General features: G+C 43.6%; 3 protein-coding genes and 1 pseudogene across 15 annotated transcripts; 3 read left to right on the top strand and 1 right to left on the bottom strand.

Moving 5' to 3' along the window:
* Positions 1–1,370: 1,370 nt before the first annotated feature.
* On the top strand, positions 1,371–2,388 carry LOC113938182 (annotated as a pseudogene).
* A 27,112-nt stretch (positions 2,389–29,500) lies between these two features.
* Positions 29,501–41,063, bottom strand: PFDN4 (prefoldin subunit 4). Of its 2 annotated transcripts, none has more exons than XM_027620564.1 (4): positions 40,911–41,063; positions 34,814–34,921; positions 33,476–33,616; positions 29,501–29,894 (listed from the first exon to the last, which is right to left on the bottom strand). In XM_027620564.1, exons 1-4 carry the CDS (start codon positions 40,932–40,934, stop codon positions 29,763–29,765), a joined length of 405 nt encoding a protein of 134 aa, XP_027476365.1. In that variant the 5' UTR covers positions 40,935–41,063; the 3' UTR covers positions 29,501–29,762. The 2 variants fall into 2 exon arrangements, with proteins under 2 accessions (XP_027476365.1, XP_027476364.1); XM_027620563.1 differs by lacking the exon at positions 40,911–41,063 and adding an exon at positions 35,999–36,049.
* A 22,760-nt stretch (positions 41,064–63,823) lies between these two features.
* Positions 63,824–79,885, top strand: LOC113938600 (1,25-dihydroxyvitamin D(3) 24-hydroxylase, mitochondrial). Of its 4 annotated transcripts, none has more exons than XM_027624067.2 (13): positions 63,826–64,044; positions 64,261–64,470; positions 64,672–64,883; positions 66,076–66,169; positions 68,009–68,105; positions 70,309–70,400; positions 71,063–71,174; positions 72,606–72,751; positions 75,802–75,968; positions 76,965–77,043; positions 77,535–77,732; positions 77,830–77,949; positions 78,552–79,885. In XM_027624067.2, the coding sequence occupies exons 2-12, from the start codon at positions 64,351–64,353 to the stop codon at positions 77,938–77,940; spliced, it is 1,428 nt and encodes a 475-aa protein (XP_027479868.1). In that variant the 5' UTR covers positions 63,826–64,044; positions 64,261–64,350; the 3' UTR covers positions 77,941–77,949; positions 78,552–79,885. The 4 variants fall into 4 exon arrangements, with proteins under 4 accessions (XP_027479866.1, XP_027479868.1, XP_027479867.1 ...); XM_027624068.2 differs by having other exon boundaries at positions 63,829–63,882; XM_027624065.2 differs by having other exon boundaries at positions 63,824–64,470.
* Positions 79,886–142,499: 62,614 nt separating this feature from the next.
* On the top strand, positions 142,500–236,968 carry BCAS1 (brain enriched myelin associated protein 1). 9 transcript variants are annotated; one of them, XM_027621401.2, is made up of 13 exons: positions 142,500–142,579; positions 153,843–153,919; positions 156,687–156,765; positions 177,044–177,615; positions 196,898–197,056; positions 198,045–198,089; positions 200,416–200,550; positions 204,650–204,826; positions 210,824–210,859; positions 218,949–219,122; positions 226,815–226,880; positions 232,012–232,275; positions 236,226–236,968. In XM_027621401.2, the coding sequence occupies exons 2-13, from the start codon at positions 153,848–153,850 to the stop codon at positions 236,298–236,300; spliced, it is 1,854 nt and encodes a 617-aa protein (XP_027477202.1). In that variant the 5' UTR covers positions 142,500–142,579; positions 153,843–153,847; the 3' UTR covers positions 236,301–236,968. The 9 variants fall into 9 exon arrangements, with proteins under 9 accessions (XP_027477202.1, XP_027477203.1, XP_027477204.1 ...); XM_027621402.2 differs by lacking the exons at positions 142,500–142,579; positions 200,416–200,550; XM_027621403.2 differs by lacking the exons at positions 142,500–142,579; positions 218,949–219,122.
* Positions 236,969–288,358: the final 51,390 nt, after the last annotated feature.

Raw genomic sequence — 288,358 nt, 5'->3', positions numbered from 1 at the left:
ATGTTGCCATACCACCACACACCTATTAAAGTGGCTTTAAAAAAAGCACTGACAATTACGCGTCAAGGAGGTGAAGCAGGTGTGATGATTCTGCATTGCTAGTGGGAAGGCAAAACAGCACAAGCACTTTGGAGAATAGTCTGGAAGTGTCTTATAAACACGCTCTTACCATAGGACCCAGCAATCCCACTTCTAGTATTTACTCAGGAAAAATGAAAGTTTAGGTCCGCATAACCCTATATGCAAATGTTTATAGCAACTTTCCTCATAATTTCCAAAAACTTCAGGTAACTCAAATATCCATCCATTCAAATATCCATCAACTGGGAAATGGATAAAGAAGCTATGGGCCTGCCACAGGAGTAAATGAAAAGCAATAAAATCAACACACTGCTGATACATTCCTGGATAGATGCATTTCAAAAGCATTATGTTAAATGAAAGAAGCCAGATACAAGATACCACAGACTACTCTATGATTCCATTAGTCTGATATTCTGGAAACAGCAGAAGTACAGGGACAGAAATCACATCAGGAGCTTCTAGAGGTGTGGGGAGGATGGAGGGCTGCCTGAACTGCAAAGGGCTTTGGTGGATTGTCAGAGATGACAGAATGTTCTTCATCATGATTGCACAGTGGTGATTACATGACTGCATACATTTGTAGAAACTCTGAGAACAGCAAAGGGTACATTTGCCTGTCTGTAAATTATACCTCAACAGATCAGACAGAAAATGCTGATAAGAGTAATATGTGCTTCTGGTAAAAATAAAATACAGAGTAAAAAGTAAAAGGTTCACTGTTAACAGATTGTGTGTATGGTTTTGCTCTGGTTACACCACTGTATGTATTTGTTGAAATAAATAGAACCATGGCCTTTAAAAAGGTGAATTTTGCTGTAGGTGAGTAAACTGGACTTTGAAAATTATAAGAATGCCCTACTGAGAAGTAAAGAAAACAGAACCCCCCCCCCCCGAGAGATTCAGCGGCTGGACAGAAGGTTTGCATTTTATTAAAAGACAGATAACTCTTTATGGTTGGAAATTTACCATTTAAATCCTATCCTACCACCTACAGAGCCATGGAAAAATCCATAGGCTTTTTTTCTTTTTTTACTTTGAAATATATCCTAGAGCTTTTTAAAAAAACATATTTTGGCCTAATTATGTCATCCTTAAGCTACCATCAGCATTCCTGATCGGGGCTGAAGAGCCAAGTGGAGAAAGAAAAAGTTACTAAAATAAGCCAATATTGACTAGGATAAAAAACTAAAACCAGGTCAGACCAGTGGTTGCGGCAGTGGGGTTGTATGCGCAGCCTCTAGCTCTTCCCTGGGTTTGTACCCGACCTTTAACGGTGGGGAAAGAAAATGGCCTTGCTGTGCTACAACCGGGGCTGCGGGCAGCGCTTCGATCCCGAGACCAGCTCCAACGATGCTTGCACATATCACCCAGGTGTTCCAGTCTTTCATGATGCCTTAAAGGGTTGGTCTTGCTGTAAGAGAACAACCGATTTTTCTGATTTTTTAAGCATTGCAGGCTGTACAAAAGGCAGGCATAATAGTGAGAAGCCACCTGAGCCAGTCAAACCTGAAGTCAAGACTACTGAGAAGAAAGAACTTTCTGAACTGAAACCCAAGTTTCAGGAGCACATCATTCAAGCCCCTAAACCAGTAGAAGCAATAAAAAGGCCAAGCCCAGATGAACCAATGACAAAATTGGAATTAAAAATATCTGCTTCCCTAAAACAAGCACTTGATAAACTTAAACTATCGTCGGGAAATGAGAAAATAAGAAAGAAGAGAACAGTGATGAAATTAAGATTGGGACCTCATGTAAAAATTGAGGGTGTTCAAAGACACATCAGCGTCCACGGAGTCTAGAAGAAGTCTATGTATATCATTCTGGAGTACCTATTTTTCATGAAGGGATGAAATACTGGAGCTGTTGTAGGAAAAAAAACTTCTGATTTCAATACATTCTTAGCCCAAGAGGGCTGTACAACAGGGAAACACATGTGGACTAAAAAGGATGCTGGGAAAAAAGTCGTTCCATGTAGACATGACTGGCATCAGACTGCGGGTGAGGTCACCATTTCAGTATATGCCAAAAATTCACTTCCAGAACTTAGCCAAGTAGAAGCAAATAGTACATTGTTAAATGTGCACATTGTATTTGAAGGAGAGAAGGAATTTCATCAAAATGTGAAATTATGGGGTGTGATTGATGTAACAAGAAGTTATGTAACTATGACTGCAACAAAGATTGAGATCAACATGAGAAAAGCTGAAGCTATGCAATGGGCAAGCCTTGAACTGCCTGCTACCAGAAAGCAGGAAAAACAAAAAGAAGAAACAACAGAATGAGATGACAGGGAAAGAAAGTTATTGCCTACTTCAGGATTCTTACTATGTGGTAAAATGGTGGCTTGCTCCTGTCCTCTTTTGTTGTCGTTGCTGTATTTGCTGTTCTTGAATCTGGCAGTTCAGGGTCAACAGTAGGTTCTTAAAAGCCAAAGTCAGTTTATCTTTTCTTGCCTCCCATCTTCTTTTTGAGTTACCTAAGTTTGATTATTCATTTCTCCTCACTTGGCAGAACTGCAGTTGTGTCCTATACTTGAAAAGCTAGAAAGTAGCTCATAAACAGTTACCGTATTTCTTGGTATAGTGTGTTTAGCAGAAAAGGGTAAAAAAACATTTGTTCGCATCTCTTTTCTATTATCCCATAATTAGTAAAACAAGATGGAATGTCAGAAAAAAAAAAAAAACTAAAACCAAACAAAACAAAGCTGCCTGAGGATTGTCAGAGGGCCTTCCAGGAAGAGATGATGCTTGAACTGGGTTTTGAACGGTAAGTGGAAAGTTATCTTTGGTGAATTGTTATTTGGTGAAGGTTATTGGTATATGATTTGAAATTCATTCCACGAAATATATTGAGTGCTGTCTCTGTGTTAACCCTTATATTAGGGCAGGGTTCCTCAGCCTCACCACTCCTGACATTTGGTGCCGTAAAACTCTCTGTTGTGAGAGGCTGTCTCGTGCATTAGCAGCATCCCTGACCTCTACCCATTAAATTCCAGCAGCACCCTCCCCTCCAGCTGCGACAACGAAAAATGTCTCCAGACACTGCAAATGTTTTCCGGGGAGCAAAATCAACACCACCACATCCTGAATCACTACATGAGGTCCTGGGGACAAAATGATGAGTGAGACTTCCTCCCTAAAGAAGCTGACCCTCTCATTGCAGGGACTTATTCTGAGCTGGTCCATGTTTACAGATTGTGTGTGTGTGTGTGTGCACACACACACACATTTTAAATACGATAGGTCTGCATGGGATGGTGGTTAGATATGCAGGATCAGGAGCATGGAAGACAGGCCCCCAAGGTCTAAGTTTGAGATCTACCACTTAGAAAATACGTGATCTGGAGGACATTTCACTTAAGCAGTTGTATGCTCCAGCTTCCCTGTTTGCAGATTATGGGGCAGAAACAGAACTGACATCAAAGGATTGGCAAAAGGATTAAATAACTACAAATTGAAAATACAGTGTCCGAGACATGGTAAGGACTTAATAAATGAACTCAATAACTGTTAGTTGTTGTTAATTTCTCCCATTTCAGGCTAAAAGTGTCTTGAAAGGTGGTAACAAGTTGTGCATGATATGCCTTAAGGATAGTAGATCCTCCATAAATATTTGAGGCAAGGGGGAGGGAATACATAAATAAAAATATTAGCTGGTTATAAGTTACTCTCATCTCTAAAACAAGCCTAGGAGTATCTACCTAACAGAGTGGAAGTGAAAACGAAACCTTGGGGGGGCGGAGCAAGATGGCAGAGGAGTAGGAGACCTAGATTTCGTCTGGTCTCAGGAATTCAGCTGAATAGGGATCAAACCATTCTGAACACCTACGAACTCAACAGGAGATCGAAGAGGAGAGTAGCAACAACTCTCTAAACAGAGAAGCGACCACTTACTGGAAGGTAGGACGTGCGGAGAAGTGAATCCGAGGCGATATTCGGGAGGATAGACGGCGGGGGAGGGGGCCTCCGTCGGCCGCTTCTGGCAAGAGCTAGAGCCGCCGAGCACAAAATCGGACCTTTTAGAAGTTGGCTCGGCGGAGGGACGTCGCTGCAGTGGCTAAGCGGGGGGTGGAACCCTCGCGGGACAGTGTGGTCTCAGGACCCTCGGGGTCACAGAAAGACCGGGGGTGCCTGAGTGCGGCAGAGCTCCCAGGGATCGGAGCGGGGAAGCCGGCTGCAGAGACGGAGCCGAGGCGCGGGCTCTCAGCTCGGGGTGGTCATAAACTGTGATCCGCGGCCCAGTCGGGCCACTGCTCCTCCAGCAGGGACGCAACAAGCAGCAGATCCGGGGAGACTCCCCTTCCTTCCCGGGGAGGAGCGGTGCGGGAACGCACTGCAGGGATCTGCTGGGTTTGGAGACTCCGTGCGGGGTCGGGTGCCAGAGATAGCAATGCTCGGTCACAGGCCGGGTGAGCACGGAGTGCGGCCAGAGACCGGGGACACGGGAGTGACTGCTTTTCTCTGGGGGCACACTGAGGAGCGGGGCCCCGAGTTCTCAGCTCCTCTGGGTGGAGATTGGGAGGCCACCATTTTTGCCCTGGTCCTCCAAAGCTGTACCGAGAGCTTGCAGGGAACTAAAGCTCCTGAGAGCAAACTGGAGCAGCTTCCTTAGCCCGGACCGACAAGGGCGGGGCAATTCTACCACCGGCAAAGACATTTGGAAACCACAGCCACAGGCCCCTCCCCCAGAAGATCAGCACAAACAGCCAGCAAGCCAAGACCAACTTGATCGATCAAGGAGAATGGGAGAATTCCAGCGCTAAGGGAATACTGCACATAGATTCATGGCTTTTTTTTTTTACCATGATTCATTAGTTCATCAAAGTTAATTTTTGTTGACTGTTTTTTTTTATTTTTCTTTTTCCCTTTTTCAACCAACATCTCATCAATCCCTTTTTTAAAAAAAGAAACATTTTTTATTTTTCATTTTTAGAGTCATATTTTATCCGTTCATAGTAGTTACCCTTATTTTTGGCATATATATATAAGTTCTCTCTTTAAAATTTTGAGGTACTGTTTCTTCTAACAGATCAAAATATACCCTAAATCACTAGTGTATGGCTTTGTTCTAGTCTCCTGCCTGATCACATTCTCTCCCTTTTTCCTTTTTTTTTTTTCTTAAATCTTCTTTCTTCTTTCAAACAACTTATCTTATCAAGTCCTTTTATAAAATCTTTTATAATTTTCATCTTTAAGGTCATCTTCCATCCCTTCATTGTATCAACCCTTATTTTGTACATATATGTCTTTCTTCTTTAAAATTTTAGGAGGCACTTTTTTCTAACAGACCAAAATACGCCCAAAATCTAGTGTGTGGCACTGATCTATGCACTAGCCTGATCATATTTGATCATATTCTGCTTTTTTTGTATTGTTTTGTTTTTGTTTTTATCTTTTTTTCTTTTTTTCTTCTCTTTCTTTTTTCTTTCTTTCCCTTTCTTTTCCCCTGGTTTCAGGTCTTTTGTGATTTGTATACAGTGTATTTGCTGGGGACGTTGTAAACCTGTTAGCATTTTGTTCTCTCATTCATCTATTCCCCTCTGGACAAAATGACAAGACGAAAAATATCACCTAAGCAAAAAGAACGAGAGGTAGTACCGTCTGCCAGGGACCTACTCAATATGGACATTAGTACGATGTCGGACCTAGAGTTCAGAATCATGACTTTAAAGATACTAGCTGGGCTTGAAAAAAGCGTGGAAGTTATTAGAGAAACCCTTTCTGGAGAAATAAAAGAACTAAAATCTAACCAAATCGAAATCAAAAAGGCTGTTGATGAGGTGCAATCAAAAATGGGGGCACTAAATGCTAGGATAAATGAGGCAGAAGAGAGAATCAGCGATATAGAAGACCAAATGATGGAAAATAAAGAGGCTGAGAAAAAGAGAGAGAAACAACTACAGGATCACGAGGGCAGAATTCGAGAGATAAGTGATACGATAAGATGAAACAACATTAGAATAATTGGGATCCCAGAAGAAGAAGAGAGAGAGAGGGGGGCAGAAGGTATATTGGAGCAAATAATAGCAGAGAACTTCCCTAATGTGAGGAAGGAAACAGGCATCAAAATCCAGGAGGCACAGAGAACCCCTTTCAAAATCAATAATAATAGGTCAACACCCCAACATCTAATCATAAAACTTACGAGTCTCAGAGACAAAGAGAAAATCCCGAAAGCAGCTCGGGAGAAGAGATATGTAACCTACAATGGTAGAAACATTAGATTGGCAACAGACCTATCCACAGAGACCTGGCAGGCAGAAAGGACTGGCAAGATATCTTCAGAGCACTAAATGAGAAAAATATGCAGCCAAGAATATTATATCCCGGTAGGCTGTCATTGAAAATAGAAGGAGAGATAAAAAGCTTCCAGAACAAACAAAAACTAAAGGAATTTGCAAACACGAAACCAGCCCTCCAAGAAATATTGAAAGGGGTCCTCTAAGCAAAGAGAGAACCTAAAAGCAGCAAAGAGCAGAAACGAACACAGACAACAGACAGTTAACAGTCAGCTTACAGGCAATACAATGGCACTAAATTCATACCTTTCAATAGTTACCCTGAATGTAAATGGGCTAAATGCCCCAATTAAAAGACACAGGCTATCAGATTGGATTAAAAAACAAGACCCATCACTATGCTGTCTGCAAGAGACTCATTTTAGACCCAAAGACACCCCCACATTGAAAGTGAGGGGGTGGAAAACCATTTACCATGCTAATGGACACCAAAAGAAAGCTGGGGTGGCAATCCTTATATCAGACAAACTAGATTTTAAAACAAAGACTGTAATAAGAGATGAGGAAGGACACTATATCCTACTTAAAGGGTCTATCCAACAAGAAGATCTAACAATTGTAAATATCTATGCCCCGAACATGGGAGCAGCCAATTATATAAGGCAATTAATAACAAAAGCAAAGAAACACATTGACAACAATACAATAATAGTGGGGGACTTTAACACCCCCCTCACTGAAATGGACAGATCCTCTAAGCAAAAGATCAACAAGGAAATAAAGACTTTAAATGACACACTGGACCAAATGGACTTCACAGACATATTCAGAACATTCCATCCCAAAGCAACGGAATACACATTCTTCTCTAGTGCCCATGGAACATTCTCCAGAATTGATCACATCCTAGGTCACAAATCAGGTCTCAATCGGTACCAAAAGATTGGGATCATTCCCTGCATATTTTCAGACCACAATGCTTTGAAACTAGAACTCAATCACAAGAGGAAAGTCGGAAAGAACTCAAATACATGGAGGCTAAAGAGCATCCTACTAAAGAATGAATGGGTCAACCAAGAAATTAAAGAAGAATTAAAAAAATTCATGGAAACCAATGAAAATGAAAACACAACTGTTGAAAATCTTGGGGATACAGCAAAGGCAGCCCTGAGAGGAAAGTATATAGCAATACAAGCCTTTCTCAAGAAACAAGAAAGGTCTCAAATACACAACCTAACCCTACACCTAAAGGAGCTGGAGAAAGAACAGCAAATAAAGCCTAAGTCCAGCAGGAGAAGAGAAATAATAAAGATCAGAGCAACCAACAACAAGACAGAAGAGAGACAAATCAAGGAGTCGATCCCATTTACAATTGCACCCAAAACCATTAGATACCTAGGAATAAATCTAACCAAAGAGGCAAAGGATCTGTACTCAGAAAACTATAAAATACTCAGGAAAGAAACTGAAGAAGACACAAAGAAATGTAAAAACATTCCATGCTCATGGATTGGGAGAATCAACATTGTGAAGATGTCAATGCTACCTAGAGCAATCTACACATTCAATGCAATCCCCATCAAAATACCATCCACTTTTTTCAAAGAAATGGAACAAATAATCCTAAAATTTGTATGGAACCAGAAGAGACCCAGAATAGCCAGAGGAATACTGAAAAAGAAAAGCAAAGCTGGCGGCATCACAATTCCGGACTACCAGCTCTATTACAAAGCTGTCATCATCAAGACGGTATGGTACTGGCACAAAAACAGACACATAGATCAATGGAACAGAATCGAGAGCCCAGAAATGGACCCTCAACTCTACGGTCAACTTATCTTTGACAAAGCAGGAAAGAATGTCCAATGGAAAAAAGACAGTCTCTTCAACAAATGGTGTTGGGAAAATTGGACAGCCACATGCAGAAGAATGAAACTGGACCATTTCCTTACACCACACACAAAAATAGACTCCAAATGGTTGAAAAACCTAAACGTGAGACAGGAGTCCATCAAAATCCTAAAGGAGAACACAGGTAGCAAACACTTCCACCTCAGCCGCAGCAACTTCTTCCTAGAAACATCGCCAAAGGCACGGAAAGCCAGGGCAAAAATGAACTATTGGGATTGCATCAAGATAAAAAGCTTTTGCACAGCAAAAGAAACAGTCCACAAAACCAAAAGACAACTGACAGAATGGGATAAAATATTTGCAAATGACATATCAGATAAAGGCCTAGTATCCAAAATCTATAAAGAACTTATCAAAGTCAACACCCAAAGAACATATAATCCAATCAAGAAATGGGTAGAAGACATGAACAGACATTTTTCCAAAGAAGACATCCAAATGGCCAACAGGCACATGAAAAAGTGCTCAACATCGCTTGGCATCAGGGAAATCCAAATCAAAACCTCCATGAGATACCACCTCACACCCGTCAGAATGGCTAAAATTAACAAGTCAGGGAACGACAGATGTTGGCGGGGATGTGGAGAAAGAGGAACCCTCCTACACTGTTCGTGGGAATGCAAGCTGGTGCAACCCCTCTGGAAAACAGTATGGAGGTTCCTCAAACAGTTGAAATTAGAGCTACCATTCGATCCAGCAATTGCACTACTGGGTATTTACCCCAAAGATACAAATGTAGGGACCCGAAGGGGTACGTGCACCCCAACGTTTATAGCAGCAATGTCCACAATAGCCAAACTGTGGAAAGAGCCAAGATGTCCATCGACAGATTAATGGATAAAGAAGAACTGGTATATGTACACAATGGAATATTATGCAGCCATCAAAAGGAATGAGATTTGCCATTTGCAACGACGTGGATGGAACTGGAGGGTGTTATGCTGAGTGAAATAAGTCAATCAGAGAAAGACATGTATCATATGACCTCACTGATATGAGGAATTCTTAATCTCAGGAAACATACTGAGTGTGACTGGAGTGGTTGGGGGTGGGAGGGATGGGGTGGCTGGGTGATAGACATTGGGGAGGGTATGTGCTACGGTGAGTGCTGTGAATTGTGGAAGACTGTTGAATCACAGATCTGTACTTCTGAAAGAAATAACACAACATATTTTAAGAAAAAAGAAAAAGAAGAACATAGCAGGAGAGGAAGAATGAAGGGGAGTATGTCAGAGGGGGAGATGAACCATGAGAGATGATGGATTCTGAAAAACAAACTGAGGATTCTAGAGGGGAGGGGGGTAGGGGGCTGGGTTAGCCTGGTGATGGGTATTAAAGAGGGCACATTCTGCACGGAGCACTGGGTGTTATGAACAAACAATGAATCATGGAACACTACATCAAAAACTAATGATGTAATATATGGTGATTAACATAACAATAAAAAAATTTAAAAAAATTTAATGTAAAAAAAAAAGAAAACGAAATCTTTGGAAAGTATTCAGCACAGTGCCTGATACTAATAAGTGTACAATGAATTTTTCAGTCGTGCTTCTTAGTAGCAGTGGTGTTATCTTACAGTGGTTAATCAAGAGATCTTAACTGGGTAAGGTTCTTCCGGAAAAGATTGTTTGACTCTGAACTCCTCTTCATATCCCTTAATCTTTCAAAAAATGTACCAGATTCTATTCCCTTGTGCTTACCAGCCAGGGAGGGAGGTCGCTGTGACATCACTAATTGAAGCTGAGAGGGAGGAGAAGAGTTGGGACCGATGGCAAGTGTTTTGGGATTAAGCTAAAACACTCGCCCACTCAGACCATCTGTCTGCTTATGTTCTGGTTTGCGCTGAACATCATGGAGATGAAGAATCAAGAAGATGTAGAAAATTAAAAACACACGGAACTTCTGACGATGTGGAGAGCTGTCATTCAACTCGGGCATACCCTTGGCAGGTCTGAAGGTCATGCGTTTCCTCGGCTGAGGTCGGGGCTGGAGGCAGGAGCACAGGTGGAAGAAGAAGGTGGAACAGGGAGGGAGGCTGCCATCTTTGCGTGTTGTGGTTGCTGGGTTGTGAGTTGCAGACGTGAAAGTGGCTGGTCCCAGGAACAGTCAGAGAAGGGGGATGAGAAGGAGAAAGCGAAGCACAGAGTTCCTTCCTGGAAAACTGCTCCTTCCATCTTCCACTTCATTTTCATTAACACTTTCCATTGTGGACTGGATGTCTGTGTCTTCCCAAAGTTCATGTGTGGAAGCCCTTGACCTCCAGTGGGATGGTATGAGGAGGTGGGACTTTTGGGGGAGGGGACTGGGATTAGGTGACGTTGTGAGGATGGGGCCCTCGGGATAAGATTAATGTCCTTATCAGAAGAGATGCCAGAGGGCTTGCTTTTTTCCTCTCCCTACCATGTGAAGACACAGCAAGAAGGGGGCCATCCGCAAGCCAGGAAAAGAGCTCTCATCAGAAACCAGCCACGCTGGTACCCTGACCTTGGACTGCCAGCCTCCAGAACTGCCAGGAAATAAATTTCTGTTGTTAGATCACCCAGTCTGGAGTATTTTATTAAGGTAGCTTGAGTTGATGGAGAAAGCTCCTTCCCTAGATCTCAGCTCAAAGAGTTCATTCTTAAGGATTCTTTTTTAACCCAACAGATGAGAGAAGGGCCTTCAGCTATATGCTCTTGTTGAACCGTGGCTTTTTCCAAAGTAGTTCTATATGATGTGTGGGAATGTTCCATGGACATCTATTCCCCCACCCCCACCTCTCCTGACCCAGAATCTCCCTGAGGACAGGACCACATATGTTTGGGATCAACCCTCTATACCTAGTATTAGCATACCAGATCAATATACATTTGCTTGGGGAACTCGAAGAAGCAAAACACTAAGATGTATCACCCCACAAAGATGTCCAGTCTTGCTTACCCTCTCTCAGCTGCTGAATCAGATGCTATTTCCACATTAAACATGGGCATTCTGGGTCCTATTTGCAGTCCTCAGTCTTCTACTGCCCTTGCCTCACCCATTTCACACTGCTTTGTGCTTTCCATGTCACCAATGACATGAGAATTCAAACCCTCATTTCTTTCCTTGTATCACTCTCTATATCTGATTCATGTGATTGTCATCCTGATCACTAGCTGGAATTTGGCTCTGTATGGGGAGCTGTCCTTCAACTAAAGCATTCTAAATGTTTATACTTCTAGCAACAGAGCTTCCAAATACATGCAGCCAAACTGATAGAGCTGACAGGAGAAATAGACAAACCCGTAATTGTAGTCAGAGGTTTCAATATTCCTCTCCCAAAAATTGATAGAATAAGTAGACAGAAGATCAATATGGATATACATGACTTAAGTTAATTATCAACCAACTTGCCCTCATTGACATTACTGACACTCCGCCCAAGACCAGAAGAACACACATCCTGTTCAAGGGCACGTGGAAGTTCTTGAGGAAGTCAAAGGGAAAAGGAAAAACTCAAAAGGTCCAAGCTTGGGCCATTACCTGCATTTGTTTTCACAGTCCATATAAGCTCATTTTGAATCCCGCTATGGTTAATCAAGCAGTGACTAATAAAGCTGTGATCACCTTTAGTAAAATAAATAGCAGATAATGAAGGAGATTTAAAAGGGAGGTAAAGATGAAGACAATGCAGAAGGAAGCCCACAAGCTCATTATCAATTCCAAAGAGACAGAGAAACCTACTCATTATAATTACAAATAACAGTTTTCTCTGAATTAAGGTATTTTTCAAGAAGTCATTGCATTCCTAAATATCCAATTAGACAAGTAATACTCTGAAGCATCTTAAAACCCTTTAAGGTTTTGAGAGCTAAAGAAAACTCCATGTAAACATCCACAAAGAGGATGGTACCTGTGTGCCTATAATTCCTGGCTCGTCTTAGCTATCAGTAACTCCGTGTTACTTGTTTATTTTGCAGGTGGGCTCAGCCAAACAGTGCACATACAGATTCTGTGTGTGTGTGTGTGTGTGTGTGTGTGTGTGTGTGTGTGTGTGTGTGTGTGTGTGTGTGTATCTGAATGTGAATGAATTCTGTTCCTTGAAGAAAACCATTTGGGGAAAACAAAACTTGGAAATAATAAGTATCAGAAATAGATGTTTATGTGTAGATTGTTTTTCATATATTTTTTCCTCTCTCTCTTTTTCAATTTCCTCTCTCATCTGCTCTCCTTTGCCCTCCAAATGTGATCAATTACTGCTTTTTGTCTTAAATCAATATGTCTCACAAAAAAGGAAAATTGGCCTTTCTTATGGGCTGTAAATCAATCACATTATGCTATGTAATACAAGGTATTCGCATTCTGTTTAAATGTGTTGTTTAAAGGATTCTGTTATAGCTAAATCTTGGGTAACTAGAAAATATAATAAAATACGACTGCATTTTGTGAGTTTGAGCCAATGATTTCTTGATGAACAACGAAAAACATTGGATTCGTTCTGCCTCATGATCTTCTCTCCTTCTTAGGGAACATTCTTCCTAATGTCCAAGACATTCTAAAGAAGGCAGGGTTTAAATGCTTTGTAGAAGCAGGACAATCACTGACGCCTTCCTGGTCTTTTCTGTCCATTTCTGGGATTGTTTGTGAATGTACTTTGTGAACACTGATGACATGGAAACCATAAATACTCAAAAAAGCCTTCTCTTCCCCTTCCTTTCTCTACTTCCCTACATGCCTCAGCCTATCTTTTTTTTTTTAATTCACAATGTAACTGGAAATGACTTTTCATCTCTTAAGCCCGTTTTGGCATTTTAAGCTCTGTTAAGGGTTTTCCTTAAACTTCAATACATTTCATTAGAAGGATAAAATAAAGCAATCTTACCATCCTTTGTGAATAATTAGTGACTTAGAAACAAGCCTTGAAGCCAAGGAAAATTTCACTGTAATGTAATGAAATGATAAAAATACACTGAAGCATACACTTTGATGCACTTTAAAGAAATCATCATAGACTAATAATACGGTATCTCAAAGGAACAGATCAGACTGACAGGAAAATTACTTTTCAGGAAACAAAGTAGCTATGACATTTATAGCAACCTTTATAAAGGTATGTAGCATAAGAAAAGGAAGAAATTTAATTCCATTATTTCCATGTGCCTTATAAGTAACCCCAGTAAAAAGGAAAGCTTCCACATGCACGCACGCGTGCGTGCGCACGCGCGCACACACACACACACACACACACACACCCCTTTAGAAAGAACACATTTCCTTTTACTCCTAAGCATAAAGAAGAATGAATAACTTTCTAGCTGCCGTTACTCCTTCCTTTTCTAGAAAAGGCAAACTTCAAATAGAATCAAAACCACGCTAACAAGCCAAAGTGAAAAATGATAGAGTTGCCATGTGCCCACCCATTTATATGGCATTTTTCATCTCTATAACCCCACTTTCTATAAAACTTAACACAACAGTGTTTTCCTATGTCGTACAGCCTTTGTTAATTCATTCAGACATTGCCAAGTTGCTTCCTTTCAATTTTTATTCAAGATGATTTATTTGCACAAAGCCATAAAGTGGATCCTATGAAACTGAAAGTCATTTCTTTAGTAGGTGAATCCACAGTTCTGTGGGGTTTTCTTCTATTTTTCTATTCCCAAAGTATAACCAGAAGTCACCAAATATTAAAGAATCTTTCCAAATGAAATCAATAATTAAGCTAGTATTTTTTTTTTTTACTCAAACTGGGTCAATCTAGTTGGCTAGACAGAAAAAAAAAATGTCAATCAGATTTTGAAAAATAAAGGCCCATATACTCAACACAGAAATTTTGTAGAAACACTTAACCTAACTGGCTAGTGTCTTTGGTTGCCTTAGAGATCAAGTTGCCTATAACACAACCCTCTTAGAGAGGTGAATGGGCAGCATTCATAGAGGGATCCCCAGTGAGCCCGTCTCCTGGTTTTCCAATATTGCTTCCCATGGGTAATCCCCTCTCCTTGAGAACAAACTGGACTTTCTGACCTGCTTCTAACGAAAAGAATATGACAGAAGTGATGGAATACCATTTCTGCGACTAGATTACAAAAAAACCTATGGCTTCTATATCAGAGGCTCTCTCTCCCTGTTTCTTGCTCTGCTTGCTCTGGGGGAAGCCAGGTGCCATGTTGGGAGGCAAACCCATGGAGGGGTCCATGTGAGTAAGCATGGGTGCTTATCTTCTGAGGCCTGACAATGGCCACCCAAGTGAGCTTGGAAGCAGGCCCTCCCCAATCCAGGCCCTGTGATGCCTATATCCCTGGCTGATGATTTCGTTATAGTCTTAGGAGACCCTGACCCAGAGGCATCCCAGCCCAGATTCCTGACTTACAGAAACTGTGAGATAATAAATGTTTGTATTTTCCAGTGGCTAAGTTTTGGGATGATTTGTTACACAGCCATAGATAACAAGTACAAGATATAACTGAATCCCTTATACGATGTCCAAGATATGTCAACCTTATAAAGGATTCAACTATGAATTGTGTTGTGGAAAGCTGCAATGTAATTATTCATTGAATTGGTATCCAAGCTGATGTAATTTTGTTAGATATTCATTTCCTTCTTATGCCAAGAATTCATCTCATTTTTCTCTTGTTTCAAATGATATATAAATATAGGAGGAGAGAGAGCTATAAGACATTTTAAAGGTTAAACAAGAAAACTAAGGGATAATTATAAAGTCTATGTGTCTGCAGTAGACACATTCCCAGAAAAAGTAGTCAATTCTTACCTGGCAGGTATACAAAAAAGGACTTGCTAAAATAACTTATTGTAAAAATACATACATACGTAAAATAACTTATTGTAAATGAAGAGTCATAGAAGAAAGCTGACTGCTAAGAGTAATGATCAAAAGAGAATACACAGAACAAAAGCAAGGATCAAAATGATGCAAGACTCTTATATTCACTCTCTATCTAAAATGCTTTGGCTGTTGGGGAGCTTGGGTGGCTCAGTCGTTAAGCGCCTGCCTTCGGCTCAGGTCATGGTCCCAGGGTCCTGGGATCGAGCCCCGTATGGGGCTCCCTGCTCGGTGGGAGTTTGCTTCTCCCTCTCCCACTCCCCTTGCTTGCGTTCCTGCTCTCACTATCTCTCTCTGTCAAATAAATAAACAAAATCTTTTTTAAAAAGTTAAATAGAAAATAAAATAAAATGCATTGGCTGTCAAATAAGTAGATATTTCGAGGCTTTCTCACTTTCTAGTGAGGATTCACCATTTGCCTCCCTGACACCAATTCCCACTTCTTTGTACCCCGCTCCCTGCTCTCAGATCATGGATCTGGATGTGGCTCCCCTTGCACTTGAGGACCCAGGCCCGCGAAACAAAGCACCATATAGCCCTGCTATTTGGTCAGTGATGAGTATGTGACCTAAGCCAGTCCAGTCAAAAGGAATCTGTTTCCTTTGAGCGCCACCAAAGAGGCTTTCATTGTCACGGGTGGCTTGAACCTAGAGAGAGAGGAAGGTAGAGCCACCAAAGCCATCTGTCTGGGGTGATGTGAGGTGCTGGGTGCTATTGCCTGTATTCCCAGAATAAAGTCAGCACAGAAGATGGCATCAGGAATAAATCCAAATGACACTATGTGAGCCCCGAATCCACCCCACCTGAAGCCAATCCTGCCTCTGAATGTTCAGTTATTATGCACCAATAAATTTCTTTTTTAGCTTAAAATCAGTCAGAGGCAAAAATTTTGGCTGGTTAGTTGTTTGATTTTTTTGTTTTTGTTGTTTTAGGTCACTTGTGACAGAAAGTTTCTTAATACCTCCAGGCCCAGGCATTTTAAAAGTATTAGCCTTTTCCAAGGCTTTCAAGGAGGATGGGTATCCTCAAGGGTTTGAGTTCTTTGGGTCAGCTTTCATCAAAACATCACAGAATCTTTGTTATATAAAGGATCTGCTGCTACCAGCCAATGCCACAATGGTAGTACAAAAGTTATAATAATTTTTACAATAATCATTTTCATAATAGTTACCTTTTATAAAAATCATTACCACCACCACCGTCATCATTATGAAACACATACTGAGCACTTAATTTGCATCAGGTACTATGCTAAGCACCTTACCTATATTATCCCATTATTCATTTTTCTAGAAACAGGAGACTAGTTAAAATACAGACTCTAGAACCCAAACACCCCAGATTTAAATATTTTTTCTGCCAATTTCTACCAGTGTGACCTTGTTTAAAATCTCTGCTTCAGATTCCTTGTCTGCAAAATAGATGTTACTGTTTTCATCATAAAGTTGTGAGGATTAAAGGAATTAATATCTACAAAATGTTTAGCATAGGGCTTGGCATGCACAGAGAACTACTTCTGTTAACTTTTCTTGTCTTTTACAGTAGTCCAATAACGTAAGCATTATTATGTTGTTTTTCACAACAAAGAATTTGGTCTTTATTGGCCTTTACAGAAGTCTTTTTGTATTCTACCCAAGATGGCCACTTAAAAATTCAGTTCCTTTACTGAAGCAAAATTCTATGAGAAGAAGGATTCTGCCACTCTCATCTTTGTATCCTGGACATTACCTAGTACACTATCCTGCGAGTCATTATTAATAGGAGGTGGACAAGGGCACCTGGTTGGTTCAGTCAGTTAAGTGCCTAACTCTGGCTTTTGGCTCAAGTTATGATCCCAGGGTCATGAGATTGAGCCCTGCCTCAGGCCCGCACTCAACAGGGAGTCTGCTTGAGATTCTCTCTCTCCCTCTCCCTCTGTCCCACCCTGCCATGCTGTCTCTCTCAAAATAAATAAATAAATCCTTTTTTAAAAAAGGAGGCAGACAAAGTAATTGAAAAAATATATACAAAGAATATAAAGACAGCCAACTGGACAAAGAACAGTGGCCTAAGAGTCAACAGTCCTAGGACATTATATTAGTTATCTATTGCTGTGTAATAAATTTCCCCCAAAACCTAGCAGCTGGAAATAGCATGCAGAGATCACCTCCAGTTTCTGTGGGTTAGGCATTCATCACTTACTTAGCTGGACATCTCTGGCTCAGGATCTCTCATGAGGCTGCAACCAAGGTGTTGGCTGTTGATGCAACTTCGTCTGAAGGATCCAATTCTAGGTCCCCTCAGGTTAGTTGGATTCAGTCCCTCCAGGGCTATGGGCTGAGGGCCTCAGTTCCAGACTCAGTTCCAGGTTGTTGGCAGGTGTCTCCCCCTCAGTTCTTTGCCACAAGAGCCTCTCCAGCTGGCTTTATCAGGGCAAGCATGTCAGAAGAGCAAAAAAGGAAAAGAGAGAGACAGAGAGAGAAGGGAACAGAGAGTAACCTACACAGAAGTGACATCTCATCCTTTATGTCATATTCTATTCATTAGAAACATGTCACTGGATCCAGCCCATGTTCAAAGGAAGTGGATTACACAAGGGAATGACTACCAGGAGGCAGAGGTCGCTGGCAGTTGATTTAGAAGGCTGCCTACCACAGACATGGAACTGAAGTTGATTTTGTTTTGCTCCTTAACCCTGACCAAGTCAGACATTCCGTGCCTCAACTTTTTATCCGTAAAATTTGTGTTATAATTCCCTAAGACCCATTTCAACGCCAAACTATGATTCTAAGAGGTCCTGAAAAGGATCAAAAGTGCAATTTAAAGTCACATTTGAGGGGCACCTGGGTGGCTCAGTTGGTTAAGCGTCCAACTTGTGATCTCAGCTCAGGTCTTGATCTCAGGGTCATGAGTTCAAGCCTCACGTTGGGTTCCACACTGGGTGTGGGGCCTCTTTAAAAAAAAAAAAGCCACATTTGATTTCCCAATGGCTCCAGAAGCTCCCCTGCAAAAATGAAAAGGACTTTAACTCTCCCCCTTTTGTTAACATCACATCTCGTAAACTTCTGTGTCAAAGACTGTGGTGAATGTCTAGAATGTGCCATTGGCTTGACTTCCCATGCCAAGAGGAGACCCAAGAAAAAAAGGGGCTGTTGCAGTTATATGCCTGTTTGCAGCATTTGAGAAAGAGGGAACATGAGTTTCCAAAATTTAATTGGAGAGTTTTATTAGTTTACCCTGAACTGTCAATAAAAAATGGCACATGGCAGATGGTTTTCCTGTGATCCCAACAGCAAGTCCATCTTGAGGTTAATAACCCTTTTGCTTTATTGACTTATTGGCAAACTCTCTCTGGTGTTTAAGTTTGTTTAGATGTTTTCTTGACCATTATTTAAAAAAAAAAATCTCTGCCCACTACTGGTTTTTTGTGTTTTTTGGGTTGTTTTTGTTTTTGTTTTTGTTTTTGTCTACTGAAGAAAAGTCATACTGCTTTCCTTTTGAGCAATGTTTTGAAATCTCTTTTAACCCATTGCAGCAACTAAGACATAAACCAAAACCACGTTTAAGCCATTTATTGACGTTGTAAGAAATATCCCTGTCGTATATTTATTAACGTTTCCTTTGGGTTGAAGATAGGGAACACATTAGTGAATAGTGTCCTTTGGTTAAAACTCCAAAGGAAAGATGAGATTTCCTTTTTTTTTTTTACTATTAATGAAAAGGCGTTTGTCAGTCTTTACAGGTATCTATGATGTTTACAGTCCTACATGAACTGCCTGTGAACTGGGCTCTGTAGACATCTGTTGTTTGTCCCTTATTGTTCTGTTCTTCTTGGTGTCTTTTAAATCTTTGAATGACTTGACGACATTGAAAAATTGGGAGATTTTACCCCGAAAGAAATTCAGATTTCTGGCTTCCTTTGAACAACCAGAAGATTCAGCAAGTCTTGCCCACGTTCCAACACGACAACAGCTGGGCAAAGCCAAAGGGTCATTTCTTCCTTTGGATGGGGCATGCCCTCGCCTGTCTTTGCCATCTCCCCACTCCCAAGTGTTCTGAAAAACAAAAATACTAGCTTAAAATGAGAGACAATTAGAAATCCCTCTCCCATAAAAGTGATTTTATCACTGAAAAGACAGTGAAGGCAGGTGTAAACTGTGACGAACGAGAGACTTCTGCCACCTCCAAACAGGACAGCCCCGACTTAACCCAGCCTACCTTGTTCACCGATGTGCGCTCCATGGTCACGGGAGGGGGACACCTGGATTAGATCCAGTCATAGCATTTCTGGACTGAACATATCTTTGTTTGGCGTAAGATTATCTCATTCATCATGATGAAGGCCAAAGGCATCAGAAAACTGTTGGGCCTTAACCCATTTTCTTTGCAATGACAATGGCTTTTCCTGTGGGCTCCACATTCATCTGTTCTCACATTACTTGGTCCTTGCAGCAATTACACCCGCCACTCTTGACAGAATGGGAAGGCACGTTATTGTCTTTGTGCTGTCTTGGTTTTGTGTTAATAGCAGCTATAATGCTGAAATTAGCCCATACTTTACACTTACCCATTGTCCTGCATGGCACATAGCCATCGTTAAGCACGCAGAATGAAGATGTGTAAGCATCTGTTGTGTCCTATGTAAAATTTAGAACTTGCTCAGTGCATTATTTCTGTTCCCTCGTTCCCATGTGTTTGTTTGCTTTGAAAGACCTCCATAAAAGGTTACAAACACCAGTTACTAGCTAAAAGCTATTCAAATCCCATGAACAAACACCACCTAAGTTGCTTGAGGGATTTTTTTTTTCTTTCAGTGCTTTGTCAAAGGCCTTCAAGAATGGTGCAGACTCAAGCAAATCGGTAATTTCAAACTTTCAGAGAAACAGGTATTCTATGTGATGCCTGATGCTACCAGTCTCTACATATTTAGATTGGCTCCAGCAGACTCCTATTTAACTTGAGACTAAAATTGTGTATTTTGAAAGCCCAAAAGCATGATTCATTATTTACATCAAGGCCTATTTAAATTCTAACATTTTATAGCATTTCATCAATTCCTTCTTCCCACCCCGTTCCAAATCAGGTAAAATGACACAAAACACCATTTCCATGAATTGCAGTCTCTTTTTCCAGATTGTTTTCTGTTTTTTCATTAAATCAAAAAGGCTTCACAATCATTTGAACTCAAATGTCATTTCATGCTGATGGCTGAATCTTTTATGGTAACTATGGCAATTTTTAAAAGGATATGAGGAAGAGAATCTCTTCCAATCAAAAGAGGATTTTGTCTTCAAAATTCATCAAAGAAGAATTCCATCTTTAGTTGCGTTTTTCAACCACAGGTTCTCCCCAAATTCCCTCAAAGAAATCCACCATCTTCGTCACTGGCCCCTGACAATTGCACCTGCATTCAGCAGAGCCTACTTCTCTATTAGGCCCAGTGTGCATAGCGCCTACAATCCATGGTATCTTCGGAGCCCATGAGAATGTTTTCATTTCTTTTAAAATTTGAAAAAAAAGAATGACTGTAATCTAGCTTAGGTTACATTTGTCTTTATGCCAAGGGAGTCATAAAATATACTTTGTAATATTTGCCTTATGCAGGAAGACTCTCAGGAAGGCAAAAGTGCTCAGAGCCCAGGAAAACCATAACATAGTGCTGCATTCAGGCTAACTATGGAAGTCACTTAGAATCAATCCACACAGTAGAATTCGTGGTCAAACTGCACAAATACGATGCTACTTAGTTATATGGCCTTGAGCAATGTCTTTGAGTCTCCACTTCTCATAGGACTAATCCTCAGAGACAATAATTATCAAGTTCTTACCATGTCCCAGGTCCAGTGGGGAATGCTCTGCGTGGTTTATCTCCTGCAGTCTCTTGGCACGGCAGCCCCAGGCCGCGGTTCTTGTGATCTAGGCAGTGTCATCTACCTGTCTGGACACAATGAGGTCATGAGGAGCAGGAGGGGACCCCGCTCTGCTCTTACCAGCGGTGTGGACTTGAACAAGGAATGTCCCCTCCCAGAGACTGACTTTCCTCATCTGACCCATGGGGATCACAACAGAATCAGGCATCGAGTTTGAGGAGGGTATGTTAGTTAGGGCATGTCAAGCGCTTTCCATAGGGTCCATGCTTGAGTAGATGCTCCATGCGTGGCGGCTATTACTGTCTTTCCCTAGAAAGTGACCTTTCCTTTGACACCCTATTTCTGAACTTCTTATATGTGGAATCATACAGAATATCCCCTTTTGGGTCTGGCCTCTTTCACTTAACATTATGTCTCTGAGATTCATCGTTTTTTTTTTCTTTTGCATGTCATAGTAATTTGTTCTTTTTTACTGTTGTATGCTATTCTATTGCATCTGTTCTCTTGTTGATAGAAACCGGGTTATTTTCAGGTTTTGGCTATTAAGAATGAAGTTACTCTAAGTATTCTTGAATATGACTTTTGATAGACAACGAACTTTATGTCTGTTGGAAACCTACCTAGGAGCGGAGCTGCTGGATCATAAGTACTGAGTACTGTGGTGTGCTGGACGTCATGGTAGGCAGGGGCTGGGAATACGAGAGAAAGCAATACATCCATATGGCCCCTGACTTCAGCCTAATAAGGAAGATATGGCAATAACTGTAAATGGGATATCTGCACACACCACAAAGGACCAGTTGTGAGAGCGCGGGGCCGGTGGCGGGGAGGTGATCTAGGAAGGGCACAGGTCCTACAACCAAAGGGAGCTCGACGAACTTGGGAAACCAAGGCAGTCTCGTTAGTGCAGAAAGGGGAAACGGAGAGGTTGGTAGGGTTCAAACCAACAGGTAATGTGATGGGTTTTCCACTGATCTCACCAAGGGAGGGACATAAATTTTTTGAAGGGGAGGAAGAGTACTGGAGAGAGAGTGAACTAATCAGATTTGTAGTCTGAAAACATTTGTCTGGATTAAAGGAAATGTGTGTAAGCAAGAGAGGAGGCAGGGGGACTCATTAAGAGATATGAGCCCTAGTCCTAATGAGCAATCATGTCGGCCAAGGTTGGGAAAGATGGTGCTGGAGAGATGTGGACCGTGTCAGAGCCATCTTACATACAAGCATCACCATTTTTTGTGCTGGTTTAATTTAATTATGTCCTTCTGCCACCAGCCAGCTCTTGTAGTCCGTACTTCATAAGTTTGAGCTGGATGACTTAAAACAATAATTAGTAGGGGTGCCTGGGTGGCTTAGTCGTTAAGCGTCTGCCTTCGGCTCAGGTCATGATCCCAGGGTCCTGGGATCGAGCCCTGCATCGGGCTCCCTGCTTCGCGGGAAGCCTGCTTCTCCCTCTCCCACTCCCCCTGCTTGTGTTCCCTCTCTCGCTGTGTCTCTGTCAAATAAATAAATAAAATCCTTAAAAAAAACAATAATTAGTAGATTATTAATTAAATCCAAGTCCTCTTCAGGCCGGTTATTTTCCATTGTAACTACATCCAGAGGAGGATTCAGTTCGGTTTCTCGATTCATTTGCTCATCCACTTCCGTGTTATCATGGGGTTTTTTTGACATCTATCAGACAAACTCTAGCAATGATTCCAACGTTACTCCCAATTGCAGTAAAATTATGAATGTCAGAGATATTATTACAAACAAATCAGAGGTTATGACTAGTATTCATTGTCCCTTTCCAACAGAAACGACCCTTCCCCTGTCCCTAATATTATTGTGCACAGCAGTATAGAAAGCCAAATTCAAGATTCCAGATGTACTGTGGGCATAACCAGAGCCTCTCTTCATCTCACAGGATCAAATTGAGATGTATTCCCAGTAGGAGGGGTCCTTTAAGGTGCCTCCTAGGCCAAGGCCATCACTGCTCTGCTCTCTTAACTCCCCTCAGTCTCTAAGGGATTTGAAGTTACTATGGGCTCTCCTTAGATCAAAGGGAATTGCTAGAAGATTCCACACTTGCACATTAGTATTACAGTGGGGTAGCTGGGTGCACAGATGTGAAGCCCCACTGCTTGGATTTGAGTCTTGGCTCCTCTCCTTAAGGACTGTGGAAGCTTGAGCAGGGCCCTTAATTTCTCTGGTCCCCATTTCCTCATCTGTAAAATAGAGATGGTGATAATGCATAGTTCTTTCCAGGGTTATAAAGAGTAGATTAATACATGTAGATACAGTGCTCAGGCCATGCCTGGCTGTACGGATGTTGGCTGGTTATTACTAGCCTCTCGGATTTACTTCCATTGGATGGAGTTAGTTAACTATTGAGATGCTACCCGAACTGGCCATGTGAATTCTGCTCTCACATGTGCTCTATAGCAGGCATTGAAGTTAATATCTACCACATTGCTCAAAGCTAGTGCCCACTGGGGGGAATTTTTTCAGGGTTAATCCTCTGAAAACATTGTTTTTCCTCCTAAGAAACTGGCATATACCACTCATTCTAATGTGGTATTACTCATTTTTTCTGTCTTTGCCTTTGCTACCCAGAAGCTCAGAACATGCTAATGTAACATGTGCCTCTGTGGCCAATTTATTTCCTTTCCCCTTTTTTGATCAACTCCTTTCCATTCTTCGTCTTTTCCTATTCTGTTAATGTCATATTTCTATTTCATCCATATTCACTATACATTTATAGGCATATTTGAGAAACTTTCTGAAATTCTGTTCAGTAACTAAAAAGGCACAAATGAAATCACAAAACAAGGGGCACCTGGGTGGCTCAGTCATTAAGCGTCTGCCTTAGGCTCAGGTCATGATCCCGGGGTCCTGGGATCGAGCCCCACATCAGGCTCCCTGCTCGGCAGGAAGCCTGCTTCTCCCTCTCCCTCTCTCCCTGCTTGTGTTCCTGCTCTCGCTATCTCTCTCTCTCTTTCTGTCAAATAAATAAAATCTTGAAAAAAAAAAGAAGTCACAAAACAAAATACTTCTCAGAAGTACAACATGTGTGTTCATTAACAGCCTGTTTGCAAGGGAAGCTTTGAGGTGAGAGCGAGTTTAATCTCCACATCTGTGCAATGAGGGGTGATGAGAAAACCTACTTTAAGGGGTTATTATAGGACAGGAAAGGATTAATCCATAAAAAGAATTCAGATTCGTGGCAGCATATCGTAAGTACTCGGTGCTGGTCCCTGGTGTCACAGTCAGTGGAATGACCCGTAGACATCACGATGGAGGCTCTCCCAGACGAGTTCCTGGGAAGCACTTAATACAAACAAGCCCTAGACTGTTCTCCAGATTTTTTATACCAAATCTTCCAGCCAGCTTCTAAATTTTGTCCAGTGTGCGTGTACGTGTGTAATCTTTAATAAAGACTCGTGCTTTGGATTGTTGCTGTTTTCCTACCTTCAAAAATGGAGAGTCGCAATGCTCCACTTTATGTCAAATGATACCAAACAATGTTGAAAGCGATGCATTTAAATACTAGCAACAACCTCACAACAGGCACCCTTCTCCAGTTTAGATTTGTGTCGTAACTAACAGGACCTCACAGACATGTGCTGTCGCTGACGGAGCTTGTGTGCGTAGAAGGATCCACACTGAATGTGCCGCCGTGTGCCCACAGACCAGCCTCCTGCCTTTGCCTGCCCAGTCCCATCTTCTTCCCCCTCCACAGTCAGTCACGGTTACAAATCTGCATGTTTTCTATAATTTCTTCCTCAAGGGAGAGTGTTATAAATGGTACATCCTAATGTTGAGTCTTTCCGGTATGCTGCTTGTCAGAGCACGGTGGCATCCCTCCTTCACACCGACCCTTCCCGCGCTGTGCTCCACCATCTCATCTCCTGCCTTTTTCTCATCACCTTCTCTCCCAGATTCCTCCCCATCCACTCCTACGTGCCCTCATACATCCCCTGATCTCAAAAACAAAAATAAACCCCAAAAAGGCCCTTCCATCTACACGGCAATGGCACTAACGGTAGTCTGTCTCCTTCCCTCCACTGTTAACTTTCTTGTAAAAATACTTTTCACTTCTGGGCGCCTGGGTGGCTCAGATGGTTAAGCATCTGCCTTCGGCTCAGGTCATGATCCCAGGGTCCTGGGATCGAGTCCCGCATCGGGCTCCCTGCTCCTTGGGAGCCTGCTTCTCCCTCTGCCTCTCTCTCTCTCTCTCTCTCTCTCTCTCTCTGTCTCTCATGAATAAATAAATAAAAAGTTTTAAAAAAAAATACTTTTCACTTCTGCCTCCAAATCTCTCATCGCCCACCACGTAATCTTTTATAATCTGTTCACCACCAGCAACACGACCCCTGTAGCTACCTTCCACCCCTAAGCTGGATGGGTCAGTCTCCTTGGATGCTTCCATATCTTGTTACTTTTCTCATCATTAGGATTCTGCACCCAAGAATTCTCGGTTGTTGCTCAGTCTCCATCCCCAACCCGCAGACAGACTGAATTATTTGAGCCAGGCTAGGTCTTTAGCTGAGTCAGAATCACCTGGAGGGCTTGTTAAAACACTGAGCTCCACCCCCAGTTTCTATGAAATAGTTGTTAAAGGTAACATCGATTTTATCCCACAGCACCACATCTGATTGGGAAAATCTTTTTTTTTTCAGGGTTGAGTCCTGTGAAAAATGTTGCATCCTAACATTTCCAGGATCCTGCCCTCGCCCGGGGTCTCTCATCACAATTGCAGCCACTGTCCCCTTGGCCAGGCCTTTTCCTCACACCTGTGTTCTTTCCTACGTCCCGTCATGACGGGGCTACCTTAGCCATCCAATGCACAGTCCGTGCAGCAGCAGGACAGCATCATCTGGAAGCCTGTTGAAAATGCAGACTCTCAGGCCCCAACCCCAAACCCACTGGACCAAAACCCGCATCTTAATAAAACCCCCAGGGATGTGTATGTGCCTTAAACGTTAAGCACTTCTCCCTAGGATGAGAATGATCCTAACATATACCCCTCCAGTTGTGCTTGGAGTGGAGACCATCCCAGGCTCACAAGGGAGCTGGGAAGTTGGGACGCCAATGCAGATTCCTGCCCCACAGCCCTGTTCCCTTCTGAGTCCCCACGGGGGCAGAGTGGGCGCTGCGCTCCAGGGGCCTGGCTGCAAGCAACCTCCTGGGGACCCAAGGCGGGTCTCATTGCCTGGCGATTCCAGAGCTCACTCCAGCTCCCTAGGCCTGGACCTCAGCTGATCTGTCTTCTCAGCCTTGATGTTTCGCCACCAAACAGGGGCAGCTCTCCTGGGGGCAACCGCGCCACCGGTTTCCTGCCACTCTTGTCCAGAAAATAGAAGAAAGTTTCCACACACCTTTCCCATAGTCGGCTGCCCATCTCCATGTGGATGTCATCCTAGCAACTGCCAACGTCCGAAGCCAAACTCCCGCTCCTCTCTCATCCCCCCCTTCGCTCCCTGGCCTTCCGCCGGGCCAACCAGACACTTCCAGCGGCGCTGTAATCACAGCAGCAGCTGCCAGGGCTCATGAGGCCGCAGGGGCAGGTGCTGCGCAGGTGGTGTAAATGAGGGGCGTGAGCTCAGGCAGAATCAGAGAGAGCCTGCGTTGTCCGCTGGGGGAGCAGCTGAAGACTGCCCTTTGGAAATGCAGTCATGATGTTGCCAAACTGATTTTTTATGTGAGATCTCCTACTTTGATTGTGGCAAGAAATTTTTAACAACTTTTTTAAACTACGAGAGCCAAAGCAAACCTGTCATCGGCTGTATTTGGCCTGTGCTCAGAACCTAATTCCTTGACTTTGGCCCCCCCCCGCCTCGCTTTCCCTGGTCTCTCCCCATCACTCCCCCTGCTCTCCAGCTTCTGCTTCCTTCTTTCTATTCCTCCGCCCACTGAGTCTGCGCACCCGGGGGAGTGCAGTAGTATCTGGAATCCCTACCTCCCTCTCTTTGTGATGAAACCTGCCTGATAACTGCCAAATTATTCTAAAATACTGCTCTAGTCATGTAGCTCACCTTTCTATTCAAAGCCCTTTAGAGACTCGCCCTGGCCTCCAGCTGTCAAATTATCTCCGGGGCATTCCCTTCCCCTCCTACCCCCAGTTAGCCTGCTGTTGACTAGAGCTCCTAAGATTTGGACAAGGCTGCTGGTGGTTGGGAGATGGGAAGAAATGGACAGGTTCGAGAGGTATTTAAAAATTAAAGTCAGTAGCACCAGCTCTTATGACCCTCCCTACAAATAATCTACTGCCTACTTCCTACCAAAGCCTAGATAAGATGTAGCATATGGCTTGCAAACTGGCTGCCTGATGGTCAAATTTGTTATGCAAGTATCTTCTGTTTAACCTGCGTTGCTTAAAAAAAAAAAAAAAAGCAGTCTAAAATTAGTGATTGATTGTCTATAAAAATCAGGATTCTTGGGGCTCCTGGGTGGCTCAGTCGTTAAGCGTCTGCCTTTGGCTCAGGTCATGATCCCAGGATCCTGGGATCGAGCCCCGCATCGGGCTCCCTGCTCCACAGGAGGCCTGCTTCTCCCTCTCCCGCTCCCCCTGCTTGTGTTCCTAATCTCGCTCGCTGTCAAATAAATAAATAAATAAATCTTTAAAAAAAAAAATCAGGATTCTTGGGGCACCTGGATGGCTCAGTCTGTGAGGCGTCTGACTCTTGATTTTGGCTCAGGTCATGATCTCAGGGTCGTGAGATCGAGTCCCACATCCAGCTCCATGCTCAGCATAGAGAACTGCTAGAGATCTCTCTCTCTCTCTCCCTCTGCCCCCCACTCCCCACTCACGCACTTGCTATCTCTCACTCTAAATAAATAAAATATTAAATAAAAAAAACAGGATTCCTGTCAAAAAGTTAGGGGTGACAAATCCAGACCAAACTTCTATGAGGCAACTACTGGCTAGAGTTGACTGTTAGCTGCCTCTTCAGATGGAGGGCATGCTGTTTACATCTTCATCTAGCCCTACTAACAAAAATAAGGCTTTTGGACACTTTAGAAATGAATTTAAAGTGGGAATCAAATACTCCTGTTGTCCTAGAGCTTCACAGGTAAATAAAGAAAACAAGGTATAAAGTTAGCAACAATAATGATCTCCCCTGCCCCTCACCCACACCACTGGATGTTTTCTTGTATGAGGTTTACTTGCTCATGCACTCACAAAATGTTAAGTCCCGGTCAGTTACATAATTAATTCAGCCTCTGGCACGTAAAGCAGACAAGCCTTCATTGTTAAAATTTCTGAATGACTCAGCTATAGCCACCCTCCTGTGCTGGATCTTCCACTGGCCTTCCGGATGCATCCATCTACCACCCCTCTCCAGCTGAGAGGGACCGACTCCAACAAACTACCTCTGGATTCCAGTTGGGTTTGGCCAATGGCGGGCACCGGCTGGGTTTTGGAGGGAGAATGAGGCTGGCTGTCTAGTCTCCCAGCGCCGTCACTGCAGGGATGTTGCAGGTTAGCTGTGTCCCACTTCAAATGAAAACAGCCTTTCCCTGAGTTCCAGAGTGAAGCAAGTGGCTGCTCCCTCCTCTGGCCTGATGGTACACAGCCCTCCTAGTGGTTACCCACACCTTTGGAATCTTGGCAAAAGTTTTCTCAAACTCCCCTAATTTGAGGGTGCTACCTAGCTCCTGCTACAACCTGATGATATATGCTTCTAATCTCACCCCTCTAACTGAGCACTAACCAAATGCATGCAAGAAAAACTATCCTCGTAAGAATCATTTTCTAGAATCTGGTTATCAATTTTGGGGAACATTTTGCAGCAATTTAAAAGTTTGCTTTTATGTCTTAAAGAATCTTAGATATTTTAAGTCGGAATCGCTTTTAAATATTTAACCAAAACATGACATATGCAATGCTTAGCCTTGAAGGTTAAAAAGTAACTGCCTCTAAAATTATGTATACCTAATCCTAGAAATAGGCCCACTTTTGTATTATGATCCTTCCATTGGTATTTTGGTGTATCAGTGCCATCTGCTGGAAAGTTAAGAAAATTAGGTCTTTCCAAATCCCAAAATGTGTATCTTGGGGGGGGGGGGGGCAGGGCACGGAGAGGGGAGAATAGTAGGGGGGTAAACGTACTATTTAAGAAAAAAGCCTCATCTTTAAGTACATGGCTGCTTAACTTCCACATCGTTATCAGTATAAACCCAAATTAATTACAAAGCTCTACAATTAAAGTTTAAAATGTATAATAAAAAAACACCCTAAATATTTCTTCCTCTTGATACATTTCTTGGTTTCTAAAATATTCTTCTGCCATTCTGCTCTCTGCATGAAACTCAACAGGCCCCAACATGTCTCAGCACGATCTGGTTCTTTTACCAAGATCTAGGACACTGATACAGATGTAAGAGACACACGAAATACATCTAGACAAAACATGCATTATGTATATTTAAATGCAGTGTGTACTTGTTTTTAGCATCTGACAAAGTTTGGTGGCACAGTGAGTAGACTGACACCCAATGGGATCTCTCTAAAGTGCTTTCACCACCTCAAAGAGACGTATATAAACAACATGACCCAACCGTTCAATTTTCTTATAAATAAAAACTGCAACACATATTCTAAATGATAATATAGAAACGTGAAAGGTTGCTTAACCGATTTTAATAACATGACATAAAGCCCCTACACTTGATAGAATCGTTATGCAAAATACATAGATGAATACTGTCTTCTTTTAAAAATATAAAATAAATAAGCAAGACATGTGAAAATAGGCAAGTTTCATTAAATAAATGAAAATTTTAAAAAAAGAAACTTTTGCTTTCCATATCATTTGAAGAAGGGAAATTATCATTTTAAACAATATTCAAGTTTATTAAACAAATTAAAAAAAGTATTATAAAATGTTTAACTGTCATCAGCTTCGAGGTTTATGTTGCTCCCGAATTTTGCATATAACTGAACTTTCAGATCCGCTAACACTCGCTGAATTGATTCCACTCTGGCTTCTAAAGCGTCGATTTCTTCTTGCAAATTTTTCTGGGGGAAAAAAAAAATAATTTAAATTAATTCTATTCAATGGATGGTTTCTGAGCATCTGTGGATGAAATAATATTTGGGAAGAATTTTTAGGTCAAACTTTCTAAACTTGGGACAGGCAGCTAAATAACATGGATAATTAAATCTAAACCAAAAGTCTGAATATGGCCATTTTTAATTCATGATTTATATTTGCTTATTACAGAATAAATCAAGCCTGTCTTCTCGGTTTTTGCTGATTTAAAAAACAAAATGGATAAAAGAAAATTAACTCCTAAATTATCACACCCTAATAAAGAAAGAACTTCTATACAAACACTTCTGGTAAACAGTTTATCACAGGCCTGGCTTCTAACACAGCCTCTTCCAACTTCCCACAAAAATAACTACGAAACTAGAAGAAAGGATAAAAATTCACATGACCACCACTAATTAAGAATAACAACTTAGTCAGAATCTGGGAGAAATTTTCACCAACTGCAAGGCCCCTGGAGGGACTCTTTTGAGAGAACGCTAACGAGGGCCTCGTTTATGGATACAGAGCAGCACTGCCCACGTGAAACGCATGGAATGTCAGAAGTTCCTTCCTGGCCAGGATCAAAGAAAGGATTTCTCAGGGCGCCTGGGTGGCTCAGTTAAGCATCTGCCTTCGGCTCAGGTCATAGTCCCAGGGTCCTGGGATCAAGTCCTGCATTGGGCTCCCTGCTCAATGTGGAGCCTGCTTCTCCCTCTGCCTGCTGCTCTCCCTGTTTGTGCTCTCTCTCTCACAAATAGATAAAGTCTTAAAAAAAAAAAAAAAACAAGAACAAAGGATTTCTCCTAACATGACCAAAAAAATATGAAGTCACACAAATGGCATACCCATTAATATTAGGAAGAAGGGAAGAATGCCTAGTATTGACAATGTTATTCTTTTAGAAATCTGGCTGATGAATCTCCAAGTATGGCCCCCAGATCGCTTGGAAACTCGTTGAAAACACAAATTCTGGGGCTGCGCTCCAGGCCTCTGATTTGGAAATTCTTGGGACGTTTCAGTGATTGGAATTTTCAACAAGTCCTCTGGGGGACTCTGATACATGCTAAACGTTTGAGAACCATGGCTACAAGAAACAGAAATTAGACATACAGCTATTATAGAGGAGATAAAACTTCTCTACCCAGAAAACCTAGTTCATGAGTGAAATTATAACATGCAAGAAAATTATTTTAAAAAGCACAATCCTGGGGCGCCTGGGTGGCTCAGTCGTTAAGCGTCTGCCTTCGGCTCAGGTCATGATCCCAGGGTCCTGGGATCGAGCCCTGCATTGGGCTCCCTGCTCCGCGGGAAGCCTGCTTCTCCCTCTCCCACTCCCCCTGCTTGTGTTCCCTCTCTCGCTGTGTCTCTCTGTCAAATAAATAAATAAAATCTTTTAAAAAATAAATAAATAAATAAATAATAAAAGCACAATCCTATCATGTACCACTCATTTCTTTAAAAGCCCCTGAAAGGCTCCTCTTCGCCTCAGGGCCGGATGAGTGAAGACGGCAGCCCACAGGCCAGACCTCGCCTGATGCTTGTCCATGCAGTTTTCCTGGAATGCGGCCACGGGCATGCATTTACATGACCTGCTTTCATGGCAATTGTGACCTAGCCCGGGTGGCTCACAAAGACTGAGATAACCGCTGTCTGGCCCGGCACAGAACGCTTGCTGACCCCTGCGAAAGTCAAGCCCATTTATCAACTTGATTGACAGAGTTCTTCAAGCTGTGGCCACAATTTCAGATGCTCCCAAATCTCCAGCAAATTAGAACTTCTCTTAGTTGTGTTTTTGTGCCATGATCTTTTTATGACCATTTACACACGACCATCACACATGAGTCTGGAACATCCTGCCCCCCATTCTGGGGAATACCCACTTCCTGCTGAGCCATCTCCTTCCCAGAGAGCCCCTCCTGACCACTTACTAGTTATGCTTGATGAACTTTCTCTTTCCATTTACCCTATCTACTCCCTGCAAGCAGGAACCAGGCATATTTCATTGTCCTCCCTGTGCACTGGTTCATGGCAGACCCTAATACAGAGTAAGCACTCAACAAACATTCCTGGAATAAATGAATACCATAATAAAGGTTCACTAGCTGTAGCGGGGGGGGGGGAACGGGGAGGGTGGCATGTTCCTAGTAGTGACAAAAACCATCAACTATCTTGAAACACTTCCCACAAGATGGTTAGGATGGTTAAAAAAGAACAGAATTAGGGGCGCCTGGGTGGCTCAGTTGGTTAAGCGACTGCCTTCGGCTCAGGTCATGGTCCTGGAGTCCCAGGATCGGGTCCCGCATCGGGCTCCCTGCTCAGCAGGGAGTCTGCTTCTCCCTCTGACCCTCCCCTCTCTCATGCTCTCTCTCTCTCTCATTCTCTCTCTCAAATAAATAAATAAAAAAATCTTAAAAAAAAAAAAAGAACAGAATTGTAAAATTCTACTGTGAAAGAAAAGATTTAAACACAAGCGGAAACACCAATGTTTCTGCATAAAAAGATTCAGGAGTAAAAATGTTAGTTCTTCCCAGGGTTTATTAAATATGGGTTTAATTCGGAGAAATTTTTGCTTTCTACGACATTTAAAGAAGGAAGACTAACATTTTAAGTAATATCCAGATTAATTAAGCAAACTACAAAAGAATTAGAAAATGTCTGATTGCCATCAGCTTCTCATGCACAATGTGACCGCTCCTTTCACAGACAGTTGGAGGGCATGTGAACTGGAAACTATTTTCCATATCATGTCTCAAATGCCTCAAATGTTGCCAATAAATCCATACTCTGATCCAGTAATGACACCTGTCTGGTCATTTCCTTAAAAGAATTTCCTAAATGTGAAAAAAACACTCAGATGTAAGAATGCTCACTGCAACATTACTGTAGGAAAATACTGGAAACAAATTCACGTTAACAAGAGGAGGGCAGTGAACGGAACTGGTGTCCACTAGCATGATGTTTAACAGTCGTCAAAAATGATGTTTTTAAAGCATATGTGCTTGGCCCAGAGCAGGCCCCTGATGAAATCATTTGCTGAGCAAATGAACATTAAATAGAATGAGAAAGTACTTCTGGTGGGAGGTTAACTGACCAAAATGTGAAGCAAACCTACACAGAGAAAAGAGAAGGTAAAAACATAAAACCAATGAGAATGTTCATGATGGACAGTTACCTCTTGGTAGTGGGATTATAGGCAATTTTCCTTTTCTACCTTATAATACTCTATAGTTTGCACACAGTTAGAGCATGGGCTCTGGAGTCAAAAGGCCACTCCCTCTGTGTCACCTTGAGTAAGCCCCACGACCTTTCTCAGCCTCTATCTACCCTTCAATCTCTTCAATTCTAAATTGGGATGAATGGGCCCTATCTCACAGAGCCCTTGTCAGAATTAAATAAGATCATGCCTGCAAGGCTTTCACTGCATGCCTGGGACGTTGTAAAAACCCATGGAGTATTATTACCTAGTACCCGTTATTTCCCTACACCTGGAATTAGCGTGTCCTTTGTAACACACACCCTAAAGGGAGCGTTAGCCTCCCTCCCCCAGGGAAAAACTCCAGCATACCTTTGCTTCTTCTAACATTTCCTGTGTTTCTTCTTGAGAATGGCTAATGAAAACATCACCGATTTGATAAGGTATCATTAAGCAATCATCATCTGCAAGCATGATGTCCTCACAAGCATCTTCTAAATTCTGGAGTTGTTTCTAGAAACACAAAAGCAAACTGCAATGAAAAGCACACTCAAAATTTGCTGATAGGGGTGAGTAGCCAATTTTAATTTGGGGACACCAACTCTGTGAAAGACCCTTTCGCAAAGGTATCATCACACTAACCTAAGACTTCCTTACATTTCTAGATGGCATTTCCTAAGGAAGCCCTCAAGAGCTAACTCATTGTCCTCTAGCTACTTCCAGATTGCTACAAGCGCCTGTGGAGGACAGTGGGCATCTGTGGCCACTCAAAATGTCCTCCTACCCTAACAGGTTCCACTTGGTGAATTCTGTCTTCCTGTGGTACAACAGAAACCGAGCAAACCGCCATTGCTCAGCCTCGCCTGATGAGAGGAGGAAAGGAGCTACAAACTGACATTCCACCAGTCAACTGCGCTGAACTGGACCTCGGCTCAGAAGGTCACACGAGGAAAGGACAGGCACAGGCCTGACGTGCGGGGCGGGCAGGGGCCGGGGTGGACCCAACTGAAGGCGGTGGCGGGCTGTGGGATCACTGCAAATAGCAGCAGTTCCATCACCAGCCACGGTCTCTGAGACGCGGTTCTGCGGCCTGCTCCCAGAGCCCCTGCCCAGGCTCATCCCCTCAACAATCTGTAAGTTCTCACACAGCCCTTCAACAAGGTCTTTTTTCTTAAACTAACTAGAGTGGATTATATCATCTGCAACGAAGAGCCCAGAGAAATAGAATCACTGAATTCAGTTTTAAAAAGCTACAGTACATTGGCGCCTGGGTGGCTCAGTCATTGAGCGTCTGCCTTCGGCTCAGGTCATGATCCCAGGGTCCTGGGATCGAGCCCCACATCGGGCTCCCTGCTCCGCGGGAAGCCTGCTTCTCCCTCTCCCACTCCCCCTGCTTGTGTTCCCGCTCTCGCTGTGTCTCTCTCTGTCAAATAAATAAATAAAATCTTTAAAAAATAAAAAAAAATTTTTTTTAAATAAAAAGCTACAGTATAGGGGTGCCTGGGTGGCTCAGCTGATTGATTGTCTGACTTTTGATTTCAGCTCGGGTCGTGATCTTGGGGTTGTGGGATCGAAACCCACACCAGGCTCTTGGATTCTCTCTCTCCGCGCCCAGTGCCCCGCTTGCGCGCACTCTCTCCCTCTCTCAAAAAAAAAGCTAGAGTATAAAGACCTTTCATTTTTCTTAAATAAGATACATTTCTTTAGTACCTTTTTTACTTCTATTTCCTCCTTCAGCTCTGTGATTCTACTTGTATTCCGTGCAAATTTGTTTATCTTTTGCTGATCTTCAAAAGTAACGTTGACATCTTCTGCAGCCTGAAAAAAACATTTAAAATTTTTTGTAGAATTAATTTTCCTGGAGAAGTTATAGGTTAGCTTTTTATATAACTCTGAAATAATTCAATAAACTATTTGCTCTCATACAGTCAAGAATCCCAAAAGGTACAGAAAATCACAAACACAGGCCTTATAAGTTTTTGCTCCACAACCTCAAGATTTGTTCATACATCTGTCATCTCTTCTGATAGTCTACAGAATAAAGCGCAAGCTACAGAAACATTCCGAATAGAAACAATTAAGAATAAGTCCTGAATCAAGTCAGCCAACTTTGGCCTAGAGCAGAATTTCTCGAGTTAGAACATTCTTTCATCCAAGATAACTCAGGGAGCAAATGATGTGGTAGTGAGTTCTGGTAAATGCTTCATACCAGTTTCTGCTCTCACAGTTAAAACCTGCATAAGCTTACTAAAGCTGTCAGAAATCTGACAGTTTCTAATGTTTAATGCAAATGATATACCGGCTAGAAGGTTACTACATATTTCAGTGGCTATTATTTCACACATGGTAAAAATTATGTTTCTTTTAATGCAGAACCTGTTTACATGTCTTCATTAAGAATAAGGTATAATGTACTATAAAATGACTAAAATCGAATGTTTAAAAATATTTACTGTGATTAAATTTGTAAACAAAATTAGAGTACTCAGATGACATACAGTATCTATAAAATCATAAAATAACATTCACTGAGCTCTTACTATGTATCAAGAACTTTCTACGTGCTTTATCTTCACTGTTAATCCTCTAATAAATCTCAGTAAGTAGGATCATTAGGAAGTAGCACTATTTTACAGATGAAGAAAGTGTGGCACAGAGAGGGTAAGTAATTTCCCCAAAGTCCCACAACCAGTAAGCGGTAGAATTCGATTTCAACCCAGGTAAGCTGACTCAGGAGTCCAGACAGGTCCACTAGCTCTTAGAAACTGAAGGTGAAAATGCATGTGGGCAAGCAATCATGCACATTTGTAAGAGGCAGCAGGAAGTCCTTGGCTTTCATCAGATTCTCAAAGGGGAACCATATATTTAAAAAAAATAATAATAATAATTAAATACCAGATTCTCCTTAGGGATTCCCCTCATTTATAAAATAAGAACAAGAGCACCTGTAAAGGAGGAAAGAGAGAGAGAGAGAGAGCTTCAACAAAGACTATTTTTGCTCTTTTGTAATGAGTCACAACAACCAAGCCTCATCCCTTCGGCCTGGTCTCTCATCACCAGTCACATAGAAGTGTACACTTTTATTTCTCCAGAGGTTGAAAGGCAACCTGTTGTGTCAAGCAAGATTGGAGCTCAGTGGACAGAACACCAAGGCAGACACCTAGAACTCAGCACCACCCCCCCGGGGGGCTCTCAACACACAAGCACTTTGACATGCATCAGGCTCAGCATCAGAGACCCAGAGGATATCCTGAAAAAATCCTTTAGATCATGATATATATAGCTTTGAATGTTCAACCTTGTGCATGATTTCTATGAATGTGGAAGTTGGGAAACACTGAGCTGCACTACAGAAACCAAAGGAAAGTCCATATTCAGATATCTTGGCATTCAAGTGACTTTGCCTACATAAGAACTAGCAATTCCTGAAGCAAACAGGGACCGGAGAATTCTAGAGAGTTCCTGCTTGCCTGCAGAGTTTAAATACTGAGGCCCTGAAAACATACTGAGTATGTATTTATAGACGCATCTGTCATCGTGAGGCTTGAACGGGGTAATTCCCATGAAAGCAACTACCACGGGGCCGGCCTGACACACAACTGAGGCTAATGTATTGTTTCTTAATTTGAATCTAAGTCCCGCTTGATCAGACTCACACAGACACAGTTTCTGAAAAGTTGTGGAGGAATCTGGCCACCTGTTTCTATCTTTCCAAAGCAGGCATTTCCTGTCCTAGCCTCACCGCACAGTGCCCCAGCATGTACTCGGGACCATGTACTCTGTTTCCTTAACTGTGGTTTTCTCACTGGGGTTACGGGCTACAGTCGGCGTGTGAAGTCCGTGGTTAAACTGCACGCCACCCAATGGAGTTCTGTTTACAGCAAAAAGTGAGAAGTCAGCACCTTCCATGACTAATGCCAGTGGCCTGTTTTCACCCCACTGTTCTGGTGGGTGGGTTCTGGAACACTCCTACATTGCGCGAAGCTTCATTTTGGCGGGGAAGGGCTAATTCTTAACTGGGGATCCAGAGACACTAAGAAGTCCCTTTACCCCCTGAAATTGTGTGCAGCATGGCATGTCCTGTATTTGCATTCCTCTGGAAGGGTCTTCACAGTTTTCCTCATATTCTCAAAGGGATCCACACCCCCAAAGGTTAGGGACTCCTGCATTAAGAGAAGCCAAGGCAGTTGTACTCACTGCTGCTCACAAAGTCACGAGAACTCAAGAGAAAGGAGTTCGTTCTTTGAGACAACACAGAGTGGTTGAAATAGTAAATGGATTCAAATCCAAGCAAGCAGGAACCTGGACAAATTATTCAATTTTTTGTAGCCACCTCAGGTTTGTTACCTGTAAAATGGGGACGCTAGTTCCTCCTACCTTGCAGGGGTGATAAAATGAGGACCTGTGGATGGAGTCACCTTTCAATAAATGATAGCTAAGTGCTTTATTTCCTGAACAATGTTTACCAAAAAAATCATTAGAGAGGAAGAACAGCCAAAGCTCTAGAAGAAAATTCTGCTAGGCCGGGGAGAAATATGACTGCTCAAGATTCAAAGTGGAAATTAAAATTCCCTGGACCCTGACTGTACCCTTTTCTTCAAATCAGCATCTTACAGGATTATGAGAGGAAAGTGAACCACACTCAGTCTTGCCCCACTGAGTCTTGGCTATTACCAGCAGAATGTGGACTGACAGCTGAGTCCATCAGTGTTCTAAAAGCCTAGGAGAAGGAAATTCTGGCCAATTTCAGTCTGCCTTTATTTTTGTTTTTTAAAGGTGTCTGCCAAGTCTCCATGATATAAAATTTTGCTTTGTATTTTTACTCACTTTTCACGCCTACAGTACAGTCATTCATTTAACAAGTACTCGGTAAATGTCTCCCACATGCCAGAAAACTGCCATAGTCCAACCACCCTCACGAATACCTGCAAGCTTACATTCTAGAGAAGGAGATGGGCAAAAGACAAGGTGAACAAGATGATGCTAGATGATGATGATACACGTGATGCGGAATGCAAGACAGCGTAGAGGCTGCAAGTGTTAGGAGCTAAGGAGTGAAGGGGGCTTCCTTAGACAGGGAGGTCAAAGATGGCCTCTCTGGGGAGGGGACATTTGTACTGAGGATCAGGGACAGAAATCAAACACAGTCCTCTGATGGGCAAAAACCAGATCTTGGAAAGCAGACCTTTGGAGAGGAGAGGACTAAACCACCTCACCTAAACATCTCACCAGAAAAGCCATGACCCGCTGGGACGTAAATGTGTTACAAATGTAAAGTACTCCAAATTGCAAACAGTTTTTATTAAACTCGAGAGGCTATCCCTATGGTATTTCATGCTCATGGTATTTGAGAGGCTCGAGAGGCTATCCCTATGGTATTTCATGACATACCCGTTTGCTCCCAGGGCGGGCAGAGAGCCAGAATGTATGTACAGTTAACCTATCAGAAATCGTTCACAGCACTGGAAAACACCTGCAGGAGGCTGGTGCATCTATCATGTCAGTCTTACAAGTCAAAGAAGAAAATCCTTCCTGCTCTGGCCACCACCCACCCGTCAACACGTTCATTGGCTATCTTGACTCAACCTCCCCCGATTCTCTGCCATTCTGGCCACCTTTTCTTTAAATGCACCCAGCATCTCTGCGGGTGATACTCCCCCTCTAGAACACCTCATCCCTTTCCAACGTTCTCTTCCCCTCCTTATGTCATCATAGAGATCACACCTTCTCACGAAAGCCTTCTCTGGTCACCAGCAGACCTTATCCCAGCCCTCATGTCGCAAGTCCTTTCTGTCATAGTTCTTAGCAAAGCTGGAAATTCTACAGTTTTCTGTGTGACTACTGAGTAATGCCTGCTCTCCCCCAGAACGAAAGTCCTACAATGCTATGAGGATAAGGGGATATGAGCATTATTATTGCTCATCACTGCTTTTCACCTAAAACTGAAATTGTGCCATATTACATGCTCAAAAAGTTTGCTGAATGAATGAAAATATGTTGGTAATCAAAAGTTTTGCCAAGTCCAAGGTTCAAATAGTTTTCCTACCATTCCCTCGACCTTTACTTCATCTCTCTGCACTTCGGTGTGCACACCTGTCAAACGGGGCAAGGGGAGTTGGGGGGGAGGGATATGCAACTAGTATCATCTAAGGAATTAAACACCATACCTAACAGAGGGCCCAATTTACTTATTTATTTATTTTTAAAGATTTTACTTATTTATTTGACAGAGAGACACACAGAGAGAGAAGGAACACAAGCAGGGGGAGCGGGAGAGGGAGAAGCAGGCTTCCCGCAGAGCAGGGAGCCCCACTTGGGGCTTGATCCCAGGACCCCGGGATCATGACCAGAGCCCAGGGTGGACCCTTAAGGACTGAGCCACCCAGGCGCCCCATCAAAGGGCCCAATTTACATACAAAATAGAGGTGGGGTGAATCTCACCAAGTGTCATACTCATCTGAATCACCCTAACCCTGAACCCTACCCTGGTACTCAGTGAGGGTTTGTGGATGGCAGACCAACAGAGTGAGCAAATCACCCTGGCTTGCCTGGGGCAGTCCTGGTTTTTACACCCTACAATATGCTCAGACTATGCATATTGCTGAGTATGAGAGCCAAGGAATTTGAAGCTGAATGCAAGCAAATCCCTTTAGCCAGGGGACTCTCATCAGACAGGATGGAAGTTAAAAACAAAGGCTCCAGAGTCAGAACTGTGCTCACTTTAATCCTAACTTTGCCTGTGTACTTCAACTGCCTCATCTGTAAAATCAGGATGAAAGCAGGGCCGGGGGTAAGATTGGAATAAGGCACACAACTCGCTTAGACCTAGCACACAATAAAAAGGAAAGCCTCCATAATTACCAGATGTTATTATTTCTTTGCCCCCCTCCCCATTTTCTTCTTCTTCTATCTAGATATTTTTAAGCACCCGTGTAGACTCAGGGACTCATACGCTGTAAGGAGGAGTTCAGCTTGCTAAGTAGAATGAAAGGTGGGCTTTGGGAAAAACAAAATAAAGCCCGAGTTTGAACTCCAGCTCTGCCTCCTGGCTGAGCCATTTTGAGGCCACCAACCATTCCGTTAAGTCTCTCCATCTGTAAAGTGGGAGGAAAACGTGTCTTTGCTAAGTTGCTGGGAGGATCAGAGATAATAAGCAGACGGCTTCTTGGCCCCGGCCCGTCATCCGTCCTCAGTACGGAGAGTTTTGGTCCGGAAGCCCAGGGGCAGCGGGGGTGGGGGCCGGCGGCTCAGGGCTAGACCCAGGGGCTCTGGGGCCAAATAACCCGGGGATGCAGGGTGCTGCTCCGCTCCTCACAGCTGGCTGACCTTGGGCAGGTGACTCCACCTCTCTGGGCCCCTGCTTCCTTATTTGCAAAGGACGGTGCCAGTAGCAGCCGCGCTTCTGGACTTGTGAGGGTTAAACGTGACAACCCCGGGGAGATGCCCAGCGCCATGGCCAACCGCCGCCCGTGGGACCTTCGGCTTCTCACACCGCCAACGACAAGGCCTGGGCCGCGGGTCCTCAGGCTCTCCACGGCCGTCCTCAGCACCGCGAGACGCGACCCAGAGGCCCCCGACGGTCCCGGCCCGGCTGCCCCCGCCTCGGCGGGCCGGGGGCCTAAGAAGACCTCCAGGGAGCCGGGCGCGGGGAGGCCTCGCCGCGGGGCCGCCCTCAGGGCCGGCGGCTTCGGCCCCCGGCCGCACACCGGGCTCCAGGGCCGCGCACCCCAGGCACACCGCGCCCGGCCCCCGGCGGCCGACCCCCGCCCGCTGCCCGAGCATCCCGCACCCGGAGCGCCCCACTCACCGCCTTCTTCATGGTGGCCGCCATCTTGGGACTGGACTAAGGCGCGCGGCGGGGAGGGCCGCAAGGGCGCGCTCCGGCCGCAGGCCGTCTCGCGCTCCCTGTGGGCTCAGACCTCCGCGCAAACACAACACTGTCTCCATATTCCTTCCTCCTGCGTCTTCGACCCGTGATTCCTAACGTGCGGGACTCAAGGAGGAAACACATCCTGGAAGGACTTGGTACGTGCCAATTAAAGGCACAGGCAACGCCCTGTGGGCCGACAGAAAGTGGGGGGTGTGGCGAACCGCCCCCGGGTCCCGCGGCGGGCAGCAGGGGGCGCCCCGCGCAGCGGAGCGGGGCCGGGGGCGGGGCCCCGAGTGGACGGAAGGGAAGGTCTCTTTCATCAATTGCACAAACTGTAAGAAATCGGCATTTTTGTCAAAGAGAGCTAAAAACAAATGACCTTGGCTCTAAGATGTGAGATGTATGTGCCCTGATAATTCGCATGGTATAAAGGAGGAAGTACTATTAATTTATTCAACAATGTTCACGAGTAATTGCCGTATGCCCTGACACTTGTGCCACCCTATTTTTTTCTTTTTCTTTGTGTGTGGGGGGGTTCCTTTACACTCTTAACACTTACTGAACGCCCCAAAGATCTTCTCTTTACATAGGTTATATTCATCGATATTTACCATTTAAGAAATTAAACTGAGAATTTTTTTTAAACATTAATTCATTTAATAAATAAACCCATTCCGTAATAATATAAGTAAGATTTTAAATTATACGAAATCATCGGAAACTGGCATGGGCTTCTGAAAACAAGGAAGAGGAAGAAGCCTGTAAGCACTGTTGGGCCGGCACGCAACAGTGTTTTGTACAAGGGGCTCTGGGTGGTGGGGCTGTTCACCAAGACAGAGTCTCAGGGCCTGGGAGAGTGTTGATTGATCTGGACAGACGGACAGACAGTGGGCTGACTCTTGGCCACCATGCTGCTGGCTCTTCCGACTCTGTATCTCACCATCTCTCTCACCCCCGCCCCAGCCCTGGCATCCTTTGAGCCGATCTCTTCTCCAGCACAGAACCAGTTCTGTAAGTACAAATGCGGCCTTTTGTGTCTTCCATTAAGCATCCTCTCCTTTCCTTAAATTTGAGCATTTCCAACCTCGCTTCTGGTTCTTTCCCTATCTGTCTGGACCAATAAAAGAAAGAAGTCTGTGGTGCCAATGGAAACAACTGGAGACCGCAGGTCAGGAAGGAAAATCGCCAGTCACCACTTGAGAATACCATCCCCACTAAGGGTGACTGAACACATTCCCTTATACCAAGTTGAAAATTGGCCATCCGTTGACTGGATTCATGATATGGTGTTATTAATAGCTATAAGAAAGAACACTGAAAATAATAATAATAAAAGACTGGGTAACCACTAGTATGAAAACTTCATGAGGAAGATACAAGGAAAGAAATGGTAAGTATGTTGACTGGAAAACTGAGGGGGGAAAACCCCGCCTACCCATCTATTTGGATTGACACGTAAGCTTCACAATTGTCCAGACATGTCCTGGTTTAAGATTCTGTCACAAAGCAGTGACGGGATTTCATAGCAGTACGTGCCCGTGTGCCCTCCAAAATCCGCGCCATCTGAGCCAGGCTTCTGGTTCTGAGACTTAGACGGGAAACCTTGATGGAATTACACTTTCACCTTGGCCGTGAGGAGTAAGGGGCAACGGGAAGCCAACCCTATTATCACGTGGTAATTTGTTCCGGGCCTGCAGGGGGCGCCCAAGGATCGTGTTAGCGCAGCCATTCAAGGCAATGCGGATGCTATTTTACCAAAATACATACAGGACTATTATTTTCTTAATTTTTAAAAATATAATCTACTTTTAAAATTTAGAATAAATATATTTTAAAGGGGCATTTAAAAACCTCTGACTTAAAGTGAAAACCAGTCTCACTTGCTGTTGGAGCAGATCTTAAGTAAATTAAATCTCTACTCTGGGATGGCTCTTGAGAAATTGTTTCAGCTGAGATTTGATCCAAAGGGGTAAGGTAACAGACAAAAAGGGAGCAGGACCAGGTCCTGCACCTGAGTGCCTTCCTTACATGTCCACCTCTGGGCACCTCATCTGCTTGACCTCCCTCCCAGTGTGGGAGGGGTGGGAGGGGGGAGTGAAGAGAACTTTCAATATGGAATAAAGGTCGTTAGTCATGATATATTTAAAGAAACAGAAGAAAAGGTTTGGACAGGAAAGAGAAGGAGAAGGGCAAGAGATGAAGCTGGCCATCCAACTGGCCAGCTTACACAGCTCCTCGCCTCCAGCCATCTGTGGCCAGGAGGAAATAGAGACCCAGTCCCTAGTTCCCCTTTTCACAAAAAGCCAGAAATGTGGATTTTTTTAAAAATGTGAAATCTCTTGTTGTCGAAACCTTCCCTCAAAACTTCACGTATGTCAGACAGATGGAAAGCGCAGGCCACCCACTCATTTGTGACCTCCAGTAAACCTCCCCATATGTACATATTATGGAATGTTCTTCCCACCGAATTTTTCTCCTAAATGAAATTAAAAAAAAAAATTCCCTAGGTCTACTGAAGTCAGAAGCTGATAGAAATTAGGAACTCTCTTACTGAAAAATTTCATCCCCAAGCTGCCTGATTACTTTCTCCCCTTGTCACCTCCTTCCCATACTTATGCTATGATCACCAGGATTTCCTCTGTGTCCCTTCATGAATAACTCTTGACCTCCAGTGGAGCCTTTAAATCTAACTCAAGATTTGATCTGTCCTCTAAAGACTTCCTTGGTTCTCATCAACCTGTTCCATCTTTAAATTCTGCACTTGCATCACAATTTGGTACTTTTCTAAGCTACCACTGTATATGACTTAACCTTCTCTCTCGTACTTCTTTTGAATATTCTTACTGAGATGAGTAATGTAAAGTAGTGTGAGAGTTTGTATATGGCTCAACAATTTTGTAAATGGTTTTGTCATGACCCTCTTTGAAATTCTCTGTCTTCCCATTGCACTTAGGGTATAATTTAGATTTCTTACCAAGGCCTTGCCTCCATCTCTGATGTTATTTCATACCATATTTCCCCTCAGTATGCTCCATCTTCTAGGTGTCATTTGTGAATGATACATGCTCCCTTCTGCCTCAGGGCCTTTGCACCTGCTTATCTTGCTATTCAAGATGCCCTTCTCCTGTTTTTCACCTGGTTAAATTCTGTCTATCCTCAACACTCAGCCTCTGTGTCCCTCTATCAAGAAATCTTCCTTGAACGCATCCACCACCCAGAAAGAGCAGCACTCCCCCGCCACCCCGCCCCGCTATAAGCCTCTGTAGCACATTTTTTTTTTAAAATATGCCCCTCCTGTTATACTGGGAGCACCAAGCGGAGCCCACCATGCCTGTTTCTTCATCTCTATAATCACAGTACCAACAGGGAAAGTAAGGGATTGACAGATACCAATGAATAAATAAATGTGTGAATGAATGTGTAATTAAAGATTAATACAGTATTATATAAAACAATATAGCTGTTGATAATTCACTCAGCAACACCGTACAAGAGTCTATAGTGTATTTCCATTCACTTTGTGTGTGTGTGTGTGTGTGTGTGTGTGTGTGTGTGTGTGTGTGTGTTAGATCTGGCTCTAGTGTCTCACACAGTGAGCACGTGGATTCATTGCCTGAGCAAGCCTTCCCTTCTTCACCAGGTGGCCTGTGACTCCAGGATCTGACGTTTTATTTTTCTCTTTGCAACCCCTCAGGAACTGTGCACTCTCTTGTCTACACTCTGCAAAGCAAGATTACACAAAATCAAGGAAACCTCTCTTTGGGACAAAATATAACCATCTCTCACTAGTATGAATTCTTACCTTAAATTTTACCTGGCAAAAAGCAAAGCACTTTCCAGAGCCCTCAAATATATGCATTGGATTTAGGCCTTTTTATAAAACAGACCTTTAACTAGCCTGTTTATTTCAAGGGTACATGCTTATAGCAATTTTGATATTGAGAAACAAGTCAGAACTTGTTATAAGTAACAGTCACAACATAGCCTCAAATTAAAATATAAATTCCCTGGTGTGATTCATTCAACAAGAACCTCATTTACACCTAACATTGAGCCAGGCAGCCTTGTCACATAGATGCTGCTCTTAAAAGGATCTGTTTTGTCGTGGAATGGGCATCTACTATCTTTTGAATACTTTTCTCTATATTTAGGGCCATTTCCAGGTCACGAGTGTCAGCTCTCCATCCTGGAAGTCAGAACTTAATTTCCTAGCATCCTTGAAGCTCCGATGCAGGCCTGTGGATCTGGGTCCGGCCAATCAGATTCCCCAGTGGCGGACTGGCGACCAATGAGGAGAGAACAGTGGAGGGAGGTGCCCGGAACCAGGAGGTGAGAGCAACCTGGCAGAGGAGGCTCGGGTGTCCTGAAGCAGCAGGAAGAGAGCACTTGGCCTCAGTGACTCAGACCCAGAGGTGCTGAGATTGTAGCAGCAAGCAGTCCTACAGGTTCATCTCAATGTCATCCCTAGCTGTTTACCTCCACTGTGGATCCCGGGTACCTCACAAAGGGTCTGTACACATTTCAACTTCCTTTTTCAAATTCTGCTATATCTAGCTACAAAGTCCTGCTCTTCAACACAAAGAACCCCACAGAGTTGTTTCTTCTAAAGGAAAGTTATTCCTCTGTCATTGGAAATTCAGCCGAGATGATCAGGAGATGGAAAGGCAAAATGGCACAGCATCCCTTAGGCTGCTGTGGGGGCGAAAAGCCCCTTGCTACGTTGCCAGCCCACACACCAATGCCAACTATGGCCGCTGAGCTGATTTTCATTGCTTTCTATTTTATAAATCACATACTCAAGTAACCCGTGGGGTGCATTTGTGTCGGATTGACACAGGCCTTCATGAAGAGACGCCAGCTGAAGCCAACACCTCCCCGAACCAGCACAACCCACAGCCAGAATCCTCGTGAGCTGGGAGGACTTCCACATGCAAATGGCAAATGGATCGAGGGAAAGGGAAGGGGTCACTGCCTGATGCTTGGAAAACCTCAAAGGCGTCGGGAGGAGGCTGAACCAACAAACCTGGCTCGATTTTTTAAGACAAACAAAGAACGGGATTGAAGATATCATGGGACTCAGTGTTGTCAATCATTAATGCTTCCGTGGTCTCCGAGCAAAATCCTTGGCAGGTACTGACGCCAAAGAGGGGCAGAAGAAGCAGCCCCTGCCCATGCCCATTCACTGCCACCAGAAGAGAAATGAATGCTAAGAAATGTGTAGAAAGCAGTTAAATAAAACGAATAAACATTTTCATTGTTTAAGAATAATTCTACTTCTGGCCACCGATTCTGAGAAAATAGGTCTAAAAACCATAAACAGACTATTTATACAAGAGTGCTTAGGAAAGCAGTGTTTATAAAAATGAAGCATCTCAACTACTCTTAACGATTTGGCAAAAGAGACAAGTTTAAGTGGCCCATAGGGTCCTTCCCTTCATAAACACTTGTCGCAATGCCCATTCTGAAAAGTAGCAGCAGAGGGAAATGTGGAAAAACAGATCAGATGCAAAATTACAATCCAGTTTTGTTTCTAAAAATTATATGTATATAAATATAGACAGATACACTTAGAAACGTATCAGAATGAAATACATAAAGATGTCAATATATAACCGTGATTTTGTAGATATCAGGAATTGAATGGAACTTTTACTTCCATCTCTATAATTTTCTGTATTTTTAAAAATTTTTTAAATGAATATGGATTAATTTGTATTCAGGAAGAAATTAATATTAAGGTAATTGATATGTAATAATGCAAGATATAATGAAACCTGATGCAAGCTATAAGGTGAGCACATTGTGATTCTAGCTAGAATCTAAAAGTCTGCCCATAGATAGAATATATAGGAGGAAATATACAGAGCTATTCTTAGCAGTTGTCACTGGGTGGTAACATGAAATCTAATTATTTTATCTTATTTGCACTTCCTTAAATTTATTTTAATGATTATATATTACTTTAATAATATTTGGGACACTTCTTTTTCAAGATATGACTATGGTCCTACCCTTCTCAATAAAGAAGGCTAGATAATTTTCACATTCCATCCATCACAGGAGCTCAATCATCAGAAGCAAAGGATTTAAATCTAAATAGGTCCTCCACATTACTGTCCTAAGTTTCTGAGAAGGAACAAGAAGCTCCCTGAGATATTAAATAGTTAACAACAATTTTTTTTAATTTCTAGAAATTTCCATCTTTAATGTAATGAGCACGAATCTTATAAAGCATGTTTGCTGCTAGAAGTAGCGTTCAGGGGCACCTGGGTGGCACAGTCAGTTAAGCGTCTGCCTTCGGTTCAGGTCATGATCCCAGGGTCCTGAGATTGAGTCCCAGTTGGGCTCCTTGCTCAGCAGGGAGCCTGCTTCTCCCTCTGCTTGCCGCTCCCCCTGCTTGTGCTCTCTCTCTCTCTCTGACAAATAAATAAATAAAATCTTTAAAAAAAAAGTAGAATTTATTTATAATCTATAAATGTTTGTTATAAGAAATTATTTTGCTGACTTAAGCTTACCTAAATATACTTTTTTATAACGAACCCAATATTAAATAGATATAAAGATATAGAGAGATCTCGCTCTACCCCCCTCATCCATATGAAGATTACATTTAATTGTCTGCCCAAGAAGAATTACTCCTCCTAAATATGTGGCATTTGTTTCCCCACATCTATCCAGTTCCCCTTCTGGCAACAGCCCTGATTTGAGTTTAGAGAGCTTCTTCTTCCTCCCTCCGGTGGTCAATATTACGTGTCACTTGCACAGACATTTGGCCAAACATTTTGTGTGTTTCTGTGAAAGTGTTTCTGGGTGAGATTACTGTTTCAATCATAGACTGAGTGAAGCCCTTCCTAACGTGGGTGGGCCTCATCCAATCAATTGAAGATCTGAAGAGACGGAACAAAAAAGGAGACAAAGAGCGAACTCTTCCTGCCTGACTGCTGAGCTGAGACACTGGTCCTTTCCCGTTTCCAGACTTGAACTGACACATCAGTTCTGCGTTTCCAGCTTGCCAGCTGTGGATCTTGGGATTTACCTCTGTAATCACGTAAGCCACATTTTTATAATATTGATCTATCCTATCTATCTATCTGATTACCTATTCATCCACATTCTATTGGTTCTGCTTCTCTGGAGAACCCTGACGCACTTAGTCCGTGTAGTCGGGACGGGCTCTGACACTCTCCTAGAAAGGGGAGCACAAAGAACAGGCTTCAGCCAATCAGCAAACGGTGGCCACACGATTGTTCAGGAATCAGCCCATGACCAAACTTAGGCCCATGAGAACCAGGGCTTCTGATTAGCATGGGCACCAGAAGATCTCTCTTCCTGCTAGCTGTGAACCTGTAGGAATGAAGGTTCTGGAACGGGGGCCAGCATCTTGCCATGTAAAAAGTGAGCTAGTTTGAAAATGGAGTCAACCAGAAGTGAAGCTGAAAAGTGGAGAGAGGTGAGAGAGAGGGCCTGAATTTTGAAAGTGTGGCCCTGGACCCACTGAGCTAAGCTAGCTCTTATCCTGAACTTTTTAATGACATGAGTCAATTCTTCATTTGCCAATGGGATTTTGGCTTCATTTCCTGTGACTTATAATCAAAAGAGTGTGAACTGGTATGTTCCAGCCACAGCAATGTCTTGACAGAGCCTGAGACAAAGGCTTACTGCAGGGAGTCAATACTGGGAGGTGACCCTGGGGAACCAGAGCAGGGGGTGTGGGTGGGGGGTGCTGGGAAAAGTGAAAAAGGGGAGGACAGGAAGCTGTTCCCAGGGCCATTTACTGAGCTAGTTACCCTGTGGGCACCTGGACCTACCCTTCCTGGGAACTCTTTGAGATAGTGTGTACCACGTATCACCGACTTGTTCTCACCACAAAGACATCACCTATCCACCCATTCGAGTTTGGTCAAGGGTTCCCCTGGGGTGTTAACGTCTTTGCACTTCCAAGTTAGTTCTTGTACCAGAATGGCCGCAGAAGCTACCTGAGGCCAGCAGCAAATCCCCAGGGGGTGAGGCAGAGCTGAGTAAGGCGCACCTTTGCACAGTTGTTTGTTAGGCCCAATGGCCAGGGTGGAAAGATAGGTCCAGGTTGGGTAGAAGACAAAGCACTAAAGATACCCAACACCGTTAAGTATCAGTTATGAGCGGAACAGGAATGCCTTTCAAGATTGGACTTCACCATTTTTTTATGAACTTGGAAAAAGAGCAGGACTGAATCCTGTGGAGCCCAAGCAGGACTCAAATAGTGACATCTCCTATCACTCTTACTTAAGACTAAATAATCCCCTTTGGGAATTCCCTGATGCAAAAAGTCTTAGGAAATCGTTCTGTTGCAGAAGAGGGTCAGATCAATGGTGCGTAGGTAGGGGAGGGCTTTCCCCTGCAATGAATGAATGGCCCCACTGTTACTCATCACTGGAAGAGATCAGTCTGGACCTGACAGATGAGAACTAGGGAGGTGAACTTTAGATCAGGTGAAGAAAAAAACTTATTTTTTTTTTTCACCTTGATCCAGAATTTAAGGAGGTAAGGGGAGAGGGACCTGCCTTGTTCACTCACGCATACATGCAGCACATTATGTATTGAATGTTTCCAGACCAGCCACGTAATTTTCAGGGCCTAGTGTAAAATGAAAATGGTGGTGGTGTTGGGGCGGGGGGGGGGGGGAGCGGTTGTTCAAACATTATCAACAATTTCAGTGTGGCAACAGCAGAGCATTAAGCCAAGTGTGGGGATCTTCAGAGCAAGGGACCCTAAATGTCATCTGCACATCAGTCATGGCACTAAATTTCAGACATACATCAGCAAACAAGACACATCCAGCATCTGTCCTCATGAAGAGTTTAGGCTGGGATACATGCTGTTCCCTCTGTCGGTCTCCCTTCCCAGGGATCTTTCACAGCCTGAGCACTTGCTAGAGTGAGTTTGATTCTGCATTAAATAATTTTTCAGGCCACTTCCTCCCTAAACCTCTGGAACTTACCTGAAGAATCAGTGATACATTCCAGTGCAGAGTGGGGACGTCTAGCTATGCTGAGGGATGTTAGGTGTGTTTCCAGGAAGCACATTTGTCCCAAGGGGCAGCTTCCTAAGGGATTGTCAAGTATAATTTTAATTATTAGCCACAGTTGGTTTATAATTTGATTTAGACCCTAAATCCCACTTTACCACACAGGGAGTTCCCACACTCCCTATCCTCTTATATCTGACTGCTTGACACAACTTCCCCGTCTGCACAACCTCTGAAGATTTTTGAGTCCAGGACTGCTGAAATCCATGGTATTCACTAGCGAATATTTACAGTATTCCTCACATATATTTTCAGAGAACATCTCTGCAGCCTCCAAAGCTTGCCAAACACCAAGAGCCACATAGGGGAAGAAAGTAGCCAGAACCAGCACCAACCCCCACTAGCTCTGCTACGTTGGGGAATGAGAGCAGGTGCCACCATGAGAAGTGTGAAGGGGGCTCAGGTGCAATCAGGACACACTAAGGTGTTCATGACTCAGGTGTTCCTCACGGGGGACTTCCTGTACTTACCTTGCCGTGGGATAACACTGTTTACCTTACAGGAACGTGTATTTCTTATCACTGGGTTATATGAATTACTCTTATCATATTCTTACCTGTAGGCACTTGCACTTTAGCTTATGCTGGGATGGGTTCTGTGTATTAATGACTAAATTTATAGGAATCCCATGAAGATCTTAATTCTGAAGGAGGCATCCCCATCTGCTGAAAATGCTATGGGGTGGTTTTATTTCAAATATAAGAAAAGAAAAAAAAATTGAATCCTTAGGTACATTTCATTTTAAAAATCTCTAACTCACACTTGAAAGTGTGATGCTTTATGTTCAAGTTTACCATAGTGAAGATAGTCCCCAATTAAGTAATAGATATTTTTTCATTTCAGAAGTGATCCCTTTTTTGCATGTATATTAAACTTCAATAAAAGTTTTCTGTTTAAAACAATTCTATTGTTTTTTTTTCCTGGGTTGTATGATAACAGGTGATGTTTGTTGGCTTATTTTAAATTTTGTTGCATTTCCTAAGGGCCAGGGATGAACTGTTAAAGTCTTAATTCTTTCTCTAAATCCCACTTTTGTTCAAAATTGATCATCTAATGAGCATTTGAGAATTCAAGTGTCTTCCACCTGGTGCCCTAGGCCAACTACTTTTCTGATCAGAAAGGAGATGCGTACCTGGCCCCACACACTGAGATAACATTGTTCTCCGGAGCAAAACAAATCAGTTTTAAACGTTTCCAAGTTACCTAGAACAAAACAAGGAAGTTAGCTAAGATCATTTTAAAGAAAAATGCTTACTCACCATAAACCCACCTCCACTCAATTATTTCCTCTGTCTTGGAAACCTAAGAATTTTGGAGTTTATTCAGAGGAGGTGAAATCAATGGCATCATGGAGACCCATCTGCAGAATGCGTTATTCTGAAGGAGAAGCAGGGTGACTTTTGTCAACAATCTTGGGTCTCAAATTCAGATGCCTGAGAGGGACACCAAAACGTGTGATTCACCCAGCACTTTGTCTTAAGAATTTGAAAGCAGGGGCGCCTGGTGGCACCATTGGTTAACCATCAGACTTTCGGTTTCCGCTCAGATCATGAGATCAGGCTCCCAGCTCAGCCTGGACTCTGCTTAAGACTCTCTCTCTTCCTCTCCCTCTGCCCCTCCCCCACAAAGATAAGTAAATAAATCTTAAAGAAAAAGAAAAGGAATTTGAAAGCAAGAATCCTAATCAGATATTCTGCTGGTATTCAAATGATACCTGTTGCACATCACTCTGGGTCTCGGTGTCCCAAAGCCCTGGTGCTGATAATTCTTTAGTGGTGGGTTTCTATTTTGGGATCCCACACCCTCACCTTGGTCATCCAGCCACACTTTTGCAAGCTTCTATCCTATGCCAGATAAATTCCTTTACTAATTAGGATAGCCTGCACCAGTTTCTGTTGCTTACAACCAAAAGAATCTAGGTTGCTACCAAATCCAGAAGTTCTATCTCCACCAGGCTTCAAGAAAGGCCTGCAAATGGGAGCTGTTAAACCATTAGGACCCTCACTCCACTTCTCTCACCTCAGTTGCTCCGACTTTCTTTATCACTGAGAACTTTCCTTCTGTACTGCTTCAGTTATAGGGGTGTGAGGAGTAAAAGATGGTCTCCCCACAACTCTTGATCAAGAGACCAGTTCACACTAATGAGTGGGCTATTTCCCAAATCCCAAATCCCAAATCCCAAGTCAGTACTTTGTAGTAAGATCCAAGTGGCCCATTTGAATCAATTGTCCACCTGTCTTGGTTAACGTATGGCCAGAATCCATCGTCATGTGCCATCATGGCTGCCAAAGGCCCAGGCCAGTGAGGGAGAGAAGCCATTTCTCACTAACTCACTTTTTTCGTCTTTCACATGGGTGTCCTCGAGTCATGATTCTGGGAAGCTCTGCACTGGGATCTGTGATCACTGCCTGGTACCTAGCATAAACCTCTCTGTGTGTTTTGTGAGATTGTTCATCAGCAGAGACCATGACTTTTTAAGTGTTGTGGAAGATAGTTCCTTGAAAGTTCATTAGTAATAAAATAGTAGGGGATAGTCTCTTTAGAAACTGAGCTTGGTCTTTTGTGCCTTCATTCATTATCCTAATTAAAATATCCTAGTTGATTTTACCTGACCAAGAAAAAAAGAAAGAGAAAGAAAGAAAGAAAGAAAGAAAGAAAGAAAGAAAGAAAGAAAGAAAGAAAGAAAGAAAGAAAGAAAGAAAGAAAGAAAGAAAGAAAGAAAGAAAGAAAAGAAAGAAAGAAAGAAAAGAAAGAAAGAAAGAAAAAGGAAGGAAGGAAGGAAGGAAGGAAGGAAGGAAGGAAGGAAGGAAGAATTGGTCGATTTAAATCTCCCAGGCTGTAGGCATTAAGGTAGCAGAGGGACATAGAACAATACTATACTTGGGGCGCCTGGGTGGCTCATTCGTTAAGCGTCTGCCTTCAGCTCAGGTCATGATCCCAGGGTCCTGGGATCGAGCCCCGCAACAGGTTCCCTGCTCAGCAGAAGCCTGCTTCTCCCTCTCCCACTCCCCCTGCTTGTGTTCTCCCTCTTGCTGTGTCTTTCTCTGTCAAATAAATAAAATCTTAAAAAAAAAAAAAAGAACAATACTATACTTGGGGATAACAAGGAGAATTGCTTGACTGTGATATGAATAGTTCTCAATCTTTTGAATTTCACATCCCAATACATTTTTTAAAAAATATGGACTGTGGAGCAGTATCATCAAAGAGGTGCTGAGTTTTTATTTTGCTAAGGAAGGACATTAAACCAAGAAAGCTTAAATCTAAAACCAACAACATAAAAACAAAGACTTTACCATAAAAAAAAAAGGCTGGAAGAGAATAAAAAACAACTTTCTCTATATAAAGCTGCTCTTCTAAATTGTTCCAACTTTATAAAATAGCCACTGGAGTGGTAGACCACCAAGCAACCCTTTCCAGTGAACTTGAATTTGGAATCCACTCCATGACACAATCTACCTTACCAAAGAGTGAAGTTTAAAATGGGGCCAAAGACAATACCACTTCCATTAGAATTCTTCCCTCCTACAACCAAGGTTTTCAACAGAAGTGAGGGCCATGTTCCCCCATCTGAGTGTGGTGTCCTTCTGGACATGAAGTGCTAGCTGGAAGCAAAACAGAGCCTTATACCACCTGCTGGCGATGTGCCAGGCACTCTGCTAAGCGTATCCATACAACCACGCATGCATTTGGTAATACTCTCTTTTTCACTGATGAAGAAGCTGAGGCTGGGAGAGATGATATCACTTGCCTATAGTCACGTAGGCTGATCAGCTCTGGAGCTCGGATTTGAACCCAACCGCATCTGCTGCCCAAATCCACTTTTGAAACCATGAGTTTTCTCCTTGAAGATTCAAACAAGGATTTTGACGACCAAGAGACACACACATTTTCATTTTAGAGAAAAGGTATTTATGAAATAATTCATTTTATTTCGGACTCCAGACTTGAGACTGCAGAAAATGTTAACAGCTCTGTTGCCTGAGTCGTGGTGGTCATCTTGTGGAATAACAGAATATCTGAGTCACTTAGACTTTAGAAAACACATGAGGAGCTTTAGCTGTGATTGAGTGGTTTTGAAATCAAGTCACAAGCTCAGGCATGAGGATCACATACTTATTTATGTTGGTGAGATAAATTGATTGTATGTGTTATGTAAGTAAAAGTGAATAGGTTGACACCCCTCGGGACATTGTTAATGGTTAAACTCTATGGACTCATTGATCACATGTCTTCAGAACAGGGCAAGGGAGCCTTTTCGTTGCATTCTATCAAACTGTTATTTATCTCAAGGATAAAAAGTAATTTCCCTCCATCCCTCTGTCTTTGGATACATTCAACATCTGGATTTAATTCCCGTACATTCACTTGCAGGCTTGACCTTGTGTAGGTGGAATTGTCATCAAGTTCTGTGAGTGTGGATGCTTCTGTCCCTGAAAATATCCCCTGAACTTCTGCAAATATCTCCAATTCCTGGACCAGGATTTTCATGGTTAGAGAAAGGGCTTCATTTGAGGATATTCCAGTGAGAGAAACAAATTCAGACCGAGATCCTTACACAATATCAGATTCTTTTCTGAAAGCTGGTTTTGATAAAAGAAAGGGTACAAGAGCAAGTGTGCATTACATGTGTTGAAAACACATAAGAGCTAACCTAGCATTTACTACACGTCAGACATTATTCTAAGTGCTTGACCTGAATTGACCCATTTGATCATGTTAATAGCATTAGGAGATAGGTAGTATCATAATCCATATTTTATAGATTAAGAAACCAAGACACAGAGCTGCTGAATGATTTGCCCAAGTTTGTAAAGCCAGGAAGTAGAAGAGCTGGATTTAAACTCCGTTGGTCTGACTTAAATTAGTCCCTTTTAACCACTGCACTAACTAGGCCATTGAGATGGGGTGGGGAGGGGCTGAGTGGCCACATGAGCACCGCAGAGAAAGTGCTAGAGCCCAGGAAGGACTCCAGACTTCCACCCTTACTGAGGACATCCCGCTAGCCCTGTTCATATTTATTAAGATGTGAAAAGAAAATGGACAATTCTCTTATTGATTCAAAAAGAAAAATGTAAACATTCAGAGTCTTCGTGAAAAGTCTGTTTACTGCCCTGGCTTGGTAAGTCCCAGAAATGGGCTGCTCAGGAGCCTTGCAAGGTTGAAGAGGACACCCTGAAACATTTGAAGAGAATACGGCCTCTTTTCTCTATCGTCTGGTCACAGTTGGTCAAATTTCTTGTTTTAGAATCACAGATGCCTACCGTGGTTACCCTAAGCAGAAAAAGAATTTGTTGACAGATATCATGGAGTCCACAGAATTGATAGCAAAGCTAGACAATCTGACGTGAAAAAGTAGGTAGGCCTCAAGGGGGATGAAGCAGCCAAACTGTGGCCAGAATTATACCAAAAGGAGTCTGGTTAGGTTCATAGTCCCCGAGGCTGCCACAAGCACGGGTGGCACAGCACGAGAAGTCCCTCGCTGCCACCACCCACGCAAATCTCAAGTCTGCAGGCTCCTCATGGAAACCCCGAGTGGCAGCATCTGATTGGCTGAGGTTAGTCACATGCTCTCTAGTGGGTCAGCTGGGAGAGGGGCTTTTTTTTTTTTAATTCCAGTATAATTAATGTACAGTGTTATATTAGTTTCAGGTGTATAATACAGTGATTCAATAATTCCATACATTACTCAGTGTTCATCATGGTAAGTATTCTTAATACCCTTAATCTGTTTTCCCCTTCCCACCACCCACCTCGCCTCTGGCAACCATCTGTTTCTTCTCTATAGTTAAGAGTCTGGTTTTTTGTTTGTCTCTTTTTTCCCCTTTGTTTCTTTGTTTTGTTTCTTAAATTCCACATGTGAGTGAAATCATATGGTGTTTGTCTTTCTCTGACTGACTTATTTCGTTAGCATAATACCCTCTAGTTCCATTCATATTGTTGCAAATGGTGAGATTTCATTCCTTTTTATGACTAAATAATATTCCATTGAAAACATATACCAGCTCTTCTTTATCCCTTCATCTATGGTGGACACTTGGGTTGTTTCCATATCTTGGCTATTGTAAATAATGTTTCAATCAACATAGGGGTGCATGTATTTTTTTCATTTTCTTTGGGTAGATACACAGGAGTGGAATTACAGGATCATAGGGTATTTCTATTTTTTATTTTTTGAGGAACCTCCATACTGTTTTCCACAGTGGTTGCACCAGTTTGCATGCAAGGGGGACTTTTCTGAGCCTCTTTGGCTTCTGTAGTGGTGCAGATGTCCCTATTTTAGGGTTCCTTAAAATATTCTAGGTTCAAATGCTGGGCAGAATGGTGTATTTGGCATCCAGATTGAAAGAAAATGCAATAATCATCAAAAGTATGGAAATATACTCAAGATGGAACACAGGAGAGTATGAATGAAGCTGGATGAAGACATGCTTTGATTCTCAGCTCTCCTACTAACTTACTGAGTGACCATGGGAAGGTCACTCACAATTTCTGAGCCTAAATTTCCTTGTTTGTAAAATGACAGTCAACACGGTATTTGCCTTCTGGATTTGTGATTCCCAGAAAGGGTAAGAGCAGGGAAATTCACAACATTTACAAATTACACCTGAACATCTTACATATGAGTGTATATTCATTCTCCACTTCCACTAGAGGCAGAATTAGCAGGAAGAGTGTCCCATAGTAGGAAAGGGGGGTCTTAAGTTGTAAACCATGAGAGATGCAGGGGTGAATGATGAAGGAAACCCCCAAAATTACCTTCCCTGTTAACGTTTAGAGAAAAGTCCATTCACACCTTGTTCTAACATACTTGAGAATGTAACCCCTTAGGTACTTTTTTCCCTACAATTAACTGGATGTCCATGACCACTGCATGTTCCTTCTAGGTGTGTACTTTTCAAGATATCTTGCAAAAGTTTCCCTTTAGGAACCTTCTCTTTGTTGTCACGTGATAGAGGCTTCTGAAGATAAGATTATACATATAAAAAATGCCACCTGGCCCCAAAAATTCCACCACCCAAGACATCCACCAAAAGCACTCCTTATGGAATTAAGACATTCCCCTGTCTTTGCCTTCAGTTAATAGTAATTTATCTAGTATTTACTTGCCAATATTTATTGACTACTTGTTGCATGCCTCATATGCACTGTCTTAGTCCTTGAACCAATTCCATGAACTAAGTACCACCATTTACAGAAGCAGAAGTTGAGTCCCAATGAGAGGATGTCACTTGTTCAAAGTCATGCTTTAAGCCCAGGTTTCTCTTACTCTAATCTTTAACCGCTACCTTATGGACAATGTATTAGACAGGATGAGGGAGCAGCTGGGGTGCATATGCAGGTGTTGTGGGTGCATGTTCATGTGTTGGGAGGTGTGCATGTGAGGAGGATGTGGGGGGTGTGCATGTATGGGAGGGTGTGACTGAAGGGCCACGTATGGCCACACAGCTACAAGTGTGTGGGCAGGTGTACGTGTGTGGCGGGGTGTGGACATGCTCCGTGGTTGAGCCAGATTTCCTGCATACGGAGAACACAATAGGTTCCTAACATCATCGTAGAACTCTGAGATTCTGAGCTTTGAAGTGCAAATTGGAATTTAAACTTGCCATAGGAGACTTTTGGAGGCCCTCCTAATTTTACTCATCCACTGGGAAGACCACTATACGTCCTTTCACCCAATCATCGTGAGATGCTCTTTATTGAAATATCCACTTTATCTTACGTCTCCAGCTAGTAGGGAAGAGCTTTTCGGGTGATAACTTCTTTTCTACTAGGTTATGAAAATCAGAGCTCCAGAGAACTCAGGAGGTTTCCTGAAGTAGCCATCTCGGTAGCCTTAAATGAAGGATGGCGGTCAGACATTTTCACTTTGGATTCCACTTCTGAGGGAACTGCTGACTCGAGCTCCTCGGTGTCGACGCGCCCATCCAGCTTTCCTGCTGGCTGTGCAGAAACGTAATTTCTGGAATAAGAAGTTTGGGCTCTTTGTCTTTTCTCTTAATACCTTAAGGTAAGAAATTGCGACGTATCTACCCCTGACTTTTAAGAGAACATAAGGACTCATTCATTAACAATAACAGAAGAATAGGGGCACCTGGGTGGCTCAGTTGGTTAAGTGTCTGCCTTCAGCTCAGGTCATGGTCCCAGGGTCCTGGGATCAAGCCCCTTGTCGGGCTCCCTGCTCAGTGGGGAGTCTGCTTTGCCCTCTACCCCTCCCCCTTCTCATGCTCTCTCTCTCTCAAATCAATCAATCAATAAAAGCTTAAAAAACAGTAACAGAAGAATAGAAAGAAAGGAGAAGGAGAAAGGAAAAAAAAGTGCCATCATGGGAGCATTTGCACCCATGGGGACACCCTTATTTTTTAGGGACAAGAAACTTCTTTTTGGTCAATAATGCAGAGTAACTTTGGAGTTAGACAGACTTGGGTTTGAATCGGCCACTTTCCAACTTGGACAAAATACTTACCCTGAGTTTCATTTACTTTTCCTATAAAATAGGATAATAATATGCATGCTTCTCAAACATTAATGTGCATATAAATCACCTGAAGGTGTTGGTAGAATACAGATTCTGGGGGGGAATCTGTGAGTATTCATGTAAACACACGAGATCCCAGATTATTCTCTCCAAGTTGCAATAGGATCAGACTCTGATTGGCTTTCTCCTGGTTGCTGTAAACATCGTCATTTGATGTTTTGCAAGAACCAGACTGTGGGAGGTTTGCCTAGCTGTTCTCTAGTGGTGGAAGATCAGGTCACAGGGTTTAGATTGTGAGGCCTATTTGACATTTGCTACTAAACTTTGTTTTTCCTAAGGACAAAAGAACTCTTCGAGTGTTTTCTTATTGCAAAACAGTTCCCTTGGCCCACTTCATGAAACTGGTAACAAGCAGATATCCAGTCCCATCCATCCTGGAGCTGACTGGGACTACACAGGTACTTTCCACGGTTCCCTTGGTGCTTGTCCCCTATGGAAGTATGCACTGGTGCCTCATATTAAAGCTCTGGGAACACACAATCAGAGCGCAAAATGCTTCATGCAAATCAACAGCCATAAGATCTGTCAAGGCAGGCTTTTGACACACAGGAGCGAAGCAAAATGTATTTTGCATCCAAAATAATGAGCAATAATAATTCTATCAGGGAATTTCTCTGATTTTCACCCTGATGGAATTAGCCAAGTTATATCATGCAAGAAAGTGTAGAGTAGGTATGTCTGTGATGATGTAATGATGACATCATTTTAAAAGTCAGCTATGAAACATATATAGTACCAATGGAATTTTTCAAAATCAATGGATTGCTGCATTAGGCAGCTTAACCTGACTCTAGATCCAATAGTTATACCTGTATCTTCCAAAACTATTATTGATAATAATAGCTAATACTGTTTACCATGTAACAAATACTGTTTATAACATTAACTCATTTAACCAATTATTTCCACTTTCATGTGGAGATGTGTTATTAAAGAGTACACGTCTTCTTTGTACAGATTTCTATTTTCTCCAACATTTCAAAAAAAGAGAAAATGAAATAAAATTATTTCCATGTTATAGATGAGGACAAGGTGAACTAAATCGGCCATATGTGGTAGGGTAGATTCAAACTCAGGTTTGGCTTAAATTCTCTAAGAAACACGTTTTTCTCCTATAAAAAGGAAAATAATACTTATTCTACAGTACGACTGTGTAGGAAGAGATAGTAAAATATCTGGCACACACACAGGAGCTCGTCAATAAATTATAATTTGTAGTAAGAGGAAAATGATTCATAAACTTGAGCAGGCACCCTGTGTTTTTCATCTCCTTCAGAATGGAACAGCTCTTTTAATGAGGAAACTTCTCAAAAGTTCTCCCCATGTAACTCTGTTTGGAGGATTTAAGATACATTTTTCTATTATATAACTTTAACTTAACAACAGGACCGAATTCTACTCAGAAATCATTAGCATGTATGGGGCCCGACAATGTTTGTGAAGATAGTGTTTGTGTTCTACCCATTTAAAGCATCCATCTTAGCCTTCCTGAGATATGGGCATAGTAACCCCCAATTTTATGAATGAGGAAACCAGGTTTACAAAGGTTAAATAACCTGCCCTAGGCCACACAGCTTGTGAGTGGTGGATTCCTGGCTTCAACCCAATACGTGGAGACCAAAACTATTATTTATACGGAATCGCTTTCTATGTGACACACAAATAAAGCCTTCCAGGATTTACCAACAACTTCTCCCTCGGAACACAGAGAATGCATTGATACTGATCTTTCTCTTTTCGCTGAAGAATGAGGAAATAATCAATACTCAATGGTCTATTATTTGCTTTTTGGGTGCTGGCCAAGGTAAACACCACTATGTCCTATGCTCCCGGAGAGACAAAACCAAGGAGACAACATCTGTAATTGCAAGGAGGTTTTTGTCTACTTAGGTGGAGAAACATTTGTTTCTGAGACAAATGTAATAGAGATTATGACCTTAATTTTTTGAGAGCCCAATTCCTGTACTTAATAACTTTGATAAACATTTTAGAGCTTTAATATATACCAGGAACTTCCAATACTTTGTCATCCTCAGAAAAACACCACTAGGTGGGTGCTCCCCTCATCACCACTTTGAGCTGAGATACCTGAAGCTTAACGAGATGAGTAAATCACCCCTGCTTTATCTGCCTACTAAGCAGCTGAGCTGGGATTTGAACTCAGCAGCATTTCTTTGCTAGTATGCCTTTGGCTTTAGTCAATTATACAGTTTCCCAAATCAAAATTGCAGTATTAAGGTGAACACAGTATTAAGGTATAATAATTGAGACATTCTAAATTGTCTCTCTTGCATGCAGTTTGCAAAAACCTGTGCTGAGAACTTTATCTGCATTGTTCTTACAGCAAACTCCATGAGGTTGGCTATTATTATTATTATTATTATTATTATTATTATTATTGCTGTTTCCACGAAGCTTAGGCTTTGCTCTGGTTGTGAGGTTAGGGTTCTAACACCATCCATGCTACAGATGTGGAAGGTAAGTCCTCTACAGATCCACAATCAGAAAGCAGCTCTAGGACCTACACCAAATTTAGTCAAAGCTTTGAAGCACAAAACTATATTACCATTTAATATATTTGAAGGAATTTTGTATTTTTCAGTGGTGAAACCAGCTATTGTCCTTCCAAGGACTTTTCTACTATTCCCTCATCACACATGCTCACACGCATGCACACACACGCATGCTCACACGCATGCACACACACGCATGCACACACGCACACATACACACACATAACCACACTTTGTCATCTGCGGTGGCTTGGTGTGAGGGCTGGAGTATAATTATCCAGTCAGGACTTGGTAAGACTTCCCAGAACCAAACAGAGGGCCTGGGCCTGTCTCAGTAATGATGGTGGGCATTTATGAGATGCTTCAACATCTCTCATTAGTAATTCCCAGCAGGAACCCCGGGCAGGATGACTCACAGAGGCTAAGTAATGAGCTAGGGATGAGGCCCAGTTAGGAAGAGTGTTTCTGGGACTGGGCTCAAAGTAGTCACGTTGAATTTAGCTGCACCTTGTCAAGGATGGATAAGTTTCCGAGAACTAATCTTCTTTCCTCTGCAATCCAGTATAAAAATTACTGGGGACTTTCTCCACTGGACATGAGAAACCAATTTCCCTGAAATAAGAATGTTCTTGCCAGCCGTTATGCCACTAACAACCGCCTACACTTCCAAGTGTCTACTTGGAGTTTATAAGGCAACACAATGCTAAACTCATATGAAAATCTAGAAAATATCAAATTATTTCCCTTTCTTTTTGGGTGCACCTGCCGAGAGAGAAAGAAAAGAAAGCACAAGGAAGGGGGATAATTCAATATCTGACTTCACAGAAGAGTTACTTATTGACCATTCACTATGTGCCAAACACCTGCCAGAAGCAAGGTACACAATGGTGGACTAAATGCATCTTGTATTTGGGGCTATTCTTTTTTTAACCACCATTAGCACATAAAGCAACGTTCTTTCACACAGCCCCACACAAACTGATCCCATATCCGCCCCTCTTTGTGATATTTCCACTTAAGGAACATTCCCAATATTCTGAGATGGGCTTGGTTTAACAAAAGGCGATGTAAAATGCATGATGTAGATGGATGTATATAATAACGGCTAGAATCAGAAAAATCTGGGGTTGAATCCCACATGAGCCACATGTGACATTGGGCTTAACACTCTAAGCTTCCATCTTATTGATTCATTTATTTTTGTCATTGGGCTGAACTCAATGGGAAAACTTTTGTGCAATGTCTAGCTTAAGTGCCCTCTCATAAGCTCTAGAAAGCTCTCATTTGTACATTACATAAGATGTATATATTACATATAGTATTTAATCTATAGTATGTGATATATAATATGTACTATATAATGTGTATATATAGAGATATCTATATAAGTAAATATATTGTATTATACCAATTACATTGTAAAAGTAGATATAATAATATAATACATTATATTAATATAGTTATTTTTATTAACATTAGCAATCATTAACATCTCAGGACAAATCTGAAATGACAGAGTTCAAGCTCAAGGTGGACTGCTAAAGGTTCTCAAGAAACAAGCTAGAGGTTTAGAATAAACTCACCAGGGAAGAGTTGCCAAAACTAGGGTCAAAAAAGGCCCGGTCACGTGACTGGGGAGCCGGGAGAGAAAACAACCTGGCTGGTCTTAGGTCCTGTGCCGGGTCAGAATGACAGACCACGAATTACTTTAACACAATCAACAAAAACTTCCAACTTCTCTTCCTGAATTAGTAGAACAAGCTCTACTCTGGCCAGCCCCGATGACTCTAGAAATTGTGTGCGTGCGTGTGTGTGGCCCCGCGCTTGCCTAGGATGGACTTTGAGGGGTGGGTGGGGCTGGTGGGGCCCGGCGGCTGGAAGCTGCATGTGCGCATCTTTGCATAAGGTAGTCGTGCCCAAAAAGAGAGGGGGCCGGTGGGCGTGGGAGAGGTAGCCCAGCCTCCGCCGCAAGCCTCGCTTTCACCGCGTTTCCTAACTACCCAAAGGGATAACAACAACTATATCGAGTGCTGATTACCGACCAGGCTCTGCTGTTGGCGCTTTACCTACTGTAATCCATTAAATCTTCCTAACAACCAAAAAATGGAGCAGCCAGGGAGGAAGCTACAAACCCAACTGGCTCGCCTTGCCCAAGTGAAGACCCGAAGGTGAAATGCCCTCTTTGGAGGCATTTCACTTGTCTCCAACACCCCACCTTGGGAGGCGCAGAAAGCCAACCTTCCTCCAAAAAGATTTCGGTCCAGGCTGGCGAGCACTGGCTCCCGGGAGGCGCGCGGACTCCGGGGCCCCCGGCAGGCGCCGGCAGCCTTCCCAGGGCCGCACTCGGAGACCTCGCCCGCCCGGCTGCGCGATTGTGCAAGCGCGAGGCTGCAGCCGCTGCCGCCACTGCCGGCTCCTGCCCGCCCGGGCAGGGCGGGGAGGCGAGCTGAGCGCACACCCGGTGAACTCCGGGTGGAGTCCGCTGCGCTCCCGCCCGGGGAGCAGCGCACCCGCCACGCGAAGCCCGGGCGCCCTCGCTCACCTCGCTGACTCCAACCTATTTCCACCCCTAGCCCTGCCCCCAACCCCCGCCCCGGGTCCCGCGTCCCTCCGGGCCAGGCCAGCCAAGGCCCACTCCGCCCTACTCAGTATGCTCATTGGCCACCCAGGGTCTGCCCTGTCTCCATAAATACATGGTCCCTGGGCATGGAGAGGGATAGGACGAAACCGCAGCGCCTAGCAGCATCTCTCTACCCTCCTTGACACCTCCACTTCGCGGCTCCAGACCAGAAAGTCAGCCTCGCAGACCCACGGGCGGACCCATATCCCTTCCCTTTCTCTTCCAAGAGACACCCAACCCTCAGAGGCACCCCTCCAGCTCTTGGGGCCAGCGCTTGGCCGGCACCCGCTCCCTGAGGCTGCCGCACGCGGCAGCGCCGAGCATCCTTGCTCCAGGTCTTTTCTTCTCTCTACTCCTCTGCCGCCCCCTCCATCGCACCTGCTGGACCTCTTTGCCCCTCTCTCCCAGAATCGTCAAACCCCCAGATCCCGCCGGCTCCTCTCTAGCAAAGTCGCGTTTCCCGGTCCCCGCGCACTCCCACGAGCCCGGTGTCCCCCGCTGCCATGAGCTCCCCCATCAGCAAGAGCCGCTCCCTTGTCGCCTTCCTCCAGCAGCTGCGCCACCTGGGGCAGCCACCCAGACCGGTGACGTCTGCGGCGTGCGCACCCCCTCGGCCGCGGGATGTGCCCCTCTGCCCGCTGATGGAACCGCGCGAGGCGCAGAACGCGGCCGCCCTGCCGGGCCCCACCAACTGGCCGCTGCTGGGCAGCCTGCTGGAGATTCTCTGGAAAGGGGGCCTCAAGAAACAGCACGACACGCTGGTAAATGCCTCGTCGCGCCCCAATTCCCTTTCCCCTCCCTGCCCTGCGTGCGTTCCAAACCCTGGGCGAGGCGCGCGGCCGGGGTGCACAGGACGCTGGAGTGTGGCGGCAGCTCAGGCCCCGGAGCCGGGAGGCGGGAGGCGGGAGGCGGGAGGCGGGAGGCGGGAGGAGCGCTCCCGGGACTGCGAGGGATGAGCGCAGACTTGGTCCGGCCCGCTGCAGGCGGAGTACCACAGGAAGTATGGCAAGATTTTCCGCATGAAGTTGGGTTCCTTCGACTCGGTGCACCTGGGCTCGCCGTGCCTGCTGGAAGCGCTGTACCGTACGGAGAGCGCGTACCCCCAGCGGCTGGAGATCAAGCCCTGGAAGGCCTATCGCGACTACCGCAAGGAGGGCTACGGGCTGCTGCTCCTGTGAGTCCAGGAGGCAGGATGGGGGCCGGTGTCTGGGATCGATGCGCTTGGAAATTGGGAGAGGGTTTTCAGCGGTGGTACCCTCCCTATGCTGGGGGAACACGAAAGGCTCTACCTGGCGTAGTAGTCTCCATCTCTTGCCTGGATCAGAGTGGGCTGAGAAGAGGTGTGCACCCAACACCTGCCTTCTCTCCGGCAACTGGGCAGGGCGGTGCCTTTTCAAAGAAAGGCCCAAAGCGTTATCCAAATTGTGGTGTTCAGACTCTTGGGTGGGTCGAGGTTCGGAAGTCAGCGTGCCAGGCCAACCTATTATATACAAAATTATCCCTTACGATTGTCTGTAATCCCCTCTTGTGAGCTCAAACGCCAGAAATTAACTTCTTTTGCTTTTGACAGCTACCTTCCTATCTGGAGGGGACCCATTCCCCTCCAGAAAGATCCAAGTCTAGTCGGAAAGGTGGGATGAGGAGGGACATCAAGGTCTCATTCTTTTAGACAGATAAATGCCATTATGTGATGAGATTCCTCTGCTTTTTCATTGTTAGCATTTAACAAGTTAGCACTTTTTTTTACTTCCAAATTGTAACGCCTAATAGTTGCATTTTTCAGGATATAATCCCTGGAATTAAAAGCCATAGTAATGTGTGGTGCATCACAGGCTGTGTGGTGTACTGTGGGGTGAGGGAAGAAGGTGGATGATTAGAACAGGCTTTTACAGCTCCAGTGAACCTCTGTGTATTATTTGGAGGCAATGATAGAATTCTAGGGTTGCGGGGTTTTGTGAATGTGACTTTCAGCCCAAGTCAATGGATTAAGGAGAAGAGAAAATTTTTCTCAAACAGATCTGGGTTGCTGATGAAGGGGATGTTTGGGTGCCCACTCTTACTGCTAAGAATTGAGGCATCTGGCCTCCCAGGTCAGCCCCAGCAAGGGCACCTCAAAAGCCCTGAACCCCAATTACCTGGACTTCACCTTTCTGGCATCATCTCTGGCTGGAAGGAAAGGTGGTTTCATTCTGTTGTCAAACCAGCCCCCAATATTCCAATGCTGACATTCTCTGGGAGGTCGGTGGCATGCTTTTCAGTGTTCATTGGATTCTATAGTTCACACAGTGGCGGAGCCGGGGGGCATCTTTGCTTCTCCCTCCTTTCCCTTTCAGTTTGCTCTAAATACAATTCTGCTTCCCTCCCAGGGAAGGAGAAGACTGGCAGAGGGTCCGGAGTGCTTTTCAGAAAAAACTAATGAAACCAGTAGAAATTATGAAGCTGGACAACAAAATCAACGAGGTTGGCAGGCTGGGAGCCTGGGGAGGGAGAGATGTCTATGGAACTTCAAGTCATAGCTACAAAGTGCAGGCAGTTTGATGGCTCGGGGGTCTTCCTTTTCTCCCCACTCCTCCTCCCCCAAACCCTTACTCCTCCTTCCTTCACTCTCCTGTAAAGTAACATCTCAATAAGGGAGTGATTACAAGCAGAGACTCGGGGATTCCACAGCCTTGGCTTTGAACCTCAGTCCCCCACCCCCAACGTCTGTAACCTGACTCTTCCCTTAACTTCCCTAAGCTTCACTTTCCCAACATATACGCTGGGAAATACATGACAGTTCCCACCCCACAAATTTGCTGGGAGGATTAAATGAGATAATGCTTGTAAAAGTCCTCGGTCATGCCATTTGAGTTGGGTTTTGCCAGATGAATAGGAGTCTTCAAGCCAGAGAAGGTGGAGAAGGACATTCAGGAAGAGGGAACAGCTTGCTGAAAATAGGGAGGCAGGAGATAGCACAGAGCATTCAGAGAATAGTACATTCAGAGCAGCTGAGGCAAGGCTCTCTCTGAAACGATGCTGGACAGAGGGCAGCGCTTAATGTTTTTGGACTATGATAAGGCATTTAGACATTATCCTTTAGTCAACAGAGGGCCAAAGAGGGAGGGATTTAAGCACACCGTGTTCTCTTTACTCCTGATCACTTTGGGTGTTTGTTTTGAACTGAACTTGACCCAGATAGGATCATATAGGTGCAAGATTGCAAACCCAGAAGGTTTCAGGGGCCACGTAATTCATATAAATGTGTAAGGAAGGCCCAGCAGGGATTTTAGCAAACAGAACAGTGCATGCCCTTTCTAGAAGGGACAGCTGCCCTAGCTCCAGCAAACGACTGCCACGTGGGAATGCAGACCCAGTGTCTCCAGATTTTGTCATTATTATTATTATTACTATTACTATTATTATTTGATAGGGAAAATTCCATATGTTTATGTGAAGTTTCTGGAGTTTTTTGATGGTAACAATTTCAAAGTCCTTTTTAATGCACTATGTGGACAAACTCAAAATGCCCATTGGTTACACGGATGGGCTTTGTAGTCATACCTACCTTGTTCCAGGCCCCAGCATGGCCACTTTCCAGCTACGTGTCCAAGGGAGAGCACCCGAGCCTCGCTGGAAGCCCGTCCTCTCCTCTGTTAGGCAGGAAATGGGAATAATGATAGTACTTTCTACCTCACTGCATTGTTGTGAGGATCAGCTAAGAAAACACACTCCATAGTGCTTGATACGACACAAGCCTTGTTAAATGTGAGGCGTTAGTCATCTAAAACCCTGATTTTGGCACTTGGCATCTAGAGACCTTATGTAACTTGTCCCACGTCACAGAGCTATTTAGTGAACGAGCTGTGTCCCAAATTTGCAGGTTTTTCGGCTTCCAAGTTCAACACGCCTAACACAATACCAGCCACTAAGGAGATGTTTGCTGGCCCAGATATGGAAGCGGCAGACCTCATGGTGTTTGACAGGTTGTGCCAACAGACACTGGGCTGATTGTTCCTTCATGGTTTAGTCCGCATTCTGATTAGAAGAAATGTTTTCCTTTTCTTAAATTTAGATCAAAAGCTGAAACCTAAGCTTTAGGGTGGTTTCGGGAAAAGCTGAGAAAATAACCCCTGGACTAAGTTGTTAGGGCAGAAGGTGAGCCCCCAGGGAGAATATATAATTAGTGTTGCTTCAGAATGAATAACATCATGGGCAGTGAATATACAAGGTAGCAAAACCTGAAGTTAGCTTACGGAGCCTTTAAACTTTTGTTTTCCTTCAATGACTGAAATATATCTTCTGTGGTTTCTTTCTTCTAAGGTCTTGGCTGATTTTATGGGTAGAATAGATGAGCTCTGTGACGAGAGGGGCCATATTGAAGACTTATACAGTGAACTGAACAAATGGTCATTTGAAAGTAAGTTGTCTTCACGGTCTTGTTCATTTGATTTCCTAGTGGCTCTGTTAATAACTCTTCTATAATCATATACTGTTGGTGACAACAAAGAGCCATTCGTGCAGTCTTTTCATGCTTTCGGGCACTCAGGATATGCTTTGCACTAGGGGTTGTTTATGTAGTCATTCAACAAACGTTTATTGAACACCTGCTATGTGCCCAGGAGCATGCTTGGTACTAGGGACACAGCAGGGAACAAAACAAGCAATGTCTGCATTCCCATGGAGCTTAGAGTCTAGTAGGGTTGACGATCAACAAGTAAACACACTTTAAAATATATATTTTGACAAGGGGTAAGGGATTCAAGAAAGAACCTAAGCTCCTAGATGAGGCAAGTCTGTTTTGGGAAGGAGACAGTTGAGGTGAGACCTAAAGGAATAAGCCACAGGGCATCTGTGGGGAAGATCGTTCCAGAATGTGGAGACAGGGAAGGCAAATACGCCAAGGTGGAAGTATGAGTGATGTCTCGGATGACAGGGATGGATGATAGGGGAAGGGAAAGAGGGGCTGAGGAAGACCAAGGCAGGGGCTGTAGGTTCTGGCCAGAACTTGAGCTTTTAGTTTGAGTCCGGTGGGGAACCATGGAGGGTTCCAGACAGAAGAGGGAATGATCCCTTTCTTTGAGGAACACTCTAGGAACAAAAAGCAGAGCTCCGCCTGGACCGGAACGCTGCCCAAGTGGGGATGCAGGCAAGGAAGCTGTTTCCATAGAAAGGGTAGGCACCTGACTGAGGAAGTTCCAGGCTGTGGGAGAATTCGAGAGAGCTGCCTCAGCTGAGCTTGGTCAGGGGGTGCTTCACGGTGGTGGGACCATATCAGCTGAGGCCTGTTAGATGAGTAGGAGTTCGCCAGGTGAAGGCCAATGAAGGAGCGGAGAAGATTCTGTTGAAGGAACAGGAAGATGTTCAGAATGACCAGAGCATGGCCAACAGGATGAGGGCAGAGGATGGGAGGAAGGCAGTGGCCAACCCATTTAAACTAGGGATAGGAATTTGGTTTTGAGCTTGGGAGTACCTGGGAGTGACACAGAGTGCTTTTAACTGGAAGGAGGCTTGGACCGATTTGCTGGAAGGACCACTCTGGCTGCTCATGCGAGGGATTGGAGAGGGCACTCCAGGATGGGGGCTTTTGTAGTGACCTCTCTCCCCCAACTGCCGAGCCTCACTTTAAAGATAGAGACCACTTGACGATCTTAGCACATTAGAAAGCTCCATGCAAAGAAGAAACCCACAGAAGGTGTTAAGGGAAAGGGGAGTAGAATAAAGTGAGGGAATGATTACAGAGGAGAAACAAGTGTATGTTTTGGAAACGGTCCACTGGAAATACCCAAATGAAGGAGTACTGAATGCATGTCTTTGCAAGTCAAAGAAGATTGGACTGTGGTGGCTTAAAAATTATTGTCCCAGTGTTATGAGGAGTCTCGAGGAGAGCAGCCGCAGCGAGCACTCAGCGATGTCACTGGGGGCTCTCCATCTTTTTGCTCATCCATCCTGAGCTGGTTGGCTTGTTGCAAAATGGCCGCCGCCCCTGCTGGTCTCACCTCTGCACTCTAGGCAAAAACAAGAAGGAAAGAGGGAGGAGCTAAGGCAACTGTACTTGCCCCTTTTATTAAGAAAGCAAAGGAGTATTTTCCTTAAGCCTCACTGGCCAGACCTGGGCCGTGTGGCTTCTCGGGCTGCTGCAGGAAGCCTGGTGAATCAGGGAACAGGATTGTCACCAGAGTCTTAGATCAATCCAGATTCATTGCCCGAGGACTGATACATTGACACTCTAAATAAAATTGGGGATCTCTTAGGGAAGAAATGGGAGAGAATGAGTATCGGGGTAGGCCATTTACAGTGTCTGTTACACATGGTGTCAATGATAAACTCTGACAAAAGCAAGGCATTGCAGGAGACATTCAATCCTGTATAAAAATGGCTGTATTTTCACCGTGGCATTTCTGACCCGGAGGTTCTGCAGCGGATGGGTCAGTGGATGTGGAGACAATTTCTAGAAAGTGAGAAGAGTGTCATGCCCCTTTCTCTTCAGATTTTTTGCCTTTCCTCTGTTCTTGGAAAAGACCTTGCTCTTACAAAAGATAGAATGAAGCCTTTAATAGCCCGCTACTCCCAGACTACGGTGCCGCCGTGATTGTGTAACTCTTGATTATTTTAAATGACAGGCATCTGCCTTGTGCTCTATGAGAAGAGATTTGGACTCCTTCAGAAGAATGCAGGGGATGAAGCTTTGAATTTCATCATGGCCATCAAAACAGTAAGCATCCCCTTGAAGATAGCAATTTTCCCAATTTACAGAACTTAACAAAGGTACATCCCATTTCCCCAGGAGGGGCACACACACCTATTTTATTACACTAGTTAAGTGTTCATTTCAATGTGTCATGTGTTTTCATGTACGTATGTGCATGTTTGCTCATAAACCAGGAATCACACTACATCATCGTTTAGGCAAGTTTAAATAGGTGTTTCAATTAAAGGTCAGTCGATTAAAATACTATTTGAAAAAGAGTCTGAAAATTTTCCAGTGTAATATTTTTGAATCGTTTCGATCACACATGGATGTGATAGATGCCATGAAACTGGTGTAGAGAATGGCGAACGTTGGGAAATTAATGGAAATGGAAGTCTCTATGAAAGTGATGGTTTTCCTTCTTTCTTCTTCTTTTTAAATATGGAGGTCCTAAGATCACATATTTTATTAAACACATCCGGTGGGAAATCATCCCAAAGATCATTTTCATTGTGCCACCGGGGTGGGGGAGGGCTCTGCGTCCAGCACTGGGGGGAGAGCTCCTGCCTTTGTGGAAGCAGAGGGTGCGGGTCGTGTAGAATGCTCCTCTCCCATGTGAAGGCTCCTCTCCAGTTGTCTTTGAGAGAGGTAGAAACCAGGATGAAAAGGCGTTGTGTTCCTCACAGATGATGAGCACGTTTGGGAGGATGATGGTAACCCCGGTTGAGCTGCACAAGAGCCTCAATACCAAGGTGTGGCAGGCTCACACGTTGGCCTGGGACACCATTTTCAAATCAGGTAATGCAGCCACACACCCCCCCGTAGCCCTTTCTCTGGCGTTGCTCCCAGAAGTCAGGAATGATCTTCTTGACCTGATGACCTTGATCCTTTGATGGAGTTGTGCCTCCTGATTGTTTTGGCTTTGTAAACACGAGTTTAGAATCACCCTGGCATAGGCAAATTCTAAGGAAAAAACAGCTTTGCATAGTCTTTGGGAGCTGGGAGAGGTTAAAAGCAAGAGCTTTGGAGTCAGAGATACCTGGGTTCAAATCCCAGCTCTGTCACTGGTGTAACACGTTGACCAAATGTGCTATAACTCTTTCGTCCTCAGTAGTCTTGTGTCTACAATGGGCTAATAACAATAATAATACTTACCTCGATGCAGCTATTTCTAGGTCTAATATAGATAATGTAAAAACCTGGCTTATCTCAATACCCAGTGGATCAGAGCTATTTCTGCTACATTATCAGGGGAACATTGGTGCTGTGAGTATTGTTCTGTGAGTTACCAGCAGGAACTAGTAGGAGGATCTGTATCATATCATACCATGTCATATCTTTTATACACACACATGAACATGTACTCAGTTAATTCTCACCAAAAACCCTATAAAGTAGGTCCTTCTGTTGGCCCTGAGTGACAGAACTGAGGCACAAAAAAGTAACATTGTCAGGATTACATGCTAGATGACGGCAAAAGCCAGGGTTTGAAGCCAGACAGAAGGACTCCCAGAGCTCTAGCTCTAACTGCTGTACCACTTATGGTCATCATTATTACTGTCAACCTCACTGTTGTTATTATTCTGGTCGTGGCTTGCCCTAGTGCATTGAAATAAGGGGACACATGTCTAGAATGTTCTTTACAAACACCAGAAATTTCTGCTACCTTTGCCAGCATGCACGAAGCACTGCACTTGGGTGTGTGTGTGTGCACGTGTGTTTATGTTTGATAACGTTGGGGGAGGTTCTCTCCTCCCCTACTGCCCAGATCTGGGAGCCAAGTCCCACCCTGCCTGGATTCGTGACCAAACCAGCCAGACACCTGGCTCTGGGTGTGAGTTCTGATTCTGAGAGTGGACCAAAATCCCATCTCTGTCCCGTGATGATCTCTTCCAAACTCTGAGCTCTTACTACTCGAAATGTGACCTGCAGAGCAGAAACAGCGCCTGGGAGCCTGTAAGAAATGCAGATTTCCAGGCCTGCCCCCAGACCCCTGATTCAGAATCCACATTTTAGCAAGATGCCCCGGGGGATTCTTTGGCAAGTTAAAATTTGAGGAGCCCTGCTCCTGTGGGCACCGATCAATCCTTGGTGACTTAACACCAAGGCAACGTTAACTCGAAGAAATGGTCAGTGTCCCCCCAAAAAGGCCCTGAAGATGTCACGGGGAGGATTTTACCTGGGGGTCTCTTGCGTCCTAATTTTCCCCTGACTTCCTTTCTCCAATAGTCAAGTCTTGTATCGACAACCGCTTAGAGAAACATTCTGAGCAGCCCAGCACGGATTTCCTCTGTGATATTTATCACCACCATCAGCTTTCCAAGAAAGAATTGTATGCGGCTGTCACAGAGCTCCAGCTGGCTGCCGTAGAAACGGTAAGGGGCTGGAAAATCTTTTCCATGATGAATTTTAAGTACTCATTCAGCTCACTCATTCCACAAGGATTAACTGAGCACTGGCTTAGCAAAAATGGTAAGTCTCCTACGAGACGCTGCAGGAGACCCGGGACACAGTCTCGGTCTTTAAACAGGTGATAGGAGGTGAATTCATGCGCTCTAGCGGGGGGACAATCAAGTGCCATATTAAAGACACAAGCTGCTATGGGAATTCAGAGGCAGTAAAATGCCACACCGTAGCAAGATTTTTAAAAATTGAATATGTTCTAAAAGGTTGTGCATGTTAACCCCGAAGTGCCTGACTATGGTTGTTACTCTAAAAATATTGGCATGCTCTCTGCCAGTCCAATTATTTTTTTGAGATTAAAAGCATAAACATAATGAGTCCGGAGCAAACTTGATTTCGACTTACATGAAACAACCAATCTGAAATACCAAAATTCTGTCCCCAGTGTGCCTGATACTCCTGGTAGGTACACAATCCAGCCAGACTCCAAACACAAATTCTGACAGGTGTTCAGGTGGGTTTGATCGCCTTCGATCCATTCTTTGCACCATCCCTGGAGGGACGTGTACTAATATTCCTCATGGCCCAAAGGTTCATACACCTGTAATCTCTTAGAAGAATGTGTCCCGGTTCGTTTCTTTCCCATGTTTCCCCTTTCTTTCGTGTTTCTCGTCCAAAGAAAAAGTAGGGTTTTCTACATCAGGGGGAACAGCAAAGTTATCACTTCTCCTCACGCTCCAGAAGGGTGTTAAAAGGAAGAATTCATTTCGCTCACTGTCATACCGAGTCACTTAGCCTAAGAGGCTCCCTAGAGTGATAAAAGTAAAGCTTCACCCATTATCTTTTTTTTTCAGCTGGAATGTGAGTTCGATGAGGGAGATGACTTGGTTTTGTCCGCTGCTGTATTCCTAGGATGTAGAATAGTACTTAGCATAAAGCAGGTGCTCAACGAATACTTGATGAATAAATGAAAGGATTCAGAAACTACTGAGTGCCTACTATGTGCTTGGCACTGTTCTAGGTGCTTGAGCGACCACCATGAACCAGAGACCAAGGTTTTGGCCTTCATGGAACTTAACTGCGGGGAGGGAAGACCAACCAGAAACATGTAGACACACCAACAAATGGGATCTTTGCAATTAGTGGTAGGAGACATGGAGGAAACCATCTGAGTGATGGGTTAGAAGGAGAATGGAGAGGGGGCAGGGTTCCCTCTCTTCCTGGGACTGAAATGATGAGAGAGAGCCAGCCAGGGGAAAGATGTGGTGGAAGAGCTCTCCAGGTGGAGGGAACAGCATGGGCAAGGGCCCTGGAGCAGAAAGAGGGTGGGAGCTGGAGACCTAGCCAATGTGGTCAGGTTGACGTTGGAGAAGTCAAGGGGCCATATTGACCAGAAGCCTTAGTAAGCCATTTGGATTTTATTACATCTGTGATGGAAAGCCCTCGGGGTATTATAAGCAAGGAAGTAGCCTGATCACATTTATGTTTTGAAGGGAGGGCTCTGGCTGGTGGAGTGAAAGAAGGCTCTAGAAGAGGGAAGAGCAGAAGCCGGGAGGCCAGCTGCGAGATGAATCTCCTCCACGGAGGTCAAGCCGGGATAGTTAGTGCCTGTGAGGTTTCCCAGGCCATTTTCAGCCCCTGCAGTTACCCTAAAAGGCCCAGGCTGTCTTACAAGTCCCCGGCGAAAGCTACAGTTATCTGCCTTTTGGAAACTCAATTTGGTACTTGCGGTAAGGGACCCGCTGATATGGTTAAATGTTTCTTTTTTAGTCCTGGCAATTCTGGAAGTCACTTTTGGAAAATCAGAGAAATTTGAAAGTGTATCTAATTTGGTGGCTACACCCTCTTCCTGTTTTGTAAATTGGAATCTTGTAATAATGCCGTCCACAGTTTATTTGCAGCTGAGGCTGCCAGTCCTCTGACATGAAGAAGCCTGCCTTGGAGGCATCTTCTTCCCAAAATAGTAAATAACATGGGCTCCGAATCATCTCGCACTTTGCTCATCTATGTCAGTGGCACGTGACACTTAGCAAAAGCGTCTTCATGTCTGCAATGACCATTTTTACAGGAATATTTGGCTTACATTAACTTAAAAAAAAAAAGCCCTAAAAACTAATACCTATGACTACTAGTGGTGAAAGCTACGCCGCCTGTTCCAGCCAGTTTTTTTCTCTTCTTGCTGCCTTTGGAAAGGAAGTAAAGCATGCCACTAAAAAGACCATGAGCCTTCGTCAGAAACTGTGGCTGGTTCCTTGAAATACTCAACACAATGCTAGAATTTCTTATTTTGGTGTTGGCACCCTCCTGCAAGGGCTCTTTGCATGTGGCTGGAACCCAGGGTTCATAGGTAACTTTTTAGGATGTAGCAAAACAAACAAACAACCCTCTCTTTTAAATTCCAGAAATACAGTTTCTTGTGCATTTGTACTATAAAATTAAAAAGAGAAAACTTATTAGCAGCACTGCCAGGATCTCAATCCCTCTCTCCCCACCCAAGTATTCTATCCATTTCCTATATTAAACAATTTTTGATCAAATGCTTTTTTATTTTGAGATAATTATAGATTCACAGGCAGTTCTAAGGAAAAGTAGAGAGGAGTCGCTTGGATCCTTCCCGCAGCTTCCCCCAATGGGGTAACAACTTGCAACAATAAAACCTTATCATAACCTGGAAATTGACACAGATACAATCCTAACCAGCTTGCTTTCCTTTCATCAGCTCTACATGGTTCCTTTGTGTTCAAACAATTTTTTTATCAAACTGAATTTTAAGTGTCCTAATGCAGCTGATTATTTCAGAGTCTACGTTGATTAAGCTATCTTTAACTGGCATTATTTTCTAAAATAAATCTGACTTTTCATATGCTGTATTTGTGTAACGCACAGCAAATAAGGACACGTGAAAAAGTCTCACTAATACATTTGCAGAGCAAGGTGGTAGGCATCAGTTTTTGTTCAGCTCATGATGGTTTTAAGGCAGTTTATTTGTAGAAACTCAGGTTTATATCCATTTGCCTTTCAGACAGCGAACAGCTTAATGTGGGTTCTCTACAATTTATCCCGTAATCCCCATGTGCAACAAAAGCTTCTTAAGGAAATTCAGAGGGTATTGCCTGAGAATCGGATGCCACGGGCAGAGGATCTGAGGAATATGCCATATTTAAAAGCCTGTCTGAAAGAATCTATGAGGTGAGAACACGTGCCTAAGCCAACATGAATATGCTGGGAAGCCATTCTCTTAAAGACACAATGAGGGGTCTCCACGCCCACAGACAGCACCCACAGTTGACTCAGAAACATTTATCAAACTGCAAAAAAAAAGAGCCTTAGGACCATATTCTTTTATTCATTTCCTAAATCATTTGGGCAAATTCTATTAAATCTCTGGAAAGTCCGTGTCCTCCCTTTCAATCTGTAATAATAACAGTCTAATGAATGCTGGGTAAGCACTAATTAAGATTAGGGGCATAATTGAAGGATATGAGAAGAAGTTCAGCAAGAAAACTATATTATTATTTGATAAGACAAAGAGACATCTTTGTTTTTGAGCCTCTGGTATAAAATGTTCTCTGAAAATTCTTTTTATACACTTTCTGGAAAACAAAACACAACATTCCAGCATTAGGAAAGAAATAGCTTTCACTTCAGGAAGGGCAGATAGGAGAAACCTAGAACAAAAGTCAAACTTAAGCGTGACACAGGAAACATACACATTTGAAGTCCAGAAAGAAACAGGAGAAAACCACTATTAACAGCTACTAAGCAGTTACTGGGAAGTTAACCAACACAATAAGGAAGAAAAACAGGAGATATGAATTTCAGGAAGAGAGAGACAGAACTTGGGACGCCTGGGGAGCTCAGTCGGTTAGGTGTCCTACCCTTGATTTCAGCTCAGGTCATGATCTCCGGGTTGTGAGATCAAGCCCATATCGGGCTCAGCACTGGTTGTGGAGCCTGCTTAAGATTCTTTCTCTGCCCCTTCCCCAATAAATAAATAAATTAAATGAAATTAAACTTTCTTTCAAAAAAAAAGACAACTTCCTTATGAGAGTTGTGATCATGTTCCTTTTTTGAGTATGAACATACGCAGGAATTATTTATTTAACCAGTATCTGTATTCCCATTGATATTTGATCTAGATACTGGTCTGTCCTCACCTTTACATCTTTAATTTTGTTTTTTCAGGCTTACCCCAAGTGTGCCATTTACAACTAGGACTCTTGACAAAGCAACGGTTCTGGGTGAATATGCTTTACCCAAAGGAGTAAGTAGGATTCGTGCAATCTGTACCTTATAGAGCTTTGAAAGATACGCTTTCCAAGTATTCATCAGATCTCCATAAACACTTTCCCTGGGAGAGCATTCATTTTGGAAATATGTATATTTTAGTGTATAGCTAACATGTTGCATCATATGGTGTTAGGATTAATGGTTTGGGGGAAAAGAGACCTAGATTCAAGCATAGCCTTGAGTGAGTTACATAACCTTTGTGAGCCTCAGATTTCTCATCTGCAAAATAGGGATAATAATGGAACCCACCACATAGGGTTGCGTGAGAATGTGATGCTAAATTTTAAACTTCTTTACCTATTTATTACCTGGTATATTTCTAGTACTAAATACATGTTGGCAATCACCATATTATAAACTTGTGGGTTGTTTTTACATTTGTAAGGGGATCCCTTTTGTAAATTTTGCTGTTTAAATGTTTTCTTCTAGTTATTTTACACGTTTTGTGTTTTGGTATGTTTTTAGACAGTGTTGATGTTAAATACCCAGGTGTTGGGATCCAGTGAAGAAAATTTTAAAGATTCAAGCCAGTTTAGGCCCGAACGATGGCTTCAGGAGAAGACAAAGATTAATCCTTTTGCGCATCTTCCATTTGGCATTGGGAAAAGAATGTGCATCGGTCGCCGACTAGCCGAGCTCCAGCTCCATTTGGCTCTTTGCTGGGTAAAACTCTGATTTTTGCAGTTGTGCTCTGTTGTATTCCACAAGGCAGGAAAAGAGGGGGTAATTCTGCCCTTTTTTTGGTGCATGTGTGTTTCAGATCGTCCACAAATATGACATCGTGGCCACGGACAATGAGCCTGTGGAGATGCTGCACCTGGGCATCCTGGTGCCCAGCCGGGTGCCCCCCATCGCTTTCCGACAGCGGTAAGAGCCTCAGGTGAGCATCTGGCGTGCTGTGAATGACCAAAGTGTGAGCTGAGCCTAGAAGCCAGCCAGACTTGGGTTTGAATCCCTGCTCACCACCGAGTGGCTGGGCGACCTTCAGCAATTTCTTAACCTTTCTGCCTCCATATGTTTTTTTCATTTGTAAAATGGGGACCAAAATTATATCTCTCTAGAAAGTTGATATGATACTAAATACTTAGCCTGGATCCTGGCATCCACTAAGTGCTCTAAAGGCAAGATGCCATTATGGGGCGAGAGTTCCTCTCCCGGCTTTGAATCTCTCCTCCTTCTGATGTTCAGGATAATCTTTCCATCTCAAGGTCCGTAAACTTAATCACATCTGCAGAGTTCCTTTTGCCATGCATTCACAGGCTCTGGAGATTAGGGCATAGACATTTTCTCAGGGCCATCCATTATTCTGCCTACCAAGACTGTTCCAATAAAACTGTATTTATAAATACAGGTGGTCGGCCTTATTTGACCACAGGGCTTTGGCTTACTGGCCCCTGGAATGTAAGTGTATATATTTACTAGCCTGTGTTAAATATCATTTACTTACACTTTCTTAATATCTAATTGGAATTTATCTTCCAGAATTTTTTTGACCACAACCAAGAGCAGCCATGTTTACCCTCCTGCAAGAATGGTGCTTATGGCTTCTTCGTTACTGGAAAGCAAACTTCAAACATCAGAGCGTGAAACGGCACATAAAGAACAGTTGGGCCCAAGTGTTTATACTCTTTCTTTGGTACAATTGTTCTAGAAGCTGCACTGTCTATATAGATGACGGTATTTAATAAAAGATTGTATCTGACTCAGGAAAGCAGATTGTTGGGTTACAAGGTGCTTTGCAAGGTATACTGCAGGTTTACTTGAACCAATGTCAGCACCGTCTTGGCTTACACAAAATTACTCATAATACTGTTTTCTCTTGCATCTTCCATGATGTGCCAGGGAGGCCAGGCACTTGTCAGTTAGTCTGGTAAAGTCACTAAATGTTTCTGTTCCTTCCCTACCAAATTCACTGCTTGGTTCTTTACTTCTCAAAAGTGAGTTTACATTTCACAATGGAAGACCTATGGTACGCTAGCTAAATTGTCTGGGGCTTGGGGTAATATTGACAATCCATTCATTGTAACTCTGTTTAATGTAATACTTGGGGAAATACTTGTTTATGACATAAGCAAAGCTAAATGTTAAAGTTATCAGGTTTCCGTGGAACCGTATTTTCCCTGTTTTGAAATTGCAGCATTATTGGGAAATTAGAGAATAAGTCTATTTTAAGTACTTTGATGAAGTCAGAATCTCTTATCTAAGAATGCCTTAATGATTCACTGTGGCATCATTTTGTCAAAGGATTCTGAAATTCTTTATTTAGCTAATGGATTTCCTATCTGGCATTAAGAAGTAGATCAGCAGCTTTGAAATTGTGTATGTACGTGTGTGTGTGTACTGTAATGACAATTTGCTCAAGTCATTTTCAAAATATATATGGTATTTGATTCAGGATCTATGGTTTAGGACAATGTTCTAAAGTCCAGTTACAGTAAAAATATTCAGTGACTTCCCATGCTTTGCTTTCCCCTCTATATAACAGTAGTAAAGTATGCATGCATTACTTAAAACTGTAAAAAAAATGTGTTTATATAGTTTATTTTTACATATGTTTACTACTATTTTTCCTAAAAACATACTTATATTTCTGTATATTTGATAAAGACTTCCCTTTATAGGTTATACTTTTAGAATATTTCAGGAGTATACATTTATATCATTCTATTTGAATGAATATGTACATATCACTAAAATAGGTGCATGCTCTCTCCCTACTGTGAAATTATTTTTAGAATTATAAATCCACGTGTTGTCAGATCTCATTTGTATATCTTAGAATTCTCTGAAAATAAAAGTTTTGAAATATTCAAAAACTGTTTCCTCTTTGTTGCATTTGTTACATCAAAATTTAAAGTTTTAAACTTCATCTTACTAGAAAATCTTTTCAGGTGGCCATTTTAAAAACCCCATATCATGAAATCTACTCTGACTAAAAGCCAGACTTCCCTAACAGTTTTACAGAAAGATGATCCTTTGAGTGGCAAAATAATTTTCCTTTTTTTTGCCGCTTCAATATTTTTTAAGTCCATTTAGTCCTGAAGCACCACCTCCCTCTAGATGAGCGTAGAAACTTCCAGCTGATGATCTCCATCCAGTCTGTTCTTTGTACACTGGCCATTTTGGCCTTCTCAGAACCCAAACCCGACTGTCTCATCCTTGCTTCTGTGGGGTCAGATTGCTTTTATGTAAAGATCCAATTCCTTAAGCCAGACGTCAGTGTCCTGGACAACATGGCCCCCCCGAATCCCAGGCCCCAGCCCACATCACCCACACCCAGATGCCTTCGGACCCCACCACACTGGCTTCTGCCAGGTTCTTTGATTCCTTCCGCACTCTCGGCCCACGAGGTTTGCACCTGCAGTCCTTCCTCCTACAGTCTTCCCTCCTGGCACATTTTCTTTCTTTTTTTATTTTTTTAATTAATTTTTTTTTTTGATGTAGTGTTCCATGATTCACTGTTTGCATATAACACCCGGTGCTCCATTCAATATGTGCCCTCTTTAATACCCATCACCAGGCTGAGGCACATTCTTTCTTTACCTGCTCTTCTCCTACGCACCAGTCAGAGCCCAGCTCCACCTTCCTGGAGGAAGTCTTCCTTGATGACTGAGATGCCCCAGAGGCTGGTCCTGGCATCAGGATTCATTAAGGAAGTGATTCCAGAGGAGACTCTGAGGGACCGAGGGCATCAGGGTAGGGAGAGGAACCAAAGGAGGTGCAATCTGGGGGGCACTCCAGCCTCAGCCTGATCCCCTGGGGAGCTCTGGGCATGTAGCTTACAGCAGAGTTGGTTTGTTCTCCTTGTGACAACCCTCTTCAGGCTGCCCCTTGAGGATGCACACTCTCCCATGTACCTCTAGCTCTTAGTGAGGTCCACACAGAATGGCTTACAGAAGTCCAGATTCATCCTGTTGATAGGACTCCTGGCAAGTCATAAAACCTCTTCTCTGAGGCCTGGTAGATCGGGTGGAGTATGGTGCTTGTCACAGGGTAAAGGTTACTCAGATCTATTATGCTTGTCACCAGTAACACATGCCATTCAGTGCCTGTGGCCTTTGTCATATGTCTTCTCCAGTCCCTGTTCTGTCTCCCTTGAGGCCAACTCAATTCTTCAACTTGAGCAAAAGTCTAATGGCTATTTATAAGAAACCAGTTCATGATGATACATGCAGAAGGCAGTCCCCTCACTTTGTGGTGTCCAGATAATTTTTTGAGAGTGGGAGGGAAGCAAAGACAGAAGGCAAAGGCAGGGAGGAAAGAAGGAGAGCATCAAAAGATCGAGAGACTGCCTCGCCGTTTGTGGCAAACATTCCACACACTGGCACTGCTCCTCAGAAAAGCAGAAAATTATTAATGGAGTAACCCCTTATACGCAGGTGGAGAAGTGGAAACGTGTTCCGGCACTAGAGGGGAGGCTAGCTGTGTAGGTGGGTAAGAGAGGACGCTTGGTCTCTACGATGCAGCTTGCAGATGATTTCAGGGACGTGAAGATAACTCTAGGCAATTTTTGCATTGCTTGCTTGCTCTGAGAACCTAAATCTCCAATGTGCCTCCCCTCTAATGAAACACCTCTGAGTTCCATGTCCTGTAAACTCCATGTTGGTGTAGTAAGAAAAATATGGACTTAAGGTTATTAACCTCACTTGGGTTTCCACCCTAGAGGAGCCATCTCCAAGCTGCATGACTTGGGTCATTTACTTAACCTCCCTGAGCCTTAGCTATTCAATGGAGGCTAACATACCTCATGCAGAAGTGTTCTTGTAAGGGTGAGAAAATTTGATGTGCGCCTAGCTCAGGGCTCGGCACAGAGCAGGAGCAGTGTCCGAAGTCATATTTCTGGATCAAAGGGGCAAACTTGAAACAGCTTCCCTTATAAGTGTTCTTTATAGAGCATGTCCCGTGAAATGTTCTGGACCCAGTTGCGGAAAAATGGGACACAATAACAACATCTAGAAATTCAATCGGTTTTGCCTCCTCATGGAGCAGAACTTAGGACACCGGGAGTCGAAGGAATTAGTCTATGGTTTTTATTTCTGTTCAGGGTTTTCAGGAGACTGATGAAGAATTACCAGGGAAATAAAAAAATACCATTTATTCCATCAGACCAATAGTCTAACCATGGGAGCTTTTGTGCTAAATACAAGAAACCACAAACCCATAGATTACCTTTGATACATTCCATTTGGTCCACACATGGCTGCCAAGCATTGATTATTCCAATTCCATTGATCTTTCTACTGGTATTAATTGGCATTCTGCCAGGAAGAATTTTTGTTTGTTTGTTTCAAGTTTTTATTAAATTCCAGTTAGAAGCACGAGGGTGGCTCAGTTGGTTAAGCGTCTGCCTTTGGTTCAGGTCATGATCTCAGGGTTCTGGGATCGAGTCCCACATTGGGCTCCAGTCCCACATTGGGCTCCCTACTCAGCAGAGAGCCTATTTCTCCCCCCTCTCTCTCTGCTGCTCCCCCTGCCTGTGCTCCCTCTCTCTCTCTGTCAAGTAAAAAAATAAAATCTTTGAAATAAATAAATTCCAGTTAGTTAACATAAAGAAGAATTTTTCTTTTTGTTTATGTATGTAAGTGTGAGCTTGTGAATTTTTTCAAGAAGTTGTAATTTTTCACTATCATTATTTATTTTGATGTTCAAATTGTCCCAGATCTGGCTGGTGGGAGCCTTTTCTGATAGGTTCCTCTGTGTGTGTGGGAGACAGAGAGAGTGTGTGTGTGTGGAGAGAGAGAGAGAAAAAAACAAAGCAGAAGTAGTGAAACACTAATGCTTGAGGGATCTGGGTGAAAGGTATATGGAAATTCTTTGTACTGCTCTTCTACATTTGATATTCATGTCAAAATACAAAGTTTAGGGGAGCCTGGGTGGCTCAGTGAGTTAAGTATCTGCCTCCAGCTCAGGTCATGATCCCAGGGTCCTGAGACAGAGTCCCGCGTCGGGTTCCCTGCTCAGCACGGAGCCTGCTTCTCCCACTCCCTCCCTGCTCATGCTCTCTCTATCTCACTCTACCTCAAATAATTAAAATATTAAAAAATAAAAATAAATAAGTAAATAAATAAAAAGTTAAAAAAAACCCAAGAAGCAGTTGAGCACATGGTTCAGAACCCAGCACCGGAAGCAAGTTGATTTGGTTCAAATCTGGGCTCCTCCACCTGCCACGTGTGTAATATTTAGGCAAGTTATTTTGACCTCTTTGTGCTTTAATTTCCTCATCTATAAAACAAGGGTAATGATCACAGCGTACCTCGGAGAGCTGCTGAGACAATAAATTGAACCCGCGCATTAAAACTCTTAGAAGATGTCTGGCACCGCCTGAGTCCTCGACAAACAGGAGGTGTTTTAAAATGCACCAACAGGGGCGCCTGGGTGGCTCAGTTGTTAGGCGAGGGACTCTTGATTTCCACTCAGGTTTTGATCTCAGGGTCTGGGATCCAGCCTCACAGCGAGCTCTGTGCTCAGTCCCGAGTCCGCTTGGCATTCTCTCTCCCTCTCCCTCTGCCCCTCCCCCCTCCGCCCCCGCTCATTCTCAAGCTCTCTCTCCCTCGCAAATAAATAAATCTGTTTTAAAAAAAAAATGCACCAACATGGACCGTTGTGAGATTTGACAAAGGATTTCGGATGTCTCGCTTCCATGGACACCCAGGAGGCCTGGTCCGCAGCGCCTACAGTGGCACAAGGCAATCAGCAGAATGGCTCCTCCCCCAGAGGCAGGGCGTGGGTCTCGGGCCCCCCCCCCCCCGCCCCGCTCTCCGCACCCAGCCTGTGCTCACCCCTAGCGCCTGCCACACCTCGCTTCGGAACTCCATTTTGCATGTCCTAGGAATCGCCTACGTTTCCCCCTTGGTCTTTAGGGAAAACCACTGGATTTCACTGAAACCATAAAGCCCAAACTCCTGATGAGAACAACCACATTTACTGAGTGTATCCTTAGGCCCTTTCCTGTACCTTATTCTTCACCGACGCCTTGCCGAGAAGCCGGGAATCTTCCTATTTTTTAAATAGGCTTGCAGAAGTCAAATAGCTAGCTCAGGAAAACACAGTAAGCAGGAAACGGACTTAGACCCTGATCCCTCTGACTCCATGGGCCTTACTCATTCCCCCCATATTTGGTGACACTCAGAGAACCTGTAAATGGGTCAATTAATCAGCACGTATTTAATATAAACCTGTTGAACAACATTAGTTGAGAGTCAAGGCTCCATTTATGGTTCAATCTAATTTGTTGAACTTCCCTTAATCTCCTGGTTTGGACGTTGATCCAAATGACATAACCACTTATCGCCGTCCACGATTGTTCTGTCCTGCAGAATCTCCCTTTATCAGCAACAAAATATTTGTGGAACTCTTAATCATCAGGATGCCTTGCACCTGGGGCCTTCCAAGTAGCATCAACTCCCAAGCACCGGTGCCTTGGAATTCATTTGAAGACTTGCACGGTGGACACTCTTCCTCCAGATTTGTTTTTGCTTTAGCGAAAAGGGGTGTGAAGTACTTTCTGCACATGTTTAGCAGAAAGGTGAGCCAAGGAGTAGAAAAAGTCTGGCAGTCAAAATTTAATAGTGAGCCAAGAGTTGACGGCACCGATTTGAATGATGAATGCCTTGTCATTGTTTTTCATTTCCATTTGCTTTTTTAAAAATAAGGACATTTCCTCCCTCAGTTCATTCTCCTTCAGTTATGTCCTCATTTTGGCAACACATATACAAATTCTCCTTCAGTTATAATTTGCCCAGACCTCTTGACACCAGGGGACATCCACTGGAGGCTGGTAGATGTCCCCCGGGGGGGGGGGGTGCCAACACCAATTCTAAAGTTGAGTCCAGAGACAGCAGGAAGAGAATTGTGATTAGCCCACAGAGATTCACACTCTGTGCTATATATTTATGCATCCCATATATAATATATTCTGGATACCAAGCCTACAGATATGTAGTAAGAATAGCTAACCTTTATTAAGCACTGTCTCTGTGGTTGGCACTATATTAAGTGCATTACATTGACTTTTTCCCCCCAGTGCTTTTATTAAGGGTGCATTTAGGGGCACCTGGGTGGCTCAGTGGGTTGGGCGTTTACCTTTGGCTCAGGTCATGATCTTGAGGTCCTGGGATCAAGCCCCACATCAGGTTCCCTGCTCAGTGGGGAGTCTGCTTCTCCCTCTCCCCCTCCTCCCACTTGTGCTCTCTCTCTCTCTGTCTATCTCAAAGAAATAAATAAAATCTTTAAAAAAAATGCTTATGCCTCACAAAAGAATTAACTTAAAAAAAAAGGTGCATATATACCCCTCACAAGTTATGCAGGATGAATTTTGGAGGTATGCAGACAGATACTTTTCATTACCAATAATGTGTATGTTTATAATTATCTTCTGGTAATACTAGTTCTTTTTAAGTTTCTAGTAGTATTTTAAATTTGCTTTTTAAATGAGTTGATTTAAATTTTAAAGAGGAGATGATAATAGTAAATACTATTTCATGAGGCATATGAGTCAGGCAACAATCACGAAAATGGCATAAGAGTAGCTGGAAATTAGGAGTTGCTGGAAGTTGATAAGCCTGCGATGAAGAAGTGAGTAGACTTTTCATTTTATGGTTGAGGAAGCTGAGGCCTGGGGATTACTGATGCTCAAGGTCCACAGAACTAGTGTGTGATGGGGCCAGGATTTGAACCCAGGAAATCTGACTGTGGAGGTTTAATTCAGGTGGCCGTGGCTTCCCCACCTCCTGGTAATCACATCTTTGTGACATAAGGGCGAGTCCTGTAACCTGCTTCTAACCAGTGGGATATGTCAACAACAAGATGTCACTCCCCTGATTGTGTTACAGAAGACTATAACATAATCTGTCGTCCCAGGAGACTCTCTCTTTCAATGGTTTTGAAGGGTAAGCAGCTATGTTGGAAGGCCCACATGGCCAGGAACTGAAGGCAGCCTCCTATTAAAAAGGAACATCCAAAAAGGAACTTAATAAGTCCTAAATTAATCATCAGAACCGGCATCATGCACTAATTTATCCAACAAATATCTGTTAAATCCTTATCTACTAAATTGCATACTTGTTAAGGATGATGGAATTCTGTTCTCATATTACAGGAGTTGTTCCTTATTCCCACCTTAAAATTCTGTTCTCCACGGTGTAATTCACATAGGGACAAGCTCATCCCACCTTTCAAGCTTGACTTTATTAGTCCTGTTTTAATACGGCATTGCAGGAAATTGTCTGAGATCATTGTTCTCAAATAATTTTCAGGTGGGAAAGCCCCACGTATGAGTTATCTCACTCTTCATTGGAAATAAATTAATTAAAGCAAGGAAGGAAACATGAGAGAGTAAGAAAAGAAGCACTGATGTTTTTGAGACATCCCTGAAATGGGTTCTGGTTTTCATTAAGTAACAAACAGAAGCAGATTATTAATTCAAACAAGCAACTAACATCATAAGGCCCCAAAGATTACTTCATGGCTGCCTTATGAAGTTAGGGTGTTGGCTAAATCGAGCTATAGAAACAGCAGAAGAAACAAATATGTTGCCATTGTTGTTCTTAATGAGATTTCTGAGACTAATTCCATCTTTTTACGTTAGAGTTTCTGGAGTAAGGTGCTGAGTCAGACTCTGGATGACCATTAAATAAACTTGCCAAATCTTTCCAAAGTTTGCAAGCAAGTGACCTGGAAAAAAATTCATATTAAGGCTTTAAAAGTGTACAAGTGCCGGAAGAACTTAAAATAGTTAACTCATCAACTTGCCCAGAATGAACTTGGGATAAGCTTGTCTTGCAGGTTTCTTGTTGGGACCAGAAAAAAAAAAAAAAATCAGAAAACAACTTCATTTGAGGGAAGGACAATTCCATTGTATAGGTCAATATCAAACTTTTTAGGTAATGAATGACTATGGTAGTTATTCATGTTCTGGCCGATCTGATGAAGTCACATGTCATCCTGTAATTTCTAAGTGACTGACCAGGAGATCTCAGAAGTTCACTAAGTTACACTACTTTTCTAAAATGAACTGCATATCTTGCCTTCATCTGCCTTCAGAAAAGCTTTGTATTATCAGTACCTTAAAGGTTTCTTATAAAACTCACCTATAAAACTATGCAGGCATGGACAGGACTGGCTACATAATTTGCAGGGTCCAATATACAATGAAAATGAGGAACTCCTTGTTAAAAAAAAATTAAGAATTTCAAGATAATGGCTCACAGAGCATTAAACCAAGCACAGGGCCATTGTAAGTTGGGGATCCCATGCACCTGCCTGGCTAAGGTCTCAACCACTCAGGGCCAGCCCTGATGTAGGCACGGAGATGTTTTGTTTTTTTTTTTTAAAGATTTTATTTATTTATTTGAGAGAGAGAGAATGAGAGATAGCACGAGAGAGAAGAGGGTCAGAGGGAGAAGCAGACTCCCTGCTGAGCAGGGAGCCTGATGCAGGACTCGATCCCGGGACTCCAGGATCATGACCTGAGCCGAAGGCAGTCACTTAACCAACTGAGCCACCCAGGCGCCCGGCACGGAGATGTTTGACCATGAGATTAATTCCTTTAATGGTTACTGCTTTATTCAGATTTTCTTTTTCTCGGGGGATCAGTTTAAGGAATTCAAACCCTGGTTCGGGAGAGTGACCTAAGCTGCACAGGAAGCACCAGGAAAAGGAAGCTGGGAAGTCACCAAGTGACGTCCATCGAGCCTGCCTTGTAAATTACATGATTCTGATTCCTTCTTGGAGACTGCTCCCGCTGTTGTCTACATAGAGAAGCTAATAATAATAATATCTTTTATTAAAGTGCTTCTTATGTGCCAAGAGGTTACTCCGCAATCTGCATACGTTATTTCATGTTAAACATACAGCAATAAGTCATTACTGTCACTAACCTCAGGATACAAATGAATACTATGCTTGATCTTAACCAAAAGGCCAAGAAGCAATAGGATACAAATAATAAACAGGTTTGGGTAAATGAAGAAACTTGTCTGCAGTCATCTGCCTAGAAAGGGAGACACTAGATGTGGATCTCAGATTTGACTGGAAAGCCCAAAGTCTTAAGAACTGTATTTTATCACTTCATTTTATATGATTTTTTAAAATAGATTTAGAAACCCAGTGGATGAGGGTTTCTCAGCCTCATCATTAGTGACATTTACAGCTAAATAACTCTGTCATGGGGGTGATGCCCTGTGCATTGTGGGATATTTAGTAGTATCCCTGGTCCCTACCTATTGCATGCCAATAGCACCTTCTCTCAGTTGTGACAAAAAGATGTCACCAGACATTGTCACATATTCCCTTGAGGGGTGAGGGGTGGTCATGAAATCACCTTGGCTGAGAACTACTGTTCTAGATCTCTCTCGCACTAGATTTTTTTAAAAAAGGTTTTATTTATTGAGAGAGAGTGAGCGAGGGAAGGGGCAGAGAGAGAGGGAGACAGAGAACCTCAAGCGGACTCCCCGCAAATACGGAGGCTGAAGCGGGGCTCAATCTCAGGATCCTGAGATCATGACCTGAGCCGAAATCAAGAGTCGGGATGGTCAGCTGACTGAGCCACCCCAGCGCCCCTCTCACTAGAATTTTTCTCAAGAGACTATTTTTAATGCAAATTTTCAAGAGTTAGATGCAAATTCCATTCATTAGAATGAGAATTTAAAAAGGAGCATGTATTCATTCCACAAACATTTATTGTTTCCCTCGGGACCTGTACACACAACTTTAAAAATACCTACATTGGCAGCGTGAACTTTCCAAGATATGTAGGAATGAGGTATTAATTGTTGGAGATTACAATCTGCACTATGGATTAGCAATGGAACAAAAAATTGGCTTGTTGGGCCAGATTAGGCTGACCAAAGTAAGACCCATAGGAGCAACTGAGTTAATTGTAACAAAAGGTGCAGTTGACAGAATGCATTCCATTTACCCAATTCAGAAGGAATTTCATTTGCCTTTGAAGAAAGTTTAGGGAATGTATACAGTTCCATGCCCGTGTTGAAACTGCTTTGGGAATCTATTCATTACTAACATATTTACCTTGCAATACAAACAGTTCCCATGGATCTTGTGTCAGCCCTCACAAAGTCAACTGAGAAAAATGACTTGTAATCATGATATTATTGCTCAAACCATGTTGTTGGTAATTCAGTTCTAGGCAGTGGCTTTGGGAAACACTTTTGTCTCAACAAGTTAATGCATTTTTATCTATTATTGAATAATTAGGCTGCTAATTAACTGGGTACAAATGTTTTATAGGGAAAAAATAGGATTTTTTTTTTTCCTCCTCCTGCCTACCACTAATGCTACTCATTTGAACATACAGATGGTAATCCTGTATATTCAAGCTTCTAACAATTTCTGGCAACTTGTAAAAACTTAAGCCATCAAATAAAATAAGAGTTATGTGCTCAGTCTGGCTGTTGACTTCATCTTCGAACACTGTGAAAGTTGGGGTTCAGGCAGTTTATTCTTATCTGCTTTGCCAGAACCTTGCCGAGTATCTGGTATACAGTAAGTGCTCAAAACCTTAGTCGAAAAAAATGAATGATCTTTAAAAGTTCATCAGCTTCATTTCCTAGAAAACTCACCAAAAAATGTAATTCGGAATGAGTATGAAATTCTGTTTTTTATCCTCTGCCATGTTCCAAATAATCTTTTAGCACATTTTGATATAAATACCTGAATCATCAGCTCATTCTTTAACTTTGAGAGTTGATTAGATTTTTGCATTGGGGTTGAACTTAGATGCTCCCGCGGCACTGACCCAATGCTTGACTCACAGCACAGCTGAGGATGAATGGAGACACTACCAAATTCTACCATATCGAGGGGGAACTTTTTATTACACGTCTGAGCTGCTGACATCCTGAGTATGCATCCCCAGGGCTCATCAAGAGCACCAAATTTACCATCCCTCCAATCTAAACTGATTGCATGCTTGGCTTCCCAGATGTGTTACCAAACTTTATGAAAGACTTCAAAAAGTAGCTGCATTCCATAGTAATAAAAAAAGGGAATATGAGCCAGGGCAGTGCTAGAGAACATACCTGGAGAATGCGTGTGCCAGTCATTATGGCTGCGTGCTTTCACCTTCTTATCGATTATGAGCTGTGAGGTAGGATTATCTCCACTGATGAGGGGTCAGAAGCTTGGAGAAGTTAAGAAATGTGCCACAAGCCACAGAGCTAATAAGGGGTAGACTTGGTTTCTGAACCTAGTATTCTTTATGACTTCAGAGCATAGGTTCACAACCACCATGATTTATGTCCTCAAATGAGTATCTGAAAAAAAAATCAAAATAGTAGACACCACATAAATTTGAGTTCATATTTAAAAGGGATGGGACGCCTTTCACTTTGTGCCCTTTTGGGTCACTCTCCGTGAGGACATTGGCCACCATGTCATGAGGACACTCAAGAAGTCCTATGCAGACGCGCATGTGACAAGAAACTAAGGCCTCTTGCCAACATCCAGGACCAACTTACCAGGCACGTGAGTGAGTCAACATGGAAGCAGATCCCAATGCCCCAGTCAAGCCCTCAGATAACTACAGTGCTGGCTGACATCTTGACGGCAATCTCATGAGAGACTCTCAGACGGAACTGCCCAAGGAAACCACCCTGGACCCTTGATCTATAAACACTGTAATATTAAAAAAAAAAAAAATCCCTCTCTTTTTAATCCACTAATTTTTTTTGTGAAATTTGTTACATGGCAATAAATAACTAATACAAAAGAGGAAAATGTTTTCAAGAGAGTGATCATAATGATGAACCATGGAACCGGAGATGGATAAGTAGGGAAATGAAGAAATGTATGGCATGCAAAAACAGTTGATGGATGCATACTTGCAGTGAAATCCCAGCTCTTCGTTCCGGTCAAGATAACCCGGCTCCTGATGCACTCTGATGTAATCTCTTACCCCTCAGCCTCTAGCTCACTAGGATAGCCACACACTGACCCATTAGTGCTGTTGTTATCATTCCTTCATTGAACCAACTTCATTCCTGCCTGACAACTTTTTGCAATGACAATTCTTTTACCCAGGACACTCCTCTTCCAGATCATTACATGGCTGGCTCCTTCTCATTCTTTGTGTCCACATAAAAATCACTTATTCGGAGAGAACCACTTCATCTAATGCTGCCATCCCTCTACTCCTCCTGAGCTACTCTATGACATCACCTTATTTTAGTTCCTTCAGATTTCTTAGCACTTATCTAAAATTTGTCTTTGCTTGCTTGTTTACGTATTTATTTCTTCAGCAAGAATATAAGAAAAGAGGGACTTTGTCTTGCTCACTGCTGTGTTCCCTGGTATCTTGAATAGTACCTTGGCCATAGAGGGATCATAATAAACAGTCTATGGAATGGATGGATGGATAAAAAGAAGCCAAGAGAAAGAACAGCTTGAATCCTGGCTTAGACACACAGTGCAAAGTACAGACAACCAGGAAGTGCAATTATACAATAACTGAGAATACTGAGAGGAACCATGGAGAAGCTGGACAAAGACCACTTTGGCCTCAGAGGATTCTAAACCACTATTCATGACTCAACCCTGGGAATGAAGCCAAGCACAGTGAAACCAGATCCTAGCTTCTGAGTGGAAATGGCACGTTAGCCACATTAGCAAGGGTGCAGATGTGTCAGGGAAGAGATAGGAAGGAATGTCGCATGTATGGTTGAACCCCCATCCCTACGCTGTAGCTCCTCCTATCTTGGGAAGCTTCTGAAGTGCCCAAGGTCATCACGACTTCTTTGGTGCTCTGAATATGGCTACACGGTGACTTGAGTGTTATCTGGAAGGCCATTCCTCCAATTTCATAGAACACATCGCAGCTTCAAAGAAAATTCCACCAAAACACGAATGATCTTGTATTCATTCGCTACCACACACTGTTTGACGTTCCACCCTAATTGGACACCCTGAACCTGATATTAAACATTATTGGCAACTAGAGCCCCGGTAGCCTCACCCCAATTATGAAATTACAAGCTGTTGCCACATCGCATGTGGGCATTTTTAATCTTAAAGACAAACCTGGGAATAGTTGAGATTTTATGCCCAACTGCACTGTTGCTCAATGTCTACAATTGGGCAGCTTGAGACTTCAAAGGGCATGAAATCCAACTCCTTGTCTTCATGAATCACTACCCTCTCAGAGTAGACCTCAGCACATTGTAGGACCGTTAAACACAGGCTTCATATCTGAACCCAGAAAATAAATGCCTGTTTTGAAAGGGAAACAGTTTTCCCTTATTCTGAGGAAAGTCATGAACTTGTGTTTTGAAAACCGTTACCAGAACAATAATGAAATCATCCTCCTATATGGGAACTGGGATGATTAATAACCAATAATTCTGATTAGGAGGCTGATTTGTGTGGCACCTTTACCAGCCCACAGACATTGTGTGGAGCAACCGAAGTGGCTTCATTTCATTGAAACCTGAAACACAGCTTTGGGATGGGTCCCAAGAGTCACCTGAGGGGCATAGGAACGGAAAACAGCAAACACAAAAATGTTGTGTAAGGCAATGAGGAAATAGGAACGATCTTCTTCTGGGAAAAGATTTACAATGTTCATGATGTTTATTTCCTTTCTTTCTTTTGGGGATTTTCTATTCTCTTGCTGCACAATGTAAGCAGTCCTCATTTATCTGAAAGAACTCTACCAAAAGTCTTGGTTCCTTTTGATAATCAAGACCAATGCTCATATCCTGAAGGAGAATTCCTGAGCAATTTTTTCAGCTTCAAAATTGGAACCATCCTACTGAATCCTCCTGCTTCACTGGAAAAAAAGGAGTTTATAAAAGAGATTCTTGGTGGTTTTCAGTGGAAGTTTATGATCTTCGTTAGGCTGAGAAAAGTTCCAATAAGAGAGATGCTGAGCAGAAGAAGAGAGAGAGCAGGAGAGAGGATGAAGAATAGAAAAGTAGAGAAGAAAATGAAGGGTAGGAGATGCTAAGCAGAGAGGAGACTCACTGGGTGGAAGCAAAACAAAGTCAAAGAATTTCATGTGTCAATGGACATGAGTCCTTTGTTGGTGAGAAACCATGTAGCTATGGCTGGGGCAAAAGCTTTTGAGAAAGGATGCCTGAGTTGGAGGAGCTTCTCTGGGATCATATCCCCCTTATCCACGTGTTTGGCTCCCCATTCAGATCCATCTTTGCCCTCCTCTATTCCTGAGAGCCCGACCTCCATCGTATGCACCACTTGGACTCAAGATCCTTTGCCAGTGGCTGCATTTGGTTTAGCCCCTGGGAGACAACCAAGAGCAAGATGTCAGAGAATGGGAAGTGAGAGAGGTCAGAGCATGACTTCTATCACCGCTCTGACCACACGTCGGCACTGGCTTCATTCCACTAGATGGTCGCTCCTTCCAGACGGACTGTCCTCCCCAGATTCAACTCTCGCTGGGCATCTGCAAGAAGTGTTTCCTCTACTTGCCCCTTCAGGCTATAACCTTAGACCTCAGCACAGGTAGAGTTTCAAAACAGTATCTCAAATGAATGGAAGAAATGAAAGAAACAAATGTTGGTTTCTGATAACCAGCAGAGAGTACATCCCATCAGGTACTCTTAATGTGAACACATTCCCCACTGGAAAAATAAATAAATAAAAGAATTAATGCCCTTTTTCTACAGTGGAAGGTAAATGACATCATCATTTACAGACTAGGGCCATGCCAGCAAACGAATTCCTTTATTTTTAAAGTAAGATAAAGCATTCTTCCAAGCAAAAGGACTTCAATCCCTAATGCCATTTCTAGAAATGACCTCTAAGAGAAAAGAAATGATTTTTGATGAGAGAAAAAAAAACCCACTTCGAAACACAGCGGAGTGAACTAGAACCCCAACCTTAAAGGGGTCAACTAGATGCACTATTCCATGAAGCATATGTGGAACCCTAGGTCCCTCCCTCTGAACCACATTTGCAGCCCAATATGCTAACCCATTGCTTAAGCCAAAAAAAAGAAGCAATCTAGAAAGAGAAACCAAAAGACTTGAATCCCCCAGCTGAGCATTTTGTTGACACGTACATAAACCAAGGGTCTTTAGGGTTCCCTGTGAGATACACCCTCCCACACATTGTGGTCCGTGGCCAGCCACAAACCCCCTGAGTTCAATTATGGTCCAAGAAGAATCACTATCCCCATGAGGGATGTGATAAAATTATTAGGTGAACTCATCAGAAACTCATTAAAAAAAAAAAAAAGACAAAATGAGGAAAACGATGTTCTCTTGGGGATGCGGCCAAAATTCTTTCTTATGAGCTCTTTATCACAAGATAGATATATTACCTGCTTTCCCTTCAGCCTCGACTAATACTGGATTTGAATGCTGGGGTTCAGAGCATCCAGATTTAGAAATAGTTTATGATCCCATGCTGGTAATTTTGAGGAAGACTAATAAAAATAACCCAATAAAAATGGGCAATTGGGGGTGCCTGGGTGACTCAGTCATTGTCTTTCTGTCTTTGGCTCAGGTCATGATCCCAGGGTCCTGGGATCAAGCCCTGCATCGGGCTCCCTGCTCAGGGGGGAAGCCTGCTTCTCCCTCTCCCACTCCCTCTGCTTGTGTTCCCTCTCTCACTGTCTCTCTCTGTGTCTCAAATAAATAGGTAAAATCTTAAAAAAAAAAAAAGGCCAATTGGCCAAAAATAAGTAGTAGGAAAGAATTCAGGAGAAATGTGAAGGGAAATATAGTAACTACTTTGTAAAGACCAAACACACCTCTCTGGGTTGAAGACTTCTCTGTGTCAGACAGAATAAGCATTCAAAGGCTTGCAAAGATTCTGACTTAACAGTAATAATATTTCTCTTGAAGAAAAGACTAATGATACGCTGTTGCACACAGGAAACTTTGAGGCCTACTTGCCAAAGCCAGTCATTAACTGCAGTAAACTGAGACCGTGGGGGTAATGTCATGGCGTCTTGTGCTGTTTTTTAAACACAGATTGGGATAATTACAGAATATTATGCGAGTGCCCCAAAACACCTCAAGTAAGGAATGCACTGCCTCTAAAACCAGCTCCTCCAAGGAAATCCATATAAGTTCATCGTGTCTGGTGCCCAGATCGTCAAGATTCCTTTGCCCCTTTCCTTCTCTCTCTCTCCTTCAGCACACCTGGGCCAAGTGTGTAATATTCGTGTGGGGAGAGGAATTCATTCTTGACCTAAAGATGATCGGTCCACAAGATGAGAACTGTGAGATGAACATCTCTGAATTGCTTCATTCCCCTTAGCTACCAGCTTTGTAAACAACCACGGATGATGTAGCCCTTTCCCAAAAGCGCCCCAGAGCACTTACCTCCATGACCCTCTGCTAAATTCCTTTCAGTTGGGTGCCATTTTGAAGCGTTTTTCCTTTCCTTTCTCCTCTGAGTATTCTTTGACTTTCCAAAGGCAGATATTGGCAATAATTAAAACCCATGCATCTGCTTTGGGTTTTAATATGTCCAAGAGAATTTATTGAGAACTTACTATGTGCCTGGCAATGGATATAATACAGGAAGCAAAAACAGGCACCATTCCTGCTGCCATGAAGCTCCCCGTCTGGTTGGGGATGGGGCCAAAATGGGGAAGAGAAGGACATTCCATCAGACATTACCTAATTGGGGGTGGTGCACAGAGCTTCGAGTGTCTTGCCTAGTAGTGTGGTTCCAATCACAGCTGAGGGTCTTTGATCATTGAGAACCTCTCCTACAGAGACCCTCCAATATGTTGCCTTCTTTTGAAGATGACATGTCTAAGAGCATTTGATTTGCTTAAATTCAAATTGTTTAAAGCGCAGATTCCTCTCAGTTCAAAATGTCTCTTTCATGAAGGACCTCAGTGCACACATGGACCTCCTTTCCGTGTCTCCTGCCCCTTTGGGAAGGGGGGTTATTCAGTTATTCCCTCCCTTAATGAGTCAAAGACAGCATGGTGTCTAATCATCCAGCCCCAGGATGGTACCACCTGGATTTGTCAAGTCTATAAAATCAAGTCTATAAACTGAAAACCTTGGGCATTGTCTAGCCTGAGAGGAACCTCAGGAATGAGTTGATTTATTGATGAGGCCATAAAACATATATTCCCCTAAAGGTCATTCATCTCAGCTATGTTAGAACTGTTTGAATTAGGGTCAGGGTTGGGCCTCGAAAATGAAAAGAATTGTGTGAAGAAGAAACATCAAAATCTCACGCAACTGATATTTAGCTAAATATGTACAAAACAGAAAGCTACATCAATAATCAACTGTTACTCAGACTCACGCGTATAGGGGTGTACATCCATGCGTGTGTATGTATATGTAAACATGTGACTTAGTGTGGGATGTGGGTGAGTTTAAATCTGTCATGAGATGTGGTAGAACAATCCAGATTTACGAGAAAAAGGAATTTGTGGAAACACCGTGGGGTTGAAGCCTGAACTGCATTCTGGATTAGGCTTCCAAAGAGCAACCCAAAGCGATTATTTTGTTTGCTGCTGGTCATATTTTTGAAATATTTCTTTTAATTAATTGTCTGAATCGAGTGGCCCACGTTTGGTGGCCGTGGTTCCCTTGAATTCATGCCCTAGGTGTTCATGGAGCGCCTACACTGCTGAATGACCGTCCCATTCCTCTTCAAGACTTAACATAACCTGTACCTTCAAAGCCCTCTTGGGCTCTGCTCTGGCACCAAGAGACAGAGAGAGAATCAACAGGGTCTTTTTGCCTGACTCTGGCAAGAGACAACATGACTTCCCTTCCCGGTGAGGGTGAGGAATGTTGCCCGATGAACCTGTTCACCTCCACTCCCTCCACCTGGTGAGTGATTCAGCGGGAGACCTGCCCTGCTATGTCTCCTCGCTGGATTTGGCGAGCCCGATAAACAGGCAGTTTGCCTTTTGATGTGTCTAGACACAGAAATGATTCAGAAAGTCCCTCTCAGGAGCTCCTACAAGAGGCGCTGAGTTACTCAGGAGAGAGAAGGCTGCCTTCCTGACCCCCTGCCGCACCGAGCAGGCCCCAGCAGGGCCAAATGCTCTTCAGTTACTCCTTCTTCCCTTGAAGGAACCAGAGGATGAATCAGCAGCTTGAAAGAGCCTGTTCTTTCCTTCCTAAAACACAAAAATAAAACTATCAAGCGCCAGTAAAACGTTCCCTCTAAGAGTCCCTGTTTTCCTATTTACGCTGCCATGGTTCAGAGAAGATTGAGCTAGCCTGATGCTTACATACAGAAACACACTTTTCCAGGTGTCTTTTAGGTGTTTTCTAGACAGAGGTCCTGAACCTGGGGGTTAGGGGGTGGGTGCAGAGATCTGTGAACCCTCGAAAGACCATCAAAATTTGGGGGTGTGTGTGCATGAGCCTTTCTGGGGATGGGGTCCCTCGCTGGGCGCTGGAAAGTTCAGAATCTGTCAGTGCTCTGAACTGGCCGAGTTGGTAGAGCTCATAATTCTTGAATCTGTACATGAGGCCAGGCATTGTTCTAAGTCTTCATTTAATCCTCCAACCAGGTTAGGAGCTGGCACCATTATTTTCATCAAACCAACCCCAAATTAACAAGGCAACAGAAGTGGCACAACCGGAAATCCGACGTAGGCACCTGGTTCTAGCATTCCTGCCCCTTGCCACCAACCCGTGCTGCCTCACGGAAATGAAACGAGTCAAAGAAACCAATTTATCCCCATTTTAGCTGTACCGGGTCTGTGTGGGAAACCATGAAGGGAAACCAGCTGAGCGTCTGCCTTCGGCTCAGGTCATGATCCCAGGGTCCTGGGATCGAGTCCCACATCGGGCTCCCTGCTCAGGGGGGAGTCTGGCCCCTCCCCCTGCTTGTGCTCTCTCTCTCTCTCTCTCTCTCTCTCTCTCAAATAAATAAATAAAATCTTTAAAAAAAAATTAAAAGGAAATATCACACTATTTAGCAAACTTTCCTGTGAGTTACAGGCATGGCTTAGGTAAGACCTCATGGGTAGCAGCCACCTGCCAAACTCATCTGATGCATCCAGAACTAGGTTTCTTCCCTTGGGACTTCAGTGTCCCCAGACAGAGACGGGCTCCCCGCCATCATGTCATTTCACAGAGAACCTATGCTTTATAGGGAGCCCTACAATGGGCGTTCATAGGCACAAACACTCTCACATTCAGTGAGACAAACATTGCCCGACATTCTCGGCTTCCCTCTCCTGCTGGGAGGCGGTAAGCAGTCTCTGGTTGTAAATTCTGTCATGTTTACCCTGCTCATGAGCCCTGAAAGGAGTGCGTGCTCTGGATTTCGAAAGCTCTGTCTGCATCTTTTAATGGCTAGAGGCAAGGTACCTGTAAGGACATCAGTGGTGGATATTAGTAACAGTCTAGCAGTACCTGCGTTTCTGAACATTTTGGGAGGTGCTATTACTACTTATGTTTTATGGATGGAACAGAGTAAGAAGATTGGAACCCACCTCACAGATAGTGAAGCTCAGAGCCACGAAATGAGCCGACGTGACTGGTCACGCCGAATATTTGCTCACTGTCTTGTGTCTTGGACGTGTGTGTGTGTGTGTGTGTGTGTGTGTAATTTGCAAGCCACATTTTAATAGGTGAAAATGTGGATTTCTATCCCCAATTATTTTATTATAATGTATTTTTCTATACAAGTGTTTGAAGCATGGTAACTATTCTAGCATTTCTTTGAAAGATGATGTCTCTTCAGTGACTTTATTGATAGGCATTTTAAAGTAAACACAGTTGCTCACTAAATAAGAAAAATTATAACCTGGGGAAACTTCCTTGTGTTAAATGAAGGGAATAACCGGAAACTGAAGTTCTTGGGTTTATGACTCGCCTCTGACTTATTTTCCGGGGTTGCGTGGAAATCCAGGAGAAAGACTTACAATAAGTCAGGTGTTAAGATGCTGTTTTTCTTATTGTTGTCTTATAGATGCTCACGAGGAGTCAAGAAATAGAATCAAGGGGCACCTGGGTGGCTCTGTCGGTTAAGTGTCTGACTTTGGCTCAGGTGACGATCTCAGGGTCCCGGGATGGAGCCCCATGTCGGTTCAGCATTGAGTCTGCTTGTCCTTCTCCCTCCACCCCTGCCCCTCCCCCTGCCCGTGTTCTCTCTGAAATAAATTAATAAAATAAAATAAAATACAGAATAGAATCAGGAGTACATGAAAAGTGGAATTCACCTCTCAGTCAGTGTCTTGTTCCAGTGACTGCTTCAGTGCAGGGAAGGAGTAGTATTTGAGCATTAAAGATTGACCAAATTGTATTTTTGCAGTTCTATTTTTGGGCTCTGCTGATCAAACGACCCTGCACCTTGTGAACCTGGACTCTGAACATCCTCTCTCTAGTTTACTATAAAAAGACGATTCTTTAATAAAAAATAGAGCTCAGACGGGAGTTTAAAATGTTCGTCAGTTCTTGGTTTTTCCTTGCAGGTCCTGAATTTCTGGCTGAACAAGCACAACCCAGTGGGTGGTAGGAAGGAAACAAAAGTAAAATATTGTCTTTATTTGAGGTCCTTACTCAGAATGGAGAGCTAAGGAAATTATCAAAACAAGGGTTCCTGACCTTCTTGAGAGGGGGGAAAAAAACACTGACAGGAAGCGAGGTGAGAAGTACATTGTCAGGAAAACAAGTGGGGTGCTGGAAGATTCTCCAATATAGGTCACAAACTGCCAGGTTTTGAGCCATATGTGGACCTCAGAAATGCTTTGTTTGACTTCCACGGTGTGTTTTAAACTTTGAATTAGTTGACAACTTTTAAAAGTCAGATTTCCTCCTCAAAATTGGGATTTGCACTTCTCTTTAAAAGTGAGGACCATCTGCTGGGGAGCTGCTCCTGGCTTGGCACAGTGGGTAACACAAGCCCCTGTGGACAGGGTAGGCCCTCTCTAGTTTGCCCCAGGCCCCTCCATTCCCTAATGCCTCCCCCTGGGTCTGTCTCCCTCATTTGAATCTCTTGCCTTTCCCTCATGCATCTGAGTTTCTAGCATGTGCTACAGGCCATGGGTAAATCCTCTATCCACTCCAGTGTCCATTTTATTTACCTCCAGAATGAAAAAGGAAAAGTTTAAAAAATAAAGTTTTTTTTTAAAGATTTTATTTATTTATTTGAGGGAGAGAATGAGATAGAGAGAGAGAGCATGAGAGGGGGGAGGGTCAGAGGGAGAAGCAGACTCCCCGCTGAGCAGGGAGCCCGATGTGGGACTCGATCCCGGGACTCCAGGATCATGACCTGAGCCGAAGGCAGTCGCTCAACCAACTGAGCCACCCAGGCGCCCTAAAAAATAAAGTTTTTAGGGGGTGCCTGGGTGGCTCAGTCAGATGGGCATCCAATTCTTGATTTTGGCTCAGGTCATGATCTTGGGGTCCTGAGATCAAGCCCCATGTCAGGCTCCGTGCTCAGCGAAGCGTCTGCTGGAGAGTCTCCCTCTCCCTCTCCCTCCCGCTCTGCTCCTCCTCACATTCTCTCATTCTAAAAACAAATAAATAAATAAATCTTAAAAAAAAAAAAGTAAAGTTTTTACTTCTGTTCAGCTGTAAAATTCTGTAAGAGAAGTACCCCCCCTACACTCATGAAAAATCTCACTGAGGAAGGTAGAAACTCAACATTATTTTCCTGGTGATTTCTGGGTTTAGGAATTTCTCTAGAGAGCTTTGATTTGCATGTCTGATTTTTCTTTATTCTCTCATTTCATTCTCTTTTATTCTTCCCCCCACCAAAAAAAAAAAAAAAAAAAAAATCAGTCTGTTCTCTGGATCCTGCTTGATCCCTCTCACAGCTCTGCCTTCTCTTCCTAGTGACAGCTTCGGGTTCCCAGACTGACAGTTTCAGCAATGATGTCAGACCAACTGATTGAAAACTCCTTTTTTTGGCTGGCATGTGCTACTTCCCCAAATTAATCTCTCGACCTCATCCCTAAAAGCACGAGGATCCTTGTACACAGGCTACTGGGGTACCTACAAGCCCGGCAGCTTTGCAGATGTGTTTCACTTACCCCTTTTTGTATTTTTAAAAAATGTAATCCATTGCTCACACACACAAAAAGGGACATTTTGCATAAAACCCAGATATCTGGCCACTCTTTAAACAGAAGGTATGTGGAATGCGGGCCCACGCCCCCAGATGGCACAGCAGCTGGCCCCAGAGAAGGGTCTGTGCTCTCCAGGCTGCCAGAGGCCCGTTCCAGCACTTTTGCCCACTTATCCACTTTTGCAGTCCCAGAAAGCAATGGAATCTGATCTACAAGTTCCTGTTTGGATCTCAAATGCCATTGGACTTTAAGGATAGGAGGCAAATCCAATTTATATTACACACCCACTCCGCTGAGGCACGAGTGATGTTAGCATCACTTCCATTTTACAGATGATAAAGTGAGGCACAGAGAAATGGAGTCCATGTCCAAAGGATGTGCCCTGTGAGCGGAACAGCCAAGGTCTCTGACCCCAAAGTTCAGTTACTTAACCAAATTGTGATTCTTTTTTTCTTTTTTTTTCTTTTCCCTTTCTTTCCTTTTTTTTTTTTTCTTCAAGAGTAGTGTTTGTAGGAACAGTGAATTGATTCAAAGAAACATTTGGAGTTAGATGGGGCACCTGGGTGGCTCAGTCAGTTAAGCGTCTGCCTTTGGCTCAGGTCATGATCGCAGGGTCCTGGGATCCAGTCCTGAATCGGGCTCCTTGCTCAGCGGAGAGCCTGCTTCTCCCTCTCCCTCTGCCCCTTGCCCTGCTCATGCTCTCTCTCTCTCTCAAATAAATAAATCTTAAATAACAATAATAACAATAAATATGATAATGAATCCAAACTGGATTGAATTTGTCTTTATGCCAAAAAAATATATATATATTTTTTAATTGGAAGAAGTGGCCCATGAAGGCATAAGTGCCTACAGTGGGCAAAAATCATGATCGCTGAAGGCAAGTCAGTTTGCAACCCCCAGTTCAGCAGAGCTGCAACTGTTTTTCTGAGTTTCCTGGACGCTATAGGCTGACAACTTTTCATATGGAGATTAAGAACAGGAGTCTGGAGCCAAACCATCCGAGTTTGAAGACAGGTTCTGCAACCTACAAGCCATTCAACTTTGGACAAATTACTTACCCTCCTCATCTGTGAAGTGGGGATAAAATCATTGCCGCTTTAGGCTCATTTGAGGAATAAATGAGCTCATCTATGTGTGAAGCACTTAGAACAGTAAATGCTATGTAAGTGCTTAATCTTACTGCTTACATTATGGACTGAATGTCTGTGTCTGCCCTGCTGCCCCCACTAAATTTGTAAGTTGAAGTGGAAACCCCTCATCCCCAGGCCTGGTGTGATGGTATGTGGGGAGGGGGCCTTTCAGAAGTGAAGAGGATTAAATGAGGTCATGAGGGTGGGCCCCCCATGATGAGATTAGTGGCTCTATAAGAAGAGACAAGAGAGAACTTCTCTCCTTCGCTGTTGTTAGCATTTGGTGACAACTGCCTGACACCTAACTTGGGGCTTCTCAGCCTGGACACTACTGACATCTTGTATCAGGATATTTTAACGGCTGCTGGGAGGTCTGTCCCATGCCGTGTAGGACATTTTGGAGTCTCCCTGGCCTCTACCTTTTAGATGCCGGAAGTGCCTCCTCACATCCCCAGCTGTGACAAACAAAAGTGTCTGCAGACATTTATATCTCCTGGAGGGGATCCACTCATCTAACACATTTCACGTCCTGAAATAATTGACCTCAGGAATCAACATAGCCCATTGCCTCCAGCATCTTCTCGTCTTTCCCTTACCAGGAGTGCAAAGAGAAAAATCACTCCCCTCATGAGATCCTGTTCATATTCCCACCTCTTAGCAACCAGCATCCTCACCAATGTATATTGTAATCGAAACCTCTGTGAAGAAGCTCCCCTATCTTCTGTTGTGTTATTCCCTATTATTAAAAAGCAGTTATTCTTTAAGTTCTTGCCTTGTGAATACAAAAGGGTCAGGTTTTGTGTTTTTCCCCTGAGAAACCTGAGGCGGATGGAATGGTCAACCAGCCGCCCCAACACACCTCCGGCTTTTACGGCTTTCAAATGCGTTCTAGGAGTAACACCTGAACCCTCACAGGGCGGGCACTCAAACTGCTGCATTCATCATACACTCGGTGAGAGAAACAACGGTCCCAGGGGCCATCGGCTGCTCAGTTCACTTATTCCTCCACATATGTTCTTTAAAAAATAACTAGAGGCAGTATACAGATTCAGAGATGCGAGGTAATTTTTCCAAGGTCACACAGTAATTAAGTGTTGGGAGCCAGAGTCTAAATCTAATGTTTGCCATCCTCCGCACACTGCTATTTACTCATTTAATGTTCATGAAAATTTCACCAAGTGGACACTACTAATAGCCCCATTTTACAGATGAGGAAGCTGAGGCACAGGAAAGTCTATTAACTTGTCCCAGGTCACCTAAGTCAGACATTCTCTTATTTGCTGCCCTGGGTGCCAGGCACCATACAGAGTACTTACAGAGTACATACAGTCCCATTTGACCTTTGCAAACACTATGAGAAAGGGATTATCACCCCACCTTATAAAACAAGATACTGAGCCTCCAAGACACACTGTAAATTGCTTTTGGCTACTCAGCAATTTTACAGGGTCACTGGGATACAAATCTGGCTCTGGCTGATCACAGAGCTTGAGCCCTTAACTGTCACAAAACCCAGTGACCTCTTCCCCCTGTCCCAACGGCCCAGATCTCATGTGGACACATCTCTTCCTCTTTTGTGTCTCCTTTCCCCATAAATCCCCGCAAATTAAGATCCCGTAGATCTGGCCTGAAATTGGGACTGAATTTTAATCTCAGGAACTCAACTTAAAGGTCACAGCTCCAAAACAGAGAAGCCAGGGGTCTGCCAATGATTGCGAGCTGAACTTGATCACCTCCACGACTCATTGCGGAGTCATTCCATTCACGTATTGCAAAACTGAATCAGAGACAAGTTCTTCCATTCCTCTTAGACAAACAATTAAAAAACAACTCTCTTACCAAATATCTATAAAACCCAAGAAGAACCATGCTCATCCATGTGAAAGGGTTTTTTTTTTTTTTGTATATTTAGATAAGCATTGTTGGTTCCAGAAAAAATAAGAGATTGATCACTTATATTTATAAACTGACCTTAAAAAAATTGATATTTTTTTCTCTAAAACTCATTAAAGTTCAAGAAGCTCCAAGGTTGGTAAAATACTCAAAATCAACCTGGGTCATTTAGTGTTTGTTTGGGGGGAGTAAAGCCATGATGAGTGCTACAGAAAAGGGATTTATTATGTGATGAGACCTTATGCAATTGTGGGACCTGAGAAATGAGTCTCAAATGCCATTGCTCTGGTTCTGGTGCTAGACCTGAAGTCAACAGAACTGGTAGCTGGGAAGATGGACAGGAAGTAGAGGACACCAAAGACAATCTGGAACCTCCAAGATACACCAGAACTTTGTCTTTTCCCTTTGCCTCTGACCTCCGTCAGGTGTGTGACTTGTAGGAGCAGCTGACCGTTCTCACTATGGAGTTACACATCTGCCTGGTCAGGCCAGAAGGGGCAGACTGGGGGCTGGTGGAGACTCCACCTCACATGGACAGGTTGAGCCCATAGATCAGCGACAGCTTGAAAAGGCTGCAGAAATGTCTGCACCATGCTAACCACGAGAGCGCTTAAAGAAATGGTTGCTCCTTCATTTCCGTCTTCTGAATCATGTGCAAATTTCTCTTGCAGGCAACCCCCTTCTGGAAATCTACAGGAAAGCAGATTTGGGGGAATGTCCTACCTTAGCTAATTGACATAATGCAAATCTACCATCCATCTGATGAGTTTCTATGCTTGAAAATTAATAATAATAGGAGCAAATGTATTGTTTCATCCATCCATCCACTTAGCAAACATTGAGCTTCCCTCTTTAGGCACAGGGAGCCACAGGCGAAGAAAACGAGCTCATAGTTCTCCTGGAGCCCATTTCTTTCATCTGGATACTGGTCTCCCTGCTTCCTTGGTCACAAACCCACCCACCCACCACCCGTCATCAGGTTCCCTACAAAATCGCCAAAGTGACACCTTTAAAACATGGATCACGTCACTCCTGGCTCTCAGCCTCCGAGTGGCTTCCCATTGCACTAAAGATAACATCTGAATCCTTGCCATCGTCTAGAAGCCCTCCCCAGTCTCAGCCTGGCCACCCCTCAGTTCCCATTTCCTGGGGCTCCTACGCACGCCCCACCCCGGGGGGCCTCCTGCTTTCCCTCCATCTCACCAAGCAGGGCCCCACCTCCAGGTCTGCGCAAGCGCCCTCCCCTCGCCCTGGACCATCCCCCCAGGGCCTCCCGCCATTGTCCTCCCCTCATTTCAGTCTCTGTCAAATGTCACCTCCTGAACAAGGTCCTCTCTGTTCCTCATACAGACCCTGCCAGGACGCCCTCTACTTAGCAGCTTCACTTCTCCTCATGACTCACGATGAATCTGCTCCTTTGCTTATCCCTGGTCTTCCCACTGCCAAGGATACTCCTGGAAGGCAAGGACTCTTTTAACTGGAGTGAATTTGTCCCTGGCTTACTCTCTGTCTCATCGCCTAGTTTTATTTACTTCACAACACTTATCACAACTTAAATGGACTTATTATTCACGGCATTTGCTTGCTGCCTGTCCCTCCCCATCAGAAGGTAGGCTCCGGGGCTGGGGCGGCGGGGGGCAGGAGGTGGCCTTTTAAGTTCTAGGCAGAGGCTGGTAAACACTCAGCTCTCTTCTGTAGGATGTAAGAAGGGCCCTCCTGAAGACAGACACCCTCTCCAGCAACCTGGATGCTCCAGGGAGCAAATCGTGGCAACAGACTGTTTCTAGTGAATGACATCTGAAAAATGTCAAAGCCACACCTCACCAAGCGATCACAATGCACATCGCCAATTGAGGGACAAACTGATAGCACGGCTTCCTGATCGGATGCCCTGATACACACACAACACCACTCACGGAACGTTCCAGTCAAAATGTTTAGCCCGAATCTAATCAGGAGGAAGCAATCAGAAAAACAAACCCAAACTGAGAGTCATTTGGCCCAACAGCTGGCCTGCTCTCTTCAGAACTGTCAACGTCAGGAAGACAAAGAAGGACCAAGAAGTATTCTAGCATAAAGGGAACGAAAGGAACATGACAGGGCCATATGTGACCATGGATCCGGGATCAGAAACCTGATTGCTTTAAATAGCATTTGGGGTGGGGTGCAATTGAGAGATTTGAGTGTGGACTAGACTGATAATAGCACTGTGTCAACATTAAATATTCAGAATGTGGTAATTGCATGTACCTATACAGAGAATGCCCTTGCTCTTAGGTGATACTTGCCAAGGTTTTTAGGAGTAAAAAGGTGTGATGTCTACAATTTGCTCTCAAATGATTTAGCGAAAAAATAATGTATGTTTATATTATATTATATATTGTACCTATTACATGATATACAGCGTATATCATAAAGAGAGGGAGAAAGCAAATATGGCAAAATTTGAACAATTTGAAGAATCTGGGTGAAAGGTAAAAAATGCATTTATGGTGCTATTCTTCCAATGTTTCTGTCGCTTAAGATTTTCAAAGGGAAAAGTTGAAACATTTTTGAAAGCACCAAATGGACGAATGGATAAAGATCATGTGGCCTATACATAAACGGCACACAGCATCGTGCCTACAGATAACAATCTTGTATAACAAGCTTAAAAATCTGTTAAGGGGCTAGATCTCATTTCCCAGTATTCTGACCTCCATAAAAAAAAATAAATTTTTTTTTTTTTCTTCATCCAACCTACCACAAACCAACCCACAGAGAATCCTTTTGTGTTTCCACCTGGCTTCCTTGGAATATAAGCTCTTTAAGGGATACAAAAGCCCTCCTGTCTCTGATGAGTCCTTTTGGTGTTTGTCAGTGCGTGGTTAGACATTTCACATTTCACAGTGGGCTGAGTTGGGAATTTATATGCTATTATATACCAAGTTATTTACATTAGGTTAAATGCATGTATTTTAATGTATTGCTTCACTTATTCACACACACACACACACACACACACACACACACACAGAGTTGCCCCGTTGTATTTGTCCCCGTTGACACTGATCTCATCTGTGAACTCGATGCCTCACCGGCCCTGTCGGTCCACCTCGCCTTTCATGGGCCAAGTCACACTTTGACCAGAAGGTCAGACCTCCTTGGCCTCTCTGAACCCTCCCTTAGGAGGTCAGTAAGAACTCCACAGACACCTGGCTCCCTCAGTAGGTCTGATCCACACCGTTGACTGGTTGAGGCAAGCAGCAGAGACACTGCCAGGTGACCAGCAAGGATGTGATGGAGCCAGCCTTTTGTTCTCCCCTCCGCAGCCCCGGTGGGTGGAGGAGGCGGCTGTCAGAACAGCTCACCCAGCTCACACACACCAAGGGAGAGCCGCGCTAAATAATTAACTCAACCCCAACCCCGATTGTACTTACGACTTCTCATCAGAACACAGCAGAAAACAAATCCTAACCCTTGGCACCAAAACCTATAAACCCAAAGCCTTTTTACAGAAGGCTCCTAGCAGGAAGAAAACGCTGTTCCAAAAAAAAAATGCACATCAAAGCATTAGGTGCTAAAGACATTGAAACTACAAAACAAAGAGAAAAAGTTCTGGCTGAATTGCCCTGATTACTTTTCAGCAAATCTAGCCTTATCTCTTCTTTCCCAGAAATAACTGCTACCCTGAATCCCTGAATTTGGCATTCGTCATTTCCAAGCACCTTTCATATGATTGCCATACAGGAACATATTCATAATAAATAGATGGCATTGTTTGCAGGTTTCATTAGGCACGTATCTTTCTGCAATTTGCTTTTTATCCCATATTATGCTTTTAAGATCTTACCTTGATACTTAGAGTTCCAATTCATTGATCTTAACTTCACTATAATATTTCATGGAATGACTTTATCCCAATTTATTTACCCATCACCTTGTTGCTGGACCTTCTGTGTGTTTCCATATTTTATTATTTCATATCTCCCGGCTGTGGACATTCCCATCGGTGTCTCCCTGCACACGCGGAGGGGCTCCTCCAGGCTACTGTGGGATTTCTGGGTCACAGGGATACACATCCTCATCTTTATTAGATCTTGCCAAATTTACTTTCTAAAGTGGTTGCTGCACATTGTGGCCCCCACAGGTACTCTGAGTGTTCCCACACTTGCACATTTCAATATGACTTTGTTCCAAGTTGTTAGCCCCCATAAAACTCTTCATGAACAACTTTAATACATGGGGGAAAAAACTGTATAAACTTATGACTTAAAATAGCATAGCTTTTATCCCTTATCCTATGTACACCTAATTATATTTGCATTTTATATAAAAAGCACTTCCTCTGAGATAGAATAACAGCCTTGTAACACATATGTCAAAATAGTAATAATAATGATGATTTAAAAATAAATACTAACATACTGAGTATTGACTATGGTGTCAGGAACTTTCTGCAATCACTCTGATATCTAAATCTGATTATGATTCCAAAGTTGCAAAGGAGCTAATAGAGCTTAAAGCAGATAAGCTAATTGCCCGGGGCCACATGGCTAGGAATTGGTGAGCTCAGGATTTGGACTGTCTCCCAAATAAGCTGTGTGCTTTTGGAAAATTGACTTAGTTACCCTGTCTCCATTTCTTCACTGGCAAAAAGGTGGAAAGTAATCGGACCTGTCTCATAAAGAACTGTTGCTAGGATGCAAGTAGACAGAATAGTACTGAGCACACGGTAGGCACTTAGTAATTAGTAGCCATCATGATGTTTCTGCTTAGCAGTTCTATCATTTAAGAATATTATAAATCAAGACAATATTAAAAGGAAAAGCTAACATGAGAGATATTTGTTATCACAACTGTCCTGCTCTGATTCAGATAATTCTGGCCTCTCGACATCTCAATATTTCTTCATCTGCATGACCGAGCTCATGTTGGGGCTGGCTTGTCATCATAGTCATGGTTATTCAAAATACCAGTATCGCTTTCCCCTTGACTCTAACACCAGGTTCAATCCTTTGAAATCCACAGGAGCAAGTGATGCAATTGAAGTGTCTATGCAATTTAAATGAGGGGGAAATAACTGAAATTATAATTGCATCTGCCTCCAGAGGTAAAAGAGAAAGAGGTTTTGCCTTATCGATAATCTTAAGTCATAACAAGAAACATTTTGTTGCTGTCCTCTAAAGAACCAGCCATTCGGGGCGCCTGGGTGGCTCAGTTCGTTGGGCAATTTCAGCTCAGGTCATGATCTCAGGGTTGTGGGATTGAGCCCTGCGTCCACTCTGCTCTGAGTGTGGGGCCTGCTTGAGACTCTCTCTCTCCCTCTGCCCCTCCCTATTCACGTTCTCTCTCTTTCTCAATAAACAAACAAAAAACCCAAAAACCAAAAAAACCAAATATTCTACATGGCCCAAATATTAAAATCACAGAATTTCAGGTCTAGAAGAGCTTCACAGATGGTACAGTAAAATGATTCCAAAGTGTCTTTCAAATAAGTTTGGGAAATACTGTCCACCACATGCCGTTCTTGGAGATCTGCCACATACTCAGGCACCTTAAAGGCTCTGAGAAGTCCCATAGTCATAATTTAAATGTCTGTTTAATTTGCTTAGCACCTCATGTCCCTGAATAATTAGATTATAAGCATGCTGTAATTATTAAGACCCCTGTGCCCATCCCTGGGAACCAATACCCCACAGACCTCATTCCCCTGAGGGGTCATCGATCTAAAGAAACCTACTTCATGCCATGAGAACAGTGAGGCCCAGAGGCAAGGGGCCTGACGGAGACAGGGTTCTCTGATACAGAGTTTAGTGCCTTCTCCATCATCCCACAGATTGCCCTTTCTGGAAAATAAGAGCTACCTCCCTACCCTCCCTCATCCCCCTGCTCAGAGAAAACAAGTCACATTTTCCTGCAGAACTCAGCATCCATGACTGGGGACAACTGTCTTCTGTCTCCTCGTCCTCATTGTGATATTATAGTCACCATCTACTGAGTACCTACTAAGCACTGAACTAAATGACTTAAATCACTTCTTTCTCACAACCTAGACATTATTGTCCCCATTTTATAGCTGGACTAATTGAGGTTCAATGAGAAAACTAGCAGAGCTGGCATCTGCCTCTTTGAAAGCCCTGCTCCTTCTATGAACAGTGGTAAACCGACTGAGCCTGTTCATTAGTGATGGCTACGAAGGCTTGCAACGTACTCCAGAAAAGGCAAAGCACTTTATAGTCTTCTATTAGCTACTCTGCCAAGCAAGGAGAACATCATCTAAATTTATAGGTGAGCTAAAGGTCCAGAGAGAGTAAGTCAGTTCCACGGTTTCAGAAAAGGAAAAGGCACCACCTGGTTCTGGTTCAAGATTCTACTTTTCCAGTATGGCAGGGGGTATCTAAGCTATATTATTGTCACCCTCTTGGCCAGGCCTTCGTCTCACGTCATGGAAGCAGCTTGAGTTTGGTGTTAGGTCTAGACCCGCATCCTGTCGCCACCATGTCCTAGCAGCGTTCCCTTGGGTAACTTCTGACACCTCTTTGAGACTCAGCTTCCACATCTGCAAGAGGATCACCTAGCACAATCCTTGGCATGTAGTTGGCCTTCAGGAAATGGTAGTTGTTTCTCCTTTTGGATACCTGGTGATTCTTGCCTCATTGTATCATCCTCATGTTATTGCTTGCCAGCCCCATAGATGCCACTGGTACCCCCGTGTGTGTGTGTGTGTGTGTGTGTGTGTGTGTGTGTGTGTGTGTGAGAGAGAGATGATGGGGATGTTTCCCCATCACTGTCAATGAGACCAACTACAGGATGGGGCACTCCACCACCTCTGCCCCCAGTGACTCCAGTATGGGGCACTCCACCACCTCTGCCCCCAGTGACTCCAGTGACCTGGGAAACATTATTACTCAGAAACTCCAGTGACCCTGCCTGGGGATGTGCCCCGCTCCAGCGGGAGGGCATCCGTTATCAGAAAATCCTAGCTGGACTTGCAGCTCTGCACCTGCAGAAGGACAACGGGCTATCAACTACCATCCAAAGGTCGAAGGAAAGCTCAGTGGTTGTCAAGTGCTGATCCTGTTTCTCTGTGAGTCGCCTGCCCAGAATTTTCAAAAAATCTGCTTGCTCTCATCTTTCAAGCTTATCCAAATGATGAATGCCACAATGTCTGACTAGTTTCATCTGCTCTTGATTCACTCAGCTGGAAGCTTGGCACAAATCCAATCACGTGTGTCATTTCTGTGTCTTTGGGTGAGGCTTCACTCAACTTCGGGTTTTTTCATTTCATTAGTTGGGTCATCCCCAAGGTTTGCCTGGGGGCTTTGTTGTATCTTTCTTTTTTTTTTTAATTTTTTATTGTTATGTTAACCACCATACATTACATCATTACTTCTTGATGTAGTGTTCCATGATTCATTGTTTGTGCATAACACCCAGTGCTCCATGTAGAACGTGCCCTCCTTAATACCCATCACCAGGCTAACCCATCCCCCCACCCCCTCCCCTCTAGAACCCTCAGTTTGTTTTTCAGAGTCCATCGTCTCTCATGGTTCGTCTCCCCCTCCAAATTACTCCCCTTCATTCTTCCCCTCCTGCTATCTTCTTCTTTTTCTTTTATCTTAACATATCTTGCATTATTTGTTTCAGAAGTACAGATCTGTGATTCAACAGTCTTGCACAATTCACAGCTCTCACCATAGCACATACCCTCCCCAATGTCTGTCACCCAGCCACTCCATCCCTCCCACCCCCCACCACTCAGCAACACTCAGTTTGTTTCCTGAGATTAAGAATTCCTCATATCAGTGAGGTCATATGATACATGTCTTTCTCTGATTGACTTATTTCACTCAGCATAACACCCTCCAGTTCCATCCACATCGTTGCAAATGGCAAGATCTCATTCCTTTTGATGGCTGCATAATATTCCATTGTGTACATATACCACCTCTTCTTTATCCCTTCATCTGTCGATGGACATCTTGGCTCTTTCCACAGTTTGGCTATTGTGGACATTGCTGCTATAAACATTGGGGTGCATGTACCCCTTCGGATCCCTACATTTGTATCTTTGTGGTAAATACCCAGTAGTGCAATTGCTGAATCGTATGGTAGTTCTATTTTCAACTGTTTGAGGAACCTCCATACTATTTTCCAGAGTGGTTGTACCAGCTCGCATTCCCACCAACAGTGTAGGAGGGTTCCCCTTTCTCCACATCCCCGCCAGCATCTGTCATTTCCTGACTTGTTAATTTTAGCCATTCTGACGGGTGTGAGCTGGTATCTCATGGAGGTTTTGATTTGGATTTCCCTGATGCCGAGCGATGTTGAGCACTTTTTCATGTGCCTGTTGGCCATTTGGATGTCTTCTTTGGAGAAATGTCTGTTCATGTCTTCTGCCCATTTCTTGATTGGATTCTTTGTTCTTTGGGTGTTGAGTTGGATAAGTTCTTTATAGATTTTGGATACTAGCCCTTTATCTGAGATGTCATTTGCAAATATTTTCTCCCATTCTGTCGGTTGTCTTTTGGTTTTGTGGACTGCTTCTTTCACTGTGCAAAAGCTTTTTATCTTGATGAAATCCCAATAGTTCATTTTTGCCCTGGCTTCCCTTGCTTTTGGCGATGTTTCTAGGAAGAAGTTTCTGTGGCTGAGGTCGAAGAGGTTGCTCCCTGTGTTCTCCTTTAGGATTTTGATGGACTCCTGTCTCACGTTTAGGTCATTCAACCATTTGGAGTCTATTTTTGTGTGTGGTGTAAGGAAATGGTCCAGTTTCATTCTTCTGCACGTGGCTGTCCAATTTTCCCAACACATTTGTTGAAGAGACTGTTTTTTTTCCATTGGACATTCTTTCCTGCTTTGTCAAAGATGAGTTGACCGTAGAGTTGGGGGTCCATTTCTGGGCTCTCGATTCTGTTCCACTGATCTATGTGTCTGTTTTTGTGCAAGTACCATACTGTCTAGATGATGACAGCTTTGTAATAGAGCTGGAAGTCCGGAATTGTGATGCCGCCAGCTTTGCTTTTCTTTTTCAACGTTCCACTGGCTATTCGGGGTCTCTTCTGGTTCCATACAAATTTTAGGATTATTTGCTCATTTCTTTGAAAGAAGTGGATGGTATTTTGATGGGGATTGCAATGAATGTGTAGATTGCTCTAGGTAGCATTGACATCTTCACAATGTTTGTTCTTCCAATCAATGAGCATGGAACGTTTTTCCATTTCTTGGTGTCTTCTTCAATTTCTTTCATGAGTATTTTATAGTTTTCTGAGTACAGATCCTTTGCCTCTTTGGTTAGATTTATTCCTAGGTATCTAATGGTTTTGGGTGCAATTGTAAATGGGAACAACTCCTTGATTTCTCTCTCTTCTGTCTTGTTGGTGTATAGGAATGCCACTGATTTCTGTGCATTGATTTTATAGCCTGCTACTTGACTGAATTCCTGTATGAGTTCTAGCAGTTTTGGGGTGGAGTCTTTTGGGTTTTCCACATACAGTATCATATCATATGCAAAGAGTGAGAGTTTGACTTCCTCTTTGCCAATTTGGATGCCTTTGATTTCTTTTTGTTGTCTGATTGCTGTGGCTAGGACTTCTAATACTATGTTGAATAGCAGTGGTGAGAGTGGACATCCCTGCCATGTTCCTGACCTTAGGGGAAAAGCTCTCAGCTTTTCCCCATTGAGAATGATATTGGCTGTAGGTTTTTCATAGATGGCTTTTATGATATTGAGGTATGTGCCCTCTATCCCTATACTCTGAAGAGTTTTGATCAAGAAAGGATGCTGTACTTTGTCAAATGCTTTTTCTGCATCTATTGAGAGGATCCTATGATTCTTGTTCTTTCTTTTGTTAATGTATTGTATCACGTTGATTGATTTGTGGATGTTGAACCAGCCTTGCAGCCCAGGGATAAATCCCACTTGGTCATGGTGAATAATCCTTTTAATGTACTGTTGGATCCTCTTGGCTAGTATTTTGGTGAGAATTTTTGCATCCATGTTCATCAAGGATATTGGTCTGTAATTCTCCTTTTCGATGGGGTCTTTGTCTGGTTTTGGGGTCAAGGTAATGCTGGCCTCATAAAATGAGTTTGGAAGTTTTCCTTCCATTTCTACTTTTTGGAACAGTTTCAGGAGAAGAGGTATGAATTCTTCTTTAAATGCCTGATGGAATTCCCCTGGGAAGCCATCTGGCCCTGGGCTTTTGTTTCTTGGGAGATTTTTGATGACTGCTTCAATTTCCTTAGTGGCTATAGGTCTGTTCAGGTTTTCTATTTCTTCCTGGTTCAATTTTGGTAGTTGATACATCTCTAGGAATGCACCCATTTCTTCCAGGTTATCTAATTTGCTGGCATAGAGTTGCTCATAATATGTTCTTATAATTGTTTGTATGTCTTTGGTGTTGGTTGTGATCTCTCCTCTTTCACTCATGATTTTGTAGATTTGGGTCATTTCTCTTTTCTTTTGGATCAGTCTGGCCAGGGGTTTATCAATCTTGTGAATTCTTTCAAAGAACCAGCTCCTAGTTTCGTTGATCTGTTCTACTGTTCTTTTGGTTTCTACTTCATTGATTTCTGCTCTGATCTTTATGATTTCTCTTCTCCTGCTGGGTTTAGGCTTTCTTTGCTGCTCTTTCTCCAGCTCCTTTAGGTGTAGGGTTAGGTTGTGTATTTGAAGCCTTTTTTGTTTCTTAAGAAAGGCTTGTATTGCTATATACTTTCCTCTCAGGACTGCCTTTGCTGTATCCCAAAGATTTTGAACAGTTGTGTTTTCATTTTCATTGGTTTCCATGAATTTTTTTAATTCTTCTTTAATTTCCTGGTTGACCCATTCATTCTTTAGTAGGATGCTCTTTAGCCTCCATGTATTTGAGTTCTTTCCAACTTTCCTCTTGTGATTGAGTTCTAGTTTCAAAGCATTGTGGTCTGAAAATATGCAGGGAATAATCCCAATCTTTTGGTACCAGTTGAGACCTGATTTGTGACCTAGGATGTGATCAATTCTGGAGAATGTTCCATGGGCACTAGAGAAGAATGTGTATTCCATTGCTTTGGGATGGAATGTTCTGAATATGTCTGTGAAGTCCTTTTGGTCCAGTGTGTCATTTAAAGTCTTTATTTCCTTGTTGATCTTTTGCTTAGATGATCTGTCCATTTCAGTCAGGGGGGTGTTAAAGTCCCCCGATATTATTGTATGGTTGTCAATGTGTTTCTTCGCTTTTGTTATTAATTGCCTTATATAATTGGCTCCTCCCATGTTCGGGGCATAGATATTTACAATTGTTAGATCTTCTTGTCGGATAGACCCTTTAAGTAGGATATAGTGTCCTTCCTCATCTCTTATTACAGTCTTTGGCTTAAAATCCAATTTGTCTGATATAAGGATTGCCACCCCAGCTTTCTTTTGGTGTCCATTAGCATGGTAAATGGTTTTCCACCCCCTCACTTTCAATGTGGGGGTGTCTTTGGGCCTAAAAGGAGTCTCTTGCAGACAGCATATGGATGGGTCTTGTGTTTTAATCCAATCTGATAGCCTGTGTCTTTTGATGGGGGCATTTAGCCCATTTACATTCAGGGTAACTATTGAAAGGTATGAATTTAGTGCCATTGTATTGCCTGTAAGCTGACTGTTACTGTATATTGTCTCTGTTCCTTTCTGATCTGTGCTGCTTTTTGTCTCTTTCTTTGCTTAGAGGACCCCTTTCAATATTTCTTGGAGGGCTGGTTTCGTGTTTGCAAATTCCTTTAGTTTTTATTTGTCCTGGAAGCTTTTTATCTCTCCTTCTATTTTCAATGATAGCTTAGCTGGATATAGTATTCTTGGCTGCATATTTTTCTCTTTTAGTGCTCTGAAGATATCATGCCAGTCCTTTCTGGCCTGCCAGGTCTCTGTGGATAGGTCTGTTGCCAATCTAATATTTCTACCATTGTAGGTTACATATCTCTTCTCCCAAGCTGCTTTCAGGATTTTCTCTTTGTCTCTGAGACTCGTAAGTTTTACTATTAGATGTCGGGGTGTTGACCTATTATTATTGATTTTGAGAGGGGTTCTCTGTGCCTCCTGGATTTTGATGCCTGTTTCCTTCCTCACATTAGGGAAGTTCTCTGCTATTATTTGCTCCAATATACCTTCTGCCCCTCTCTCTCTTTCTTCTTCTTCTGGGATCCCAATTATTCTAATGTTGTTTCATCTTATCGTATTGCTTCTCTCTCGATTTCTGCCCTCGTGGTCCTGTAGTTGTTTCTCTCCTTTTCTCAGCCTCTTTATTTTCCATCATTTGGTCTTCTATATCGCTGATTCTCTCTTCTGCCTCATTTATCCTAGCAGTTAGTGTCCCCGTTTTTGATTGCACCTCATCAATAGCCTTTTTGATTTCGACTTGGTTAGATTTTAGTTCTTTTATTTCTCCAGAAAGGGTTTCTCTAATAACTTCCACGCTTTTTTCAAGCCCAGCTAGTATCTTTAAAGTCATGATTCTGAACTCTAGGTCCGACATCGTACTAATGTCCATATTGAGTAGGTCCCTGGCTGACGGTACTACCTCTTGTTCTTTTTGCTTAGGTGATATTTTTCATCTTGTCATTTTGTCCAGAGGAGAATAGATGAATGAGAGAATAAAATGCTAGCAGGTTAACAACGTCCCCAGCAAATATACTCTATACAAATCAGAAAAGACCTGAAACCAGGGGAAAAGAAAGGGAAAGAAAGAAAAAAGGAAGAAAAAAAAAAAAAAGAAAAAGATTAAAAACAAAAACAGAACAATACAAAAAAAGTCGAATATGATCAAATATGATCAGGCTAGTGCATAGATCAGTGCCACACACTAGATTTTGGGCGTATTTTGGTCTGTTAGAAGAAAGTGCCTCCTAAAATTTTAAAGGAAGAAAGACTTATATATGTACAAAATAAGGGTTGATACAATGAAGGGCTGGAAGATGACTGTAAAGATGAAAATTATAAAAGATTTTATAAAAGGAATTGATACGATAAGAAGTTGTTTGAAAAAAGAAAGAAGAAGATTTAAAAAAAAAAAGGGAGAGAATGTGATCAGGCAGGAGACTAGAAGAAAGCCATACTCTAGTGATTTAGGGTATATTTTGATCTGTTAGAAGAAACTGTATCTCAAAATTTTAAAGAGAGAACAACTTATATATATATGCCAAAAATAAGGGTAACTACTATGAAGGGATAAAATACAACTCTAAAACTGAAAAATAAAAATTTTTTTTTTAAAAAGCGGATTGTTAAGATGTTGGTTAAAAAAGGGAAAAAGAAATTAAAAAAAAGTTAAAAAAATTAACTTCGAAAATCTAATGAATCATGGTAAAAAAAAGCCATGAATTCTATGTGCAGTATTCCCCTAGCGCTGGAGTTCTCCCATTCTCCTTGATCGGTAAACTTGGTCTTGGCTTGCTGGCTGTTCGCGCTGATCTTCTGGGGGAGGGGCCTGTTGCCGTGGTTCCCAAATGTCTTTGCCGGAGGCAGAATTGCCCCGCCCTTGTGAGTTCGGGCTAAGGAAGCTGCATCGGTTTGCTCTCAGGAGCTTTTGTTCCCTGCAAGCTCTCGGTACAGTTTGGAGGACCAGGGTGAAAATGGCGGCCTCCCAATCTCCGCCCCAGAGGAGGCAAGAACTCAGGGCTTCGCTCCTCAGTGCGCCCCCAGAGAAAAGTAGTCACTCCCGTGTCCCTGGTCTCCGTCCGCACTCCATGCTCACCCGGCCTGTGACCGAGCGTTTCTATCTCTGGCACCCGACCCCGTGTGGAGTCTCCAAACCCAGCAGATCCCTGCGGTGCGTTCCCGCACCGCTCCTCCCCGGGAAGGAAGAGGAGTCTCCCCGGATCTGCCGCCTGTTGGGTCCCTGCTGCAGGAGCAGTGGCCCGACTGGGTCGCGGATCACAGTTTATGGCCACCCCGAGCTGAGAGCCCGCGCCTCGGCTCCGTCTCTGCAGCCGGCTTCCCCGCTCCGATACCCGGGAGCTCAGCCGCACTCAGGCACCCCCGGTCTTTCTGTGACCCCGAGGGTCCTGAGATCACACTGTCCCGCGAGGGTTCCACCCCCCGCTTAGCCACTGGAGCGACGTCCCTCCGCGGAGCCGACTTCTAAAAGGTCCGATTTTGTGCTCCGCGGCTCTAGCACTTGCCAGAAGCGGCCGACGGAGGCCCCCTCCCCCGCCATCTATCCTCCCAAATATCGCCTCGGATTCACTTCTCCGCACGTCCTACCTTCTAGTAAGTGGTCGCTTCTCTGTTCAGAGAGTTGTTGCTACTCTCCTCTTCGATCTCCTGTTGGGTTCGTAGGTGTTCAGAATGGTTTGATCCCTAATTCAGCTGAATTCCTGAGACCAGACGAAATCCAGGTCTCCTACTCCTCCGCCATCTTGCTCCGCCTTGTTGTATCTTTCATGAGAATGGAAATGACATAGAGGAAAAGGGAAATATTTACTGGGGGACATCGATGGGTTTTGGGGCTAGGCTGTATTACAGTTCATTGGGGTGGGTCTTAGTATCCTAATTTTGCTCAGAAAAACCAAGTAAGGTACCTAAGCACACAGCTAGTAAGCAAGGATTTAACCCCAGGTCCACACGACACAAAGCACAAGCTCTTTGACCACGTGGCACAATCAGGATCAGAGAAAGTCAATTATGGATTGAGTTCCTACAATCTATGATGGTGATGATGACGAGGAGGGCGAGGAAGAAACAATAGAGTATAACCCCGTTAAATTGTGACCTATGTGGTTCAGTCCCAGAAAGGAGGCCCCTCAGAAGAAACACAATCTGCCACCAAAAAAAAATTTTATTATAATTCAAGGTTTTTACATAGATTTCTCTACAATCGTGAGGGAATTCACAATCAAGAGAGGAAGACAGATGTGAATTGGATTCAGCATCCTAAATGCTACCATGTCGGGCAGACAGGGACAGGCAAACAGAGAGTCTGGACAGTTCGGTCCCTTGTGGATGAAAGCAAGGGCTTGCCTCATCTACCCGACCTGCTCTCTACCATGCTCACCTCACCTGCTGCAAGTCTTTCTCTTGGTATCGCCTCAGAGTCCCAAGGTGGTTGCAGAAGTTCAAGGAGTACAGCATCCCCAGCAGGAAGGAAGGGGAGGAGCCTTCTTCCCATAGCAGTCAGGGAAGAAGATCTTTCTCAGAAACACCCAGCAGATTTTCCCTTATATTTCATTGGCCAGATGGGTTATCGGCCCATCCCTAGACCAGTGAGCTGGATGGCTTCCATTCAGCCCTCGGATCAACACTGTGCTCTAAAACATTCCATGTAGACCAGTGAAGGACTACCAGTAAGGACTTCAAGGTTGCCATCTTCCCCACCTGGTTTCAGCCACTGGGGGATCCCAGCAGAAGGTTGGAGGGAGAGAGACAGTGATGGGGCAAGGGGGCGTCTTCCCTGACATCTTCCCTTGAAGGTGACCTCAGGCTGGCTGTGGACTTCGCTCCTCTCAAGAGGGTTCCCCCTGCCTGACTCTCCTCAATTCTGTGATGACCTTCCTGATCCCTTTGGCCACGGGAAGGTAACAGTTCTGTGGCTGCAAGTCTGTGGTTGTTTCATGACCCCTTGAACGGCCGTGTATGCCATCTCTGTCCGGAAGCTTCAGAGAGAGAGTGGCAGTGGAGAAACAGCTAGAAACCCACCCCGGGGTCTCCATCCTCTCCCTCTTTTTCTACTTCATCCGCTTTCACCTGTGGGCAGTTTATTCTCCCGACTCAGCGTCGCCAGGATGATTTAGAATCTCAAGCTACGTATCAGTGGCTTTTGAAGTGTCGTCCCTGGACCAGCAGACTCCAGGACCTGGGAACTTGTTAGAAATATAAATCCTCAGGCCCCCTCCAGACCTGCCGAAGCAAAAACGGGGTTTAACAAACTCCCTGGAAGATTCTGGAGTGTGTCATGGCAAGAGAAGCGCAGCTCTGGGTGCTGGCTGACAGGGCTGGTCGCCTGCTCACGTCATTACCAGCACCCTCCCGGCTAGTGGAATCAGCTAGTGTTGTTTCAGGTGAGGAACACCCTTCTCAAGCAAGTTATTTCAGGGCAAGAGCTGGAGAGGTCTTTTTTCCCCTCCCTCCTTTGGTCCTTTTCCTCTTTAGCAGCCTGCACTACTGGGGTTCACAGAACTGCTGCTGAAAAGTGAGAATTGGGGATAGCAAAAGAAGAGAGAAGGAGATTGTACAGAATCTGTATAATCTGGGATCTGGTTAAAACGCCAATTCCGGTCCAGCGCGTCTGGGTGGGTCCTGAGACTGCATTTCTAACAACCCCCACATTGCTGTCAAAATTGCTGATCCCTGGACTCACCAACCACCTCTTCTTTACCTACTTACGTTTGGAGTCAAAACTGAGACCCGGTTGCTGCTGAGCACTGCTCTCGCACGGACGGTCTCGGGCCCAAGTGCATCAACCTCCCTCGGGGCTTAGGGAAACACTGATCGCTGGGCCCAGCCCCAGAGTTGCCCCTTCAGCCCCGGAAGAGGTGAGGCTGGGTAATTTGCATTTCTAAGTGCCCCAGGTGATGTAAATGATGCTGACCATTTAAGAACCCGTGATCCAACAGAACTTCGTCTTTGCTATTTCATAGCATTAAGTGATAAAGATAGCCTTTATTTATTCCGGCTGCAATGATTCCAGGTGCTGAAAATTTGAAAAGACAATTATTTCTTGTTTCACAAAACCCCCAGCGCGGGGAGGGCCAGACCCCGCCCACCTGAAATGTAATCCAACCGCACCACCTGCTGGTCATTTTAGGACGTGCACCAGGCGTCTGGCCGTCCTGGGCGAAAATCGCTCTCTGTAAATTGACCTTGGCAAACGCGATAGGACACTAGACAAGAACCACCACCTTCCTCGCCTTTATTTCTTTAGGAAATAAATATGATTCATGTATTTAAAAAATAGTCCCCCAATTCTCACCTAAATGGTGCCTGGCCCATGGTAGTAAACGTGTTGGCTAACATTAACTAATTTTGCAATATGCCCAGCATCTACACTTGGGCAATTGGTGTGAACTCTACCGGCCCTCATGATTCCTATGGAAAACCGAGGTGCAGGGCACTTAAGGAACTTGCTTAAAGTAATTGATGGAGACGGAATTCCAACCGGCTCTGAATCTCCATGCTATGCTCCCTCACAAAAAATCGTAGGAAGAAGTGCCTAGTAAATATGTTTTAGATTAGCTGATTCACCTCTCCTAGAAATTTAGCACTAGAATGTGCTTTCAATGCAAACTTTTTCATCCCCTTATTTTTATAAAGAAAAGAAATGGGGCACAGAGTGGTGAAGTAACTTGCCTAAGATCACACAACAACATGGTGACAGATCAGCAAGGTCACTGGGCTCCTTGAGCCACCCACACATTCAGCAGCATTTACTGAGGGTAGATTGCCAGGTGTCCAGCACCGGGCTGTGCCCCATGGGGAAAGCAGAGTTGTGAATATGCCCCACCCCTGGACAATTAGGGGCTCTGATTATATTATACTCTGATTCTAGAGATAATGACTTAACTCATTAAAAATATATAATCAAGGGCCCACTACAGTCTCTATTCCACCATTTAAAAAATTATTCTGTAGGGGCACCGAGGTGGCTCAGCTGGTTAAGCATCCGACTTTTGATTTTGGGATGGGTCCACGCTCAGCAGGGAGTCTGCTTGAGATTCTCTCTCTCCCTCTTCCCCTCCCCCTGCTCGCAGGCTCTCCCTCGCTCTCTCTCAAAATAAATAAATAAATCTTTTAAAAAATTATTCCCTAGTCATTCCAATAAGCTATTAACATTTTTGACACATAATATTTACATTATTATTTACTCCATATTTTTCCTGTGATCCATTCATTTTGTTTTTATGTGTCCTTGTCCTAAATAATGATATTTCTTAGTCATATGTATGACATTACTTGATAAGTTTGTTGTTTTATTTATTCATTTAAAACACACAGGATTCATTTGTGTAATGCCTAAATGCATCTTGCTCTCCACCACTGACAACCTCCCGTGTTTTGGGGAGAATCGGCTGGGCCCTTGGTAGCCCTGGCTATGTGCCAGAATCTGTCTTGACAATGACATCTGTAGGTCGTGTGATGTGGAGCATCACACTCATTAGGACTCATCACACTCAGTGGAGCATTACCCTTACTGAACCCTGGTTTTATCATCTGAAAAGTGGGATTAGTATCGTTTCCTATCTGATAGGGCTATTATTGGGATCAGGTGAGATAATCCAAGCCAGAACTTCACAAGATGCCCCAGACATAGCAATGATCCAATCAATGTCAGCTATTATAATGAACAATAATAATTGCTCTTATGAAGTGTTACGTTGTATTTTTTTAAATGAAGATCCATGAATCTCCAGGCTAGCTATACATCTGGCACTTCATCATTTTCTTTGAGAATCTATTTTGAAAGAAGGAACTGTGTTACCCATTTAACAGCTGGACACACAGAGGTGTGAAAAGGTCCTTATTGTGAATTCCCTAAAATTTTTGTACAACTCAGTGGGAATATGGGCATTTTCAAGTCTTGAAATCACTAGGAGATCTTCATTCTTATTTATTTTTGAAATTTCTGGGTTGGGAGTTTATGGTACTAAAGAGGAGCCTACTTTTTCCGTATCAGGAAACAAACCACGAATCCTTTTTTTTTTTTTTTTTAGATTTTATTTATTTGACAGAGAGAGACACAGCGAGAGAGGGAACACAAGCAGGGGGAGTGGGAGAGGGAGAAGCAGGCTTCCCGTGGAGCAGGGAGCCCGACATGGGCCTCGATCCCAGGATCCTGGGATCATGACCTGAGCCGAAGGCAGACGCTTAACGACTGAGCCACCCAGGTGCCCCCAAACCATGAATTCTTAATGCTTAAGGAGCTGGACTCTACTTAAGTGAGGACGGTTTCCTCCATGATTCATGAAGGACACTTCTCCTGCTCCAAGAATAAATTGTTCACATGGAGAAACCACTTAGAATTCAGAAAGTCTTCAATCTATCCAGGAGGAGAAAATTCAATGTGACTGTATTCTTCGGGCTTTTGATGCCACAGATATAAAAATAAGGCAGGCTTCCAACGCAGAGGAGGACCTTATGACCCAGAGCGTTTAAGTAATCATACACAAACAGAAAAAGCCGGAATTATTGAAGCAGATTCCGATTCAAGCTACAAATCCTGTTCAATGGGAGGTACTGTTCTCTCCTCAAGGGAAGGTTGAGTGAAAGTGAATGGTTCCAGACAAAATCAGAAAAACACACTCCATTTCTTCCTCCCCACAGCTGGTTATGGGGTGGAATTACATGCCTGTGAGCCAGCTTGGGGGAAGAGGGGAACAATACTGCAATTGAAAGAACACTGTGTTTTGCACACATGTTTGCTTTAATGATATGCTTACTGTTTCTGCTTGTACGTATTATTTGATCTCTGGTTATAAATGCCCCAGCAAATTGGCAAAGCGGCATCCTCTGCCGCCACCAAAATAGGAAGAAGTGAGAGCCTGACACAGCTCCCTCCTACAGGGATTCTCATCCTGATGTACATTGAATGAGCTGAGTCATATGAAAATAATACAAAGTACCTCCACCCGTGTTCGCCTGGGACCTTTGGAAACTTAATCCCTGGGAGGGCAGCCCAGGTGAGTCCAGTGTGCAGCAACCCTGAGCCAGCTGACAGGTGGGAGGGACAGCGCAGCTCTCCATCATGAAGCCAGCTGAGCTTGCATGCTCCTCAAAGAGATGCGCTGAGTGAGGCTGCGGGTCTGCCTGGGGAAGCAGGACTTGGTCCAATGCCAGCCCGACTCTGATTGGCTGCCTGCCTTCAGGCCTCTTCTGGAAACTGCCTGCACCTCTCCCCGAACTTCTGTTCTGTGAACCGAGCACAAGAACTCAATCTACTAATGTTTTACAACATCAATATTGTGGCTCACGAGAAATATTTTTTTAGAAGACCAGAATCGGATACAGTAGAATATAATTGAAATAAAATGTATCACTCGGAGTAAGCAGAAGCATTTTTTTTCAGGTGCGTGTGTATGCACCTGCACACATTTCTAGGAACAGGGTCCTAATGAAAAATGTATGTCTTTTTTAAAAAGATTTATTTATTTATTTGTTTATTTATTTATTTATTTATTTATTTATTTATTTATTTATTTTAAGGAGAAAGAGAGAGAGAGTGCAGCGGGGAGGGGCAGAGGGAGAGTCTGAAGCCAACTCCACGCTGAGCACAGAGCCCGATTGGGGCTCAATCTCACAACCCTGAGATCATAATCTGAGCTGAAACCAAGAATCCATTGCTCAGTGGACTGTGCCAGCCAGACGCCCCCCTAAAAATGTATGTCTTGATTGTAAGTGGCCATCAGTAAAGTTTGAAAGCTTCTGATCTCACCTCCAGGGTTTTGGTAAGGGTTAAATGAGATAATGCTGTGGGGCATGTCACATATGAAGCACTACATAAATTCGGTAGGTCGATGGGTAGACAGATGGATTGATTGACAGGCAATCTAAAGCACAACACGCCAAATTCAGTGTAGAGATGACAGAAACAGTGGGATGAAAGTGTGACCACTTCGACTGTGGTACCACAAGTGGTAGAATTGGAAGGTCAGTATTCCTAAGAGAGCATGATTTCCAAAGGGACTTGAACCCTCGGTTAATTCCCTGATGTAAGGAATGGGAATTTGTCCCCCTCTCCTCCTCCATTTAGAGTCAAGAAATGTCGCATCGCTTCTTTTTTTCTTTCTCAAATGAATCCAGCTGCAAATCTTCACCAACTTGATGACCGAGAAATTCAGTCTCAGTCCTGGTTATGGGGTTTCTGCTTTTTTTTTTTAATAATCATACAATATTAGAACATGATAATAATAATATCATAGCTGCTATTTATGAACTTTATTATGTTCCAGGCACTGTGCTAAGCACTTAAACATACTGTATTGTTTAATCCTACTTATGAGGTAGATACTATTATAATCCCTATTTTATAGGTGGGAAACGGGCTTCAGTGTCCCCAAGTATTCACTATGAGGTCACAATCACAGTTTCTGTGAATTACCTCTGTTCCTGACCTGCTCTTCCTCCACCTGCAGAACCCAGATGCGTCGAGTGGTCTCAAAGATGCTCCTTTTGGCATGTCTTCCCCCTGACCACAGGTTCAGGGTCTAGACCCTCATTGCTGCTCTTAGAACCTCCGCTCCATAAGCTGGATTCCACTGGCATCCCAAAGTTGCCCCCCAATGGGAACAGGAGAGCAAGGGTGGTGCTGGACTTTGGCACTCACAGAAACAGCAACCCCTCCAAAGTAGTGTTGTTCCTTTCTTGGTATTGAGCAGCAAGGTAGAAACACTTCCGCTTTCTTAACCACCAGCCCCTGCTTCCCTTCTCTGACCTTCCCTGTACCTCCATTGCCCAAGAAAAACCTAAATGCTGTCCTTTGAACGTGTAAAGACCTTTCTCTTTGATCTTGAGACACAAATGCTACATCTCAGGGAAGTACAAACACTGAACAGATAGTTTGGTTCATTTCTTAGGGGACCGCTCATGACTTCAAAACTCCTACCTTAAAAGTAAATACCTCAATATTTGAGATATGCCATGGGAACAAAAACCTTGCAGGAGGCATGGTTGATTCTCCATCTCTTCGCAAACAGAACCGGGTTCATTATTCCAGACAGTGATGCATCCAACCCTGGGGGATGAGCCACACTTGCTTCAAGCCAATAGCCACTCATGGCAACACATTACAATTTGCCGATGATTTGTCTGCCGATGAAATGGACCTCTGGCCCATTTGGCTCAGGTCTGACCAATGAGGGAGGGGAAACTCTGTTAGAAGTTCTTGGAAATATTTTCCTCCCATCAGAGAGAGCCACACAAAGAAGATAAGACACCCCTTCTTGCTTTGGATGCTGCCATGCCAGAGTACGATATTTAGATCAGAACAACCATAAGCTAATAAACCCAAGGACAAAAGTCAATGTTCTGAGGAGAGTTCAGTGGAATGACTGTAAGTTTTACTTTCCTTATCAAGGACATTATTAAGCCATAGTATCATCCCTAGGGCTGCAATTCTGTGGACTTGTTAAGTTATAAATAAATGTACTTATGGTTCAAACCACAGCTTTGGGGGCATTCTGCTACTTGTAGCCAAGTATACTCCCTACAGATACATGGATCTTTCAGGGAAAAAGGAGAAATATGTCATTAGAAAGAAAAATCTGAACAAACTTGGGGGACCAATTTCCTTGACCTAACAGTGTCTTGATCATTTCTGCCTTTGCTTACTTATTCAGACTGATTGTTAGCAAGCTGAACCCCCGAAACTCCTTCAAGTTTAAAGAGTTTGCAGAATATTTTATTACCTATAAATACAAAGTCTTTGGGTCCCTTTGTGTCTCTGACAATACTCTTCAAAAACTTCTCAGATAATTCCACAAGCCTTTACTGACCACTTAGAATGTTCCAGAAGATGCTGGGCAGTGAGGGAACCAAGACACCTGAGACACATGTCCAGTCCTTGTGGGCTTGCCATCTAGTGGAGAGACAGTGAAGAAGATGCCAAGAGAGCAGAAAGAAGGGACGCTTTTACTCAAAACATTCTCAGCTCCCTTGGGGAATTTTGCTATAAAGCAAAGTCCGAAGTGAAGAGCACATCCCATCCTTGGTAAAGTTCGAAGACCAATGAGGAAATGTTTCCAGGTGTCTCTGAAGTACAAGAGAGGAAGGGGCATGAGAAAAGTTTGGGGATGAGGAAAATGATGTCAGAGATTCTAGGAAATTACCAAGGTTTTAGCTGAAGTGATTTCAGTAGAAGTTTCTTTCTGTCCTTCTTGAAAAAAATCCCTCAAGGCAAGAATTTCTAAAGCCTGGATATTGGCTTGAATTGGGGATGAGGGGAAAATATGTGCCTAACAACCATAACTTATAAATAGGTCTTTCTAGATTCTTACGGTTTCCCCCATCATCCACTGTTGCCTTGTTCGTAGCTGGTTTGACAGCAATTTTTTTTTTTTTTTGAAGTTGGCCTTTGCTGAGTTTTTGCCCCCAAGGAACTTAACTGATTTTTTTTACTGAATCGACAATTCCCTTTATTTTGATCCTTATAGTTTACTGAATTGTTTATTATTCATTTCAATGACCACTAACAGGTATGACTGGCATAAGTGGGTATGAGCACAAACACAACTGGCTCCCGGGGAGTATAAAATCCAACAGGTGGGAACAGAGGGTGCCCAGAGCAGAGCAAAACCAACTCCCACATGCTGTCAGCTGCTGGAAGCATCCTCAGAGCGTTTTACGGGCTGTGTGTGCAAACAGAAGAATCATGTGTTGGCAGAGGAAGTGGAGAAAAAGCTAATCCAGAGGCGAATAATAATATCTATTTTCCTTCAGTCAAACGTTCTGTTATCTGGGCTTTGCAATATGCTCCCCCAAGAAAGACAGGGTAGTTCTTGGGTTGGAATGCAGTGTGATATTCTTGTTTTTCAAAGATTTGCCCAACTTTCATTGGTATCTTGCGTTGCGATCTCAATGGTCAATCAACAACGCCATTAGTCTTACAGGACCAGCTTCTCCAATGTCTTCAAATCCACATGGCCCATTAGCCATGCCTCTCCAGGAGCATTTCTTCTATTTGGCCCTCTCTGCCCACCTCTGACCCCTCTCCATCAGCTCTCTGCCTCCCCAGGCCAGGCTGATGGACTATGTCAACACACGGTTGATGTAGTGCTGTGCCCTTGGGCTTCCGTTTGGGTTTGGCCAATGAGGATACCAGGCAGGAAATTAGAGGAAGAAAGGAGAGTGAGGTGACTCTTGTGTCCCTCCACGAAAGGCTGGCTGTGTCTTCCCATGAAAAGTCACTGCTCCTAAAGCAACCTGCTTTATCCTATTCTCTTTCTTGCTGGGTCCTTCAATGCTACCCTTTGGGTTTTCATGCTGTCTTTGTCCTTTGCCAAGCCATGCCCACACCTCTGTAATTGGTCTCTCAGGAGACAAATCTTCCTTGAATTCTTCTCATTTGAGTGTGTCATCTGTTTCCTTTTGACTCTCACTGTGGCACTGGTGGATGGCTCTCTTGGATTCTGGCCACTGACATGAGTCCATAGTCACAGGAGGAGAAAACCAATGGGGGAAGGTCCAGTCACTGAAATTCTTTCCTTTTAGAGGAGATATGGTCAAGAATGCAGAACTGCCCTTCGGAAAACAAACTTGGTGGCAAGGGTGTGGGATTGTTTGAGAAACTCCTTATAACACATGGTCTATGAACAGCTGTTCTTGGCTTTCAAACAAGGCAGTGTCCTTTTATGAAAGTTTACACACTATAACTTAGACAAAAGAAAGTATGATTCCTGGGAAATTGGTAGCAATAAATGTGTCCTCCTGATAGCATGATAAGGAGAGGAAGCTGTGGCCCCTGGTTTTCAAAATCCTCTTCCCTCTCTGGAGTTTAGAGTAGTGTTAAAAGTGGGCTGAATCATTAGAGAAGTAAAAGTTGCAGTAAATTACTCATTACAAACATTGAGCACTTACTGTGTGTGAAGGACAATCATTGCATGCTTTCTATGCCCTGTCTCACTTGGTCTTCACCCATGCTCTAAGAGTAGCTACTTTATTCTTCGTATTTTACAGATGAAGAATTTGAAGCAGAAGGAAGTGAAATGACTCTTGGCAACCAAGACTCAGAATCCACATTTATAAAAGAAGGCTAATACTACTTGTGTCCCAGGACTGTGGTCAAGATGAATCAAGGTCCTCTCTACCCCCTACAGAGGTCTCTGCATAGTAGACCCTCAAGGACATGCAGAAGGGCAGGAGTTCGAAATTGCAAGGGTGTGGAGTTTGCTTTGCTGTCGCACATCTGATCTCATAACTCTTTATTTGGCCAACTTAGCTGGGACTTCAACTGAGGAATAATAATAACCCTGAACAAAACAACCACCATTTATTTTATGTTTCTAACATTCTACTAAGAGCTTTGTGTGCACCATCTCCCATCAACCCCATATAGTCCTAAGAGGAAGAAAGTGTTCTTCTGCCCATGTGGGGTAGTGAATAGACTGAGTACTAGGGAGATTCAGTAACTTGCCCAGCTAAGAGGTGGCAGAGCTCACATAAGAACCCAAATCTGCCTAGCTCCTGCACATTTGCTCTTAACCTCTACCTCATACCCTGTACCTATTTTTATTGCATTTAACAAACCTTTCAGTGCTTACTCTATGTTAGGAACTGTTCTGAACACTACAAATATTAACTTTTTTAGTTTTCATAAAAACTTCATGAAGTGGGCACTAGTATCATCTCCTTTTTACAAGTGGAGAAAATTGAAGCCCAGAGAAGTTAAGTAACTTGCCCAAGATCACACAGACTTTTCAATTCCAAGCCCACTTTTTCTCAATTTTCAAATGAAGTCAATGTCAGGCACTATAGTATTTTGAGAGTGCTAGGTTTGAGTTGTCTGCCGACTTATCGATGTGTACCTCAATGCTATAAAGTTGTGTCCTTTGCAAAAGAGTGAAGGACACATATTGGTTTTCAATTCTCAGGCTTACCATAAAACAAGTGGGGGTGGATCATAGTCTCATGAGGATGCCAAGACAATCCAAAGAGCAGATCCTGTACTGGTTTAACCTCAGTTGTCCGGGAGAACCTCCATAACATTTGTCTTCAGGCAAAAGAATTCTACACCAAATGTCTACCAACAGGCATTCTTAGGCCAAGAGAAATGAGCTGGAGAAAAGCCCAGTCTCTTTTTTGATAGGGATACAGTGGATTTGCTGGGCTGAACACTAAAGGTTAATTGCTCTGAGTAATACTGTGGCATTTAATCCTGGTGCCAAATGAACTGAGACAATATTGACCGAGATTCAGCCAACATCAGAAGGCAAACACAAATGAAAATCCAAGTCCTTAAGCAGAGGGAGTCCAGGCAAGAATCTGAATATCCAGGAAGATCAACCAAGGCGGAGGCAAGTCTCAAAACCTCAAGGGCCACATATGCCCCTCATAAACCAACATTATACTACGAGAAGTGCTATGTGTGCAGGGCCTTTGCATATGCAACTCTCGGGGCTAGAAACAACTTTCTCTACCCTGCCAGTCCCCTGTGGGTGAATGTCACCAATGTCACTTCTTATTCAGCTCTCATGTATAAGATTTTCCCTTCAGGAAGGCTTTTTCCCCCACCCTAGGCTTAGATAGGGCATCTCATCCTCAGCTTCATATTTCCCTTTGCTGACTGCTGTTTGAACATTTTTTTCCAGATTATACACATATGTTTCTCCCTGTTATTCTGTGGCCCAGACAGTGACAATACTATTTTCATCTTTGTGTCCTTTTATAATCTCAACATGTAGTACAGACACTGTACCTAAGTACTTGATAAATGTTGAAAGCAAAAAGAATGGGTGGATGGATGGATGGATGGATGGATGGATGGTTGGATGGATGAATGGATGGAAGAAGAGATGAATGGCTGGCCAGCTGGATAGATGATGACTGGATGGATGGGTGGATGGGTGGATAAATAAACGGTTGGGTACTTGGATGGATGGGTGGGTAGGTGGGTGGATGGACGATTGAGTGGATGGTTGAATGGAACCGTGAATGAACAAACACATAGATGCCTCTTAGAGGCAGCTGAGGAAGGAATGACAGGATTCTCCATCTTCTGGGATTCAAAGAAATGAAGTCTTCTCAACTATAATTGGTCCATAAAATTCTGTAAATCCATTCCTGCGGAAGAATGCACAGGCCATACTTTCCTTTTCTCAGAATGTACGTTGTGTCATTTTTGGACTTCTATTCTCTTTCAAGATGGTCTGGTTGTTTTTTCTCTTTTTAAGCAGATTTCACTTGGATAAAAATAAAGGTCAGTGTGGATCACATCTGTGATTGGTCCCAAGAGTCGAAACCTCACCTGCACTCGTTCCTAAGAAGAATAACACTTGGAGGGAGTTTACTAGCCTAGTTCTCTGCAGGGGAAAGCTACTGGAACACCACCGGTTTCTTAATGGAGGATGTGGGGGCTTGAGGAGCAAAACCTTAGTGAAGTTGGTAGCTGGTCTATAGGGTAAATAACATCAACATATTATAAGTAATATCAGGTCTGCATTTGAATTTCAACTCTATTCACTTACTAGTTGTGAGAATTTAGCTAAGTCTCTTAACCTCCCTAAGCCCGACTTCCCTTATCTATAAAATGGGAAGTTGTAATGATTGAAAAGTGGTATGAAAGAATAGCTCAAAGACTTGTGTCCGGATTAAAAAAAAATAATAATAACACAGTGTAGTAATTGTTCAGCCAACAATAGGTTGACATAGTAGCTGGGAGGTGAAAGCAACTGAAATAGTAATACAAATATTCTCACTTCAATTAATAAATTATTATTAGTTCACTAGGAGAGCATTTCACAAATTACGGACTACATGCCAGTGATGATAGAGAAGACAAACTTACATGGTATATAAAGTGAGCTTTAAATAACATTAAATCACTAAGAAAGTGAGAACGTTATTCCCTGTGCAACTTGATTTCAATTATGATTTAGTGCTTCTCATTGCGTCAAGGAGAAAGTCTTGGTTTGATGCCAGAATTTCTTTAACATCTTTTAATAACATGAGTAGGACTCGGGTGCGGATCTTGGGCAGGCAAAGGAATCTAGCTAGAATGTCAGATCTTTCTTTAAGGTTGTTGCATTATTTTTTTAATGGTACCTTTTATTTGTGGGAAATAGTACTGGTTTTCCTTCTGTGGTGGCCACATCCATGTTCCTTTTTAAACACATTAAGGAAGATTTGAGTCAGTTTAAAGAAAATATATACATAAGAGTTTAGGTGGCATGGAGTTATGGCAGAACCAGCGGTGAATAACTCGCATGTGGAAAACCCTGAACAAGGAGGAAGAAAATGCAAATCTGGTTATGCTGAGAATATTCACATCCACCTGTGAAAAACTTGCCATCTTTTTTTCTAGGTTTCTGTTTAAATCTGTCCAAGTACTGAATGGTATGGCTCCCCAAACATCCCCCACCCCCGTGGTGGGGACAGTTGAGAAATCTCCTTCTTCCAAGGGAAGGAAAAACACTCACAAAACTCCCCTTAGGTGATCTCCTCAAGTGCAACAGGAAAATGTATGGACATCACTTGACAGCCTGCCTGGTCAGGACTCACAGACTCAAGTGTCTACTGGGGTCAAAAAGACCCAGGGCACACGATACACACTTTGGTATAAACTTTCCACCTGAAAAAGAACTTGATGCCAGGGCATTTTTTCAGAGTTTGTGTGTTTTTAAAAAATATAATAGTTATGAAGTGGGAATATTTGTATTACTATTTCAGTTGCTTTCACCTCCCAGCTACTATGTCAACCTATTGTTGGCTGAACAATTACTACATTGTGCTATTTTTTTTTTAATCCGACACAAGACTTTGAGCTATTCTTTCATACTACTTTTCAATCGTTACAACTTCCCATTTTATAGATAAGCGAAGTCAGGTTCAGGGAGGTTAAGAGACTTAGCTAAATTCTCACAACTAGTACATGAAAAAAAGCATCCTTGCAGTTTTAAATACAGACACATTTTGCATGTCAAGTGTATACAATCATATTTCTATACATATAAATATAATGTATTATATATTAGATTACATAACTTGTGGCAGCTCGGTGATGAGGATAAATGGCAAATGATGCTGGGACTCGGGGCCAGACAGAGAGAGAGAGAGGAAGTCGTGGGGACCCAGGTAAACTAGAGAGCACATGTCCCTTTAGAAAGCACAGCTAACATTCAGTCCCGATCAGTTGTGATTAGAGAATATTGCCAAACCCTTGTATTTTTCAATAAGAAATTAAAACTGTGAATTTTTATATGCAACTCCCTGCTTATTAAATGTTGGCAGTTAATTTATTTTAAAAAACACTCTTTCCTGGGGTGCCTGGGTGGTGAAGTCAGTTAAGGGTCTAACTCTTGGTTTTGGTTTGGGCCATGAGATAGAGCCCCACGTCAGGCTCTATCCACCTCAGTGCAGAGTCTGCATAAGACTCTCCCTCCCTCTGTCCCTCCCACTGTGCTCTCTCTCTCTCCTTCAAATAAATAAATAAATATTTTTTTAAAAATAAAAAAAAATAAAAAATTAAAAAACTAAAAAGCATTCTTTCCTCAAGACACAAAGAAATGGAAAAATGTTCCATACTCATGGATTGGAAGAACAAATATTGTGAAGATGTCAATGCTACCTAGAGCCATCTACACATTCAATGCAATCCCCATGAAAATACCATCCACCTTTTTCAAAGAAATAGAACAAATAATCCTAAAATTTGTATGGAACCAGAAGAGACCCCGAATAGCCAGAGGAATCTTGAAAAAGAAAAGCAAAGCTGGCGGCATCACAATTCCGGACTTCCAGCTCTATTACAAAGCTGTCATCATCTAGACAGTATGGTACTGGCACAAAAACAGACACATAGATCAGTGGAACAGAATCAAGAGCCCAGAAATGGACCCCCAACTCTATGGTCAACTCATCTTTGACAAAGCAGGAAAGAATGTCCCGTGGAAAAAAGACAGTCTCTTCAACAAATGGTGTTGGGAAAATTGGACAGCCACATGCAGAAGAATGAAACTGGACCGTTTCCTTACACCACACACAAAAATAGACTCCAAATGGTTGAAAGACCTAGATGTGAGACAGGAAGTCCATCAAAATCCTAAAGGAGAACACAGGGAGCAACCTCTTCGACCTCAGCCTCAGCAACTTCTTCCTAGAAACATCGCCAAAGGCAAGGGAAGCAAGGGCAAAAATGAGCTATTGGGATTCCATCAAGATAAAAAGCTTTTGCACAGCAAAAGAAGCTGTCCACAAAACCAAAAGACAACAGACAGAATGGGAGAAAATATTTGCAAATGACATATCAGATGAAGGGCTAATATCTAAAATCTATAAAGAACTTCTTAAACTCAACACCCAAAGAACAGATAATCCAGTCAAGAAATGGGCAGAAGACATGAACAGACATTTTTCCAAAGAAGACATCCAAATGGCCAACAGACACATGAAAAAGTGCTCAACATCGCTTGGCATCAGGGAAATCCAAATCAAAACCTCCATGAGATACCACCTCACACCCGTCAGAATGGCTAAAATTAACAAGTCAGGAAATGACAGATGCTGGTGGGGATGTGGAGAAAGGGGAACCCTCCTACACTGTTGGTGGGAATGCGAGCTGGTGCAACCACTCTGGAAAACAGTATGGAGTTTCCTCAAACAGTTGAAAATAGAGCTACCCTACGATCCAGCAATTGCACTACTGGGTATTTACCCCAAAGATACAAATGTAGGGATCCGAAGGGGTACGTGCACCCCAATGTTTATAGCAGCAATGTCCACAATAGCCAAACTGTGGAAAGAGCCAAGATGTCCATCGACAGATGAATGGATAAAGAAGATGTGGTATATATACACAATGGAATATTATGCAGCCATCAAAAGGAATGAGATTTGCCATTTGCAACGACGTGGATGGAACTGGAGGGTGTTATGCTGAGTGAAATAAGTCAATCAGAGAAAGACATGTATCATATGACCTCACTGATATGAGGAATTCTTAATCCCAGGAAACAAACTGAGGGTTGCTGGGGTGGTGGGGGGTGGGAGGGAGGGGGTGGCTGGGTGATAGACATTGCGGAGGGTATGTGCTATGGTGAGCGCTGTGAATTGTGCAAGACTGTTGAATCACAGATCTGTACCTCTGAAATAAATAATGCAATATATGTTAGGAAAAAAAAAAAAGAAGAAGATAGCAGGAGGGGAAGAATGAAAGGCGGGAAATCGGAGGGGGAGACGAACCATGAGAGACGATGGACTCTGAAAAACAAACTGAGGGTTCTAGAGGGGAGGGGGGTGGGGGGATGGGTTAGCCTGGTGATGGGTATTAAAGAGGGCACGTTCTGCCGGGAGCACTGGATATTATGCACAAACAGTGAATCATGGAACACTACATCAAAAAATAAAAAGCACTCTTTCCTCTGCAACATCATGGAGAATTAGTCACTGAGATCATGACCCTCATCCAATTTATTTGTAATCTAACTTGGAGGAGTTATGAAACCCGATCAGTGCAGAGCTTGAGCGCTGGCCGAAGAAAGAAGTTGGGTGTCAGGATTCAGTTGTGTTGGCAGCTGACAAAGAATAAATACAAATGTCCTGTAAGCACATAATGACATTTTCAACCTCGTGCAACCAAGGGGAAAACTTACAAGACAGAACACTGACGAAAGACCATCGTTTTTTACTAAGCAAATACAAAATAATTTTTTTAATGCAAATGCCCGATTTTAAGCTGTACACAAAGAAACAGACCTGCTTACACATTGATGTATTCATTCATCCATCTGTCTGTCTGTGGAAATACAGATTTGAGTGATAGAGACCCAGCCCCCGGCTCACAGGAGATCATTTAGTTGGAGAGGAATTTGGATACACACACACACACACACACACACACACACATATCAGGTGCCTTTAAAACATGACTACCCTTTGATCCAACATTTTAACGTCTGGGAAATGCTTCTAAGAGAAAATTCCAGAACATAGCTGCATTAATATTGCTGCAAAGTTGTTCATCTCTCTGCCGTGTTTATAACAACAGAACATGTCATGTGTCAAACACTTAAATGTCCAACATGGCCAGGTGATTAATTCATCCAGGGCATAGTCACTCAAAGGGACACCTGACCCTATTTTAAACGATGTATTCAGCATTGTATAGGATGGTAAACAAGCAAATAAGATGTTGGCTTTAAAACAGTCTTTCAGAATCACTAATATATGTGTGATATTGATATGGAAGAAGAGAAATACTAAAAGAGAGAATATTTCTCAGTGAGAGGATTATAGATTATTATTTCTTTTATATATTGCTCCCTGTATCTTTAATAAGGAACATCTATTCCTTCTGTAATGAGGTGGGGGGAAGGAGCAGATTTTTAAGTTTTGATCTTTAGAACTCTTCACACTGTTAAAAATTCTTGAGGACCCCAATATACTTTTATTCATTTTGGTTAGAGCTATCAATGTTAACCATATAAGAAATTAAAGGTAAGAATTTTAAAATATTATTTCATTTAAAAATAATAATAATAAACCCATTCCGTGTTAACAAAAATAACATTTTGATGAAAAATAACTATTTTTTCCAATAGTTTCCAACTATTTGGTTTGTTCCAAAACAGGGGGGGGAAAAAGCAAAAAACATGGTATGGTTTTACATTTTTGTAAATCTCTTTAACTTCTGCCCTAATGGAAGACAGCTAGATTCTCATATCTGTTTCTGCGTTCAGTATGTTTCCATAAGTTGTTTGGGTTCACGTACATGAAGAAAATCCAGCCCCATACAGTTCTGTACTTGGAAGAGGAAGAAGAATTTTAATCATCTTTTTAAATAATAAAGTGTGCCATGATCCTACACTTGACAAGTGATAGCTTCTGAAAGTCAGTTGCTGTGTGAAACCTGAAATCTTATCAATGAAATTTTTGTTCTCTCTACACCTGTGAGGGGATGAGAGTGGAAAAGACAAATAGCCTGTCAGTATTATAAGGAAGATTGTATGACTTCAGGGGCTCCCTGAGAGGGTCAAGGATAGCCATGGATTCCTGGACCACACTTTGAGAATCACCATCTAAATCATACACAAGCAAAGTGGGTCGCTCTAGGGAAGTGGCCTAGGACAGCTAGCTCCATTTCTTTTGTTGTTGTTTGTTTGCATTTTTTAGATGACCTTTTGAATTATTCTATTTTTCCCATGTGCATTTCAATGTAAAAAAAAATCAATTTTCCTAGGGCCATCATCATAGACTGATTCCACGGGCAGCAGATTCTGAGATGGGGATTTGCCCGCAGGGAGTGCATCCAGGTGTGCTGTTTTGAGTCACCCCGAGAAGGAGAGAAGGAAGCAGGATTGGGCAACTGGAGGAGGTGGACACTGGGGTATGGTCTCCCTATGCCCTCAATCAGATGGGGAGCTCCCGGCTAAGTCAACCCTTGACAGCTGCCCCCCACTGAAGCAGGCGGACCAGGTCTTCCTCTCTATACCAAGTCTTGGAGGCTGACTGCCCCAGGGAGGAACATGGTCTGGGGAGAGGGCAAGTTCCAGAAGGAGAAAGAGCCATCTACAGCCAACTCTTCCAGAAGCTGGGAATGAGCAGTTGGTCCTGGAGGGGTGGCTGGGCAGGGCACCTCAGCCACATGTTTGTCAATGCCAGAGTTGGGATTAGAACCCCGTCCCTCTGTTTGCCTCCTGAGCCTCTGTAAAGAGACCCTCTGAAAGTTTGCTTCATCTGGCGTGGGCTCTATTCATCCACACACTGTTGATGACGATGACACCAGGCTGATCCTAAGTGAACGGCCACAGGACCAAAGGACGGGGTCTGCACCCCACTCAGTCCTGCATGAATATAGCCGGCATTCAGCTCTCTGCTCCCCTCGCTGTGAGAATCTCGTCCACCTGTCATATGCAAATATGAAAATCAGGCTCCTGTGCAGTTCGCTCTGGGCTCTCAAGCGGTGTATTCTGGGTTAGGGGAGGACTTTCCCTGAAAATGTGCTCCCATTCACTCTGGTGATGGGACTAAGCTAATGGATCAGGAAGGGGAGAGGAAAATGTAGAAACTCTGCCTTGAGAAGATCATCTTGAATCTGTAGTGTTAATATTAATAAAGTAAAATATTTGACATAGAAATCCACACCCATCATTCAAGACCGGGGTGGAGGGGGTCACAGCTCCTGGGGTCTCAAATGACCCTGACACCCACAGAGCCATAGTGAGCACAGTAGCTGCCTGGGTCTCTCTCGCACAGGAACCTTCTTCTCTCCGTTCTGGAAGCCCCACATAAAGAAATCTCCAGTCGGCTTCCGTCTTGTAGCTCCTGTTTGCTCTAATGTGGTGAGGAAAAACCAAGGATGTTTACTGACAGGGCTGCTCAGGAATTCCCACCCACTTTCCTGAAAGCAGGAAGAGAAAACAAAACAGACCCTGCCTGCCCTCCTGTCTGTATTTACCACCTCTTATTTCATTCACTGCAAGAAGGAAAACCTCCTGAGAGTCCACATGATGAGGGAAAATTATTAGCACCTCATCATCCCATATTTCCAACTCCCTTTGCAGGAGTATTTACAGATGCTTCTAATTTAAAACAGCTTTCTGACCAAAGTCTCTCTGCAGCAGAGCACATCAGCAAACTTGCAGGATCTGCAGTTTTATTTTATCCTAGGTTCACAGTAAGAAAGACTTGGAACAAGCTAGAAAAATGGCAGAAAAGAGATTCCTCTCCTCTTGCCACCCCCAAGAACACAATTTAGCATGGAAGCCATTCATTTTCATGGTGAAAGGAAAGAACCCAATGCCTGAAATTGTGGGGGTCTGACACGGTTTGATTTCCTTGCCAGTTTGTGAAGATTCATGCACTTTCTCGGTGGCCCCTCCAGGCTGTGCTGTCCCTGCCATGGCTTTGATCTCCCTGTAGACTCTGAGACATTATTCTTCTCTGAGCCTCTGTTTCCTCCTTCCCCAAATAGATACTGGTTGTGTGAGGATTATAAGAAACACACTGGATAATGTATAAGAAAGTGATCTGAAAAATACCCAGTGATGGGTGGACGCAAAAAAACAAAGGTGCTTATTAGATTTTCTGTCTCAGCCAAAGCAGGGTGGGCATGCAGGACCTCTGGCTCAGTGATCAAAAACATGGCTGAAGTTGGCTGAGCAGGACAGAGAGGGCTGCACATAGGAGGAGGGAGTGTTGGCAAGGCTGGCTGGGGAGAGACCCGGGAAGGACGTCGGAGAGGATTCAGCTTTCCAGGGGACCCCTTGTGACAGAGCGACCGACTGCAATCCAGATTCTGGGAAAGCAGTACTTGGTGAGTTTGTCAATATTTGAAGAGGGGTGGAGATTGTAAAGCAAGAAGATTAAGATGCAAACTGAGTCAGGAGATGTTGATGTTCTGAACACCACCTAACGTACGTATGGCTGAGAAAAACGCTTTTCTTAGTGAGCACCTGTGGGGTGGACACTAGGAAGTGAATTCTTTCACCAAAACGTTCGTCCTTCTGAGGACTCGTTGCTACCTCCCTCCAGTCAGGGCCCTGAGCTTGGTTGAATGCTCTGGGGTCATCATTTTGAAATTCTGAATGATTTTATCTTTGAACTTGTGTTGGGGAAACAAAATCTGATGGGATGACCTATTAGAACAGCCAGACCCAGCACCCTAGTGATGCCCCATGCCGGCAAGGATATGGAGCAATAGGAATGCTCACTCGCTCGCTCGCTCACTCCTGGTGGGAAAGCAAAATGGTGCAGACACTCTGCAAGACAACTTGGTGACTTCTTATAAAACAAAACACGCTCTGACCAGAGGGTCCAGCATTTGTGCTCCTTGGTGTTTGCCCAAAGGAGTTGAAAATGTATGTCCACAAAACACCTGCACGTGGATGTTTATAGCAGCTTTGTTCACAATTGCCAACACTTGAGAATAATCAAGACATCCTTAGCAGGTGAATACTATTATTATATTAATCAGCTCTAAGAAGAAACAAGCTATCAAGCCATGAAAAGCCATGGAGGAAACTTAAATGTAGATTACTAAGTGAGGGAAGCCAGTCTGAAAAGGCTCCATCTTGTATGGGCCCAATTATATGACACTGAAACAGGCAAAAGGATGGGACGTTAAAAAAAATTAATGGTTTCCAGGGGTCAGGGAGAGGAGGGATGCATAAGCAGAGTACAGAGGATCTTTCAGGCAGTGGTGTTATTCTGTAGGATACAAGAGAAGATCCGTGTCATTATATATTTGCCCAGTCCCACAGAATGCATAATACCCAGAGTGAACTCTAAACTACGGACTTGGGGGTGATTATGATGTGTCCATGTAGGTTCATCAGTTGTAACAGATGCCCCACTCTGGTGGGGAATGTTGACAATGGCAGAGGCTGTGCATGGGAGGGGTATGAGTGCTCTGAAAAAAAGGAAAGTCTTTTTAAAAAGTTGACGGTCCCTGAGGCATATCTGTGAGCAGAGAAGACATGCGCGATGCACATGCCCACTGTCCATTGCATCCCATTCACACATAGCATTCATGATGCCCCACAGGCAGAGAATCCTAGAGGACCCACGGTGGGTGGGTGACCAGCCAGCCTCGACGCACGCAAGTACAAGATAGGTGAGTGTAGGGACGCTGACAGCCCTGAGAAGTCATGCTTTCTATCCAAATTGGAGATCATTTCAGATGCACAAAGAAAGCAACACATTCTTGAAAACATGAACAACAAAAGAACTCTGTTCTATCCTTCCTTCCTCATGTCACCTCCCTGTAACAGCCAATGGGCTGAAAATGATGTCACAGAAAGGGAGAGATGGGGCAATCCATGGCTTTTCCTTTTAACCCTTCCTTACTCATCAACAAACTCAAGGTGGAGGGTGTTGGTCAAATGTGCGAGTACCTAGAAGTGAAATAAACATCACTGACTATGTTTGTGTGCCATTTGCTTTTAGTAAGAACGAAATACATATGCTCATACAAGCTACAAAATACGAGTTGTGTGATTCCCGGGATTCTGCCTGTGAATGCATTGCATTTAACACCAGCGCTGCACGGTATGTGGATGAATGGTAAAATTCACGTGAATAATTAAACATTTTATTTTTTCCTTACTTAGAACAACTTTGAATAGCAAATGAAATACCTAAGAAGCCAAGAGAGAGAGAGACTATGGAGAAAAGGAAATGCTCTCTCTATATTTTTTTAGATTTTATTTATTTATCTGACAGAGAGCAAGCACAAGCGGGGGGAGCAGCAGAAGGAGAGGGTGAAGCAGGCTTCCCACTGAGCAGGGAGCCCAACATGGGGCTCGATCCCAGGACCCGGGGATCATGACCTGAGCCGAAGGCAGGCGCTCAACTGACTGAGCCCCATTTTAGCACCTCGAACAGTACTTTTCCCCGCTTTTAGAGCAAGGGGCTCTGCATCCACTGTTACTAAGTTAACCACCACACAGCCCGCCGGTCAGAGTCGCAATCCGAACCCAGGCCTGGAGCCCAAGCTCTTGAGCCTCTGGGCCAGACTGCCTCTGTGATTATGTTGGCACAGTATGTGTGCATGGCAGATGCTTAATAATGTAATAATTGGTTTTATTACATTCCAGAGTTAAAGATAGAGCGCCTTGCTAGAATTGAGTTTACAGCCCACATTGTGGGATGTGCAATTGTGAATTCACTATCTGCTTAAATAGTATGTCTGTCCCTGAAACGTTGCTTTCTGAAAGGGGCTTTCTCTGGCTCTCCCTGTTTCTCTCTCTGAGCAGCCTTGGCTTTGTTTCATGACGAGGATCACACTCTGTAACTCTATGTTTATTTGTAGGACTCTGTGTTCAATTCCAATGAGCCCGGGGAGGGGCGGTGCAGGGACAGGGCTTCTGTTCCTCCCCATTCTAAGCCCAGGGCTATATATAGCCTGGTGCGCAGCAAGTATTCATGATGGGCGCTTGAGTGAGCACATTAATGAATCAAGCCACAATAATTAGTAGTTTGCATTTCTCTGGCATGTTTTCTCAAGAACACTGAATATAGTATTTGCCATGTTTCTCTTTTTGCATGGGCTGTTAGGGAGCTCAAAGCCATATCTGTGAAGCCATCACAGCAAGCCAGTAAATCCACATGCGTATTTATCTCTGATCCTGAATGCACACACTGATGCACCCACTCTTATTTCTCTATCTTCCTTTGCTATTTTTAATGGACGCTCCCATCTTGTATTACATATGTCCTTGTGAGACACTTCAATAAATATCCCTGCAGCAGGCTGTCTTGAATTTCTAGCCTGCAGAGAAAAAGAATGCCCTTCCAAAGCCATCCTCCATCTTCAGAGCAATAAGCCACCCTTAGATTACCTGCTTTCTGGGGTCCAAAGCCCTTTGGGAGTGATGTTTCTGTGACTGGGGGCAGTGCGGTGGGTGAGATGCTAGTTCCTTCCAGTTAGGTGGCTAGGTGGTGGTGGAGGTGTTCTAGAATAAATGAAGGTGAAAGGCAGGCAGAACTGCAAAACCCTACAGAACGTGTTCTCCCGGCTCTGACCATGGCCCGTGGTTACTGGAGAAGGGAATCAGTGACCCAGGTCAACCTGAGCAGATGCAGTGGGTGAGCAGATGCTTGGAGTTCCAGGGAGGCATTAGTGCGAGAGAAATCAGGTGCTCGGTTTTGATTGGAGAGGTGAGAACAGCCCCCACATCCAGGAAGAGAACCTGCTTCTATAGGACGATGTTAGAGAGGAGGGCCCCACCCAGACTGGTGTTTGCCCTGCTCTGTGTATTCAGCCAGCAGGCTCCGGATGAGGAAGCAAAGGGCAGGAAGCCGGGCTCAGTTGACTGCCTAGCACTGGGCAGCACCAGCTGGAGACAAGGCACCCTGAGCAGGAGCAGCTCCAGGTGACTCCAGGGGACTGAAGACACTCCCACCAGGGGCTCGACAGGTAAGGACTTCCAGATTAGGCTTGTTTGTGGCAGGCAGTGAAATATAGACACTGGGCATCAGAGGATTGAGTTCGACCCCAGCTCTGCCACTGATTCACTGTGTGGCCCTGGGTGTGTGTGAGCCTCAGTTTCACCATCTGTGAAATGGATCCAAAGATAGCCTTACCTAAATGGGTTATAGAAGGATTACGTGACCATGTAGGCGGTGTCAGGTACGAAGCAACAGAAATAGCTCCAATTTGCATGGGAATATTGAGAGCCATTTCGAGTGTAAGACTTGGGGTGAAAAATCACCAGACAAAGGGGTATGCTAAGTGATTTGGGGACCACTGTCAGGACTAGAATCCCCCATAGGAAAGCTGACTTTGAGTCTGTGCCAAGGGGCATGGTCTAAGGACATGGAGGAGACAGGGAGAAGGATTCCTTGTGTGAATCTGGTTGTTTACATAAATTGTCTTATTTAACATTCAAAACCATCCTTCGAGGTAGGTGCTGGGTTCAAATCCCAGCTGCAGGACTCCAGAAGTCGGCATTGCCCTCTGAAACTCCTTACTGCCTTGAAGCGTCAAGGTGATTAGAGGGTGGGTGCCCTGGGGCCAGAGGCCACGGGCTGGCTGGGGGCCCCTGGGTGGGTTGCTTCACCTCTCTGAGCTTCATTTCCTCTTCTGTAAAATGAGCGCAGTCGTAGGGTCGAGATACACGCAAACTTTGTGAGGGCTGAGACTACTTCGTGAGACACCTATGCTCTTAATCAATGTTGTCACTTATTTCTATTGCCATCATCATCTCTGTTTGACCGTTCGGGAGATGAGGCAGGGGCAGTGCAGGGAACTCCTTCCAGGTCTCAAAGAATGGAGTTGAGATCCAATCCATTCGGGATTCGAGTGAAGTGAGTGAGGCACACACAGAGGTGTGCAGAATTTAAAAGACACCAAGAGACTCAGTCATTAAGATAAATTATATATATATGGGGGGGTAGGGGCAAAAAGAGAGGGAGAGAGAGAATCTTTAGCAGGTACCACGCCCAGCGTGAAACCCGACACAGGGCTCGATCTCACAACGCTGAGATCATGACCTGAGCCGAAATCAATAAATAGATGCTTAACTGACTGAGCCACCCAGGCGCCCCAAGATAAATTATATTTTAAAGCAGTATTTAAAAATGTAAAAATAATGCCAAAACATCCACGATGTACAAAATAGCAGGTTAAGTAAAGATAGGGTCGGTAACAGCATCACTGTGTTTTTTTTTTTAAATGCCGTTTTAAAATACATTCTTCGTCTCAAAGGCTTGAGTTTTCAGGCATCCCCTTAAATTTTGCACCAGGGGCGAGCGCCTAATTCACCCCACCATCTGCGGGGGGCTTGCTGGGACACCACCGGCTTCAGGCCTGGGGTGTACCTGTCCTGCTTTGCCGGCAAAATAAGCCAAGAGAGGAGTGTGCTAAAGTTACTTCTATTTTAAGGGGGAGCGAGGAGAACAAGCCCAAGTCCCCAGTCATGGAGGATTCTTTCTTCCCAAGATTTCTGAAACTCAGGAACAGTTGGTTGTCTTTCTACCAAGAAGGCATGTGCTTTTGGAGAGCAAGCAGCCCGTCTGGACCCATCCTGGCTGGTTTCCCACGACAGCAGATGCTCGCACAGAGAGATGGAACAGGCGCAGGGGGTCGAGGACTCCGCTCCACGCGGGCTCATCCGTCCTGCTGGAGTGACACATTTGCTGATTGTTGCGCTGTTGGCAGCTCCTCTCACCGCTGCATAGCACTGGGAATAGTTAAGGATGTGACAGCCTGAGTCACTGGAGCCAGGTTCGACCCCAGCTCTGCCTCTTTAGAGCCTTCTGATCTGGGGGGGACGGAAGTTACTCTTCTTTACGTACTTAATCACCAACATCCATTATCTATTTAATCACCAACATCCATTATGTATTTAATCACCAACATCCATTAAACAAGCAAGGCACCTGTCCTCATGGGGTTTGCATTCTAGAGGTGAGAGGAATGCATCCCTGAGCCTCAGTTTCTTTATCTGTGTACTGGGGGGAATCATGGGGTGCAGTAAGGAAAAACAGAGACAATGCAAGTAACGTTCCTCACCCCAGGGCTGGACTAGGGTGAAGCAAACAAGGCCCCTGAAGGCAAAATCCAGGGCTGGAGGAGGGGACGCTCATTCCCAAGTGCAGATTCGGCCCCTGCCCAAACCGGAGAGGAATGCCTCCTTGCATTTTGCACCTGGTGCCTCTCCAGGCCCTGCCTGGCTCCGAGTAAGCCTTCAGATAATCCTACCTACTACACTATTAGCTGAAAGCTGCTTGGTGCAACACTAAGAATAAGATAGTAAGCTCTAAGCCTTCTAGGCACATTAACCATTTATACACACATAACTGAGTGTTCCCACCGCAAGACATCAACTACCGAGCGTTCCTGAAACACCCGGTGCGATTTTGACAAGGGTACCTCTTCCCCTGGGCCCACACGGTCCATTCTAGGGCACAGGGCTTGGGGAGCACAATGAAGGATGGATTTCAGTCCTCATATGCCCCCTTGTGCAGGAGGCAGCCTGTCCCACTGTACATGGAGGCCCTCAGAGTGTCTACTGCACCCAGCACTGTGCTGGGGAATGCAGGGAGAGGCAGGTCATGGGACCTGACAGAGCAGGTCTGGTCTCTTTACTCATTTTGATCTTGCCTTTGGAGTTGGGGGGCAGAGACTTCGCTCTGCCAGGTGTGCCAGATGGCTATGTTGGCATGGGCCTCAACTGGGTGGTAAGGAGGACCCACAGTTCGTTTACATTCCATGGCATTGATCAAAGGTGTTTCTGCTTACTTGGTGACTAATCCTGTCGCCATTCCACCGTTCAAGAACCTCCCCTTTTCATTTGACAGTCGTTTAGCTCCTTGCTGGAAGGCAGCTTCAGAAATGCTTTCTCTGGGGCAGCTTGTCCTGTGTTTACGGTTGAATCTGTTCCCTGGAGGAGGGCTTGTTGTTAACTTCTAACTACAAGGAGATGACATGAACACTAATCACTGGTGTAAAAGAGGAGGGAGGAATTCGATGACAAATTCTGGGGTGGCTAATTCACCTGGGGAACAGACCACGGAGCTAATGGGATCACAACATTTGTAAGAGAAATAAATAGTATTAGGAAGGACTAACGTTTTCTCGCCTGACTACTGCCAAGCCCTTGTGCTAAATCTTTGTGAAGATTGTTGATGACCCTTCAGTTGTGCATTCCTCCTCAAGTGTGCATTGACTTTAGATCAGACCACATTCCTTGACTGGTCATAATTTTAATTTCTTATTGCACAAACAGATATGCAGTATTTTATATTCTCTGGTGTATTACATTACAAAGAAATATTTAATAAAATAAAGGCATAGCTTACACGGCAGAGGACGTGTAAGAAAGAGAAAGCAAGGGGTGCCTGGGTGGCTCGGTCGGTTAAGTGACCAACTCTTGGTATCAGCTTAGGTTCTGATCTCAGGGTCATGAGATCGAGCCCCACAGTGGGCTCCACACTCAGCACCGAGTGTGTTTGAGGCTCTTTCTCCCTCTTGCTTTGTGCCTCCCCTCTGCTTGTGCTCTCTCTCTCTCTCAAATAAATAAATAAAACCTTAAAAAAAAAATGGGAATTAAGAGTTTGAACTGCAGTACCAGGCTGCCAAGGGTTAAAGCCTGAGTTACTGACTTACCAGCAGATAACCTGTATTAGTCAGCTTATGCCGCCATAACAAAAATGCCATAGACTGGGTGACTTAAACAACAGATATGTATTTTCTCACAGCTCTGGAGGCTGGAAGCCCATGACGAAGGTCCTGGCAGACTCTGATTCTGGTGGGACCTCTCTTCCTGGCTCTCTTCCTCCACTGTCCTCCTGCTGTGTCCTCACATGGTGGAGAATGAGCAAGCTTTCTCAGTGTCTCCTCTTCCAAAGATGCTAATCCTCTGAGACCGGGGCCCCACCCCACTAACCTCCTCTAACTTAATTACTTCCTTAGAGACCCTGTCTCCGGACACAGTGGCAGTTAGGGCTTCACCAGGCGAATTTGGAGGGAGAAGCAGTTCAGCCCATAGAGAAACGTAGGCTCCCTGCGGGCAGGTTCTGCATCTGTAAAATGGTATAATATAAACACGTGCCTTGTGGGGTTCTTGTGAGGATGTGATATATCCATATAAGAAAGCACTCAGAGCAGGGTCCAGCATGGAGCAGGCACTGTGGAAATACTAAGTATTATTATTACGAAGGTACAGCACATTTTATTTGGCCCTTATTATGATGGCTAATCTTTAGTCCTTAACTGCTATACACCAGCCACTGGGCTAAACACGATGTGGACTGCACTCCTTTTAGCTTCACATGAGAGCGATAAGGATGAGCCCGCCATGATCCTTTCTCCACCGCTCACCCTTACAACCAGGAGCTGAAGCTAATGCCCACAGCTGGTGTGAGCCGGGACAGAGAGTTTACCCTGTTTCACCACCGGGGACTAGATCCCCGGCCAGCTCCTCAGAAATGTAGGTCACTAGGGGACGCTGGGACATAAAGTGTGAGGAGAAAACTGCTAAGTCCGGCCCCCAGAACAGGATCCCTCAACCTTCACTCTGGTGACGTTTGGGGCCAGATCATTCTCTGCTGGGGGCTGTCCTGTGCCCTGCGTGATGTTCAGCAGCGTCTTGGTCTCCACTCACTGGGCACCAGCAGCAGCCCCCTTACCCTGAGCTGGGACCATCAGAAATGTCCCCTGGAGGGTAAAATATAGTCCCCAGTTCCGAAAACACTGCTTTCAAGTTATTGTGAATAAGAAAGAGAAGCATATTCCTTTTTTTTTTTTTTAAGACTTATTTATTTATTTGACAGATAGACAGTGACAGAGGGAACACAAGCAGGGGGAGTGGGAGAGGGAGAAGCAGGCCTCCCGCCGAGCAGGGAGCCCGACGTGGGGCTCAATCCCAGGACCCCGGGATCATGACCTGAGCTGAAGGCAGACGCTTAGCGACTGAGCCACCCGCGTATTCCTAAGAGAACACATTGTTTCTTTGAGAGAGAGTGAGAGCAAGTGTGAGTGTGAGTGCGGCAGAGGCAGAGGGAGAATCTTAAGCAGACTCCACGCCCAGCACAGAGCCCAACATGGGACTTGATCTCACGACCCTGAGATCATGACCCGAGCCAAAATCAAGAATTGGCCATTTAATCCACGGAGCCACCCAGGCGTCCCAAGAAAACATTTTAATAGAATAATGTAACTCACTAAGAAATATCACAAGATCCAAAATATAAAATATACAGTCCAAGAATTAGGGCCAAACATCCCAGACTTTGGGTGTGTACCTCTCTCTGTCCCACGTGTCGGGGGCTGGCTCCATATAGGGCACACACGTCCCTCATTGAACCTTCCCCGCAAAACTGTGTTGAGCAAGAGCTGCTGGGTAAGTGCCACAGCCTCTCTGTCCTCGGTTTCTCAGCAGAAAATTGAGGGAAGAACAGTGTCTAACCCAGAGGGCTGTTGCAGGGACCAGGGCAAGTCCACACATGCAGATCAGGAGTGCGCAGCCCAGAGAAAACTCTCCAAACCTGGTTATTGTCGCCATCATTAGCAATACTGTCATTCGCCACAAGAAAAAAATCCATTCAGTGGGCCCAGTGCCTTGCCCAAAGCCTCGCAACTGTGGGATTTATGGAGGCCTGGCTCGTGCCAGAGTTCTTTTTCTCAGGGTGAGGTGGAAGCGCCCAGACAAGCAGGAGAGAGAGATTGCTCCCAAGACAGGCTGCCCTCTCGCTCCTCCCTTGGGGCCTGAGTTCCTCACATCTCCACAGTCACCCGGAAGGGTGAGGCTGGCTGGAGCCAGCGGGCCCTGCACACCCATTCTCGGGGAAGGACAGCTGGAGACCCAGGCTCCCCCGCATTTGCAGGCTGACAACACAGAGGACCTACAAAGACGACCCTGACAAGATTGGGAGGTTTGCGGCACCTGGGTGGCTCAGTTGGTTAAGCGACTGCCTTCAGCTCAGGTCATGATCTCAGGGTCCTGGGATCAAGCCCCGCATCGGGCTCCCTGCTCCGCGGGAAGCCTGCTTCTCCCTCTGACCCTCCCCCTGCTTGTGTTCCCTCTCTCGCTGTCTCTCTCTCTCTGTCAATTAAATAAGTAAATAAAATCTTAAAAAAAAAAAAAAGATTGGGGAGGTTTCCAGATGCCTGGGCAGACAATGATTATGGGGCCCGAAGGCAGAGGCCCTTCCTCCATCTGAGAATCCGTGTTCTGTGTATCAGGGTAGGCAGCATCTGGGGGAGGTCCCTGGCCCAGGGGAAGCTCGTACACCCCAAAATATCCAAAACAGTGGCCCAGCTGTCACAGAAGTCACCTGGAGATCTTGAAAACGTACTAGTGCCCTGGGCCCCACCCTGGAAAATCTGAGGGATCTGGCCCAGCTGGGGCCTGGGCACGGGGATTTAAATCCACCCCCCCCCCCCGTTTCTCCTGCATCCACTGATTATGGCCTCAAGGACACAGCCGGAGGTGGAGAAGTAAAATCCCTTTCTATCTGAATGACCCCTCACAGAGACTGACCCCGTGTTCTCAAAATGCTAAGGCCTCAAACATGAGTCCAATTTCAAAAACAAAATGCCCCGCCATATGGCATGGCTGGTGTTTAATGTCAGAATAGGTCATTATAAACAAAACAAGTAACACCAATGGTTCATGAAAGAAAGGGCATCACCTTCAAATTTGTTTTTGTTTTTTTCTTTGGTTTTTTGTGGGGTTTTGTTTTTTTTTTGGTTTGTTTTCAAAATAAAAACTGGCTCTTTCAAATGAATACAGCTTTCTTGATGGAAAAACTCCTTGTCTCATTATTTTTTCTCATTTGTTAGACACTGGAGAAAACCCCATCACAGACAGGAATTATTGTCTGAATCACCTTGAGCCTCAGTTTTGCCATCCGTTAACTGGGGGTAAAGAGGCCTTGCCTCCGAGTCCTTGAGCTGGGTTATAGAGAGATCAGCTCACCCTGGTTTGCCCTGGTGGGGGAGTGGGGGGCTGGGGGGAGGACTTTCCTAGTTTTAGCGGGAAAGTCCTGCACATCCGAACACCTTCCTTCCCAGGACAGCCCGGACTGATGCTCACCATCATGGTATTCTCCATGTGTGCCTGATTATGAGACTCCCCTGTGCATTTACTAAAAATACAGATCCAGGGCTCCAGCCCAACTTTTTGGTGAGAGAATGTTGGGAGTCAGAGGTGATGCTGTGTTCCTCAGCTGATTCTCACTATCAGGGAGCTTGGGAGTAAACTGCCTGCAAATCTGCATGAGAATAAAGATGACAACCCTAATCATGGCTACCACTTGTATGGTGCCCACCGTGTGCCTGGCTCTCTTCCCTGCACCTTGCATATAGTAACTCATTTAATTCTTGCAACAACCCCCTAAGGCGGGTGCTATTGTCATCCACATTCTTAAAGTTTTTTTAAAAAGATTTTATTTATTTATTTGAGAGAGAGAGAGAACACAAGAGGGAAGGAGGGCTAGAGGGAGAGGGAGAAGCAGACCCCTGCTAAGCAGGGAGCCCAGTGGGATACAGGGCTCCATCCCAGGACCCTGGGATCATGACGGGCGAATGCAGTGTCCTTCTTTCTGTCTGAGCCGAAGGCAGACGCTTGACTGACCGTGCCACCCAGGCGCCCTTGTTATCCCCATTTTACAGAAGAGGAAACCGAGGCCCATCAAGGCTTGGTAACTTGCCCTGGATCATTCTCATCCTTATCCTACGTGCTACGTGGCTCTCTACCTCGATCGTTCGGCGCTGGGCTGGCACGCAGCTCACTCTCCCTACACATCAGATGTGATTATCATGATTGTTTTATTAAGCCGTCCTATCTTGAGGGCAGGGGAGGACTTTCCATGCTCGAGCCAACCTTTAACAGAAGCTGTAATTGATAAATGTGAAATTGTTCCCCTTGACCTCCCCAAACAGTCTGACCTCGCCCTGGAGGCTGACTGTATTCATTGCTGCTGATACTGACAATGGCCAATAGGTGGCAGGAACCTTTTGTTTTTGTCCCGTGTAAATCCTGCTCTTCGTACAAAATCTGAAGGAAGAGCAGGAACCATTTCAAAACACCCATGTTCTAACTGCTGGTGGGAAGCAATATTCTGTGAACCCAGGATATCCCTGCAAAAGACGGGCGAATGCAGTGTCCTTTCCGTTCACTTGGTCCTGAATATGCCAAGAAGCTACTTCAAATCCACAGTTATCAGGAAAACGGAGGAGCCCCAGCTCTGTGGGATGAAAAGTTCTCCTGTCTGCTCACATCACACTTCTTGCAGCCCGAGATCTTTCATGACCTCAAACATTTTTTGAAAGTAGCCCCCCAAATTGGACTGAATCTGAACTGAGTAAGAAGAGCTTGAAAAGTTTGCAAACCCATGGATGACTCATTTTTAATTTTGAAAAAGCTGGGCTCAGGTGGTGACATAATCTTCTGCGTGTCTATCCTTGTGCGTGGCCTTGGTCAAGGCCTTACACGTACTAACCTCAGTTTCCTTGTCTGTAAAATTGAAATAATGGTACCCATGCTTTGCGATTATGCAACAAGGAGTCAATGAGTTTACTCTAAGTAAAGCCCTTCAGATAGTTTCTCAACACATGGTAATCACTCACCAGTTTGGTTGTTGTTGTCACTATTTTGTCATCACGGTGGTTGTTAGAGTTGTCATCTTTATTTTCATACACAGTGGGTTCAAATCCTGGTCAGTCTAACTACCACCAACACTGTCTCTCGGCTCCCTCAATCCTCTTATTCGCAAGCTAGGTATATATCACTCAGGGTGATCTCCAGCAGCAGTTGATAAACATTCTGGAAAAGCCAGACTTTTTAGACCATCTAGTCTCTGTTGCAATTCTGCAACTCCGCGTTTGTAACATGAAAACAGCCCCATGTTGACAAGACGTGAATGAATGGGCGTGGCTATCACCCCCAGAATTTTACTTATGGATACCAAAATTTGGAGTGCATATAGTCTTCCTGTGTCACAATCTATGTTTCTTCTTCTGATTTTTTTTTTCCAACCATTTATAAATGTAAAGCCTGTTCTTAGCTCACCGGCCACACCGAAATAGGCAGTGGGCTGGATTTGGCCCACAGCTGTTGTTTGCCCACCCCAGTCTTGAAGATTCAATATTATATTTGTGATGCCTGTTTAGAGATGGAAGTGATGGTCTATTGTAAGTATGCATGTCGTCGATTTTATAAATAGGAAGTCTTGCAAAATAACTAGCGTCCTGTATGTGTTAGCAAGTGCTCAGCTTTATTACCTGGTATTATTAGAAAACACATAAAATCCCCAGATCCTGTTATCGATCAAATTCCCCGAGAGAGCAAGGGGTAAGATCTATGACCCTCTTCTGGCCTCTGAAATTTCTGATGACTCAGTGTGTCTATTACCAGGGCATGAAACTTTATACCGTGGGCCAGAAACCCGGGGGAATCCTTGGAGACGCATGGGCTGCTTTAACCAGAAATCAGAAGTCCTGGCTTTTATTCTGAAAGCTACCAGAGCTGAGGAGCCCGAGTCTCCTCAAACATACATTATTTGTGTGTGTGAAAAAGAAACTTTTAGGTCTCAAGGCAGCAGGGCTCTAGAATGTCTGAAAGAGCCCTACTTCTGAGACCAGGCATCCTCTGGGTCAGACTCTCACTCTGCATTTCCTGGATGTCTCTCCTGGGTGAGTTTTGGGGACCTGATTCCCTCCTTTCGAAGGAGAGGTAATAATTTGCAGAACATTCCAGTGGTTAGGAGCCTAGGCAGCCTGTTTGAATCTTGCCTCTGCCATCATTACCTGGGTGACCTTTGGAAAGTAATTCAGCCTCAACTTCCTCATATCTAGAATGAGATGATGACAACACCTGTTTTACAGGGGTGCTGTGGGGTTCAATAAACCGACACAGGGAGCATGCTTAGGAACCAGTGCTGGGAACTGAGAACGTGATAAATAATTGTTGACTTTTATCATTATTATTAAAGCAAGGCTTTCAAGAGGCTTAGTAATGATGTGGGCACACGCCTAGCTCAGTCCAGGCGAGGGGAGGCGTAATTATCAATGATTAAGTCCCTCCTTCCCACCAATAACTAATAATTAGCACCTGATAAATGCAAACACCGCGGTGAGAATAGAAGATACGACAGCAGGTAAAGACAGACAGACCTGGCCTCATGATGCTTACAGTGTATTGGGGAAGGGACACAGAAGCTAAATGTTCTGTTCTGCCCTCCCAATCTGGATCCATTGTTACTTCATTCCAGAACTTCTGCCTCCTGAGCCCTAGCCTGGTCCTTGTTATATTACCAATTTACTTTTGTTCATTGCCTAAACCATTGGGTTTAACACTTAGATATTACTTATACCAAGCCCCCCATTGTTTTCACCACTTTACAAGCATCAATCATTGAGTCCTTGTAGCAGGCCTGTGAGGCACAGAGAGCCTAATTAACTCACACGAGGACACACAGCAAGGAGAAGCAGAGAGAGGGTTCGAGGCCAGGTTGTCTTGCTCGGGCTCTGCATTCCTAATCATTGTACCATGCTGCCTTGAACTATCAGAATTGGCCTGTCTGATGGATTTATTGTCTTGTTTATTATCTACCCACCAGACTTTAGCTCTGTGAAGTCAGGGGGCCTCGTCTGTTGAATGCATAGCCATAACCCTCGTGCCTGGCGCAGCATAAGCTACAGAGTTGGTACCCAGGATGTATTTCTTGAATCAATAAATGAATGAAAACACAGCCAAATAAATATATAATTACAAGTAGCACTGAGTGCTATGAAAATCAAAAACAAACAAAAAAACCAGTGCTATGAGGGCTTTTAACAAGGGATCTAATTCAGTTTGACGATCAGAGAATACTAAAAATTATAAGTATTATTTTAATTATCCTCATTCTAAAATCTCCTTGATTCCATAGCTGTGTTTGGTTAGAAGGGGAAAAAAATGGTATCTATACTGAATATACTTTTCAATGATAGCTATTTCCTCCCAGCAGTTGAAAACTGGGGTTGCATTTGACTTAAATTCTACTGAATATATGAGTCCCAAATCTTTTCTCATCCCCCAAAATAAGTATAAGCAATTGACCTAACTTGGGCTTGTGGTAATATATCCACAGTAACTTCTCAGTTCTCTGCACTTAACTTCATAGGCGGGAATAAGACTTTTCATTTGTCTTGGGTTTTAATTTTTCTCTTTCTCTTTTTTTCTCTATTGCAGGAACAATGGGTAACCAAATGAGCGTCCCACAAAGAGTTGAAGACCAAGAGAATGAATCGGAGACAGACGCTAACAAGGTAGTGTAGTTAGGGTCACCTAACTACTAGCTGAGCAAGATCATTAGCTACTGGGTCATTAGCTACTGGTAGCTAGACTTGGGGATGACAGCAGAGGAAATGGCCTTTTCAGTGCTCATCACATAGACATTATTGATGATGTGCTGTTGTCCCAGGGATTCTTCAGTTGTACTCAAACCTCCAGCATCCATCCAGGAGCTTGTTAAAGATGCAGGCCCTAGGGGCGCCTGGGTGGTTCAGTCATTGGGTGTCTGCCTTCGGCTCAGGTCATGATCCCAGGGTCCTGGGATCGAGCCCCACATCAGGCTCCCTGCTCAGCAGGAAGCCTGCTTCTCCCTCTCCCACCCCCCCTGCTTGTGTTCTCTCTCTCACTGTCTCTCTCTCTGTCAAATAAATAAAATACTAAAAAAAAAAAAAAAAAAAAAATGCAGGCTCTAGGGACACCTGGGTGACTCAGTGAGTTGGGCATCTGCCTTCGGCTCAGGTCATGATCTCAGGGTCTTGGGGTCAAGCCCCACATCAGGCTCTTTGCTCAGTGGGGAGCCTGCTTCTCCCTCTGCTTGCCTCTCTCCTTCTCTCTTTCTGACAAATAAATAAATTAAAATCTTAAAAAAAGAAAAAGATGCAGGCTCTAAGGCCCCACCTAAGACTTACTGAATCCAAAATTACAAGGCTGGGAGTCTATGAAACCTGTGTCTTTGAGGACCTCCAAGGTGCACCGTATGGGGCCAGTTTGGTACCTACCGCCAGGTGGTTCTCAGCTGTGGGTGATTTGCCTGCCCCCCGCCCCACCAGGGGACATGTGGCAGTGTCTGGAGACATTTTTGATTGTCACAGCTCAGGGCTACTGATCTAGTGGCTAGAGTCCAGAGATGCTGCTAAACAGTGCACAGGACAGCCCCCACAACAGGGAATGATCTAGCCCCAAAGGTCAGTGGTGCTGAGGATGGGAAACCCAGATTCAGGTCAGTAGCTCACAGCCTTGGCTACACATTGGGATCACCTGGCAGGCGTAGCATCCTAGACCAATTAAACCAGAATCTGCATGGGTGTGAGGGCAGGCATCTGCATTTTCGGGGCAGCCGAGTTGGGGCACTACTTTAGGAACGCTTCCTTTAGGAGACTGCTCTGGAGAGCTAAGGCCAGGGACGCTCCAGCACTGCTCCTTAGATCTTCTATGACCAAGTGGCAGAAAGCCTACATTTCTACCATCCAGTGCTTCTGAAGTCGATTCCATTTAAGACTTGGAGCCCAGTGAACATGGAAACCCCCATAGGAGGTTTACAACCCCCTACAAACTAATATTGATCATATCATTGGAGAATTCCTGCTCAGAATAGAAGGCTGGATTTGAAGAAATGGGCTAAAAACTCCAGTGCCCGCAGAGTGGGTAGCAAGCCTGACTGTTGAGTACATCATCTGGGAAGCTTTGCTGACAGACTCCCGCTGCCTGGCCCCACTGGACGGCAACTGAAATGCAGCCTCTGGGTGGGGGCTCAGGCATCAGGAGTCTCTCAAGCACCCAAGTGACTCCTAGTCTGGGAGCCTCTGGTCTCCAGGGGCTCGGAGGTGATAGAAGGGAGGGAAGCAGGCGGGCAGGACCTTCAGGGGACCGGGGACCAAGGGTCCATTTGCAGATGGCGGACTCTGGCCGACAGGAACCAACCAGATGTTCCCAGTCTGGTTTGTCATTAGCAGTTGGAAAGCAGTGTTAATGAAATCTCCTGCTTTTTAAATATTGGCAACTGATTCCCAAAGACTTGAAAACAAAAACTCTGCAAGCCAAAGAAACCAATTGGCACATCCAGGATCGCCCCAAGGGATGCCGGTCGTGAGCTCGGAGCCAAATGGTCACACATGTTAGGTGTTTCCTTGTTGTGATTTCTTGGGAGGGTTAATGATAGATTCAAGAAAGCAGGCTTATTTTAAACACTTAAGACCATTATAAAAACCTAAAGAAAGGAAAAGCCTTCTGTGTCCCTCCAGAAGTTTCCCACCGTCGGGAGCTGCCATTCAGACTATAGTTTCCTCTCTGGGCACTTATTCACATGTATTAAACTACCGATGGTATTCGCAAAATGCAATACCGCGTGCAGAGTGCTTAGCACATAATCAGTATCCAATTAGTGTCAACGATTGGTGGTATAATTTAGATGGCCTTATTACTAAAATAGCATTATGTAACATACATTCACTCTTGGAACATTTTTCTTTCTGTGTGAGTGTATGTGTACGTACGTACACACACATATATATAAATATGTATACAAGCTTTTTAAATACCTGCAGCAAATGTCAAGAATAAAAACAATCAGGGCAGGAAATTGGGAAAACAGCGAGGTTGGACAGAGAGGGTGTGGAGCAGAAAGAAAGCCAACAGCGAACTTCCTGTATTTGACAAGTTTGTTGACTAAGGGCTGGGCTGGGGACCATGCTATGTGTGCGGGTTGGTAGCATGTGGTTAATCTCACGGGGTTTGGGGATCAGCATATCAAATTCTTGCTCCCCACTGATTAGACAAGTGTCTGTTAGCTGGGCGTCTCATCTGCACGACGGGGTCCATCCTGCCTGTATTTGTGGGGCTCACCCGTTTGAGGTGAACGGGTTACTTAGTTTCCTGAAGCATGATGGGAAGCTGGGTACTTTCCAGAAACACAGCCTTTAAATTAAGTTTAATTCGGTGATGTACCTTGTGGCCTTGAGGTTCTTCCCTAAGTTCTGATTTTCCCCAAACATCTGACTACCAATGCCACATGTTCTGTTGCAGGTGGCATCTGAGATTGAGTGTGGTCAAAACGGGACGCCGGTGATCATATCGACCCACGACATTCCATTCTATGATGAAGGTCAGTGCCACGTGGGGGAGGTGGGCTGCTCCTCGGAGGGTGGGGAAGGGTCTGCGGATCCTGTACATGGTGAAAAGAAAATGCAAGGCTCGAAGTCACAGTCTCGCTTTGAAAACATTAGTGTTAGTATCCTGGGGCTACCAAGACAGTGTTACAAACGGGGTGGCTTACACAACAGAAACGTGTTGTCTCACAGTGCTGGAGGCCCCAAGTCTTTTCTTCTGATTGCATTCGGTTATATTAAAAAGTAAAACCACAGACACAAAAATGAAGGTAGAGACCATGAGCCATGGGGAAGTGGGGAAGTAGGAGAGAAGAGGAACCCAGTGATGGTGATGGGTAGTCCCGGCTAGGGGACAGTCCTCATCACCATGGACAATCCTCTGTACCACAGCCTGACCACATCGGCAACGTTGGCGCCTTCTGAGCACCGCAAGCGGGACTCTGTTCTCTGCCTCTGTCCTAGCTCCTAGGAGCCTCAAGGCATTCCGTGGCTTCCAGATGCTGTCCTCTCTATGCACATCTGTCTGCATGTCCACATGTCCCCTTCTATAAGGACACAGTCACATTGGATTGGTGTCCACCCGAATTGACCTCATCTTAACGTGGTCATTGGCAAAAACTCTGTTTCCAAATGAAGTCACAGGCACTGGTGGATAGAGTTCAACCCTGAGCAGCACCCATCCCTTCTGAGTATGCATAACCGCTGGAAGAGGCCAGGGATCTCCAGCAGATAAGACAAAAGCAAAAGAGTGAAAACACTAAGAGGTTGGCATTTGGAGTTGGACAGACCAAGGTTAAAGTCCCTGCTCTGCGGGGCGCCTGGGTGGTTCAGTCGGTGAACCATCTGCCTTGGGCTCTGGTCATGATCCCAGGGTCTGAGATCGAGCCCCATGTCAGGCTCCCAGCTCAGCGGGGTGTCTGCTTCTCCCTCTCCCTCTGCCTGCCACTCCCCCTGCTTGTGCTCATGCTCTCTTTCTGTCAAATAAATAAATGAAATCTTAAAAAAAAAAAAAAAAGTCCCTGCTCTGCAATGGACTAGCTGTGTGATCTGGACAAGCCATTTCACTTTCTAAACCTCGGCTTTCTCAGCTGTCCTCTGGGGTAAGAACACATACATCACACAGTTCCCAAGAGGATTAAAGGAGCCTGTCCATTAAGCATTTACATATTACCTGGCACTTAGGAACTCCACAGAAACCAGTTAAGTAGACAAGGCAACAGAATATTCCCTAGACAAGGCCAGTTTTAAAATGGGACGATATACTTACCTATTTTATTTGTCCTGCAGTAGAACACTACACTTTCAGTGTATGAAAAGTGGACAGGTCCTACTTTGCAGAGTATATACATAAACTTATATAAGAAGAAGAAATAGTTAAGGGTAAGAACTCTGGAATCAAACTGCTGGCTTTGCCAGCTGCCAGCTGTGTGACCTTAAGCAAGTTACTTAAGCTCTCTGAACCTCAGTCTCCTTGTCTGTGAAGTGGGATAACATTAGTACCTACAACATAAGTATCGAATTTAATAAGGCACCTATTTCAGCGCCTGCCACATAGTAAGTGCTCTATGTATTAGCTGTCATTATTATTTTATGATTATGGTTCCTGTCATTTGCCTGTAAGTTTCTGGGCTTCAGTTTCTTATTCTGAGCAATGAGGAAATGAGTCCTATTATTGGTTCTAGAGGTTTTAGAATCTCCTAGTGTTAGGAGAAAACTCCTTTCTTTATATTCCACTACTCACACCACATCTGACACCAAATGTGTGGGGATTCCATACCAAGCAATTCTGTGACGCTTCTGGGTGTCCTCTGTCTCAATGCAGTTCTGACTCTCTTGACCTAAAGTTAACATCAGCACCCACAGGCTGAAGCCTCAGTCCCTCAAGACTGCCTCCCACTTTCAGTTGACAGTCACAAGCGGTGGGTGGTCAGGTGACCCGCACAAATCAGAGATTCCCATGAGCCCCACCTCAGGTTCAGTCATTTGCTAGAACGGCTCACAGACCTCAGGAGAACAGTCGACTTACTAGATGGCCCGTTTATTATAAAAGGATACAACTCAGCAACAGCCAGATGGAAGGGAGGCATAGGGCAAGGTAGGAGGGCCTGGGGGTGACAGAGCTTCCGTGCCCTCCCTGCACCCCCAGGTACTCACAGTCCAGCTCTCGGGACACTGTACTGTAGGGATTTTTGTGCATGCTCTATTACACAGGCATGATCGATTAAGTCATTGGCCGTTGGTGATGGAACTCAATATCCAGCCACTCTCCCCCCCACCCCAGAGATGGGGGATGGGGTGGAAAGTTCCAACCCTCTAATCACTAGGCTGGTTCCCCTGGCAACCAGGGCCCCCATCCTTAGGGGCTTTCCAAAGTCACTCATTAACATAAACTCAGAGGTAGTTAAAAGGCGCTGCCTTGTTATGAATAACAAAAGACGTCTTCATGGCTCTTACCATTTATATGATAAGTTTTAGAGGCGGTCTGTGCCCGGAATGAGGATGAAGACCAAATAGGTATTTCTTATTCTATATCACAATATCATTCCTGAGGAGTTTATTAAAAGCTTAGATGGCAGCCCCCCCCCCCCCCCCCCATAGCCTCTATCTACAATAAGCTGAGGTTGGGAGCTTTCTAGAGGATTCTGACGCACTGCCAGGAGAGGCAATCCCTGGATGAGAAAAAGGCCCCAAGTTTCTTCCTGCCTTTAAACCCTGTGGGTCAAACTTATACTTTGATGTACACAAAATGGGTTGTATTTATAGCAGTAACCTTTGATGAGAACGGGGTAAAAGCTGGCCATTGAGATGCATGGGCTTTGAAATGAGAATCATACCATTTATATAATTCACAAACTGTAGATGTTCTCAAGAAATTGAGAGGCATTGAGAATATAATATGCCCTATGGAAATTACTTTCTCTATCATAATTATACGATTATTCCCCTGTTTGTAGTATAGGACGCAAGGGCAAGGAGTGTGTAGGATGAACGAAGAACATAGTGTTGGGAATTGAGAAAGCACCGCCCCCTTCTCCCTCCCTCAGTCCCTCTCTCCCTCCTTTTCTCCGTCTTTCCCTCTTTTCCTCCCCAATATATATATATATATATATGGAAGGAATTCCTAAAAGGAGGAAAACAGCTTACAGAAACACAGGACTACAGTCTGGAATAGCATATTGCTGTGCGAATACCTTCACGGGACAAGGGAAACAAGAGAATCGCATTTTGGTGAGTCACGGGTTCGTTGCATTTAGCTCTAGTTCCCTGCAGCCTTGCTTTCAACTTATCCGGGCGCCCGCTGGAGAATCTGTAAAGAGTTTAGATTAATCCTCTGAGGTCAGAATTCGGCCTGTCATTCACTGACAACTTGAGCCCCGTGCAACTCGCTTCGGAGTGATTATCCCATTTAATGAGGAAGGCAGCCTATTATCACCCTCTTGCTGTTTTCCCCAGGTTATTAACTAAGTTATCATTTTCAATGCAGTTTTTAAGGGGGTATAAAAGTAGGATTCTGGGGGCCTTTTTTGATCCTTTTGACAGAATTCTCTGACCAAATCTTTTGATGCACATCTGTATTCATCTCTGGTGGGGTATACATATACATATGCGCATAGAGAAAAGTCACCAGAGAAAGGGGTGAGTGGGATTCTGGGTGACTGTGTTCCTTCTCTTTATCTATATTTTCCCCACTACGATTCAACAATTAATCACCCTGCAGGAACATTTCCTGGGAGGGCTTATTAAGAAGCGGGGGTGGCAGTAGGAAGGAAGGATAAGAAACCAGGATGCGGGATTTGAATCGTGGCTCTGCCCTCTGAGCTTGGACAAGTTTCTGAGCCTCTGTCCTTTCATTTGTAAAATGGGAACGATATTCCTGGTGGAACCAAGCTTCTAAGATCATCATGAGGCTGAAATGAGTTGATACATGTGAAGTACTTAGCATAGTGCCTGGCAGGTGGGTAAACACATGGAGAAAGCTACTTGTGCTGGGTTGGATTTAATGTTGATGCTCATAAAGGCTGTCATTACAATTTGACATTCACTGGATTATCTCTAGCATAACTTTTATATCCGGGTGGGCCCAATGTACTCTCAAGGGCCTTTCGAGGGGGAAGCAGGGGGAGGCGAGAGGGAGAGAAGCAGATGTCACAGAGAGAGAGAGAGAGAGATTAGAAGATTTTGCAGTGTTGTCCTTGACAGGAAGGAAGGGACCATGAGCCAAGGAATGCAGGGGGCCTCTCAAAGCTGTAAAGAGCAAGGGAGCAGATACTCCCCTCGAGTTTCCAGAAGCTGACCCATTTTCGACTTCTGACCTTCAGAATGTAAGATAATATATTCGTGTTCTTGTAAGGCACCAAATTTGGGGCGATTTGTTACAGCAGCAATAGAAAACTAATGTGAGCACACTCACACTTGTTGTCTAACAGACCTGGGCTTAGGTCCCAGCTCTGCCACCCACTAGCTGTGGAACCTTGGCAAGGAATTTGTGTTCTCAGAGAGTCATCTGTAAAATGGGAATAATAATAATAGTACTAACTTTGTAGGGAGGTATAAGAACAGTGGCTGGCACACAGTAAATGGGTTGAAATACAGGAGACAAGAAAAACTAGAAGCAGAGTCTGTTGTCTTGCGTGTCCTTTATCCCTGGCTTTCCCTGTCATGTCATCTGATGATCTGAGATTTTCCCACCTGTGTATTTATGCCTAGAACCTCACTGATCTTTGGAGAAATAAAAATGCATCATTTTTTTCTCCTTCTTCGACTCCTTTCTATCAAATTTACCACATTAGTCCCCTCTCCAAAAAAACCTGTTCTGTCCTCAATGCTATTGGATGGCAGAGACTAATGCACGATGTATCATCATTTTTCAGAAACAGGAGACTGTCTGTTTCACCTGGATACGGAGTTTCTTAAAATAGTAACAGCTTCCCTTTCTGTTCCAAGTCAATTATTCCCAAAAAGAATTGCCAAATTTTGCTTTAAAAAAAAAAAAAAAAAGTAAGTGGAATCATTTTACGGGACTGAAAATTCATACTTCAGCCAAGTGTCCCTGCCCATGATAACATATGAGAACAGACGCATTTGCCAACAGTGACGCTTGGGGGAAGTGTAATGGGAGCCCCAAGGCCAAAAATCAGAGCCACCTGAGATGTGAAAACGTCCTCCCCTGAGGCGATCCGAAAGCAGGAAGAGAAAGGCCAAGAGGGGCCACCATTTCCCGCTCCCCCGCCCCCTTTTTATTACGACAGAACGGGCGATCTTTCCCAGAAGGCCCTGCGCTCAAGCAGGCATCCTCTTAATCTCATTGGCCAGAACTAGGTCACGTGGCCCCACCAGCCGCAGGGCATGCTAGGACGGCACCATCTCCGGGCTGCAAGCGGAGAACACGGGGCTGTAGCGGATTGGCTGCCGGATCGGCCATCAGCAGTGCCTGCCAGCGTTGATCTCGAAGAATTACCGCTGAGCGACCAGAAGGAGCACACATCTTCACTCAGGCCTTTCAAAAGACGTTAAGGGCATCTAGCTCGTTTCCCAAACATTCCTTTTCTCTCTCCCCCCGTAACCTTGCTGCGTACGCTCCTTATGCTCAACTCCGCGCTTGAAACCGTGCTCCACGCCCCATCCACGCAGGCTCTTGCCTTTCTACTTCCCCTGCATTGCACGGCCTCGCTTCTCAGTATACAGCAGCGACTTCGGAAAACTGGCTCTCGCCGGTGGCCCAACCGCTCCTTGTCCCTCCACCCCCTTGCAAGGATGCCCTGGGAAGTCTAATCCTTAGTGCTTTTTCTCGCCAAAAACTCTAGGGGAGAATTTCTGTTGGATCAAATTATCCTAGTACTCTACTATGGTAGACAGTCTCCAGAAATGCACACCCCACCCCCCAAAATACTCCCTGTTTCCCTATTGTGGTCTTTACCCATTGAATCTGGGCTGGGCTGCATAACCAATCATACGGAGTGAATGGGATGACACATGAATTCCAAGGCTAAGCTTTAAGAAGCTCTGTAGCTTCGGCCTTTGTCTCTTGCAGCACCAGCTTTAGGGTAAGCTAGCTACAGGGTCAGTCCAAATGCTCTGAGACTGTCCTGCTGGGAGGGAGCCCATGCTGGTTGCACCAAGAAGCCAGGCGGCAAGAAAGAGAGAAATGCCAAGCTAGTCCCCACATGTCCAGCCAGCCCAGCCCAGGACAAAGTCCCTGGACTACACAAACATGTACAGATCCCTCTAATTCAACAGATACAGTCTTTAATTCATTGTTTTTCGACAGCTACAAAATGTTTTAAGGTATAGATATGCTATCATTTATTCAGCCATTACCCCGGATGGTGGGCATCCATTTTTTTACTGTTTTTCTTTCTCTCCACTCCAAACAATGTTGCAGTGAACACTCTTGCACAAATTTTCTTTTTTTTTTAATAATTTTTTATTGTTATGTTAATCACCATACATTACATCATTTGTTTTTGATGTAGTGTTCCATGATTCATTGTTTGTGCATAACACCCAGTGCTCCATGCAGAAGGTGCCCTCTTTAATACCCATCACCAGGCTAACCCATCCCCCCACCCCCCCTTCCCTCTAGAACCCTCGGGTTTGTTTTTCAGAGTCCATCGTCTCTCATGGTTCGTCTCCCCCTCCGATCCCCCCCTTCATTCTTCCCCTCCTGCTATCTTCTTCTTCTTTTTTTTTTCTTAACATATATTGCATTATTTGTTTCAGAAGTACAGATCTGTGATTCAACAGTCTTGCACAATTCACAGCGCTCACCATAGCACATACCCTCCCCAATGTCTGTCACCCAGCCACCCCATCCCTCCCACCCCACCCCCCCTCCAGCAACCCTCAGTTTGTTTCCTGAGATTAAGAATTCCTCATATCAGTGAGGTCATATGATACATGTCTTTCTCTGATTGACTTATTTCACTCAGCATAACACCCTCCAGTTCCATCCACGTCATTGCAAATGGCAAGATCTCATTCCTTTTGATGGCTCTTGCACAAATTTTTTATCGTTTGCATTTTAGACAGTTTCTTCCTGAGGGAGGCTGTACAAAGTATGGCTGGGGAGAGTGCTTTTGGACAAACCACATCTGCAGCCTCGCTTTACCTCTTCGCAGCTGTGTGAGCTTAAATAAGAGACTTCGCTTCTCCACCTCATGGTGTTATGAAGAGAAAATAAGATAATGCTTGCAAATCCCTTCACTTGGTGCCTGAAACAATAAAGGATGGCCATCACAATGATGTCGATTCCTGAAAATAGTGATGCCTAATTTTTAATCCACATTGGAATCACTGGGAGGATTTTTTTTTTTTAAATCCCATTACCAGGCCCCACCTAGAATCAGTAAATCAGAAGTTCTGGAGGGTAGGGCCCAGGCACAAATCTTTTTTCAAGTTTCCCTGGGCATTAGTGTTTTGAAAACTGTTCATGTTCAGCCATGGTTGGAAACATTTGGAATGCACTCACATAGAAAATTCCTTATTCACATTTTTTTTCAAAAATAAAACATTGGCATTTCTGTTTTATATTCTTCCAAGACTTTTTGGTCCCTACCATGGCTGACACCCTGGATACAGCATTCTGTTCCAGGGTTCATACAGTCAGATTTCACTAACTTCCACGCAGCTGCTGTCGAGTAAAACACAACTTGTTCTTTGCCTCTCTGGACTGAGAAGAAGGCCGGACAGCATATTCTGCTCTGAACATAGAGACATCCGACATGATTTCAGGAGCATGAGCAATATTAACTTGTCCCTCTCTTGAAGGGTCGGCCAAGAGAGCCCGAAATAGACCCAGAGAAAGCATGACAAACGGCAAAAAGAGAAACAGGATCGTCATGGGTCAGCTGTACATTATTTCATTTCTCTCCCCCAGGGTGCATTTTAACCAGATTGTGAAATGCCATAAATGCTTCCACCACAGTTTTAATCCTAGAGTGGACTTTTCTAAAGACCTTCTCTTCGTATCCTTTTACCACACTGGGAAGAATTTGCCAACACTTGTCACTGCACAAAAAATCAATCAATCAGTCAATCAATCTATGAGACCAAGGAAATGGTAAGCTGCCCTAAACATTTCTGGAAGTTTAACAATTAAGGCAGCAGATTAGTGGGTGAGATCTGCTATGTGCAGAGCAGACCTCAAAGGCCACAGGTTTCTGAGAACAAGAGACGGGACATACAAGCAGAATCTGGCTCCATTTGTAGGAACAAAAGCTGTGATGTAGAGCTGATTCTCAGCTCCAGGCGTGGCTGCCCTGCAGAAATCCCCCAGCAGATGATAAGAGATTTCAGTGAAAACCCTACTTGAGGATTTTCAGATGACATTTCCCAATTCAAAAAAAAAAAATCTAAACATTGTGCTGGACGAACACCATGCTGGCCCTATCAGCAGATCTCATAGTTGGCAACCCGTGATAATGTAAAGTTGTTCTCCCTACTTTTCATCGCTCACCAAAAATAACTTAAAAAAAAATCATCATCACCCTTAGGTGATTCCAGCCTGAAGGGACTAAACATTTAAATCCTATAGCTAATTAATTCTAAGTGTGCTTGCTTGGCTTCTGGACCCACCAGGCCTCCTGCCCTTGATAACGTGCTCCGGTGTATGTTGTCACCAGGGAGGGACCACATGGGTAGGAGGTCCCCAGCGGCTGTGTCCCCTTTTGAAGCCGCCTCTATGCTTCATTCATGAACCCTTTTTAAAATGACCTCTGAGGGGTACATCAACTCCAGGGGACTTAAAATTTGAGGTTTCTGAGTTTGCTGAGCAGAGGGTCAGACTCTGGAATATGGAGATGCCCCCGAAGTCATGCCACTCCAGGATGCAGGATGCACTTGGCCTGGTGAAGCCTCCATCACAGCCACAGGCTCATTAGTTACAGACCCCACTGTCGCTGCTGGGCCTGCCCCAAGCAAAGTGGAAATAGGCCAAATGTTCCCTCAGTCAGTCTTCAATCCCATTCTAGACCTCTCCTTTCCCCCATCCTTTCATTATTTGTACATGTTTAAGTGACATGGGATGATGTGGGCCTTAGTACGTGTCCATATAAACATTCCCAACAGTATACGTAATAAGGTAAGACAAGAAAAACATCCCCACCCTGAGTCTGTCCCCTTCCCATTTCCTTCCTTAGAGGCAAGCATTCTTTACCGTTTCTTAAGGCCAGAGGTGTTCCAACTGAGCATATTTTAAAATCTGCTGCTCTACCTCTCAACACCACTTTTTAAAAACGAATGGGAACATTCTGTACATACAGCTAGACATGGCCTTTTTCCCTTACTGGGTGCCTTGGAGAACGTTCATGCGTGTGGGAGATTTCACTGTATGGGATTCACAACCAGGCCCCTACTGATAAGCAGTTAGGTTGTTTCTAGTCTTTTGTCATGGGGACAGTAGCCCAGCAAATTGATTATATTTGTAGGGTAATATTCTAAGAGTAGAAATTAGAGTTCACAGGGCTTGTGAATGTTTAAATTTTGGTATATATTACTAAATTACCCTCCAAAAAGATTGCCAAAATACACTGCCACCAACGATAGATGGGGCTGTTCTTCCTCCTATTGCCTCCCTATTAGGTTACTAAATAGCTCCTTTTTCACCAGTTTGATAGGTGGAAAGCTAAGTCTCCTAATTTTGCTCATATTTAACTATTCATGAGGTTGAGCATCCTTTCATATGCTTAAAAGTCAGCTGTGTGTCTTTCCTTTTAACTGTGTGCTCACGTTTGGTGTTCCTTTCCCCACCCCACTCCCCCCATTTGATGTTTGTTTATACAACGTCTTCCTTTTCCAGAGTGAGTTATAATTCACATACCACAAAATTCATCCTTTTAAAGTACGCAGTTCAGTGCTTTCGAGTATATTTACAAGGTAACACAAACCATCCCCACTATCTAATTCCAGAACGTTTTCATCACTCCAACCAAAGACTCCGTACCTATGCGCAGTCATTCCCTGTAGCCGCTCCCCCAGCCCCTGGCAACCACTAATCTGCTGTCATGTTTTCAAGTTCACCTGTGTCATAGTGTGTCACGATGCTTCATTCTTTTCCATGGCTGAATACTACTCCACTGTCTGGATGGGCCACGTCTTGTGCGTCCATTCATCAGCTGACTGATTGACATTTGGGCGGCTTCCGCTTCTTCAACTATCGTGGATAATGCTGCTGTGAACATCTGTGTACACGTTCTCGTGTGGACATATGTTTTCATTCTCTTGGCTGTGTACCTAGGAGTGGAATGACTGGGTCATACAGGAACTCTATGTTTAACTTCCGGAGGAGGTACTAACCCGTTCTCCAGAGCACCTGTGCCATTTTACCTTCCCGCTGGCAACGTATGAGCATTCTGATAGCTCTTCAGCCTCGCCAATACTGGTGACGGTCCGTCGTTCTGATAATGGCCATCCTAGTGGGCGTAAAGTGGTACCGTGTGATGGTCTTGGTTGCCTCTTCCTAATGACTGATGGCATTGAGCATCTTTTAGTGTGCATGCTGATCATTCATATGTCGACTCTGGAGAATATAATGCCTTCTTGATTTGGCTGCTTTTCCCCGTCCTTCTCGCCCAAGCCTCTTGTCTCCGGGTGCTTTCTGTCCGGCTACTCCCAATCCCCAGAGTCAAGCTAATAACTGTCACTCTTTAGCAGTGTTTTATGGGGCATGAATTCTACCTACCCCACCCTCCACGTCCAAGGCCTATCCTTGGTGTTCTTATCCTTGGAGGGCACCGAGAGAATAATATGTGACCTTCCCTGGTATGTTTTTACCATTTAAGATGTGCTCTATGTTGTATATCGATCCCTGCCACCCTTGGGGGTGGGAGAAAGATGCTCTATCACATTGCTGCTGGAAATGTGCATCGCTGGAGCCCTTTCTGGGAAAGAAATCTGGTAGTGTCTCTTTTCAAAAATTAAATGCACATTGATTTAGGTGCAGCAGCTCCACATCTGTGCCTCTGTTCCATAGAAATAAAGCATTAGTTTAGGATTTTTGAACACAGATGTTTATCCCGGCATTGTTTGTAAGAGAAATGGAAACAATTACTTGGAAGCTATCAGAATGGTCATTGATTAGGGCAATGGCTTAAATATCTTTTGGTATATGCATACTAAGGAATATTATGCAGTTATTAAAAAAAATAAAATAGGGGCGCCTCGGTAGCTCAGCTGATTAAGCATCTGACTCTTGATTTCAGCTCAGGTCTTGATCTCAGGGTCATGAGTTCAAGCCCCATACTGGGCTCCATGCAGGGCATGGAGCCTACTGAAAACATAGGATAGATTTGGACATACTGACTGGGAGGGCTGTGACTGTCAGTTCATTCAGGCAGCTTTAACAAAAATACCACAGACTGGGGCAGACTTGTTGTCTAGTAAAACCTTCTTCCTGGTTCATAGATGGCCACCTTCTCACTGGGTCCTCAAGCAGTGGAAGGGGCAAGGGAGCTCTCTGGGGCCTCTTTTATAAGGGCATGAATTCCATTCATGAGGGCTCCACCCTCATGACCTAATCTCCTCCCAAAGGCCCCACCTCCTAATACCACTGGCATAGGGGGTAGGATTTCCACCTATGAATTTTGTAGGGTCACAAACATTCCATCCGTAACAACGATATATAAAAGCAATCAAAAACTATGTCTGATCTGATCCAATTTTTGTAAAAACCAAGAAGAACGAACACAACCCCTGTGTACACGTATCTGGAATGCTTATATGTATTTGTATGAGTGTGGACAAAGCTTGACAAGCCATGCTGTGTTGCAGATGCTAGTTACGTTGCCATGAGGGCAGAAGGTCTGTACAGAAAAAGAAAAGAGTTAAGAGATCAATTGTTTTGGGTAGGAAACACATGTTAAATGTGTATTAAAATCAAATTGAGAAAAAAAAACAAAAAAATCAAACATTGAATGTGTCTTTTTTTTTTTAAAGATTTTATTTATTTATCTGACAGAGAAATATATATATAGAGAGAGAGAGCACAAGCAGGAGGAGTGGCAGGCAGTGGGAAAAGGAGAAGCATGTCCCCCGCTGAGCAGGGAGCCCGATATGGGGCTTGACCCCAGGATCCTGAGATCATGACCTGAGCCAAAGACAGATGCTTAATGGACTGAGCCACCCAGGCGCCCCTGAATGTGTCTTTGAGTGACAATATTGGCTCCCATTGGAGCAATGGTGGTTTAGCATTCGAATTATCTTTGTAGGTTCCAGACTTTTGCAGCACATGAATGATAGGAAATCTGTGAGCAGAAAGGAGAGTGGAAATGGTGAGCTTTGCTAATATAGTCTCACCCCACAGTGATGGGCAAATCACTGCTGACTTTTGAGAGAGCACAGAGTGAACAATTACCTTTTGCCCACATAATGTTGGAACCCAACATTAAAACACAGCATTTCCACCACTAGATGCTCAGACATGTTCTATCAAGCTAATAGTCAAGAACCTTCAGACCTAAGATGCCCCCTAGCTCATTCCTTTCTTTTATTTATGCTGGAATTTCTTGGCCTAGGCATCGTGGCTTTTTCATATTGAAATGAAAAGCATGAAATCTGATCATTCCACGAAATTTCCAAATCTAACATCTTCCTCCAAGCTATAAGTATCTGCCACATGAATCTTTATTTCAAGACCTATAAAACAACAAATGCATTTGCACAACACAGAAAGCCACAGTTGTTTGATGTGTCATTTGACTCCTGCAGCAAGACCTCAGAAGGGTCTTTTTTGTAAAACTTTTTGAGGTCTTCATCAGTTTTCCCAAGTGCCTACCATAATCCTTTGATATTCAAATATAATTCTCTTTTGAAGAGCTTAGTGGGTCATCACCTAGTTTCCCTTCTACCTTCCTGTCTTCTTCCATGAACTCTTTGAACTCTGCCAGATTCTCACCCAACAGGAGCCACGTGTGTGATCTGAGCAATACTTTCCATGACTCAGCAAACTCCTGCATCTTCTGCAAGGTTTGTAATTTCCCTTGGCAAATCGTGTTCATTACATTTCCACCTTAGTGTCCTTTCTCCGGACGGAGCGGGATATTGACACACAGGACGGTGTCGCACAGGAAGGGATGTCTGAGTGGGAAATAACTTTCGTTAAGTGGACACTTGGTTTGTAAATGAAATTATGGTGATGGCTTCTGCTTCCCTCTTTAACCCTAAGAACTAGGAGGATTTGGATAATGGATTCTTAGAAGAAAGAACGCCACCTCTGCCACCACCGGTTATTACAAGAGTTGCTACTCTTGCCATTGTTACAGTCAAGTTCCCTGGGTACTTGCTATGCCTTGCGCTCTGTGCTCCTGCCTTACATTTCCCTGACTTAATTCTGTTACGTGCCGAGCACTGTTGGAGGCACTGGGGACACAGCTGTAATCAAGACAGACCAGGTCTTTGTCTACTTGGGCTTACTTTCTAGTGGAGAAGAAGCAAAATGAATTAATGAGATCATTTCAGAGACCAAAGAAAGCGCTGCAGAACCCAAAGAGGAAATGGGGTGAGTGGGAGGGTGACTTTACAAAGGGTGGTCAGGAGAGACCTGACCTGAGGCCTGAATGATAACCAGGTAGCCATGGAAAGATCAGAGGGGAAACATTCCCAGGCGGAAAGAACAGCTAGAGTGAGGTTGGTGTGTTAAGAAGAGGAACATGCGCTGAGCTGAGGTTCTAACAGGTGTTGGCCATGGTAGAGTTCGGGCTTGATTTTAATTAGGGTGAAGCCCTCTTTGGATAGTTTTATGTAGATGAATGACATGATCTAATTTTTATTTAAAACAAAACAGAGTCACACACCAATGTCTCCCAAATGTGAGAAAACACAGTTGTTGTTTTTTTCTCTTGTGCATAGTGTTTTCTTGAAAATCCACTAATTCCATTAACCAAACTTTGCTTTGTTCTCTCCCTCTCTTCTGTTCTTGCTTCTACTACAAAATGTCAAGGGTTTGAACTTTGGAATCAGGCAAACATGGGTTCGAATCCTGACTTAAGAGCATCCTGCTTAAGAGCAGGATGATGTTTGAAAGGTGACTTTACTTCTCAGAGCCTCAATTTTCCCACCTGTAAAATGGGAGTGATGATGGTACCTAATGTATACATTTGCTCTAATACATAAATAAAATGCTTCTTGTTACAGACAGCATTTGCCATAATGCCTAGTACATGGGAAATAGTCAATGAATGAACAGTTGTAGTAAGTGAAAATTTGAACTTTGCCACATGGAAAAAAAAAAAAAAAACAACCAAAACATAATCCTTCCTCAGAAGTTCTGAATATTGTAATAGAGACTTTGTGTGTGTGTGCTTAAAATATGCACTAGAACTCTGAGGAAGCAGCTTGTTTTGACTGAGAATACTTGATACTTAGAGAGTGGGAAGCATTCCTGAATCTTCTCTGGCCCAGATTCTTAGATTTTTGAAGATAAATTAATTCATATTATTACTATTTTTAGAAGTCTTTCCAGAGCACTCAAATTTGTAGGTTAAACCATTAGAATATTTTTTCCTTATGACTTATGTTTGGAAATATAAAACAGTAATGGTAGTAATAATATATTAATAGAGCAAAAACCCTAATTTTTCTCAAGGACACACCACTTACCTGCAAGCAGTAAGCACCTTGTAGGAAGCATTTTGTTTAATCCTCATAATGACCCTTTGAAGAAGGCATTGTTATTTTCTTGACCATTTTATAAGAAAATTGAGGCATAGAGATATAAAGTAATTTAGCCAGATCACAGATAGATCTTCCTTGACTTAGGATAGGACCACCTCCTGATAAATCCATTGTATGTTGAAAATGTATTTATAGGCACCTGGGTGGCTCAGTCAGTTAAGCATCTGCCTTTGGCTCAGGTCATGATCACAGGGTCCTGGGGTTGAGTCCCATGTCAGTGTCCCTGCTCAGCAGGAAGTCTGCTTCTCCCTCTCCCTCTGCCCCTCCCCCTGGCTCATGCTCTCTCTCTCTCTCTCTCTCTCTCTCTCTCTCTCTCAAATAAATAAATAAAATCTTTAAAAAAAGAAAATGTATTTACTATACCTAATCTACCAAGCATCATAACTTAGTCTAGCCTACCTTAAACATGGTCAGAGCACTTCCATTAGCCTATAGTTGGGTAACATCATTTAACACAAAGCCTATTTGGTAAAAAGTGTTGAGTATGGCATGTATATGAAATGTACTGAATTTGCACTGAAAGGGAAAGACAGACTGGCTGTAAGGGTTGTCAGTGTACAGGTTCATGATCACCTGGTTGACTGGGACCTGCCACTACCCAGCATCACCAGAGGGGGTCACCCTGCATATCGCTAACCCAGGAAAAGATCCAAATTCAGAACTCCAAGTACAGTTTCTCCTGAATGAGTATCACTTTTGCACATTGTAAAGCCGAAAACCAAGTCCCAGCACTGTAAGCCGAGGACCATCTGTATTTCATATTTGAGAGTCAAACCGAGGTCCTCGGCTCCAGAATCTAAGTTCTTAACAATGACACCAAAATGCCACTGGAAATAAGTTCTCAATCCCATGTCTGCCTACAATGACTTTCTTTTAAAAAGCACATAATACGAAATATATTTTCTGCACTAAGAAGATCAAAATGTTCAACTCTTCTAGATATTTGAGGGCTGTCATCTGCATTCTTACTTGATTCCTTTTCATCTCCCTTAAACTCTTACACATTTTTTTTTCCAAGGAAAGTAAAATCTCTTTGGTATGTCATCTGTTTGTCTGCTTTATGAGAAAACTTTTTATTGAAACCAGATTCAAGATGAGCTTCTCTCAAGATTGCTTATAGGAATTGAAAGCTTAGTTCCCATCGTCCTGAAGGAACTTTTTAATTCTTTCCATAATAATGTGAGGAAGGCATGTAAACAATACTCATCTTTGCAAGAGTATAAACCTTGTAACTCCAGTGGGTTTTCTTCCTATTCATTCACAGATTGGATGTGTGTGAGTGTCAGTGTGTGCATGTGTGTGCATGCATGTGCACTTAAATCGATGTTTTAGGACATATTTTGTTTCCAATGTTTATCGGAGGTCTCAAAAGTGGTAATTTCTTTCCTGAAGTGGATTTTTTCCCTTCACTTTTACTGCGAAGACAAAGAGTTGGTGGCGTCTCTATCCAGCTCCTTGTAACTTACTTCCTCCTGTTTCATTCTCTTTACCTTCCTCCCTTCCATACTAACTGCTTCCTGGACAGACTTGAAGAGCTTAGAGACAGCTTCCCAGGGAGACGATTGTTTGCTATTACTTGACAAGTGAAATGGTACTGGCCAATTCCGTGAAATTCTCTCCAAGTCACTGAGTATGTACTTAATTTAAGTTGGCATGAGTGAAAAAAAAAATCTGTTGGCCACGTAATGGTAAATTTCATCTTCAGGCATAGCTGGATCCAGGTATTCAAATTCTATCACTGGGCATTTGTTCCTTGAATCTTTTGGCTCTGCTTTCATCTGAGTTTGTTCTGAGGCAGGTACTTGTGAATGTGAAACCCAAGGCCACCATTTACAGATGTACCCCCACTGGTTTGCCAATCCAAGCATAAAGAATGTAACTCTGTTCTAATGGGTTCAGCAAAAGCCACAGGATTAGTCTAGCTTAGATCATTTTAGGAGGAGATAAGCATTTTAGTAAAGGAAATGGAAGCTGTGGGTGATACACTCACTCAAGTTTGGAGGGCAGACCTTCATTCTTATGGAATGTCCCATCTAGGAAGTCCTAGTTCTTATAAGTTATCAAAAATACTTTCCCCATTCTCTAATATCAAGAGCTAAAGTTTGCATCTGCTGTAATTTCTAAATGCCTTGAGGGCTAGTCTAGATACCTGGATGAAAAGAATTTATCCTTTATTAAAGCAATATATTGGCACTTTTTAACAAATCTGTCTAGGGACTACATCAAACTAAAAAGCTTCTGCACAACAAAGGAAGTCATCAGCACAATGAAAAAGCAACCCACTGAATAGAAGAAAATATTTGTAAATCATTTATTCAATAAGGGATTCATATCCAAAATGCATAAAGAACTCAATAGCAAAAAGAAAATCTGATTTAAAAATGGACAGAGAATCTAAATAGACATTTTCCAAGGAAGACACACAGATGGCCAACAGGTACATGAAAAGATGTTCAACATCACTAATTATTAGGGAAATTCAAATAAAAACCACGCTAAGATATCACCTCACACCTGTCAGAATGGCTACTATGAGAAAAAAACCCAACAAGAAATAACAGGTGTTGTTGGGAATACTACTTGGCCAGAAAAAAGAAGAAAATCTTGCCATTTGCAAAAACGTGAATAGACCTTGAAGATATGATGCTAAGTGAAATAAGTCAGACAGAGACAAATGCCATATGATTTCACGTGTATGTGGAATGTAAAAAACAAAACAAATGAACAAACAAAACAAGACTTGGAGATACAGAGAACAGAGCGGTGGTTATCAGAGGAATCAAGAGGGCTGAGAGGGGGTTCAACTGGGTGAAGGGGGTCAATTGCATGGTGACAGATGGTAACCTGTGGTGATCACTTCATAGTGTATACCAGTATCGGATTATTACTACATTGTACACCTGAAACTAATATAACTCAATTTTTAAAAAGTCTGTCTTTGGGAAGATTTTTTTTTTTTTCCTAAAGACTTTTTCTCTGAGTGTAACACTCTTACCACTAGCTCTTTCGGTTCCTGGCTGGAGAGTAAGGAAGAGAGGAAAAAGGGAAAGAGATTGGCTGATGCTCTCGGCATTTTGAAAAGCCCTTCCTTGTTTTGAATCTCAGTCTCTGCCTTTTTGTCAACTGTTTCCTCTTCTCCTGGCATGGACCGTCCCCGCGATTCATTTATATTCACTGTGATGCTTCAGCTGCCTGCCTGGCTTACTTGGCACCCTGACACCTCCATCTATCACTTCCTTATTCCCACTCTCCCTCCCTGAGTACAGTGTTTACCACGATTATGAATTCCTAGAGCACAGGAAAAGCTAGACAAGAAGAGCTAGAGGACATACCCAGTGCTCCTACAGGGTGACTTCCTTGGGATCTGAGATGGTGAGGAACCCCTAGTGCTTGTCACTGGCCTCTGAACCATCTCTTCCGTGCTCCTCAGCAATGAGCATTCTACATAGAGATCCGGCTCTCCCTTTCTCTCTCTCCTTTTTGTTTGGTCCTGACTCTAGACACTGAGAGATACCAGAGTTGGGCAAAAACAATTGCTAATAAAAGTGTGTACCTGTGTGTGTGTGTTTCTCACACATATTAACGAGCAATATGAGCAGAGCAAAAGATTCTCCCCTTTCTCTTTTTGTCCTTTTCTCTGTTTTCCTGCAAACAAATTGTGAAAGTGATCTGCTGCAGGGCGCCTGGGTGGCTCAGTCAGGGAAGTGTCTGCCTTCGGCTCAGGTCATGATCCCAGGGTCCTGGGATCGAGCCCCGCATCGGGCTCCCTGCTCAGCGGGGAGCCTGCTTCTCCCTCTCCCTCTTCCTCTGCCCCTCCCCACCTCTCGTGCTCACTCTCTCTGCTCTCTCTCTCTCAAATAAAGAAATAAACAAAATCTTTAAAAAATAAAAATAAGAAAATAAAAGTGACTGGCTACAGCTGTATAAAGCAAAACACAATGCTGGCAAAGGGGTGGGAGAATCCTTAAATCATAGTCTCTGTCAATTCTTAAGCATCTAGGGGTGCCTGGGTGGCTCAGTTGGTTAAGCGACTGCCTTCGGCTCAGGTCATGATCCTGGAGTCCCGGGATCGAGTCCCACATCGGGCTTCCTGCTCGGCAGGGGGTCTGCTTCTCCCTCTGACCCTCTTCCCTCTCGTGCTTTCTATCTCTCATTCTCTCTCTCTCTCAAATAAATAAATAAAATCTTAAAAAAAAAAATTCTTAAGCATCTACTACAGAAAAGACAGTGTGCCAGAGTCGTTGCATATGTCTTTTCCCTTAAACATCCCAGTACTGCTGCAAGGGAGCTGATCCATTCCCATCTTATGTACGAGGAAGTTCAAAGATTTTTTTGTGATTTGACCAAGGTCACACAATTTATCAGCAGAGAATCTTGATTCTTTAACTTTCATTCCAAAATTCATGGTCTCTCCTTTTTTCCTGAATATTGCACTGCTTTATAAAAGGCACCTAGGAAAGAAAGCAGTTCAGTGAGACCCATGCTGAGGTCAAAGCCGAAACAGCAGGATGCTGGAAGCAGTTCCCCCCCTCCCCCCACCGCGGAGGAGGAGGCCGAGCCCACTTCCACATGCAGTCCTGGCACTAACCTATGCCTCTGTTTCCATGCTGGCCAGAGGTCCAATTTGTGGCCCTGTGTGGACGCTTGCCCTTCCAGCCTTCAACGTGGAAACTTTCTGAGTACTACTTTTTAAAATCTTCCACCAGCTTAGGCTAATACAGGCCTGATGGTAAGACAGAGCACAATTGTCGGAGCCGGGTCTCTGCCCATACCCAGACTCTGCGACTTAGCGGCTCACCAGGCAGCTGTGGGGACGTGGACCAACCTCTGTGGCAGCCACTTTTCTCACTTGGGGATAATGATAACAACTAACATGCATCAGGCACTGTTCTGTCATGTAATCTGCATCACAACATTAGGAGGTAAGTTCTACCATTTGCCTCACTTTGCCAGAAAATTGAGGCACAGGACAGTTAAGTAACTCAGATTCCAAGAGACAATTTAGCTCAGTGGTTCTCATATGTGAGTGATTTTTGCCCCGCCCCCACCACCCCAGGGGACATACGGCAATGTCTGGAGGCATTTTGGATTGTCACAATTGGGCGGGGCGGGGGGGGGTGGCTATTGGCATCTACTGGGCTGAGGCCAGGGACGCTGCTAACCACCCATAGCAAAGAATGATCCGGCCCCAAATGTCAATAGTCCCGAGGTGGAGAAACCTTGTTCTAGCTCCAGAGCCCAAGCTCCTGACCACTGTGCTGCCTCCCCGATGAAATCACGACAATTTGCTTCTCATGAGATTCCTCCAAAGCTACCACCGGAAAAGTAATACGAGTCACTAGTACGACACCTGGGATGTACCTTCCGCCAACCGGCTGTCCTCCTCTGTAACCGCCGCCCCCCCCCCCCCCCCCCCGCTTCCTCTCTACCCAGAAGAGCAGGGTCAGAGGAGTTCTAGATAACCAAGTTCTGCTTCACAGAGTGAGTGGACAACAACAGAGCCCCTGCTTCATCATGGCCTCTGTGTATAAAACGTTTGGAGTCCATTATCCTTCCTTGAATTTCCTCGCCGGGTTGAATAACCGCTGTTTATGTTTGTGTTTACAGTCGACTTGGGAATAAGTGTCAAGGAGGATAATGTGGCCACTTCTTCCCCCAAGACAATGGAGATCAGCGCTGTTGCAGATGCCAACGGAAAGAATCTTGGGAAAGAGGCCAAACCCGAGGCACCAGCTGCTAAATCTCGTTTTTTCTTGACACTCTCTCGGCCTGTACCAGGACGTACTGGAGACCGAGCCACGGATTCATCCACTGGATCAGTGAAGCTTGATGTCAGCTCCAGTGACACTCTAGGGAACAAAGAACCAAGTGAGAGTGTGGCACTTCCGGTAGCAGCTGCGCTGGGCCACGACCCACATAAAACCCCAGGCCAGAGCCCGGCCGGGGACGGAGGCTTCTCTGCCCCTTGGGGACCAGCGCCTGTCTCACCTGAGTCGGGAGGAGTGGCCCCCTCCAAGCCTGAGGACTCCAGCTTTTTGGACAAACTCTTCAAGCTGGACAAGGGACGGGAAAAGGCACCAGTCAAGAGCCACCGGGAAGCCAAGGGCGCAGAGCGTCAAGACCAGGCCCGGGAAGTTTCCGGATTGTCCAGGCCATCCGACGATGTCCCTGCAGAGAGGGTAAGTGCTGGACAGGGGCAATCCATTTTGTGAACACCAGCTCAGGGTGGCGGGGGTAGGCTCCGACGGGCTAAGACAATGGCACCAAATCGCTCGGCAGTCGCCAAGGGGCCCTGACAAGGCATCAAGCTGTCGACCCCTCTAGAACAAATAGCACATTGTAGTGGAGTGTCCCCCATGTTCCTGTGGGCGGAAACATCTGTTTGAAGAGCAATAACAGCTGTGACATCTGCTTTATGTAAAAGAAGAGAGGAGGTGAGTTACATACAGATGAATTCGTCCTTCCATTTATCAAAAGATGGAGGAAGACAAGTTGCATTTATGATCAATGGAGTCTGGAGGGGAAGGCGTTAGCAGAATAAAAATGGTCCCTAAAAGACTTCACTGCCCTGTCTGGTCTCAGTAGGTTGTTCCCCATTCCGTATGTTTATAGGCTTTCGTTGGAATACATTTCATTTCTTCTTTTTAATAGCCTGGATTGATCTTTAACTATCTTTTGCACCAAAGTGTGGGTTTAAATAAAGAGCTTTTACAGCTCTGGGCAGACTCTTTTATGTACTAATTATTTTCCAACAAGCTGGAGTAATATCTTTGTAAAAACTAGATATTTTTTTCAGGAGGTATCTGGAATCAGCTGCTCCACCCCCCACCCCACCCCTACCCCCGCACAAAGAAAGGCAGGTTCTTTTGATCTTAAAAAAGAACATTGGCTTTTTATCTTGAGAGAGTTTGTTTGTATTTGGCCCAAGAAAGGAACTCCTCGAATGAAAAAGGAAGTAAGAGTTGATACGGTGTATTTTAAGGTACTTTTTTTAGTCACTGGACTTTTAAATAACAGTATTTTTCAAAAATTTGGGAATGCAGTTAGTCATTGAGGTTAGAAGCAGGAAAAAATTAGAGGGGCTGTTTTTCATTACAGGGTTCTATATCATGGCTGTTAATATAGTTGTCTTAATAACAACTAATTGCATTCCCTGTTGCTAATAACACTGGCTGTCATTTATTGAGCACTTACATTATAGCAGGCTCTGTTCTAAACACCGTACATCGATTATTCTCCTTAAAGAAACTGAGTATCACATTAGTCTGCGGCTTCAATGCACCAGCATGGTGTCAAGAATTATATTTTAAATGTTAGGCACCAGGGCACATGGGTGGCTCAGTTGGTTAAGCGACTGCCTTCAGCTCAGGTCATGATCCTGGAGTCCCGGGATCGAGTCCCACATCGGGCTCCCTGCTCAGCGGGGTGTCTGCTTCTCCCTCTGACCCTCTTCCCTCTTGTGCTCTCTATCTCTCATTCTCTCTCTCTCAAATAAATAAATAAAATCTTTAAAAAAAAAAATAAATGTTAGGCACCAGCTAAACATTCTGGACAGTTACAACTGGGGAAAGATAATCAGGCTTGTGTGTTCAGGCTCTTACTATCAGCATTCTGGCTGTTTCTGTAAATTTCTTCTCCAAGAACTGCTTTTCAGATTTTCTTTCAAAAGTTTAAAAAATTGTCCTTCAAATGCCCATTTCCCTGAATGTACCAGTTCAGGGCCAACTGAATAGCTTTCCGTATAATTCAAAGTAGGTCTTCAAATGCATCCAGGCATCACATCTTTACTGGGTATGACACTGCCAGGTACACGTGAGACGGGCTACAGAGATGGCCGGGACAGAGCCCTTGTCCTCAGGGACTTTGTGATCCTACAAGAGAAGAGGTACAAAACCCCTGAGATCCTTGTGCGGGGTGCCAAGTGCTCTCCCTGGGGAGGCCGAGTGCTGCAGAAGATGCTCAGACACAAAGAGAATTGGCCTCACTGGCTCGGGGAGCATTCCATCAAATGTATAAACCTGGAGCTGGAAAGTTACTTGTCTTGGGGCTAGAAACTAGTCATCAGTATTCATGAATATGTGAGAAACTATTTACTGCTTGATTCTGAGCAGAAACTCTTGAGTTCTCATTATTGGTCATGGATCCTGAGGCCATTGGGAGGCTATGACTTGGTGAATAGTTACATGTTCCATTCACTTGGGCATCCAAAGCCAACCCATTGCCCGAGTCAGGAAAAGATGGAGTTATTTATGGGAAGAAGATGAAGGACTGAGCTTTACTATCTTGGGACAGGTGTCTAGTGACTTCTCCAGATCCCCCACCTTAATTAAGAAAAACAGGTTAGCATCTGATACCTGACCCTTGAACGTTTTTAACCATAAAACCCCAATGCAATCAATCCATTCCCATTCTAAGAAAAGCAAAGAACAGTTTAGAGTTGTACTTTATCAACCCAGCTTTTTTTATTAAAGACTCTTAGGACCGGCACCTGAATTGAGTGGAGTGAGTTCCAAAATGAGATTTGATTCAGAAGATGGGGGGTTATGTTGGGAGCATGGCAGGTATCTGATATCGTCAAGCCTTTGGGCGATATTTTAAAGTTACCAGGACCTCTCAGAAGACCCCCAAGTTGTAACTTATCCTCCTTTGGGAAAAAGTGAGTCCGCTCCCTTAGATTCACCAGTAAAGTTTGCATTTGTTACACTACAAATGTCCATGTTTTTATTGGTAGTATCACTGGAATCTGAATATTGAGTACCCACTCTGTACTATATGCATATAAAACATGGAAAAGCCAGGAAGTAGCCATTTATTGTCTCTGTTAGTCTGTGAACTTGTGGATATTCAAGTACATATACCTGCAAAGCTTCTAAACAGAAACGGCCTTCTGATTATTGATGTTCCTCATCCGATCCCTGCCTGCGTGGTCTGTAGTGGGCAGGGGAGGGGGAGAAATCAATTGTTCCATGAGTGTAATGAGAGAATCCAGTCCTCAGAAAATAACATGAATAAAACTTCTCCATCAATGGCTTTCTTGGTGGGAGTACCGCATTATGCGGAAATGGCCGTCAATGTATTGATTGAGAATTCTTAGCGTAGATTATGCGCTGGGCTCAGCCGTGTGTCAGCTGCCCCTTCTCTCCCACTCACACAAACCCTTTCCCCCAGTCTCACTGCATGCTTCTTCCTGGGTTGGAATTCCAACTGCAAACCTGCAGAGCTGTGAATTGGGAGAAAGATGCCACCATTTCATTCTGGGAGAAGCACACAAATCTTCTGTGTTTTCAGAACGACAATCTTATTTTTGTGCCTCATAAAACTACATTCAGAGCATAGCATAATTAAAACAAGGGCAGAATTCATGAACAAATGAAGCATTTACTACATAGGCCAAAGAAAAGATAAATTATATGCCTGAAGGGTTTCACTGAGCTGTGATTCACACAAACGAACATGTTGGCAGGGACGAGAATTTTTTTTTTTTTAATTTTTCTAGCCCCTCAACAATTGGACCAGAGCTATAAGATATGCATTTAAGAGATTCATTGCAAAAAAATAAAAAGTTACGTAATGAAAATTTGGTCTTTATCCGTTAAAAAAAAAACAAACGCTACATGTCTGTTGTCAACCAGGAATTCCAGAAGCATCTTTGAGTTGGGGGAGGGGGAGGGGCTTAACCTGTTACCAAGCTGATTCAGGAGATTTAAACAAGAATATGCCTTTCTTTAAAAGTTTAACTAAATTCTCCAATTATTATTTAAACACCAACCTTGGCAAAGCATTTTAAAGTAAATCCCATTCTAGTCCTTCAAAGATCATATCATCTAGTGAGAGAGGTAATTTTTTAAAGGGACGTTGTGAGAAGTGACACCGATCCTCAAATTCATTCCGACTACAGGTATTAAGAAAAAGACCCCGTGTTTTTGCTTCCTCGTATCCTTTTCTCCCTTGAACGCTTTTATCCTCCACGAAAACTGTTCTTGTCGAAGTGGCCATGATGTCGCAACTCCCCGGGGCCCTCACCGTGGCCGCCAAACCGGGGATGTCTCAGTCCCGTCCGACCGGCCTCGCCAGTCACATCAGACACCCTTCCTCACCTGGTCCCTCACCGCCCCCACACTGCCCGCAGTTCTTTAATCTCCTTTGCTGGATCTTATCCTCAAAGACTGGGGAACCTTGGAGTTCCCCAATCTTCAATTCCTAGACATCTTCTCTGACTACACTTACTTCCGTAGAGACAGCCCCAGTCCCAAGGGTTTAAATACAGCTATCTGCTGACAAGTCCCAAATTCATGTCTGCAGCCTAGATCCACCCCCGAAGTTGAGCCTTAAGTATCCAGCTGCCTCTTGACATGGGTACTTGAATTTCGACATCTCCATTTGAAGGTTCGCCCAACATGAGCAAAACTGAACTCCTCTCTCACACCTAACAACAAGCAACAGCATGCCTACCTGTGTCATCCACAGGCTTCCTCATCTCACTTAATGGCAACTCCACCCTGCCCCTGCTATTTAGCGGTGGAAATGGAATTAAAGAACCAAGATTTCCAGAATCCTACATGGTGTAAGGTAGGGAATTAAAACATAAGCATTGTAGTCAAGTAGCTTAAGGTTTCAACTCAGCCTCTGTTGCCTACTGGCTGTGTGACCTTGGACAAGTGACTAAAACTTTCTGAACCTTGGTTTCTTTGTCTGTAAAATGGAGATATCAATAGTGCCAAGCACATTTTCCCATTATTCACACTTGTAAAAGTTAAAAGAGATAAGCCATGTAGAAAACTCAGCACCGAGACGCTGCATTTTGAGAAAAAGAAAATTCAGCTATTATTAGCATCATGGTTTTCCCCCCATTAATCAACATTTTTGTCTTTTTACTCTGCCTTTCCATAGTTCTCAACCAAAGCTCACGGAGACAGCACTGTTGAATCTAATTTGAAACCGATGTAGCTTTCAACCCAAAGTCTCGATTTGAGTTAAAGGAAACCAAAAGGTGCAGGAGTTATAAAATTATTTGAGCAAAAATAGAAGTTCAGTGCCCTTGCCTGCAAGCCATGGTTTCTTAGTCTGACATTCTTCGGTCTCCACCGGCTTTCCTCTGTGTTTCCAAATGTATTTGCCATTATTCGCTTAAAGGTACCCAGTCAGAATGCCCCCCATGTGACCTGCGCAGATGCCACCTTCTTCCCCACATTTTCTCCTTCTGTCTCTCTCTCTCTCTCTCTTTACCAAAAATTCACTTCACCTTCAATGTCAGGTTCTCCGTGAGGCTGAATGAATCCTCCAGTATTTGTTTTTTATGCTATACATTAAGTCAAATTCAGTAACAAAATTGCTTTGAAGGAAGTGTCTTATCGAAACATCAAACCTTAAGCGGGAATTCCTATATCTTTACCATTTTACAGAGGAAAAAATCCAAGCTTTAGGGAAACCAAGTCACTGACTCCAAGCTACATAGCTAAAGAGAATTGCCCATCCCCCAAGCCCATACTTTTCATGCTCAACATTATGTTTTGACCAAATTGTTGAAATTTGTGCGATGGGATTGTGACTAGGTGAAATTGAATATTTGTCTGAGGAAATTTCTATTTAATTCTTTTAAATGTTAGGATGTGCAACATTGGAAATGACAAGTTAAAATTTAAAAAATTTAAAAACCACCTAATTCCCATGTTGGCACGCCAAGTGAACTTTAAGCTGTGCTTTTATTTTGTTTTGTCTACCTTACAGCCTCAAGGTCATGCCATTCCAACAGGTAAAGAGAACTGCCCGCCCCAAAAGACTTTGTCAGTACGGAGGAAACTCTGTTCTAAGTTATGCAAATTATGGAGAGGGCAAGGTTTTTAGCTATGATACTGTAATTTTTATAAATTGTATGGATTTAGCACTAAGAAACATTTGATATGAACTGTCTTCAGCAGCAGAGTTGATGTGCAAGTGTAGGAATTTGAGTGATCCAGGGCTGAGTTCAGATTCTACCACCTATTAGCTGTGTGGTCAAGTCAAATAATAATAATTGCCTCACTTTTCAATAATTCATTTTTCATAGGCTGGGTAGTAAGCATTTGGCATATTTTATCTGCTTTGATTCTTATAACAACACAAGAAGGTAGGTATTTTTATTGCCATTTAACAGATGAGGGAGCTAGAGCTCAGAGAAGTTAAGTTACTTGCCCAAGACCACACAGCTAAGTTAGTGGCAGAACCGTAATCCAGATCCATCAGTTGCTAAAACCTGTAGCACTCAGTCATTTCCAAACCTTGTGTTTTCATCCAGAAAAGGAAGATCCTGCCTGCCTGAGGGGGCATCGTAAGGATAGAAGACTATACAGGCAGTCAATAGTAAAGATGCTAAATAAAACGGTATATTTTCTAAGTTCTCAGAAAGTGAGAAATAAAGAATTATAAACTAAATGAAATGGTCTTCCTGCATGATGGAATTTGGGTAGTCTATCATTTAGGGTGCCTTTGACTGCGAGTAAAAAACCCACCCAATCACCAGTGGCATAGTTAATGAGGAGAATATATTATTTCTTGAGCATAGTGAGAATTCTAGAGGTGGGGGGTTTACACTGGTTCAACGTCTTCATACTCCAGGACGAGTCATTCTCCAGGGCCTACCATGTATTGTTAGCTTGGTTCACAAGTCTGCCCACATGTGGTTTCCAGATAGCTTCCAGAGTTTCAGGTAGTGTACCTCCATGGTCATAGTGTCCTTTCAAAGGGAAAAGGAGTTTCCTAAGAGTTACCTGTTGTAAATTCAGTCGCATATCTGTGTCAAGGTCCAAGGAGGGCTTGTCAAGTTTCTTTAGTAGAGAGCAAACTCAGCTAGCAAAGATGATATGCCATGAATAGAAACCGGATATATTTTTTTCTATCCAAGTTTATATCAGGAAATCATCGAGTACATGGAACTGTAGAGGCTGCTCCCCGATCCCCTGTTCCCATAGTCTAATTTGACTATGACCCGCAGTAAGAACTAGATTTTACACCTTGACCTGATAGACATGCACGTGAAAGCAACAAAGAATTCGCTGTTTTCACAGCACAGACCATACATTAGTGTTTTGTATTCTTTTCTATCGTATTGTGTTTGTTGTTTTCAATACTGGTTTCGACCCATTAAATTGTTTTCTAATCTACTAATGGTTACAACATGAAGTTTGAAAAAATTTCTTCACCACACTCACCCTTCTCATGTATGGAAATGGTGATCTTGAGGGATGTGGCTGTGTCTTATGCAACTAAGTGTTCCCAGCACCTGGTACACTGCCTGGAATGCAGCGATGTTTGTTAGATGAACTTGACAAGAATAAAGATGGTACACATCATGTTACGACTTTGCAAAGCATCTTGGAATATAGTCTCACAATCTCATTATCAGCTCTGCCTAGCACAGCTTTAAATAAAAAATGACTTCAAAATATGTGCATGATATAGATACCTTCACTGAGATAAACTATGTCGAATCATATATCTGTATCATTTATTCGGTATTTTTTTAAAGGTTCTATTTATTCATTTAGAAAGATAGAGAGAGCATGCGGTGGTGGGGGCAGGGGGTAGTGGAGCAGAGGGAGAAGGTCAAGCAGACTCCGCACCAAGCGCAGAGCCCGATACGGGGCAAGATCCTGACCTTAGCCTAAACCAAGAATCAGATGCTTAACCAACTGAGCCAACCCAGGTGCCCCTCAGTATTTTTAATTCAGTCTTTAACATGTTATGGTGTTAATCATCATGGTTGAATATTAAGTGAATGGTGTTTTGCAATGGATATGCAAAATAAATTTTGAGTTAACTTTCCCTTTGGTGCTATCCAGTCTGATTTACTCCCTGCCAGGTTATAATAACAGCCCTAATTTATTGAGCATTTACTAACTCAAAGAGAGGTGAAGTAACTTGCGTGAGGTCCTACAGCTAGAAAGCAAGAGAGCTGGAATTTATCACCAGTGCCCACACGCTTAGCCCCTGTGCCTATAAGTTCAAAAAAGAGGGAATATTTAGAACCTTTTGAAGCATCTTATATTTTTAAAAAATTTCTGAAGCTAATACTTTGGGACATTAGCTAACTCTGTGGAACATTGGTCCAATGAGATCCACCTTGAAACAGGGCTCACCGTCAAATAGTTTTAGAAAATACAACTTGCCTTATCCTCTTTCCTGAAGATTAACAATGGAATCAGCCTCCTTAAGGCCTGAGAAGTCCTGCAGCAAACAGATCTGCTTCACTTTGTTTAACTGAGCATTTCTTAAACTTAATTACCCATAAAACTACTAGCCGTCTAACCAGTTGGGCATAGATTCTGAGGGACTGTTCTTGGAAATGCTGAGCTAGGTGTGTAGACCAAAGTTGGAAAATGGCCTCTTGCAGGATGCAGCAAACCACAGATAGATTTTATTTGAACTTCACAGTGTTTTAATATTTTAGATGATGGATAACATTTTGAAATGGACAAAGTTGACAATATTTTAAAATTATGAAATTCCAATACAGTTCCAGGTTTCAGATATTTCTGGAAAGTGGGAAGTTTCATCCTATATTCCCAGACAGGATGTGAGTTGTGGCTGCCGCTTGGGATGGGGCATTCACTGTCCAGCTTATCCAGTCCCCACTTCTCTCTTGTTCCTAGCAGTGTGACATGGGAGTTGTCCTTTGCTACAACACTTACATTATTACTTTTTTGTGGTAGGGTTGAGAGTAAAGTGAAATATCTCCTTCACAGACCACTTTACTTCCTTCCTAGCACTTACAACAATTTGAAACTACTTAGGTGACCATCTTGTTAATAAACTGTAAATCCAGTCTGAGAGTCATTCAATTGGCAGGTGTTGAACAATAAATAAGAGGCTTGAATGCTCTCATGTATTCATTCAAGAAACATCTGAGTACTTTCTTTGTGCCAGGAATGATTTAAGGGTGGATAGAATGATATACCTCATGAAAACTTTCATTCCAACGAAGAGAGCAATGGTAAATAAGGAAATAAACAGGTCGCCTGGGTGGCTCAGTCAGTTAAAACATCTGACTCTTGGTTTTGGCTCAGGTCATGATCTCAGGGTCGTGAGATTGGGCCCCGCATTGGGGGCGCAGAGTCTGCTTAAGATTCTCCCTCTCCCTCCCTTTCTGCCCCTCCCCCCATGCTCTCTCTCTTCAAAATGAATAAATAAATAAAATCTTAAAAAAAAGAAGAAAAAGAAAATGAACAAACAAATAAACAAATAAATAAAAAGGGCTATGAATGACATCAACACAGAGAAAGTAGAGTGGAGAGGTAGCAAACAATTAAATGGGTAGGGGGCAAGGCCAAGGATTTCGGTCTCACCTAAAAATTCAGGGAAAAGGATGGGACTTTTTTTTTTCTTTTTCTGCACGAGGCCAAACCATTCTTAGAAGGTCTGCAGCCTAATTTTGGCAGCATGCAAAACAGTTTTCTCGCTACTGAGAAGTGTTTGTTAAACAGATGACAAACATATTCTAGGCTGTGGGTCATTAGCTTTTATATTTTGAAGTACTTTTGTTAAAAAAAAAAACTGGATATTTTCCCTCTAATAAATGTGAAATGCCACAATCACTCTGGAGCTTGCACGTCTTGGGACGGGAGAATCTTCCACAAATCCCTTTTGCCCGACGGGACTTGCCCTGGGAACCACTCTCCACCCACCCTTTGCCCACAGCAACTGTATTTTCCCATTTTATATCCTACATAGTGGACTTTAAGAGAGTGCCCCAAAGCAATGACTGCTGCAAAAATAAAACAAAACAAAGAGGCAAGAAAAGCACATTTCATTGCTTAATTCTCTATCCACATTTCACTTACCATTAAAAATCAAGTTGACAAATTCACTTACCCCTCAAGTGGAGGAGTTCTGAGAGAGAAAATGGAAAACCTTATTCATAGGAAGCAAGTGTGAATTGCTTTCTTTGATAGATTTCTTTTCCCCCTCCAACTCTGACCACAATGAACAACTGCTTTATTTAATCTTATAAATACAATATCTCTGCATCCGTCAACACCATGGATTAATGAGGCTCTATCACGTATAGGTGCTGTGTTAGGTTTTTGCTGTCGAGCTACGAGATGAGTTCTTAATACCCTGAGGTTAGGTCTGCAATAGTGATCTTACGATTTACCATAAAGAGCATCATGCTGGATAGCTGGTCCAGCCGAGCCTGTTTCAATTAGAACAAGCAGATGAAATGAACAATATTGCCTCTCTTCCAAAGAGGAGGGAAAATGGGCAAGTAGAACGTTTTTAGACCTGTTAGGTTTTTTGACCTCATGCAGCTTAGAGTCCCCCTCTTAGGAGACATGCCAGAAGACAAAGAAAAGGTAGCTTTCACGTTTCAATATTTTTAGGTTATTTGTATTGCCCTCTGAAGTCTTTGATAATTTCTTAATTAGGAAGCTTGTTTCAACCCTGGCATGTTGGCAGTCTCAAACAGCGTGCTTTTTGAACGAGCAATTTGACACCTAGGAATTTATTGAGAAAATGGACAAAATTTTATCCACAAGGCTTTTTTTTTTTTTAATTCCAGCAATGTCTATAAGAGGAAAGTTGGGACAATTAAAACGGTCCAATAAGGGAGCTGTTCTGTTGATTTTATGGGACACCCTTACACCAGACATCATAAGCCAGCATGACACAGAAATGGAATGAGTGACCTGTGAAGACAGTGATAAATGAGAAGGGCAGGGTTCAAAACAGGAAGGATCCTTTTAGGGTAAAAATCCTATCTGCCCACTTGCCAACACCTATGCATCATTTTGGAACCCAGAGAGGGGTATGGAATGAAAAATTACACGTTGTTGATAGCAGTCATTTTCAGTAATGGAATAATGGGTGCAGGTTACATTTTTCCTCTTTGCTCATCCATATTTTCTCCTTTTTTATAAAAGGAGCAAGCACAGGGCACTGCCTGGCTAAGTTGAAGAACGTACTACAATCTAGGTTATGTCCGGATCCTTCCAGCAGAGTGCGCTGTAGGGCTTGAGGCATCCCCAGTTGCTGCAGTAAGGCTGCTAGTAAGTTTCCGCAAGAAGTTACTTTCTTCTTGACTGTAATTCCGGGACTATGCAATTCAGAGCTAGGATGGCAAGTCCCTGTTCAGATAACACTGGCTTTTTAAATACACTTGTAACTGGTCTGTAGTAATCTCCAGTAGGAGATGAGAAAGAGGAATTTGGTTGTGGATGGGCGGTCTTTGAAGCCTTTCATAATTGGCATTTCTTAGGCGCTGTGTTCTTTCCCTATTTTTGCCATGTGAATGAATGCCTTTTTATCAGCTGATGTGAATTTGGGCGGGAAGAGTGGGGAAGATAAAAATCAGTCACAGTGATAAACTCTCCTTAGGTGGTTTTGAGCTTCGTGGGAAAACAAAGTAAATATATTATACGTAATGTAGAAAAATATATATATATGAAATTTTGAAGTTCCCCCAGAACATTTTTAGTAGACTTTGGTTTTGGAGTTCCTTCCTGCTTGTTTATTAATTTGCTTTCCCTTCTGGGCAAATTGGAAGATAAATTCTGTCTTCAAGAATTAACCAAATTCCATTTTTCTCCCTCAGTCCGACAATGGCTCTGTGCAGGTGACAGTCTGGAGACCATTGTTGCCTAGCACACCATGTCCTTTCTGCTGTTGGGGCATCCAAGTGGGAGAGGAAACAGAGCTTTCCCTTTTATCCCAGGCAGCATGTGGCTCAAATTTCTCACAGATGGAAAGGAATGGAGTAATGGGTTTCTGTACCATTCAGTGTTCTTCGGACAAATTTTCTTGTGTTAAACTGTACGCTAGGCGCTGATTCTCAGTACAACAATTCAAACTGAAACCAGGGGCATGCCATCAGTGAAGAAACCTAGGTGGGGGAGACATTTATCACTAATAGCTCCAGACAAGGCTTTCATGGTTTATGTTTTCACTTTGACAATGTAGACCCTGCTTAAAGAGGCCGAAATCCAGTTGACAATTCACAGTTAAAGGAAGGTGCCAGAAGTTCCATATGGGTTTTATTATAGACAATCAAATTATGATAAGGCAGCATTATTTTTCAACGTGACAAATTGTGATCACTTAACTAGAGTCCCTGTCTGTTTGCCCTTTGAAGCCAACAGCAAGGGGGGAGAATAGGCTTTTTCCCACTCAGATGAAAAACAAGCTGACACCACGAACACCTGTTTGTATCAAAGAAGTTTCCAGATATTTCCTGGGGAGCGTTTTTTGCTTCAGTCTAAAGTTTCTGTTTGCTGAGAATGATCTGGAGGCCTGATGAGAATAGCAAAGACATATTTGTAGTTAGGAACAAAGATCGTTCTACAAATAACTCAATATGTAAGGCATCATCTTTCCAACTGTGTTTAGTTTCGCCCTCTGGGTGTTTTTTTTAAATTTGGAATGAGTTGCCCACATTTTGTTTTAATTTTGATTTTTGTACGTAATACCTGGCTCAAATTAGGAAATTCTAAAAATGGTCTATCTGTCTACTAATGCCACCCCCAATAGATAATTACTGTTTGCATTTTCAAGTGTATCCTTCCAGGGTTTCTTTGGAAATACATAAGCAAATGCAAGCATAAATTTTTATTCCTTTTTTTTTTTTACACAGAAGGTAATACAATATACACTCTGTCTATTCCATGCTTTTTTTTTCAGGCAACACTATTTCTATATCGGTATAGCTTCCTTGTTTCTAACCCTTGTGTAGTATTCCACTGTGTGGATGTGCCATGATCTAGTTCACCGGGACCCTAACAATGACATTGGGCTGGTTTCCCATTTGCTAGTGCCTCACTGCAGTAAATAACGTCATGCATTTGGTTTTTCACACGTGTGTGACTTAAAAGTTTAGAGTCAATTCTTAGAAGGGGAATTGCTAGATAAAAGTCTGTTCTTCTTAAAAATTTTGGTAGATAATGCCAAATTGCCCTCAACTGGGACTAAACTAATTTACATTCCAATCAGCAGTGAACAAGAGTGCCTGCTTCTTAAACCAGCCTCCCAACGGAATGTTTCCAAACATTTGGATGTTTCTTTTTTTCTCTCAATCTTTCCTTTTATGGCGTCTGGATTTTGAGTCACAGTTACAGAAGACTTCTCAATCCAAAATTATAAAATATAAATATTTTTCCCATGTTTTCTTCTAGCGTCTTTATCCATTTGGATTCTGTCCTTATATAGGGTTGACTTAGGACACCAGGTACTTTGTTTTCAGATGACCACCTTGTTGTCCCTGTATCTTTGATTAAACAGCCCTTCACTTTGGATAGATTTGAGGTGACATCTTTATCATACACTAAATTCGCCTATGTCTCTGGGAAAAAATGTGTTGTATAGCAGGGGAGAGGAATAGAAGCAAAGGAAATTAAAATAGGAAAACTCTTGGTTTTGAGTAAACATCTGAAGGAAGGGAGTTGGTGGAGGTAAGGCAGCATGGAGCATACATACTTTTTGCCTCCAAAATAATTTGGGCCTGGAGTCAAATTCAGTTCTACTCTATGACCATATGCAAGTTATTTATCCTTTCCATGCATCAATTTATTCATCAATAAAAAAAACTGCATATAGTACATACCTCATGAAATCCTTGTAACACTTACATGAGGCCTTTTTAACTAGTTTAGCAGGGCCTGACACATAAAGGTTGGTCATGATTATTATTATCATTGACTTTTTTTCTCCTCATTATAATTTTCCTCAAAGAATTCATGGCTGCAAAATATTCCATCACATGGAATGTGTTCATTCCTACACATAGAAATGTAGGTTAGTGTAGCCTAGAGGTTAATCTCACATGTCAATACCACATGCCAATTTATTGACCTATTGCAGAATTGTTGGACATTTTATTGATTCTTCATTCTTACTCTTCCAGAACCAGCCTTTTTTAAATTATTAATCTTGAAATTATTGTAGATTCCCATGCGATTGTAAGAGATAATACAAAGAAATCCCTTTATCCAGGGTCCCTCAGTGGTAACATCTTGCAAAACTATGATACAATATCACCACCAGGATACTGATATTGATACAGTCCCATGGAGAACATTTCCACCTGATGCTGCCCTCTTCTAGACACATCCACTTCCCTCTCACATCCACCCTCTCTCCCAACTTGACAACCACCCATCTGTGCTCCATTTCAATAGCTCGGTCCTTTCAACAATGGTATATAAATGGAGTCATACAGAATGTACACTCTTTGGACAGGCTTCTGTCCTCCAGCAGAATTTTCTGGAGGCTCATCAAAGTCATTGAGTCTATCAATACATATTGCTCCTTTCCTTCCTTTTTTATTGCTGAATACTATTCCGTGCCACGGAGAGACTACATTTTGTTTAGCCATTCATCCGTTGAAACACATTCGGTTGCTTCCGCTTTGGGACTATTACAAACGAAGTTGCTATAAACTTCCACGTGTAGGTTTTTGTGTGAATATATGTCTTCATTTCACCGGTGGAGAAAAAGCCGAGGAACGCAATTGCTGGGTTGTATTGTGGTTGTGTATTTAGTTTGTCAAGAAACTGGCAAACTCTTTTCTACACGGGCTGTGCCGTTGCACCTGCCCACCCGCAAGCAGTGTGTGAGCGATCTAGTTTTTCTGCCTCCTTACCAGCATTTTTTCGGTCATTTTTTTGGTATTTGCAGGTTGCTGCCTACCCCATTTCCAAGTCTAGGATCTATGAGGCAAAAAGAAACCCCAGGGCACTCCACACTCTGTGGTTCCTCCATTCCCTAGCTGGTCTGTCTTCTCCTCTCCGTCTGGCAGAGAGAAACCAGGGACTTCCCGCTGTGCTTACTGGGAGGAGAAGGAAACGTTCATATTCTCCATCTTTCTGGAAGCAGAAGTCATGTTCTCTCTAAAAGCCAGTCTAAGAAGAAAAAAAAAAAACATTTCAAGGAAAGGGCTCAAGTTCAAGCTGAGGATTTCAATGTGAAAGGCCATAAAGCTCTCACTGGGGGGATCCCCAGGCAGACCCACCACCTCCTTGCATTGAACAGGAGGCGCTTACCCTCAGTTGCTGTCCAAGACTCGAGACCCTGCTGCACCTGAGAAATTAGGGAGGCAGAGGTGAGTGTCTTCAGAGACGTCAAGAGAAAATGCCACAGGGCAGAGGAGAGAGTTCTCCAACCGTGTGTCCTCCGTCCAGAGTGCTTTATGTTGGGTAAAGAGGTACTGACGGTTACCCGCCTTCTTCGGAGGAGAGCCATTGTGTCAAGTTTTCCCTGCCGGCCACCTAGACCCATGGGGACCACCTGACCGTCTACCAATTCATCCCCCCTTCCGCTGACTCCACCGTGTTCCATTTTATTTCCAGGAAGTTCAGTAAATGTTCCCTGTGTGTCTAGCCTGGGCTCTCAGAGAAGAATCATTGCCTGTTGCTGCCTGCCGGAAACACCCATCCGGGAGCTGGTGGTGGCGTAGAATCCGGCCCTTCCGCTCACTCTGAGGAGCGCTGGGAGCCCATGGGCTGTGGGGCCAGAGGGACTCAGAGCAGCTGACCCAGCCTGGACACCAGGGGCCTTCCGGAATAGATGCCTCCCCTGCCCCCACACATCCGTTTTGGAGGACTTCACCCATTGTCTAATTCACCCTCTGTGCCCTCATCTTCATTTTTTCTCTTGCAATCTTCACAGCTTGAGGCATAAGTTACAGTTATTGGTTCATCTGTATCTTTGCTTGGTTTTTCCTTGCTCCCCTGCTCGAATGTCAGCTGACTGAGGACAGGGCTGCGTGCGTCTCATTCGCCTCTATATGCACACTGACGGTGGCCATGTGACACTCCTGGTAGACACTTGATAAACAGCTTCTTTCCTAATTCTTATGCTATCACAGGCAGATCCCAAACCTTGCAGGGATTCAAAAGTCCAGCCCAGTTTAAAAACTTCCATCTCGGGACACCTGGGTGGCTCAGTGGGTTAAGCAGCTGCCTTCAGCTCAGGTCATGATCCCAGGGTCCTGGGATCGAGCCCCGCATCGGGCTCCCTGCTCAGCGGGGAGTCTGCTTCTCCCTCTCCCTCTGCCTGCCTCTCCCCTTGCTTGTGCTCTGGCTCTCTCTCTCTCTCTCTTTCTCTGACAAGTAAATAAAATCTTTTAAAAAAATAAAAACTTCCATCTCGTATCCATTTTTACATTCATCCCAGTTTTTTCTGGAATCAAGCTCTGACAGGACCTTGGACTTACCATCTGGAGGGGGTAGGATTTACTCTTTTACTTCTCCTCTGCCATCAGGCGTGTGCGTTCAGGGAGGAGGGATCGAGAGAAAAGAGCTCTAGTCTTTTTGCCTTTTGGTGCTATTGTCCTCTCTTGACTCACTGCATTTCTTTGTGTTGTAGGCAACCACAGACGACTCTCTCTGGGGCAGAGATGGGGCCTTCTCTGCCTTAAATTTCCCTGAGGGAACTCTCTACTTTCTGCTGCTTTGGGGGCTCGTTCTCCTGTACCCCACCCTCGTGGTGAGGGACCGCAAGGCTGCTCCAGCCCAGAAAACTTCCACAGCACCGACTCCTTAAGTTGGCACTCAGCACGTCCTCAGTCCGGCTCAGGGTGGCATTTCCCTAAACACCCTAACTGTCATACCCCCTCCACCTTAGTGGAACTGAATAACCTCACCGCAAACCTTCCCCAGCCCTATTCCTTCCTCATCTTCTCTACATTTTTCATGCTCTTATCTCCGGCTAAAATCCCTCCCCTACCTCCACCCATCTCCCTGTGACAGGCTCCATGGCCAAGGGCAAACACGGCTTCATCCTCGGGCCTTCCCTTCCCTTAACTCCAGTTGTACTCAGCCCCGGGGCACATTGGAATCCCCCCGGGATTCTGCAGACCTCCAGAAATTCTCGTTTCATTGGTCTGAGTAGGGTCTGGGCAGGGGCATTGGCTTAAACACTGCCCAGGTGGTTCTAATATGCGGTCCAACTAAACGTCTGTGGGCCAGTGGGGCTCACTTGTCTCTTACTCAGAGGATGGTCCTCTCTCCTAGCCTTTGTCCACTATAGACCGGCAGCAATAGGAAGGCCTTGTGGAATGGCTGACATTCACTGAATGCTTACCAGGTGCTATGCCTTGCCCTGCGTCCTGTAAGTGGACTCTCCCATTTACTCCCCCCACGACTCGAAGGGGCAGGTGCTACTCATTATGCTCCTTCTGTAGATGAGCCCACCGGTGCATGGACGCACGGATGTTAGGGAACATGCCCAGGACTGCACAGGTATGGTTGGTGGAGCAGGGAGTAAAGTCTGGGCTACTGGCCCCAGAGCCCGGGCTGATACCCTGTGGTCTCTCTGCAGTTTGGGCCCTAGTTCAAGTTTCCCCCTTAGCTACCGAGCACAGATGAGGAAATGAGTGAATGGAAATGACTTTGTCCTAGGCCACACCATAAGTCAGACCCAGTGGGGCATTTCTCAGTTAGACTTATTCCTTATACCACTTTCATAATGGCTCATTTTCCAAAACACTGGTTTGATTATTTATGTAGTATTTTTTTATTTCAAATTTTATTTCAAATGTTCTTTGTACTCAGCTTCACCTAAGCAAAAATATCCATTGTACCATAGGTTTGATGTTGGGAATATTTTTCTAAAGCACATTGGAACAATAAATTTGTGTGTATATACACGCACCTGTGGGTACACCAGCACTCAGTTGCTATAAACAGAATTTTCAGCCGTCCTTCTGCCTTAACAATGTGGATCTGAATTGTATCTTGAATTTTAAAAAAAGTTCAACGCATATTAGAATCTGTTTTTATTTTTTTTAAGATTTTATTTATTTTTGACAGAGAGAGAGAGAGAGAGAGAATGTGTGTGTGTGTGTGTGTGTGCATGAGCGGGAGGGAGGGGCAGAGGGAGAGGGAGAAGCAGACGCCCTGCTGAGCAGGGAGCCCAATGCGGGGCTCGAACCCAGGACCCTGAGATCATCACCTGAGCTGAGGGCAGATGCTTCACCAACTGAGCCATCCAGGCGCCCTGAGAACCTATTTTTTTTAAAGGAGCCTCTCTTCCAACACAAAACAGGTTTTGCCTGGAATTAGCTAGAAAACCTAACAAGTTTGTTAAGGCCATGGCTTTTAGCTGCTTTTAATTTTACGGAGTTCCAGATCTTTTTATGAGGCATTTTGCAAGAAGCGCCTCTCCATTTGGAAAGAGTGCCGGGGCTGAGGGAACCCTGCGGGATACATGTATCATTATTACCGTTTCAAATATTCATCAAAATGTGTTTTTGTATTTTTATAGCCCTTCCACAAAAGCCCCATTTTTAATGCAGACTATTCTGGCCTGGCCTCTGGTGTTAGGCTAGTCTTGTGTACATAACCTACGTGCCAAGTGCGTGCCGAGGAGAACAGAGGTATAGAAACTCAGAGAAAGGAATACATAGACGCTGTGGATGGCAAGACCCAGAAAGACGTCAGTGAAGAATGGATGGGTTTGAAGTAACCTGGCTTAGCCCAGGGTCACGGGCACAGACATGGGGAAAGGAGTACGGGTTTGGAATGCTTCCTACCCTCCTGCGTGAGTTAGAGGAGAACATCAGTCCCTGTATCACATCCCTTGCACCAATAAGCTCCCAGATCCCCGAAACGGAGTTATTATTTTAAAACATAATACTTTTAGGACACCTGGAGTGGCTCAGTCAGTTGAGCATCTGACTCTTGATTTCAGCTCAGGTCACGATCTCGGGGTGGTGAGATCAAGCCCCACATCGGGCTCCACGCTCAGCGCGCAGTCTGCTTGAGGATTCTCTCTCTCCCTCTCCTTCTGCTCCTCCCCCCCTGCTTGTGCTCTCTCTCTCTTTAAAATGGGTAAATAACTCTTCAAAAAGAGTGCTTTTAAAAAAGTTGATATGAGGGGCATGCCTGGGTGGCTCAGTCGTTAGGCGTCTGCCTTCGGCTCAGGTCATGATCCCGGGGTCCTGGGATCGAGCCCCGCATCGGGCTCCCTGCTCAGCGGGAGGCCTGCTTCTCCCTCTCCCGCTCCCCCTGCTTGTGTTCCCTCTCTTGCTGTCTCTCTCTCTGTCAAATAAATAAATAAAGTCTTTAAAAAAAAAGTTGATATGGTTCTCACTGTGGGGATTGTGGGAAGTCAAATGGAGGCATCTCTGAGGATAATGTGCAGATCATTAGACTAGGTGACCATAAAGTTGGGAAATATTGGCATCATACACAACCTCCTTGTAGAATTGGGAGAAAAGGGGTTTTGTTTGGGAGGCAATGTGCACTGCTATGTTTGTTACCCTCTGGCTCCAAACAATGTCCCTCCAACTGACTGCAAATGCTGAATATGTTAGAAAGCAGAGGAGGGGAAGGAAGAGTGACTCTCATAAGCTCCTGATTGTTCTGCACACCCGTGGGCAGAGGAAGAATGGCTGGAATTAGAGGGTCAGGGAGAAAGGGGTGCGAAGCAAAAGTTATTACTGTGAGAGTCCACATTCGACCAGTGGCGACAGTGAAAACTCTGTTTTACACCTAGAACATAGTGGACAGCAAGGGGAGAGAAGGACACAAGATCCCCACTGTGAGGTGCTCTGTCCCCGAGGACCCGGAAGAGCTGGAGACTGCAAAGGAGGACCCCCAGACCACAAATACAACCGAGAATAATAATTCCATCATGAGCTTCTTTAAAACTCTGGTGAGTGGTTGTTGCCCCTTCTTTCCTCTTTCCTGTTGCTCAAAAGTTGTGTTAATTCTGCGAATAATATATATTTGTTATTGTGCTGGCTGGGGGATCATGATGGTGCAGCTGGAACACTGGAGAAAGGGAAGAGATGTGCTTTGCAAGGGAATTGTGTCACATCGAGCGTTCAGTGAGGGAGCCCCCAGAGCTGGGAGCCATGGTATGAACATCAGGTGCCCCAACTGTGTGACATGAGCTGTGTTGAGATGCCACTCTCCTGAAGTCCCATGTCTAATGGTCATTGATCATAAACATAATTGGAAAAAAGCTCCTTGAGTTGTTGACCTATCAAAGCAGTTTTGCCTTCAGATGGCAAATAAAACTGAAGAAATCTCTTCCTATCTTGTTACATCAAAATCTACTATGTTGATGGCATAGAGGCAGGGACCAAGTCCTATAATGCTTGCTTGTCTCTGACTCCTCAAGGCAGTCACAGCCTGGCCCATGCCAGACCTTGAGAGGGCTGAATGAATGAATCAATCAATGAATCAATGAATGCATAATCAGACAGACAGCTCCAAGTGTGTTTGGGTTCTTCCCAAAGCCCAAGACTAGCCTCAAAAGGTAAAAACAAGTCAACAGAATGTGCCACAAACACCAAAGGGGTGTTTGTTTGGATTAGTGGTGGGAGTGATGGAAAGTCTGTGTCCTTCCAAGAGACAATTTTGAGGGTGGTCAGGCTCTTAGTGAATGTATTAGGTCTGATGTATTTCATTGTAAAACATTAATATTTTAAACTCTTTTATACCTAGAAATTATCCAGAAGACCGTGGCTTTCTACTGAACTTGGTAGAATGCCTTTGTACTGAAAAGGACTTCTCATTACATTCTTTACCTGCAGAGTGAACTGCACCACCTCCCCAAAAAAGATATCTCTATGAAATCAAATCACCCTAAAGAGCTAGCTGTGATTTTTAATATTTGGTTTTCTTAAACTTTTAAGGTTTCACCTAGCAAAGCTGAAACGAAAAAAGATCTGGAAGACACGGTAGGTAGTTTGAAGTACGTTCATGTTTGGGGTTTGTGTATGGGATTGGATTTGGATTTGTGTCTGCTGCTTTGTTTCTTGAATTGTGTATGTGTGTGTGTATATGCAGCAATTTAATAGTGCTGTTAAATTGTCTTTAACGTGTTTTGTTTGTGTCAGTGGTGTTTTGATGAAAATTTTAGTAGAAAGCTTGAAATATTTACTAGCTCTGGATAAACAATTTCACAATCACCAATTTCTTATATAAAATAAGAACAGAATACTACAACCATATATCACGTTAGTCTTTTTAATTGTGTGTGAAGAGACCCAGGGAATATAGGAATATAGTACAAATTAGCCACTAGAAATGAGAAAGAGGTGAGACACAATTTAAAGGAGAAGTAAACTGCTCTATTTTTGGTTTTTAAAAAATACGTTCCGTGTTTTTCATATAATTTGGAAAAAATAATTCTCCACCACAAAGGCAATTGTTCGGTGAAATGAAATAGTCACCATTGGACGCTTGCCAAGGGAAGGAATGTTTAGAGTTAGGATGCCCTAGAGAGCCTAAATTTTTTCACTGTCATCCTAGAGATCCAACCAATTCCCCTCAGAATAAATTTTATTTGGAACAACTACTTTCTAGAGATGTTTTCCTTTACACTTGACAGAACTGATTATCCCTAATGGAACACATGGTTTAACTTTCACGGGAATCGTGAGGAAAGTTGAACTTGGTGACAGATAAGTGTCTTGCGTCCTTCTTTTGATAACTGAGAGTGCTTTGAAAGACAATGGGACCCAATAAATGGCTTGGCCAGCCCAATACATCTGTTACCAATATTCGAAGGGGCCAGGTTGGGAAAAGAATCCTAGAATTTGTCTCAAGACCTGAGTTTGAGCTCCAGGCCTGCTTTGTGGTAGCTATGTGACATGATCCAAACCTATCTGAATCCAAATCTCAACATCTGTAAAGTCGGCACAATAAAAATTCTGTCCCACCACCCCGGCCTTGAAGGAAGTTGTGACAGTGCCTGGTAAACCGTGGAACTCTTGATCGCTATTTCCATAATCACTGCAAGATGTATTGAAGGCCATGATGACATTTGTAGTTATCGATTGCTTCTTCTAGAATGTCCTTCTTCCATTAGAAACAAATATTTATCTGAGGTATCTACATGCATTTTCCTATAAAATTAGTCATCTGCTATAAGGCAGCTAAGGTCAAGTTCAATGAATAGTTGGGTCCAAATGTTTCTCTTTTGATTCTGTGTCTTGCATTGTTTGAAGTCACACAGCACAATAGGCTATAAGCAGTGGGGTATGTGGGTGTGTTGTGTGGCTTCCCAAGTGACCTGATGCGCTCATTCTCTTCAGCTGCTCATGCACCGAGGCGCCAGCTGCACGTACCTAGCTGATAAAATCTCCCCACCCTGCCCAGAGAGGTCAGGGTCACTGCTAGTGGAGCTGAGCCTCAGAAAAGGGTTTTGTGAATGTAGGTCACCTACAACACAAACGGACCTCCTTCCACAAACCTGTGTTTTTAACATCCTTTCAACCAAAGTTCTTGGATTCTGGCCTTTGAAACATTTACACGGTTTGTCCATCTTCCCATTTGGCCTGGACAGTTTTGAGCACACTCCACACTCCACGCAAAATCCCCCGCCATTTGTAACTTGAGTTGACAGTTCTGAATGGTTGTTGCTGGGCTGTTGCAGTTCCAATCTCCCCCAACTTTGGCTCAGTGGACGGGCGCACAGTAGACACTTCTCTTGCCTGGGAGATCTGCCCACCTAGAAGTCAGCTGAAATTTTTGCAGATACTGCTTCCCTGAAGTTTCTAATACTGAATAAAAAATGGGTTGGAGAAAGAAAGCCCTCCAGGCAGTGCTTGTCTTGACTCCAGGATGCAAAAATAAATTGTTTTCATGTATCTTTTCCTTTCCCATGAGACAAGAGTGTTTAGATCTTTAAAACGATCAAGTAGGGGCTGTGTTATCTTCTTTTTTTTAATCTGAATATTTTATATCATATAGACGGAGCTTCAGTGTCCTGTCATTGTCTTTAGCAAATGGATTTGGGTTAATCTGGGTCATTTAAATAGGTCGCCCTGTTGAAAATCGACATGTACTCAAAATAGACTGGGAATCTACTATGTCGCAAATTGTCTCTGAGAGTTTAAAAAAGAGAAACATTCACATGATGTGAATGTTGTGGTTGGGGGATGGGTGATATACCAGCAGTTAATGTCAAAGTGTTTCAATGCACTTAAGAACGACAGGGTGCGGGGGAAAGGATTTTGTTTAAAAACAAAGTTCTAAGCTATGACTGCTATTGCCCAAAAGGCATCCAGAGCAGAAAGTGTCTGTGATGGCCAAGCTGGACAGAAGACCTGTGAGAACCAAGCTAAAGGCACCAAGAAAAAGCACCTGCATAACCCCAGGCTAGGATTCGCATTTAGAAAATTCTTTAGGCATAAGGTCTGTATCTTGTTAAATTAGAAAGAAAGAAAGAAAGAAAAGAGAACCCTGGTCTTCACCACGTGTACACGTGGCTGTCCTGGGTCCCCTCAGCTCTGCTTCAGGGAAGACAGCCTTGTGTGGTTGGAATCATGACAGGGAATTAAAAATGACCTGAGTCAAATTTCAATGACTCTCTTCTCCATAATTATACATAAACATCTGACTAGTTTCTTCCTAGTGTGGACCAGGGTTCTGAAATTATCCTTCTAACTCAGTGTTTCCCAAATGTCAAAAGTATGCATACCATCTTCATCATTTTTGTCAGATATAGTATTAGTTGGTTGATCTTTTTATATTAAAAAGGACTCATTTCCTATTTAAAGGTATCTCTAAAGAAAACTTTATATTACATGATACGTGGAAAACTCAAGTCATTTTTCATAAAGAGGTAACCATGAATATGGCTAATAGAAAAAATTGCATTCTAGCTACCTTGTTTGTGTCAAGCTCCGAATCTAATGCCTTTCTAGCTTTATTAAAATGCAATTTGCCAGCAATAGAAAAAATGTTAAAGGTGTACCAGCATCAGATAAGCTTTCCCCCCGAATGTTCTTAAAAAGATTAGATGAGAGTTGGGGGGGGGAGGTATTTTCTCCATTTTAATGTTTTTTAGCATTTTATCTCTGCATGACCTAAAATTATCTGTGATACCAATGGTATGCTTTCTACGCTTTGGGAAATACTCCTCTAACCTCAAGAAAATAATTTTATCTTTCTGTGGTCTGTTCCATCCATTCTGAGTCTTAACTAAGCTCATACTGAACCCCAATAAAAATGCACGTACAAGAAAACAATGAATGAAGGCAGAGCAATTTCTACTCCATGTCCTTGGGAAGTGAGGACAACATAGAAGTCAGTTGGGGAGATTTCTGTCTTTGAACGTCTAAGAAGACACCAGTGTTTGTCTGAAACCAGCAGTTAAGATCCCTGAATTGGGCCAGCATGCTTGGACATTTGTGTAAAATATCCACCACTCTCCACTATGTTGAATGGACTCACGAAAAAACAACAACAACCACCACCTCCCCAGCTGGATGTTAGAGCCCCAGGATTGTGTATGCAAATAAAAAGCTCCATAAAAGATTTCCTGGATGAACCTTTATTTGCATAAACAAACTGTATTAGGAAGCCACCCTTGAATTTCCATACAGGCTTATTTTGTTTTGTAAAGACAGCGGGGGGGGGGGGGGGGGGGGGGAGGGATAGAGATTGCAGTTGGTTGGGGCGGGGGGCTGGAGATTAAAAAGTGGTGTTACTGTATGTGGGAGACCGTTTGGTAACTGCTAGTGAAGAGTGTCATAGACCTTGTGCAGAGAAATCCAGCTGAATTCCCACTTGGAGCTTCTGTGAGTCAGGGGCCTTCAAAGTTTACAAAGTGTACGACTTTCCCCCTCATAGCTGCATTTCAGATGGCATTCATTTCATGCACAGCTAAGTTTCATGCCTCCAGAGTCTCTTTCCTCCACAAAACGGGGGCCACCCACGTTCCGTATTCCCAAGGTCTCCCCAGATCACTGGCCTCCACATCCTGCCACTGAGTTACATTTTGGGCAAAGATAGGATTTGGAGAAAATACTGAGAAGAAGAAGTGCCCCTTTCCAGACTTCTAAGGTTTTGCCTTTTAATGTAAAGTAAGAAGATAATTCTCAGATGTTCTCAGTTCTCATTTATGCAGCACTTTGGTAGAGCTTCTTGGCTTTTACCTCCTTTTTCTTCACTTTATGATTCTGTCATCCAAAAAGATAGGAAAATAGGGCCATTAAAACGGACCAAACAGACTGTTGCCTGGGTAGAGGGGCTGTGCTGCTCATCCTCAATTTTGCTGTAACTTGGACAGAAAAGAGGAAATCCAAGCAAATTCAGGGGAAAAAAAAAAAAAAAACATCATCTTCTGGTTTTGCAATTCAAGAAAAAAATGCAATGGCGACCAATGGGGATCAACTCCTAAATTCATTGTCTCTGTATCTCAGTTTTTCTTCCTATAAAAAGAATTTTCTTAAAAAAATTTTTTCTTAGTATAAAAAAGTGGGAAGTCCCGGAATTGATAAGTGAAATAAGCTTCTTGTTATATATAGAGTGTCAGCTTTCCTTTGCTGAATTGGGATCTTTTTCTCTTGGCTTAACCACATGCTATGCTTCAGAATCAAACTCTTTCACATGTTCTTCAAACACTGAACATGACAACATGCACACAGGCAAGGCGTTGATCCAGGATTTTTTTTTTTTTTTTTTGCCATGCCCAGAAAGGATCATCTTCCCACTCACGTTTTCCTGATGTCCACCCTCTCTGCAGGGCAGCTAAAATATTCGTAGCCAGCTCATGTGATTACTCAGCTCTGCCTCATATTCATTGTTTTCCACTTCTTGGTATAATGTTTACATCTAACTAACCCCTCCCCTCTCCCATGCCCAAATGTGAAACAAGATGAACACTTATTAGGGAAGAAGGTAAAGTCATTAGATCTGCAAACTCCAAATCTAATATATTAGAATTTCCATGGGTAGGGTTGCCAGATAAAATACAAACACTCAGTTAAATTCAAATTTCAGATAAACAGCAAATAATTGTTTAGTATAAATATAAATATGCCCCAGGCAGTTCTGGGGATATACATTCTTAGGCTGAGAAATTATTCTTCGTTGATCTGAAATTCGAATTAACAGGGTATCTTATATTCTTATTATTGAGAATATTGGCTAAATCTGGGAACCCTGTGAGGCTGACTCCAAAAAATACAGAGTCGTTGTAATCTCTTCCATAATGCAGACAAAGAGTATTAATATTCAGTTGATGCTGGCAGAACACCATCTGGGGCACTTTGGGGAGTAAAGAGATGGATGGGCAGGGAGAAAAGACTGTGGGTGGTCTGTGGCTCTATAGCCCACTTAGGAGGGGGAGGGTGGGCAGAAACATAACAGTAGGTTCCTGTGTAGGCATTTCTCTCTGGTCCTTTCTATACAATTATTTAGTTATTTATTTAATGCCTATTTCGTGGCAGACACTGGGCCTGATGGGAGCTACGGATGTAATGGCATCCAAGGCAATGGCTCTTCCTCTCAAAGCTCGTGGTCTGGGCAGGGAGATGCATAGTCAACAAACAATTCACCAATATATTACAGTTATAGTATTCTATATATAATAGAGTTATCTCCTTGTAATGGTTTTCAAGAGTCTCTGGGTATTTTCCCAGCACAAAGAGAAGAGGACTGCCCATTTCCCAATGAAACTGATGAGTGTAGATGGGTTTCTCAGGCATTTTGTCATTATCACCTTCCCAATGTGAAGCTTTTTTAGATATTTTCTCCCTGGATGGATACAATAGCACAAGGAGTGGGGAGACCTTGGTTTGTCGGAGGTGGTGTAGTATAGAGGAGGGGGTAAGAGCTTGGGTTTGGGTATCAGATTCCCCGGATTTTGATGTCAACTCTGCCCCTTTATTAGTGTAGTCATGGGAAAGTTTTTTTAACCACCGGGGACCAAAATTTCCTTCTCTGTAGAATCAACATAATAATCACTTCCTCCCTCATAGAACTCTTGTTAGAACATCCAATTGTTTAGAACAGTGCCTGGCACTGGTATCTTTGATTGTGATTATTAAATCAAAGTTAAAAGTTGGAAACAATGTCCCTTATATTTATTTTAACCCCTTTAATTTCACATTTGGATTAGTAAAATAGTACACGTGTATGATATAAGCAAACCTGCATGTATCAGAGGTGCATGCTCAAACTGTTTTTACTGACGGGAACATCATCAAAACCATTTGAAGACCAATGGCCTCAACACAAACTAATGTTTCTCACAGGCAAGTGCCTCTTACCAGCACCTTCATTCCTAATGACTTACATGAACATAATATATATTCTTTTGCAAAAGGAAACTATCTTGACTTTTCCAAAATTTTAACACAAATCCACATTCACATAGAATCTTTGCAACCACAGAAAATTATAAAAAAGAAAATTAACATACGTAACCCCAGCCTATGCTTATTAAAAAAAGAGATCTTTCACTTTTGAAATCCTGAGGTCATTGTAATTTTTTTAAACTCTAAAGGGTGCCGAAAAGTCGCCAGCCACTTCATCTGATGTCAAGTCAGACAAAGCGAACTTTATATCCCAGGAGAGCAGAGGGGAGGCCAAGAACCCTACATCCACCAACACTACAAAGGAAGCTGCCAAGGAAAAGGGGGGACCCACCTCTCTGCCTCTGGGCAAACTGTTCTGGAAAAAGGTAAGTCCTATTTTCAAGACTTGCAGAGTAGTTGGAGCTAGGGTGACTGGAGAAATTATTTCAGTTGGGCTAATCCATGTGCTCACCAAGTACAGTTTATTTTTCTTCCCCGAAATGACTCAACTATCCATTGAGTTGAAGACTTATAATTTACTCCTGGGAAGAATGCAGTGCCTATGGTGTTAGAAGTATGTGTTTCATGGGAAAGAAAAGGAAATAAACAAGTTGATTTTTTTCATTCTTGGAGTTTCTCCGGCTCATGACAAACAGTTGTGGTATTTCGTGATTTCATTTTCTTTTCCAAAATGGCTTAGTACTCTGGCTTCCTCCTGGATTCCTCTGAGTACTGTCTCTTCCAGTGAGCTGAACCACCTCTGGGCTTCCTCTCTCTTTCCCCAGCAAGATATAATCAGTCATTAGGAACCACTAAGGCTCACTCTCCTTTTGGAAAACCAAGGTGTCCACCATTCACCACCAGTGCGAGCACACGCTGTGCTCTGTGATAGGAGCATTCAAAACATTGTCTCGTTTTTTTTCTACGGTGGTGCACAGGGAGTGCGGTGGGTGGGGCCGAGTCAGTCTGCGAGCTAGTCCTTAATCAGCATTGCTGAGCACACCCCAGCTGCCACACGTGTTCAGAACTCTTGCCTCTTTTAAATGTGGCCAAAAGATGAGCAAGACGTCATGGGTGAGAGAGTGGAATGTAATTCATAGAGCTGAAAAAAAAATCTAATTAGTAATTTCATCAGAACTGCCATGCCACTTAGCATTCAGTGCAAGGCAGGTGATAAATACAGATGCCCCTACGGTGTTCGTTTTATTCTTTGGTCCAGAATCCAGCTGGATTTCTGGAACTCTTTTCTGTTGGCTTTCCATTGTACAGCAATCTTCCTTCTGGGTTCTGCCCAGAACACAAACTCCAGTACTTAATGAAAGCTTTGGGTGATGTCATTTGGCATTCTGTTCTAATCCTCCTTCCTTCCCAACCACCAATTACTTATTTTTAAAAACCTTTTATCAGCAATATAATGTAGGGAAAAGTTCCCAAGTGAATCACATGTGCATAATGGTGGCCAGGAAGATGACTTAGGCAACCCATATTCAAACATCACTTATTTTAAAAATTATATATATATTAAAAATGCATTAGAAAAACTGACCTAGCACATCAAACTCAAGATTTAATATATATTTTGCCTAAGGTGAGACTATCTATGTTTAGTTTAAAAAGTAATCCAATTAAAAGGAAAGGTCACATAATGGATGGTACTGATCTTGAATACATAATCATTAATTCGGATCCTCCAAGGAGGGACACTGTGATGGAATTGATGTGCAATAGATTTATTGGAGGAAAACACCGTGAAGGATAAAGGCGGGGGGGCGGGGGCACAGGAGGAGGTAGAGAGAGCCTTCAGGCCACAATAAGGGTCTGACATGGCAGAAGGGAGACAGGGAAGGAAGGAGGAGAAGGTTGGAAAAGCCACCGCCTAAGGGTGGTGCTGAGCCAATGGCTTGGGTCATGGTCCCAGGGTCCTGGGATCGAGTCCCACATCGGGCTCCCTGCTTGGCGAGGAGTCTGCTTCTCCCTCTGTCCCTCCCCCCTGCTTCTGCTCTCTCTCTCTCAAATAAATAAAATATTTTTTTAAAAATACAAATAATAATAGTACCTCATCATAGAAATGAAGATTTAATGAAATCACACCCTGCAAAACCCCGAACACCATGCCTCGCACAAAAGTGGCCAATGAATGGTCCTTCCGAACCTATGTCATTTATCTCCTGTGTGCTCGGGCTTGTGGACACGCTAACCATGGCCACCTCTTCATTTCTCCATAGCCTCCAGTCTGGGGAAGCTTCTAAGCTACTAAAGCCTCAAATACTCCATCTGTCCTTGTCTTTGGGGTCTCTAAGGCATATATTGGTTCCTCTTTGAAATTCAAGCTATTTCCATTGAGAAAAAAAGGACCACTTGACATTCTTCCCCCTAATGGTCAGATTTCATAGAGTTCAGTCTTGCTGTTTTTTTTTCTTTTTCAACCATTATCTGGCTTTATTTCTTTTGTTGACTGTAAAAATAATGAAGAGAAGCGAAAACCCAAATCACCCGTAAGTCTTGCTTTTCCTTCTCCCACCCGATCAGACAGAACAGCTCTTTATGGAAGTAAAATAGGGACGACGCACTCCTGCAAGAATATTTTCAGTCTCCTCTGTGCTGAGTTTTTTTGTGTGTCAAACGCTTTGTGCTAAGGCATTGAAAAGATAACAGCAAACAGCTTGCTACCTTTTTGTAGCTTACATTCTCAAGGGGGGACTTATGTTCTAGTCAAAAACAAAATGAAGACCTTCGTTTTCTTTTCTTTAAATTAGGTAAGCTTTGGTTATAAAATCACTGTTGTAAAAATTGTAAAAAAGCAATGAGAAATCCTAGAAAATTTTGATCTTTCCACTAACCCAAACTCTTTCTTCTCCTCTTTTAACTGGGAAGCTTTTAAACAAACTGACTTTGAAGTGTCTATGTCTACAATATGAACATCAGAAATAAAATTTTCCCCCTCACATGCTGTGGATATGAAATTATAAGTTATTTTGATTTATAGTCTTGATTGCTGAAGTCATTCTTATTATAAAACAAAAATAACACAAATAACCTTTGAGAAAATTAATTCCAATGATGGTGTATTTGCCAAAAAATGTTTAAAAGCCAGTTACCTGGACTCTACATATGCCCCTTATTGTTTTGGGTTCTTTGGGGTACCATTTGCTCTGTGACCTCACAAAAGTTACTCACCCTGTTTGAGTTTCTTTCTTCATCTGTAGAAGGGTTGGAATAAATGATCTTGAAAAATTCTGGTATGCGGCAAATCTTGCATAACAGACAGAATCAGAAAGATTGGACTGCATAGCCTTGGACAAACTGCTGGACCACTCCAAGCCTCTGTTTTCTTTTATGTAAACAGGGGCACGTTTCTCCCACCGTGTTGTTATGCCAATCCACTAACTGTACACAGAGAAACCCTCAGACATAGTAAGTGCTCAACAGTTTTATCGTTTCTTCGGAAACGAATAGTTGCTGGGTCTGATCTAAATATCCATGTGTGGCATCTGGCTCCAGCAGCACCCGAGGTACAAAATGAGTCTAAGACTCACTTATCGCACTATCGAAACACCTGAAGTCCGTTTGGAGGAACATGCCTGCACGTGCAAGTGTGTATGCGTGCGTGTGCGTGCACACAATTCATAAATGATACATTTGAAATATCTTCAAAATAGTGCCTTTTCTGCTCTCCTTTGGAGGACACAAATGATGTGGAAAATAACGGGTGCTCTGAAGCCAAAGAGACCCATCATCCAGTCTCAGCTCTGACAGCTACTGGCTGTTTGGATGTGATCAGGTCACTTAAATCCTCCATGCCTTGCTTTCCGCAGCTGTGGAAGCAGGCAGTGACACCCACCTTTCCTGATTATTGGGAGGACGGAGTGAGAAAAATGAATGCAAAGTGACTGGCCCCGTGCCAGAACAAGGATGTTAGAATCCAGTGTTCATGTGTGGACCGCAGGTTACAAATGCTCTGGGTGTTTAAAAAAGGCAGCAGTTGGTGCAGGTCAAAACAGACTAAGAGAACTTTAAAAGTCCTCTGAATCATCTGAGTTACTTGCTTCAAGTACAGATTCCTGTATTTGATCCCAGAATCCCTGGGAATCCTGGTTAAGAAAGTCTGGCATATGGCCGGACAATTCTGGAAGCACTTGAAAGGCAGGCTGAAATGTCTAGTCTTGAGGAAAAGTATTAGGGCCACTGTGAAGTCAGTGAACACAGAAGAGCTGTCACATGATCAAAATGATGCTTCCAGAAGACCTTCTAGCAGTGGGATGTCTGTTGGCTTCAGTGCTACCATGTGACAGTATTTTAAAGAAACATTCTTTTTAGAATGTGCTCTTCAAAGGACAGGAACCCTTGCTATGGCAAGTTTAGACTGATGCGTTTCAGGGGCTGTGTTTCGGTCCTTATTTTCAGCAAACAGGATCCTGCAGTTTCAAACTGAGTTTTTTGTGGTTATCGTGAATGAGGCTGGACAGTTTGTCGACTCAGCATAAAACAGCCAGATGTCCAGCACATCGAAGAAGATCAGAAGTTTCTGGTTTTGAGATTTGAATGGGAATCCCACCCTCTGTGTTTCCTGATTAGCCCCACACCTGATAAGGTTCTTCTGACTGGAGAGCTTGAGAACCCAATAAACACCTTTTGGTCTGCAGAGGTGGGACTTGCACTTGAAAATCCTCTCTGGTCTACTTTGAAGTGAGCTGTGCAAGTGTTGTTCTCATCTCTGAACATATTTCTGATGTGGAAGAAGTCCTCTGCCCTCCTTCTGAGAGCTCATCTATCACATGGGACCCGCCAAGAGTGGAGAAGAGCGGCCTGCAATCTGGTACCTCTGCTTCCTCCACTGGTGGGCTTTCTACAAGGTGGGAAACATAAGGAGAAAAGGCAGAAGCTGCCCGAGGCCTTCATTTGTCATTTTGTGTTGAGCATGGACACCACGCTGGGTGCAGGTACACATGACATGTGAGATCCAGGCTTGGCTCAAAGAATGGGTTCAATAGAAATACTGTTGATGTATGGTCCAAGCTGAAAATTTCATCTAGAGAGAAAGCAAATCTGGTTGCGAAGAGAGAAGCTCACACAGTTACTAAAAGATGTGTTTCTGACCCTTGAACTCATCATGGCAGGGGGAAAACTTGGCTCTTAGAGCCGTCTCCACCACTTCCTAGCTGCACCAACTTGAACAAGGGATTTTACCTCCCTGTATCTCCGTTTCTCGCTGTAAGTGAGGATCACCATCCTTACCGCTTGGGGCCACTTTCAGTGAAAGGGTGTCTACAAAGCACCTGCATATACAATGGCTATACAGGCATACAACTGGTTTGCAAAATGCAGAAGACGTGTTTGTGAATGTCGATTCCTTTCCCCCCTCCTACTGCGTGTTTTAAAGGTAAAAATAAACACAGGACTTGGAACAGAACGAATATAGGGAAGAGCTCCTAGCCTGGAATCCAAGAAAAGAGATGGTCTATGAACACCCTAAAATTATTTGCAAAATATTTTGTTTCTGTTTATTTTTCTGGGGAGAGAGTCCAGATCTGTCAAGTGAGTCTTGAAGCAGTCTATAAACACCACCACCCCCCGCCAAATTTAAGAACAACGGCAAAGATGAGCTCCACAGTTGAAGCTTAGCAGATGGATGTAATGGTGGTGGCATTGACCTTTGATAGCATTGGGCCAACTGCTCTCCTAATTTAAGGCAAGACTGTGAATGCCAGGATTACTGTAGGGAGGAACAGTGCTTGAAGTTGGGTGTGTTGGACCCCAGCCCTCTGGGCCTCCAGAGGAGGGTTTTAACCGGATTGAACTTGGCCATGATGACATTGACCCATATGGAGGGAGGATGTAGGAAGCAGCTCCTGATGCCAGCCACTGCACTGTGGTCAGAATTAGGCTGAAGACCTCGCTCATGACCTCAGTGCCTGTTTGCTCTATGATTACCATGGGATAGACTTCTCTGGACTTTCTGCTGCAATTTTCCTGAGCAGCTCATTTATTTTTACCTAACAGTAACTGTGCCCTGTATGATCGATCCTTTACCCTCTTTTCATCAGCAAGCAACCAGAAAATGTTAAGGCAAATGCGTTGCTGACCCATAGCCCAGGCTATGGTCTGTGTTTTCTTTAGCAACCCCTTCTCCTCACTCCATTCGTGTCCTGGCTGCATCTGGGTGTTTATTTTCCCTTCGCTGCATGTTAAAAACACAGAACAATTTGCATTATCTTGCTGTACTGTTTACTCTTGTGTAAGCCTCCTTCAAGTTCATTTTGGAACCAGGTATGTGTAAACAATTCAATGTCCAAGAATGGCACCAAAGGGCTGCAAGCCCAACTAACTCTCCATTTTTTGGGGTAACATTCTGACTCTTACTTTTGTTTTTATCTCCCCTTTAGTCAGTTAAAGAGGATTCAGTCCCCGCAGAGGAGAATGTAAGTTGTGCATTAAATGGCAGAATCATTCCATGCTCATCTTCTGCATGCTGGACCATTCATTGGGCATTTCAGCTCTGGGGTCCCATGTTCTTGCATGCTCCAATGTCTCCCATCTGCTGTAGACTCTTTCACCCTTTTATGTGATTAGGGACCAATGGGGAATAACACTGGGTGAATATTTGTACCGCCTATTGAATCAATGCAAACTAAACACAATATCAGAGCAGGTGTCTTTACAATTTGTTATCATTTAGGGGCTGAAAGAGTCTACCAATCATAAGAACATCCTCACACATCCTTAAGGGGCAATGATGCTGCACGCTGGGCTCCTCCATCTTGATTGCTCTTCCACCTCTATTTCCATGGCAACCCAGATTCTCTACTAACTGTGGGCGGTACCCAGGACAGGTAGTGGCATCAAGCATGAGAGCATCTTACTGCACTCGATGATGAGACTGTTGGTCTTGGGCAGGAGAGCTGACTTCTCGGATCTCCACCTGAGAAATGTAGGTTGAGCCTCGCTGTCCAAACTTTCAAGACAGTATGTTCACATCTGAAGGGGATGGCTCCATTGAGGCACCTCAAAAATGTAGTTTTCCAAAACCTCTTCCAGCGAGATTAATAAATCATCCTCATGAGTCAGCAGCTTTCCTCTCTGAAAGAAGTACAGTCTTTGGAAAATTTTGGAAGTGAGGATAAGTGAGTTCACAGCTCCTTAAGAGAGAAACTGATCATGATCACTTTGTCAAAGCAAAATATGTTTGGCTCTTTCTAGGTGTCTCTTGTTTGCTAGCCTTGGATGAGGCTTGTGTTTTCATTTTTATTTAATTGCTGGCATTGAACCGATGTTGAGAATCCAAGTACATTCCAAAAATGTTGCCTGTTATGTGGATTGAAAATTAGAATGGCTATGTTATAATTCTTGTTAGGAGAAAGATCTTTCAGCTCTGCTTTTTTGTTGTTGCAAATGTTTTCTTTCCCTCCCCAATCCCTGCTCTCCCTCCCTCCTTTCTTCCTCTCTTCTTCCTCTCTTTCTCCTCTCTTTCTTTCTTTCTTTCTTTCTTTCTTTCTTTCTTTCTTTCTTTCTTTCTTTCTTTCTTTCTTTCTTTCTTCTTTCTTTCTTCTCTCTCTCTCTCTCTCTCTCTCTCTCTTTCTTTCTTCCTTCCTTCCTTCCTTTCTTTCTTTCTTTCTTCTTTCCCCCTCACCCTCTCCTTTGACTCAATTCTAGTAGCTCGGTAAAGCTCAGATCTCTCATAATTCCAGAAAATTCTCATGAATATACCAGCTCTTTTCTGTAGAGTCAAAGCCTCTATTTCACCAACATGTGAGGAAGAACTCTGTGAGTCTTTTTCCCCATGAACTTTAAATTTAAAAGCTGCAGGTTAAGTCTGAAGCATCAGTTAGCTTTGAGGTTCTGAGTTTGTTTTTTGAAGAGAAACTTGTGTTTAGATGTTTGTGTGCAGTTGCCTGTCTGAGGAACCCCTTGCAGCTCATGTGCTAACATGCAGAGTTGACCTTTGACAGACAAAGAGGAAGTATACCCTTTTCTAATGTGACGTTCAAAACAGAAATATAAACGTGAACAAAAGTTAAATTACTGATACCAAAAGAGAACAAAAAAGCTGATGAAGATATTAAAGAAAGCAAAGTATTTTCTCAAGAAAATAAACATGATCAAAATGGCTTTAAATTACTTGGCCCTACAAGTAATGTTTCTGTTTGGAAGCTCCAACATGTCATTGTCTAACAGCCTGTTAGTTGGAGGGAATGAGGCTAAAAGTAGTGATTCTGGGCCCATCATCCCCAAGCTGTGCCACTTCTGGGACCTCAGTTTACTCATCTTTTAAATGACCACAATAATATTACCTACCCCTTAGGGTTCTGGTGAGAATTAAATGGGAACTAGGCATGTAACGTGCATACTTCAGGGCCTGAAACACAGGAAGAATTCAGTCATTCAGGGCACAGCAGACTGCAGCTCACAAGCCAATTCCAGCCCATTGTCCGTGTCCCTGCAGCCCATGAGCTAAAAATGGCTTTTACATTTTGAATGATGAAAAAATTGAAAGAAGAATGATATTGCAGGGTACTAAAAATTACACAAATTTGGGACACTTGGGTGGCTCAGTCAGCAAAGTGTCTGACTCTTGATGTCAGCTCAGGTCATGATCTCAGGGTCGTGAGATCGAGCCCCACATGGGGCTCTGTGCTAGCCATGGGGTCTGCTTAGGATTCTCTCTGTCCCTCACCCTCTACCCCTCCCCACCCCTCCCATGCTCATGCTCTCTAAATAAATAAATGAATAAATAAATAAAATGAGAATACCTGTTTTTAAAAATATTACACGAATTTCACATTTCACTGTTTATGAATAAAGTTTTATTAGAACACAGCCACACTCATTCATTTACATATCATCTATGGCTGCTTTTCTGCTTCAATGGTACAGTAGAGTAGTTGGGACAGGGCCCTTGGCAGGAAGAGTTTGCCGCCCCTGCAGTAACTGTTAGTGCATAGGAATTATAATGTGATGAGTGAGCGCTTCCCAGCAATCAGTGATTATTTTGCCCTGTGAAATTATACATCTGTCAGCTGACTCAGTGCCCATATGGAATGAAGGCATGTGTGAAATAATTAGTTTAATTTCCTCCTCCCAAATAAGAGAGATGGCATTAATCAAAACAACGTATAGTACTCTAAACCTCCAAACAGGACCATTAGGTGTGATTAATCCTATTATAAGAGTCCTTTAACTAGCAACTTCTGGCTAAAATATGGTTGGGTTTATTTATTTTTTAATTTCTCTACCATCAGTTTCTATAACCCATCTATCAACCAATGCGAAGCAAAAGACAGAGTGATTTCCACATTTCTCAAAGTTTTTCATGAAGAGAAAAACAAGGCTTTTGAAACCCACAGAAGTTTAGTGCTTTTCCTAGAATGTGCTTCTGGTCCTATCAGAAATAAAATCTACTACAGAAACTACTGAATCATTCCGCTGTAATCTGAAAACATTTTGGCCATTGCTTAATAAAGTTAATGTTCTAACTCATGGGGGATAAAAATCTTTCCTTCCCAATGACCTATACAATGAAGGAAATAGGTACTTCTGTTGTTTACCTCTCTTAGTAAGTAATCTCACGGTTGCAAGGGAAAGGAAACTCAACCCAACCTGGATTTGTTTTAAAAAAAGAAATTCATTGTCACTCCTCACTGGGAAGTAGCATTGGTTTTAAATCAGTCTTGATGCAGAACTTCCCTGTGGCTCAGCCTTCTTGGCCTGGCTACCTTTCTTCTCACATCCCATCACACAGTCCAGAGTAAAGGAGAGATTGGGCCAGTGGAAACCCTGCAGGTGCTGGAGTCTGTTCGCTTTCATGGACTTACATGGGTTCACAGGCTTTGTGAGTCAGCTTTTGCCAGGCTATGTTGCGGTAACGTCCAAGCCCTACACTTGGCTTTCAACAGCAAAGATCCTTTTTTTCCTCACTCATGCTACATGGCAGCCATAGGTTGGCTGTGGCTGATCCACGTGGCTTCGTCCTGCTGAGATCTAGACTGAGAAAAACATCCCCTTCATCAAGGACGGGCGATTGTTGTGACAAGAGAGAAGACAGCCAGAGGTGAGCCATAAGATGGCTCAGAGAGCCTCCACTCAGTCTTGCTTTGCGGCATGTCTGCTCATGTTACATTCACCAAAGCAAGTCACCCAGCAGTGGGCACAGATGCATGATCCCTTTACAGGAAGCCAGGGTGAATAATTGGGAAAGTAATACATTCTGCCACATACTCCCATCCCTGAACTCATATGACCTTGGCTAGGATTGGCTTAGATCTGCTCGAACAACTGCATCCTGATCATGCAGGCTTAAAGTAAGGAGGGTTGTTCCCCTAAAATAAAACTGGGGTTCCATGAAGAGAATGGAGGGAGAATGGTGACTAGATTGAAAAATAAAACTTTTCCCAGGTCTTTGTAACCAAATAATCACATTCTAAATCAAACCAGCTAGCATCTTTAAAAGATTCTTAAGTAAAAACTGTTAGTATCAATACTGTGTGTTATGGGGGAAGTGTAGGTGGAGGAAATCTATTTTGCTATAAATCAGTTTCCAAAACTCACAGTTCTAGTGAAAACTGTATAATCCAAATTCCAAGAGTAAATATAGTATAACATTTGAGGCCAAAAAGTGAAACCTTTTGCTCCCTTAATGTGTATTTTCTGTGTTAAACGTACTAGCCATCTTCCCGCAAAGTATGATATCCCCTCTCCTGAAATCAAGCAAGGGGGATTTGATTCTAAAATATAGCACAAATCTGATTTTCATTATATCCATCATGCCCAAAATTAAAATGTGCAGATGCAGGTTTTTTTTTTTTTCTAAATAGAGAGTGACTTTTTCCAAAACCCTGGCCGGGAAGGATATCAGAAAAATATCCAAACAAAAATCAAATTCTATGTCTGTATATGCAAATCAGCTCCTAATTCAGTTCAAATCCTCTGGATTTCCCCACTGGAAATCAGTGGATTTTCCTTGGCTGCTGAGAGCCAATTTCTTGGCCTGACTTCAAAGTTAATGGGAGTCTCTAGAAGTCCCTCCAACCAGACTTTTTTTTTTCCTACTAAAATAGTTGTGGGTTTTTTTTAATTATTTTTATTAACATATAATGTATTATTTGTTTCAGGGGTACAGGTCTGTGATTCATCAGTCTTACACAATTCACAGTGCTCACCATAGCACATACTCTCCCCAATGTCCACCACCCAGCCACCCCATCCTTCCCACCCCCCTCCACCCAGCAACCCTCAGTTTGTTTCTGAAATTAAGAGTCTCTTATGGTTTGTCTCCCTCCCTGGTTTCGTCTTGTTTCATTTTTCCCTCCCTTCCCCTATGATGCTCTATCTTGTTTCTCAAATTCCTCATATCAGTGAGATCATATGATAATTGTCTTTCTCTGACTGACTTATGAAATAGTTGTGTTTTGAAGAATGGACTCTGGCCTAGGATTTATGAGTTGACACCACTCAAATTTTTAAAGGCCCGGCCAGAAAACCATTGGCAATCAAAAACTCGATTGATGAAGTTACTGCTACACAGTCTGATCATTTTATTATGTAATTTTCCCTCTAGGCTCTTGCATTCAAAAAAGGAACTTGCTGCTTCAAAGGTAGAATAATTCTGAACCCAGATTCAGTGAATCAGACTCTGGTCATTACCTACCTAAGGGCTATTTCCCATTTCTCCACCCTTCTTCCTTTGATCTTAGGCAAGATTGGCAACTACCACACCCCCAGAGTATTTGATCATGATTAGTCTAAAGCAATTATCCCATTATTTTTCTCAACAAAAATTTGGGAGTAAGGATGTGACCACTTCTGGCCAGTGAAATGTAGCTGAGGTAAGAAATCAAAATACAGAAGTTCATCAGGAGCAAACCTTTTGCTATGGCCTTCCTCCCTTTTTTAAGACATTAGGTTGAGGATGTGATGCCTGGAACTGTGGCAGCTATTTTATATCCATGAAGTAACAAATAAAAGGATGAAAACCCAGCATGCCAAGGATGGCAGAGCCAAAGGAGAGAAGGGGCCCCGGTTCTTAAAGACCTCGTGGAGCCATTAAACCAATCCTAGAACTTCCAACTTGCAAACTTATTGTTCTATACCATTACTGATAAAATCACTATTAGGTGTTCAGTTACTGTACACAACACCATCCTCACTAAAATGGCTACTTACCTGTGCTATGACTTTGGCCAAGTCATTCAGTCATTCAGATTCTTCGTCTCTAGGATAGGGATAATGTTACTTACTCTGAGCTCTTTAATAATTCAATAACCATTCACTGAGGTAATATATTAAAATATCTTGTACGATGTCAGCCATAGTAAGAGTTAGATATTAATATCATCTCTAAAAAGTGGGATTCCTCATAATTCCGGCCCATGGAATAAACAGCTCTCATAATAGCACAAGTAACGACCGCTAGTATTAATTGAGTGCTTGTTATGGGTCAGGCACTGTTCTAAGAACTTTATGCCTGATTTAATTTTGCAAACAACTTTCTGATGTGTATACTGTCCACGCCAAGAATTGAGAAAACCCAGGTACAGAGATATTGAGTAGAGACCTTGGTCTAGAGCCTCCATAAGGGGTGGAGGGGAGACGTGGAGCCAGGCAGGGCTGGAGCTGCAGGCTGCTCTCATGAGCCCTGCGTCAGACTGCCTGCATTTCAGGCTTACCCCTGGACTCTGGTGGCCAAAGCTTTTTTTCAGAAATGCAACTGAACTGAATCAGGCCCAGATGTGGAAGTCCATGACCACGTCAGACACCAATCCCAGTATGTCACCTGGCTTCAGTCTCAGCCTGATTTCCCGAGATGGGCCTGGGTCAGAGCCTGGCAGCTCACAGTAGGAGAAGCCTTCTCACAGACACTTGCGGTCCAGCATTTTCCTTCTTGAGGTGGGACAACTTGACTCGTCCACCGGAGCCCCAACTGCTCCTTTGTGTCCTATGGTCAATCCATGCTTATCTTACCTGCCTGCCTCGCTGCTTTCGGACTTTTGAGTGGATGACTCCCCAAGCTAGATCTTTATCTACAAAGGAAGGATGCTAGAAGCTGTGTCAATATGTTATAAAATGGAAGGTGGAGAGAGAAGGCTGTGATTTAGGTGCCATATTTCAGGGTGTTCCCTCATGCTGCTTTGTTAATGGGCACCTTCTTGTTTTGCTTGACAATACAGAAATCAACGGTCCTTCTCAATTTGGATCACTGGGGTCATGTGCAAGCCAAGGGCATATTCTGCATGAAGAAAAGGAAAATGATTTCTCCACAGGCATACAGGTGTTTTTGGAAATACCTAAGGTCCCTTCCCCCACTCCCTGACAGCAAATATAAGATGCAGAGGAAGCTGGAGGGTCCAGCACCGGCAAAGACAAATGCAAAGGTGCCTTTGGCTCTAGAGAGCCTTCCTCTGAGGCAGGGGATGACAAACCTGTTGTGTGAAGGGCCGGGCAGTAAATGTTTCAGACTTAACAGGCCACATGTAGTCTCTCTTGCCTGTCTTTCATCTTTTAAAAACATATTACAACCCTTTGAAAAAAATGTAAAATCCATTCTTAGCTCAGGGCTGTGCTAAAAACAGTCTCTGGGATGGATTTTGTAGTCGTTTGCCAGGCCCTGCCTGAGGAAACAAAGAAATTATGGAGCCTTCTCCAGGCCAATTAAATCTGTTGCAAGGATCAGTGCAAAGTAGAAACTGGCCCAGATGTGACTGGGGCACAGCACAAATGGAGTGAGGCAAGGCAAAAGAACAGAATTTGGAATCAGAGCGCAGGTGAATCGGACCTTGCGTCCAAACCTCCCATTGCTGGTCACCCCTTCTCCCCAACGGACCCTCAGGGGGCACTGAGCTCCCTGGGTACCTTGCTGGGGGCCGTCAGGAACTTCACCATGGTGTTCTTGCCAAGTTCCGTTTTCTTCTGAAAGCAGGAACTTCGGTAAAGAAACAAAGGCAAATGACCGGCCCTGGGTTGGGGTGGGAAGTAAGTTAAGGACGGGGTCCCAACTGCTAAATCCAGTGTGGACTTCACACTATCTTTTCCGCAAAGAGGGCAAGTCTTCCCAGTTGCGGGGGGATCTTAGGGCATGCGATGGAAGGTATCATGGCCAACATCTCCAAGGACCTTTAAGGAAATGATGACTCCTGATTTTTATACAGGCCAAGGGTAAGTCACCTTGATGGTGGACCAAAGAGGGGGGCCTCCCGGAACGGAAGGGGTAGTAAGCCTGCTGTGGATGGCAGTCCCCAGGAAGGGCTTCCTATCTAAGCCTTGTACCTCGTGGAGCAGGATTTTTGCCATTTCCGAGTCAGGGTATTTGGACTTTTTTCCCGAAATTGACTGTTGGAAAGCACACTATAAGACATGGGTGTTCCTTCTCGAAGATGTGCCTGTGTAGAAATGATCATTGGGTCAAACTTGTAGCATGTGGACAAGGGGGCAACCAGGACCCCTCACTTTATAAAGCCTGTTTGGGGGAATGTTTTTTTTTTTTTTCACTGTCTTATTACCTGGCAAAATAATTACCAGGTGGTGTGTGAATCACCAGTAGAGGTTGTAAAGTCCGAGGAAGTAGAATCAACCTTACAAACAGTGGATCTCAATGAAGAAGGAGATGCCACACCCGAACCCACAGAAGTAAGATTCAAAAGAGAAGAACGCAAACCACCGCGAACCTCCCTGATGGCGTTTCTCAGACAAATGGTAAGCCACCTGTTTCCAGCCCAGGAAAGCTGAAATACCCAGATCAGCTTTCGCAAACGAAGGACCCATCTCAGGTGGGGTGAGCCGTAATTGTAGGTGGTGTAGAGGGGATACACGTGATCTGTTGTGTGCAGGGAGACAACTGCTTTTCCTCCTTCTGACTCAATCATTGAGCGAGTCTCAGTTTATTGCTAATGTTCCTTAATCTTTCCTTAAATCCTGCTAACTCCCTTTTTAACAAAGAAAGAGCTGGTCTTGGGTGCTGAGCTTTGGCAGACAGCAGCATCCATGCAGAAGTTAATATTACTGTTCGCTTTCAATTTAATTTATTTTTAAAGTTTCCTTCTCTGTATGGCAAATGATATTGTTTTTCTCATTATGGTAATGATATGCCGTTTCCTTTGAGAATACATTTATTTACACGAAGAACATAAGGCATTGTTTAAAGTACTAGGTAAGAAATAGGCCAAGTTATATACTGGTGTTGGAAAAATTCTGAAAGTGATGTGTGAGTGATACAAATTTGGACAAAGCCGATTTATAAATAATTCCAATCATAAAGTGACAACATAATTTTCCCATAGTGAATGTGTATAACTCAGTTGGTGAATTTGCCAGGCTTTTAGCTTGCATAAAATGGAAAGAATGTGGGCAGATGTTTTTTTGGTGTCTCTGAAGTGTCATGTACATTAAATAACAAAGCAACCAAGAACTTAAATAATTATAATGCAACAAAACCCAACTTGGTTGGAAGACAAAGAGCAAAAGCCCATGTAAAAGGTCATTGGTTTAATTCTCTTTTAATGAAAAACAAGAATTTCATTATCGTGTACCATTATTTTCAGGAGTATTTGGGAATTTAATCCTTTGAGAAAGCAACCCTTTGGTTTCACAGGCTCTGCCTGTTAAGGAATTCTTTCTAGTCCACAACACAACATAACATAACACAAAACCCTTGCCAGTGGGAGCTGAGGCATATTAGAAATGATTCTGTTAGGAAGTGTCAACAGGAATCATTTTCTTTTATCCCTGGACTCTCAGAGAGTAGGAAGTGTAGGTAGAGTTAGTAGTGAGCAGGTTGTATGGCTGGGACCCCATCTATGTTCCTGGTCATTTACTCTGCAATTTGGCACTGAAAATGGGGATCAAGATCTGAGATTTTTCAACCAATTTTTACACAATGTCAGGAAAGAAAAGAACATTTGGCCTTTTTCTGGCAACCCATTGACATTACAAATGGCATCCCCAAATAGCTCATCATAACATTGAGAGTGATCCAACTTTCCCATTTCTCGGTGGAGTTGAGAGATTACCGCCCCCAACATAGCAAATAGTATGACTTTCTTTTCCATATAACCACCCTGAGACTTCTTCACTTAAGGACAAGAAAATGCAAGAGCCTCCAAATAAAACACGAAAGGTGTCTAAACCACCCACTACATCCATTCAATTCAAATCCTTGAATTCTAATGAGTCCCACATTACTTAAATTCACCCTCCAGAGCTATCCTTTAGAGGTTTCTGGGGGATGTTTTCTAGCAATAGAAATGGGTACCTCTGAACTGTTAGAGGAACAAGTTGGAAACAAAAGAGTCCTTTATAATTGATTCTCCGTAGGATAGGGATAGAGGTAGAAGAAGACACATTTTTTCCAGAGCAATCTTCAGTGGATTCATAGCATCAGGTCCTATTATGTCCATTGTTCTTATTATCTACCGTCCATAGAAAGAGTTATGCCTGGGAGCTTGAACACTATTCCTCTCTATTAATGTTGAAACTCCAAAGCTTCCATGACTTGGGGGATTCTCCCTAAAAATTCCAGATACCCTAGTGATTCTTGTCTTGCAGTCTGTTTTGTTTTCATTATAAAAATATATCACCATTGTGAATAATTCAAATACACAGAAGATGTGGGTTTTCCAGTTCACCGCGATCCCACGACTCCCTGTACTCAGGCCCAGCTCACTCATTTATATCCCTAGCCCTATCCCTGTGGGTATTTGGTGTTGCATCCTTGATATAGTACCACCTCATTCTTTATAACAACTTCATTGAATCACATCAACTGGGTTTATCATACTTGGATTCACCATTGTCTCTTGATGGACATTGGATTTGTTTCCAACTTGCTGCACTTCATTTGGTCATTTTTTCAACAAATAATTATTGAGTACCCACTGTATTCCAGACATTGGGATATAACAATAAGTAGACGTGGCCCCTGTCCTCATGGAGAATAAAGCCCAATGAGGAAAACATGTTTATTTTTAACTCTAGGCCATATGCAGTGAGCACCCACCATGTGTCTCGTGCACATTGATCTCGGGTCCTTCAGTAACTAACCTGATGAACATCCTTGCACACCTACCTTTATGCACATGTGCTAATATCCCCCACAGTGTGCACTCCTGGAAGTTGGCTTCAGCAATCATTTCAGGAAACACTTTGAGCTAACATTGCCTGACTTCCAAACTAATTTAAAGTCCAGATTTATGTGGGAGAAAACCAAACCAAACCAACCCTTCCTCTCAGGGCTTGAAAATCAAGACAACATCTGACTTATCACCGAGCTTTTCATTTTTTATTTTTTGAGCCAAATAAGTGAACGTTTCAAACTGATTTTAGATATTGTTAGAAAAATATAAGTTATTTTTAAAATAATTGATTTAATAAAAGAGGAAGCTCCGTTGTAAATGTGTCACCCTTGTTTTTCAATCAATGTCTCCATTCATCAAATCATTTTTGATTTTCTACCTCCTCACCTTGGCCTCCCTTAAATTTCTCTCGGAAAACATTTTGCTGTCCCATGGCACTGTGACTCAGGGTTGCATATTTAAAAAAAATAAATGCATTGCCCAGGTTATTTCTAAAGAGATCTTTTTCTTTCCAGAAATTAACCTCTCATAAAAATAGAAATGGAAAGAATATCATTTTTTAAATAATCTTATTTCAGGAAAAATAAATAGAGTTCCCTAAGTCCTTGCACTGCACCCAACACAGGTAGTTCTATCACTTCACAAAACTCCTATGGGCTCCTACAGATTTTCAAAATAATTGCAAAGAGTAGCTAAGACATCTGTCATGCCCTAAATAGAAAAAGATTCTTATAGGTATTAATTCAAGTGTATGTCAAGATATTGGATATTTGAAGTGCCAGTATATTTTTATAAAGTGAGTGGGTGGAGAACTCTATTCATGTGCCCACAAACCAGGTAGGTGGATGAAACCATACAGTGGTAGATGGGAATATAGAGATATAGATTTATAATCTATCAATATTAATAACACCCTGTACTTGAAAAGTGCTTTCCTCCTCCGAACCCTTGTCACCTACTGTTTCATTTAATCCTGCTGCTGTCTTTCTTTAGACCATTCATTTTGTAGGAAGCTCTTTGTTGGAATCATGTTCTCAGGCACAGACAGGGACTGTGAGCTTTAATATTGAGCACATATAAGATCCAAATGAGGATACAGCCAGGAAATCACAGTCTTCCATTGCTTACCTTCAACCTATAAATCTAATAAAACCTGTTGAAATTGACCATCTGGAGGAAAAAGGAGGATGGTTTGTAATGGTGACTGTGAAACAAAAAAACAAAAACAGGAGTCTTCCAGCTCAAGTTCTTGATCTCCCATTCTGCCCCAAGTCCTGATTATGAAAACAGAGTTGTGCTTCGCGAGGTTTCTGAAAGTAGTGTTTCTCTGGGCAATTCCTATCTCCACAGCAGCCTGCGTTCCTTTCTACCCTTACAGGAGATTCTGTGGTCACTTGGCACTCTCGGTTAATAATTATAGTAATGATGATAATAGATACTTGTGTATGTATCATGTGCCAGTGGCCTGGCCAGCACCATGCTAGCACTGTGCGTGCCTTAGCTCATTTATTAACCTAAAAACTCCATGCAACACATTCCTGCCCCACCGTGCAGAGAAGGGCATGAAGACTCAGTGTGTTTAAGCAATTCGGTCAGGGTCACAGAGCTGGAAAACGGCAGCGCCAGAACTCAAACTCAGGTGTTTGTTGATTCTAAAGCTCACCCCCTGTACTTGGATGTGATTGTGACTTTCTGTGCTCCTGGCAGCTGATTTTCTTTGAGAGTACATGGAGAAAGAACAGCCATAGTTCCATTGTTGTGATTCTCCTCATAGTGTTTTCTGCGCTCATCTGAAATCACCTGAAATTACAACAAGGCAAGAGAGAGGAGAATTAATACATGACTTACAAAAAGCTCGGATGTACGTTTTCTGAATATGTTTGTCACTAAACTGAGATTTGCCTTGGTTGTGTAATTTGTCTGATTGTCCAGTTCTGTTTCAAGTGAGCATCTTGGTAAAACACGAAGGTGGGGACTCATGGCCTTTGTTGATTCTGGAAATTTCTAGCAGGTCCAGTTCCTTGGATTTGTGTAACAATGAGGCTGACCTAGTAAACAATCCCACATAATAAATTAAAATATCTTCCCAATTCTTCTTTTAAATCTCAACTTTGGTTGAATTAGATCTCTACCAAAAATACACTTGCACTCCTTTCAAAGAAATGCAAACTGCCCACCAAACATTTCCACTAGAACTTTGAATATCTAAGTGATACACGTTGGAGAGGATTCAAATGCTCCTCAGAGTATCAAGCTATTAGAATGCGTGACACGATGAAAGAAATAAAAATGACTTTATTAATAGGCAAAGCTTGGATGTCACAACCAGGTGCCATCCCAACACTGCAGGGTGGATGCCCTGAGACGCTTCACCTTTGGCTTTCGTGACTAAAAATAAACCCCTGGAAGAAAGTTGATCAGTAATGAACTAGAAAATCTCGGAAATTACTTGGTAGTCTTTGAACTGTTCTTTAAAGTATTGGATAGTCCCTGAAAAAAATCTGGGTTCTTTAAACATTAACTCTATTTTTGACAGCTGGAGAAAATGAGCTTCTGTGGTTATGGTCCTTTGAATACAGAGCCCAACATGAACTATTTGAATTGGTCTCTAAAAGAGGACTCAGCAAAGAGGAAAGAATGATAGAAAGAAAACAGAGAGGAAGGGAGGGAGGAACTTGGTAAGACCCTTAGTCTAAACTCAGCATGTAGTCACCTTGGCATATATACAGCTTTTTATGCCTCAAAATGAATAACAGAGGAAAATCATAAAAAGCTTGAGATAGTCTCTTTTTTAAAGAAGAAGAAGTTGAACTTCTTTGCAATGATCTCCCTAACAGCCGGAGGGGCTGTTTTCCGGATGCTAACCTAGATCCACTGCTGCCAAGAAAGACTTTGGATTCAATCCAAATTCTCCTCCAAGGGCTAGCAAAGACAGGGAGGGGAAGAAAGCAGATTTAAACCTTAAACTGGCAGAGGACCTAACAGATATCGAATTGAAACCGCTAGAGGGAAGTTAAAAAATCTCTCTCTCTCTTGGGCAGGAAGGTGGCACCAGGGGCCACGCCTGCCTCCTGATCTCCACTGAGGTTTTGCTTAAAAAGCCATTTTGTTTGTTTGGCTGGTTTTGCCATTCAGCATTCCCCAAAGGCCAGCTAATGAGGATGTGATGCCATATTCTAAAGGACACTAGGGAATGTGTTTGGGTAGGAAGGGCTCTTAATGACAGCTTGAATTCTGGAGGCCAGTGAAATCCCAAAATGGCAAAACCTTTGAATGCAATGAGGAGGCTGACAGAGCTGGTTACAGGGAGAGAAATAATAACCGAGAGAGTCCATTTCTTTTTCTAAATGTTCTCAAGCAAGACTGGCCCCTGTAGAACAATGCAGAAGACCCAGAGGAAGACAAAACCGCTTTCCATCCAAACAGATCTAAAGTATATGTAGAGGACAAACAGATCCTTATTTGCCTCTGGGCTGAACACCTTGGTGAAACCCATGACAGTGATGTCCCTAAGAAAGGCACATGGAACTTCCAGACACCAGGGGTTCGGGCTGAAGAAAGATTTCTTCCATTCCTAACCAATCAAGAAGCATGTATCAAGGTTCTACCTTATGTCAAGCTCTGTAAAGGTGGTTTCTGAGGCAGGACAAGACCTAGAAATTGCCATACTGTGTTAAACCATTGACAGTCCTGGTCAAGATTTCGGAATCTTAGTGGCACCAAGTAGTATTTAAAGATGAGCATGGTTGACCTCTGAGGATGGGCATGTTCCTCCCTATTTGAGATTTATCAGTCTCCATCTTTTCCAAGCCCTTATTATCTTTCCGAATTAGGGGGCTTCATAGTAGATGCTTAATAAAAAATGTGTTCATTGAATGGTGGCTCCTACCTTGGAGGGACAGTACCAAGAGGTGGTTAAGAGTATGGGATATGGAGTCATTGCCTGGTGTCAAATCCTTGCTCGCTAACCTGCTAGTTCCATGACCCATGCTGGTTTCTCTGAGCTTCCATTTTCTTGCCTGTAAAATGAGGCAAATAAAATTATTCCTCCATCTTAAGGTTCTGCATGATGAATAAATGAACTAGTGAGGGTTATTATCTCATTTGGCACACTGCCTGACCTTTAGTAAGCACTCCACTAAGAGTTAGATTTCACGAATAATAATTTTCATTATCATTACTAATATGAGCACCACACCTCAGGTTACAGAGACATATAATATTAATTAGTCAAAAAATTATTTGAGTGCCTTTGATGTTTTTACCTATTCTTGATGCAGGTGTTACAGTTTCTTGCCATCTGCTGACAGAACAGCTAAGATCCTAACAGTGGGAGCTGAAGTCTTCCTGTTTGCCCCACATTGCTTACCCCCATTTCCCACACTCCCCTCCTCCAGCAGGGGAGGAGGAGATGATAAGCAATGACCAGATATGTGGGAATTAAACCCCAGGCAACATTGTTGATAAGAACTAGGCAATTCATTACCAGATTTCTTAGGTACTTTATCAAGCGTCGGGCATAGAGCATTACTGAATCCACAGCTGAGACAGCAGGCCCGGTATTGGTCTGCATTTGTCTATGCCAATTAGCTTTAAAAAGTGATGCTCAAATTCAAGCATGCTTCAGAACCACTCGGAGGGCTTGTTGCTCATCCCCCCACCCAACCCCGAGAGTTTCTGACTCAGTAGATCTGGTGTGGTTCTCAAGAATTGGTATTTCTAACAAACTCCAAAGTGATGCTGAGGCTGTGGCCCTGGGATCACAGTTTGAGAACCCTTCACTGAGTGTGTGCTTTCAGGAGCCAAAGCTGTGAATTCAACCCATCCAGCCCTATCACTGATGCCACAGGCCACAGCAGTCACTAAAAATGGAAAGTAGGATATTCAATAAACCCCACCTCTCTGCGAGGGAAAAAAAAAATACAAGGAAACATCCACCACCTAAATGTTACCAATAGAAGGCTACCAACGGTTTAATCGTTCGTTCACTCAACATGACCCACCACCTCTTGGTTCCAACATCAGCATTTTGGTCATCATTTCTTTATCCCAGAATTACCTAATCCCAGGGTTTAAGACTTCCGTTGTTGTTGTTATTTGGGGAAAACCAACACTTGAATATAATCAGACTCTGGTTACAAGCCACATGGAAATTGTGTATCTCATGAGTAGTACATTTCTAGCTGGTCTTCCATTTGTCTTGACCCCGAATCTCAATCGTGAATGAATGAGGTCATCCATTTCAGAACTCCCCTTGCATTCCCCATGTTGCTGTGCTCGTGGTAGCTGAAAGGCCATTGTCTGTTTGTTATTTTAGTCAGTGAAAGGGGATGGAGGGATCACCCACTCAGAAGAAATAAATGGGAAAGACTCCAGCTATCAAGTAAGTGACCCGTCAACTCTGTTCGGTGGTGGGTTTAGTTTGCATGTTCTCACTTCTTTCCAGCCTAGTTGCCAATGCAATTCTCAGCCACAGACAACTCATTTACCATCTCTAGGTTAAGCATCTGCTGTATACCAGGCACTATCTTGGGCTCTGCGGACACATGCACGAACAAGCTAGAGTTTCTTGGCTATTTCATTTAACACATGCTTTTCTGTCTTCTCCACATGGCAAATCCCTTCCTGTCCTTCAAGTCTTGGCCTAAATGTCACCTCCTCAAGGAGATGTTCTATTTCTGCCCATCATCATTGCATCTTGTTCTTTCACTTCATGGAATTTATCACACATTGTAATAAGTCATTTGTCTATTAGTTATGTCTCCTCTACCTGTTCCTTTCTGTGTTTGGAGCATCTGTGGAGCAAGGGAGGAGCCTCTTTTATTTTTCTATCACATTGCATAGTGCCTGGCATAGAGCAGGAGCTCTTTCTTGAAAAAAAGTTGGTGAAAGACATGGGATCATGTGGGGTTTTTTTTCCCATTATTTTCTCCACTCTAAAGAAACATAGCTATGACATTTTTAGAACTACACATATCCTTTTTTTAAAATGGGATCATCTCATGCTCAACACCCTATTTTATAACCTGCACTCTTTCTTAACTTAGAAATACACCTTCACAAAAATGTCCTCAAATATTCTTCTACTAATATTTGCAATGCAGAGGGCTGGTTAAGAGCACAAGCTGCAGGCTCAAGACTGCCTGCGTTCAAACCCTGGCTCCGCTACTCTTTAGCTGTGTGACTAAAAACAACTTACCAAATCTCTCCATGCCTCAGTTTCCTCCTCTCTACAATGGAGCTAGGAAAAGTACTGCCTCGTGGCATTGTCATGCCTAGATGAGTCAACACACGTAAAGTCCCTGGAACAGTCCTAGTACCAGGGACTCAATAAATGTTAGTCGTTACGTGAAGCTGCAATGGGCTGCCATACAAACTACCATAGACTCAGTGGTTTAACAACAGAAATTTATTTTCTCACAGTTTTGGAGGCTGGAAAATCCAAGGTCAGGATGCTAGCATGGTTCTTGGTGAGGAGAACTCTCTTCCTGCCTTCCAACAGCTGTTTTCTGCTGTGTCCTCACATGGCAGCTCTTACAAGGACACTAATCCTATTGGATGAGGGCCCCATCCTTATGACCTCAATTAACCTTAATCACTTTCTTACTCCAAATACTTTGACACTGGGGGTTAGGTCTTCAACATATGAAGCCATACCAGTTGCTATTATTTTGTTACTATTACTATTATGCCACTGATAGGAAATTACCACCCTAGTGTACTGTTCATACCACACACACACAAATGGACAGCAATGACTATAAATAATGTATGATATTTCTGTTTCCATAATAATTGGATTAGCCCATATATTTCAACAGGGAATATATTGCTTTTTGCTAGATTCAAATTATTTTTGTTTTTCTTTTTCAATTTATGACTATACCTGCCCCCAAAGTCATTCTCTAGACCACTTTGGAACAAAAAATCCTGAAGTTAACTACCTTGGAAATATGATAAATTTAGTTTATTCAATGTGAAACATTTAGATATAATTGTACATTTTGTCTAGGATCTTGATGTGAAGCAGTGATGCCAATCATCTTAGCAATTCTAAAATGTAAGTGAAGTCAGTGAAAATTGGAGTGAGCTAGAAACCTCATTCTATTTACACTCACCTAGGAGTGTTCTGAGAATCCATTAAAGGGCCCTGGATCTGGACTTGAGGAGACAGATGTGTAATCTTGGAGAGATGATAAGTGCTTATTTGAATTTTGGGGGTGGGAAGAGACATTCTCTGTTCCTTTCCAATTTGCCCTCTCAGGATTATAAAAGTCTTGATTGATGATTCCAGAAGAAGAAGCCTCAGGCACCTCCTGGTCTAGGTATGCTTCCAAGGTCTGAATCAAATGGGATGTTCCCATGACCTTGTCCTCCAACTTCCTGCCAGCATCACTGGGTTCTAGGGGAGGATACACTCCGATGATTTGGATGAGAATAATTTCTGTTATAAATTCTGAGAGAGTCAAATCCCAAGCAAAGATTTTAAATCATCTACGTTTAATGACAAAGCCATCATCACACAGTTTTAGATTCTTAGCTTACTCTGAATATAAGGAACCAGCCATCTGTTATTTTCAGAAGTTAGTTTCTAAGCCATTAAGAAGAACATTTAAGCCTAATAGCATGGCGTAACCCTGTGGTAAATGGACCTGATCCACTGAAAGCTGCCCTCCTGGAAAAAAAAAAAATCAATGTCCTGTGAAAGCTATTGATGTGTGGGCACTTCTCACTCCCCACCTCACAGTGATTTGCTGAGGGAAATAGTGTAGAAACATCTGGAAGGCGATTTGCTGGCCATTCATTCAACCCATGTTGGTGGAGACTTACTATGTGTCAGACGAGGTGCTGGGAATAAAGCCATGGAAGACAGAAGAGTTTTGTTCTCTGGAGCTCCCCTTGCAGCAGAGAGAGGCCGGCGGAACGCTCTCAAGTGAGCCAAGAAATCCCCAAGATTAAGGCAAACATAAAGAAAACACAGCAGTGTTTTGTCAGAGAGGGGTCGGGCTTCTTTAGACCGTCTAAACAGGAACTGCGTCTCCAAGGAGGCGACATCTGAGCTGAGACTTGACAGCAAAGAAACAGCAATCCTGTCAAACCCTCCGAACATACCGAGCAGAAGTTACAGCGAACGTGAAGTCCCTTTTTTTTGAGAATAAGCTTGTTTGAGGAAGAAGAGGAGGCCATGTGTCTAGAGCAGAAGGAACAGAGGGGAGACGAATAAGAGACCAGGTCGGAGAGGCACAGGGACACTCGATTTAACAAGTATGTCGTGAGTCCTTGGTCCGTACCTGGCTCTCAGAGCCACACAGACAGAATCTCTCAGAAAGAATCTCTGCAGGCAGTGTCGGGTCAGGCTGACCGACTCTCCCCAGTTTGCCTGAGACTTTGTGGTTTTAAAATTAAGTTGCATGTCTTGGAACCCCCTCTCTCCCAGACCAAACAAGAAGACTGGTCCCTTGATGTTTGGCCTTTTCCATGGCCAGACACCCTGTGGTACAGGCTTTAATCCTCAGACCACCATGAGGTATGATGTCTTTTGTTGCTCCCACACAGATGAGGAAGCTGAGAGAGCCAATGATTCCTTCCAGGTCCTACAGCAAGGGTGTGATGGAACCAGGACCACACCCTGTTCTTTTGACTCCAAACACGAAACCCTTAGCCAATGACTGGATCTTACCATCTTCTGTGCAACAAAAACAGTCACCACGGTGTTCAAATGGTCTGTGGTCTTTCTGAAGAGCCTTGTGGTGGGAGTTTCTGTCCCACTGTACAGGCGTATCTGCTCTCGGCTCTCTGTTGCATTTGGGCATCTGTATCTTACTTCGCATTTGCTACAGCTTCGGCAGCCGGGGTCCGACGGAAATAATCAGAGTGGGTGGTGGCAGGAGAGCTTCTTGGAGTGACTCAGTGTTGGATGTTTCCTTTCTCCAAGGAATTCTGCCCTCAGGAGGCTTCCGGGACCGGGGCGTCTTCTGTCTTCTTGTTTGTTTCTAAGGGGTATATTGATACTGATGAGAAATGACAGTTCTCTGCTTATCGCTTTCTCCGTCAAACTGCAACTTTGTCCAAGAACTTTTTCACTTGGGAACAATCTATCACTTTTACAAATCAGAAGTTGTAAACATATATTCAGCGGGTCAAATGTGGCCTACGGGGGTGCTGGTGTTGTGGCTGTTTTCAAATTTCTATGCGAGAAATAGAAGACTTGACAGCACTGGGGCTGCAATCCTACGTAGTATCTTGGTTGCGTCTGAGCAGCTGTTGCCCCTTTGAACAGGGCATGTGGCAATTCACCACAATCCTTCCCGCCACTGCAATTTTCTCCCCAACATCAAGCCAGTGTTGCTTGAACTGGTGTTTTTCTTACACTAGAGAAATATTTCTTACATTGCTTTCCCAAATGGGGAAATAAGGTCTCTATGTGATTATTCTTACCCCTGCCCTCTGTCATGTTTTTCTTTCCTCTGTCTGACCCCTATAGTAATTTCAGTTCAAGTAAATTATGGAGAAAAGGCTTTTGCTTTACAGATATTTTGTTATCTGTAATTTACCTAGCATTTTCTAGAATTTTGGATTTTACAGCTTCATGCTTCCAAACCGTAGGAACCAAGTAGGATTGCAAAAATTTCTCTTCAGCGTGAAAGATGTACATTCAAAACTTAAAACACTTATCTTCTCTCTCCACTGTTTTATAAACGAAAGAACAGTTTCACACCAGAAACTAAGGTAGACATAACCATGAAAAAAAGAATAGGCATCCCCAAGAAAAGAGTCACATGTGATTTTAAGTGGGAGAAACCCTCTCAAAGCTGGCTTAAGCACAGAAGGGTTTCAGGAACAGCTAGATCCAGAGGCATATGTGAGGCCATCAGCACCCGGGTTCTTTCTCCCCCTATCTCTCTTCATCTCTCAGCTCTGCTTTTCTCTCTATTGGCTTCCTCTTCAAGCAGATTTTTCCTGGAAATGGCACTGGCTCTGGAAGCTCCAGGCTTTTATCTTCACAGTTTGGAATCCAATGGAGAGTGGATAGACCTCTCTCTCGGTTGATTTAGCAAGGTTCTGAGATTAGCTCAGTTCTTATCTGCGTTCAGCCATCCTGAACCAATCACAGCAGCCCGATCACCTGCACAACTCTGATTGACCAGGCCTGAGTCCTGTGCCTTTGTCCAGGGGCGGAATTAATTTGTCTGGACCACGGTGAATAAAGGAGAGAAAAGGGTGGTTCTCCAAGGAAAACCCAGGTTCTAGTCCCAGAAGAAGGAGAGAAGAATGCTTGCTAGGAAAGCATAAATAAGTTTTTAGATAAACAAATAATATCTTCTACTGTGACCTTGAATCATCGTAAGTATTTGTACCTTTTTCTTATTTTTTTTTTTCAATTTCACCCAGGACTCATGAACACGTAGACCCCATCCAACACTTGAACACCTCTGTTCTGACATACTTATTTCCCTGCTATTGAGCATTGTCTGATAGCTCCTAAACATGAATTTTGTTTGAACTTGCTGTAGAGGCCAGACTCACCAGAGAAGGCGATCACATCCCCAGAGCCGGAGCCGGCAGGAGCAGACCAGAAGGGCAAAGAGAGCTCCTCCAAGGACAAGAAGGTGGTGGCTGAAGGGAACAAGCAGAAGAGCAACAAGCAGGAAGCCAAAGAACTGGTCCAGTGTGTGGAGCCGGCCGCGGGGGAGGCGAACTCGGTGCAGAACGGGGACAAGGCCCAAAAGAGACAGGAGAAGCGGCGACAGTCCCTCGGGGGCTTCTTTAAGGGCCTGGTAGGTGGATCATTCATCACCTCTTTCTAGGATCTTGGGCCAGGAGTGTGGTTCCCGCCTTCAAGGTGGGACTGGCCTGGACCTTTGTCAAAGAAATATGGCTGGAGCACCTGCCGTAGGCCAGGCGCTGTGCTGGGCTCAGAGAGCAGGCTGGACAGAGGCATCACCGTTCAGCCGGACGCTCCGGTGCCGATGGCTGGGGGCAGGGACACTGAGCGGGTGAAGAGCAGGGAGGCAGGAGGCAGGCACGGGGGAGCCTGAGTGTGAGGATGTGACCCTCCCCCTGCCCCGGGGGGCTTGAAAGGAGTGTCAAGGAAGGCTTCTCGGAGGAGATGACCTCTAAGATGGGGCCTCAGATTAGCCTGTGGAGGAGGAAGCAAGGGGAGGCCTGAAGAACCAGTGTGTTCCAGGCAATGGAGAGACAGCAGAGAAGTGAAATTCAGTCTTGCCAGAAGAAGGCATAGGAGCACAGAGGCAAGGTGGCAGGAACGGGTGGTGATAAGGAGCATCAGGATTCACCTGTGGTCAAAGGGAGCCTTGAGATGTTTAAATCAGGAAACTGCTCTGAACCTGACCTTGGGTGGTGGGGATACGGAGGTGACTAAAAATTAGCTCCTTCCTCCCAGAGAGGCCTAGTCCAGGGTGAGCGGAGGCCAGACATTCCATAATTAATTAAGCTCTGGGTTATTTTGTGTGTGTCTGTTTGGTTCTTCTCTGTCTCCTCCCCGAGACTGGAGGGCAGTGACCACACTGTCGTGGGCAGACGTGCTGTCCTCCCCATCATGGTGGCTAGAGCATAGTAGACACCCGAGAAGGGTTTGTTGAATGAATGAAGGAATGGATGGAGAAAATATGGCACTAGTAAATGTTTTCTTATATTTGGGATAATGTAAATCCTGGCAAATGAGGAGAGTCTGAAGGTCATTAATCAAAAGATAAGCAAGGTGGTCAAGCATCCACTAGGAGGAGAAACAGGTGAAGTCATACCTAGGACTCACGGGAATGTGGCTCGAGCCCATGGGGCAGGACAAGGAAATCACACTGACAGTAGCCATGGGGCTGGAGTTAACAGGGGTTGACCTTCAGGTGGTGATAATGATGGGAGAGGTACCTGAAGCAAACTGCCTTAAAGCGATTGATCATTCCTGATTGTCCCGGTTGCTGAACATCTGTAGGTATTGGTGACCTCTGATCGATGGAGGTGGGGGAGTACGATGGTTGCCCTGGGCCCAAGTTTGGTCTCCAAACAGCATCTGTGGGAACCTGTTAGTAATGCAGACTCTCAGGCCCCATGCTTATTTTATGGATGAATGCCATCATATTTCCCTCTGGCCAGTGTGTCTGGGTATGGGTACAGAATCTCAGTGTGAGATAGTGCTAGAAGTCATGGTTTGAGGCTGTTTGGAAACGGGAAGCCCTGGAACAGAGCCCCTCTCCTACTCCCAAGCCTCCGGTGTAAAGGCTTCTCCGGTTCTTAAGAGTTGATGAAGACTGGAGACCGACCATCAAAGCGGAGGGGAGGGGGGAGCTAAAAGACTGATCGTGCTTTGAGTGGTTTTGTAGGAAAACGTGTCTCCATTCTCTGCTCCAGTTCCTTGGAGAGGAGCGTAAAAACCCTCATCACACTTTTCTAGACATTTCCAAACTGACTATACATTTTTTTCTGCCCAAAGTTCTGGTTGAACCATTCCCTGCAAAGCCACAGTGCCCGGGGTGGCGTACCGCGTGGGGAGCGTGCTGTTTTGGAAAGATTCTGAGCTCACAGGCCCAGTCAGTTCCTCACTTTCTTGGTGGTTTTTGGTTGTTTTTTGGGTTTTATTTTATTTTATTTTTTGGTCAGAGGCTCATGGAGTGTTCTCTGCATATCTCCTCACACAAAATCCCTGGGTCTCACAGGATGGATCTCATCCAGTAGTTCTGAACCTGTGATTTTCTACACAGGGGACATTTGGCAATGTCCAGAGACCATTTTGATGGTCACCCCTGGGAATAGGTGCTATTGGGATGTTGTGGGTAGAGACCACGGATGTTGCTAAATGTCCCACGGTGCCCAGAACAGCCGGGGGGCTGGAGTTAACCTCCAGGTTGTGATAGAGATGGGGCAGGTACATGAAGCAAACTGCCCGAAACCAGTTGATCATTCCTGATTGTCCCGGTCCCTGAATATCTGTGGGTATTGGTGATCTCTGATCGACGGAGGTGGGAGAGCCCAAGTGTCAGGGGGCTAGAGCTGAGAAGACCAGAGATGGCCAAACAGCACATAGGACAGTTGGAAAGAACAGAGCAGTGCCTGGGAGCCCGTGCTGTGAAGTCGGACATCTTCACTGGAGTCCGAGACCTACCACTTCCTAGCTACTGTGGCCTTGGGTTAGTCACTTAACCCCATCCACGCCTTGAGTTTCCCCTGTGCAAAGCTGAAGTGATAATGTCAGCAACCACTGTAGGGTTCCTGGGGAATCAGATGCATGTATGCCCTAAGGGGTCCAGCACCTGACATGAAGCAGGAGTTCCATAGTGGACACTATCATTTCCCCGGCAAATACGCTGGACCTTGTGTGTGGACCGGAGCCTGACCCCCTGCAAAGGTGGGACATCGGCCCACATTGCTCTCACCTTAAACCCGCCATGGGACTCCTTTCCCTGCAATTCATTCTCCCTCTGTCCACATGCCGCCTCCCTCTCTCCTTGCCCAAGACCAGCTGCCCCAGTCAGTTCCCAAATTCACTGCCTGCCGATCCCTGCTTGATCTTTGCCCTGCGGGTGAGAGCCTCTCGGCTCTGCCCCCCCCCCCCCCAGTCCTTCGTCATGCTGCCTGGATTCTAACAGGGAGCAGCCTCCTTGGCATTTCATGCAGCGTCTGAAAAGAACTGGAAGGAAGCCTTTAGAACTCATCAAGTGCCACTGTTTGCAAGCATTTGGTTTTTGAGCAGAGGGACTCGGCTGACAAAGGAAACGTCAGAAACTTCACGGGTGTACGTGCGTGTGCGTATGTGTGCATACGCACATAAATGTGTCTGTAGAAACATATCTATTTGATCAACATGGAGCTCTGACTGGAGGGGGAGTAGGCCCCCTCCCCCCAGCTAGCCCAAGAGCCACCCACTTGATGGCGCTCTCATCTCTCCCGCTGCCGCGGGTCCCCGACGCCTTCGTGTAGTGCTAGGATTCCGTGCAGGTCAATCTGCAGGTTTTACAGGGGAGCCGACGGAGATTGGAAAGAAGATAGGGTCTATTCTTTATTCTCCCAGAGTCCCCTACCTATCATTTTTGGCCCTCTCCACTGGGCACAGGCTGAACCGAGGCTGGGAACAATTAGCTCAGTTATTCCACCCAGGGCTTGGGTAGAGCGGGCAGGACCCAGGCTGGAGCCTGGAGAGCCGGTGATCTGAGGTCCGGATTCCAAGTCAGGGGGGCCCGTGCAACGCTACGTAAGCCAGTCCTGACTTCTCTTAGAACCCGTTTTCCCATCTGTAGAACTGGGCTAATCATCCCTGCCCGCCTCGCTGGGCTGGCGAGAGGACCAGATGAGGGTGGGTTTGGCTTGGCTGGTTGCATCCTGTGAAGTGCAGGCCTGAAACAGCGGGCAGGACAGAGGTGACGTGAATGCCTCTGATCCCCAAAGTCCATGCCTCGTGGGGCCAGAGGAGAGACTCACTTCACCTTGGAGCATCCCTCGGAGATAAGTTGTATCTCCTCCATTGGAAAGATGAAGAAACTGATTTGAAAGAGTGAAGTAATTCCTCCAAGTTGTCACAGAGCTAGAGAGTGAAAGAACCGGGCAATGCACTCCAACATCTGGCTGGAAACCATTCTTTTATCCACCAGTCATGCAAAAGGTATATTTATTTGGCACGAGACCTGGCACGGAGTAAGTGCAAAATAAATGGCAGTCATTGCTCTTGATATTTCAGACTTTCATTAGGGTGCAACTTCTTTATATTTTTCTCCAGGGACCAAAGCGGATGTTGGACGCCCAAGTGCAAACAGACCCTGTATCCATCGGACCGGTTGGCAAATCCAAGTAAACAAATCACTACAGTTCCCACCAAGTTATCCTGCCAGCAAGATGTCTTCTCCCTACTCCATTTCCTCCCCGAGCCCACTCCATGTACATAGTTTTCTTCTAACACCATCAAATGAAATTCTGCCTACAAATTAAGCCTGAGCTGTTGTATATTGAGGTGTATTATTTACGTCTCTGGTCCAATCTTTTCCAGTAAATAGCTGTCAAGATGGTTTAGCAGGTGAACCAGTCAGGTGGGAAGACCTCGATGGTTGCCAGGCAGTGGGCAGAGAGGTGGGGGAATGCATTCTGGGTAAGTTATGAAAAATGGCAGTGGCAAGTAAGTTGCAGAAGAAGAATGCCTGTTGGAAGGAAGTAAGCTTTGTAGGAAATACACGCTCATCCTCTAAACTTGGAGAGGAGAGACAAAACTCTGTTTAAGTTCACATTTCGAGGAGGAATAGCATGGGCTCCGTGGGGGAGGTTGCCAATTTCCTGGAATGGAATGTGTGGGGAATGAAAAGGGAATGAAGAAGAGTTGCTTTTCGAATAGGGTCCTTGAAAGTTATTGATGAGAAGGGAAAAGATTGACCGCAGAGGGTTTGAAATGCTTTGGGAAAACAATTGCTTTTTGAAGCTCAGTGACATTACAACTTCAAAACAAACAAACAAACAAACAAACAACAACAAAAAAAAAACCCAGAATAAATGAAGTTGCAAGTTTACTTTGCAACACAAGGGGGCACTGAGGTCTCCATTTTAATCCTGCATCCTGTAGCCCTAACAAAGATTTGGTCTCTGCAATCTTACATTATTAATGCCTCTCAGATGGCTGAGGGGCTTGCTTCATCTGTTCTGTCTGACACTTATCTCAAGTCTGTCTGTAATTTCCTAATGTTCTCAGGATGTTTCCTGATAAAACCCTCCCCATAACCCCAGTTAATAAAAATTTTTGGAAGATTATTCAAATACCGGACGTTTTTTTAATACGTGTACAGAGGAGTAAATAGGACCATGAGTCTATTAAAATGTAATTCAAAGTAGCATATGACTGACTGATATCATGTATACTGTATTTTTCTTTTTCTGATTTAATAAAAAAATACATTTACATCTAAAGCATCTTTTAATTTTCAACTTTTAAAGCAGGTCTCTTGTACTCTCTGAGACACCTTTATCCCCCACAGGATAAAATCAGTCTTCTTCCCCCATCTTGTCTTCCCTCCCAGACGCTCCTAGATTTCCTTGTGTATGGGCACATGCACATACAAACGTGTGCACACATATATTTGCATATACACACATGCACTTATATAAAAGTACTGTCTTAGCCCAGGCTGCCTAGAGCAGAGCCTGAGACAGGGATTCAGGAGCATGTGATATGCGGAGGGAGGCCCTTGGGTGGAAAGAGGACGTGAACAACAGGGCAAGGAGGGAGCTGAGCAAGGATTGGGCTCAGCTGGAGTTGAGGTTCATCCTGATCCCCTAGGGAGTGCTGGAGCATGAATTGCACCTTACAGTTGGTTCTACCTTGAGCCAAAGGGAGCTGGCGTTTGTACCCTTGTTGATGAGTCCCGGCCCACCCTGGGAGGTGGTGGGACAGGTAAGGTGCTCCCACTGAGCTAGGAAGTGGGAAGCTAGAAGATGTGTGCCTGGGCAATGTCCACTATAGATAGGCACATGATAAGTAGATACGTATTTATACCCATGTAGGAACATGTCCATACATATAAACATACTTTACATGGAGAAAGGTATGTAGACATTCATACTTATATATTACTTAAAAGAACAAATGCATGTATGCATTCATATTCATACACATACAGATAGAACCGCACATACACACTGGCTTGTAAAAATCCATTACACAATGATCTGAAGTAAACATTGATTATACTCTTCTGACGAGTCTGCACGTTAGGCAAATAAAACCATGGCTTTGGCAAAAGAAAAAATGGCATTTGGAAAATGTGTTCGGGAAAAAGATGCTATCTCCCAGATGTGGGGGGCCCGTTGCTGTGGGGGACCGCTAGCTCCCAGCGTGGATGGCCGAATGCTAGGTTTCAAATAACGATCAGAGGTCCTTTCCTTAGCTCCTTCAGACCTGCTGCTCAAACCTGGAAATCAGTGTCTGTGGCTCACCCAGTTGAGAATGACCTCATGGCACTTCGAGTCTGAATGCTTAACTTGGCACAAATCAGGAAAAAGCCCTTTGGGGAAGCTTACTGGTAGGGTGGCTTTCCTCCACCAACACCATCATGGAACATGGGCCGATTCAAGAAAACCAGGCAGCTGCTTATTCCTTTGTCCCGAACACCAGGGGGGTCGCCTTGTGTGACCTTTGGTGAGCTCTGGGCCATACTAGTCCATTGAGGAAGGTGACAGTTTCATTTGCAAGTTTCACCTCACTGGGCACAGGGGCTTTTGGCCCTGATGAGAAATGCCCCTGGGCAGGACTGAGTCACTAAATGCAGAAGGAGCCCTCCCATCCCCCACCTTCCCAGAAAAAAAAAATTTAAAATTTTTTTTCAATGACGTTTTTTGCTGAGAACCTCTCTGCACAGCCAACACTTTCTGTAACGGTTTCGTATTGCCCTGGCCGAAAAAGAGAGCAAGCTTTTAACGAAATTGCTTGGGTTTGTTGTTGTTGTTGTTGTTGTTATTTTTAAAGGCAAGAAAACTTAAGCCAGAGCAGACTCAGACAATGACTTATCTGGGGGATTCGAAAGCTAGTTGTAGCCTCAGAACTGCAATAAAACCCCATCTTTGAGTTTTGAGGGTTTGTTTTTGTTTGGTTGGTTTTTTAGCTGGGAGCTCATTCCTGATGCCTATACAGTCAATACTAATTTCCATGCCACCCGCTGAATTCCTGTAAAAAAAAAAAAAAAAAGAAAAAAAAAAGAGCAGAAACTCCCCCAAGTGAGCTCTGGAAGGCTCTTGAGTCTCAAAAGCCTTGAGGGACTGAAGTTCCTCCAAATATGGAGCCCAGAAAGGCCACTTGGATGGCAAAGCTGTGTATAACATCGAAACACAAAACACGTCTTGCAGCTGAAAGGGCATTATGGCCTGTGGGAGGGGGCCTAGGGGCCTCGTTAAAAATTTACAAACTCATTTACTCATTTACTTTCTTATTTTTAGGTGCACAGGGAAGTGTGTCTTCTCCCGTGTCAAGAAGTGGCCCTTCCAAGAACTGAGCTTTTGAGCTGAACCGGCTGCCCCTGGGGGAAAAACAAAAACAAAAACGCAGCTTTCCAGTTCCAGCGGACGGTGACTTTTTGACTGATATCCATAAAAGAATTCATTCAAAAGCGCTCTTGTTCTCAGCAGCCCGTGAGGTCCCTCGTGAATTCATCATCTAGGGAAGGGGAGGCATACCTCCAGAAATGCCCAAAAGGGAGGGAAAAGAGAAAGAAAGTTAAGTTCTGTGGGTTTTGTTGCATCCTCCTGCTCTTTAAGCAAATTGTCTGGGATTTACACACACACACACACACACACACACACACACACACACACACACGAGCTGGAGCTGGACTGCCCTTATTTGCTTGCAAACGGTCCAGATGCAATGGGGCCCCATTAAATTAGACTCCATGAGCCTGGAATCTGTGTCCTGCTGACTCCTTCACAGTGCCTGCCCCCAGAAGGGAGCTCATTTCCACATCCAGGGCCTGACAAATGTCATTTCTTATGTCAAACACTGCCACGTGGATCTTAAACCCTAAGCGGGATCTTAAACCCTCAGCTAGCCTTCCAGCTTTAAAGAAAATTCTGGAAAGGAAAATGATTTCAGTGATCAACTCACCCAAGTTGCAGACACAGGGCATGCGCTTTGCGGAATGGTAAGGAAGGTAAGGGTTGGTTTTAACCATCATCCCAATGTCCCTTTTGAAGCCTTCTTAAAAAGCGGGTCGCAGGGCGAGTAGAAATGAGGCTCCTCTGCAGTCTAGATCTTCCTCACTCGATCAGTGAACACACAGTGACCTTGGCCCACTGGAAATTACGGGCTCCCGTAGGGAGAAAAGAAATTACTTACTGAGCAGCAAACTCTGTAAATTTGTAATTCAGATCTTAGGGCTGGCCTGAGAGCCGGTTGGGATCCAACCCTTTGCATAAATTGGTGTTCTGGAGAGTTTAACCCTTGCGGCTCTGTTTCCTTTCCCCAGAAAGCTGCTAGTTTTAGCCTCTCCATCCCCTGGCCCCTTTAACTTGCCATAGCAGACAGAGCATCCCCTTTGCGATTTCACAGAAGTAAGGTTAACTATAATAATGCCTCACATTCTCGCACTTTGCGGTTTATAGAATGCTTTCTGAATACATCCTCTAATTTAAAGCTGTATACCTCTAACTGAACTTAATTGCCACCTTTATTATATTTTAGTATGAGGGCACTGGCATGCACCTGTATGCCTTTTTTTCCCCCTCTCTCTCCAAAGGAGCACTTCTTGACAAAATGGCCCCCAGCTGCTAGAAGGAGCTCATTGCTTACGTAATTGACTCTCGCTGAAGGATGTGTTTGTTGAAATCTGGCCACATGGGGGAGTTTTAGGACGTAGGGCGCTACCATCTCCAGTCAAGCCCTTCTCCCTCACTCCCTAACCAGGAGGTTGGGCCAAAAAAGTTCTTAAGAATGTGTTGATTAGCTTCTAGAAAGCAGTCAAATTTAATGAAGGGAACTAGAACAAGATGGGGGCAGCCTGGGCAAGTCAACTGCCTTCCACGATTCCCAGTCCACCAGACCAAGATAAAGTTGGTTGGTTTATTCTTCCATTCTTACCAGCTTAGTCTTGGAGGAAGCTTAAGGAAGGGTAGTGTGATTGTAAACCATTTAGGTTGGTGTCACTGCAAAGCATTTAAGTTCCCCTCACCAGCTCTTCATGCTCCATAACCCAGCCTTACCTTTCATGTCTCTGTACCCAACTAGCAGGCAAGCGACTTAACCTCTCAGTTTCCTCCCTAAACAATGCGACTGGAATAGTGCCTCCTTTGTGGAGCTGGTGGCTGGCGCATCATAAGCACTTAGTACAGGAGAGCTATTACGTCATAGGGAACTTTTGGCACCAAAACAGAAAACTCCTACTCAAATTGGCTAGTAATAATCATAATAACTGTAAGGATATTTATCATATCATTTAACAGATGTTATATCACAGCCTGGCTCCGATTTGCTCTGCCATGTTCCATGGGCTGACTTCACCATAAGACCAGTGCCAATTGATGGCTACAGTTCCAGACAGGGGGATTATGGGATTACCATAATCAGTTTTGATTTATTGTTTTGGCAAAATCGATTATTTAGAGGCAACTACAATGATGCAATAAACAGGAAGGCAATTATTGACATCAGTGTCTTTAAAGTTAGTGGTTCCTCAGATCAACCATGCCCCGACAATTCTGACTGATGGGGCACATATTTATGATGCCCCGCCCTCCAAAACAGGGCCATTAGACTGTGAACTCATCAACATCAGGGACTTTCTTGTCTGTGTCCCTCACTGCTCTGTCATCAATGTCTAGCACAATGCCTGGATAAAGTAGATTCTCAACAATATTGGCTGAATGGATATATTAAAAGATCGATAATCTATGGCCATATCCATTGGCGAGGGGGTTGCCTTATTCTCTAGTATGAGTTTATTTCAGCCCCAAGTGTTCAATCACTTTAATTAGACATCCACCCTCCCCAGCTACCTAGCCTAGTGGTCCTCAGAGGGTGGTCCCATAACAATCAGCATCGGCATCACCTGAGAACTAATTAGACATGCAAATTCTCAAGCCCCACTCCATACCAACTGGATCAAAAATTCGGGGTGGAGGGCAGCAATGTGTGTTTTAGCAAGCCCTCCAGGTGGTTGTGAGGCAGAGCAATTTGAAAAGCACCGGTGTAGGTAGAGCGACCACTCCACTGACATCGATTTAAGAAGACCAGCCCTGAAGATGCATAGCTAACATTGGACTTACTACATGCCAGCCATTGTGTGCCACATAAATTCCCTTGCTTACTGCCCATTTTACAGATGAGGACATTAAGGTTCAGAGAGGAGAAGCAATGTTATCCAAGGACGCACATGTCAGAGCCAAGGCTGAAACCCAACCTAAGGTCTTAACGACATGTTTTCACGTCTGTGGGAAAGACAGGCAGGCAAGAGGACAATAATAATATAATGTATGATAAGTAAATGTAGGGTGTTGTGAAACTTGGAGGCAGACATTGCTACCAGACTACAGGGGATGGAGGTTGGCCATTGGAGGTGGTGACAGTAGAGCTAACTCACAAAGAATGATTAAGAGTTGGCCAAAGTGCTTCCCAGCAGAATAGGAAGTGCAAAAACCCAGGGTCTACAGAGAGAAGGGCAAGTTGTTCAGCATGGCCAGAGGGAGGTCATGGGAGGAGAGGTAAGACAGTGGAGGCTAGAGTGGTGGCACAGACCAGATCATCGGGGACATGAAGTAAGGAGCCCATAGTAAGAAGGTAGAACCTCTCCTGAGAAATAGGAAAAAAACATCTGAACTGAAGGGTGGCAGAGTCCCATCTGTGTTTTGGTTGCAGGTAGGATCTAACATAAACTCAATTTGACTAATATTCATTGAGTGAGCTGAACCATCTAGTAGGTATTACAAAGTATAATCATTTTCTTCTTCACCCTCTTTTAAAAGTATAAGAACTACCCACTTAGATAAAACCTCTAAATGGCATTGGTCCCTACAAGAATGATTAAATGCTCATTTCCATGTGTCCTAAATGAGGGTTTGGAATTTGGCCCCTGATCCACCCAGATGATACACATCTATGACCCAAGACTGGGAGATCATGAGCAAGTTATTTTACATATTAAAGCCTTAATTTGTTCCTCTGTAGAATGGGAATAATAATGGTACTTAGAAAGTTGCTGAGAAAAGTAAATGAGACAACACATTTATAGCTTGTAAGTATAGGGCCTGGCAAGTAGTAAGTGCTCAGTGAGCATTATTGATGAGGACACAGACATCTGCCCAAAGTAGCACATATGTCTTCACTTTCATGGGCTCATAGGTCACTCAATCACTAGGATTAAACTGTGTGCCAGGCCCTCTTCATTCTGGTAATCAGTTGACTGGCTGGCTCATCCAGGAAAAAAGAAAAGAAGGAGGAGAGGGAAAAAAGAAAACTGTTGATTTTCCCTGATGTCCACCTCATTCTAAAGTAAAGTAGAATTTCTGGGGAGTGGACTCAAGTATGCCTTTGGTTTTCCTCGGTTGTATCTTAAAATATTAGCTGGTTTGCCATGCTAGCAAATGCCGTGGATGCCTCACCTCCATTTCTCTTCAGCCCACTTCAGAGTTCACCTACAGCACTGATAACTCCCCACCTCAAAGATCTCTCCACTATTGGCTTTTCTTCTTGGTGGCTTTCTCCAGGGGCTGTGGGAACTCGTTCAGCCCACCTGCAGGGCATTCTGGAAATGCCCAAAACTTTACGCCCCTAGGGACAACTTTCAACCAATGAAGAGATGGCAGATAAATATCTCAGCTTCCCCACCCCTCAGAGGGACAATTTTGAGGTGTCTTCTAAATGCTCCCACCAGGTCCTCGGCAAAACCGAATCCTAGCTGCCCACAGTAGTAACATACCCATGAACACACTCTCCCTCATTTGTGCTTCCTGGGATCACTTCCCAAATAAACTACTTGCATCTGAGTTCTTGTTTCAGGGTCTGTGTCTAAGGCACAAACATCTGTATCTCACTTAGGGTCCTTGTGCCAAGTAGTTTTTTTTTTTTTAATTTTATTTTATTATGTTAGTCACCATAGAGTATATCATTAGTTTTTGATGTAGTGTTCCATGATTCATTGTTTGTGCATAACACCCAGTGTTCCACGCAGAACGTGCCCTCTTTAATACCCATCACCAGGCTAACCCATCCCCCCACCCCCTCCCCTCTAGAACCCTCAGTTTGTTTCTCAGAGTCCATAGGCTCTCATGGTTCGTCTCCTCCGATTTCCCCCCTTCATATTTCCCTTCCTTCTCCTAATGTCCTCCACGCTATTCCTTATGTTCCACAAATAAGTGAAACCATATGATAATTGACTTTCTCTGCTTGACTTATTTCACTTAGCATCATCTCCTCCAGTCCCATCCATGCTGATGCGAAAGCTGGGTATTCATCCTTTCTGATGGCTGAGTAATATTCCACTGTATATATGGACCACATCTTCTTTATCCATTCATCTGTTGAAGGGCATCTCGGCTCATTCCACAGTTTCGCTATTGTGGACGTTGCTGCTATGAACATGGGGGTGCATATGGCCCTTCTTTTCACTACATCTGCATCTTTGGGGTAAATACCCAGTAGTGCAATTGCTGGGTCATAGGGTAGCTCTATTTTTAATTTTTTGAGGCACCTCCACACTGTTTTCCAAAGTGGCTGCACCAACTTGCATTCCCACCAACAGTGTAAGAGGGTTCCCCTTCCTCCACAACCTCTCCAACATTTGTTGTTTCTTGCCTTGTCAATTTTTGCTGTTCTAACTGGTGTAAGGTGGTATCCCAAGTAGTTTAATAGAGGGGAATTCATAGGTGCTGGATGAGGTGAAAAAGCACACGATGAGGAGACCACCCAAGATATTAGACACAGAAGGAAGCTGCAATACCATCAGGGCCAGACAGACAAAAGGAAGGAGTCATGTTACCAGAGCCAGGAAAGCTGGACATCCTGTGGGTAGAGGAACATCACATGGGGGTAGGGGAGGCTGCGCGAGGGTACCTGGGTCCAGAGGGGGGCTATCAGGAAGCACTGCCGGGGCACCTGGGTGGCTCAGTTGCTAAGGGTCTGCCTTCGGCACGGGTCATGATCCTGGGGTCCTAGGATCGACCTCTACATGGGGCTCCCTGCTCCGTGGGAAGCCTCCTTCTCCCTCTCCCACTCCCCCTGCTTGTGTCCCCTCTCTCGCTGTGTCTCTCTCTGTCAAATAAATAAATAATATCTTTAAAAGCCGGGGTGGCAATCCTTATATCAAACAAATTAGATTTTAAAACAAAGACTGTAATAAGAGATGAGGAAGGACACTATATCCTACTTAAAGGGTCTATCCAACAAGAAGATCTAACAATTGTAAATATCTATGCCCCGAACATGGGAGCAGCCAATTATATAAGGCAATTAATAACAAAAGCGAAGAAACACACTGACAACAATACAATAATAGTGGGGGACTTTAACACCTCCCTGACTGAAATGGACAGATCATCTAAGCAAAAGATCAACAAGGAAATAAAGACTTTAAATGACACACTGGACCAAATGGACTTCACAGACACATTCAGAACATTCCATCCCAAAGCAACGGAATACACATTCTTCTCTAGTGCCCATGGAACATTCTCCAGAACTGATCACATCCTAGGTCACAAATCAGATCTCAACCGGTACCAAAAGATTGGGATTATTCCCTGCATGTTTTCAGACCACAATGCTTTGAAACTAGAACTCAATCACAAGAGGAAAGTCGGAAAGAACTCAAATACATGGAGGCTAAAGGGCATCCTACTAAAGAATGAATGGGTCAACCAGGAAATTAAAGAAGAATTTAAAAAATTCAGGGAAACCAATGAGAATGAAAACACAACTGTTCAAAATCTTTGGGATACAGCAAAGGCAGTCCTGAGAGGAAAGTATATTGCAATACAAGACTTTCTCAAGAAACAAGAAAGGTCTCAAATACACAACCTAACCCTACACCCAAAGGAGCTGGAGAAAGAACAGCAAAGAAAGCCTACACCCAGCAGGAGAAGAGAAATCATAAAGATCAGAGCAGAAATCAATGAAATAGAAACCAAAAGAACAGTAGAACAGATCAACGAAACTAGGAGCTGGTTCTTTGAAAGAATTAACAAGATTGATAAACCCCTGGCCAGACTTATCCAAAAGAAAAGAGAAATGACCCAAATCCACAAAATCATGAATGAAAGAGGAGAGATCACAACCAACACCAAAGAAATACAAACAATTATAAGAACATATTATGAGCAACTCTATGCCAGCAAATTAGATAACCTGGAAGAAATGGGTGCATTCCTAGAGATGTATCAACTACCAAAATTGAACCAGGAAGAAATAGAAAACCTGAACAGACCTATAGCCACTAAGGAAATTGCAGCAGTCATCAAAAATCTCCCCAGAAACAAAAGCCCAGGGCCAGATGGCTTCCCAGGGGAATTCTATCAGACATTTCAAGAAGAATTAATACCCATTCTCCTGAAACTGTTCCAAAAAACAGAAATGGAAGGAAAACTTCCAAACTCATTTTATGAGGCCACCATCACCTTGATCCCAAAACCAGACAAAGACCCCATCAAAAAGGAGAATTACAGACCAATATCCTTGATGAACATGGATGCAAAAATTCTCACCAAAATACTAGCCAATAGGATCCAACAGTACATTAAAAGGATTATTCACCACGACCAAGTGGGAGTTATCCCTGGGCTGCAAGGCTGGTTCAACATCCGCAAATCAATCAACATGATACAATACATTAACAAAAGAAAGAACAAGAATCATATGATCCTCTCAATAGATGCAGAAAAAGCATTTGAAAAAGGAGAGCATCCTTTCTTGATCAAAACTCTTCAGAGTATAGGGATAGAGGGTACATACCTCAATATCATAAAAGCCATCTATGAAAAACCTACAGCCAATATCATTCTCAATGGGGAAAAGCTGAGAGCTTTTCCCCTAAGGTCAGGAACGCGGCAGGGATGTCCACTCTCACCACTGCTATTCAACAGAGTATTAGAAGTCCTAGCCACAGCAATCAGACAACGAAAAGAAATCCAAGGCATCCAAATCGGCAAAGAGGAAGTCAAACTCTCACTCTTTGCAGATGATATGATACTGTATGTGGAAAACCCAAAAGATTCCACCCCAAAACTGCTAGAACTCATACAGGAATTCAGTCAAGGAGCAGGCTATAAAATCAATGCACAGAAATCAGTGGCATTCCTATACACCAACAACAAGACAGAAGAGAGACAAATCAAGGAGTCGATCCCATTTACAATTGCACCCAAAACCATAAGATACCTAGGAATAAATTTAACCAAAGAGGCAAAGGATCTGTACTCAGAAAACTATAAAATACTCAGGAAAGAAATTGAAGAAGACACCAAGAAATGGAAAAACGTTCCATGCTCATGGATTGGGAGAACCAACATTGTGAAGATGTCAATGCTACCTAGAGCAATCTACACATTCAATGCAATCCCCATCAAGATACCATCCACTTTTTTCAAAGAAATGGAACAAATAATCCTAAAATTTGTATGGAAACAGAAGAGACCCCGAATAGCCAGAGGAATGTTGAAAAAGAAAAGCAAAGCTGGCGGCATCACAATTCCGGACTTCCAGCTCTATTACAAAGCTGTCATCATCAAGACAGTATGGTACTGGCACAAAAACAGACACATAGATCAATGGAACAGAATCGAGAGCCCAGAAATGGACCCCCAACTCTATGGTCAACTCATCTTTGACAAAGCAAGAAAGAATGTCCAATGGCAAAAAGACAGTCTCTTCAACAAATGGTGTTGGGAAAATTGGACAGCCACGTGCAGAAGAATGAAACTGGACCATTTCCTTACACCACACACAAAAATAGACTCCAAATGGTTGAAAGACCTAAATGTGAGACAGGAGTCCATCAAAATCCTAAAGGAGAACACAGGTAGCAACCTCTTCGACCTCAGCTGCAACAACTTCTTCCTAGAAAGATTGCCAAAGGCAAGGGAAGCAAGGGCAAAAATGAACTATTGGGATTGCATCAAGATAAAAAGCTTTTGCACAGCCAAAGAAACAGTCCAAAAGACAAAACCAAAAGACAACCGACAGAATGGGAGAAAATATTTGCAAATGACATCTCAGATAAAGGGCTAGTATCCAAAATCTATAAAGAACTTACCAAACTCAACACCCAAAGAACAAATAATCCAATCAAGAAATGGGCAGAAGACATGAACAGAGATTTTTCCAAAGAAGACATCCAAATGGCCAACAGGCACATGAAAAAGTGCTCCACATCGCTTGGCATCAGGGAAATCCAAATCAAAACCTCAATGAGATACCACCTCACACCCGTCAGAATGGCTAAAATTAACAAGTCAGGAAACGACAGATGTTGGCGGGGATGTGGAGAAAGGGGAACCCTCGTACACTGTTGGTGGGAATGCAAGCTGGTGCAACCACTCTGGAAAACAGTATGGAGGTTCCTCAAACAGTTGAAGATAGAGCTACCATACGATCCAGCAATTGCACTACTGGGTATTTACCCCAAAGATACAAATGTAGGGATCCGAAGGGGTACGTGCACCCCAATGTTTATAGCAGCAATGTCCACAATAGCCAAACTGTGGAAAGAGCCAAGATGTCCATCGACAGACGAATGGATAAAGAAGATGTGATATATATACACAATGGAATATTATGCAGCCATCACAAGGAATGAGATCTTGCCATTTGCAACGACATGGATGGAACTGGAGGGTGTTATGCTGAGTGAAATAAGTCAATCAGAGAAAGACATGTATCATATGACCTCACTGATATGAGGAATTCTTAATCTCAGGAAACAAACTGAGGGTTGCTGGAGTGGTGGGGGGTGGGAGGGAGGGGGTGGCTGGGTGATAGACATTGGGGAGGGTATGTGCTATGGTGAGCGCTGTGAATTGTGCAAGACTGTTGAATCACAGATCTGTACTTCTGAAACAAATAATGCAACATATGTTAAGAAAAAAGAAGAAGAAGAAGATAGCAGGAGGGGAAGAATGAAGGGGATTAAGTCAGAGGGGGAGACGAACCACGAGAGACGATGGACTCTGAAAAACAAACTGAGGGTTCTAGAGGGGTGGGGGGTGGGGGGATGGGTTAGCCTGGTGATGGGTATTAAAGAGGACACATTCTGCATGGAGCACTGGGTGTTATGCACAAACAATGAATCATGGAACACTACATCAAAAACTAATGATGTAATGTATGGTGATTAACATAACAGTAAAAAATTAAAAAAATAATATCTTAAAAAAAAAAGGGAAGCACTGCCTTTCTGCTGACAGGAGGACACAGGAAAAATAGCTTGGTGGCAGTGCCCCCCGCTGTCTGAACCCAACCAGAAGCCAGTTGGCAATGGAACCTGGGAAATGAAATTTGAAGGAAAACATGGAAAGAGGAGCTAAGAACCAATGGGCGCAAACTAAAGCTCGGCTTAGAGAGGAAAACTAACATCAGAAAACAACGTTGGTTAGGGCCCTACACCCACCCTGGATCTAAACAAATGAACGTGTATATTATGATCCCAGTGACATCGAGTCACTTAACTTCTTCAACTTCACTTTGATATCCATAAGATGGAGGACGACAATGGAGCCTCCTACATGGAGCTGCTAGGTGGATTTGATGATATATTCCATGCAAAGCAGTTAGCACTGTGCCTTGCACATGAGTGCCTAATAAATGCTCACGCTCATTGGAACATTTTGAGATTCAACTGCTCTTTGAGTACCTGACAGCCCATTAAAATTCCTGCTCAAACTTGTTTCTTCCCCTCTTTACCACTCAAAAGCTTAACTTCAAGGTCTAGAATCTGCCTCTAGTCTCTACTTCATTGCCTTAAAAAAAAAAAATCTTTCCACTTTCACTGAAGTTCTGCCAGAACTGAAGGAGGAACAGCTCTCCCCTCCCCTCTTGGCTCCCAACCCTCTCCCTGCAACACCCCCCCTCCCTATCTTTGCTGGCCAGTTTTTCACAAGGAGCTTAGCAGTTTTGAGGATACAAAAACAGGAAATTATGCACCAGTCCTGACTAAGGCTAAAAACTTATGTGCAAACCCTTCATCATACAGATTTCTTCAGCTCTCAAAAACTAGGGCCTTGAAAAATCAGGTCCCTGGCCAAGATCTTTGAATTTGCTTAATCATTTCCTTTGCAAATGTATAACCTCTTTAGCCATGAAGAAGAAGTGGTGAGAAAGAGGGAGGTGGGAGTTGATATATTTTAAGTCAACCACAAGACAGGACAGGAAATTCTGGATTTGGGTGTGCGGGGGGGAGGTGGTAATGTTTCTTTAATCCCTAGGTGCCGCAGTAGACTAAGACAGCAAGTTGGGGGAAGTTGACCTTTCTAGGAGACTCTTTTACTGTTGACTCTGACCCAGAGTGAGATGTCATAGCCCTCTTCATTCAGGGCTGAATAGGGAACATGAGAGCAGAGAAAACTCTGAGATGCATCCCCCGTGACCCTTTATTTGACTCAGGCAGCCAACATTTACTGAGTGCCTATTCTGCCCCTGTGCTGTATAGAGAGGACTAAGATGGGCTCCCAAACAGGCAAAATAATGTCCCCACTTGCTCAATGCCAGTTGAAAGTTAATGTACCTATTGGAGAGAATCTGAAGTGAGTGACACCCAAAGCTGTTCTGTTGTTAAAATCTCTGGAACAACAATATAAGTGGCTTCTTTGTGCTTCCTTCTTGCTTTTGGAACTTTTCCCAGCAAATCAGAGCTGTGTACTTTATTAATCCTTAAGGTAAGTCATTGTCTTTAGCAGTAATTTTTATCCAAAATGGGAGACCAACCCCTTGCTGGATGTTAATCCAGCAAATAGAATGAGATGGGATGAAATGGAATGGCATAGAGTGGAATGTTCATGATGTATTTCTTTCTTTTTTTTAAGCTTTTTAAAAATTTTATTTATTTGTTTGTCCGAGAGAGAGCACGCACAAGCAGGGGGAGCGGCAGGCAGAGGGAGAAGCAGGCTCCCCGCTGAGCAGGGAGCCCGATGCAGGACTCCATCCAAAGACCCTGGAATCGTAAACTGAGCTGAAGGCAGACGCTTAGCCGACTGAGCCACCCAGGTGCCCCTCATGATGTATTTCTTACTATGGTTTACAATCAGAAAAGCTTAGAAGTCTCTGGTCTTTATTGTAGTTCAGTGGCTAAAAGCATGGTCTCTGGAGTCTGCTGGCGTGGGTTCACATCTTAGGAGTGCGCTAGCTGTCTGAGATTCGATGTGTCAGTTAAACTCTCTGAATCTCAGTTACTTCAGGGATGTACAGCATACAAAGCGAAATATAAAATGTAATACTGGACATCATAGTCTCTCAGGTTCTGGGGCCCTTTATTTTCGGAAAGTGCCATTCTGTGCCCTGTATCTTTCCTTTGCTCCCAGGTTGCTGCTAATCTTCTGGGGTCCACTCCTTTTAGTAAAGTTACTCCTTCTATCTTAACCTCTCTCTCCCTCTGATCACCTCTCATTCCCTCAACCTCTAGCTGCTATCTCCAGCATCATCCAGCGAAAACCAAAGCCATTTAATACGTAAAACTTCTTTCTGGAAAAATGGACCATCTCACCTACTAGAACAACTACAAAAGCTAGACAAAAAAATTAGTATGAAGGCATCCTAAAACAGAGACACAGTGCTCCACTTCAGTGGAAAACAGTAAGGAGACCGTAGTTGACTTTTCAGCAGAATTGATGGAAGCCAAAAGATAAAACCCTTTAAAAAAAAAAAAATAAGAGCTGAAAGAAAATAACTACCAACCTATAACCGTGCACCCAGTAAAAATATCCATCAAAATTTAAGATGAAATAAATATATTTTCAGACAAACAAAAACGGAGTGAATACATTACCAGCAGACTTTACCTAAAAGAAAGACAAAGGAAAGTCCTGTAGGAAAAAAAGAAATAATCTCAGAAGGAAGACTAAAATTTTAGGAAAGAATGAAGAGCAGCAGCAGAAGAAGAAATGTGTTGGTAAAGCTAAATGAATATTGACTGCATTAAAAGATAATAATCATGTCTTGCAGGGTTTAAAATATATGTAGAATTAAAATTTACAGCAGCAGTAATGCAAAGGGAATGAAAAGGGAATTAAACAGGTCCTAACTTACTTGCACTGGCAGAGAAGTGTTAAAAGCGCTAATTTTATTAGACTACAATAAGACAAGGATCATACTTGTAATCTGTAAGATAACAACAAAAGAAAATGTGGAAATAACAAGCTAGTAGAGAGGAGAATGACCTAAAGAAAGATGTCATTAATGTAAAAGTTCATAATAAAGAAAATGGAACTCACAACAGATGGAAGTCATTGAAACAGCTAGTAATGTATTAGTATTATGTTAATAATGTATTAATAATTACATTAACTGTAAATGGACTAGATGCTCAAATGAAAGGAGATCGTCATACTAAATGAAAAAAAAACCAAAAACCCAACTATTTTCTGCTTGCAAGAGATAAGCCTTAAATATGAGCATACAGAGAGAATGAAAATAAAAGATGGGAAAAGATACTGTATGCATACACTAATCAAAAGAAAGCTGATCAGTTACTATGAGATGAAGTCAATTTTAAGATAAAGAGCAATATAATAGATAAAGAGTGAATTTTTTTAACAGAAACCGTCAGTCCCACTGAAAGATAGAACAATCCTACGTCTAGAAACAGTCGCTAATATAGCTTCAATATGTATAAGGCAGAAATCACCAGATCTGAAAGGAGAAATGGAGAAGTCCACAACCATTGTGGTGGGCTTTAACATTCCTCTATCAGTAACTAATGAACAAACCAATAAAACTAAATCAGCAGGAATAGAAAAATTTTGACTAATGCTATTTAACACACTTAACCTAACTGACATTTACAGAACAAAGCAACTGAAAACTGCAGAATATACATTCTTTTTCAAGTGTACATGGAACATTTACCCAAATTGACATGTGCTGGCCTGTAGGGTAGGTCTCAAATTTAGAAGGTGGGTGGCAGGGGCAGGGTTTGCTACTGGATTGGATGTGAGGATGACAAAGAGAGGAGTCAAGGTTGATGAAGGATCCAGTGCTCTCAAGTCCAGAGTGACTGATTCATGCTGCACAGTTAGCATTTTGGAAAGATAGGTGTGTGTGTGTGTGAGTGTGTGTGTGTGTGTAACAGTCATAAGGTAGTCAGGAGTATTTACATGAGTGAGTCAACCTGGGAGTGAACCTGTGTCCAACTGAACATGAAGCGATTATTCAAACTTGGTTTCTAGAATATTCCCAGGGTGAAGTTATTTCCTGTTTTTATCACTGCTCAGTTAAGTGCTTCTCTTAGGAACTGGGTGGCATCATCTGTTTCAGTTTGGAATGGTAGGCGCATAGAAAAAACTCCATAAAAGTCCCATAGGGTTGACAGACACTTCTGAGAAATGAAGTGAGACAACCATATTCCTGGCCTCTCTTATCAGAGAGGGATTGGTTTATTCATGTGCTGATTGAGTATCAGCTGTGAGTCTGGGTCTGGGAAAGAGATGAACAAGAAAAGCAGAGAACACTCCAGTATAGATGAGGAGGCATCCACTCCAAAAGCCAAGTATCAAGGATATACTTGGGGAAATCCCACACAAAATTGCATTATGTACCCTTGCGTGATATGTTTGAAGTAGTAAAGAACATTCTGGAGCTCAGTTCTCCTTTGAACTAGCTCCAAGACATTGGGCTGGAAAGGAAACATTCTGTCTCAGTTTCTTTACTGTAAAGTGGGAGTGATGTTATTGATAAAACCATCATTGCAGAAGTAAAACAGATAATATTCAGAGCCTGCTCAGAGCAGTGCTTGGGATTAAGTTCCCCAAAATTAGCATTTGCAACTTTTATCATTCGGCTGTTTCAAATATTTCTTTTCTTTTTTTAAAATTATGAAACCACAACATTTTAAAAAAATGTTAGGAGAGAGTTATAGTGAAAGAGTCTGTCACCATCCCGTCTCCCTGACTCAATCGTGGTAGCTTCAAATATTTTTTTATATTGATTATGTCATTGTTTTGAAAGTGCCTGGCTTATAGCAGGTGATCAATATATGCATACTGATTGCCTGACTGTCCAATTGAATGTCAACTACTTTGTTCTATGCTTTGCATACCTAATTTAGTATATAAGATGATGAATATAATTATATCATATACATTCTTTTATGCTTTTTCATAAGCTGCACGATCATAATCTTTATGGCTCCTGGAAATCTCATTGCGTCAATGTGCAAGCTCTGGATAAGCCATTTCTCTTTTGCTGTCCTGTTTGTACAGAGAATTACTGCAGACCACACTCTTCAGACACCACCACAGTGAACAGTTCTCTATAAAGCATTTTGCCTTTTTTGGTAAAATTTCTTAAGAGAATCATAGAATACTGAGTTGAATGTTCCAAACTCCACCTTTAGGTTAGCTGAGACAGGAGCCCCCGGCGATGAAACCGAAAAATGGGATTCCTTCCATAAGTTTAGGTGGTAATAAAATGAATGCTATGAGATGATGAAATCTTGTGGTGACCCTATTACCATTTTGAAGCATTGCTTTTCACTCTTTCAAGAAAAAAAATGTTTTTAAAACCCACAGCTCCGCCAGCAGATCAATAGAAGATACGAGTATTTTGATGTATTTGTCGGACAACATTAGCAAACTCACCCTTCGTGGATATACATCAAGAAAAATCTCAGACCTCTGGTTAATTCAAAGGTTGGCTTTAAAAATCTGCAGAGAAAGATTTTCAGCTAGGCACATGTTTCCTGAAGCAGCAACCCCAACATCTGATGGCATGTTGGGTGATAAATGTCTCCCTCCTCGTGCTGGGGCAGCAGGGGAGGGAAGGTGAATCACAGCCCTCGATTTGAGTGAGAGGCACTTACCTCATAAGGCAGAGACAGCCACTGGTTCTCCTCTCTCAGAGCAATGATGGGTGACTGCAAGCCTGGTGGTCCTCCATGGGGTCTCTGGAGCCAGGCAACCATGGGCGTGAAAAGCAACTTTGCTACCTTGTCTGGTATGTAAGTTAGTAACTGACCAAGGCAGGGCTCGGGCCCAGGTCTCCCAGGCTCCAAAACCCCCGACTCCGAACATCACACTACTCTCTCTCCAGATTGGTTCTTCTCTTATTTTGGTTGATCCCAAAGTTCACTGGAAATGGGAAGAATGAATGTGGAGACCCATGTTAGAAGGCCATTGCCGTGGCTTCCTGATAGAAGACGTCAGCTTCAATCAGCATGGTTGCTGGAGAGGAGGTGAGAAGTGGCTGTTTTCAGGACTTATTTGAAGAAAACATGACAGGATAATATCTATGTGACACCCAGTCACGCACCTGAAAGGGGACGTAGGCACATTTCCCCGAAGGTAATGGTGCTCCAGCAATTTGCTCATTGGCTCCATTGCTCATTGGATACCAGCCTGGACTTTGGAGGCTTTATTTTCACAGAAACACCTGAGGTTTAAATAGAGCATCTTCCTCCCCAAACTGGCCTTTTTTTTACTCCATCCCCTGAACTATGGCTGTAAGGTAGCATGAGAAGAAAATAAAATCAGATAACCCTGAGAATAAAACCACTGAATCAGCGATCACTACACGGTCGCTCCATGTTCCAGTGCATCTTCAAAGGAACCTGGTGAGGTGGGGAACCTTCATCCCCTTCCTACACAGGAGAAAACTGAAGTACAAAGAAGTTACAGAATTTGCCGGAAGCCCCAGAGCTGTTCAGTAAGAGCATGGAGTCCATAGGGGTGTGTCTGATTTGCAGCGTTTGCAGGCTTCATCATGAGGCCCCGCTGCTCCCCGCCATGTTGGGGGAAAGGGCGGGGGCTCAGCATGAGGCAGAGGAGCAGACATCTTTCTGCAAGTCACAGAACTGGTTCAGGGTCAGCCCTCTGTTGCCAGCTCACATGCCAGCCCACTGAGTTCTGTGTTTTCTCTTTGAGGGTTAAGAACACACAACAGGCCTTTGGTTGGGAGTGGGGAGGAGTTGACATTTGTCGCCCCATGTTGGGGAAGTTGATCGTTTTAGGTCCTCTCACACTATGTGGAAGCCTGACATTTGACATTTGGGTAAAAGGGGAAAAAAGTTTCCAAAAGGCTGCTTAGGGCCTGCTTGCCTGATTCCTTGCCAAACAGCAATCCGTCCTTGGCTGTCTTCCCTCATAAATGATTTTCAAACTACAGTTTTAAAAACAGTTCCTTTGGGGAATTAGGAAAGCAATCGTGTTTCGGAGAGAAAACTATCCCATCCACAGAAATGCACGAAAAGTAAAATCACCAACTTCCCCATCACCTAGAGAAGAGCGCTGTTGACAATTGAATGCTCTCCTTTTTTTTTTCCCTTATGCTTATATCCTTAGTTTTGTAAGTGCAACTGAGCTCAAAGTTTTGTAGCACGCATTTTTTTTTAAATCAAACATTGCATTACCAGCATTGCCCTATGTTTTAAAATTTAAAAACATGGAAAACACGATTTTTTAAAAAGAGATTATTTATTTATTTGAGAGAGAGTGAGAGCAAGAGAGATCACAGAGGAAGAGGGAAAAGTAGACTCGCTGCTGAGCAGGGAGCCCGACGCGGGGCTCGATCCCAGGACCCTGGGATCATGACCTGAGCCAAAGGCAGACCCTTAACTGACTGAGCCACCCGGGGGCCCAGAAAACACGATTTTTAATGACTACCTAAAAGTCTGCCCCACTGATTACTGTAACACTTAATCAAATGGGCATTCTTTTGTACCCTATTTCAAGCAACATTATCCCCATATGAATATTTCACCTTTATACCGGTCTTGTGGTCCTATGCCACCAATGAAAAATTTTAATTTCCCATCAAAATCCTTCTAGACTTGGGGCGCCTGGGTGGCTCAGTCGGTTAAGTGGCTGCCTTCGGCTCAGGTCATGATCCCAGGGTCCTGGGATCGAGCCCCATGTCCGGCTCCCTGCTCAGCAGAGAGCCTGCTTCTCCCTCTCCCTCTGCCTGCCACTCTGCCTACTTGTGCTCTCTATCTCTCTGTCAAGTAAATAAATAAATCTTTAAAAAAAAAAAAATCCTTCTAGACTTTTCTACATCAGAAGAGTCAAGATGCAAATTACAGGTGTGATCTTGGCTCAGAAGTAAACACCATGCTCTACTGTAATAGTCATGCCCTATAAGGAGAAGCCCAAATGTCCTTTTATCGAGCTTTTTGGTCACCCCAGTTAAACGCGAACCAACAAAGAACTTCCCCTTGCTTTTTTCCCCGATCTGAGCCTTTCTGTAGCCCTCTGTTCCTCTTTCCCTTAGCTTCAGTTGCTGCCCTTTTACCCGCCGCCCCCATTTGCTCCTCAAGATGTTGTCTTTTCCACTTCTACTGCTCTGCTGAGACAGTCCTCGCAAAATGCCACAGGCATCATCCTATGCACTCAATTAATTTTTAATTGTGTGAATGATACAGAAATGCATTTTTTAGTTAAAATAATTAACAACTTAAAGGTAGATTCCTTTTAAGCACTTATCCCCGATCTTGGAAGCTTTCTCCTTCAACAAGGATATCTGGTAATGTCAGTGTGGCCAGAGGCTTCAGATCCTACTTCTATACACAGACATGGAGAGAGAGTACACACTATGGATTGTTTGGTTCGTTTGGAAGTTTTTCAATGCATCTTATCTTTTTAACTATTCCTCAGGTCACCACGGACCGTGGTTTATTTCCCTGGAAGTGTACTGATGGACAATGAGGTTGTTGCTGGTTCTTCGCGATAACAAACAACGATGCAACCAAGAGCATTCTACCCTCTCTGTGCACTTGGGTGGGAGTTTTGTGTCTCTGGGGCCGTTACAGAGAATTAGACCCCAGGCCATTGGGTGTGCCCCTTTCCCTTTCAACATTACTAGGCATTGACAAATCACCCCTCCAAAGTGGTAGCACATGTTTCAGCAACAGCCTGTCTCAAGCCTTCTACGATAGGTTCTTTTATTTTTAAGATTTTATTTATTTATTTGAGAGAGAGAGAGCAAGCACAAGCAGGGGGAGTGGCAGGCAGAGATGGGGCTCGATCCCAGGACCCCGGGATCATGACCTGAGCTGAAGGCAGACGCTCACCTGACTGAGCCACCCAGGCGCCCCTTTACTCTGGGCTCTGGGGTGGCGTTGTGCCGCCAGCATGCCTCTTCTGTTTCTTATTTCACCTCTTCTTCCCTGGGCATCCTCATCGTCACAGTCTATGTTTTCTAAATCCCCTTCTCGGTGTTCCCTACGCTGTCCTGAAATGAGCGTGTGGCCTGGAATGCGTCACTGCTTGCCTCCCCTGAGTGACCTCGTATGTCCCTGCAGCTTGCACAACTCGTTCTCTCAGGGGTCACAGACTCAAATACTTAGAGGAGCCAGGAGAGTAAAATAAATATGGGGGAGCCCACGCAGCCCCCCCGGCAGCCCCAACCCCTGCCCCGCACCAGCTGAGAATACTCTCAGATGTTTTGGGGTTTTTTTTCCCAAGAGGAGTCGGAAATCTAGATTTGTATGTAAATGCTCTTATTTTTTAAGAGCTGGAAATTCATATAAAAAAAAATTTTAAGCCCGTGTGGCCCACAAAACATACCTGTGGGGCAGATTCTGCTGCCAAAAGGCCAGATGACCACTTCTGCCTCAAACAAAATCACTCTGTTCCTCAAATCCCCCCTTTATGTCTGGGGCCTGTCTCTTACCCACTCAGGCACTAAATGGTCTGACGCTGCCTAAAATTGCTCCAGAATGTAGCCTACCCCTCTGTCCTCACTGCCATTGCCTTAATTCCAGCACTCGCCAAGTCGCATCCTGGCTGTGACTAGGGCATTCTACCTAGCTCTCCAGCCTTCCGTTGATACCTCCCAGCCCCCGCCTTTGCACAAACCCTCCTCTGCATTCTAGAACATTCTCACCACGGCTAATGGAGAGACAGGAGGAGGGAAAGGAGAGGGAAGTATCCGTGTGTCCTCTCTGTTCAGACAACCCTACCGGGGCCATCTTGCCCCTGAAACAAAGTTGCTCACAGCGGCCACATTTGGTCCACACTTGCCCCAGCATTATGAAGTGTGACCCAGCATTGTCAAATCTGATTGCATAGAAATATTCAGATATTGGGCTTTTCCTGAAAGATCGGACTGGCTGGCAGAGCTGGGTCTGCCACCTCCCATGGAAGCAATTGGCTGGAGCCCAGTAGTGATTGTCACCGTGGGGACAGCTTGGCTCCCTTCCCCAATTCCCCCAGCCAGCCTCATGCACCCACGGTGCTGCCTTGTCCTGAAGGAGTTTGCAACCCCTGAGCCACAGGGGGCAATTTCTCCCGCTGGTTAGCGCACCAGAAATTCAACTGTTAATGGGCACATCAGACCCGGCATGTCTGACCCCTCTGCCCACCCCCAGCTTCACCTCTCAGCCCTACCCTTCATCCCCTTCCTTTTTCCTACCACTAATAATCATTGACTCACAAAGAAATTGTTTCAGACCTGAACCTAACCACCACTCAATGGCGTGACTGCTTTAGTTACTTAAATCAAGATAGACACACTCTGTTCAGAGAGGGCTTCTCTTTAGCTCAATAAATCTCTCTTCAAATCACTAATGAAGTTGAACTTGCCCTAGACAGTGTGTTCAGGTTTAAGAAACTCTTACTGAAGCTCTTTATAGTTCTCAGGAGTATCCTCACTCAGCCTCGGATTCTAATAGAGGGAGACTGAGCTGCTGATAGACAAAGTCACACCTAATTCATTTACCTCCCAGGAGAACAGCGTTGAAGATTATGCAGTAAGAAAGCTGCTTGCCCTTATGAAGAACATTCGCACGCGCATACACACACACACACACACACACACACACACACCCCTGAACTAACTCACTTCCTTTCTTGATTACATATTTAATAATATGCAAGGTCATTATTTTGCTACCTGGTAATTAGTTATAAATAAAAATCTTTCATAAAGACCGTTGAGTTAGGATTATTTTTGCAAAACTAGATAAAAAAATTTTTTTTTAATTTGTTCATTTTGTTTTGCTTTGGTCAAGCCTACCCCACACGTGTTCTCCCTTCTTTTTACGAACAGAATATTGACTTTAATGGGGGTGATGGGAGGAGGGCTTTAAAAATATCAGCTTTGAGGCGCCTGGGTGGCTCAGATGGTTAAGCGTCTGCCTTCAGCTCCGGTCATGATCCCGGGGTCCTGGGATCGAGTCCCACATCGGGCTCCCTGCTCAGCGGGGAGCCTGCTTGTCCCTCTCCCTCTGCCTCTCTCCCCGCTCATGCTCTCTCTCTCCCCCTCTATATCTCTGTGTCTCAAGTGAATAAATAAAATCTTTAAAAAATTAATTAATTAATAAAAAATAAATAAAAGCATCAGCTTTAAAAACTACATTTCCCAGCCTCTTTTGCGCCTAGACTTGGCCTTTTAACATGGCTCTGGCCCATGAGATGCCATAAACCATAAGGTGGGCCTTCCCAAAAAGCTCCTTAAAAGTGGGGGGGAGGTGAAGGGGGGGAGGTGAAGACTCAGTTGATCTCCTTTCTGCCACCTGGAAAGCCATGTGACCATGAGAAAAAGACCAAAAAGTTTGGCCTTAAAATCCATACCACACCAACACCAGCAGCCACCTACCTCTGGATGTCGTACTGAATGGGAAAAATAAATCCTATTTAAGCTGCTGGTATTAGGTTTACTCTTATAGACAGGTAAACTATATTCTATTCAAAGTTATTTTGAACCAGGTTGGGGAGGGTGGCAACTTCTCCCGCTGGTTAGCACACCAAAAGTCACAGGAAGAGTCCAACTCAGAGATAACTGTATATAATACTACGTTATTCATAGTACCTTGAAAATTTTTTATGTGCTTTTACCATTTTCTATCTTTTGGCCCAGATGCAATACAACGTGAAATTTATCAACTGTGCACATAATAAACAGTGACTGTGGAGAACTGAACCATCTGAAAAATTTAAGCCCAAATGTAGATTTCCATTTTGGCTGAGAGCAAGATGTTCCTTTTGGTGGTAGGAGGCCCTCAGTTTCCCACTTCACTCTGTGTGACTCAACTTGAATGCACTCCCATTGACATTCTGGGTTTTTCTGTAATCTCCTTTCCTTAATAAATTCAAGATAGCTCCGCAAGTCGCAAACAGCTTATAACAGCGTTACTGTTTCCGGACGAAAGCAGCGATGCAGCCCTGGCCAGTAGCTATGTCTGTGGATATCTGAATAATTGCATCAATTCCCCACTTGTTTCTGAGTGAGTGTAGGCCTGACCTCCGGGCATGGCTGAACATTACTCAGTCAAACCGAGAGTTTCAACGCTAAATGTGACAGCGTGTTCTATATCTGTTTTCTCTCTGGCAGATTATTCAAATACCATCGAGCTGAAGTCAAGTTGTCCCGGGGCCCGTTGAATCTTTGCCCTAATGGTCTGTGTAGGAGCCCTTCCTTGAAGAGCTTCCTTTGTTATACTGTAATCTGTTTCTCAGTGAATATGTGATGATTGGATGTTTTCAGCCTGATTCTTTTCTCCTACCTCATGTCCCCTGGAGATCCCGCCGCCTCCTTATAAAAGCCATGTGTAACTTATCTTTTCCAGTGCAGTTGCTAAAACCAGAAAGCAGGCTGGAAAACATTTCCCCAAACTGTACTGTTTTTCATCATTTCTTTCTGACACTTCCAGATAACTTGTTAGCATATTGTCTCTTTATTCAGCATAGCCCCACTGGGTGTTTGGGGACTGCATGACATCACCCAGGCATTTATAATTAGAAACAAAAATGCCTCTTTCCAAATCTATAGCACCAGGAGACAACTGGAGAAATTTCAAAAGTTGCCGGTGAAACCCCAGATGAAAGAGGTCTTTTCTGACCAGGCAGACACTCACTGGCTTTCAGGACACTACTGGGAAAACACTGGAAGCAAGTGGCAAATAACCTTTCCAACTGTTGATCCCAATGCCACATGCCAAGGGGACACTCAAGACCTGGGGTTAGCTTTGGAAATTTGACAGGAAAACTGTCACTGGGCTCTTGGTTCTCCCCAGAGAAGCTGTGTTTCCTGAAGTTCCTGGAAGACTCCAAGAAGTGGTTTGAATGTTTACCACTGTGGAGACGGAGCTCAGCGACTTTTGATTATTGACTTTGTATTTGTCCAACAAATTCTTATTGACTCAACTTGAATACACTCCCATTGACATTCTGGATTTTTCTGTAATCTTTTTTTCCTTCACAAATTCAACATAACTCTACAAATCACAAATGACTTGATTACTGAGTTTTAATTTATTCAAGGAATTTTTTTTGAGGGCCTCTCTCAGCAAGTCCTGTGCCTTGAGGACCTTTTCTGCTGTCATCCAGGGTCTTTGCCTAGGAATAAGACGACCGGAGCTCTACTATCCAATACGCTAGCCACTAGCAACTATTTAAACTTAAATTTAGATTAGCAGAAACTAAAGGAAACTGCAAATCCATCTCTTCGGTTGCACTGGCCACATCCCTCATGCTCAATAGCCACATGTGGTAGGTGGCTACCATATCACACAGCAGAGCTCTAGGACATTTTTATCATGTGGAAAGCTCTTTTTGGACAGTGCAGGACTTATCATCATCGGACTCGCCTTGAACACTCCTGGATTACACGTAGTGACCTGGCATAAGCCTTAATAGCACCCTCTTTCACGCCCGGTGTCCTGGTTGGGAAGGGCAACTGAACAATGACAACGCACTTGATCACCCTGCTTGCCAGGACTTCTCTGAGACCCAGAACCCTGTGTCTTGATGAAAAAGTTGGCAGTGTCAGCAACCCCCCTGCGTTTTCACCATGATGATTCTCTCCCACCTGCCAAAGCCACCAGTATTAGTAACGGGGGTCGGGGAGGAAGCGCAGGAGAAGAAACGGCCAGTTCTCTTCAAACGAGTGACTAACTTGTAGGCAGTTTCAGTTTTGTTTCTAATTTGCCCTGCCTGAAGGAGCTCGGATTGGCCCCTGTGCCCTGAAGGATGCCCATGGGTCCCTGAGAAGGAGGGAAGGCTAAGCCCGCTCAGCTACCGTCCTGTGCGCCCCTGCCTGCCTCGCCCAGCAGAGGGCGCCGGAGCTTAATGTTCTGGGTGAAAACTATTTACACAACCATTAGGGATTTTTTTTTTCTTCCAGTGATACTTTGTTTTGTGAGCAGCAATCCGAGGTGCCAGCTAATATAGGTCACCTTAAGGATAAGTCGTCAAAACTGGCAGATAAGAGCCGATCGGGCGGGCAGCCAGCTAGTTAGGGACCGCACGCTCCCGGACACTCGGCTGGGGACGCTCCCGGGACGCAGCCGCAGCCAATGTCAACACGGCAGACACCATTTTGCAGAACTCTACAGAAGGGGGGTCTAAACTGTGTCCGATACGATCTGTGCCGCCCGGCGGGTCAGGCCTACACTGCTAGAGGGCCGCCCCCAGAGAAGCACCCCGGTCGTGGCCTTGCTCTTTGTGGGGCTCTGGACACTGCCTTGCCTCCCAGACACCTGCCAGGCAACAAAATGGTGGTGAACGCGAAGGGGTGTCTGCAGGGAGCAGAGGTGGACTTTCCTACAGCTGGCTCAGCTGCCCCGTCCTGCCATCCGTCAACCCCCAATGCCGTCTGTCTCGCCCTTTCTCTCTCTTTCTCAGCCTGTTTCCCCCCATTCTCTCCCTCTCCTCCCCCTCCCCCTCCTCCCCCCTCCCACTCAGCCCCTTCCTCCTCCTCCGCTTCGTCTTCCTCCTCCTCGCTCCTCCTCCTCCTACCACAGTCCCTGCCCCTACAGAGGGGGGCTGAAGTCCCAGCTGACCCGATTCCTGCTCTTGGCTCCTCGGGGCTGCTAATTCTTCACTGCGCATAATTTGTGATTTGTTTGCATGTATCCAAGGGGTGAGGTGCTGAGGCAAGTTACCGGTTTGGGTTATTCCCTTTGCCTGTTTTGGTGCACGGGAGGCTATTTATGAGATTCAGAAGCTCATTTCTAAATGGGTGTTCATGGCTCTTAAGATTTTCAAGAAACTTTCTGAAGGGGTGTCTAAATGGCGAACACCTGTATTACTCCACTATACCTTTTGGGGAAAAGACAAGCCGGTGCAGGTTTCTCAGCTCTGGTAGCTGGGTCACAGAGGGGGATTTGTCTGGGGCACCTTCATTTTCCTTTTCTGTAATAACCACGCTCTCCTTAAGGAATACATAAGACAAGGCACGTAGAAGGCTTAGCGAAGGCCCATGGCGTGGGTTCAGTGAACACCAGCTATTACTATTTTATTATTTCTTTGCCACAAGCTCCCTCAGGAGGCCTGGAGCTCAACTTCTGCACACCGGTGCTTGCTGGAGGGAGCTTTGTATTACCTGAACCAAGGAATCCTGTGGGAGAGGTTTGGCCCAGCCTCACCTGTGACTTCCTCTCTGTGACTTTTGTAAGTCATTGTTTCGTAACTCAAGTTTCTCTCTGAATGAAACACACGAGCTTTCCTTACCACCCCTTCTGAGACTGTTGATAAAACACACTCAACATGCCTTTATGGAACGCTTGCAATGAGCCAAGGACTGGGGAGAAACACCTGGCGATGACCCCTCACCCTACCACATATCCCAGGGTGCCTAGGCATCACCTGTGTGTGCCTAAGTACCAAACGTGCCTCCTTTCTCTCCCCAAAGTGTCCTGATGGATGATAAATAAGGTCGCCCTACAGAAAACATAACAGGCCTGAGTAAGTTCAAAGTCAGGGGTAAGAGACAAAGATGCATAGATGATATAGATGACAGATAGATGGAAGGGTGGACAGACGGACAGATGGATGTATGGACGGATGGATACAGTTAGGAAGACAGAAGACTAAGACAGTCTGCACTTCTTCATCTGGAAAACGGGGGTCGTAGAGTAGCCCCCGCCTCCGGGGCTGTGAGCTGACTAGGTGGCAGGTGTGTTAGCCATGCTGGTGGACCAGCCAGCGTGGGAGTTCTCCACGGGTGACTAGTCACACCGTTGAGACACTAGCAAAGAAGGGCTTCACCTCCCCAAGAAAGAAAGAGAGCATCTCAAAAGACAATAACTTCATCATAGCATATGATGTCTGTCATTTCAAAAACCGTAATTCCATTTTATGGTTTCATACTTTTTTCTTTTGAACATCATTGAGTCTGGGGAGAGGACCCCATCGGGACATTAGGGCCTCTCAGGTGGTTTTGCAAATTGTTAGGGCTCAAGCTGCCATCAGCTATTAGATTGTGTGTCACCCTAATGTGTTAGCTCCTCAGCAGGCCAGGTGGGGGAGGGTGAGGAGGGAGGGTAAGCACCATGCGACCCGGGACAAAGATGATGGAGCATGGGCTTCTGCCTAAATTGGGGGATGGGAGAAGGGTGGGGGAGACAGAGCACAGAAAGTGCTCTGTCTGTAAGGGCCCAAATCTCCTACCCACGTCCTGCTCACGCATGACCCAAACAGAGAAGGTGGCACAGTGGCAAAAGGAGGCAGTTTTCATTTGAGAAACCCTTATCTCCTGCTCCAGCAACTTCCCAAACGTCTTCTTGAATTTTACACAGGCTTCTAAAAATGGCACCAGCCATCGCCCATTGCACAGGACCATGGCAGGCTATGGAGTTGAATCCTGAGGCAACACTGTGGAGCCAGCCCCATTATCCCACCACTGGCCCACTGAGGAGGAAGCTGGAGCCTGGGAAGGCAGTGATTGTGACATCCCCCTGGCCCAGGCCAGAGTCAGGGTTTGATCTCTCCTTCTAGAAGGCTTTCTTGCCTCTGATAACTTTCAATCTCAGGTATAATTTACCAGGTCTTTATAGCTGAGATTTGTCTTACCCCCCTTAACCTCAAACTGACTTAAGCAAAATAGGAATTTATTGACTCATAGAACTTAAAGAGCTAGTACTGATAGCTTCAGGCATGGCTTGATCCAGACTGGTTGGGGGGGGTGGTCCGAGCCACATATCCATCGGGGTGGTCTCTTTTCCTGCTTTCTTTTATGTTGGCTTCACTCTTGGGTAGGTTCTCTTTCTGTAGCGGTCCCTGGTGACTTCACATTTACAATCTCTCACTTTTACGCCCCAGCAGAACTAAAACACTTCTTTGTTGATAATTCCAGCAAAAGTCTCGGCTCAAGCCTCGTCAGACCAACTTAGACCCTTCGTGAATTGATCCGATTTGCCAAGCCTAGAAATCAATGGCCATTCCTGAAGTCAGGATTCAGGGTCAGCCCCCAAAACCACTTGGCTATAAGCGGGGATGGTAGTGAGCCAAAGGAAAGCCAGGGAGCTTTTCACCTATGGAAGAGAAAATGGATGCTGTGAGCACCAAATCTGTGAATGTCCGTGACGTAGGTAAGTGCTCAATACACTTTAGCTATTTAAGGGAGCGCTTAACCAAAAGTTAAAGACTGGGGATCACGGAAGCTCTGGAATCAGACCTTTAAGCTGGTAGTTCTTCACCTTGATAGTACACTAAAAATTCCTACAGAGCGTTAAAAATTCTTCCCTCCCTGCACCCCACCCTCAGAGATTCTGACTCATTCCATCTGGGGCGGGCCCGAGCAGTGGTGGATGGTAGATGCACCCAGGAGAATTTAATGAACTGGCAGGGCTGAAAAGCACTGCTTTAAGCTAAGGCATATGCTCGACTGTACCCACAAACGTCCTACCCATAGCACCAAATCCTTTAAGGCCCAAAGAATTAAGAAGCAATAATTATATGTGAAGCTTTAATTCGGAATTTAAAAATCTCTCCAAATTATTTCTCCCAATGCTCCATGTGCTAAAACAGAACTTTGTTGGTCAGCTAAAAATAAATAAATAAATAAAATTTGCAAAGTGGGAACTTAGCTTAGGTGTGTGCGTGCATGCGTGTGTGTGTGTGTTCACGTGTGTTTGCGTGTGTGTGCACGTGTGTGCTCATCGCTTGTGATTATACAAAACCTTGCTTTGGGTGGTTAAATCAGCAACACAGATGACTCAGGAACTTAACTAATGCTGATTCATAAGCCTCCTTGTTTTTTTAACTTTCTTCTTCCCTCCCACTCCATGTCACTCACAAACACTGTGTAAAAGGCTGGGGGTATTTAACATCCCCAATGACAGGCAGAGAGACATCATTTGCCTCTGGAGGTGATTAACTAAGAAGCAGACAACATCCTGTATGCCCCACATTGCAGCCAAGAATGCATAGCCTATACCTAATCATGAGGAACCATTAGACAAACACAAAATGAGGAACATTCTATTATAATGGGGCAAGGGACAGAGGAGGAGCTCCATTCTTCAGAAATGCTAATATCACAAAAAGACACAGAAAAGCTGTGGAAATGTTCCAGGTTAGAGAAGCCTAGAAAAAAATAAAATTAAATAAAAATTAAATGCAAATCCTGCATCTGGACTGCACCTATGCTAGAGGGGAGAATGTCATTAAAAATCGCATAAGGTTAACAGATAAAATTAGAATATGGATGATAAATTAGATCAAAGATCAGTTGTACATCAGAATAAATGTATGAAGTTAACTGTCCTGGAGTGGGTAAGAGACTATCTCCATTCTTAGCAAATAGGAACTCAGGGTATTTGGGAGTCGAGGACCATGATGAATATAACAACCGCAGTGGTTCAGAAAAAAAATATAATTATTCGTGTGTGTGTGTGTGTGTGTGTGTGTGTGTGTGTGTGTGTGTGTAGATAGAGGAAGAGAGAGCAAGAGCACCCAGAAAATCAAGCAAATGGGGTAAAATATTAATAGACAAATCTGATAAAGGGTAGGCAAGTATTCTTCATATTATTCTATACTGTCATTTTTGGGGTAAATTTGAAATTGTTTTCAAATAAAAAATGTTTCAAAAGCTGGGGACAGAGAGAGACTATCAACAGTAAACAGGAACCGAATGTGGAAATATACTTCATGACTCATCAAGATTAAGAATTCCAAACACACACACACACACTCACACGCTGCATATCAAAATTCATTCCTCATTCTAACAAAATGAAGAGTTCCTGTCTGCACCCAAGACAATTCAGCAGTCACACTGTGAAGTACATCCATCCTTGAATACTTTCATAAATTCTCCCAGATTAGGGGCTTTCCCTAAAGGAAAGGAAGCTGCCAGATGGCACAGTCACACCCCGATGGGTTAGCAGGACTGAAGAAATGTATGAGATACAGGCCACCAAGTTACACTAAAGCACACACAACCTTTTCCAAATAGAAATCAGTCTTGTCACTGCCCTCCTTAAAGTTTCCCACTGGTGTCCAAAACCCCTTAGAACAGAATCAAAACTTTTACCCTGCGGGCATTCGGTGTTTGTTTATCTGTTGGGCTTCATCTGAAAACACTCATATTACCCTGCTTTCTGGTTCTTGGATGCGCCGAGCCCTTTCTTACGTCAAGGCCTTTGAACCTGCTCTTCTCTCCTCTGAAAGGTCTTGCCCTGTGCCTCCCGTAACTGCCTGTACTTCCTCATCTAGATCTCAACTGAAATGTCATCCAGCTCATTCCTTTTATTTTGTTCATAGAAATGACCACAAAGTGGAATTTTTTTTTACTTTGCTTTATTTTTGTTCGTGGTACTTGTTACTGTCTGATCACACACGCATACACACTATGTATTTGACTAATATATATATGTATGAATATATGAATTTGACAAATGAAATATATATATTTCTGATCATCATCCCAACTCCCCCACCCTCAACCCCCAATAGATTGTAAACTCCATGAGAGCGAGGAATGTATATATTTTTTATCACCACTGAGCCCCAGCACCTAAAGTCAAACCTGGCTCATAATAAATGCTCTAGAAATATTTCTTGAATGAATCAGTGAACAAATGAGCAGGACTAGATACATAGTTGGCGCTCCATAGATGAATGTTGACCAAAAACAAAAACAGAAGGGGAAGACTTCAGCTACCAGAGTTCAAGACTTTCTTACAGAGCTACAGTAACCAGGACTGTCTGTTATTGCTGTAAGGATGGATACATAGATCAATGGAACATACAGAAATATACCCACACAAATATGATCAGTTGATTTTATAAACAGGTGCCAGATTACTTTAATGGAGAAATGGTAGTCGTTTCCACAAATGATCTGGAACAACTGGATGTCCATATGCAAAAATAATGAACCTTGACCATTTCCTCATGGTATATCTAAAATCTTAATTTGAAATGGGCCATAGAGCTAACTAGACCTAGATGAGGGAGATAAACCTATAAAACTCCTAGAGGAACACAGGCGAAAAATCGTCATGACTTTGGGTTAGGCAAATATTTCTTAAGATACAAGATCATCCATATAAAAGAAAAAATGGATAAATCAGTTACCATAAAATTAAAAACCTTTGATTTTCAAAAGACACTATTAAAAAAATGAACAAGCAAATCAAAAATGGGGAAAATATTTGCAAAGCATATATTTGATGAAAGACCTGTGTCCAGAATATATAAAGAACTCCTTACAACTCAGTAAGAAGACAAACAATTTTTTTAAATGGGCAAAATATTTAAATAGACCACTTCACAAAGGAAGATATAAGAATATCAAATAAGGGCATACAGGTGCCCAGGATTGTCAGCCATTAGGGAAATGCCCATTAAAACCACCATGAGATATTGCCACACACCCCACTAGAATGGCTAAAATTTTAAAAATTGATAATACCAGCTGTTGGCAAGGATGCGGAGCAGTTGGAACTTTTGTATAATGCTGGTGGGAACGCAAAATGGTGCAGTCACTTTGTCAAACAATTTAGTGTATCTTACCAAGTTAAACACATAGCATATGACCCAGCAATTGCACTCGGAGGTGTTACCCAGGAGAATTAAAACATAGTCTACCCGAAAACTTGTGTTCAATCATTCATGGCAGCTGTATTCATAAAAGCCAAAAACTAGAAGTAACCCAAATGTTTATCAACTGGTAAATGAATAAACAAATTGTGGTCCATCCCTATGACAGAATATTACTCAGCAATATAAGGGAAGGAATTACTAATATGCTCAAGAACGTGAGTGAATCTCAAAAACATGTTCAGCAAAAGAAGTGTACAATTCCGTTTATGCGAAATTCTAGAAAGGGCAGAATTATAGAAACAGAAAGCAAATCAGTAATTGTCACGGTTTTAAGTAACGGTTGTGGGGCTGTATATATTTGTCAGAATTCAAAACAAGACGACATTGGTCGATTGCGTTGTATGTAAATTATACCTCGATAAAATACATCGCATGTTGGATGAAACAGATGTACTTGTATCAAAGATGTTATTTCTTCTCTTTCTACTGCCAAAAATGTGTCAGCCTCAGCACTGTTGCCTGTCAATGCTGACGTTCCTATTAAGCCGCTGGGTCACCATAGCCTCTTCTGGTGTTGCCAGGGGACAAGCAATGATGACTAACCTTCATGCCTTGGCTTGATGCCTTACCTCGGCCTCCTCCTCCATCAAATGGGATCAGAATAGTGCCTGCCTCCTAGGCTTGTCTGGAGGAGGTGAGAGGCATTAACACATAGGAAGCAGGACTTGGTTGGTGCTCAGTTAATATGAGCAAGCACTGTGCTGATGACAGGTAAGGCATGTAGCAACGTGGCCGGTTCTGTGCTGAGCCTTTTGGAGGCATTATTCCATTTCACTCCATAGGGCAGAGCTTCTTACTCCCCACCTTCCGGATGAGGAGCCTAAGGACCACCCTGGTGGAGGACATAAGGTCACGCAGCTGGTAAATGGTTTGAGGTGGGATTCCAATCCAGCCCTGCCTGATGGCACCTCTGATCATCAGTGTTCTCTCCTCCTCCTTCTCTCCCTTCTCCTATTCTTAGCTCGCCAGGGAGTCAGTTCCTGTTTCCATTGGACTCTTCTGCCCCTGAGCCCCCCACCCACCTCTGTACACATCCTTTATGAGTGTCTGGAGACTTCCCTGACCACGCTCTCTTTCCTTTCATTGCTCTGTTGTTCTTCAGGGCTTTCACCGTGGCATTGTATAGTTGTCATTTTTGCTGATTGTCAACACACACACACACACACACACACACATGCTTCCCACCTCCCTATCCCCATCCACCACCCAACCCCATATAGTATGTAAGCTCCCTTTAAGCAGGGACTTAGATCTGGTTGGAGTAGTTTTTGCTTTTTTTTCTGCCCGCCCCCCCAACTATATTGCGAGAAACTAGACTGTTCACATGGAACTGGTATAATCATGAAGTTTTAGAAGGAACTTGCAAACTCATCATCCAACACTTGCATTTTTATAGATGGGGAAATCCAGAGAGGTAAAGTGACTTCCCCAGGGTCACACAGCTGGTCCAGGCAAAGCCATAGAACAAGCATTGAATTCCTTTGGGTACCCGTCAAGTAATGGTTCTGGTACTTGTACGGTGCGCTTCACCCCCAGGTCTAAGAAGGTAGGAGACACAAGACACAACTTAATCATTTTTTAAAATTAATTGTAATGTCATGCAGTGGGGCTGGCAGTGAGGGGTCTGGGGGCATTTGGCCTAAGCCTTGCGTTGACTTCTGATGCCATCTCCAAGAAGACTGCAGACCTTCAGAGGAAGCAGTCCCGCCCATAGATCATGCTGCCTGTAGTTCATTTTAAGGTAATATGCCTTATAAATCTTATAATCCTGTATAAAGCACAGTATCTTTACAGTGACCGGTAATTTCTGTGTGTGTTCAAGGTCTCATTTCATTCAATGTAAACGCTGGGGAAAAAAATTCCATAATTTTTGGTAACCTTCGTTTTGGCAATTCTTCATTTTTAATTCTTGAGATGCCAGAAGCCTCATCGATGAGGCAAGACCTGGGCCTCTCCCAGCTTCTGTGCAGTCCTGGGCCCTGTCCCTATTTAGTGTCCACATTCTTCGAGATAGATCCTCATCCTACTCACTGCCTGGGGGCACACAGCTCTCTGGAAGACTGAGAGAGGGAGACAGTCTTGTCAGGTACAAGTTCTAACAGGAGGAAAGGGTTATGCAACAAGCTTACAAAATTTTCCTTTTGCATCTCTAGGCAGCTCAGCCCTGTCCCTGGTTGCACGCTATTCTGGGGATGACTTGGCATGGACCATTACCTCTACGAGAAAAACAAGTCAGAGGCTTATGCCCCTGATGGCGAAATCCCCACTCACTCAGTGGGCAGCCATGGGAAATGGGTACCTGGTTATATCCAAGCCACGGGACTCAGGGGCAACGGCCCACATGCCAGAGCATTACACAGAGGCTCATTAAGGACAGATATCTGGGAGTAGGCACTTGTCATACACTTAACATGTAAGCCAGGAGCCATCTCAAAGGGGGAGGGGAAGAACTATTAGCCAACCAGTGACTCAGAGGGTGAGTTTACACTTCTGTATAAAATCTAATTATTAAAGAAATGCTTTGAACTCATCACAGATACCAGCATTTGGTAGCATTGACTGATCCCAAGTTATGCCATAAATGCCTCTTCAATAGCAATTAGAATAGGCTTTTCATTTCCCCTTGGAAAAATCGTCTGCCACTGAAGCAGACCAATTCCTTAAAATCAAAGGCTAGGGACACCTGGGTGGCTCAGTCGGTTATGAGTCTGCCTTTGGCTCAGGTCATGATCCCAGGGTCCTGGGATCGAGTCCCACATCAGGTCCCTGCTCAGCGGGGAGTCTGCTTCTCCGTCTGCCTCCTGCTTTCCCTGATTGTGTTCTCTCTCTCTCTCTGACAAATAAATAAAATCTTAAAAAAAAAAAAATCGAAGTCTAACCTTGACATAGATGAGGGTAAGCACTAAAGTCTTGGATTCGTGGATTTTCTCTCTTGCAAAGTTTGGTCATCAGCCAAGATGAGTATTTACCTATTTAGAGTTCACGTCGGAAGAAGGACATTATAGCCAAGACTACTTTAGTGGCAAGTGACAGCAACATAACTCAATCTGGTTTAAGAATTACAAAGGAAATTATCATCTTGTGTAACTGAAGCATCCAAATTTCCTGCTGACTTCAGACATAGCTGGATCCAGGATGTAAATGCAGTTAGCAGGAGCATGTCATTCTCCATTTCTTGGCTTTCTTTTACTTTATGTTGGCGATATTTTCAGGTATACACTCTCCATGTGACTGCAGCAAAGTAATCATCTGTAGCTTCAGGCTGAAATGATCTTCATGGATTATGAGTCCAAAGGAAACACACATATATACACACACAGAGTTTTTCCCAGTAGTCCTAACAAAAGTCCCAGGTAAGAATGCCATTGACTGTACTTGAGGTACATACCCAACCCAGAATACATTCTATGTGTGTACTCAGTTTTTTCATTTTATGTGTATTCATATGTTTCAATAGTATTCGATTATGAAAAACCAGGCTGCCATAACAATTCTTCTCCACGTTTCCCTAGGCATTCATGTTAGGTTACTCTGGAATACAGAGATGACTATTACTTTGAATACCAGGTATAATCGTTGCCTTACATTTAGGTACCATGGTCTGAGAAAAAAAATAATAAATTTGCAAACCATGTTTCCACACTAAAGAGCAAGAGGGCTCTCCTTCCCTAAGGAAGGAGCAGGTGTGTCCTCTCAGCTCAGGCTCCTTGGAGAATTGGCAGACACCATTGCCAGCACCACGAACATTACCGTTTTTCTCTCTCTCCTGTTACTACCCCTGGCCAAGCTTGGGACTGCAGTGTTGGGAGTCATGTAAATTCAGTGTGCATAATGATGCACTGGTGAGAAAAAAGTGAGAGTAGAGGCAAAAAAGAAAAGTTTTGAAAAGTCTTGAGTGAGCTCCAAAGTCTCGTTCCCCCCTCCCTCCGCTCCCCCCCCCCCCGCCCCATCACTGGGCCTCATTTGGTGGAAGGAGTATGTCCACATTCTGAGCACTTTCTGCCCCCGCCCAGCCCGTGGGAGGGGGACCCTCCCTGAGTTGTGTAGAGGGTGTCGACCTATAGAGACCTCAGCCAGGAACAGTGAGTCAAAATGACCTTTACACTCTGCCCACTTTCTTCCTTTAGAAGGCAATCTTCCCTGACATGGGTGCTCCATCTTCATAAATCATAGGCCAGGAATTCAGGCCTCGAGAAAATCTTAACACTGGCTAATACAACCAGCAATAACAAAATCTCTTGGAACCTAAAAAAAAAAAAGTTTATTTATGGCTTCCCATTTTGATTCCTGCCCCCTTTTCCTCTTAGCCTCAAATGAATTTTTTTGTAAGTGATAACAAATACAACTTTTAAAAAACAGAGAGTGAAGCGCTTCTCAAGATCCTGCCCAGTCTATTTTTTTTTTTTTTTTTTAAGTCTCTAAGAGTCAGAATAGCATCTCAGAGTTAGGATATTCATCCAAACCAAATCCCGCATCTCTTCATCCTGAGTCAGACGCAGGCTGGACACCTGTCCTCATTCTAGTTATGGGGTTTCTGACACAACTGGAGACATGGGATTAAAAATTGCTATGGAATTTGAACTCACAGACATTCGTCCTGACTCATCCACTCTGAACTCTGCTCTGCCATAAGGACCTGGGCATTTCCTTCTCTCATTTCCCCAGAATCTGCCTGGGAGTGTCCAGGGGAAGGTTGTCACGAACAGACTTGCAATAAAAGTAATTGAATAAATGCAGAGTGTGTCTATTTCTGGAATTAGATTTTTGTGATAGTAAAGAAATCAAATGGGATAAGGGGCAGCGAGAAGTCGACTGAATCGAATATTACCGTGTCCACCTACTTAAATTTCACTCCTCTGGGACTCATTGTTACTAACAATGGCCCTTTTAGCTACGGAACACAGAATGACTAACCTTTTTCTAGCCTGTCAGTGAGAACTACCACCATAGATTGGTAAGTATTTCCGTACAAAATCCACTTGGAAAGGATATTGTTTCAAGCCTGGACAAAGCTTATATTGTCGTGTTCCAGTTCCAGTTATTTTAGGCAAGGAAGGGGGATTTCCACTGCTCCCTGTAATCAGTCGTGAGCACTCTGCTCTGAGTAACCACTTCCTTGTAATCTGTCAGAGCCCAAGATATTTAAAAGGGGGGAAAAAAATCCCCTGATATTATGCATAAAATTCCTAGCAAAGCAAGCCACCATAAGAACATATCAATGAGCTCATGCAGGAGCAAAGATGTGACTTCATTCAGTGGAGAGAATGCCAAAGAGTTGATTCTAAAAGGAAGGAATGAAATGGGTCAATGCAAGTTCTCAGGTAGGATACAGAGCTAGGAGCCATTCAATGTCACTGTTAATGGTGATAATAGGTCTCAATTTACAGCAAACCTGCCGCATGCCAGGTACTAGTTCACCCGAACCATTATTGCACTGCTTTTATTTGCAAGTGCGACTTGCAAACTTATTTATAGTGTTTAAAGAGACAGTTAATGTCTGTTAAATATATAATAGTACAGGTGGTAACAGATATGGCAAAAATCCGAAGTAATACGATTGAAAGGCAGTGCACCAGACCATACTGCTTCTCAAAAGACAAACAAAAAACCAGAAACAAAAACAAAACAAACAAAACACACCACCACAACAAAGTGAAAAAGAAAAAATACTTACCATGTAGTAAACATGAATTAGGTGCCAGGCACTGTGCTAAGTATTTTATAAACATTAACTGTAATCCTCACAAACCCCCTAGGAATCAGGAAATATTGTCATTCCCATATTATAGATGAGGAAACTAAAACTTAGAGATGCTAAGGAACTTGCTCAGGGTCACATGGCTCAAGTGGTAGTGCTAGAATTGGACTCCACTCCCACTAAAGGCCAAAACCCCAGGCGGGTGTCAACTGTGATGTCAGGGCCTCTGTGCCAAGCACAGTGTGGGATCATCTGCATGATGCCACTCACACCTCCAGGCAAAGGAAATGCCACAGGTCACTGGGAAAGAAGCCATTTCCTGTGCCTGCAGAATGAGAACATCACCATCAAGGTCCTCACCATTCCTGGGCTCAGCCTCTAAGCTAAACAATTTATCTCTGGAGTGACAGATGATGACTTAGTCACCCTGGCTCTGCCTTTCTCCCTCTTTCTATAAGCAGCAATGCTTCATGGGTGGCTTAGAGCCTGACCTCAGAACACACAGACTTCGGCGTAACCCGAGTTCCTCACCCTTCACAAGGACAGCCCACAGCCAGTAACCAACTGCCTGGAGTGTGAAAGGCCAGCCTCTTTGCCTCCAGGTGAGGCTAAGCCTGTGGTGCCACATATATTCCAGGGCTCTGTGTAGGGTCAGGCTGAAGCTGGACTCCACTTGAGAAAAATCTCTGCTTAGCATCTTCCCTGCCCTGTTCTGCTTCCCCTGCTCCCCATCTCCTGGCTATTTTCCCTGGCTAAACCATGGGCACCCAATCCTCAACCCCACTCCTGCTCTCAGAGACCCTACAAGACAGTCACCCACAAGGTGCCAAGGCACAGGCACCGGAATCCTACAAGACAAATCACCCACCACATGCATAGGTGACTGGGACACGGATTAAATAAGATGAACCCCAGGAAATGGTGGCTTTTGGAGGAAACATTTACACAAACTTCAATACCATGGGATAAAGACCTTAACAAAATTCTTTCTTCTTCCCCTGCTCTTGTTACAATACTTCTGTGTGCTTAGGCCTATGCTAAACATTATTCAGGCAATGTTCTATTGTATTCTGAAAACAAATTCATAAGGTAGATGCTCCAATTAACCCCTTTTTAGGGTCAGGAAAAGTGATGTTCAAAAAAGTCAATTAACTTGCCTGAGGTTGCACAGCCTGTAGGGGGTAGAAGCGGCATTTGAACCCACATCTCCTTATTTCTTTCCGCTGCTTCTTTCCCGTTCCGCTAGATCAGGGGTCAGCAAGCCACACTCCCTGAGCACTGTCTGTTTTCGTAAATAAAGTTTTATTGAAACACAGCCGTACACTTTATTTAGACATTGTGAATGACTGCTTTCAGCCAACAAAGGCAGAGTTCAGCCGTTGACACAGAGCCTGGAGGGCCACACAGCAAAAAACATTTATGATCCATCTCTTTACAGAAAAAAAATGATGAGCTTTTTGTTGGCGCTGGGCTGATGTTCAGCCTCAGATAAAATGTGAATTGTCTTCCCTTCAAATCAAGGTTCTCCACTCAACTGCAATTTATAGCAGACACTGTGTGCATTCATTCACCTCCTGGAGAAGAATCTTACTGGATCTACTAAGTTCTCATGCAACACCCTCTGGAGAACAAAATCCCATTATCTGATTGGCCTGCATTCCCTTGCTGGTTTACCTACTAACTCTTGTAAAGGAAATCTATCATTTCCTTGACAGACTATTCTTATTGAGAATCACAGGGAAATTTCCTCTTGAGACTTCACCCTGGAATTCTTATTGTTCAAGTAGATCCCATTACCTTGTGAACTCCTGCCCCTCACCAGAAGTTCCTCTCCTTGTCTTTTATGTACTAAATGTCCATTTTTGGAAATGGTGATCCCCTCCTTCCAGGGGTTTCTACAGCATGGCTTTCAGACCCTGAGCTCTTTTCACCTTTTCCCGTAAGTCAGTCACTTCTTAATTAATTTGTTTTGCTGCCCAGTCTTTGAACTGTACCCAATCTGTTTGCATTCTGGGATGATTAAAATACAATGAGTACCATGGGACTGATTGAGAGGAAATATCCCCAATCCATTCAGGTTCAAATGGCAAGTAGAACTTGAACCCAACAAACTATATTCTCCTTTTTCTGAAGGCTTCTTCCAGTCACCAGAATTTTCTAGATGTGTTATTGCTAGCTTAAACTAGCTCTGTTTGTTATTTAGTACCTTAAGACTCCTGATTTTCAAATGTAAACTCTTAGACCAAGTAAAATTGGGACAACCTCTCTGCAAAGCAATTTCATCACGTACATCGAGGATGATTTTTAAGTGTATACCCCTTTGATTCAATCTCCTCGCCTCTAGAATGAACCTCAAGCCTTAGAATCTAATGGAATAATCAGAGATGCAGATGTAAGGATACCCATCATGGTATTTTTTAAATAACAGAAAAAAATGGGGGGAAAATCCATTTTAATATAAGGAATGGCTAAAATTTTTTACATCTTTCTGAAGGAATGTATTATGGGCATAAAAATCATGTGTTTGAAGAATTTTTGGTAATATTGTAAAATGTTTATGAAGCAATGTTAAGTAAAAAATTATATACTGAATAATATCAGGACCCCGAGATTGTGACTTGATCCCAGGACCCCGAGATTGTGACCTGAGCTGAAGGCAGACGCTTAACAACTGAGCCACCCAGATGCCCCAAAGAGGTATTTTTAAGTAAACCCTCACCCACAAAATTCTCTCCAAAAAGTAAATTATGGGGGAAAAAAAGAAAGTTATGGGTAATTGTAGTAATCTTATTTTACAGATGAGGAAACAGATTCTCGGAAGTTTTTATACCAAAGTTCCCATGGCTGGAGCACGCTGGTGCTGGACATCGGTCCCAGGTCTGTGTGACTGCAGTTGTCCCATCTGAGCATCATGCACGACTGCTTTCTAGTTTCTGGACTCACGGCACAGCTCCTGGCATAGAGGGGGCATCGACAATGCATCTAAGATTCGGTTAAAGGGCTGAACGAATGAGCACCTTGTGGGCATGAGGTTAATTTCGTAGAAGGCCACGGTCATCTGAATTCCATCTTAAACAGGAAATAAAGCAAGGTGTGGCTTGGCAGCGGCTAGATAAGACCTGGGGCCGACTGATAAATGTTCAATTGCAGTACGGAAACCATCACAGGTGATGACAGAAATTGTCATGCCATCTGTACAATGCCTTTATCGGTTGTGTGGACGCAGGCTCTGCAGCCAGACCTGTTGGGTTCCATCCAGGTCCACCATTTACGAGTTGCAAGTTGATTAAATGTTCTGTGCCCTCGACATTCTCATTTGTAAAATGGGAAACGTAATAAGACTTCCATCGCAAGTCAGTTATGAAAACGAGATGAATTAATACAGAAAGAGGATTTAGAAGGGGGGGGTCTGGTCCATGTCAAGTGCCCATTAAATACCCTCCCTTCCTTTCCCCCAGCACATTTTCTTTTTTATTTTTTGACAAAAGATGAGATTTTATTTGTGAAAATATAAATTACAAAGAATATTTTATATATATACATTATATATATAATGTATATATTTCATATATAAATATGTATATGTTTCATATACGAATATATATTCATATACATATATAAATATGTATATATTTCATATATATATGTACATATATGTACATATATGAATAACCAGTTGATAAGTGAAATGTTTACACATAGATAATAAACTCTTGGGTATTTTTTTGTAACAAAACTACTTGACTTTAATTTTATCTACTGGTAAAGTGTCTGACATAGTAAATAGTCCAAAAACATTTTGCATCTCTGTCACATTTGATCATTACAATAGCCTTGTCGGGTGAATAGAGTCATTAGCTCCATTTTATGGTAGAGAAAATTAAGACCCTTTGGAGACTTAAGTGATTTGTTCAAGGCTGTACAACAATTAAGTGACAGAAGAGGCACCTGAAAAGTTTTCTAAAACTTCAACTTATCTGCTCTTTTAGCTAAACTAAGATAAAGCCTCAACTGAGATCCAGATTCAATGGAAAGTCTGTGGGTTCCAATACACTAATGTGGCTGTGATGAGCTTTGAACGTGACTGCATTTAACACAAAGTAACCAGGTGTATAGTTTTAGAAAGATATTTTCTTTTGGTTGCACCTATGAGACCTTCACAAACAGGCCTCACTTGTATTAACTGGTACATGACGTATAAGGACAATTCAAGATGGAAAAAAATGTAGATATACAATATATAAATGAGATACCAGCATAACACAGTGGAAAATATGCTCAAGACCTGGGATCCTGGTCTATCTGTAACAGGATCTATAGCTAAGCGTGTGATAATGAGGCAAAGTATTTAATTTTTCCATTCTGGGGCTCAAAATTTTCTCATGGGATAGAGTTGCACTAATGATCTCTCTTGTCCTTTCTGACTTAAAATTACATGGCTCAAGAATGACTTTTTCTTTTTAAGACTGATTTCTCTCATTAAAATGACTAATTACTGGGTTTTTGAAAATAAGGACTTCTGGTGCATTTTAATATTGATTTAACTCCCCCAGTACATCTTCTTAAACATTTGCTACTTTGATTGCTCTTGGCCCCTGTGGATGGAGGCTAACCCAGAGAGGCAGAATTGAGCCCCAGTGAAGGGTTTGTACTCAGATGGGCTCAGGCTCACATTCCTGCTCTTCCAGACGTGTGACTGGGCAAAGTCACTTCCCCTCTCTGTGACTTGGTTTCCTCATAGATACAACCTCAATAACAACACGTCATTATAGGAACTTTGTGGGAACCAAATGAGCTGCTGGGACCTGCTTGGCTCAGGCATTTCTCAATAATGGTGACTATTTGTATTAACATCCCATCTCAACGGTAAGAAACTGAGAAGAAGAAAGCTTAGGCACCAAACATCCAAAGGTGCAAAATCCTCTGTTCCTTCCATGAGAATGGAGTCTCACAAAGTATGTTATGCCAACCACAGGAAGGATACAGAGTAACAGGAAGAGGTGTATGGACAAATTATATATTACTTTTGATAGTCAATGTATTCATTTTCAGTTTCTTTCTATCCCTGGCAAGCAAATCAGTCTTCCATTAATACAGTGACATAAAGTTTCTGTTTTCTATAAATGTAGTTAAGTCTAAGTAGTGGATCGCTTTAAAGAAAAATGTGAAGTGAATACTAGACAAGTCGGGGCCAGATATGGCCCAAATGGCAAAGTTCATATGTGGACAGCTGTGTGGGAGACGTGCTGTACTAGACCACATCTGCTGACTAAAATAGCCCAGCAGGACGGTGGGGGGCCTCTTCAAGGACTGCAGGCAGCGATGGGCTGTGTGATTCACCCTACGTTCTTTATTAGTGAGTCCTTCCTTTCTCTGAGTACACACTGACCTAGTCCTTCACAGATTTCCTAACGATGAATTAGAACCACGTTATCTACTGTCTCAGGCTCCAGTTTGGAGTCCTTCCTAATTTCCCATTTTATGTCATTAACTGGGGTGTGTGTGTGTGAGAGAGAGAGAGAGAGAGAGGGAGAGAGCAAGATCCTTGTGAACAAAGGTCATTCTTTCCCCACTCACACTACCTACTTCAGTAATGGACACACAAGAGTGGCTCTGTCATGAGAGTTTACCATGTGTTGTGTGCATACATGATTGTTCAATGGTCCCAATAGCTTGGTAGGGTAAATATAATTCCATGCCAATTTTTACCATTGGGAAAGAATTTGAGGCATATAGAGGTGACATGGAACCACACAGAAGCAGTTAAAACTATAAGTTGAACCCAGGTAGCCTGAATGTCAAGCCTAGATCTTAACTATTACACCACATTGCATCCACTTTAAAAGATGCCTTGGATGGATGGATGGTTGGATGGATGGATGGATGGATGGATGGATGGATGGAAGGAAAGAACAGGAGAAGCATAAAGAGGCGACAAGACCATCTTTGAGCTACCTATGAAAGTTCCGTGGCTGGGGTGCTCTTATGGGCTCAGCATTGGACAGACGTTATCTTTAATCCTCACATAAAATCTCTGCTCAGAAAAAAAATGACTCGGAGATGTAGTAGAGGTTTGCTCTTAAGACATTTGCTATTTAGACCGAAGACTCTAAAGTCAGACAAACTAGGGTTCCAACCTTGGATCTGCCATTAAAAGCTGAGCACTCTTGGGCTGGTTATTTATACTGCCTAGGTCTGTTTCCCCATCTATAATGCGGATAATGATATCTACTCCATACGGGTCCTAGAAGGATCAAATGAGACCATGTGTCCCCTGTGCCTGCTTCATGGCATTTTCTCCATGGGTGGTCAGCACCATTATTGCTTTGCCGTTATTGCCATCATTATCCATACACCCTGTAAATCTTAGAACCAGACTATCAGTCCAGGTCCATTTTAAGAGGATGAGGAGGTTGTGAGTTAACATTGGGCTAGAACATCAGGGAGAGTCGATGGCAGAATAATGGCTCCCTTGAGGAGGTCGCTCTCCTAACCCGAGAGCCTGGGCATCGGTGACCTTGAATGGCAAGAGGAATTAAGGTTGAGGATAGAACTGAGCTTGCTTGTCAGCTGATTTTAAAGCAGGGAGATGATCTTGGATTATCCAGGTGGGCTCAAGATCATCCTAAGGGTCCTTAGAAGAGGGAGAGGGGGCAGGAGAGCAGGTGGGAGAGCCTTAATTGTAGAAGAAAGGCACAAGGAGCTCCAAGGCTGCGGGCTTGGAAGATGGGGAAGGGGCCACGAGCCAAAGAACGTAGGCAGCCTCAGAACCAGAAAAGCCCAGGCAATGGATTCTTCCCTAGAACCTCCAGAAGAAAGGCAGCCCTGCCAACACCTTGATTTTAGCCCGATGGGGCCTGTGTTGGTCGCCTGACCTCCGGAACTGGAAGGGAAGTTGTTATTGTTTAAGGCACTCATTTGGAGATACTGTGTTACAGCAGCCCTGGGACACTCTGACAGCAAGGAAAGATTCTGACTCTGGCCTCGGATTTATAAGGAAATCAGGAGTCTTAACAACTTGCCTCCTGGAGGCATCTTTGCTTCACTTGCTCTCTAGAGAATAAAACTAGACACACCTCGGCCTCTGCTTCTCCACCTCTCTCTCTTGGGGGGACCCCTGTGCTCACTCAGGGGGTCTATGCAGCCTGCTGGCGGGAGCGGGCTTCCGGCTGGTCAGACAGACAAGTGGCGGGTCCGAGCCCCCAGAAGCTTCCACGGAGAGCAGATGGAAGGCCTTCCCCGTGGAGTGGAGGGTGCTGTCGTTGTATGCAGCCAGGAAATGGCTTTCTAGACTCCACAAGTTTCAGGGCTCAGAGGAGGAGTGATTGCTGTTATTTCCTTTAGAGGAGAGCTCTGCTTAAAACAGGAAATGAGTCGGCGGGCCATTTGCAGCCCACAGACATCAGGGCACCAGGGTTTCTCCTTTTCCTTTGCAAATCGGACTGGAGGGCAGGAGAGGCTGATGCTCAGACCCTGCCCATCTATGAAGGGGTCTTCGCCCACCTTTCTTCTGTTCCTCTCTCATTATTTAAATGGCAGCATCATCTACATACAATACAATGATCTCGTGTTTAGTTCTGAGTTTTGGCAATGAGATGCGCCCCTGTAATTACCATCCACCCAAAACAAATTAGGGAATGGTTTCATTATCCCCTGTTCTAGGCAATACCAAGCACAGCCCCCTGCCCACGAGGCAACTACTGATCTGCTTCCGGTCATTAGATTCATTTTTTTTCTAGGATTTCATCTAAATGGCAGCATATAGCATTGCTTCTTTGGGTCTGCTTTCTTCCACTTTGCATAATTCTGAGATTCTTCCAAGTTGGGTCTATCCGTAGCTCATTTCGTTTTATTACTGAATAGTATTCCATTGTAGGGATTTACCTAATTTTAAAAAAACCTTTTTTGTTGTTAATGCCATTTGGGTTGTTTCCAGTTTGTGACTGTTATGAATAAAGGTGCTGTATACATTCATGTATAAGTCTTTGTGTGGACATTTGTTTTCATTTCTCCCAGGTAATACCTGGAGTAGAATTCTCCCTTTGGGGAATTACAGAACTGAACCCTGGTAAAGGCTTGGGTTGCTTCCCCCTATACCAACAGTGACTGTCTTTCTTCTTTCTCATTCTCTTTTTGTCTATTCTAATGTGTGTGAAATTGTTTTGTTGTGGTTTTAAATTGCGTTTCCCTGTTGATTAATGATGTCAAACACTTTTTCATGTACTTATTGGCCATTCCTAACATCTTTTGTGAACTGAGTCTTTTGCCCATTTAAAAAAAATGTGTTTATGTTTTTATTTTTTTTAAGATTTTATTTATTTATTTGTCAGAGAAAGAGCAAGCACAAGCAGGGGGAGCAGCAGAGGGAGAAGCAGACTCCCCGCTGAGCAAGGAGCCTGATACGGGACTCGATCCCAGGACCCTGGGATCATGACCTGAGCCGAAAGCAGATGCTTAGCCACCTGAGCCACCCAGGCATCCCTGTGTTTATGTTTTTATTATTATTTGAGGGGTTCTTTGTATATTCTGCATACAACTTCTTTATCATATATATGGATGGCAAAATTTTTTCCCAGTCTGTAGCTTGTCCATTTTCTTAATAGTATCTTTGGATGAGCAGAACTTTAAAATATTAATGTTGTCCAATTTACTTATTTTATGCTTAGTACTTTTTGTGTCCTAAGAAATCTTTGTCTAACCTGAGTTTACAAAGATATCCTCCTATGTTTTCTAGAAGATTTGTAGTTCCAGCATTTACATTCAGTTCTCTGATCCATCTCAGATTTATTTTTGGGTCTGGAGTTAGTGTGGAAGAATGGACCGATATATTCCATGGCCAGTGTTGTAGAGACAGTAGGGTGAGTGTTCCTAAGCTCAGGATCTAGTGCAGGAGTTGGCAAATCTTTTCTTTACACAGAAACAGGCCAGGTAGTGAATATTTTCAGTTTTACAGGCCATGTAGTTCCTGATGCAACTTCTCAACTTTGCCTTTATGGTGCAAAGCAGCCATAGACTATATGTAAACACAAGGGCATGGCTGGGTGCCAGCAAAAGTATTCACGCACAGTGAAACTTGAATTTCATATAATTTTTACATTTCACAAAATAGTATTCTTTTGATTTCTTAAACCAGTTAAAAATGTAAAAAATCATTTTTAGCTTATGGGCTATACAAAAAGACAGCAGCCGGATCTGACCTACAGCCTCAAGCCATAGTTTGCCAAATCCTAGGCCACTCAGCAAGGCAAACATTCAACAAACAGAAGGACACGCTGTGATAGCAGCATGAAAGTAAAGATCCGTGTTCTGTGGGAGAGTGAATGAGAGGCGGTGGATAATCTACTTTGGATGAGATCAAAAGGAATTATAGCTAAACCACAATGAAACACCACTTCATACCCATTAGGATGGCTGTTATTAAAAAAAAAAAAAAAAACAGAAAAGAAAAGGAAATAACAAGTGTTGGTGAAGATGTTGAGAAATTGAAATGTCTGTGCATTGCTGGTGGGGAGGTAAAATGGTGCAGCCACCGTGGAAAATAGTAGAAAGTTAAATATAGAATTAACATATGATTCAGCAATTCCTCTTCTAGGTATAGACCCAAGGACTCAGACAGATACTTGAACATGAATGCCTGCAACAGCACTATGCGTAAGAGCCGAAAGGTGGAAGCAAACCAAATGTCCATCAGCAGATGAATAGCCACACAATGGAATATTATTCAGGCATAAAAAGGAAAAAGGATGAAATTTGATTCACGCTACCATGTGAACGAACCTTGAAAACATTATGCTAAGTGAAATAGGCCAGATACAAAAGGACAAATATTGTATGATTCCATTTATATGAAGTACCTGGAATGAGCAAACTCACAGAGACAGTATAAATAGAGGTTACCAGAGGCTCGGAAGAGGAAGGACTGGGGAGCTATCTAACGGGGACAGGTGTTTGGGATGATAAAGTTTTGGAAACAACTGGTAGTTCCAATGCACAACATAGAGTGAAAATATACTGAATGCCACTGGATTGCACACTTAATAATGGTTCAAGTGGTAAAATTTTATGTTATATATATTTTACCAAAACAAAAATATCTTTTTAAAAACTTAAAAAGGAATTTTAACTAAAGGTCTTACTATGAGTCTGTCGGGTAGCACATACTAATTAATTTAATCTTTATAACACCATGAGGTAGGTCCTGGTATTATCATGATACCCATTTTATAGATGAGAAAACTGAGACACTAAGAGTTTTGACAATTTGCCCAAAATTGCCTTGCTAGCAAATTGCAGAACCATGATTCAGACCCCAGCAGTCCGGCTGTAGTGTCTGTACTTTGAATTACCACCCTACACATGCCTCAAAGAGCAATGATTCTCAACCTTGGCTGATCTCTGGAGTTGCCTGGGGAGCACATTTGAATCCCCAGGTCCAGGCAGCATCGGAACCTCTGAGGGTTAGACAAGGCATCAGTAGCTGTAAGAGTTACCCAGCTGCTTCCACGGTGCGGCCAAGGTTGAGAATAACTGCTGTAAAGGGCAGGCTTCTCTGAAGAGACAACATTGCAGCCGGAATGAGCAGGAGTCAGCTGGGGTGGGGGTGGGGGCAGAAGGAACATTTCAGGCCATATATTTTACTAGTTATGTATTTTTATTGAACCATGTTGGTCTTTTTCCTCTATAAGGACAATGACAATACATCCTAATAGGAATAGCAGCTCATATTTGTGGAGCAATGATGCCCCCAAGCCTGAGACTAAATGCTTCTCATACATCATCTCCATTCATGTTCGTGATAATCATAGGAAGTAAGCCCCATCATCCCCATTTCACAGACCACCTGTGGCCAGTCCCCTCTGTCAGCCCCGCCCCTTCGTAGATGCAGACCCATGGTGCTCCTTCTAACACCCCCATCACCTGGAGAGAGTTCCGAGAAAGAAGCTCAGGAATGCCTCTGCAGAATCTCACTCCAGGGTGAAGAGGAAGTCTGAAGCCAGGAGCATCGTGTTGGAGAAACGCAATGTACTGTCAGCTAGAATCCAGCAAGTGGATTTACAAGACCCCTAGTCTACAGAGAAGATGTGTGTGTGTGTGTGTGTGTGTGTGTGTGTGTGTGTGTGTGTGTGTGTGTCTAGGTCTGGATCGTGTGGACTATGTCTACCACCAAGAGCAGATCCGAATAGGATGAGGGAGCACCCCAGGGTAACACAACACAGAGGAGTCCCATGACGTTTCCCCCAATCCTGATAGCCCAACACCATGTTTGGCTTATTCGTCACTCTGACTCTAGAACGGTGTCCAGCAGACAAGGCCGTTGCCCATTAAAATTTGTGGAGCAAATGAATACATGCAGAGGGCTCGGGTGACTCTCTGCAGGAGCAGCTCTTGAACCGAGATCCCTGGCTGAACTTGATGAAGGGAGGAAGGAAGGTGTGTTCCAAAAGGAAGGGAAAGAAAACTTCATGTTCCAAGTTCAAATTAAGCTTTTCTATTATTCTTTGTCACCCGTAACTGATAAGGAAACTGAGATTCAGAGAAGTTTCATGATTTTGTCAATTATCATGCAGTTAGAAAGGACCAGAATTTGGATTTGAACTTGGGCCTCCAGACTTCTCTCCAAGAGCTCTTTCTACTGCACGTGAGCAAACAGACAACACGGAGGAAGAGAGAGATCTGTACTTCACTGCGGCACAAGGACCCTAACCATCACCGCCAAGGACAAAAATCATAATAAGAACAGCATTACGTAACATTTATTAAGAGCCTGCTATGTGCCAGATACGAGTCTATATTTAAAATGCATTATCTCAAGAGATCATCACTGACAAACCTATGGAATGGATTCTGTGATCATCCTTATTTTTATAGTTGCAGAAACAAGGTCCAGAAACATGAATGAGCCTCAGTTTACACAGCTACTAAAAGAGGCAGAGCAGAAGTTTGACCTCAGGAGTATTGGATTCCACCGTGGGGCCACTGTCCCACGGGCCTGGCAGTCGGTTTGGTCCCAGCATCAGGCAACTGGCCTTTGGCTGTCACCGAGTCGATGATAATAGTAATTATGACCTCTTGGGGGCTTATAACATGTCTGTTTTAAGAGAACTTTCACAGTCTTTTGACAAAATGTTCTGTTTTTGTGTTTTGATGTGATGTCTCCACGTGGGGAGAGCTCAGCTCCTGAAACTCCTGGCCTTTCTCTGCCCTTTGTGCTCTCCACTCTGGGGGCGGGGGGGGGGAGGAGTGATTTATCTGGCAGGAGAATTTGAGAAGAATAGAGCCATCCTCTGCTCCTGTGTCCTTATGGAGGAGGGAACTTGTCCTTGAAGCCCACGTTCTCCAGCGCCGGAACGGGAGGGGTCCACTCATCCTGGGGTCAGCGTTGGGAAGCCTCTGGCCTAGAGATAGCTGGACCTATCAACAATAAAGGGAACATTTTGGCTCCCATCTGTGCTATCGATGATACCCCTCCAAAATTCATATGTTGAAACCTAGTCCCCATTTTGTTGTATTAGGAGGTGGGGCCTTTGGGAAGTAATGAGGTCACAAAGATGGAATCCCCATGAATGGAATTAATGTCTTTGTGAAAGAGACCCAGAGACCTCCCTTGCCCCTCCCACCAGGTGAGGACACTCTGAGAAGTCAGCAACCCGGGAGGGGCCCTCTCCTGACGGTGCTGGCACCTGATCTCCCACTGCCAGTCTCCAGAACAAAGAGAAGGAAATTTCTATGGT

Source organism: Zalophus californianus, chromosome 8 (genome assembly GCF_009762305.2).
Source record: "Zalophus californianus isolate mZalCal1 chromosome 8, mZalCal1.pri.v2, whole genome shotgun sequence".
NCBI lineage: Eukaryota > Metazoa > Chordata > Mammalia > Carnivora > Otariidae > Zalophus > Zalophus californianus.
This window is presented reverse-complemented; position numbering and strand designations above follow the sequence as displayed.

Bases quoted from the DNA above. Each gene is read 5' to 3' on its own strand.
- LOC113938600 (XM_027624065.2), top strand. From the start codon at position 64,213: ATGAGCTCCCCCATCAGCAAGAGCCGCTCCCTTGTCGCCTTCCTCCAG. The intron at 68,106-70,308 runs GTAAGTTGTCTT...TTTAAATGACAG, and splicing joins GAACAAATGGTCATTTGAAA to GCATCTGCCTTGTGCTCTAT. The intron at 77,044-77,534 runs GTAAGTAGGATT...GTATGTTTTTAG, and splicing joins AATATGCTTTACCCAAAGGA to ACAGTGTTGATGTTAAATAC.
- PFDN4 (XM_027620563.1), bottom strand. From the start codon at position 36,025: ATGAGGGGAATCCCTAAGGAGAATCTG. The intron at 34,922-35,998 runs GTATTTAATTAT...TGTTTTTTTCAG, and splicing joins GAATCCCTAAGGAGAATCTG to GCTGCAGAAGATGTCAACGT. The intron at 33,617-34,813 runs GTACTAAAGAAA...TTGTGTTTCTAG, and splicing joins AGGAAATAGAAGTAAAAAAG to AAACAACTCCAGAATTTAGA.
- BCAS1 (XM_027621401.2), top strand. From the start codon at position 153,848: ATGGGTAACCAAATGAGCGTCCCACAAAGAGTTGAAGACCAAGAGAAT. The intron at 198,090-200,415 runs GTAGGTAGTTTG...ATTGCCCAAAAG, and splicing joins AAAAAGATCTGGAAGACACG to GCATCCAGAGCAGAAAGTGT. The intron at 200,551-204,649 runs GTCTGTATCTTG...TAAACTCTAAAG, and splicing joins GAAAATTCTTTAGGCATAAG to GGTGCCGAAAAGTCGCCAGC.